Source organism: Sminthopsis crassicaudata, chromosome 5 (genome assembly GCF_048593235.1).
Source record: "Sminthopsis crassicaudata isolate SCR6 chromosome 5, ASM4859323v1, whole genome shotgun sequence".
Lineage (NCBI taxonomy): Eukaryota > Metazoa > Chordata > Mammalia > Dasyuromorphia > Dasyuridae > Sminthopsis > Sminthopsis crassicaudata.
In genome coordinates this window covers 112,881,106-113,125,505 of record NC_133621.1, presented here as the reverse complement: position 1 = coordinate 113,125,505, position 244,400 = coordinate 112,881,106, and the positions used below count along the sequence as shown (strand labels likewise).

The window sequence follows — 244,400 nt, the reverse complement described above, 5'->3', positions numbered from 1 at the left end:
AAAAGAGCCAAGCTGGAACTCTCTCTTTACAGAGGTTCCTTAAGCCTGACTGCCAAGGATCTCTGCCCACTGGAATCCTATTTCCAGTGCCCCTTTGTCTCTACCTTCACCTTTTACTAACTAGACTTTAACTTCACTTCCCCCATAATAAACCTCCTTTGTCAATCTAGATTATTGGGTCTGTAAATTCCTTTACAGGGGACTCTGCGCCGCCACTAGACCTCATTTAACTCTATCCTTGCATTGAATCCAAAGGGGTTGGAGGGGAGCTCTATTTGACTCCCTGTTCCCCAAACCTGCCGCTAAGACCTTAATTAAACCTAATTTCATTCTAAATCTCATCACATTCTCAATGAGGGGCTGGGGAAGGGAGGAGGGGAAAGAATCTAGAACTTGAAGTTTTAAAAACAAATATAAATTAAAAAATGTTTTAAATATAAACTGGGAAAAATAAAAAAATTTAAATTAAAAAAAAAGCAACACACTTAAAACTGAAAGTGGCAGGTAACTTAACCTGGTTTGCAATATGAGGGTTTTGGATCAGATGACCTCTGAATTCTTACCCAGCTTTAAAACTATGATCTTAAATTAAAGGACTTTGCCAAGGAGCTGATGAGCTATTTGTACAAAACTATTTTTATATCAGTGAAGTTCAGATAGTTTAAATGAATTTTATATTGTTCCTTTAAAAAGACTGTACTGATTTGATCTTCTTGAAATGGAAATAAAGTGTTTTCCACAGAAAGTCCTTCCCTTTGGGATTTGCTCCCCCTTCTAGCCCAAAAGTCTGAGTGAATTGACATTCAGGGCAGAATAATTAAATTTCTCTACCTTCCTAAACAACCATGGTATTTTGGCATTTTTTTTTAAATAGTCTAACTTATGCATTTAATTTAATTGTGGTATAACACTTATATTTTGGATCCATGCCCCAAAGGCCCCAGGCATTAGGTGTGCTTGTAATTAATCTCAAAAGCTGAGGTAAATTTTCATTTGCTTCAAAACCTGTACCTTTTATGTAGGGAAATTAGATGTCTACAGTATGCTTTGCCTGGAGAAACAACTTCAGGTAAAGCTAACATTCAAACCTGGGGTCCTGAACTTTTTGACTTGATGGTTGGTATCTATGGCTCTGATAAACTGGGCCAAATTCCAGTAAAGGAAACCATTTTCATAAAATTTTACAGGCTATTTCAATCGTATATAACAGTTTTCAACTGTAAAGTTCTGTTGTCTCCAGAGACTGCGGATTGCTCTCTTGACCAGATTTTCTTCTTCTTGTAGAGAGCTGCCAACTCTGACCTAGAGTAGACTCTCCTCCCTCTCCAGAGTGCGTCCTCTTTTATCCTCCCAGAGAATGGGCGTGGGATAACGCAAGGGCTTGTGGGAAGGTTACTTCTACCAATGAACTTGCTCCTCCTAAGCATGCAAGCTCCTCCCCAGAAGTTCAAAGGGGTAAAACTCCCCCCAAAGGCCAGAACTAGAGAATTGTTAAGTACCACTTAACAATTAAATTAAAGGGGTGACAATCTCTTCTTAACTGCTTTGAGCTGGCAAGGGTCATAGAGATTTTGGAGTTTCATGCCAGGAGGTCAGCCATGAGGTTTGGGGATAGCCGCAGGGCATCTAAAGGGTATTTCTCCTGGTCAGTAGTCCCAAGTCAGTTGTCCCATGTTCTCCAGGCTGAAGGGCAGTTGAGAATCCAAAGTTTGAAGCCTAGAGAAAACAGATCTCAGGGGAAGATTAAAGTGGATGTCATCCCTGGCGATATTCCAGAGAATGGGGCCTTTAGCAGGAAATGCATCAGGTCCCTTCCCAGGTCTCAGTAGGCTTCAAGTTTTTCAGCTTTGAAAGAGACCAGTCTGCTGGGTGTGTTTAGTTAGCCACTTTTTGCCTGAGGACAGAAGTGTTAAAATGCAAAGGAAGCTCCTTTCAAGTTGGGTGGAGGGAGATGGGATCCCTTTCAGTTAATCTAATCAGTGTTCAAATTATGAGGTTGAGGCATTTTTCAAACCAAGTGTGTCTCTGCATTAAGAGACAGCCTAAAGGTAGGGGAACAGGTCCCAAGCACCCCAATTCATTTTCATTCTCTATAGGCATCCCTTAAGAGAGGAAGATATGACAGAAACCTTAATTTTTGTCAGTTTCACAGGAGTTTTCATCATAGACATCTCGATGGGAAATACTCTGCTGAGTGTAGGAGCTCTAGACAGTGTCAACCAAGTCCCAGGACATTGAGCTGTCCCACCTCCATATAGAAAGGGTGGGGTGGTGGCTTACTGGAAAACAAACAAACAAACAAACAAAACCTCATGAACAGTCACTAAATGGGAAATCAGAAAGACTGAAATCCTTAGACTGATGCAGGGGCGGAGTCAGAGTACTGAGAGTGGGAACAGGGACTCTGACAGGGTGGGGTGACAGGGATAACATAATCAGGGGGATAATTAGGGAAACTGAGTTAGGACAATAAGCTAAATAAACCAGACTAAAACTAGAAAAATGCAAGGACTTGTGGCAAAGACCAGTTTCTCCCCGATAACCCCAGAATTATTAGCATCAAACAACATTCCTCATTTAGGGAGACACATAGGGAGACCCTGTTCAGGTCCTCCAAAGTTGGAGAACATCTCAGCCAGAGATGGACAGTCTGAGGTCTGTGGTCATTTGTGCATTAAACTCAGTCTCTGCTGAGTAGCAGTAATCAAGGCAGTCCTGCTGCCCTAAGAGGGGCATCCCACGTCTGTCAGGAACTCCAAAAGAGGGAAAAAGTGGGGCCTGGAGTAGCTCCACTTGTCCCCTTGTCTCTGAAATAGGAGCTGCTAGTGGGAGACAGATTTCTGAGCAAATTATGCAGTTAGACCAAGATAGGAACCCCAAACTATTAGAGTCCTGATATAAAAATGCTGAAATAATCATTAACGAACTGGGATCAGAGGAGGGGAGAAACAGATCAGGGAGACTGCCAGTCCCAGGACAGATGTCTGATCTCTGGTTGTTTCTAAAGAATAATCCCCCAAAAAGAGTCTACCAAGGCAATTCCAGCAGAATAAGGGAATTCAAAGTTAAAACATAACCCAGCAAATCATAGTCCAATAAATTTTAAGCAAAGAGTTAATAATTTCCAATTCAATCTGAACTAATGAAATAGGTGGCAGGCAGAAGTGCCTAAGAAAAATACATCTGATTCCCAATTTCCTGACAAGTCTCAATCAGTTTCCTCCCTCCCCCCCTTTTTTAAAATTAATTTTATAATTATACATTTTTGACAGTATATATGCATGAGTAATTTTTTTATAACATTATCCCTTGTATTCATTTTTTCAGATTTTCCTTTCCCTCCCTCTACTCCCTCCCCTAGATGACAAGCAATCTCATACATTTTACATGTGTTACAGTATAACCTAGATATAATATATGTGTGTAAATCCAATTTTCTTGTTACACGTTAAATATTGGATTCCGAAGGTATAAGTAACCTGGGTAGATAGACAGTAGTGCTAATATTTTACATTCAATTCCCAGTGTTCCTTCTCTGGGTATAGTTGTTTCTGTCCATCATTGATCACCTGGAAGTGAGTTGGATCTTCTTTATGTTGAAGATTTCCACTTCCATCAGAATATATCTTCATACAGTATTGTTGTTGAAGTGTATAGTGATTTCCTGGTTCTGCTCATTTCACTCAGTATCAGTTCATACAAGTCTCTCCAAATCTTTCTGAATTCATCCTGCTCGTCATTTCTTACAGAACAATAATATTCCATAGCCTTCATATACCATAATTTACCCAATCATTCTCCAATTGATGGACATCCATTCATTTTCCAGTTTCTAGCCACTACAAAAAGGGCTGCCACAAACATTCTTGCACATACAGGTCCCTTTCCCCTCTTTAGTATTTCTTTGAGATATAAGCCCAATAACAGCAATGCTGGGTCAAAGGGTATGCACATTTTGATAACTTTTTGGGCATAGTTTCAGATTGCTCTCCAGAATGGTGGGATTTGTTCACAACTCCACCAACAATGCATCAGTGTCCCAGTTTTCCCACATCCCCTCCAACATTCATCGTTATTTGTTCCTGTCATCTTAGCCAATCTGACAGGTGTGTAGTGGTATCTCAGAGTTGTCTTAATTTGCATTTCTCTGATCAGTAGTGATTTGGAACACTCTTTCATATGAGTGGATATAGTTTCAATTTCATTATCTGAGAATTATCTATTCATATCCTTTGACTATTTATCAATTGGAGAATGGTTTGATTTCTTATAAATTAGGATCAATTCTGTATATAAAATGAGACCTTTATCAGAACCTTTAACTATAAAAATATTTTCCCAATTTGTTACTTCCCTTCTAATCTTGTTTGAATTAGCATTGTTTGTACAGCAACGTTTTAGTTTGATGTAATCAAAATCTTCTATTTTGTGATCAATAATGATCTCTAGTTCTCCTCTGGTCATAAATTCCTTCCTCCTCCACAGGTCTGATAGGTAGACTATTCTCTGTTCCTCTAATCTATTTATGATCTCATTCTTTATACCTAAATCATGGACCCATTTTGATCTTATCTTGGTATATGGTGTTAAGTGTGGGTCCATATCTAATTTCTGCCATACTAATTTCCAGTTTTCCCAACAGTTTTTTTCAAATAATGAGCTTTTGTCTCTAATGTTGGTATCTTTGGGTTTATCAAACACTAGATTGCTATAGTTGTACCCTATTTTGTCCTTTGTACCTAATCTGTTCCACTGATCGACTATTTCGTAGCCAATACCAAATGGTTTTGGTGACTGCTGCTATATAATATAGCTTTAGATCAGGTACACTTAGACCACCTTCCTCTGAGTTTTTTTTCATTAGTTCCCTTGCAATTCTCAACCTTTTATTCTTCCATATGAATTTTGTTGTTATTTTTTCTAGGTCATTAAAATAGTTTCTTGGCGAGTCTGATTGGTATAGCACTAAATAAATAGATTAGTTTGGGGAGTATTGTCATCTTTATTATATTCGCTCGGCCTATCCAAGAGCACTGAATGTCTTTCCAATTATTTGAATCTGACTTTATTTTTGTGGAAAGTGTTTTGTAGTTTTGCTCATATAATTCCTGACTGTTCTTTGGTAGATGGATTCCCAAATACTTTATACTCTCGACATTTGTTTGGAATGGAATTTCTCTTTGTATCTCTTGCTGTTGCATTTTGTTGGTGATGTATAAAAATGCTGAGGATTTATGTGGATTTATTTTGTATCCTGCCACTTTGCTGAAATTTTTATTAGAATCTCTGGAGTTTTCTAAGTATACCATCATATCATTTGCAAAGAGTGACAGTTTGATTTCCTCATTACCTACGGAAATTTTCTCAGAATGGAAATCTGTACTATCTGTACAATCAGGAAGCCAAGCTTTGGAGGGCAGCCCCAGGTTCCGATTCTTTGCCGTGGATAACAAGGACTAATGCTGAGCCTGGGAAAGGGGACTCCAGAAGTGTGCGTCTCAGACCGGAGTCCTGAGGGCTCTCAGAAGAACTTGCAGGCTTGAACCCATCTCCTGGTCAGGGGGCAAAGTTTGATTGTAACTGGAGGGCCATCTCAAAGCGGCTGGATTGTAAGGGAGAGAGAGCAGCTGATGAGCTCACGGGTCAGTGAGGAACTGAGAAGGGGCTCAGCGGAACCAAGGAGGAGTGGTCTTCTTCACCAAGCCTTGGGAGTTTGATCTGGGAGTTTCCTGAGGCCGGAAGCTATCCGACTAAGGAGCCGTCAGACACTGATTGTGAGGGATTCCTGAGGCAGATTCCTTTTTTTTTCTTTTTCTGAGGTTGCGGTTAAGTGACTTGCCCAGGGTCACACATCTAGGAAGTGTTAAGTGTCTGAGATCACATTTGAACTCAGTTCCTCCAGACTTCAGGGCTGGTGCTATATCCACTGCGCCACCTAGCTGCCCCCTGAGGCAGATTTCAAAGCTAGCAGATTCAAGACAACTGATTTCATTGTTAGAACAAAAGCCCCCTAAATCAGGGCACCACAAAATCACATTACATCACTATTATGATTTTAATCAGATTGGGACAATTCATATCGACACTATTTAGTTTAATGACTCGTATTGAATTGTAGACGGCCGCTGGTGGTGTTTCCCATTGAACTAAGGGCACTCATCTATTTTGACTACCAAAAGGCGCTATTTCTTGTAATCTCAGCCATACAGTTCCAATTTTCTAAACGCCAGTCTTCTGGTGTTGCTTTTTGGATCCCTATCAGGAAACGCCCCCACCGCTATCGGCAGGTCAAGAAAGATAGGGATTAACGTGAGAGACAGAGGTTTCCATTGCAGCTTCTGATCTGGACTGTACAGAGCGCTGGCCTGGAAGCCTGCCTCAGTTTCCTCATCTGTAAAATGTGTTGGAGTAGGAATGGCGAACCCCTCCAGTGTCTGTGCCAAGAAAACCCCAAATGGGGTCACAGAGAGGGGCCCAGCTGAAAGAACGAGTGAACAACTGCAGGCCGGGGCTGCTGCGCTTGCCCCCTAACTCGCCCAGCCTCCCGGTTTTGGATCGATTTCTCAGAAGCTGCCGATCACATTAGCAGGTTCGATGAGCTTATGATGTGATTACTCTTGCCTTTTCCTTTCCCTGTCTCCCTCCCACTTTTTTTTTCTTGTCATAGCTATGGTTACCACGTCTCCCCTTTCCGCCTGCTAAGAAGGCGGCCTTTTATTGGTTGCTTTCACCGGAATGATCGGCTATTGGCCGTCGGTGAGATTCGTTGGTCCCCATCCTTTCCCTTTCCCTTTCCGTTTTTTCCCAGTCCCCGGAGAAAGAGCCCAGGAAGGTTTACTCCTCACCGGCTCTGCCGGCTGGGGAGCGGCCGGGACGGAGCTGCGCCGTTCGCGGGAGGAAACAACGAGTCATGTCGGCGGCCCAAGGTTGGGACGGAAACCGCCGACGAGGAGGGGGCACCGCGGGGGCTGGAGGCGGCGGCGGCGGCGGCGGTGGCGGCGGGGGTGGGGGCCGTGGAGCGGGGCTGCTCAACCGCTTCGTGAAGCTTTGCGGGCCGCTGCATCTGCCAGGTGAGTGTCGGACCGGCCTCCGGGAGCGCCGGAGAGCCCCCCGCCCCGTCCCCGAGCTGGGAGCGCTCTGTCCGGGGCGGGCGTTTTGTTGCGTAGCGGAGGCCGCGGCTTTCTCAGGAAGTGTGACTTTTGTTTCCTTTTTGCTTGTCAAGCCAGTCCCTTCCCTGCTGGTGGGCTCGGAAGAGCTCTGGGAGATCTCACCTGGAGGCGGGGATTTGCTCTGAGTTAGGAGTTAGGAGGGCACTGAGTTAGGGACGGGAAGAGCGTGACAAAACATGGTTCTTCCAGGGGGCACTAGGTGACGTGTTTTAAGGCGGAAGCTAGGAGGCACGGAACGGACTCAGAAGTTGGGGGCGAGCTTCGTTACGGGGAGGCCTGAAAACAGGCCGCCTACGGCAACTGGCGTTTCAGCGCGACCAAGGACAAGTCGCACCTCTGAAAAGGGTCAAAGGGTCAGTGATGCTGGTTTGGAGGAGGGGAATGGAGCTTTCCTTTGGATTTTTACATAGAAAAGACACATTTAGACAGAAGCAGCCTGAGTGTAACCCTGCCCCCACCCTCCTAAAAACAAATCTTGGTTCCTTGTATGTTGTCCTTTTGATTTTTAGGCAGAATTAAGTCAGGTGCTTTTTGTGGAGAAATCCTAAGGCGATGATTTCGTGGAATTTCTATGTCAATAGACATGTGAGATAGGAAAAACGGTCAGATTTTTAAAGATACTTGTATGTATGTGGTGGCACAATAAGTTAGCCTTTTCCAGGATAACTTCATGCAGTGCAGTAATCACCAGCAAAATAGTGGTTCTAGGTGAGCTAAGGCAAAAATAGATAGGAATAAAGTCTAAAGATGTTTTTTTAAAAATTAACTGGACAACTTTTCAATGACGAAGTTATACGGGATAATTATTTCCAGAGGGATGTATCTATGGTTTGGGGTTGGGATAGAATTATACTGCTTTCCTATATGTTCAACCCTAGCCTTTCTCCTGAATTCATGTATTTCTAGAATATTACATGGCATTTTAATCTAACATTTGCGACCTATTTTTGCCTGAGAAATTTTTCTCTACCCTGTATCTAATCTGAGCCAAGGTGTCATTCATACATACATGTGAAGTGCATAGTGTTCAGAAAGCTGCAGTGATGCAGGTGGGCAGAATGTTTACTACCCTTGATTGTGCATTTTTGTGTTGAAATACATTTTATTATTGCCTACTTTTTATTGACCCTACGGTACCTCATATAGAGTTCTCACGGTTTAAGGAGCTTTGACCTTTTGACACCAAAATGGATTTCCAGAACTGTTATTGTTGTCTTTTCTTCCTCTCTAACATATCTTTTCTGTCATTCTAGTTCACCTTGCAGTAATGCTTGATTTCTCACTTTTCCTTACCTTGAATATCTAATCAGTTTACATATTTTCATATTTTTACTTTGTTACTTCATCTCCTTTAGTCACAAAGTCACCACTGTAGTTCATGCCTTCCTACCAGGACTCTTTTCAGCAGCTTCTCTACCTCAGATCTCTCCATATTTCAGTCCATCCTCAATACACCAAAGTGATTTTTCCCTAAAACTAAAGTCTGACTGTGTCATTCCCCTTCTTAGGACCATGTTTACCAGTAAGGTCATATATAAGTTGCTCTGGTTAGTAAGCCTCAGCCTACGTTGCCAACCTTAGGTGTTAACTCCCTTCTTGTGCTCTTCAGTCTAGCCAGTTGTGCTTTTCTTTCTATTGTCAGATAATTCCAACGCTGGTCCCTCAAAGGTTCCAGTAGGTAAGGCTTGCAGGATGTAAAGCACCTTTGGCATCACTTTTAATCTTCCCCAAAGATGAATATAGGTAGGGGCAGGAGAAAATTTGAAATCGATTAAGATTTTCAAGTGTCTTTTGCTTTTCTGCAGTCTTTTCAGTTTCACTAAGCTCTTCCCCCCCCCCCCCCCCCTCTGTACTTTGGGTCTTTAATACCTATCCATTCAAAGAATAGGATCTGATTTTCATACTTGGAACAAATTAAGGTGACGGGTAGGTGGATCAGTGGATGAAACACTGGGCCAGAGTTAGGAAGAATTGAATTAAAATTCAGCTTCAGGTGACATAAGGAAACAGACTCAGAAATATTAAGCATTGAGGCATGTGGGTAGAATGCTGGGCCTTCAATCAGAAAGATCTGATTTGTAATCCAGCATCATGCGTATTAGCTGTGTGACCCTGGGCAAGCCACTTAACCTGTATTTACCTCATCTGTAAAGTGGGGGTAATAATGACAAATGAGATATTTGAAAAGTGCTTAGGACAGTGTCTGTTACATAGTAGGTATTATATAAATGTGAGCTATATAAAACACTAACACATATTTGTATATATACATATGTACATATATATAACAATACATATGTGAGGTGTTACTGTTCACTTAGGTAATTGGATTTTAAGTCTTAGTCTCTCATGGTACAAAAGGGAAGGTTTTTTTTGGTGGGGAATTGGGGAATGGGGGGTTTGAAAGGTAGTGTTGTTCAGAGATTGAGGATTTGATTTCTTTAGAAAAATTAACTTTTTAAAAAATTAACAAGCATTTATTATTTTCCCTTCCCCTTTTTCCTTTCCAAAAAAGAAAAAGAAAGAAAAACCTTGATCATGTAAGCTTAATCGAAACAAATTATATTGGCCACATCCAAAAATGTTTCTCATTTTGCATATTTGAGATGGATAGCATTCTTTTTTTTTTTTTTTTTAATAGTTTTTATTTACCAGATATATGCATGGGTAATTTTTTTTCCCCTGAGGCTGGGGTTAAGTGACTTGCCCAGAGTCACACAGCTAGGAAGTGTCTGAGACAGATTTGAACTCTGGTCTTCCTGAATTCAAGGCTGGTGCTCTATCCCCTGCCCCACCTAGCTGTCCCTGCATGGGTAATTTTATAGCATTGACAATTGCCAAACCTTTTGTTCTAATATTTCCCTCCTTCCCCTTCCCCCCCCCCCCCCCAGATGGCAGGTTGACCAATCCATGTTAAATATGTTATAAATATGAATATAAATATAATATATGGCTACATGACCAAACAGTTGTTTTGCTAAAACTTACAAAAAGAATCGGAGTTTGAAATAGTGTACAATTAGCCTGTGAAGGAAGATAGCATTCTTTAACATCAGTTATTTAGAATTGTGATTCTGTGTATTGATAAAAGTTCCTACATCTTTTCAGAACTGTTTTCAACATTGATACTATAAATTGTTTTTCTGATTTTGCTTGCTTCTTTCCATTCAAATGAGTTTCCTCAGGTATCTCTGAAACCATCTCTTTTGTAGTTTCTCTATATATTGTTCCATTACATTTATATGACTATTCATGCAGCTATTCCCCATTCTATAGTGTACTTCCTTAGTTTCCAGCTCTTTGTCACTATAAAAAGAGCTGTTGTATAGGGCTTTCTATTTGAAAGACTTCTTTCTCTTTGATATACTTGGGGTATATAGGCATAATAGTGATATCCTTAGGTCAAAGGGATTTGGGGGCAGGGTTGGGAGCTCAAGGATCTAGGTCATTGGTAAATAAGATTTATGACATTTTGCTGTGGAATTGGCATTGATTTTATATAGTAAAGATAATTAGGAGTCTTGCTACCTGGGCTACACAATTCAGTAAATTTTGGCATATAATTTCAAATTACTTTCCATAATGACAGATCAATTAACAGCTCCATTAGCAGTGCATCAGTATATATGCCTTTTTTTTTTTTTTCCTTCTCAGCCACCACTTTGACTTTTGTCATATTCTTTTTTTGTCACTTTTGTCTGAACAATGTGAAATAGAACCTTAGATTGCTTAGAGAAATTTGCATTTCTCAAATTATTAATGATTTGGAACATTTTTTTTATTTAGAATTTTTTTTCACAGTATATATGCATGAGTAATTTTTTTTAAATAATATTATCTCTTGTATTCATTTTTCCAAATTATCCCCCCCTCCCTCCATTCCCTCCCCCGATGACAGGCAATCCCATACATTTTACATGTTACAATAAAACCTAGATACAATATATGTGTGTAAATACCATTTTCTTGTTGCACATTAAGTATTAGATTCCGAAGGTATAAGTAACCTGGATAGATAGACAGTGCTAACAATTTACATTCACCTCCCAGTGTTCCTTCTCTGGGTGTAGTTGTTTCTGTCCATCATTGATCAACTGGAAGTGAGTTGGATCTTCTTTATGTTGAAGATATCCACTTCCATCAGAATATATCTTCATACAGCATTGAAGTGTACAGCGATCTTCTGGTTCTATTCATTTCACTCAGCATCAGTTCATGTAAGTCTCTCCAAGCCTCTCTGTATTCCTCCTGCTGGTCATTTCTTATAGAGCAATAATATTCCATAGCCTTCATATACCATAATTTACCCAACCGTTCTCCAATTGATGGACATCCATTCATTTTCCAGTTTCTAGCCACTACAAAAAGGGCTGCCACAAACATTCTTGCACATACAGATCCCTTTCCCCTCTCTAGTATTTCTTTGGGATATAAGCCCAATAGTAGCAATGCTGGATCAAAGGGTATGCACAGTTTGATAACTTTTTGGGCATAGTGATTTGGAACATTTTTTATATGGTTATAGATACTTTGCATTTTTTCCCCTTGATATCCCAGTTGATATCCTTGAACCATTTATCAGTTGGGGCCTTTTAAGTTGACTCCTATTCTCATAAATTTAATCAGTTTCTTATATAGCCAGAAAATGAGATCCTTAGAGAAATTTGCTGCAAAGATCTACCCCCCCCCCCAATAGCCCCTTGATTTATGTATTTGTGATTTATTTGTGCAAAAAAATTTTAATCTTATAAAATAAAAATTATCTATTTTGTCTTCTATAATTCCCTCTATCCCTTCTTTGGTCCTAAGCTTTTCCCCTAATCATATATTTGAAAGAAAATTTCTTCCTTGTTTCTTTACTATTTTACGATGTGACCTTCTGTAACTAAGCCATGTATCCATTTGAAGCTAACCTTAGCATATAATATGAGGTATTGGTTTAAATTTAATTTCTAACCTAACTTCTCTTTTTCCAGCAGTTTTCATCAGTGAGACCTTACTCCAGTAGTTGGAGTCTTTCTGTTCGATTATTTATTAGGTTCATTTGCTTCTTTGCTAATTGCTCTGTTGTTTTTTTTTAACAGTACCAAATTGTTTTGAGAATTATTTCCTTGTAGAAAGTATGTTTTTGAATCTGATACTGCTAAATTATCTCCTACTTTTTCCATTATTTCCCTTGAGATTCCTGATATTCCTTCAGATTAATTTAAAATTTCTTTTTTCTTTTTCTATAAACTAATCCTTTGTTAGTTTGGCATGTCACTGAATAGTTATTCTAGAAATATGGAACATTTCTTGAATTTGTCAGTTTTGCACATGAGTCATGCTAATCTTTTCTATTGTTCCAGTTTTAATGTATGTGCTGTCAAATTGAGTGTAACCTAGTGTTTGCTTTTTCACAAAAAATAAATTAAGACTGGCCCTTGAAGTTAAATCTGCTCTTAGTAAATTTTTTTTAAGACTGTCTAGGAATAAGATCTTTGACTTAGTCCCTCTGCCCTGTTACCCTGTTCCTCTTCCTCAAGATTCCAAAAGACAGAATCTAGAAGTTATTTTCACGCATGTGTCCTTTTTTCTCAGGATGTCATATCATGGTCTGAAATTTCTGCCTTAAGCCCTTTGGCACCCAGGACACAGAGCCAGGAGTTGTGGTGATAATATAATTTAAGATTCAGGGACCTTTATATGAAGATAAATAGTAGAGAACTAGAATAGTGGAACTCAGGGAATTGACATTACTTTGTTATACAGTATGAGATGTTGGCTTTTACCCACTTTATTATGCTGCTTTCTGGTTTTCCCAGCAATTTTTATCAGTAGTAAGTTCTTGTCTCAAAATCTTGGATTTTTAGGTTTATCAAATATGAGAATACTCTGGTTATTTACACTAATAGTCTCTAGGTTTTTATGTACATTCTAGATTAAATTTTGTGATTATCACAGAAGTATACAATTAAGTTTTATTTCTCTTGTGAATAAGGACACTTGGATATTAGATGTAGTCAGACTGTCAGTCAGGCAACTCTAGACTTAGGAAGCAATTAAGGGTTGGGAAGCAACAGACTATATTAAAGGGATGTTAAAAAAAAATTCCTGGCATGACTTTTACAGTCATGTACCTTCTTTCCTAATTTTAAATTCTGTAATCCAATCCCATTTTTAGATCTTTAATGTCAGGAACCATATGTCTATTTGTTGCATAAGCTCACCTATATTCTTGTAAAGAACCAAATCATCATCAGTGTAAAATTTTTTTTTTAATTTTATAATTATAAATTTTTTGACAGTATATATGCATGAATAATTTTTTAAAAAATAACATTATCCCTTGTAATCATTTTTCCAAATTATCCCCTCTCTCCCTTTACTCCCTCCCCAAGATGACAGGCAATCCCATACATTTTACACGTCTTACAGTATAACCTAGATACAATATATGTGTGTAAATCCAATTTTCTTGAGTGTAACAAGTTTTACAAAAGTCATTGTGGGCAACATATATTACTTATCTTCTTAAGGTAAGATAAATTTTAAGGATTTTTGGCCACTGAGTAAGGAAGTGGAAGGTAAAAGTAGAACACAGTAAGTACAGCTCACATTCTTAGTTAAGCCTTTCACAGTTCCTTCCAGAAATGTGTTCATCAGGAATTAATGTGCATTTTTTTTTTTTTTTTTTGTCCTGGAGATGAAGATAGTTTTTGCTGTGGAGTGGCCCATCCTCTACTTGGCACAGGGGAGGCACAGGCTCCCTTTTTCTTTGCTTCTAACCCCAGAGGAGCATGAACTCAGGATGGAAGATACTGGCTTTCAGATGCTGCTTGGTGTTTAACAATAATTTGGTCAAAACAAACAAACAAGCAAACAAAAAACCCAATCCTTGAGTAATTTTCTTTGTGACTGCTTTAGAATCTATTTTAGCAGTAGAGTAAAATTGACTTCATTCTAAAAACATAGAAGAAAACCATTACAGGAACATTCATATTATAGCACTTATTCATTTGAATAAAATCAACTTGTATAATAACATAAAAACTTAGATATGTGTCTTTCTTTTTCCTAATAGCATTTATTTAATGCTTTAAATTTTGCAAAGCACTTTACACAAACTGTTTTACTTCATCCTTATAAGAACCCTATTCTGGACTGGGTTTGACTCAGTTCAGTCCCTTAGTAGGTTAGGTTCAATATTTGGAATAAAATAAGATATTTGTAGATCATTTAATAGTAAACAAGAGATTCATTTAGTTCAGACAGCTGATATCACTTCCTTATCCTTTATCATCAGAAGAACATTAAGAAGGAGGGGGGCTGGGATAGGCCTTAAGCTAAATCATCTTGCAATGTCCTCAGTGCTTTTTCTTTATAGGACCTACTAGAGCTTGCATTTTGATGCCTATGTTACATTGGAGTGTTGCTGTAGAAAGTGATGATAGTTCCCTCCTGTGTTCAGTAGGCTTGTGAGTGCTGGTCTCAGGTTGTTCTCTCCAGGGCTTCAGGACACAAAATCACCTGAAAAGCAACAAAGTTGGAGACTCCTTTAGATCAGGACATGGACTCTGTTTCCCATGTGCACACATGCTATTTGTACCGAGTTTGGGGGAATACTCCTGGGCTCCTCTTCCAGGCCCATCAAAGAAGTACAAGAATTATACTTTATACTTCAGGAGTGAGGTAGAAACTTCAAACAAACCAATGCATCACTCCTGCTTAGCTGTAGCTAATTAAGTGAAGTTTAATAGGCACATCTTCCATCTCCCTCTCTGCTCCTGAAGATGATTTAGCATTTTTTTTTATTTTTTATTTATTTATTTTTTTTGTGGGGGAGGTAAGTAAGGCTTAAATGAGGGTGACACAGCTAATGTGTGTCTGATGCTCAATTTGAACTCAGGTTCTCTCCAATCTAGGGTTGATGCTCTATGGACTGCTGCCTTTGAAGTCCTTTCCCCACAGTCTTATACTGGAGAATCACAACAAAATCTCTGACAAAATTATATAGTTATTGGTTTCTTGAGTTTCAAATCAAAAAACAAATGAACAAAGCTCAAATGACTAATTTGGCACAATTGTTAAGATAATCCTAAAATTCCATAGACTGGCCTTTGATTTGTATTCCCTAACTGGTAGCCATATGCACATAGCCTCAGTGGTTGGCTATATTCATATATAGGACTGAGGACTGCTTCAGCTGCATTGTCTGGGAGGTAACTTTTAAAATTGCGTAATAAATGGAAATACAAAGGTATCTACTTCTAGCCCAGAAAAGGCTGAGCACCTAGTATTTCTGAATTTGTCCTTTTTTGATTAGTGAAACAGTTGTTTCTGCATATCAAAAAAATCAGTTTCTTGAGGCTACTTTGAAGCTAAAACAAGTTATGAAGACATCTATCTAGTGGAATTTGGAGAAGACTTATGTTACCAGGTGAAGTTTCAACAATGTATGACCTAAAATAATAGTTTATATCACTTATCCTGAAGGTGCGTATCTTCATTACATAGTCCCATTATTCTTCTCTTGCTGAATGGCCACAGGTTAACTCTAATGTCCTAGGAGTAAGGAGTGCCCCACAGTAAGGAACCACTAAAGGTATCACTAAAAACATGAAGACAAATCCAGGCTTATCTTTCTCTGCCCTTCCCTGCCCTGTCCATTCTCTATTTCATTGAACTCATTTTCCAATCTTGTAAAGTTGTGTCAATTGTTTTGAGTTGGGCCTGACTCAAATCAGGTCCCTGGCATTATAGGTTTAAAAATTTAAAAACTTGAAGGTCAATGGACAGGTAACCAAAGAATATTTACTCAGCCATAGCAGTAGAAGGATTTCAACAAAAATAGCTGTTGAGGACACCTCAGATTGATTCAGCCTAGTAAAGCTTCCTTATATACATTACTCATCTTGTTCTATGAAGCTGCTTTGTATTTAGTCTGAGCCTTTCCTGAGGAAGATCTCAATAATTTTTAAGGAAACATCAGCTTAGACTACATAAAAAGAGGGGTTTAGCTATTGTTTCTATTCAAACCTATGAAGTATATGCTACAATTATCATTTCGCATTCAGTTATACATTTCTCAGATGAAGAAATGAAAATTATAGCTACTGTGTCAGTATTTGAATTTAGGTCTTCCTGATTCCTAAGTCCAACAATCTATCTGCTGTGCCCTTAGCATCTGTCTTTTTTTTTTTTTTTGAATTTCACCTCTTCCTTCCTTCCTTCCTTCCTTCCTTCCTTCCTTCCTTCCTTCCTTCCTTCCTTCCTTCCTTCCTTCCTTCCTTCCTTCCTTCCTTCCTTCCTTCCTTCCTTCCTTCCTTCCTTCCTTCCTTCTTTCCTTCCTTCCTTCCTTCCTTCCTTCCTTCCTTCCTTCCTTCCTTCCTTCCTTCCTTCCTTCCTTCCTTCCTTCCTTCCTTCCTTCCTTCCTTCCTTCCTTCCTTCCTTCCTTCCTTCCTTCCTTCCTTCCTTCCTTCCTTCCTTCCTTCCTTCCTTCCTTCCTTCCTTCCTTCCTTCCTTCCTTCCTTCCTTCCTTCCTTCCTTCCTTCCTTCCTTCCTTCCTTCCTTCCTTCCTTCCTTCCTTCCTTCCTTCCTTCCTTCCTTTCTTTCTTTCTTTCTTTCTTTCTTTCTTTCTTTCTTTCTTTATTACAGCTTTTTATTTACAAGATATATGCATGGGTAATTTTTCAGTATTGACAATTGCAAAACCTTTTGTTCCAACTTTTCCCCTCCTTCTCCCCACCCCTTTTCCCAGATGACAGGTATAAGTTAAATACAATATATGTATACGTGTCCATACAGTTATTTTGCTGTACAAAAAGAATTGGACTTTGAAATGGTATACATTTAGCCTGTGAAGGAAATCAGAAATGCAGGTGGACAAAAATAGCGGGTTTGGGAATTCTACGTACTTTTTCTGGGTGTAGCTGGTTCAATTCATTAGTGCTCCATTAGAATTGATTTGGTTCCCTTAGTAAACATCCACTAATCAAGAGGAAATTAGAACAATAGTTAGGAGCTACTTTGCTCAACTTTATGCCAATAAATTCGATAACTTAAATGAAATGGAAGAATACCTTCAAAAATATAGCTTGCCCAGATTAACAGAGGAAGAAGTAAGTAGTCTAAATAGTCCCATCTCAGAAAAAGAAATAGAACAAGCTATTAACCAACTCCCTAAGAAAAAATCCCCAGGACCAGATGGATTTACATGTGAATTCTACCAAACATTTAAAGAACAACTAACTCCAATGCTATATAAACTATTTGAAAAAGTAGGGATTGAAGGAGTCCTACCAAATTCCTTTTATGACACAGACATGGTACTGATACCTAAACCAGGTAGGTCGAAAACTGAGAAAGAAAACTATAGACCAATTTCCTTAATGAATATTGATGCTAAAATCTTAAATAAGATATTAGCAAAAAGACTTCAGAAAATCATCCCCAGGATAATACACTATGACCAAGTGGGATTTATACCAGGAATGCAGGGCTGATTTAATATTAGGAAAACTCTTAGTATAATTGACCATATTAATAATCAAATTAATAAAAACAATATGATCATCTCAATAGATGCAGAAAAAGCATTTGATAAAATCCAACATCCATTCCTACTAAAAACTCTTGAAAATATAGGAATAAATGGACTATTCCTTAAAATAATAACGAGCATATATTTAAAACCTTCAGTAAACATCATATGTAATGGTGATAAACTAGAACCTTTACCTGTAAGATTAGGAGTGAAACAAGGTTGCCCACTATCACCATTACTATTCAATATAGTACTAGAAACGCTAGCCTCGGCAATAAGAGTTGAGAAAGAGATTCAAGGAATTAGAGTAGGAAATGAGGAAATCAAATTATCACTCTTTGTAGATGATATGATGGTATACTTAGAGAACCCCAAAGACTCTGCTAAAAAGCTATTAGAAATAATTCAGAACTTTAGCAAAATTGCAGGATAGCAAAATAAATCCACATAAATCCTTAGCATTTTTATTACATTACCAACATAATTCCAACAGCAAGAGATACAAAGGGAAATTCCATTCAAAATAACAGTCTGATAGTATAAAATATTTGGGGAATATATCTACCAAGGGAAAGTCAGGAATTATATGAGCAAAATTACTAAACATTTGCCACAAAAATAAAGTCAGATTTAAATAATTGGAAAGACATTCAATGCTCTTAGATAGGCCGAGCGAATATAATTAAGATGACAATACTCCCTAAACTAATCTATTTATTTAGTGCTATATCAGACTCCCAAGAAACTTTTAATGACCTAGAAAAAATAACAACAGAATTCATATGGAACAACAAAAGGTCGAGAATTTCAAGAGAAGTAATGAAAAAAAAAATTAAATGAAGGTGGTCTAGCTGTACCTGATCTAGAACTGTATTATAAAGCAACAGTCACCAAAACCATTTGGTATTCGCTAAGAAATAGACTAGTTGATCAGTGGCATAGGTTAAGTTCACAGGACAAGATAGTGAGTAAAAATAGCAATCTAGTGTTTGACAAACCCAAAGATCCCAAATTTTGGGATAAGAATTCATTATTTGACAAAAACTGCTGGGAAAACTGGAAATTAGTATGGCAGAAACTAGGCATGGTCCCACATTTAACACCACACATACTAAGATAAGATCAAAATGGGTTCAAGATTTAGGCATAAATAAATTGGAGGAACATGGGATGGTTTATCTCTCGGACTTGTGGAGGAGGAAGGAGTTTGTGTCCAAGGGAGAATTAGAGACCATTATTGATCACAAAATAGAAAATTTTGATTACACCAAATTTAAAAGTTTCTGCACAAACAAAACTAATGCAAACAAGATTAGAAGGGAAGTAACAAATTGGGAAAACATTTTTACAGTTAAAGGTTCTGATAAAGGCCTCATCTCCAAAATATACAGAGAATTGACTTTAATTTATAAAAAATCAAGCCGTTCTCCAATTGATAAATGGTCAAAGGATATGAACAGACAATTTTCAGATGACAAAATTAAAACTATTTCCACTCATATGAAAGAGTGTTCCAAATGACTGTTGATCAGAGAAATGCAAATTAAGACAACTCTGAGATATCATTACACACCTCTCAGATTGGCTAAGATGACAGGAACAAATAACGATGAATGTTGGAGGGGATGTGGGAAAACTGGGACACTGATGCATTGTTGGTGGAGTTGTGAAAGAATCCAACCATTCTGGAGAGCAATCTGGAATTATGCCCAAAAAGTTATCAAAATGTGCATACCCTTTGACCCAGCAGTGCTACTACTGGGCTTATATTCCAAGGAAATACTAAAGAAGTGAAAGGGACCTGTATGTGCCAAAATGTTTGTGGCAGCCCTTTTCATAGTGGCTAGAAACTGGAAGATGAATGGATGCCCATCAATTGGAGAATGGTTGGGTAAATTATGGTATATGAAGGTTATGGAATATTATTGTTCTGTAAGAAATGACCAACAGGAGGAATACAGAGAGGCTTGGAGAGACTTATATCAACTGATGCTGAGTGAAACGAGCAGAACTAGGGGATCATTATACACTTCAACAATGATACTGTACGAGGATGTATTCTGATGGAAGTGGATATCTTCAACATAGAGAAGAGCTAATCCAATTTCAATTGATCAATGATGGACAGAATCCGCTACATCCAGAAAAGGAACACTGGGAAATGAGTGTAAACTGTGAGTATTGTTTTGTTTTGTTTTGTTTTGTTTTGTTTCTCTTCCCAGATTATTTTTACCTTGTGAATACAATCCTTCCTTTGCAATAACAACAACAACAAAATTCAGTTCTGCACATATATATTGTACCTAGGATATACTATAAGATATTTAATATGTATGGAAATGCCTGCCATTTAGGGGAGGAGATGGAGGGAAGGAGGGGAAAACCTCGGAACAGAAGGGAGTACAAGAGATAATGTTGTAAAAAAATAAATTTACCTATGCATATGTACTGTCAAAGAAAATGTTATAATTATAAAAATTAATAAAAACCAAAATTAAAAAAAAAAAGAATTGATTTGGTTCATCTCGTTGTTGAAGAGGGCCACGTCCATCAGAATAGATCATCATATAGTATTGTTGTTGAAATACATAATGATCTCCTGGTCCTGCTCATTTCCCTCAGCACTTAGCATCTATCTTGTGCCTGCTAGATGAGGCAGGTACAGTATTGTTGGCTTTTTAAAAGAAAAATATAAGCCAAGAATTTTCTACTATATCATCTGTACCCTCATTTTGCCAGTGTGTATTTTAGCAGAGATTTGGAGCAATATAAGGGTCACTTGAAAACAAAACAAAGCTTGTAGAAAGTCATTTTTGTGTTTGAATAGTGAAAAAAGCTAAAGATCCCTGTATAGGGAGTTAGCTTCAGTCTAGACCTTTTTTCTAAATTGTTTGGCTATTTTTAGGATTCTCCCTCTACTCCTCCCCAAAACCTGGGAAAGAAAGAAAAATCCTAAGAAGCATGCATAGTTAACCAAAACAAATTCCCATTTTGTCAGTATCTCAAAATTTCATTCTGCACCCTGAGTTCATCACTTCTCTTTTAGTAGATGAGTTTATCCCTAGTTTTTTGAAATTCCAGTTACTGGGAATGCTAAGACTGGTGAATTGCTTGACTTTGCTGTAGAGCTGAGGGTGAGAACCAAAACTATGAGTGGGCAAATTAAGTCTAGAATCAGTATGTTGATCCTCTGTGAACAGTTGGTCTATAGGTTATCTGAGAAACGGAAACTGGAGTATGTCAGTGTTTTCATGGTAATCAGCAGTGAAGTGGGACCCCCTTTTGTCCTGGGAAGTGTGCCATTTATTCTGCATCTTCTCCAAGATGAATTATTTCCATCTTTTGTCAACTTTGCAAGTTCCTTTTTTTCTTTTTCTTTCTTTCTTTCTTTCTTTTTTTTTTTTTTTTTTGAGAACTGTTTATATCCTTTGTTGTTTAGCCATTGAGGAAGTATTCCTTTGACTTGTAGCATTTCAAGAATTCAGTTTAATGGGTAACATTAAACTTTAAACAGGGTAACAACAGAGGGAGTGGGTGGTTGTGATGAGATCTAGATTTAGGGAAGTCTCCTCTCCATTCCTGGTCAGGGAACCAAATGAGATTAGGGTTTCTGGTGGTCAGAGAGTTTCCTGTGGTCAGGCAGGTTCGGGGTTCAGGAAACCAAATGAAAATGTTTGGCCTAAACCCTTTGGGATTCAGAATGCCCATGGTTAGGGAGTTTTGGGAACCCCCTTCTGGTGGGGTTCCTTCATAAAGGAATTTACAAGCCTGAAAAGCTAGACTGATAAAATATTATAGGCATTGGAAAGTCGGCCTTTGCTATGCATGAATAGAAAGGCTGAATTCCTTAGTGGAGGACTCCTGGCAGAGAAGTAAAGATTCTAGTAGAGAAATCCCGACAGATATAAAGTTTTGTTTAGGGAAATAGGTGAGGATAAACAGAGTAATGATAGAAGAGAATATCATCCCAGCGGGCAGAGTTTTATTTTAAAAATGTGGAATAGTTTGGGAATAGTCTTTCATATTGTTGTAAACAGATGGCAATGTTTTTGAAAATGATTCATATCCTTTCACTGCTTATCCATTTGGAGATGGTTCTTAATGATATATTTTATGAATTTGCTATGTAGCTCTTACCAGAAATATTTGATACAAAGATTTTTTCCACTTATCAATTTTCTTACATTATTTTTGCAAATATAATAGAAATTGTCTGTTTTATCTTCTGTGTTCTTCTCTACCCCTTATTTGATCAAGAATTCTTCTATTAGCACTAGTTATTAAAGGTGTAAGATCTCACCTTTAATAATTTTAATGATGTAATCACACCTTATATTTTGAATGCATAGCCATCTTTAGCTTATTGTGGTACATGACATAAAAGATTAGTTTGAATAGAATTCCCATGAAGTTGCTTTCTAGTTTCCCAGTAGTCAAATAGGGAATTCTTCCTCAAATAGTTTATTTATTGATTATTGGACTTGCTTATTGAGTTTGCTCCATTCGTTTGTTTTTAGACCATCATCAAATAGATTAGTACTCTTTTATAATGTAGTGTGAGGTCTAGAAACACTATTTGTTTTTCATTACTTCTAGTTTCATTCTTTCCCTTGAGATTCTATGCTGCTAATTCCTTCAAATGAATTTTGTTGCTATTTTGTCTGGCTCTCAAGTTTGATTGGTTTGATTTTCTGGAAGGAGAGTCTGCTTTTCTCTCAGTTCAGTTATATTCATCTTGGGTGAGATTTGTTTTCCTTTGGACCCATAGAATCTGCTGAAAGGATAGGATATTAGATCACAAGTGTGTGTCCCTGCTCTTTCCTTTTCCATCCCCCATTTTTCCCACTCCTTTCTACTCAATTAAATTTGCCTAAGTGCCAGACTTGCTAGTTCTATGTAGTTTTTAATGGAAGCAAGACCCAGGTACTTACAAAATGGTACATACAGTCAGAGAACATATGGCACAGCAACATATTGCTAGTTGTAATTTATATCATCTTTTAAATATTTTGATTGTAGAGCTATGTTCATTGGAACCTTTTCCTTCCAGAGTATCTTTACTTTGGATAAGTAAATGGCTTAATTCATTAATCACAAGTTGAATGAGCTAATTGAACATGGCTAGCGGGCTTTAAGAGAGTAACTTCCTACAGAATAATACCTAAATCCCAACAATATTTCCATTGAAGTTGTTGGGGGAAAAAAAGTATACTTCTTAATTGAATCTGTAGATAAAACTAGTAGACTAATGGAACATCAATTTTTAAACAAGCCATTCTATGAATACATTAACAAACATTTAAGGAACAATTCATAGCCAGATGCAGAGATTCTAAATATCCTTAGCAATATTTTCAGAAGAGAGTTTTCTGAGGAATATTTTCTAGAAACTATATAAAATAAGTACTACTGTTTTTTTATAGGGAGAAAGCCCTGTCATTTAAAATCCTTATGATTTTAAAGGCTATTGTGAAGTAAATTTTTCACCACAAAAAATAATAAAAATAATATGATAATATATGATAAATATAATAAAATAATATAAAAATTTAAAATAAGATAATAAAGTAATAAAAACTAAATAAAACATCTGTAATATAACATATTATTATAATATAATAAAAACAAAAAATAATATACAATTAAAAATATACTAGATATTTGTCCTAGAACCCTCAAAGATTTTGGATGTGAAATTTATCAGAGATATTTAATGCAGATTTCTTCTCAGATGCTCACTGCATTGATTTTAGGGGCCAAAATTCATAATTTTTTCATAGGTAAGCATGTCAATTTTGCTTTTTGTTGTCTTTAATTCCTGTTGTTATTTCCCCCCCACATTTTTAATTATGAAAAGCATCTTTTACTTTTCTAATTTGGTTATGGAGTGGTTTCTTTTTTCTTTAATAAAAGCTTTTTATTTTTCCAAATACATGTAAAGTTAGCTTGTGTTCCGAATTTTTCTCTCTTCCTCTCCCTCCTTCTCATGGACAGCAAGCAATGCAAAATAGGATAAACATGTGCAATTCTTCTAAATATATTTCCACATTTGTCATGCTGCACAAGAAAAATCAAAAGGGGAAAGAAAAAACATGAGAAAAAAAAACACACCAAAAAAACCAAACTCCCCCCCCCCCGCAAAAAAAAAAAAAAAAGAAAATACTATACTTTGATCCTCATTGAATCTTCATAGTTCTCTCTCTCTGGATGCAAATGGCTTTTTCCATCACAAGTCTATTGAAATTGCCTTGAATCACCCCATCATTGAAAAGAGCCACTTTGTATAATCTTGTTGCTGTGTACAATGCTCTCCTGATTCTGCTCATTTCACTTAGCATCAGTTCATGTAAGTTTCTCTAAGCCTCTCTGTATTTATCCTGTTGGTCATTTCTTTTTTTTTTTTTCTTCTTCTTTTTTTTTTTTTTTTCTTCCTGAGGCTGGGGTTAAGTGACTTGCCCAGAGTCACACAGCTAGGAAGTGTTAAGTATCTGAGACCAGATTTGAACTCGGGTCCTCCTGAATTCAAGGCTGGTGCTCTATCCACTGCGCCACCTAGCTGCCCCCCAGCTGGTCATTTCTTATAGAACAATAATATTCCATAACATTTATATATTATTCTTCCACTGATGGGCATTCATTCAGTTTCCAGTTTCTTGCCACTATAAAAAGGGCTGCCACAAACATTTTTGCACATGTGGGTCCCTTTCCCTCCTTCATCTTCTCTTTGGGATTTAAGCCCAGTGTTTCTATTACATGAAAGGGTATGCTGAGTTATGGGACCCTGCTAAGAGGGAATACCGAGGCCACCTTGACCTTTGATGCATAATAAATTTTCTGCCAGGTTGCCCTTGTTGAGCAAGGAGCATTGATTTGTGATTGTGGGAACAAGCGGAAGCCGATGATTACGGCCAGTGGTTACATAAACAGGGATGCCTTGACAGGGCCTCTCTCCTGTGAGAGAGCTGCTGAATTGCTGGATTGGCTGTCCTTCCATTGACAGATACCATGCATATGCAAACTTCACAGGCTGCTTCTCTGATGATTGGGACTGTTCACTGGCTGATCACATTTGCAAAAATGTATATCAGCAAGGCTGTATGGCATAATAAACTGGAGCTCTTTTCACACCCTATGAGTCTCCTGCCTCATTCATCTTACCTCTGAGATCAAAGGGCTCATATGCCATAAGCTCTTAAAAGATGACTACAACAACTATCTCCCTGGGGAACAGGGATGAGAACCTGGAGGGGTGCCAGAGTGATCACTGCATGGTCAAACACTGCTACATGGTCAAGACAACCTCCAAGAGGACTCCAGAGGGAGACCCTGCTGAGTTACACTGTTGCTGGATCAGGCATAGGACAGCTGAGACAGTTAAGTAACCTAATAGGGCAGAAAGTAGGCACTCTACTACTTTCAGTCAGGGAAGCATATGTCAGGAACATATACAAATGTATGAATATATACAAATGTATAGAAGAGCAAAAGTACACAGTTCAGGTAGGAGACATTTGTAAATTCCTAGACATTGCTTACAAAGTTTCTCCATGGTTACCTGAGGAGGGCTGTTATAATTGTAAGAGATAGATTGCTTTCAGTGAACAGCTCACCTCTTATGATATCAGCAGTGGCCGGGAGAAATACAAAAAAGTCATTTTATTATATATAATCTCATTAAACAAAGTCTGATCAGAACCAGTAAAGGAGGCCAGGAAATTTATAGTTGGAGCACAGACAGGCACTTCTCTTAGCAGTAGATGTCCCTCTCCTGAGCCTGAGCAGGATGACTTTGAATGGCCTTCCCCTTCCTCCTCCACCTTCAGGCTCCGCCTTTTCCAGACCTACAGCCTTTCAAAGGTTCTCCTAATGTAAGAAATGAAATAAAAACTGAGGAAAAGCAGAATCAGAAATATAAAACAAAGACTGCAGCGACACTTAGCAGACAAAAAGCAAAAGGTAATCAGTTATAGTCTTTATCTTTACTTAAAAAAGTTTTGCAGCTAGCTAGAGATCAAGGAAAAGACATGGATGGATGGGAAGAATTATATCCTGTTATAGAAGAGGCTGACTTTTTAAATTCAGGGCAGAGAAGACATAAATCATTTTCCTTTAAAGTTCTAATCCAGCTTAAGGACTCAGTTCATATGGTACAACTTGAAATAATGGCATGGGAAATTTTGTCTCCCAATGATTGGAAAGCACTCTCAATGGCAGTGTTGACTCCAGGACAGGCAGTGTTCTGGATGACAGAATTTTTAGAACAGACTCGGTTAACTGCCACTCAGGTTGCTCCAGGAGCAAACATGAAGTTATATTTTGAGCAACTTAGTGGCACTGGGGCTCATGCAGAAACTGGAGATCAAATTCATTTTACTGAAGAGACATCTCCAAATATCTGAATATGTTAAAACACCATGGAGGTAGGATTCCTTTAGAAAGGGTGAAAAGGAAAGTTTACACAAATAAGACAAAAAGCTGGGGAGCCCTTCACTGATTTTATTGCTTGATTATAGGGTGCTATAGCTAAGATCATGGGAAATGTAGGAGATGTAGATAGGATATTATAGGCTTTGTTATATGAAAATTGTAATGCAAATTGTCACAGAGCAATGATTATTATCACCTACCCCTTCATGCTGTTTGTGAAGTGTCCATTCAACTGTATCAAAGAGGAAAACAATTAAATTCTTGTTATAAATCCTCCACTATCCTGGTATTCATTAGCTATCCCAGGCATACAAATATATGAGGAAGTGCCTGTGTCTGTAACTATGATTAACACTGACAATATCAAAACATATCTTAACAAGAGACAATGTATAGCTTAAGGAATAGTCATTCCATCTGCACTTACCATTAAAATAGAAGATGATAATTGTGAATTAGCTCCACAGATGGATCCAAATTCAGAGGCTTTTATACAAACATATTTTACAAAGGCTACCATATTCACTCAGCCGATATTAAACCCTTACTTTGAATAACCAACAGTTTAAAGGATTAAACGATAGAGTGACAGGAGTAGGAGGCAATAAGGAAGCTTTGATGTCTGCTGAACCGATAAATTGGCAAAAGGATGGAAAGACAGGAACCATTTTCCCCTTAATAATAGGTGGCTTACATATTAACTTATGGGGTAGGAATATATTACATCAATTAGGGATGAAAATCACCACAGAATTTTAGGAGGCATCATTGCTTCTGTGGCATCCACCACTCTAAAAATGACTACTGACATACCTGTATGGGTGGAGCAATGGATCCTACTCAAAGAGAAAATAGCTGTTCTATATCAATAAGTACAAGAACTATTAGAATTAGGACATATGGAGGAAACAAATATGGAACTCCCCTGTATTTGTTACAAAGCAAAAATCTGATAAATGGATAATGTTAACAGATTTGAAACAAGTAAACTCAGTTTTGAAAGATATGGGTTCTTTACAAGTAGGTTTGCCATCCTCAAATATGGTCCTCAGGGAATGGCCCTTATGGATAATAGATGTTAAGGATTGCTTTTACTTTTTTATCCCTCTTCACCCTGAGGACAGGAATAAATTTGCTTTCTCAGAACTAACATATAATTTTCAAGGACCTGTAAGCATATTGTAGGAGATGCCAATGGCATGTTGATAAAGCTGTTAGCACGATAAGGAAACATTACTCTAATGCAGTCATCTTCCATTACGTGGATGATATTTTGGCTGGTCATTCACAGCCTGAGGATTTGGAGATGTTACAAATTAAAGAAAGATAATTGAAGTACTTAAGTTTGATAATATCATCAGAAAAAAATCAAAGACACCTCCCTTTTAGTTATTTGGGTTTCACTGTTCAGCCTGACGGTGTATATTAAAAACCACTTGAATTTCAGACTGATCAGGTACATATGTTAAATCAGATTCAAAAATTGACTGGGGACATTCAGTGGCTTAGGCACTGAGCTTGTACACCCAACACTAATGTTTCCTTTGTATAAAATGCTAGAGGGTGGTTTTTGGTTAGATTCTAGCAGGACATACACTCCTGAAGCCCTTGACAGCAAAGCAGAAAATACAAATGACAACAAAATCAAGCCCTCAGAGAGTACTTCCACAAAAAAGGGTAGGTACATGGCTCTGTTATTTTAGCTCCTGTACAACCCATAGGAGTTATACACCAAAACAATGACATTTATGAATGGTTATATATTTCAAAAGACAAAAAAATACTAGAACCATACTTAGACATGACAGCTGAAAAGGCAAGGAAAACATTGCTCAGAATAATCCAATTAACAGCAGAAATAGGAATGACATGGATTAACATAGACACGGATAGGTTAGATTGCTTAATAGCTACTCAGGAAACCTGGGCCATTTTGTTAGGGTTAGGAGAAGTAACAGCAGAAAAAATTCTGACCCAATTGCCATTCTATGAATAATGGCAATGGATATTTCCCATAAAAACAAAAGTACATCCTCTTAAAGGCTGTGTTCACTGATGCCACCAAGCAAAATAAAACAGCCATATATTCCCCACAATTGGGCATCTTTAATTTACCATACCTTACACCTCTACACAGCAAAATGAGTTGTATACCATTATACAAGTATAATATACATTATGCACACACACACACACACACACACACACGTATACAAAATAGACAAACTCATAATTTCAGAGAGCCACTATGCAGTTGGGATGATCCAGAGACAGCATATATAAAGGCTCAAACCAGATGTACCTTCTCATTGTTTCAGGAAGTACAAGAGTTGATTTTAATGAAAGTCTACCCTTTTTTTATATAATCCACATATGCTTTCATACGGATGGGCTGGGACCTATATTTGAAGGGAACAAAATAGTGGATGGTCTGCTTATACAATGTATTCTTCTCTGCCCTCTAGAACAAGCAATAAAAGTTCATGAACATTTGCTTCTCTCTGCCAGATCTGATTTATCGTATGGGGTGTCCATACAATACAAAGAAGCAGCAAGAATAGTAAAAGAATGTGTAGCTTGTGTACCACATTCTCAAAGATATGTAAGCCTGGGGACTAACCCCAGAGGTGACAGGCCAAATGATATATGGCAAATGGATTTTAAACATATGGGAAAAACATTTATGTTACAGTTGACACTTATTCAGGCTTTGGGGAAGCTGTTTTACATGTAATAAATCACTTATTTCACTGTTTTGCCTCTATGGATATCTCACACACTATTAAGATTGATAATGGACCCTCATATACCTCAGAAATATTATAGGAATTATTCATACATCTTATTTTTGGGATTCCTTACAACCCCACAGGATAGGTCATTGTAAAAAGGACTAATCAGACCCTTAAGAGATTCATCAAAAAACATAGAGGGAGATGGAGGTAGGGTCACTCAGCAAGATATAGATAAAGTAGTGTATACAATAAATTACTTAAAATTTGATTCAAATGAAGTCTAGCTATGAAATACTCTGGTGAACATAGAGAATTACTCAAAGATAATATCCCATCTTCTTTAAGAAAGCCCCCCCTAAGAACAAGACCATGATAATGAAAAAGGGTACTGAAGGATGGGAGGGACCCTCTAGGGTTCTAATGTGGGGGCCAGAATATGCTTGTATCTCCACAGGACAAAACCTTCAGCAGTGGATTCCCACTAGACATCTCAGAGTTGTCCATAGAACTGAAGAGGAAAAGAAGGAAGAAAAAGCAACTGTCCGATAAGAGGAGAAGACATGCCCCTAAGACCACTAGACAGATGTTTTCTGTATATATGGGTTTGTGTTACACACAATCAGGACTGGCAATAAAGGCCAAAAAATGCGCTGGACTCATGATGGCCTAGGATTGTCTCATGAGGGTAGGGTATCATGTGACACATGCTGGGCCTACAGGGGATGCCCTGCCATAGCGACACCCTCATTCACGTGGGAGGGTGGCAGCAGTGTGTATCTCTACATAAAGGATCATCAGGGTGGCCCCTTACAAGCCTTCATGGGACACATTCTGGTCATTCAAGAATTGGGCTGGCAGTTTGGCACATGAAAAACATCTTGGGCCCTGGTTTTTGGAAAAATAGCACGCAAATTGGATACCAGTTTTATACTAAAGCCTGTCCTGGAGGGAAAATATGCATTCATGTGGGGAGACTGTAACTGTTACCAGAGAAACCTAGATTTTTACAATGTTATTTATTGGAATTGTATACTGAAATTGAAAATCAGACTGTATTTGTGATCATTAGAGCTTATGTTTTAATGCTTTCTTTCAAAAGTGAGAAACAGACCTTAATCATTAGAAAAAAGAGAAGTATCATTGGAAATAGGAGCAGAAGTAGAGTTATTGAAATTCCAGGATCAATTACAATGTGAATCCAGATTAAACTGCTGAAATCTGATAATACCTCTTTCATGGTGGTTAAAATTAGAATCATGGATTGCCTTGTGTGATGTTATGTTGTCCTGTAATATTAGGATGCTGTTATAGATCTTTCTCCACCATCCTTTCAGAAGATGCAGTTCAAGAAAGGACTTTTTATTTAAAAGATAAAAAGGGGGAATTGCTGAGTTATGGGACCCTGCCTAGAGGGAGTACTGAGCCCACTTTGACCTTTGATGCACAATAAGTTTTCTGCCATGTTGCAGAAATGCCCTTGTTGAGCAAGGAACATTGATTTGTCATCGTGGGAAAGGGTGTGAGCCTGAGCCAGGGATGCCTAGACAGAGCCCTCTCGCCTGTGAATGAGCTGCTGAATTGCTGAATTGGCTCTCCTCCCATTGGCAGATACCATGTGTACGCAAATCCCATGGGCTGCTTCTCTGAATGGTGATCGGGGATTGTCTGCTGTCCATGCGCTGATCACACTTGCAAAAATGTGTATCAACAAGGTTGAGCAGCATGATAAACTGGAGTTCTTTTCCACCCTATGTATCCCCTGCCTCATTCATTTTGCCTCTGAGATCAAAGGGCTCATATGCCATAAGCTCTTAAAAGATGGCCACAACAGATAATCCTTTAGACATAGTTCCAAATTGCTCTCTAGAATGGTTGGATCAGTTCACAATTCCACCAACAATGTTTTGATGTCCCAGTTTTCCCCCATTCCTTCCAACAATTGTCATTATCTTTTCCTGTCATCTTAGCCAATCTAAGAGGGGTGTAGTGGTACCTCAGAGATGTATTAATTTATATTTTTCTAATAGTTACTTAGAGCATTTTTCCACATGACTTGAAATGGCTTGAATTTCTTCATGTGAACATTATCTGTTCATATTCTTTGACCATTTATCATTTGGGGAATGGCTTGTATTCTTACAAATTTGAGTCATTTCTCTGTGTTTTAGAAATAAGACCTTTATTAGAAACACTGGATGTAAACAAATTCTTTTCAGCTTTCTGCTTCTCTTCCAATCTTGACTGCATTGATTTTGTTAGTACAAAGTGGGGAGATTTTTTCATAGTCAAATCATTTATCTCTTTGTAACAAAGTGTAAGATGCTATTTTTCATCAGATTGCTTTTTAGTTTCCTCAGCAATTCTTATTGAATTAGTGCCTTTCCTTAATATAGTTTGTATTCTTAAACATTATATTGCTTTGTGCATTTGTTTGTAATTCTTGCTTTATGTAGTTTATTATACTGTTGTACTTTTAAAGTTTATATCCATTTTTATATCTTTTTTATATGACTTTATCTGATCTCATTAAGGTATATTCCTAGTAGTGGAATCTCAGTATTAAAGGGTATGGAAATTTTTGTTTTCCACAATGATTACACTGACAGTTGTACTTCACCAACAATGCACTATTGTGCCTATCTTCCTTCAGTCCCTCCAACATTGACCATTCCTATGTTTTTATCATTTTTGTCAATTTCCTGAGTATGAAGTGAAACCTCAGGTTTATTTGATTTGCATTCTTCTTTGAAACTGTTTCTTTATATCCATTGACGATCTACCTATTGGAGGAATCTCTTTTGGTTTAGCATCTTTTAGTTATCTATATCTTGGATACCAAAACTCATCTGAGAAATTTGATGCATTTTTTTTTCATATTTGATAACTTCCCTTCTTTTTTCTTAAATATATTAATTTTGTTTATATGGAAGTTTTTCAATTTCATATTATCAGTATTTTCTATTTTATCTTTGAAATTAACTCTTTCCTTTGTTTGGTCAAGAATACATTTCCTATCTATAGCTGTGAAAAGTAAATGATCTGTTGCTTTTCTGTTTTGGTGATTTTTTAAAAAAATATCATTGTTAATCTTAAATACCAAACATCAAAGCATCTAAATTAGTAAAGGAAAAATCAACTGAATTGCAAATCATAGTAACATAAAATATGGAATCACATAAAAATGGAAACATAGGAGAATTAATACCATTTGTTTAAAGAAATAAGAAAGCGCGCTCTCTCTCTCCCTCCCTCCCTCCCCTCTCTCTCTTTCTATATGTATACGTATATGTAGTCTTGCTGCTAAAATCAAAGAAGGATAAAGCAAAGAAAAATTATGGAACTATATCTGACTATTCCTTTACAAATTTTAAATGTGATCTTATCGAACAGATTAAGAAGTCATTCATTTTGACAATTGGATTTATGATGGATTCAGATGATTTAGTATTAGAAAAAAGGCAACATAATCACATTGAAAACAAAAAAATTCCAAGCCATATGATTGTTTTAATAGATAAATAGAAAAATCTTTCACAAAGTTCAGTTCTCATTTATGCTAATTGAAAAAACAATAACAAGAAAACTTTCTTGTAGTATAGGCACAGAAAATTTTTTAAATTACCAAAAAAATCCTAAAAAACATTTTATACAATAGGGATATAATGAAGGATTAAACCAGGGATCTCCATTCTTCCCACTGTTATTTGATAATAGTTCCAGAATGCTAGCAATAACAGTGACATAAAAGAAACTAAAAATATAAAGATAAGTAAAGGGGAAATTATCTTTGTGTGCTGATGACATGATGGTTTGCTTGGAAAATTCAGGGGGTCAATGAAAATGCTATTTGAGACAATAGCTTCAGCATAGTTGAAAGTTATAAAATGAATCCTCCAAATTTGTAGCATTATTGTATAATATCATATTGCAAGTGTTAATAATAGAAAGGGAAATTATATTCAAAACTACAAATTACACAAAATATTTGGGAATCACTCTTATTAAGGCATACACAATATTTGTGTATTCAGTTACAAAGAGCTCCTTAAACTATACTGTGCCAATATAAAATGAGAGTAGTAATAAAAGTTAATTTATGATTTTAATGTTTTAATAATTAGACTATTAATGGGATAATTTATTGATCTTAATGTGAAATTTGAGTTAAAAATGCTCTAAATTATTGAGGGAAATATGACATTGGTAGGAAGAAAATGACAAAGGTAGGAATGAAGAGAACAAAAATATGTACTATAAAGCAGCAATCATCAGAATAATTTGATATTTGTTAAACAGTAGAGAAGTGGATTAATGAAACAGAACAGACAAGAATCAGAAACAGTAGAATTTAGTAATCATGTATTTGATAAACCTCAAAACATAAATGAAAGAATGTAATAAATTCTTGATTAATTTTTAAAATATGCCTTTGTTTAAAAAAAAAAAAACTCCCCTAAATGGAGTTTTTTTTTTTTTTTTTTTTTTTTGTTTTTGTTTTTAATCTTTTGCGTAGGGGGCAGCTAGGTGGCGCAGTGGATAGAGGAGCATCAGCCCTGAATTCAGGAGGACCTGAGTTCAAATGTGGTCTCAGGCACTTAACACTTCCTAGCTGTGTGACCCTGGGCAAGTCACTTAACCCCAGCCTCAGGGGGGGAAAAATCTTCTGCGGATCTTTATGTAAAACTGAGGTTTCTGTTATATAATGTTTTGTAATACAACCATATAGGTTATAAAATTCTCTAATGAAGTTTTTGGGTATATCTGTGCTTAAGCCAACAACATCATGGGTAAATTTCTGAATGTAGTTTGATCAGTCTGAAAAAGAGAGCTAGTGTATGTTAAATTGAGAAGTGTTTAGAATTTTAAAAAATCTGTGGGCATAGCCTTAAACTTTAAGAAGACAAAAGTTGATCCATATTAAGGAAGTTTTAGGTATTGTGGTGCTGTTAATGTTTTTTAAAAAAGCATGGTTGTAATACTAATTTTTTAAAAGAGTGATATATTTACTTTTTCAGTTATGAAAATATAAAGGTGTTTAATGAATGATTTGACCCATATCTTAAAATATGGACTATGCAAATTAGGTTCTTTTAAAAAAAATTGTGCTCTATCGCTTATAGATATAACCCATTTAAGTAACAAAGAATAAAACATAGTAAAGAGTAGGTGTCTAAATGACTTTTTCTTCTAAAAGTCTAAATGACACTTTTTTCTTCCATCTTTTTTTTTTTTTTTTTTTTTAAAGCAGGATTTTATTTCCAGTATTTTTTTTTTGAACTTTGTTTATGTGCTATTTAGGTTAAGCCATAAGTACTTGGTAAATTTTGCCACAAGATGGCAACCTGTCATTCTCAAGCATGCAGAAGTTGTTCAAATAAATAAGACTGGACAAAATAAAAATGGTAGTCTCTAGTTCATGACTGGGTAATTGTTGAAAACATTAATTTCTGATTAAAGGTTAGTTTCTTTTCATTTGTGCAGTGTTAGTTTTTTATTATGTCCTTCAGCATTAAAGTATTTTTGTTTTTCTGTCTTTTTTGTTTTTATAACTATAATAACTGTATTACTTTATTATTTGTTGTATGTGTGACTCATTGCTGATAATTGTGGTAACAGGTAAGAAGAAAATACGATGGGACGCTGTTAGGAGATGCTTCATTCAGTCCTGTCCCATCCTAAGGATCCCTAAAAGGTTTTTGAGAGGTGGGTGATAATTAGCAAGAGATCTATACTTCATGTGGGTTCAAGGGAATTTTTTTTGAATTTTATAAATCCAGATTGCTGCTTCTTGCTGGTATATTAAGAACCAATATAGGTGTGTGGGTGGGAAAATCATAGAATAGACTTTTTATTTCAGTTTGTGAAAGAGGATTTCATATTTTCTCATTTCCAGTACAATCTTGTACAATGAGTCCCTGGTTCTGTTCATTTCACTTAGCATCAGCATATGTAAGTCTCTCCAGGCCTCTTTGAAATTATCCTGCTGATCATTTCTTATAAAACAATAAAATTCCATAATTAAAACATATTTGGGTAGAGGTGAATAGAATGATTTAATGTTTTAGAGGGTAAGAGAAGTTTATGGTCATATAGTACCTTCTTTACTTTTTTGAGCTAATCAAAAATGCTTTTGAAAGAAGTAATTATGGTTACAGGAAAACAGATGAGAAAGGTTTTTTTGTATACTGTTTATTTTTTTTTTTCCTCCTTCCTTCCTTCTCAGAAGAGGAACAAATAAATGTCAATGGGATATGTAACTCTCACTAGTGTGCTGGGTTTGTTTTTCTTTTTTCCCCATTGAATCAGAAATCTCAGAAAAGTTGAAAATTTTCTCCCTGTACCCAAAAAAGATTTTTTGAAATTGATTGTTGTTCCTAATTGTAATAATAATAAGTGCACTTTACATTTTTTCACTCACAGTCAGGAGGTTGGCCCTATTTTTTAAAAAAGTTTTTTATTTTCAAAGCATATGCATGGATAATTCTTCAACACTGATCCTTGCAAAACCTTATTCCAAATTTTTCCCTCCTTTCCCCCTCTCCCTCCCTCCCTCCCTCCCTCACTCTACTTAGATGGCAAGTAGTTCAATATATGTTAAACATGTTAAAATATACGTTAAATCCAATGTATGTAAACATATTTATACAGTTATCACACTGCACAAGAAAAATCAGACCAAAAAAGGAAAAAATGAGAAAAAAACAATGTAAGAGAACAATGACAACAAAAATAATGAGAATGCTATATTGTGATCCACATTAAGTTCCCACAGTCCTCTTTCTGGGTGCAGATGGCTCTCTTCACAAGATCATTGGAACTGGTTTGATTCATCTCATTGTTGGAAAGAGTCAAGTCCATCAGAATTGATCATCGTATAATCTTGTTCAGTGTATAATGATCTTTTGGTTCTGCTCATTTCACTTAAGTCTCTCCAGGCCTCTTTGAAATCATCCTGCTGATCATTTCTTATAAAACAATACAATTCCAATACATTCACATACCATAACTTCTTCAGCCATTCTCCAGTTGATGGGCATCCACTCAATTTCCAGTTTCTTGGTTGGCCCTATTTTTATAAATGAGAAAAATGAGGCAGATAGAGATTTGAGTGATTTGCCAGATTTAAATTTAGGTCCAATGCTCTCTGTTCACTATGCCTCTTAGCATCTCTGTTTTGATATGTAAGTAATTGCTATTATTATTATTTTTTTTTAGTTTGGTAATTGTACTATAAATACATAAAAAGTGTAGCTCATGAAAACAACTATCACTTATATTTTAAAAATAGCTTTAAATCATATAGCTAACCCAAAATAGTTGATATGGAGTTTTTGTAATTTTGGCTTTTAAACATCACAGAACTCCCTCTGACCCTTAAACAAAGTCTCTTTATTCCTTTATGCAGAGCTCTTACTATATTAGTTATTATGTTGCTCAATTTCCAATATTTTTAAAACTTAAAAGTATAAGAAATTGAGTAATATATTGAATGGTAGAACACTGAATGTTGAATCAGAAGACCTGGATTTGAATTCCAGTTCTGCTAATGATGGGAAGACTGGTCAGAGCATGTCATCTCTTTAGTCTTCTGTTTCCTCTTCCATAAATGGTGAAGTTGGACTGGGTGATCCATGTACTAAGTCTTTTTGAATCAGTAGAATCTAGGATTGTATGTGTTCTAGAGGCAAGCATACTTGTCATAGTACTTGATGACCTGATAGTGAGTGAGGAGAGCATAAACATTAACAAACAAACTCAAGAGCTTAAAAAGACAATGATAGCTCCAAATATTTCAGTAGTCATTAAGGAAAGTATCAGACTCTTCTGAAACAATCTGAAGATAATCTCAAATAATTGTGAATTTCAAACAGTACTATCTAGTAAATCAAACAGCAAATGACTCAGTATGGTGGGTATAAAGAAGCTACAGCATTTTCCATCAGTTATTTGTATGCAGAAAGTAGTATAAAAGATGTCCTCTTCGATGTACATAAGCTGAAAGTAGACTAGGAAAAAAGTGCTCTTCTGTGCAAATAACTCCAGCATGAAATAAGACTTTTATTATTCAATCCTGTGGACTTCAAGTAACCTCTATAGAAAAACTATTTCTTTGCCTGACCTTCCTATAAGAGAATGATGTTAGTTTTTTTTTTTTTTTAATTTAAAAATTTTTTAAGTGGTAGCTTTTGATTTTCAAAATACATACAGAGATAGTTTTCAGCTTATTCACCCTTGCAAAACCCTGTGTTTCAAGTTTTTCTCCCTCCCTTCTTCCTACTCCTCTCTCCTGGACAGCAAACAATCCAATATATGAAAAAAATTAAGCAAATAACAAAAAGTGAAAATACTATGTTATGATTCATACTCAATCCCCACAGTTCTCTCTGGGTGCAGATAACTCTCTTCATCACAAGACCTTTGCAACTGGCCTGAATCACCTCATTGTTGAAAAGAGCTATGTCCATTAGAATTGATTATCACATAATGTTTATTGCTGTGTACAATGATTTCCTAGTTCTGCTCATTTCACTTGGCATCAGTATATAACTCTCTCCAGGCCTCTCTGGAATCATCCTGTTGGTTGTTTCTTATAAAAAAAATAGTATTCCATAACATTCACATACCTCATTCAGTCATTCTCTAACTGATGAGTATCCTCTCAGTTTTCAGTTTTTTGCCATTACAAAAAGGGCTGCTGTGATTATTTTTGCACATGTGGGTCTCTTTCCCTCCTTTAAGCTCTCTTTAGGATATAAATGCAATAGAGACACTGCTGAATCAAAGGGTATGGACAGTTTGATAGCCCTTTGTTCAAAATTCCAAATTGCTCTCCAGAATGGTTAGATCAGTTTGCAAGTCCACCAACAATGTATTAATTAGTGTTCCATGTTATACTATCTACTTAAAGACTTCCAGGAGATGGAATGTCATGTGTTTTATGAAAGCAGGTCAGTTTGTCTCCAGGCAAATTGGGTTAGGGAGTAGTGTATAGTCAGCTTGGAAAGACAGTGGAGCCAGAATGTGAAGAACATTAAAAAAAGAAAATTTTCTTCCACTTAAACTAAAGGTAGCATACACTTGCTTGCTGGATTTTTTTTTTTTTTTTTTTTAGTAAGAGAATGACATGATTGTATTTGTGTTTTAGGAAAATCAGTTTGCCACCTATGTAAAGGATGAATTGGAGAGGAGAGAAACTTTGCTGAGTGATCAGTGAATTAAGGAAAAAGCCTTTATTAAGAGGTTGTAAAGTAGGCCAGATGAGAGATGATGAGGATTTGGATTAGGGTGATTTTGGTGTGAGAAGAGAGGATGGATGTAAAAGACATTTATAAGTGGGACAGACAAGACTGATTGTATTTTGGGAAGTGAGAAATTAAAGATAATTCCTAGGAAACCAGCACAGTTGTATAGAGTCTTCTTCCCTTTATACTTTTGCTCTTTTGTTCCACTTCTTCAGACATCCCTTTTCCTCATCACCTGTGATGTTCTGTTTCTGTAAATTGTAATTGTTCTCTGAGAGCAGGATTTCTTGAGAAGCTTCTGGTGGCAGCCTTCCTTTCAGTTCAGTTCAATAATCCCAAAATGCAGCCAGGAGTCCAGATCCTTTATTGTGTCCTTCAAACTCTTGAATCTTTTCCTGGGGTCCAGCTAGCTTTAATAGAGGCCTAGCTCTCTCCTTGGTTCCCCGATGAGCCCTTGTCCGAATGCCTTTGAATCCAAAATTTAGTCCTTCAGCCTCCAGCCTCTCATCCTCCCCAATGTCTTCAGCCAGCACAAAGGTAGACATGGGAATGGATCTGCCTCTGCCTCTGCCTCTGAGAGTGGGATTGTGGGTTACATTGGGCTTATGGAAACTCCCAGAAGTCAATCCTAGTTGTGAATCTCCCAAAGTCCTCTTTGGCCCTGAATCTCCCGAAATCCTCTCCTCCAAAGTCCCCTGAAGTTCTCCCAGGAAGTTCTCTCCTTGACTGAATGAATCCTGGCTTTTTATATCCTTGCAGAGAATGGGCTTGTGGGAGTTCCTTAAAAGTTGCTCTCTTAAAGGTGTGAATCTCATGGAATTCTAGTAAATAACATTCCTGAACTAGAGAACTGTTAAGTACCATGCTAAATTACATAATTATATCCATTCCAGTGACTTAGCACCTTGTAAGAATCCTAACAATCACCCTTACATGCTTCTAATCCCCTTTTCATGCAATTGTGCTTTCTACATTTGCTACATATTAATGTAATTTAGCATCATATAGGCTCTACTAAAAGGTAGACAACTTATTAATTCATTATTGACTCTTACCATGTTTCTCTCAGCAACTATCCCAAACTTCTTTCCTCCTTACACTCCCAACAGTAACACCAAAATCTCTGTCTCAGCAGGTAGACTGTGCTGTCTACTAGAGAATATCTATTCATTGTGAGTGCCTTCATGTTCTGTGTACACCTCAAAATCTTTCTATAACTTCACTTGTTCCGTCTTCCTTTGTTCTGGTCAGTGAGGGTAGAGGGTGCCCCTTTTTCTTTCAAAGCTAATGGCTTCTTTTTGTACCCTTGATCATATTCACTCTCCTTTAGGAGCTTGTCTTATGTTTCTTTCTTCTTTTAAAAACTAATTTTAATTGATAGCTTTTGTTTTCTTATTACTGAAATTGCTTCCATTATTTAAGAGCCATCCCATATAACAAAAAAACTATTTTTTGAAGAAAGAAAAATGAAAGAGAAAAAACCCTAGAAAAACCTTGATTGATAAATTGAAAAAAAATCTGAAAATATATGTGATATTTTCCACTTGTGGCCTTCCCACCTCTGTAAAGTTGTATCTTCTTTGGAACTTGCTATATAGTTTTGTAACATGATCTCACTCTTCCATCAGTTCACTTAAATAATTTCTTAAATCTATGCTTTTCTACTCATGTACCACAATTTGTATAGCCATTTCTCAGGCAATGGAAACTACTTGGTTTGTGTCTACTTTCTTGAAAAAGAAATACTATTGTAAATATTTTGGTGTATTTGTCTTTATCCTTTTCATTCTTTTTCTGTTGGCTTGTCACCCTCATTATTTTGTTTTATTTTGCTGAGGCAATTAGGGTTAAGTGACTTAAGTTAGGCTAAGAAGTATCTGAGACTACATTTGAACTCAGGTCCTCCAGACTTCAGGGCTGGTACTCTATCTACTGCACCATCTAGCTGCCCCTGGTCTCCCTCATTCTTAAAAAAACTTTCCTTTGATCCTGCCAATTCTGAAAGCTATTCCATTGTATTTCCCCCCCCCCCCCACTTTCTTTTTTTCCAGCCCATTTTGGCATAGGAAGTCAAGAGATTTTTGAAACTAGGGACAGAATCTAGCCAAATGGGTGCCACAAAGTTTTCTAGTGTTGGGACTGAACAAGCTGTTTCCTTTATCTGTGCTCTGCGACAAAGGAGAGATCCCAAGGACCTGATCTTGGGCACAGAATGGCAATAGGTGCTAGCGAGAAGCTCTGGGCTCCCTGCCTACTGCTGAGTCACACCTAGTGACTTGAGGAGGGGACTTTACATCTCTTCAGGGCAAGGATTAATTGCAAGCACTCCTCTACTAGTGAGTGAGGAGCAAATAGAGCAGCAGGTAATAGCTATTTGGCTCTGACTGAGGGTAGATCTCTCTCCTAGCCCAATCTGAATCTTGCAGCAGAATAACCAAGGCAGGGAGCCTGCAGTTCTTTCATTCTGAACCTTCATAGCTTTCCAGATAGATAATGGTGGCATAGCGTAGCAACAATGTCCTGAAGTTTAACCAGGATCAAACCTACTACTGTGTTGCTTAGACTGAACTAGTCAGGAACTTGCAGAGCTCAGATCAGGAAGGTAGCTCTCAGACTTCACCTTAGATCAGAATTCTGTGAGTGTACTGAAAGCTTATTCCTGAAATCCTGGAAGAACTGTCTTGGGAAAGTATTAGGGATCCAAGAAAATACAAAATATGTCCATGCATGACTGAACCTCACTCCAGATATGGGGAAATCCTGGTCTTAAACACAAAGTCCTAATTTGGGAAATGAGGCAGAACAACAAGGGGGGAAAAAAACCTACCAAAAAGAGCTGTTAATGTAATAAAGACACTAGATACAAATGCAGAAGAGAATAACTCCAAAATACTGACAAAGTCTCAAAAACACCACATGAGCACAAATTCAATGAGAATTTCTGGAAGAGTTGAAGAAAGAATAAGATAAAAAATGATGTTATAAGTGAAATGAGAGAGTTAGAAGAAACAATTGGGAAATAAATATGCTGTAAAACATAAAAACATTTAGAAATCATTGACTACTTGAAAGAGGTGACTAAAAAGGACAGCCCCAGACATCATACATTTTTAAAAAATTTAATATTTTATTTCCCCCCAATTACATGTAGAAACAATTGTAACATTCTTTTTTCAAATTTTGATTCCAAATTCTCTTCTTCCCTTCCCCAAGTGGCAAGGCAAACAATTTGACATGCATGTGTAGTCATGCAAAGCAATTTCCATGTAAGTCATGCTGTGAAAGAAAACACAAACCTTAGAAAATTAAAGAAAAAGGTATCTTTGATCTGCATTCAGGTTTCACCAGTTATTTCTCTGTAAATGAATAGCACCCTTTAAATCCTCTTTAGAAGTTAGACATCAAATTTCTTTTTTTAATAGCTTTTTATTTTTCAAAATACATGCAAAGATAGTTTTCAGTATTCATCCTAGCAAAACCTTGTCCTCCTGATTTTCCTTTCTCCTTCTCCACTTCCCCCCTCCCCTAGAGAGCAACTAATCTAATATAGGTTAGGCATAGACATCATATTTCAAGAAATCTTAAAAGAAACTTGTTCAGATATTTTAGAAACAAAGGGAAGAGTAAAAATAGAATCTATTGCCCAGGTGTTAGAAGAAACCTTGAAATTTAAAAGTCCCAAGAACTATATATGACCCCCATCAGGTCAAAGGAAAAATACTACAACCAGATAGCGTTCAAGTACTGAAGAGTCACAGTTAAGATTATAGCACATTTCTTCTGCCTAAATTTTTTTTATTGTGTCATACCAATCAAACTAGCAAAAGTTATTTTATAGAGAAAAAATAATAGCATAATTCATTTGAAAAACATAAATAAGATCAAGCATATTAGGGGAATTAATGGAAAAAAGTGAAGCAAGATCGCCTAGCCATATCAGTTATCAAACTATATTATAAAGTGATAAATTATCAAATTCTGGTATTGGCTAAGAATTAGAGTGGTGGATCAATGAAATAGATTAAGTACAGTAGACAGTGGTAAATGGTCATAATAATCTGTTGTTTGATAAACCTCCAGCTTGTGGAACAAACTTCTTGGAAGACTCTGGCTGAAACTAGGTATAGATAAGTACCTTACATTATATACCAAGGTATTGTCAAAATGAATACATGATTTAGACATAAAAGGATGATACCATAAGCAAATCAAGGGGAACATGGAAAATTTTACCTGTCAGATCTATGAATAAGGGAAAAATGTATGATGAAATAAGAGAAAGAACATCTTAGGATGTAAAATTGGTCATCTTGATTACATTAAATTAAAAAGTTTTTGCACAAACAAAACCATTGTTGCCAAGATCAGAAGGAAAGCAAGAAACTGGGGAAATTTTTTTTTTTTTTAACAAGCTTGTATGGTAAAGACCTTATTTCTGAAATATATAGAGAATTAAGTCAAATTTATAAGAATACAATTGATAAAGGATATGACCAGATGGTTTTCGGATTTAAAAAAATCAAACTATAGTCATATAAAAATCACTTAATTAGAATAATAACTAAAACAATTGAGATACCATTTCAAACCTATCAGATTGATATGTCAGAAAAGGAAAATGATAAATGTTGAAGAGGACATGAGAAAATTGGGATACTGATCACAAATGGTAGAATTGTGAATTCCCACCATTCTGGAGAACATTTTGGAACTATGCCCAAAGGACAATCAAACTGTACATATACAGCAATACCAATACTAGTCTTTATCATAAGGAGATTTTTTAAAAAGGAAAATATTTATAGCATTTCTTTTTGTGATGGCAAAGAATTGGAATTCCTATCAACTGGAATACAGCTAAACAATATGGAAATGTTTTTCATGATTTTACATATGTAACTTGTGTCAAATTGCTAATCATCCCTTAGAGAGGGAGAATGTGATGGAGATAATTTGGAATGTTAAAAATTGCTTTTATATGTAATAAGGAAAAAATAAGTTAGCTTTTTTTTTTTTTTTTTTAAGATCATAGTAGGTTTCCATAAAGGAGAAAAAGAAAAAGGCATACAACCAGTAACAAACTTACCCAGCAAAGTGAAACTTTAATGAAATAGAAAATTTTCGTATATTCCTGATAAAAAAGACCAGAGTATGCAGAAACGTTGAAGTACAAACATAGAAGTTAAGAGTATCATAAAGATAAATATAAGTGAGCACTTAGAAGAGACTAGACAAGGGTAAAATTTTTATGTTCTTATATGAGAGAGCTCTATCATTAACTGTTGTCATGGGAAAGGAGTCTTTTAAGACAGATGGCTTAGAAATGCTTTGTTTTATGTTTAGATTATTTTAAAAAGGGAAAAGGAGAGGAAAAGGAATACACTAAGAAGAAGGGGGGTGAAGGAAGGGGAAGGAAATTTAATTTTACATAATTTAGGTGAGCAAATAGAGGATTATACAAATGAGCAAAGGGATGGAGGAAAAGGATAATATTTGAATCTTCCTTTAATTTGAACGGATTACAGGAAGAATATTCACATGCAGAGTTATATGTAAAAATATATTCAGCAGAGAAAAAGGGAAAGGGGAGAAAGAAAAGGGAGAAATAAGAGAGAAGGTTGGTAGATTAAGGAAGGAATTGTTTGTACTTAGTTTTTGAAAAGGATCAGTTACATCGTAGGATGATGTCTTGACTTGAGCATGGATTGGATTTTAGCAAGATGGAGTTATGCAAATTGTTAGCTTCATTCTCATTCAGAGTCCTTGAAGTCCAATGGCAAAACAGAAGTCTGGACAATTGGTGATGGCCTAGGGTGCAGCTGACTGAGCTCTGTGCTCCATTGTTTGTTTCAGCCACCTTTATGGTCTTGGAACAAATTGTTCTCATCTCTACATTCTGCTGAGGAAAGTCTTTGTGTGCTAGCTCACTAGTGGCTTTGGTCCATTAGCTAAAGCCCCTCTGCCAAGAGAGGCTTATCCAGGGTATGACCACTGTGTGTGCTGTGGTTTCTTGGAGCCACAGATGAGAGTAATCCTAAGTAAGATAAATTCTAGGGAAAGTTGAACATGAAGTAGGGTTTAAAAGCAAAAAAAAAAAAAAAAAAAAAAAAAAAAAAAAAAAGAGCCTGTGATTGGGCAAAAGAAATGAAGTGGGATAGGGGAATTAGAAGATTGCATGAAACCTAGAACCTTGGTGCTTATAGCATGCTTCTCTCCTTCCGTCCTGTTCTTTATAAAAAGAGGCAAGATTTGTCAGCTGATTGTCTAAGGTGTAAAATAATAAGACTTTAAGCATGATCCAATAAGAGCCTGAGAAACTGGAAAAATTTCTCTCTTAGAGAGAAGTTTGAAAGAATGGGGGTGGTAGGGAGAATAATAAATTTATTTTTACTCATTTGATGTTAAGATATATGTCTTTGAATAATCCAATTTGAAATGTATGAGCAGGCAATTAAATGCAATAAAATGACTGAAATGCTGGGGAGAAACTGGTAATAAAATCTTGCATAGAATCTGGCATTTAACAAAGTAGAACCAAACACATTGACAAGTGAAAAAGAATGTGTTTACTTTTTTTCCTTTACAAATCTATTAGATTTTTAATAGTATTTTAGTTTTCTATATTTTTTTTTGGTGAAACTTTGTGTTCTCAATTTTTCTGACTTTCATCTTCCCCCTCCCCAAGACATCAAACAATTTGATGTAGGTTAAAGATGTGCGATCCTTTCAAACATGTTTCCACATTTGTATGTCCAAGAAAAATCAGACCAAATAGGAAAAAAAAAGACCATAAGAAAAGAACATGCTTTAATAACATTTAGTTTCTGTAGTTCTTTCTCTGGATGTGATTGGTATTTTCACATCCTAAGTCTGTGAGAATTGCCTTGAATCACCCCATAGTTGAAAAGAGACAAGTCCATAACAGTTGATCATGATGTAATCTTGTTGTGTATAATATTCTCCTGTTTCTGCTCATTTCACTCAGCATTAGTTCATGCAAGTCTTTCCAGGCTTTTCTCTTTTTTTCAGCCTGTTGATTGTTTTTTATACAAGAATAATATTCCATAGCATAAGATATCATAGATTATTCAGCCATTCCCCAACTGATGGGCAGCCACTCAATTTTCAGTTCCTTGCCACTATAAAAAGGGATGCTATGAATATTTTTGCACATCTGAGTCCTTTTCCCTTTTTTATTATCTCTTTGGGATATAGACCAGTAGAGACACTGCTGGATCAAAGGGTATACACAAAGTTTGATAGCCCTTTGGGCATAGTTCCAAATTGCTCTCCAGAATGATTGGATTATTTCACAACTCCACCATAGTGTCCCAGTTTTCCACATCCCTTCCAATATTTATCATTATCTTTTCCTGTCATCTTAGCCCATTTGAGAGGTATCTTAGAGTTGATTTAATTTTCATTTCTCTAATGTTATTTATAGAATTTTTTTCATATGACTAGAAATGATTTTAATTTCTTCATCTGAAAATTGTTCATATCCAGTGAAAAAAAATTTAAAAAGTAATTATAGAGGAGCAGCTAGGTGGTGCAGTGGTTAGAGCACCAGCCCTGAAGTTCAAATAGGACTTCAGACACTTAATACTAGCTGTGTGACCCTGGGCAAGTTACTTAACGCCAATTGCCTCAGCAGAAGAAGAAGAAGAAGAGGAAGAAGAGGAAGAAGAGGAAGAAGAGGAAGAAGAGGAAGAAGAGGAAGAAGAGGAAGAAGAAGAAGAAGAAGAAGAAGAAGAAGAAGAAGAAGAAGAAGAAGAAGAAGAAGAAGAAGAAGAAGAAGAAGAAGAAGAAGAAGAAGAAGAAGAAGAAATACTTAGTAAAACCATAACTCAGAGAGTTCTCATTGTATTAACAGGTTTATTTTGATTGGAGAGGTGTGATTTTTCACCTTGAATCTTCAGGCTCTATCTTTAGGTCCTTAGATCACATATTAAAACAAAGGCCAACCCCTCTACAATATGGCTTTGTTCCTATCTTTTCCTTATTTTCCATCTCCCCTTTTCTCTCTCCCCCTACTCACCATTTTCAGCTTCAAAGTGAACCAATCTGCTGGTTCCTAATATACTGCCTTGAAAAGTGTCCAGGTACCCTTCATCCTTAAAAAAAATCTTCACTAGTCTCTATTTCCCTCTTATAGGTCTTCTCAGTCAGAATCCTAGGAAAAGCCACTTATCCCTGTTTATCCCCTTTTTCTTCTCTAACCCTTCATAACTAAGTTTCTAGCCATATCACTTGACTAAGAGTAATTACTCTTACTATAGTTAGGAGATTGCCAAACAAGATGTTCCTTTGTTCAGCCCTCATCTTTCTTGACGTGCTGCATTTGACACTGTTGACCAGCTTTCCTGAATAAATTTTCCTTATATCCATTTCATGCCTCTTGTGGGTGTTCCTCATAGTTTTCCATACTTTTTTCCTTGGGGATTTCATCATCTGTCAATGACTCCCACATAATTTTTAAAAAATCACTTACTAAATTAGCCTTACTGTGTGCCAGGCACTGTGCATATACATATAAACACATAAGATATGCCCTCAAGGAGTTTGCATTCTAATGTGGAGAATCTACCTAGCCCATTTCTCTTCTGAGGCTCAATCCCACAAGACCAGTAGCCTATTAAATATTTCAAGTTAGATTTCCCAAAGATATCTCAAACTTAACATGTCTTATTTTTTCCCACAATCTATTCTTCCTCCAAACTTAATTATTTCTATTGAAGATTCTTCCATTCTTTCAGTCTCTCAGGTTCATGACAGATTTGACCACATGACTGCTGGCTAACTCCAGTGTCATTCTGTTGTCTCTAAGATAAAATACACATTTCTCCATTTAGCTTTTAGAGTCTGGTCCCAGACTATCTTTTCAGCCTTGTGCTTTATGATCCATCTATCTCCATCATCTATTCAAATTGTATCTGTATCATAATGTCATAAGTTACTATGTTGTCTGGTTCTCCATGTATTGGCCTGGCCATCTCATGCCTGGAGTTTTCTCCTAAACTCAGTTCTTCTTTGAATGTCTCTTTTAAGATTAGCACAGATACTACCTTCTGCATGAAATCCTTCATTAGCCCTTATTCTTCTAATTCATTCCTTCTCAACCTCACTGTACTAATTATGCATCTATTTTTATCTTTATCACAGTTAGGATGTACATACTTACATATATACTTGTTATCTTCCCCTTTAGAATATAATCTTCTTGTAAGGAGGGATTGCTTCATTGATGGTTCTTGGACCAGTCCATAATATAATGCCTAGAGCATAGTAGTAGTCATTCAGTAAGTACTTGTGAATGCTTGGCTTTGACCCTTGTGATCTTTGTGCTTGATTTCTGTTTATTTTGGAATGTTCACAGATGTTCCTTTATTCTTTTTTTAAAAAAATACTTCTATTTAACCATCCTAAAGCAAATTGTTTTCCCTTTCAGTCTGCCTTTAAAAAAATTATCCCTTATTAATTAATTACATTTTAATTTATAGCCTGAGAATTTAATTTCTTTTTTTGTTTTTATACATTCTTTATAATTTAGCATGTGATCCAATTTTTATTGATATGTTTATTTTTACATCACCTACATTTGCCAATTCTCCTACTCTTTCCCTAGTGGCAATGTTTTATCTACATTTGAATAAAAAGTAAATTCTCTCTGGACAGCTTCACATCTAGTATGTGGAGTCCATACTACCTGGAAGGCTGAGGCTGACAGAGTTCTTGACCTCTTGGGTATTCTGAGCTAAATCAGGTATCCATGACAAGTAATGTTTTTCTCAGCTATTCTTTGTTACTTTTTCCTTTAATAATGTAGTTGCCAAGCTGTTGGTTTTATAACAATATTTAAAATCTATATAATAAATTTTTTTGGTGAGGTAGTTGGGATTAAATGATTTGCCCTGGGTCACATAGCTACAGATATTAAATGTCTGAGATTGGATTTGAACTCCTCCTGATTCCAGGGCCAGTGCTCCATCCACTATGCCATCTAGCTGCCCCAGTATCTAATATAGCTGTCAGTGATTCCTTTATTCTTACGTAGTTCTCATGCTTTTTAACATGATTTCATTGCATCCTGAAAATTGGCAAAAAAAACAAAAATCGGAAACAGATGGTGTTGAAGGGCTTATAGAAGGATAAATGAACCAATATATTACCAGTGGAGCTGTGAAGTGATACCACTATTTTGGAAAGCAGTTTGAAATCAGTTAAAGTGACTAAAATGTCCTTACCCTTTGACTCCATTACTGGACATATACTCAGAGGAAATAGAGAAAAAGATAAGTCTCTATATACTCCAAAACATATTCATAGCAAATTCTTTTGTGTTAGCTAACAATTGAAAACAAATGATTATACTAATTATAATGATTATAAGAAATGATGTGTATGATGAATACAAGAAAGCATGGGAAAATCCATATCAACTGATGCAAAGTAAAATATGCAATCAAGAAAATGACATATATGACTACTATAACAATGTAGTAGAAAGGATGACAACTCCCCTAAATAAAAACAAAATGTAACAAAATTATAAGGATCAAATAGGACTTGCAATGATGTGTTTTGAGAATATATCCCCCAACTCACCCCTTTGTGAAGTTTTTTTTTTTTTTGTTTTTTTTTTAATTTTTGGATTTTTGGACTTTTTTGAAATATGGATCAGCTGTGCTGACTTTTCTTCCCCTCTCCAAACATACTGTTTGTCAATGGGAAGACTCTTGGGAAGGGGAGGTAGAGCAGTGGGACACATTGTATACTATGGTAATGTCAGAAATAAAAAATATCAATAAAAACTTTTAAAACAAAAACACGATTCAGTTCCTGATTTTTTGAAGAGGGGCCAGTGTAGACTTTGGACTAATTATCTTTAATCCTTTTAAACTTGCAGTTGACTTTTATCAGTATATTTCTTGTGGGCAATGTGTTATCTTGTATTTATTCTAAAATATCCATTTTTAAAAAATTTCACTGTTATGACTTTTGTTTTTATATGTCTTTCCTGAACCAGTTAGACCATTGAAATAATATTAAGCATACCTAACTAAACAATAGAATTGACTATCTGATAACATAGGCAATATTCAATATTTTTCTCTGCTGAGAGAGAGATATTTCATCATTTGTCTTTGTGGGCCAAGATTGGGTTTGTGGGCCAAGATTGGGTTATTACAGTTAATCAGACTGGATACTTTTCAGTGTTTTTATTACTTTTTCATAGTGTATATTCTCTGAGTACTGCTTACTCTTTTAATTTATACAGGTTTTGCAGTGCATCTATGGTTTCATTATTTTTGTCATTTGTTTGAGCAGTAATATTCCATTGCATCAATATAGCATAATTTGTTCAGCTGTACCCCAGTCAGTGAGCACCCATTTTGTTTCTACTTGCTGCCACAAAAAGTGTTGCTATGAATATTTTGGTATACAAGAGGCCTTTCTGTCTTTGACCTCCTTGGGCAGTATCATGCAGTTGTTACAATTTCTAGATAAAACAGTCTTTCTTAAGTTTTGCATTATGGAAATAGCCATTCTTAAAACTGAAACTCAATTCTTTTATAAAATGATTTCTGAGCCATTATTTATTTGGTGAATGTAAGAACTGATATCTGCCACAATTTTGAAATGGGTAGCTGAATGATAATTTTTTCAGTTTTACTAAAATAAGAAAAATAAACGATTTTTGTATAATGAAAAAATAAATGATTTTTGTATAATGAAAGCATAAATGATATCCTCTTGAGTGTGTCTAGCATATGCCCTGTTTATATGTATATGTTTTATACATTTGTAGTTATGTGTATATGCTTCATTAATATAATTGTATTTTTTCTAAAGAAAATTTATCTTGTGACCTTTCAGTATGATTATTAGATTTACCCCTCAATAGGTTCCAAATTGTGAACTGATCAGAAATAGGGCTTTTATATTTTTATTTTCCCAATTACATGTAAAACTTTTTACATTTGTTTTTAAATTTTTGAGTTTGAGTCTCTCTTCCCCCCCCCCACCTCCACATTGAGAAGTCCCATTACCATAAAACTCCTGCTGTAAAAGAAAACATAATCTCTCCCTTTCCCCCCAAAAAAGCCCCCAAGAGAAAAAGAAAGTTAAAAAAAATGTGCTTCAGTTTGTATTCAGAACACAAATCAGTTTGAGTATGGATAGCATTTTTGAAGAGTCCTTCAGAATAATCTTGGATCATTGTATTGCTGAGAATGGCAAAGTCATTCACAGTGGTTTATCCTACAACTTTGCTATTACCATGTATACAATACATTTCACTTTGCTTGAGGTCATGGAGAACTTATCAGATTTTTGTGATAGCATCTTGCTCATGATTTTTTGTTGAATAATAATATTCCTTTATAATCCCATAACATAATTTATTTAACCATTCCCCAATTGATGGGAATGGCTCTTTTATTATTATTATTTTAAAATAAATTTGACTTTGTTCTCTATACATTTGAGAAATGAGGTCTTCAGAGAAACTTGCTTCAAAATTGTTTTCATATTTACTATTGCTATTGCTCACAAAACAGTTCACAAAAATAGTTTTTTGAGAGATTTCATACATCCAAGGTTTTTGGGTTTTTGACCAAATATTTGTGTCTTGTTAAGTTGTGAGAGTTATGTGTATGTGATAGAAATGCTGAATTCATAAATCCAAATATTTATAGAAAATGTTTTGTATGAACTTCCTAGCAAGTAGGAGGTTTGTCCATATTAAAAATCCTGGTTCTTTTTTAAAGTTAAAATGAGATAGATGACTTAACATCTTTAGGGAATTAATTTTATATTGGTGGGCTAGCAGATTGCCATGTCTTCTATTTTCCTAGGTCACAGAGCTCCACCGGCACGGAGTGGACATCGATGTGTGGCAGATAATACCAATCTGTATGTATTTGGAGGTTATAACCCGGATTATGATGAGTCAGGCGGGCCAGAGAATGAAGATTATCCTCTCTTCAGGGAGCTTTGGAGGTACCACTTTGCTACAGGACTATGGCATCAAATGAGCACAGAAGGTTACATGCCCAGAGAGCTGGCATCTATGTCACGTGAGTTTAAGAGTTCAGTGGTAGTTTTCCATTCCTGAATTTGATTTAAGTAGAATTATCTGAGAGAACAGACTTATTATATCAGATAGTCCATGTATTAATGAATTTATTTAGATTACTTCATTGGTGCCAGAAACTTTTTGAATAAGAGACTTCCTCTTATTCAGTATTTACAATTAAATAAATATTTACAATATTTATTTAGGCCAACCCCTTCTCTGCAACTCATGGTCTTAGAGAGTTGCCTAAAGGACGAGGAGGTGAAAATGACTTATCCCCATCACTGTACAGTGTGTTTCAGAAATGATATTTGAGTTCATATTATCATGACTTCAAAGATCTGTGCTCAATCCACTATATAACAAACCATTTATGGCAGGGTTATAAAAAAGGAATCAATGATAACTTAAACTTAGTGCTTCATAGTTACAAAAATAAAGATTGTACAAGTATTATCTTCATTTTATAGAAGAGAAGATAGGTTTATAGCTAAGGTATTAGTTGGCAGAGTCAGATCTTGAAACTGGATTTTCTGACTTTAAAACCTGGTTCTTTCTATTTTATAAGCCTGTATCCTAAATGGCCAATTAATAAGTTGAACATTGAAAAACATTTGTTGTTTATCCAGTAAAATAAAAGTATAGGTGGGATATTGAATCATGAGGGAGAAAATAAACTGAAGGAGGAATGATTAGTGAAAGTAATTATTATTTTGGCACATTTAGTGACCCCAACCACCATTTTCCCACAGAGAAGGAGGAAGAAATAGTCACAACTTAAAATGCAAAATATTATGAGAAGCTAGAAAAACAGTCAAATCTTTTCTCCTGTAAAGTTCTCCTGTAAAGTTTTATTGTGTTTTTGCCCAGAGGTAGGTAAAGATTCCATTTCTGCCTTGGAAGCTATTTACATTTTCTTTAATTACAATCATATACTGGGTTTGTCTCATGTTTACTTTAGCTTTCATGTTATATCAACTCAATTAAGGAATTAGAGCAGATCTTTGTTCCAGGTAGTTACTGATTTGAACTACTTTGTAATATTTTTAAACCAGAGACTTTTCTTTTAATCTTTTAAGTAATATTCTGTGTGTATGTACATATAGTACACATAGTATATGAATAGAATTTTGTTTTTGTCCCTTTCTAGTTGTGTTGCATGGAAATAACTTGTTGGTGTTTGGAGGTACTGGCATTCCCTTTGGTGAGAGCAATGGCAACGATGTCCATGTCTGTAATGTGAAATACAAACGGTGGGCCTTGCTCAGTTGTAGAGGGAAGAAACCCAATCGGATTTATGGACAGGTACTAATATATGTCTATTAATTTGCTTACATTTTGGTGGCTGTAAGTATAGTATCAGAACAAATGCTCTATTACTAAAATTAAGTTAATAGACGATTAATGGAAAATTAATTCAGAATGTTGTATTTTATTACTTTGTTTCAGATAAAAATAACTTAAAACCTAGCCACATTTTTCTCTATTTTTGTTCCTTCCTTCTTTCCTTTTCTTCTTCCTTCTTTCCTTTCTTTATTCACTTTTCTTTAGTTCCTAATCATAGCCTAGTTCTGTGTAAGAAATGTTTAAAATTATTTGAAACTTTTGGTGGGCTTTAGCCCTCTACTGTCCTGGAAAAAGTGAAATTTAAAAAATTTTATTTTTAATTTATGAAATAAAACATTTTCATGAATTAAAAAAAGCTGAAACTGCAGATCCAAAAAAACCCAGCTATTCCTTTTAATATATATATATAATATATAATAAAGTTATATAAATTTTTAAATTTCTTTTTTTTTCCTTTCTCTCCATACCCTCAGAAGGCTACCATTAGACATAAATATGTGTGTATGTATGTGTGTGTATTTATACGTATATATAATGTAAAATCATTCTCTTTCAGTTCTTTCTCTGGATGCAGATAGCATCTTCATAGGTCCTTTGTAGTTCATTTAAGTATAATAGTCAAAATACTTATTTGTTCAAAATTGTTCTCATAACAATATATATATATAAAACAACATTATAATTAGATACTCATTTGAAAAGATGGTTTTTCTGAAGTACCCCCAGTGGGCACTAAACTGCCAAGGAAAAAAATTCTTTCAGAGCTTAATATAGGGATGCTTTGACTTTGAAGATCAGTGGTTATATACTCTTTTAAAATTGATAGATTCAAGTTTCAGCTCTTCAAACCCTTTAGGTGTCCTCATTCAGTGATAGATGCCAGTCTAGCTCACAGCCACACTTAAAAAGTTGCTTGACAATCATAAACTTGAAATAATCTATCTGTGACAGTAGATTTGAGAAGAGGCCTCTACATTATTGAATAACATAGGGCATTCTTTGAATAGTTACTATCTGGTAGCAGAAACTATTTTAAAGATCCCACTGGAAACATGGGAAGAAGTTAAGTGGCTGCCAAAGATTCTTGCTCATTTCTTATTTTCATAACTTCTTTATCTTTATGTAGTTTTTTTTAACTGTTTAGAGAAAGAATATTATTTAGTACAGATATGTTTCTAATATTAGACTTTTGTGGCTTCCCTTGATCTGTTTTCTCTATATGGATCCTGTTTTTAGATTGGAAAGTTTTATTCTCTAGGAATAATAGGTTTTAACCTTCATAGTCTTTAAGCTGCTAAGGATTTATATATCTAGGAGAAGAATCACTTAAAGACTGGTCTCAGGACATAGCTCTTAACCTAGTCCTGTTTAGTAACCTCCTAGGCTATGGTTCCTTTAAAATCCCAGCTAGTGGATCTAGTAGCTGTTTCAAAAGGAAATAGCATTGTACTCCTCCTTGTTGGGAAATAATTGGCGTTGACCATTAGTCCTGCTCTGTTGACCCCACAGGTTTTTTAACTTCAGCTTGTGCTCTGACCCAGCCCTGGCTCTTCCTGATTCTGGCTTGGCGCCATGATTTGGCCTCGGACTGGACATTGGTGAGCATTGCTCGCTAACCTGCCCTGCCTCTCCCTTACCTACTCTACTTCTTGGAGCTTTCTTAGTGTCTTCCTTGGTAATTTACTCAACTTTCCTTCTGGTGGTGGGCTGGGTCACATAATTACTTATCATTCCCTATACTTCCCATTGATGGTGAAATCATTGATTATAGAACTACCTCATCTGTAAGTTAGCTTTGAAAATGCTGTTTATAGTTTCTTAGAGCCAACATCTTAATTCAGCCCAGCCAGTTATCACTGCATAACCTTCCTCTGTCATTGAGAGGGGGAACAACCCCACAGGGGTGTCGATTTAGCAGAAGGTAGAGGAAATTGCAGTTCCTTTGGTGTGGATTCTTTACAGAAGCCCTATCCATTGCCAACTCTAACCTCTGCCTTGAATGCCCCCTTAACCTACCAGAGAAATCCAAGGCAATAATTGAACTTCTGAATAGGGTTTGTTCTTTGAAAAAAAAAATTTTTAAGGAACAAAAATCTGTCATTCTTTCTTTCCCTTTACTGGAGGGGGAAAAACAATTCATAAAACGCCTGTAACAAATTTTGCATAATCAGATTCCCACGTTGGTTTTAACTGATTAGGATTCTTGTCCAGCTCTCATTCTCACTAATATTCTGGGCCTTTTGATTTTTCTTCAGACTGTTTTAAAAATTACCTTATTAAGAGAGTGGCTTCAAACTTGTAGGATAAAAAAACCCAGCTCTTTATATGAAAAGTTTGTGCTGAAACATGTGAGCTTTTAGGAGTTCCCACAGGAGAGGAGCTTATGACTCCATATTGGAATATGTTGACTCATGCTATTTTCTTTCTCAGGATCTGGAATAGAATCAAGCTGATTTGGCTTCCATAGATCTGAGTGATCCTGTGAAGGATAAACTGGTCAGGGTTTGACACTGCCTGTATTAATAATAAACCAGTGATACCAGATCAAGGTTCAATGAATTCTAGGATGGGGACTAGCCACTGGGTTATCCTCCCCTTAACACAATTCAGTCTCAGTTGTATCATGGCTTGACCATGAGCCAATACAACTTCATCACCCCCATCAAAATGAGTGATGTCCCATCTGTGTCGATACTTGGCCTCTATTGTAGATGTACAACTGGCTTAGAATGGGGAAATGGATTGGCTTTCTGGCCGTTATTTCCCTAGTCCTTTAGGATCAATAAACCCATTGCCAACATTTCCATATACAAATTGAGCTCCCTTTGCCTGACTGATACATTAGCTATCCCCATATTGTTTTGAATTGGTGGGATTTAGGAAACTTAATCAAAATAGTCTTGAATAATTGAGAAAAGATCTTGTCTTCCCCTTGGAATTATGTCATTGATGGTTAACTACTAAGTTATGGGCACTAACACAGTGTTAGAAACACGTTTAGAAACAGCAGTTTCTGATGCTTCTGGTTCCAGTCACAAGCCATTTAAATTTGTGGTGAAAAAAATTTATAATTGGAAGAAAGCTTGGAGGCCACATTGCCCAACGTTTACCTGGATGGGTATTTTCTCTATAAGATGGCCAACAAGCAGTCATCCTGACTCTCCTTTTGAATCTCTCTAGTAATACGGGATTTTATAAGGAGGCCCTTTTCTGGTTTGGAGCAGCTCTAATTGTTAGACAGTTTTCCCTATGTTGAGTCAAAATGTACCTCTGATCTCCACTTCCTAGTGTTCTTTACTAGTGTTTGGGTCCAAACAGAACAAATCTGTTCCCTTTTGTCTTCAGATAGGTAAAGCTGTAGAGCCAGAGGACTCAGAAGTCAGTTGTTAGCTTAATCTCCCCTATTAGTTTAGAGGTAAAACTGAGGCAGCCCCATACCTTTCTCAAGGTCATGCATTGGGTCACCAGAATTATTTCACTCCTATTCTTTGTGATCCCATTTTGGGATTTTCTTCAGAGATACTGTAATAGTTTGCATTTCCTTCTCCAGCTCTTTTTATATATGAGAAAAGGAACTTGCCCTGAATCGCACAGCCAGGAAGTATTTGAGGCTGAATTTGAACTCAGGGTTTCTTGGCTCCAGGCCTAGATCTCTGTCTACTGTGCCACCTGATTGCCATCCATACTAGAGCCAGAAGTCAAATACAGGGGGTCACAGTGTCATTGCCAGTTAGAATTCTGCCTTGATGTGTCTCAAAAGAGATTGGATTTACATCCTTTTAAGGTATCTGCTGTACTTTGTAGCCTACTCATGCATGATAAGTAAACATTTTAAGTGCATGAGGTCACATGGTGCTTTTATAATATCATGAGTTGTATTTCTTCCTCCCTTCTTCGGTATTTTTTTTCAGTGTTCCTTTATAGATTGATATTCTTCACCTCATATCTGCTATTCCCTAGTTTAGGGAATCTATATGAGCTTGTTTTACTCTTCACCCCTGTACTGGGCTCGTTTTCAGTTTAAAGTTCTTTGGATGAGATTTGCAGATCTCTAGCAAATTATTTTTGACAGTTTTAGAATCCTTCTATTTCTGGCCAAGAATGAGCATAGAGTAAATATTGCATTTGGAGACAATCTTATGTACTTCAGCTTCTGGTTCCTCATTTGGAAAATAAAGTTTTACTTTCTAACTTGTAAGAGAATTTGAATGATGTTTGGTATCAGACACAGCCTTTCTGTCCTCATACTATCTTAGCCAGTGACTTCACAGATCTGCTGTGCCACATTCAGTTTCTCATCCAGTTCTTCATATTCTTTAGCAATGCTTTCTATATTCCTTTTGGCATTGTCATTTTTTTCTCTGTGGGAACTGGCTTTAGAGTTTGTCCAATTTCAAAGCTCTCTATTTTGAGTATATGGTCTAGAAAAACAGTGTAGCTTACTTTTTTTTTTTCCTGAGGCAATTATTAAGTGACTTGCCCAGAGTCACAAACTTGGAAGTGTTAAGTGTCTGAGGTCAGATTTGAACTCAGGTCCTTCTGACTTAGTTTACTGTATTTTTATAGCTTAATATGAGAGCACTTAATCCTCTATTTAGTCAGATGTTACCAGCCTTCATTCCTTGTTTTTTCTTTTCTTTGACGTGTAGTGGTTTCTCTCTCTCATAGTGGTGCCTGTAAATTCTCACCGTCATTTCTTGATCAAGGAAAAAATATTACTTTCTCAGAGAACCCATCTCTATAGTAAGAAGAACCTCCTACCTATTATTTTAACTTCTTCATCCTTCTTGTCTCCTGTCATAGACTAGGTAGTCTTGAAAAATTCTTTTCCCTCTGTTTTGCCTTTTCTGTATTTCTATTTGTTCAAAGAACATTTTTTTCTTCCCCTGATAAGGGAGAGAGAAGGCAGGCATTCCTCTTCATTTTATCTTTATAGTGCAAAGATTATCTTCATCTTATGCAGATTTATCTCACTAGGCATTGGCAAAAACAGTGTGCTTTGCAGCTTACTGACATTCTCCTTGTACTGTATACCTGCTAGAACTAGAAGCCTTAGTTCCCTGTTCTTTTGTGTTTTCATCATAGTCATTTCTGCCACAACAAAGATGCTTTTTGTTAGGTCTGTACTCTTGCCAAGGCTCCTGAGCAATACTTTGTCATTAATGGATTTTTCTTGCTTTTTTGCTTAGTTTTCTAGGTTAGTTTGACAATAAAATTTAGTCTTTCTTGTCAAAAAATAAATGCTCTTAGCAGTTTTATTTGTAAATTCAGTTTCTGGCCCCTTAACTCTTCCAATTTCTAATTACTTACCTATTTCTCTGTCACTCATTGATGAGATTTAAGATACCATCGACATCACATCACCTTGTTTCTTTGGGTTTTCATGAAAAGGCACAGTTTGAACTAATATGACTTCATTATGTGTGATACAGAAATGGTAAGGGGTCACTATTTAATGAAAAAAGTTGGAGAGATCTCTAGAAGCAAAGCAAAGTTTATTATACATTCTCTTGAGAAGGGCATCCCACCTACAAGCAGACAATGGAAGGGAAGAAGCACCTTCTGGGGCAGGGTTAACACTTTTAATCCCTAATGCAAATATCCCTCCCACCACTGACCCTTATCCTCATTGGCTGAGGATCTTACATTCTAAACTCCAGATCTGGTTTGGGGCAAGAAATTGAACTTGACCAATAAGTACATAGTTGCCCATATTTGACTGAAATAGGGAGGAAATGATGTCATGGGAGGATGGCAGGAAGGGGCCTCAAGTATGCCCTTGACTCAATGGTCAGAGTCCTTCAGGCCTACTCAAACTCTGGAGTAGATGAAGCCTTACTCGATTTTCACAACTGTCTTGAAAGATCTCACCTCATCTCATTCAATTCTATAATGGAAGTCCCCAAGAAATGATCTTTAGCCTTTTTTTTTTATTGTCAGCTAACAGTAGTAGTGATACCCAAGATCATGGCTGGCAGTCAAAAACATTTATCTTTTTGGAATACCTCTCCCACATGCTTCCCCCTCCCCACTTAGTTCATGTAAGTTTCTCCAGGCCTCTCAGAAATCATCCTACTGATCAATTCTTATAGAACAATAATATTCCATAACATTCATTATGCCACAACTTATTCAGCCATTCTCCAACAGATTGGCAACTACTCACTTTCCAGTTCCTTGCTACTAAAAAAGGGCTGCTATAAACATTTTTGTACATGTAGGTTCTTTTCTCTTTTTTATGATCTTTGGGATACAGAACCAGTAGAGACACTGCTGGATCAAAGGTTATGTACAGTTTGATAGGCTTTTGGGTGTAGTCGAATTAATTTTTTTAATTGAATAACATTTTCCTTGTTACTTTTTCCAAAATACCACACATCTCTTCCATTTTTGATAATAGAAAATCTGAGATAATGTAGGATCAAAGTCAAATAGAAATCAGGACCACTCAGGATCCCCCTGCAGAGACTTCATATTGATTTCAAAAACCAGATATTATTACCATTATATTTTTTAAATGTTTCCTAAGAATATTTTATAATCTAATTCCAGCCAGACTCTGTTATGTTTGATGCCTCTGACTTTGAGCACCAAGGATTGACTGAATTTACAAGCAAGATCCTGGTTTGCTAATTCAGTGCCTGTCACCAACCATATCTGTGGCCTGAATACTCTATATCATGTCCTTCTCAAGGAATTTTCATCACAACCAAAATGGCCAAGATCTTTCTATAGGATATCTTAATAGGTTTTCTAAGCTTAGTTATCTCAGACCAAATGTTCTAATTTGTGTCATACTTTGAGGGACTCTTTGCTTGGTACTTTCAAAGTTGAAAAAAACAAATATAAAGTAATGCTGCTGTATCACTTGCCATCAGGATTGTTAGATATTTCCCCCTCATCCCCACAGTCAGATTTTCCTGCAGTAATAGTAATTTGTCTAATTATATTATCTTTGTGATAATTCTGGATTTCCACTGGCTGCTAACTAAATAACCCTCCAACCAAATTCTGCCTAAAAGGACTAGGCAATTGTGCCTTTATATTGAGTATCACATTTAGTTATCAATTCCCTATCTTTAATCTGTGTGTTTTTGTCACTGCTAAGGAATGTTTAAGTGCAATGAGCCATCCATCTACCCTTTTATATCTGCTTTCCTTATTTAAAATGCACCTATCTTTACTCTGCTTTGTGTGACAGCCCTAATCTACACTACATTCACCAGTAGAGTTTGTCTCAAGGTAAGTCTTATGAAGTATTTTTTGGATTGTGGAGTCATATTTCCCAAAGGACAAAATGTTTCACTTTACATTCCATTGTTCTTGGCTTATTTTTAGAATATTAAAAATTTTTTTAAAAAAATATTCTAGCTAGTCTAGTGAATAGGACGTCAGAGCAACCTCCATTTAAGTAATTAACCTTAGCTATGGTCCTAATGCATCTTATTGTTTTACGTCTATACCACTATTTTGTTTTGACTTCAGTTATAATCTTTCCTTATTCTGGTTTGATCCTTAAATTTTAGTGAAAAGTTCTTATCTTCAGAGTTGTGAACATTAAAAAAATTTTTTTTATCAGTATATGTTATAATTGGTTTCCTTGGTATTCCTATGTATTTTATTTATACATTTAAAGACATTCTGAGAAGTCCATAGGCTTCACATAAAAAAAGACATATTAGGGTGTTTTTTGATTTAGTCTTAGACTAGCCATTGGTGTGCATTTGTCATTAACATACCCTGTTCTTTCTTTTACCAGACCTGTTCCTTTTAAGTTCTCCCTAGAGGTCAATTTAGTTTTTCTTCTGAATTTTATACCACTTTATACCCTTTGACTTAGGTGCATTACCTAATTATCTACCCCCATCAGTCATCACCAGATGACTGATTCTCTAGATAGTTTATTACTATAGCTTCTTAGCCAGTTTCTGTCTGTAGTACAAACACATAGTTAACTTGAGTCAGTGATACTAATAGATGAATTTTGTTCTTTTAAAAAATTTTTTAGGCAATGGCTATTATAAATGGCTTCCTCTATGTCTTTGGAGGAACAACTGGCTATGTTTACAGTACAGACCTACATCGGTTAGATCTGAATACCCGGGAATGGATACAGCTAAAACCAAACAACCTATCTTGTGATCTGCCAGAAGAGAGGTAAAGTTCTAAGATACACTTTGCATTTGCTGCTAAAACTTTTCTTGTTCCTTGTCAGGGCATGGCTTAAAGAAAACCCTTTAGCTGTATTTGGAATAGCAAATTGGTTGAGATTTCAACTTAGAAAGTAGTAGTCTTCTGATATGGGAATGATACTTTTCCCTTAATGGGAGAATCATTTCTGTTTCATCCCTCCTGAAAATTTAAAATTTTCAGTATACATGGGAATTCTTATGCTAAAAAAAACCAACAAATCTTGAAGAAAAAGTTAGTAGTAATAGTAACCAAATAAGTGGTATCCCTAATGCTCTCATTTTTTTCACTTATTCATTCTTCACATATTCACTAAACCCTTAGTTTGAGCAATACATACTGCTGAATATTAGGGGATACAAAAATTTAAATACCTATAATAGTAGTCATTACATTATTCTTTTAAGATATAAACCCTGTTTTTCCCCTCATCTTTTCTGATACAGTAATTGCTTGTTCTTAAAATTAAGCTCACATAAACTCAAATTTTTCAATTAAATAACAATTTTTTTTTTCTTTTTCCTAATTCCTCCTAAAGTGCCTTACTTAGTCAAAATGGCATAGAGGAGGAGCAAGAATCTTTTTCATTGTTATCTTATTTGACTCATAACTAGAGAATTGTTTTGTCATATAAAGAAAACAATTACAATATGATGTCCAGTTCCCTAGAAACCAACTTGATCTTATTTTTGAAATAGCTTATTAAGGTTCTTTCTCTTATGTTTCATTAGTGTCCGAAACAGGTTGTTTTTTTTTTAAATTGTCATGTTTTTTAAGATTTCTGACTTTCTAAATAATGTGACCTGAAAGATGATCTGTAACCTAAGTCAACTAGATTTCAACAAAAATACTTTTCTTCTAATTATTTTTGATATTTTCAGATATAGACATGAAATTGCACACGATGGGCAAAGGATATACATCTTGGGAGGTGGGACTTCCTGGACAGCTTATCCCTTAAATAAGGTAAAAAAAGCTTTTCAGATCAGAAGGGTTTGAAGAAGTATATTTCAGACCAAAAAATTTAGCTTTGATTACTGTGCTTTTTAGAGGGTTGGTCACTAATGTGTTAGAACATTCATTTTGTGCAGAATGCTCTTTAATAGTATTACATCAAATGGTCAGCTTCTGCTATGTTACATAGCAAGAACTGAATATGCTTTATGAAATATATTTCCTTAGAAAAGATGAAGAAAGTGACTTGAAGATTTAGTAATTGAAAGAAGCTTCCAGTAAGTTTTTAGCAGAGTTGGAGTTTGAATTAGGATTTCCATGTTCTTGCATATTTCTTAGGATCAGTGGCATAAAACCTTCTGAGTTCTCTAGAATGCAGGTTATTCTGAATGGCTATAGCTTCCACAGAAAATAATTTACATGACTCACTACTATGTATAACTGAGAATTCATTTTTCTAGAAACAATTTTGATAACAAAATTGTGATGTTTTCCAAGAGCTTAACTTCTGCCTTTGCATGCATAGAAATATGATGCAATCTGGATACCATAATACTTTATTTTTACCTTATTTATTTCCTTTATTTTGTCCCCCTTTGGTCTATATTTTAGATTGTTGTTAGGAAGTAAATGAAAATTAAACTTCTTGACTTGCACCCCAAAGGCACATGGGAAAGATGGTAAATGACAGAGTCAATTAAATGAGATAGAAACACATTTAACTCATTTGTCTTTTTGGTTCATCTTGGTCTATTTTAATAATTATTTAATATTAAATATATGACCAAAAAAAAAAAAAAAAAAGAAAATTAAACTTCTGCATTGGGGTTCATAAACTGATACCTTAGGGAATTAATATTTAAAACTACATTTCATTGATGAATGGAGATGATCAGTGTCCTGTTGCCTCATAGCTATAATACTTTTGCCATTGTTATAAGAGGGGAAAAATTAGTTTTCTAATGGAGAATTATATAGGAAGGAATTAAATTATGGTTATGGTATGGTTCGATCTTAATTTCATTGGAGAATAGAATCAGGAAAGTACAATTCAGTTAGATTATGATGTTAGGATTTAATTACTAGAGTTATGGAGTTTTTAGAGAATTAAGTCCAAATGAATTTTTGTAGAAAAATCCTTATCCTTTGTTGGGGTATTTAAAATTCTTTTTTCCTTGGTGATTTCTTAAGATTTATAGTTTAATCCTTAAGATTTAGATTTAAGATCTTAAGATTTAGAAGATTTTGCTTTCTAACCCAGAGAAAATTTCATTATTACACATCTTGCAGATGAATTATGTTTTAAACGATTCACTTTAATGACTGTCTTTGTCTTTTGTTAAGAGTGAGGATAGGTTAGAGAGATGCAAGGCCCAGAAAAGCTTTTCAGCAGAATGCAAAGGATTTATACAGACAGACATTAAAATATGACTTATTGGACATCCAAAGTCACAAGTGATTATCATTGTTTCTACTAAGGATGTCTTTATGGATGTGTATCTGTGTGTTTCCTTTTCTCAAGATCCACGCATACAATCTTGAAACGAACACATGGGAGGAAATTGCAACAAGACCCCATGAAAAAATAGGTAAATCATAAATGCTGATTCTCCATCCTTGAGTAAATTTGTTTTTTGAATGTTTTTAAGGGGGGAAAAGATTTAATTGGTTCTACTAAATTAAGGATGCTTAATATTTTAATATTTAATTTGGATTGATGTTAATAGTTATGGTCTAGAGCAAAGCTTTTTAAATTGTGAGTTGCCACCCCACATGGGGGTGTGAAACTGAATGTAGGGGTCCTAAAATTAGGAAGTTTTTATCAGTAAATGTTTGCTTTATATATCTTATTTTGTATACTTATGTACACAGGTTGCATAAAAATTTCTTGGACGAAAAGGATTGTGAATAGAAAAAGTTTTAAAAGCCCTGGTCTGAGTCAGATGGAGATTATTTCCATCATTCAGCCACTGAATAGAGAGATATGTTTTTGATAAGAATTGTTGAATTCTATAACAGAAGTGAAGGAGCAGAATTGAGAAAATTTGTATTTAAAACCTTCTGTTAGATAGAGAACCTGGGCTTAATCCCAACTTTGCTTCTCACCATCTTTGTATCTTGGGCCTTCATTTCTTCATCTTTGGGCATTGAATAATTGACCACCACATTCTGAAAACCTTACAGGTATGATTCTCTGTAGATAAAGACTTCTGAGGAAATCAGAACCTGTAGAGAACAGGAACACCTGCCCTGTGGCTTCCCTAGCTTTTTATCACATCAGAGTCATGCTGGTTATTAGGGATCTCCACTCTTGAGGTCTCTTATATTATATATAATATAAATATAATAATATATTATATTTGTGATATTTTATATATTGTTTCCTTATATAAATCTAGGATAACCGAGGCTATTCCACTTTGCCATTTTTCCTAATGTAATAAAGAAATTAATTTGTGTATCTTAATTTAATCGAGAAATTCATAATATGTTCTTTACTATATTAGCATTGTGCTTTATTTGAATAATAGAGCTCTCTTGCATGTATGTTTTTTGTCAGGTTTCCCTGCAGCCAGAAGATGTCACAGTTGTGTACAAATAAAAAATGGTAAGGATATTAAACTAAGCACTACTTCTAGCTCTGTGTTCAATGAGTGAGTGACTAATTGAAAATAGGAGAATCCAAGCAATAGTTTATAGGAGTGGAGAAATCTCTTTCTGGTACCAGATAGAACTGTTAGCTTTAAAAATGATACTTTGTCATTCAGGAAATAGAAAGTAGTATTTTTCCACGTTGTTTGTTAGTCAGCACAGCTGAAAAATATACCATCCATGGAGGAACTGTTTTTAGTATGGAAAACCCTTCATAAATTGCTTATGCTTTTTGGGTTAAGATTTGTAGAGTTCAGTCCAAAACACTGATGGTTGAATTTTTTTTTTTTTTCCCTGAGGCTGGGGTTAAGTGACTTGCCCAGGGTCACACAGCTAGGAAGTGGTAAGTGTCTGAGACTAGATTTGAACTCAGGTCCTCCTGAATTCAGGGCTGGTACTCTATCCACTGCACCACCTAGCTGCCCCTCACTGATGGTTTAAAAAGAAAAACAAAACAGGAAGATGGACAAACTTTTAACACTTTATTTCTATTCTAATTAGGACTGAAGTCAAACTGTTATGTTTAAGGTTTTTTTTTTAATTCAAACTAAAAAAGTAGATTAAAAACAATTTTAAAAATCTTTTTAAAGAGTAAGTTATTTCAATTTTTGTCATCATTATTGTTGAATTATAACTGAATGACTATTTTGACTTCACTAATGATGAACCTTTGATAGACTCTTCTTGGGATTCAGAAGATTTTTGTTCTTTATCTTATAGAAATGCTGCAAAAGTAATTAGACCTTCAGGTTCTAGCTCACATTCATGAAATTGTTGCAGAGAACTTAAAATGACTACATATCCTTGTAAATTTTTCTATTACAAATTTTTAACACCTTTTCACTTTGGCGTGTTGTTGTTCCTATTCTTGATCCTGGGAACAGGATAGTTTATTGTCTCAAAACACTTTATAATCTGAGTTAGGACATATTGATAGAGTGTCCCAGGGGACTACAAGAAAGCCAGGGACTGCTTCTTTTGGGACTTTTGGATTAAGGAGGAAGCAGTGGAAGCAGTTAAGCTTACCCTTGTGTGAATGCTTCTACTCACCTTTGGTGTAGATTGGATAATCTCTTTAATTTAGGATATTGTGGACATTTAAAAAAAATTTATTAATACCTGGTCTTCCCCATATTGCTTTCCTACCAGTCATTTCATCAGCCTTATCTCACAAAATTATGCCATGTTCAGATGGCATGAGAATAAAACCTACCATAGCAAGTCTTGTAATCTGCTATAAATATTGAGCTAGCTTGGTTCATTTAATTTGCTCTTTCTTTCCTTTGTAGATGTATTTGTTTGTGGTGGTTATAATGGAGAAGTGATTTTGGGAGATGTCTGGAAATTGAATCTGCAAACTTTCCAGTGGGTAAAGCTTCCAGCTGTTATGCCTGAGCCAGTTTATTTCCACTGTGCAGCTGTTACACCGGTAAGTTTTTATTTTATTACTTGTGTGAGATTGGATGGTAAAGTAATTTGTTTATAGATATGTGGTGAAGAAGTTCTAATATAAGCAGATTAAAATCCTTTATAAGATTGCTTTGAAGCTTGCCTCCAAGGTTCGCTAAATTCCTGAATCTAGGAGACAAACAAAACACTTAATTCCAAGATCCATCCATACAAAACTCACTCTGTCAAATCAGTGATCCACTGGTGGGTTCAAATCCTGCCTCTAATATTTGCTAGTTCTTTGACTCTGGACAAGTCATAATCTCTCTGAGCTCCAGTGTCCTTATGTGTAAAATGAGGGGATTGGACTTACGTGACTTTTAAAGTCTTGTATGATCCTCCTGAATATCAACCTTGTAAGAGATATGTCTTAAATATTCACAGTTTTATTAATGCACATCAGCCATACCTCTTTTTTTTTTTTTTTTTTTTTTTTGGATACCCTGTTGTTCATGAGATTTGATAGCCAATCTCATTTTGATTTCACCTTTTATAAAAATCTTTTCCAACAAGGGTCTTCACTAGTTAGATCTTTGGTTTGTCTTTTTTCTTCATCTAATTTGTACTTTTCTATTTGTCCTGTTTACAGGCTGGTTGCATGTACATTCATGGAGGAGTGGTGAACATCCATGAAAATAAACGGACTGGGTCATTATTTAAGATGTGGCTGGTGGTACCTAGCCTTCTGGAACTGTCATGGGAGAAACTGCTTGGGGCCTTCCCTCACTTAGTAAATCTCTCCCGGACACAACTTCTGCACCTTGGACTCACACAGGGACTCATTGAGCGGTTGAAATGAGGGTTTCTGGACTATTCATTCACCATGGAAATACTAATTTAAAAGAGACTTCTTTCTCTATTTATGGGCAGCGTAGAGTGTGCTACCAAGAGGATTGAGTACCCTGATCAAGGCCTTACTCAGAAAATACATCAGATGCCTTTCTGTAAATTTGTTTTTAAGTTTATGGAAATGTGTGAATTTCCCCTAAAGATGCTTCTCCCTCCTCTTTTTCCTTAAGTTCCCTCTTGCTGGGAAATGGTGGGGGAGAGGAGAGATGGAGTTAGATTTCAGAAAATCTCTTTAAAATATCATGAATCAAGATAAAAATATAAGCTTCTTTTTCAGGAAAATTCTGAACATATAGTCAGCTGCTATGTGTAATACAGGAGGCTAGAGCTCTCCTACTTTAAAACACCATCATCAAGTCCCAGTAGTTCAGGAAACATGGAAAGGGTGCCTGTTGAAACCTGGTTTTCCCTAATGCCTCATTTTAATATATTATTTCTAAAGAGGTATTTGATTGAGTAGATCTTCCTAACTACAGCAATTTTTTGACATGTTAGTCTATATATAGACGTCCAAATACATATTTTGACTTTGGATGGAAGGGTAACACAAATAGATTGTTCACCTGTTTACCCCTTTGGGGAATGGAAAATATTGGCTTATCTAAAAACTTGTATGTACATTGTGGATGGATATGCTCTATATTGTTCTTGAAGACCAGGGTATCAAGAACATTCCAGATAAAAGGCACTATGGGCCAGACAAAGCTAGAATGACTTAAAAACACTAGATTGTCTTCTCAGTGTTTTTTCTTCTAAATGTCTCCTCTCTCTCACCTCATGGTGAAATGTGGATCTAAGCAAACTGCTTAAAAGTTATAATGTACTACTAAGTAGATCATGAGGTTCTAGGGTCCTGTAGTTTAAAATGTATAAGGATAACCTGCAGCTGTTTCCTTTTTGGAGACTTCAGGCTTGGTCTTTGATCTGAAATGTGAGCTTTGGCTTTCTTTCATTTAAAACTTCTTCCAGGCCTCAGAATTGGTGCCATTTGCTATTAGTAATCTGCTGCTTTTTAGGCTCTGGACTACAAGCCTCTTTTTTTCTCAGGCAATAGGATTTTCCCTCTAGAAAGCCAACTGGCATTTGGTTGTTCCCTTGAATAGTTCTGCTTTTCTTTCTGTTCATACATGTGTTGTGCTCTGAGTCATATGATCCTAGTTAAGAGCTGGGAAATGCCAAAATCAGTATGTTAATCCATTCTGGGAAACCATGTCATTTAAAAACCACCATGGGGGAAGAATGCAATTGAATGTCATTTTCATTTTTATCTGGAATTTTTAGTTTTCTTTAAATTTGGGAAAATGACTTGAATTTCTAATTTGCTTCTTTGTCTAGTCTTTTAGATAATAATTGGATAGATCATAGTCAAGTGGACATATAGATACAGAGTTAATAAAGGTGCTTAAGAAACACAGGAAATGCAGACCGGGTTGTGGCACCTAGGTCTAATGTAGATTTGGGACATGTTTTCCATTTAAGTGCCTTTTTTCCCCCCCAATTCTTAAAAATAATTTTATCTTCACTTTAAAAACTGCTTGAAGGATGTATGTATTTTAAAATAGTCTCAGAGTTAAATTAAAAGCATCTAATATCTAGGAAAAAGAGTAGAGAACTTTGTGAAGTGTAGAACTGTAAACTGTTTTAACCCATCTTTCAAGCCTTTTTGTAACATCTCATTTGGCTGTTGTGAAGACTTAATTTTTTTTTTTTTTTTTTTTTTTTGTTCTGTGGTATTGGAATAATTGTTTGGGCTTTAATTTTAGAAATATTTACCTTTTAATGTAGGGTATCTAAAGGAAAGAGGCAACTATATGGTAGATCTTACCCTTTTCTATGCTTTTCTCATAATAGTTGCCTTTTATAGTTTGTTATTGTAGTTGCTTCATTTAAAAGAATTATTTCCCTGTCTTGGCTAGTCAGATAAATCCATTTTTAGTTCAGAGGAAGCAGCTCTGTGGCAACTTGCCAGCCCGAGCAGGTGGGATGAGTGAGAATGAGTGAGATGATATTTCTATTAAGGCCAAAGAATGATCCTTCAGCTTCCAACCTTTTGATTCTGTAGATGTAACCGACAACTACTCTAGAAAACTGGATAGAGAGGTCTGGTTCAGTCTTGATTTGTTCTCATTTATAAGCCTTCTGTTGGCAGACCCTTGGATAGTACCAGAAAACAGAAGAACAGCAGCACTTCCTCCATCTTTTTTGCTTCAAAATAGGCTCATTGACTGCACTGCACCAGTCTATACCTGGCTTCCTTGTAAAAAGGATCCCTTCCATCCCTTGGTCAGTTCTAATAAAAAATAGGTGGAAGAATGTGTGTAACTAGATCTCTGGAAATGCTGCCTAATTCACACAATTCTTGCTAATGATAGCCCATGCTTATATAATGCTTTAAGAGACACGAAGTGCTTTCTTCACCACAACCCTGTGAAAGTACTTGATGTATTATTGTCTCTGTTTCATAGACTAAATGGGCTGATTTGAAGTGGCTGGCTAAGTAGTCTCAAGCATGGGAGCCACAAATTAAGCACATCTTTTCTGACTGCATATCAGAAGATTTCACCATTTGTGTTTTGTTGAGCTGTTTTTCAGTTGTGTCCAACTCGTGACCCGATTTGGGGTTTTCTTGGTGAAGATACTGGAATTGTTTGCCATTTCCTTCTCCAACTCATTTCACAGATGAGGAAACCGAGGCAAGCCCGGGTTAAGTGACTTGTCCAGGGTCACACAGCTAGTAAGTGTCTGAGGCCACATTTGAACTCAGGTCTTCCTGATTCCAGGCCTGGTGCTCTTATCCACTGAGCCTATGTGTATAGTATAGTGTTTAAGTGATCTTATTGGAATTAATTTAACAGTTTGCAAAGAATTTCATTATATAATTAACCAGCAAAATCACCTTGACTCTAGTGCCTATTGCATGGAAGCATATGTCTGCTTCTTCTCTGCCTCTTTCAGATACCCTTCACAATGTCTTATTTGCCATCTACAAATTTAAGTGCAATAATAAACATACTTACATATGACATGATATAAAGATATGCACACATACATAGACATGTGTGTGTGGGTACAAATGCTTTTTAGTACTTCAAAAGATCTTAAATGTCATTGTTATTTAGTACCATCTCCTTTTGCTCCAGATTGAAAATCTCTTAGTCGACACTCTTCATGAATTGCTGAGGCCACGAAAATTCCCCCAGTGGCCACTCTTTTCTGGTGATGAGCTTCTACAAACTTAGGCAGGTTGGTCTTTGAGTGATAGGAGTCTGTGAACCACAAAAAGCCTTTTCACCCTGGTGTAGCCCTAAATTTCCATCCTCCTACACGACACTGGAGAAGGACTTGGACATGGGTTATCAAGATGTAGAATGTAAGTGTGACAAATATATGTGGCTTAAGGAAATCAGTCCATTATTTTATAATCACACATCATATACATTCACTCAGAATTTTAGCTGAACAGCTTGGGTTAGGCCAATTTTTTTGCAAAGCTGAAATTTTCAAGTCTGATCTTAGAATCTGGGTTGGGGGTTTGGCTTCAGGCCTTAATTTTTGGTGGCATATGATAGTAGGAATGTCTTGTTTGAAACACTTAATGTTGTGTTGTCTATCTGCACATCTCCTATCTTTGCCTCAACAGTGAAATATCAACCTTTATTTGTAGAATGCTTTAAAATTAAGGCACCTAACTTATTTCTCATTTAGAATCAGTCTTCTCTTCTTAGGAACAAAGAATTCACCTATTTATGCAGGAATCTGAATTTACTTTGTAGTTTATCTGTGAATAGGAAGATGACTGTTTTAATGTTAATCTGTGAATGGGAAGATGCTATTTTAATGAAGTATTTTCTAAAACCTTTAAAAATTATAAGCCTATACAAGACTGGAAATTAAATATTTAATCATTCTTCATAGGCTAAAGGGAAACCTTTTTCTTTGGGGGATCAGTTTTTCCAGTGACATAAAATTGAAAATATGTATTAATTTGCATTGATAATACAGCTAAAAAAAAGAGAGAAAAATTTTATCATTGGTTACCATATACGTGAGATGGAGTTTTCTCAATCAAAGTATCTATTTGGAATGCAAAGCTAATAGTAATGGCAGTGGGAACAGCCTGAAACACTAAATCCTTTTCTAATCAATATTTTTGCATTGTCTGAAACATATTTTCAATTTTGTCAATGGCCCTTATCCCCATTTTTTCAGGGAAAGGGCTAATAAGTGTTTAATTGTAGGGGAAGAATGAGCAGAAGTGTCTGGGTTCCATTGGATAAACAGTTAAGAATAACCAGACTGATTATAATTGGTAAGTCAGCCTCTTTTCCTTTTGACCTCATGCTGTAGCCCTTGGTTTTCTTTCAAACGATGTTATTCACCTCATTGTCTTCATTTTAGTTTTCTTCTCACTTCTGTAACTTCTGGAGTTCTTTATGATCCTTATGTTGCACAGATAGGAAGAAATTTAAAGAGTGATTTTCAGACACACACCTGCTCTATAGTAGATGTTCTTTCCTCCCCTATAACCACCAAAGAATTCCTATCACCTAAGGAAAAGGAGATTGGTATATGATACAAGGGAGAACATTATTTAACAGGTAAGGTATTTCTTTTGACTTTTTGCAAGTATTCATGTCATCACTAAAGTTGGAGTCCCCATTTACTCTTTTGAACATTTATTTGGCTGCAGCAGTTTTGGAAACAGGTAAGGGGAAATTGGTACTCATTAACTCAGTTCTTTAAACAAAATGGGTTTGTTTTACCATGTTTACAGAAGCTAAAGAAGTCTATAGCTCATAGGATCCTGAACTAGGATGCAAAAGGCCCTCTTTTCAACAGTTATGCTATTGAATTTTTTTTGCTTTAAAGGGGATGAGGGAAGGAGATAAAGGTTTGAATTCCAACTTTGTTGCTTCCTCAAATATCAGGAAGATTGTGGGCCTCTTAGCTGGACAAGTTAGAAATTGGAGTCAGTGTTGAATCATGCTTAATTCCCTCAGTAATCTGAAATTGGAATAAAACCAACTTGTTTTTTGAGATTTATAATTCCAAAAAGTACTCATGGCTCTTTTTTTAAAACATGAACTTAGACCATGTCAGGGCAGGATGTAAACCCAGAGGTTTTCATATTTCATAGCAATATCTGTCCTTATGAGAAGTCACCACTTGGGACCATTTGAAATGATTGGTATCTTGTCTAGCTGTCTCCTTAATATACAAAGGAAGACACAAAAAAGCATTTTAACTTCAAAAAATTGGGAGAGTTGGTAAATAACTGTGATATATACCAGGAGACACTAAGAAACTTTAATGCAATTCTAAAGAATGGACTTTGGGCCATACACTGTTGCCTTGCCCTGTGGCTATGTAGTACAGCCCTGTTAGATTGCTCCAGGTATCTCTTTAAAGTCTGGTGTACATGAAACAGAACAGTTTTTCCATCCTGCCTGGTTTTCTATGTGCAGTAGAGAGCATAGGAGAATTTGCCTAGTATATCCACTTTGTATTCATGTACCTTGTCAGTGTTTTGCTGTTTGTTTTCCAAAGAGATCTGCTCAATAAACCTGTTCAAAATCAGTTGCTTAATGGCCAGCCTGGTCTCCTTAGAGTAGCTATGTGAATTGTGGGTTGAAGGGCCAAATAAGGTAGTATTTCACACCTTATACACAACCCTTCCCTTCCAAAACTTGGCTAAGTTTAGAGCATTTAGAGCATTTTTGTTGGTACCAGTGATATAAAAACTAAAATGGCAGGTGTTGTTTAAAGAATATTGAACTAGAAAAATAAGGTAGACCTGGGAGAAGAGGCAGTGGTCAAGGAGAAGGGGGAACTTGGCAAAGAAGGATGGCTAAGGTTAGCTTTGAAACTAAGGACAGGCAGGTGAACACTGAGGCCTCAATTCCCTCATCTCTCAAATGGGAATTTGATAGTTTCCATGCTCATAGTAATATAACACAAAAGTATATAAAGTGCCTAGATTCAGTGCCTAGATTCTATGAGGCCTGACTCTGCCACTAGCAGTGTGGCAAAATCACACCTTATTGAGGCTCCGTTGCCTCCTCTATAGGAAGAAGTGAGTTAAATTAGATGCTAAGAATTGTCAGGGACTGATGATTCCACCTCTACATGCCTAATAGTGCAAAATGTGCTTTAGTAGATGATGGGGGTGGTCATGGGTATAGATATATTTGGAAAGCAAAAAACCAAGGATAGGGGTACACACAGCCCATGATCAGGTTACACAGCTCTGCTTTGTTCACATTTGAAGACACATCCTCCTCTACATGATCTGTACATGATCTGTTCTTATAAGCTAATATATTTGTCAAAACGCCTATCATCTGCCCAAACCATCAAAAATAGTGCTGCTTTTGGACACAGCTTTTTGATACTCTTGTCAAAGTTCTGCTTTCCATAAGCAGACTCAAATTTTAATTTTGTTTGTCCCTCTAGGAAAACATTAAATACCATCTCCAAGGACATTCAGATACCTCCTCCTTGTTTCCACTTAGGTAAAAGGAGTTTGCATTGACCCAGAAAACCAAGTGGTTTATCTTGTCTCTCTGAATAAGGAAATAATTTCCTTCTATCATTTTTCAGTGAGAAAGTGGCTTCACAACCAGTTCATATTAACAGAGCTCTTTTTTTTAAAGTAGTGTCCTCATTTGTAGGATTGATATCTAATCTTTACTGAATTAAGGATGTGTAGAAGAGAAGGGAATTCAGTATAATTGATCTCCTCCTTCCACTTTTCTATGCCTACTATTTTGACAGTTTATTCTCCTTAAAACACAGATGCAATAGTATGCAACAGTTACTCAAATAAAAGATACTGATAAAAGATACTGATTTTGTTAGGACTTGCTAGCAGCAGAGTTAACTGGTCAAAGATACCTTTTTCATCTTACATATTTTAATAGGGAAGGAGATAATACAGATTGAAACTGATACTTCTACCATGGTCTCTTTGTAGACTTATCCTTGTTATCCTTGGATGTGGCAGAAATGACCAAGGGAAAAGTGAGGTCTCATTAGCCAAGTCTCTTCTTTCCCACTTAAAAACAAAATGAAGGAGAATGAAGTTTTATAGTACAAAGTTTTAGTTCATTATAGTTCCCATAATATAAAAACAAGAGAGGAGAGGTATTAAGATTGGAGATAGATTTGGATTGACTTCTACTGGTTTCCCAGTGTAGTTCTGCATGTAACCTGGATGAGCCTTTCCACCTCAAAGGAAAGTATCCTGTCATCTCTAATGCAGCCACATGCTAAATCCAGTAGATGCATCTGTCAGCAGCCAGCAGGGGAAGGAGCAAAGAAATAGACAGCAAGAAGGAGAAAGTAGACCATTACCAGCACAGTACCTGAGGAGGGAGAGGGAAGGATACATTTGAGCTCATAGTTCAGCAACTTGAGAGCAGACTCAGAACTTTTAATAACTTTTGCTAATAGCCATTTCAGATCACTTTTTCTCTAAACTAGAGACTAGTTAAAAGCCTAGTTTTAAGTAGAACTACTTACCATATCTCTTCAATATTGCCTAATGCAAGAGCCCACCCTACCAGGTTACCTAGGATATCATACATCTTTTCTACCTGGAGTTTGAGCTAGCACCTAGAATTAAATGGGAAATTTAGAGTACTTGGAAAGAAGTTCTAATAGCCAGGCTATTTTCTTTTCCCCTTCCTCCTTTCCCTTCAAACCTACCTCGAAAATAGTCACACTTGCCATCCATGAAGATATAATTCATAAGAATGACACTGAACATGCTGGCATAGACATGGAGGTCACTGAAGAACAGCATGAATCCTGTTGGCTGAAGAGAGTAATGGGGTCATGAAATTTTGGCATGGAGGTTGGAAGGCTTTAGGACCTCAGGGAGTCCCTTTTTAAGTCATTTCAGCATTACATTGTGTCCTCATAGAACATGCTGTAATTTTGTAGGTGGGGAAATAAGCCAGCACATTGAGTTATTTGGCCTCTCCCAGTCTGAGAGGTCTTCAGTAATCCGGAGGGACACCTATGCCTTCTGATAGCCTCCTTGAGTGAACATGTATATCTGAAAAAGGCCAAGATAACTATAAAAGATAAGCAAGATTCGTATGAATGTCCATGGAAGGAAGTGTTCTGTCTCCTAGGGGAGGTCCATTGGATTCCTGAGAGCAGAAGACACCTTGAGAAAATGCTCTAGGTATCGTCTTAAATGTGAGGAAGTCATGATCCCCTGAAAATTATTTTCACTCTCACTATGACTTACATAGAAGATGGAAAACAGCACCAGGATGGGTATCTGCAGCATACAGACTTGAACTGCAATGCAGCTGCCGATCTCAATGCTACAAATAATGAAAAGGGAAGACTGATTATCAGTGGCAGAGGGATTGAGTTACCTGGAGAGTGGGTAGAGGATGAGGTGGTGAAAAAGGAAGCTGAACCCCAAATGCAAGTGCAGTCAGGCCCCACACAGCCTTAAGATTGGCCCCAGATTCTAGGCCCAGCGCCTCACCAAAGCATTCAAACTTAGATTTTCTAGCACTTCATTTACAGTATTAGACTAATCTTTTCCCAGCCCTTACTGCTACAAAGCTAACTTCTGCCTGAGGTGGAGATGGAGAACAGAGAGTACAATCTTTTATCTGCAAAATTAACAACTTGAGAGGGGCTTGCCCACTTGAAAAGAACAACTGTGGGAAACAGGATCCCATGCTTACCATGTTCTAGGGCTTACTTTTCCCTTTTCCCTGAAGACAGTATCTGCCTCCTGGGGGGATAGCTCAAACATTTCTTGAATTTCACCCAGGGTGGCAGCTATAACGCATTTCTTTCTGAAATAGTTGTGACCCCTTGGTGGTGATATCCCCAGAGTACTTGGAATCATAGTGCTAGGAAAGACTTTAGAAATGATCCATTCTAATGCTATTTTATATAAGGAAACAAACTGTTTAGACAGGTTAATTACCTTGCCCTAGGTGGCACAAGTAGGTAATGGAAGAGCAAGCATTAAAACCCAGATCCTTACTCATTAGTTCATACTTTCTACTATGACTTCCCTACTCTTTATCCAATTTATAATAAAGCTATTCTGGAGATATTTCCTACCACATTTCAGTTCCATTAACAAGGTTTTTTCCTGCTAACTTCAAGCTGAGAATTTAACTGTAGTGTTGCCAGTGTAGATCATTAGATCTCTAAGGAAGGATTAGGGAAGTATATTTTACAGGAAGCCTCCAAGAGAGTGTGGTTGGGGTGGGAAGCGGTCTGTCAACAGGAAGCTGGCACCACCTCCTGATTGTCCTATCCCTCCACCCCTATACAGATAACATCTCACCTGAGACTCAGGTGATTCTGTAAGGCAAACTGAATCCCATTGACAATCTCGGGCAATTCAGGCACCATGGCGAGCACAGTCACTCCTATAAAATACTGGGAGAACAACGAGAACATCACTTGGACCCCAACTTCTGCTAAGCCTCTATATCACTTCAAAAGGCACCAAAAAAAGAATTTTCCATCTAAGAAAACCCCTCTAAATAAGAGCCCAGCACAAGCATTGGAATTGGACCAACAAGTTGGGCTAACTTAGTCAGGGGCAGATTATTGCTGTAGTTCTCCTGGGCCAAGGCAGTGAGGCCCAGATGTTACCCATTTAGAACAGAGAAAACTGTGAGAGCCATTAAGATAGTTGAGGCAGTCCTAGGGGACAAGGTGGGAGGAGAAGGGGAAGCAGATGCCTAAGAACAGCTCTGGCTGAGCTTAGCAAGGGTGGGAATGTGATGGGAATTGTCCTCATGCAAGCCATTTTATGAGAGTGGACACTAAATAGGTGGAAGGCCCCTGAGTTGGTGAAATGAGTGGGCTGGGAGAGAGAAGGGAACCAAGGTCAGAGAGGAGCCCAAGTCAGGATTAGGAAGGGGTCTCTGCCTTAGCCCATTAGTTTTTTCTTAAGCCCTCTCCCCAACATTGGACACCTGAATGGGGCCCTGCCTCCAGTGGAGATGGTGACTACTCACCTGAGACACTGTGGAGCTCTTCAGAATGGGACTGATGTGCTCTGTGGCCAGGTCAGCACAGGCAGACATGCCGAAGGTAGACAGCAGCAGCAAGAGCAGCGCGCACCATCGTGGCCAGGCAATCACAGCACCGCAACGGGGCCTGGGCCCTGGCAGCCGGGGGGGGGGGGGGGGGGACGAAGGAGGGAAAAGTCAGAAGTGAGCCCCCGTTAAGGCTAAGTTAATGCCGCTTGGGGATGCTTTTATCCTGCCTTTGACTCTGTGTGCTGCTTCAAGATTGGGGGGGCATGGAGAACCCAACTCCTGCTTGAATAATTTGGTTCTAAGGGCCTAGGAGCCCCCTCAAGTTCTGCCCAGCCCCCATGGCTCTCCTTTCCTAACTGAGAAACTTGGTTAATTGCTGTGTAGGGAGGGGCAGGGCAGCCCAGAGGAAGGCCACTCACAGGGGCCACGGTTGCTGTGGAGAACGTAGCTAGGAGAGCGGGTCTTCAGGGTGAAGAGAAGGCCCACGAGGTAGGCAGCGGGGAGCAGAAGGCACACAGTGTACACCAAGGGCCTGCAACACAATGCCACCATGAAGGTGGATAAGGCCGTGGCCCCAGCCAGGGAGGGGACTGGTGGAGAATGTCCAGCCATGGCGTACATGGTGGGGGAGATGCAGTCATGCACTTCCTTTGCAATGAGTCACTTTTCAACTCTCAGAAGCCCTCCCTGTCCCACATGTGTGGACCACAAAGGATGAGGAGGAATGAGAGAGTCTCAGGTTAAAATGCCCTTCAGTTCCCCTCATTTCAAAAAGATCAAACTGAGGGATCAGGCCCAGAGAGGGAGAGAAGACAAATTCCATGGCAAGCTACAGAACTAGGATTCAAACCCAGTGCCTCTTCCACATACCAGGCAGCCACCTTGCACACTTAAGTTCGGGAAGGGGAAGGGAATTGCTCAAAGTAATAAGGCTAGCCCTTTCTAGGAAATCCCAAACATTTGGGAAGTGGGCAAAGTGGTCAGATCCTGGTTCTGAAGGATGCCCAGTGGTTCCCCTCAGGTCATAAGGTCCTACTCACTGGACATGATTGTAGTAGAGAGTTCCATTGTTCTCCATCTGAAAGGCATTAATTAGGTGGGCAGGGATTAGAAGCTATCCTATCACTTCCATGTTATGCCTTTTGTGCCTCCCCAGAATCCAAAACAAAAAAAAGTTCTAATTAAGTGATCATGGTATACTTGATTCTATGATTAAGGGAATAGAGGAGTTTTATATACTACTATTACTAGAAAGTCTCCTTTCTGCCAAGACTATTTGCCATGTGTGTGTGTATGTGCAAAAAAAAGGATACAGAAAGGACTTGTTAATCTAATATCTGATGAGTTTATTGACTTGTAAACCTCAGAAGAGGAGGTGGTATAATTAGGGGAGGATTCTGGGGCTAGCACACATTTAGAGTTAGGATTATATTTAGTACTTCATGAGGTTGCACTGGGCTGTCGTGGGGCAGAGCAAGGCATTCTACTTACCAAGTCAGGCTGGCAGCTGTGGCACAGATAGCTCCCCGAGGGGTCCTGGGTAATATTCTGGCACTCCCTGCAGATCAATCTTCCATAAACCTTGGAGAAAAGTGTGGGGGCAAAGACACCTGCCACAGCCAGGAAATTAGTGTCAGGTCCCATGGATACCTAGGATTCTGAGATCTCACTCATCTGGTCCTTATACTTGCTGACACTCAAGTCTTGGAGGTTCAGAACAGGTTCTCCATATATCTCCTGAGTCAAGCAAATGTGTCCCAAAGTCATGGTGGCCCTCCAGTTTGACAAACCGGCTACCTCCCAAAGGGCAAAGTGCTAAGCAAAAAGGGCTTAACACAAGACCTAGAATCTCAAGGAACGAAAACATTGTTTCTTAGGCTAAAAGTAAGGAATAAATAAAGGCAAGATGTAGGAATTGGGCTGGAGTTAAGGGAAACCTGCGATCTGAACCCATATGGATTGTCAGTTGCAGGCTTCCTTTCTGGGAAAATCTGAGCAGCCTTGGAGCTTCCTACACCAACAGGAGAGATGAGGGGGCAACAGTAGAAAGGACCTCCAAACATGCAATAAAAAGCCCCGGATTTGGGTCTCTTCTGTCCCATTTCAGCTATCGGACTCTTTAAGTGTCACCACCTTTGGACTTCACCTTCCTCATCTGTAAAAGGGGGAGTGCCTGGAGAGCTGGACAAGAGGCCTTCTTAAACTTTGCCCACTCACAAGCCTTTTTTGTCCCCAAACTGTGCATATAGATATATAAAATAGATGTACACATCAAACATTAGCTGATTGATAAGTCGTAATTTTGTGACCCTCCACATTCAGTTGTGAGATACCATATGGGGTCGTGAACTACATTTTTAAAAAGTTGGAGACTAGACTTGTGAAGTTCTTCCTAGCTCCTAGATTCTTCCCTTAGTCACCATTAAATTAGGAGAAAGTGGAATCAGAACAGGGAGAACACAGGCAGGTTTTACTTTACAAGCTCTTTGAAAAAGATTTCTTCAGCTTTGCTGTAAATGCAAATGTAAATGTATCTTCTTTTTTTTTTCAGTTATTTTTCAGTCATGTCTGACTCTGTTACCCCAATGGGGCGTTTTCTTGGCAAAGGTATTAGAGAGGGTTGGCCATTTCTCCAGTTCATTTTACAAATAAAGAAGGTAAGGCAAAAGGGGTGAAGTGACTTGCCCAGGTCACACAGCTAGGAAGTGTCTGAGGCTGGGTTTGAACTCAGGAAAGTGAATCTTCTTGACTCCAGGCCTAGTGCTCTATATCCCCTGCACATCCTAGCTGTCCCAAAGCACCCTCCACCTTGATCGAATGTTTCTTGCCCCTACTTCCAATCTGGAGTGCTGGTACATTGTTACCTGAATCAGGTAAGTGCATCCCAACACTGCCACCTTGGGCCCACCCCATACCTCTGGCTTACCTCCCACAGAGAGGAAGAGCAGGGCAGAACTGACCCCTGCTGACTGGTGGTTAAGCTTCTGTTCAGGGTGGTACATTCCCCCAATCACCATGCAGAGACCCTGGAAACAATGGGATCATCAGATCAGAGTTTAGGTTAGAAGGGGCTTGAAGGATTTTTTCATCCAACCCAGTTTTCTCACTTCAGAAGAAAGCCTAAGGCCCAAGGGCACACATAGGTCTAAGGAGCAGAAGTGGCTTTTGAACTTTGATCCACTGATTTGAAATCTTAGGCTCTTTCCCACTAGAAAAGTTTTTATTCAAATGTTTTCTCTCCCTTCTCTACCTCCTTTCCTCCTTGCTATGGACTATCTTGCTGTACAAAAGGAGAAAAGTTCCAGGGGGCCTTTCCTTCTCCCTCCTCCAACACAGTAAATTGGCAAGCACTAAGTTAAGCATCTGTTCTGTCCAAGTAGCAACCGAGGTCTAGAGTGCACTTCTTTGCCTGCTGATGGACTGGACTTCACGGTATCCTCATTGTCTAGCATGGAGCCCCACATGTAGGTGCCTATCACTTATTGGATATCTATTCTAAGATGTCAGGTATTCCTGTTTTAGCACTAAAAAGGTTAATAGCATAGGAGTATCTCCTCTAAAGCAATTACAGGTGGAAAATTCATTAATCCAATTCTGGATTATGGATGGAAATGGAGGGCTAACTCAGCTGGAATCAAGTGAAACATTTCTTACTCTGTGACAGGGACTGGACTATCCCTATCTTACAGTCTTTGGTAGGACACAGTATATTGTGATATTTTGATAAGTAAAAAGATGCTTTGAGGAGGAGAGCAAACAGCCCCACCTTGGGGCTCACACAAGTGTAATGGACAATACTACATAAAATATATTAGAGAAATAGAAAACAAAAAACTCTTGGTACTTTATCAGTCCAAGCTTCTGAATGCAAGGATTCCTATCCCCACACTTTATACACACTTAACAAAAATGTCTACTGTGGTTTAGAGAACTGATTCCATGGAAGTGAGTCTGATCTTTGGAGACAGAATGTATTAAGAAGATAGGATTACAAAAGAAAGAACTTGTCATGCTGCTGTGTTAATTTAGTCAGCTGTGTTAACAAATGCAACTTTTAGCACCTGCCATTTCACTTACCTCTTTAAAAATGTCATGCACAAAATATGAATTTCTTCAAATCAGAGAAAGCTTGACCTCTTCCGTCACTTCTGGGAACACTGCTAGTGAGATTTTTAATATGAATGGTTACCAGAAGAGGATTCCAAATTTTAGAAAAGGTCTCATGGCAACCTTCCTTTAAATCAATGAATAAAACATTGTGCAGTTTCTGGGAATATAAATAGCAAAGACATACAATATATACTCTAAATTCATCCTTTTTGTGTCCAAGATCTCCTTCCTTTGGTAGTCTGGGGATGCCTTATAGAACTCAGAACCATGCTTTTTTAAATATATAAAACAGTACATAGGATTACAAAAAGGACTAGTAAATAAAATATCAAGAAAAAGCTCACAGACCAAGTTCAGAACCCCACTGGCTCTCAAGTTTTCCATTTCTGTGGAGTTCTCTCCTGAAGCAAAAGACCCATGTAGACTATCTCTTTTCACCAGTGAATTGAACAGAAATGTCCTGGGTTACCAGGATTACTGAGACCTCCAGTCAGACCTTGGGATGGGGGGTGGGGGTGGGGTGGGAAGGTAGGCCAGATAGGGAGCCATCCACCTTAAGCTTGCAGAGGTGCAGTAAGGCAGGTGCCCTTTTAAAATACGATCTTTTCATGTTTGCACATGACAAAAAAAATAGATGGTCACAGACAGTGGGGAAACTCTGGGTGAGATATAAGACCCTTCAGCCCAGAGGTAACCTCCTGACAATGTCTGGTTCGACTCCCATCTCCCTTAAAGGCTCTCAGCCTCTCTGAAAAGTCAGAGGGGCCTGTCTGTGACAACCTTTGTGGAGACTGAGGCAGAGTGATACCAGGTGGCAAACTATATACAATAGCAAGTTGTTTATGTGGTCCCACGTGCACAGTGTTGGTTTTGTTACATTATAAAAAGGGGAAAGCCCTTGAAATAGACTATTTTTCCACCATCCTCAGGAGTCCTGTCTCATCACTTCTTCTCTAGGAAGGTATATTTTAATCACCCTGGTTTAGGGGCTCTAGAAAGTAGGACACAACAACAAGTTGTTAGTTTTAAAGACTTTGAGGAGGACCAAGGGGAGAGCAGACATGGCTGCCTGTTGCCTTTCATAGGAGAAGAGTGAAAGTGAGTTCTGTGGGGCCCTGGGGGCCAGAGGAAGAAAGAGGGAGCTTTAGAATTCAAAGCTCTGAATGTTCAGACTGGGGCGAGCAGGGGGCCTTCCTTTTCTTAGGACACCCTGTGACACTTTGCACTCTGGAGGGGCTGTTTTCTGAAGGCATGAAAAACCTGCTGGTTTTAATGAGAGGCTTCTGGGTCTAGGGAAGGAGGGCTGACTTGGGGATTAGAGGACCAGGCTCTCCATCCTGTGTGTCCTGCTTATTAACTGTGAGACCATAGATAGGCCCAAAGCCTACCTGGGCCTCGGCTCCCTCATGGGAAAAATAAAGCAGGTGGATGCTAGGTCTGCTCAGGACTTGTGCAGCTCCAGAAATAGTAGGCCATGGGCCTGTTATGGAGGTGGGATATGGAGAAGGGAGGGAGGACTGAAAAAGGAGAAGCCGCAATTAGTCTCAGATTTGGAGACCTTCCCGGGGCCATGGAAACGTTTGCCTAGCCAAATGAGAACTCCTGACCTGATCTATGCTCTTCCCAGGCTCCTTAAGCCCTCCATACCTAGTTTGAAGAGCAAGGAAACATCTTAGCTGGACTCACCGGGACAAGAAGGATGCAGCCCAGCACAGTCCCCATCAGAGCAGACTTCACCACCTCCTCATAGCATCTGTTCCCCTCCTGGGCCCCCTTCATCAGGGCAGTGATATAAAGTGTCAGTTCAATGATGGAGCCAAATGTGGCATTCACTACAGCGCCCACGGCAAAAGAGCTCTGAGCTGAAATGCTGGGAATCAAGACAAAAATGGGGCTGAAGGCTGCTGTCCCTTGTCACCTCGCCCGGGACTGCCCAGAAACTCCATAGCACAGAAACTGGGCACAGGCCACAGAGCTCAGAACGGTCAGTGCTGAGAAGATGGCTGTGCTGGAGTCACTGCAAGATACTTGGATATTTCTGGGTCACTTAATGTTCATCAAAGGATGTGTCTCCAAGTTGAGGAGGATCACAGATATGAACTAATCCTTGCCAGTGCACAAATTGCTACAATACCTCAAATAAGTCATTCAGCCTCAATTTGGGCACTGTACTAAAGTAGAATAATGGCTCACTCTGGAGTCAGAGAACCTGGATTCAGATCCCACACTACCTGCGTAATCTTGGGCAAATCACTCAACCCTCACAGGCCTCAGTTTCCTCATCTGCAAAAAGAGGGGCCTGGCCTAGACTGGCTCCAGAGCTAGGATCCTGTGACCTGCAGCCACAGAACTTGTTACTAACTGGGAAGCCGGCTCTATTTGAAACCAGTAGCTTTTGAGCTGCTCTGTCAATAACAATTGCTTACTGTTAAGGTATGCCCAGCCCTTTCCCGAGGCTCATAACAAGATAAAAAAAATCAATAAACAATTAACTTCCTCTTTAAAATGAAAGGGAAAAAAAAAACTGACTTAGCTGAGATCACATAGATACTGAGGTGGAATCCAAATCCACATCCCCTGACCCCAAGGCCACTCAGGATGCATAGAGGAAGCCAGAGCAGTTGTGGCTGTGGAGGCATTTTAGTCCTGGCTCTCCGGGACCCATTTGGAGTTTTCTTGGCAAAGATATTGTGGTTTCTTTCTCCAGCTCGTTTTACAAATGGGGAAACCGAGGCAGGCAGGGTAAAGTGGCGTGCTTTAGGTCACACAGCTAGTAGTGTCTGAGGCCAGAGTGGGTCCTGGATAAGTCTTCCTGCCTCCAGGCCTGGTGCCTGATGCCCACAACAGAGCTAGGTCCCTAGATCTCTGGGTTCTAGGCCTAGCACTTCCCACCATCCTGGCGCCTCTGGCGGTCTGGATGCAAAAAAGCAGGGAGACCCAAGCAGCTGCTGAGACCCTCACTCAGGGTCTCAGGTGAGTACCTGGCGATGGCTGTGCCTGTGAAGTAAGAGAGCAGCATGATGGACAGGAGGGAGAGGCTGAACTTGGCCAGAGAGCTTGTGTACTGGTTCTGGCTGTCCATGTAGCCCAAGATCAGGGTCATGAGTACCAGCGGCAGGAGGTCTGAGACAGCAGTTAAGGAAGAGGACTCCCTTCCCGAGTCTCTAAGCAGAACCCCCCACAGAACCAGCCGAGTTATTCACAGGGGGTCGGGGCCCTGCCTCTGGCTCCATCCATCACCAGCAGCAGTTGGCCTTCTGTCCCCACCTCCCCATACTTCACTCTTCCCCAGCGGCCACTGCCCTGCATTTCTGTAAGGGGCCCAGCGTTTGCTCTAACCTCCGACACCTGTGCTGGAGATGTGAACCCCGTCCCCCCCCATTTCAGGATTATCTTCTTTGCCAAATTCCATCAGTGCAAGCCACGCTGCTTGCTTATTTTTGCCAGAGGCCAATTGCAAAACTTATATAGCACAGGGGTTGTTCAAGGTCACAGTTAAAGTGACCTTCTCATGATATTATTCAGCGTTTTCAGAGGTAATTAGCTCCATAAAGGGAGTCAGCAACTCAAGACTAACATGATGCTTCAGAAGTACCTGGGGCAGAGATTATAAAATGTACCCATGCATTCAGGAATTTACCTTGAATGAATGGGTTACATTTCTGGCAAGAGACCTGCTCCTCCACAGGTTAGAATTTTCTCATGGGTTATCAGAATCCGATACTTGCTGGCATTCTGCCCTCGACTGTTCTTGAACTAGCCCTCCTAAAGGCTTGTCTGAACTTGGGGAAGCTTAAAGAAGGTTCTAGCACCCACTCGTGATCACCCAGCACTGATGTGCAGCTGCAACGCTTCTTGTGTTCACCGAGAGGTGTGAGGCTGCTGCATTAACGATGGATATGCTTTCAGGAAGGTGCAGCCCTGAAGCTGCCCTGTCCTCATGGCTTTGTGGGGCACAGCAGCCCTTGTTAATTCTCAAACAGGATGTGCCTTTATTGACAGCAAAACAGTAGGAAGCCTCTTTCCCGCGCCCTCCAGGCTCTCCCCTTCATCTCAGACTATTGTCCCAGACTACCCAACCCTGGGCTAACTCTCCCAGAAGCGGATTCTGTTCCTGGCAGGCCCGGGCAGGCCCAGGAGAGCTCCACTGCCAAAAGCTTGCTCCTTCCTGCTTGGGGCTGAGCCTTCGTCCTTCCTTTTCCTCGGCCCAGATTCAGTCGATCCATTCCCACTATTCCCAGCCACAGGCCTGCTATGGACGAATGGCCTTTGTGGAGGCCTTTGAGAGGGCAAAAGGATACTGAGGGCAAAGACGTGCACACCGGCCAAGGTGTACTTGTAGTAACAGGAGCTAGCTGCACGGTGGCAGCGCAGGAGTGTGGCAGCATCCCTGGGTGCCTCTGGCTAAAGCAGGGGTAGGAAGCAGGATGGCAGAAGACTTTCAGAAGGGCAAGTTTCTTCTGAAGGACTATTTACATCAAACCCATTTTTTATGACATCCCATCTCTTCTGTCCCCCCTACAGTCCTCTGGAATACAGAGAGTTGGTTATGTGGGCTCTGGTCTTGGACCCTTCCCTGGTTCATTGAACACCAGAGGACATACCTTCCCTATTCTTACCCCATGTTTCCTTTTGCACAGAGAGCCCTGGAAAGAGGGAGGGAATAGGAATGCAGAGGAAAGTCAGTATTAAAGCTGTACTTTCCTGTGGTCCAAAAAAGCAACATTAGTATTGTGAGGGTGACAGAAGTGGGCAGAAGCTGGACTTGGGTTGCCTGGAGCTTTGGGATTTGACTACCATTTTCTACTTTTTAACTGTTCTATGAAAATATTCTTTGAGATCCATTAAAATATTTGAGCTTTAAGTCCCAAAGATCTGACAGGATCTTAAACTAAGAGGAGGCTTCTGGGGGAAAGAGTTTCCAGGTATATGTCATTGTCCACTAATGAGCTGCAGGGCTCTAGCTAAATCACTTTAACCTCCCTCTCTAGGCACTGATTTCCATTCATCTGTAAAATGGGGACTGGATCTACAAAGCCCCTTCCAACTCTTACTGCCTTTATCCTAGGATCCCTACTACCAGGGCTTGGGTTGGGAAGGAGAAAGACTAATAGAAGATTAATAACAATTGAAACTCGAACTTTCCTCTTCCTTCAACAAGATGCAAGTTCAGATCCTGGCTCTATTTGATTTTAGCTCAGCGTCAGCCGAAAGTAGAAGGAAGGAAGAGGGAAGGCTAGAGACCACAAGGAAAACTCATATTGCACACTTCAGACTCTACAAACTGATTTTCTCAGTTTCCAAGGTTTCCTTAACTACTCTGTAAGGTAGATAAGGCAGATAGATACCCATTTTTACAAATCAGGAAACTGAGCCTCACAAAAACTGACCAATATCGTACAATTGGAAAATAGTAGAATAGGTGAATAGATGACTGGACTTGGATTGCTATGGATGAATGGCCTTTGTGGAGGCCTCTGAGAGGACAAAAGGATACTGAGGGCAAAGACGTGCATACCAGCCATTCCTGGATTCAAGTACTGGCTCTGCTGCTTATTGTGAGCTTGGGAGAGACACGAATTTTCTCTGGAACTTCAGTTTTCTCATCTATAAAATTTATGATTCTTAGAGAAGGAATGTGAATCAAGATTTTTCTGATTTCTAATTGATTGTCTTTCCCTCCTTCCTGTCTTACTTTAAGGACTGAATGATGTGGTCTGAGCGGATGTTCCTCATTTGCCTATACCCCAACCTGCCCATGGACACTGGTCCCAAGTCCATGAGAGCTATGAGAGGTCACTCACTCCGGCACCTCCTCCTCCATCAAAGACCCCTCACCTTTATTGTCTGCACATGCACCTGCTCTGGGTCTGCTAGGAGGATTCTGGCCACCATTCTGGCATTCATCTTTGCAATTGGAATAATGAACACTAGGAGCCAGGAAAAGCAGCAGATGAGGCTGTGGATGACGACGAGCACAGGGTAGCCCAGGAAAAGCCAGATGTAAGTGCTGACTCGGTACTAGCAAGAGAAGACCAAGGAGGAAATGACCCTTTCGTGCTATTCTGTCCCATGCCAACAACTTACACAGGGGACCCTGAAGCTCTTTGATTCTGTCCTCCCGGAGAAGGGTTTTCATGAAGGAAAAAAGAAAAGAGTCTAAGTCACTGCTTTTTGAAACAGCTTATAGTAGTTAGGTATCTTATTCTGTTAATATTTACTCTGCTTCCATTTTGTGATTGATGGAAAAAATTGGAGACAGTAAAAGAGACTAACTCAATACAAAAACACACAGCTCAAAAAATATGTTAATGTTAGTATGAAAGGCACAGGAGGAGATCTCTGATCTCTGCACCTCAAATATCAGGGATGAAAAAAGAAGGGAAGGGGGAGTGTAAGAAGAACAGGATTACCCAGTGACTATATTTTGGGTGGTTTGAGTATGCTTTCTGTGTCCTGAGTGGCCCATCAAGGTGGCTGAGAAGTGGGGTGGTCTCTGGTTCGAAGAAGTAGTCACAGTCACCAGCATCCTTGCACAGCCTAAGGGAGAAATGTTCCTGGAAGAAGGAAGTCAGGAGGAATATAAAAGCAAAAAACAGGAGGCCAAGAGCACTTCTGAGTACAGCCAAAGTACATGGAAATGATTTTTCTGATTTCTAATTGATTGTCCTTCCCTCCACAGCTCACTTACCACTGACCTTTAGAAAGAAGCAGTGTCTGTGTATGGGAGAGTATTTATATGCCTACAAGGAACAAGGCCCCATGGCCTTCGTGTGTGCAGGTGCAAACCCTCAAGACAAAATCATGGAGAAGGAATCAGAAACCCTTACATAGTCCCACTGGGGGAAGGAGGGAGGTATGTTTTGCTTACAAAGACTAATTTTCTAAACATCTTTGTCTCCTAAGGTAGGATTTTTCTCTGTCTCACTCCTTTCCCCTCTGTCCCCTCACTCTTCCCCAAACCACTCTGTTGCCTGCGTCTCCCTATGTCCACCTCCCTTCGCTTCTGTACCTTCTGGATCACTTTATCAAATGGCCAGAGCAAATATCCAGCGAGATGCCAGCATAGTTTCCCTGTAGGGGAAAGGACCCAATGAGTTCTGAAAAGGCCTTCCTTTCCAGAAGATGGACAGAGAAAGGTATTTGAACTAAGGCTGTATGGCTGCTTCTCATGGTATTGGGAAGGAGCTCTTGTTCAAGTAGGGGTATGGGTTCAGGTTCAGGTATGGGTTACATCAGATGACCTCTGAGGCTCTGTGAAATCACCCCAGAAATAGATACCATGGGAATAAGCATGGATGGTCCCCGAGAATTCTATCATGGGCCTGGGTCTCCTATAGTCAGTCTGTTGTTTCATTCTGGAAATGAAAAGTGACTCCTACGGAGGGCTTTCAAGTTTGTGAAACAGCACACAACAGTCTTGTATAGGAGGATGGGGTAGATGGTACCATCATTTCCACTTTACAGGCAAGAAAATGGAGGCTCTGAGGGAAATGATAACAAGTTAAGGGAATTTAACCCCAGGCTCCCGACCCAATCCATCCCACTCTCCATGCACTAAATTACTGCAAAGATGACCAAGTCTGAATCCAGAGGTGACCCAACCCTGTGGGAAGACCAACCATAGGAAGTGGCCAGGATGGTGAGGAACATCAGCCCAGACAGGAGGAGGTAGACCAGGGAGAGCCACCAGCCAAAGAGCAGCACGTAGAAGACATTCCCCCAGATCACCGTGGAGCCTGAGGACAAACTGCCCCATGAGTCCCCATGGCCGAGGAAGCCTCCCACCCCCTTATTTTGGTGCCCCTGGCTCCCCCCAAGGGAAGGCTTACCAGGGGGCTTGGTGATAATCTCAGAGGGGTCCGACCAGGGCCAAGCAGTCACATGACTCTTCCATTTCTTGAAACCAAACTTTCAGGCATAAAAATAGTAGGAGAGAAGGTGTACAGAGCCCCCTCCCAAACCCAGGCTCTTCCAGTTTTGCTCAATCCCTTTTTAGGAAAGGGAGGCAATAATAATATATAAAGGCGTAGAGCTAAGTCACATCGGAGCAAAACCCCACCTGGGGCTTGGGACCACTTTAACCACTTTTAACATTTTTTTTTCTTATTTATTTTAAACTATGTTATCTTTTTTTTTTTTTTTTTTTTTAAAGTGAAGAGATTAGCTTACTAAGGAATCTGCTCCTATTGATAACAAATGCAGTTTTCTGGTTTTTAAATAGTATTTTATCTTTTCCGTAAAAAAAAAAAAAAAAAAAAAAATACAAGTAAAGACAAATTTTAACATTCATTTGAAAATTTCAAGCTTTGGATTTTCACCCCTCTACCATCCCCTTCCTGAAATGGTAAGCAGTTGGATATAAAAACAATTCCCCCCTCCCAGAAGTACAATCTGGTTAAATGAACGTGGATTGAAGACCACCTGCTAGAGAAGGGGTCTCAGCAAAAAAGACAATACCAGTACCTTACGAAAGAGCACACTGATGGAGGTGGCTGCGAGGATGTTGCCTTGGTGGTGGCTGGACTTGTACAATTGGCTTGCGGACCCATAAATCACAGATCCCGTTTCCTCCCCAAGGTAACTAACTGTTCAGCCTCTTCAGTCCCAGAAAATCAATAAGCAAAGGTATACTAAGCCCCCGCTCTGCGTCAGGCGCAGGTCCTGGGAGACAAAGTACAGCATGGAGCAGCGTCTGTGCTCAAGACATGAGCATAGGGATGCAAGCAAGGCAGTGGGGAAGCCGGGGAAGACTTCACGTGGAGGAGGTGGGAGGCCCCCGAAGTTGGGTTGTGAAGGAAAAGCAGCAGTTCCAGTGGTGATGGAGGGAGTACATCCCAAACACAGGAGACAAATCAGGCAAAAGCAAGCCTGCAATCTGGCGTGGCTGGTGCCAGTGCTGAGAGGGCCAGGCCTGGAGTCGGCAAGCTGCATTCTCCCCAGTCCAAACCCAGCCTCAGACACTTACAAGCCGGATGTCCCTGGCCAAATCACTTCAACCTGTCTGCCTCACTTTCCCCATCTGTCAAATGAGCTGGAGAAGGAAATGATGAGCCGCTTTCTTTGACAAGAATACCTCACAAAAGGTACATGAAGAGTCAGCGATGACTGGAACCTCATGGAAGTTGAAGTGGTCACCAAGGGAAAGTTTAGAGTGAAGAGGGTCCAGAACAGGGCTTTGAGGTACACCTGTGGTTACAGGGCACAAGGAGGGACAGCAGCCCTGCCAAGGAGACTCTGAAAGAATGATTGGGGAGGAGAAGCCCAAAAGGAAGACATTATACCCAGGAAATCAGAAATGTCCTGAAGCCGGGCCTGTGTTGGGAAGGGGGACTGAGAAAAGATCAGTAGGAAGTCCAGAGACAGGTTTCCAAGGGCTGAGAAGAGAGAGAAGTTGAGGCCCACAGCATTGTTGTAGAGTTTGGCTGGAATAAGAGGAAAGAAATGAGGGGAACAGTGTGAGGGGAGGGGTCCTTGTATGGCTGGGGCATAAGCTTACTGGCAGTGATGAAGGGACCTGTAGGGATGACTGCCTGTAGCTGGCACTGTGCTGAGCACTTCCCAATTAGTGTTTCCTCGGCTCCTCAGGACCTTCCGGGAGGGAGGTACTGTTGTTGTCATTTTACAGATGAGGAAACTCAGGCAGACTAAGTGACTTGCCCAAGACTACACAGTCTCTGAGTCAGGACACTAGAGAGAGATTAGACACAGAAGGATAAAGGGAGGGATGGACAGACAAGGAAGATAAGTAGTGATTATTGGGGCGATCTGCTGGAGAAGATGGGACCAAGGACTGTAGGTAGGGTGTAACCTTGGGGAGAAGTGCCATCTCTTCAACAGAGATGGAGTTTTAAAAATCAAAGAATAAGGGATGGATGCTATAACGGGGGGAAAAAGCAACTCATGACAACTTATTTCCTTAGTAAGGTGTGAGATTAGATCCTTAGATAAAAGAATGGGAATTTGGGGATGAGGTGATTTGGGAAGCTAGAGGAAAGTAGACAGTATGGAAGAAAGGTAATTGGGGGAGTGGGGCTGGAGGCTAGGGAAGGGGGCAATCTTGGGTAAAAGGTGGACCCAGAACTGAATTTTGAGGGAAACTAAGGATTTTCTAAAGAAGTGAAATACATTCCCGGCATGGGGGACAGTCTGCAAATGCAGGGGCAGCAGTCGTTTCCCTACCTACTGCCCTTCAATTAGGAAGGTTATGCTGTCAGATTTCTGTCCTTTGCTGTTTCTTCCCTAGGGGAGGAAGACCCAGACTTCCTTTCTGAGCTAACTCAGCTCAGATGCAGTTTCTGCCACAGCTTGATTTGTACATTCAAAACTCATCCAAAAGAGCACACAGAGCTGCTACCGGTGCTGAAGCCCAAAGGAGGCAGGAAGAGTTTCTCCTACCGGCAACTGCAAACATTCAGAGAGCCCGTTAATGCTTATAGGCCATTTTATAGTCATCTCTTTTGAGCTACACATGAAGCTTCTAGGGGGAAAAAAATTAGAGGGGACAGGGCTATAGTTCTCGGTAAGCAGCTAAATGTCATAGGACTTAGAAAGCGGGACCTGACATCACTTAGTCCCGAGTTTAAGTCTACCCTTATACATTTACTGTGTAGTTCTGTACACGTTATGTCATTTCTCTGTGCCCCAGTTTCCTTCTCTGTAAAATGAGGTATTAAGATCTACCTACAAATATATTTAAATTGATTGTCCATGTATAACCTATATCAGATTGCTTGCTGCCTTGGGGAGAGGAGAGGGAAAGGAAGGAAGGGAAGGAGAAAAAAATTTGAGACGCAATATCTTAGAAAAATAAATGTTGATATCCTCAGAATAATACATCATGACCAAGTAGGATTTATATCAGGAATACAGAGCTGGTCCAATATTAGGAAAATTTATTAGCATAATTGACTAATAACCAAACTAACAAAAATCATATGATTAGATGCAGATATAATAGATAGATGCAGAAAAAACATTTGACAAAATCTAACAACCATTCCTATTAACACCAGAGAGTATAGGAATAAATGGAATTTTCCTTAAAATGATCAGTAGCATCTATTTAAAGCCATCAGCAAACATCAGATGTAATGGGGACAAACTAGAACCATTCCTAATAAAACCAGGGGTTCTGAAATAAACTTGCCTATTATCACCATTACTATTATTGAATGAAATTGAATTGAATTGAATATTGAAAGAAATGTTAACTTTGGCAATAAGAGAAGAACAACAGATTAAAGTAATCAAATGATCACTCTTTGCAGATGATATGATGCGTAAAGAATCCTAGAGAATCAACTAAAAAACTACTAGAAACTATTTACAACTTTAGCAAAACTGCAGGATACAAAATAAATCCACATAAATCATCATTTGAATATATTACCAACAAAGTCCAGCAGCAAGAACTACAAAGAGAAATTCCATTTGAAATAACTGTAGATAATATAAAATATTTGGGACCTGCCAAAGCAAAGTCAGAAACTATATGAACACAACTACAAAACACTTTTCACACAAATAAATCTCTTAGAAAAATATCAAGTGCTCATGGGTAGGTTAAGCTAATATAATAATAATGACAATATGACCTAAATTAATCTACTTATTCAGTGCCAGACCTATCAAACTCCTGAGAAATTACTTCACAGAGCTAGAAAAAATAATAACAAAATTCATCTGGTAGAATAAAAGGTCAAGAATTTTAAGGGAATTAAGGTAGTCAACTCGATTACCAGACCTAAAACCATATTAAAAATCAGCGGTCATCAAAACCCTTTGGTATTGGCTAAGAAAAAGAGTAGTTAATCAGTGGCATAGATTAGGTTCACAGGACAAAATAATCAATGATTATAATCTAGTGTTTGACAAAGCCAAAGACCCTAGCTTTTGGGGTAAAAATTTACAATTGGACAAAAACTGCTGAAAATTGGAAATTAGTATGGCAGAAACTAGGCATTGACCCACATCTAACACCATATACCAAGATGAGATCAAAATGGATTCATGATTTAGACATAGCGATATTATAGCAAATTAGAAGAACAAAGGATAATTAACTTCTTAATCTGTGGAATAAGAAGGAATTTGTGGACAAAGAAGAACTGGAGATCATTATTGAATGCAAAACGGATAATTTTGCTTATATTAAGTTAAGTTTTATTTGTACAAAACCAATGCAGACAAGATTAGAAGAGAAGCAATAAACTGGGAAATTTTTTTTACATTCAAAGGTTCTGATAAAGGCCTCATTTCTGAAATATATAGAGAATTGACTCAAATTTATAAGAATTCAAGCCATTTTCCAATTGATAAGTGGTCAAAGGATATGAACAGACACTTTTTAGATGAAGGAACTGAAACCATTTAAAGTCATGAAAAGGTGCTCTAAATCACTATTGATCAGAGAAATGCAATTTAATTAATTTATTTGCTGAGACAATTGGGGAATAAGTGACTTGGCCAGAATCACACAGGCAGTGAATCTGAGCTCAAATTTGAATTCAGGTCCTCCTGACTTCAGGGCTGGTATTCTATTTGTTGCGCCACCTAGCTGGCCTGGGAAATGCAAATTAAGACAAACTCTGAGGTACCAACATATACCTTTCAGATTGGCTAAAATGACAGGAAAAGATATTGATTAATGTTTGAAGGGGTGTGGGAAAACTGGGACACATGCATTGTTGGTGAAGTAATGAATTCTGTTCTAGAAAGTAATTTGGAACTATGCTCAAAAGGTTATCAAACTGTCTATACCCTTTGATCCAGTGTCTCTACTGGGCTTATATCTCAAAGAGATCTTAAAAGAGGGAAAGAGACTCACAAGTGAAAATGTTTGTGGCAGCCATTTTTATAGTGGCTAAAAATTGGAAATTGAGTGGGTGCCCACTAGTTGGAGAATGGTTGAATAAATTATGGTATATGAATGTTATGGAATATTATTGTTCTGTAAGAAATGATGAGGAGGATGATTTCAGAGAGGTCTGGAGAGACTTATATGAACTGATGCTAAGTGAAATGAGCAGAACCAGAACATTGGACATGGCAACAAGATTATACAATGATCTTCTCTGGTGAACATGGCTCTTTTCAACAATAAGATGATTCAGGCCAGTTCCAATGGTCTTGTGATGGAAGAGAACCCATCCATAGCCAGACAGAGGACTGTGGGACATAAATGTGGATCAGGACTTAGCATTTTCACCTTTTCGTTGTTGTTTGCTTGTTTTTTCCCCCTTTCTTTTTTTTTCCTTTTTGATTTCATTTTTCTTGTACAGCATGATAAATATGAAATACATATAGAAGAACTGCCCATGTTTAACATATATTGCATTACTTGCTGTCTAGAGGAGGGGGTAGGGGGAAAGGAGGAAGAAAAAACTTGTTAACAGGATTTTGCAAGGGTAAATGTTGGAAATTCTCTTTGCATGTATTTTCAAAATTAATTTTTTTAAAAACAAATATTTTAAACGATCGTTACATGTAATTGGAAAAATTAGATACTATTTAAAAAAAGGGGGGGGGGAGAGGAACTTATCTTCCAGGATTGTGAGGGTCAAATGGGAACACATTTAAAATACTCTGCAGACTTTAAAGCACTATGTAAAAGTTACTATAATTACCCTAGCCTCGGAGGTGTTTACTTACTAGATTTGACATAAGAGAATAATTTGGGGAGAAGGGAGGGATGACTTTTGCCTCCTCTCCCTTCCTCAACAAGCAAGAACTCCGAATAGACACTGCTGCTGTCTGGCAGGCAAGAATCATCTGAAATTCCACCCAGAGCTGGTGGAGAATACACACAGCCCGCGTCCAGAAGAAGGAGAGTGCTCTCTGCAGGAGGCGAGGGGGAGGAGTCTCACCCGTCCCAGGTCACCATGAGCTTCAGCTGCAGGTGAGGCGGGAGATTCTGGGCTGTGCTGCCAACCAGCAGGAGACGGGAGCCCCGCGAGCTTCCCAGTTAGAGGATGGGGAAACACCGCCGCCGGGTCCTCAGCACCAAGGGCCGGGGAGACTCACCTTGTAGTTACCGGATAACGAGTCGGCCTCTACCCCGTGCTCTGCCAGGATGCTCGTTTTGACCAGGCGGCTGACCCACGCCCGGCTCTGGTCCCACGGGTGACGGAGGCAGCCGGGTGTGGACGGCTCTGTGAAGGACAAGGGTGTGAAAGGCACCAGCCAGCTTCCGGTCCGGCCCTCCTAGCTGCTCCGCCTTCCCGGACCAGGCTCTAAGGACCGGCGTCCCAGGCGGGCATGGCGCGCGTGGGCGTCCCGAGAAGCTCTCCGGCAGGGTGCGAACCGCCGGGGTTCAAGCAGAGCGAGCGGGGACTGGGAATGGACTGCCCCTTCTCCTGCCTTGTGAGGTCATCGCGAGAATTCTTTGTGCTGCCCACTCTACTGCCGGCTCTGAAGCCCCTTACCCACTGCGCGGATACTCCGCCAAGGGGAAAGACCGTTTCATTTATGTCTTTGTATGCCCGGTGCTTAACCCCGCACCCGGGAAGTAATTAATAGCTTCCATAGAGACCACCACTGGGACCGGCTTCTTTACTACTCAGAATATGAAAAGCTTTGCAATTGCTTTTTTTTTTCTCCTCCCCATCACTAAATAAATGTTTGTTGGCCGATTTAGCTTGCCAGCCTTCTCCTTCTTTACACTACGCGGGTATTAAGCACCTACTGTGTACCAGGCACTACAGGAACAATCTGAGCACACGGAATATTATTCCTTCTATACTTCTATACTTCCATTCAGAGAATTGCACCGTGAAAGGGTCCTCAGGGGCCATCTAACCGGGGTTGCACAATGGAGAAGGCACCTGACCCGGAGTCCACAGAAATAGCTGCAGATATATGTCAGGTCTGTAACCCTGGACAAGCCACTGTTACACCCCTCCTCAAGCCCTCCCCCCCTCCCCTCTCCCCCTCCCCTGTCTCGTGAAGTGCTACTAATATAATACCTAAGAATTTTCTATAAGATATGTCCAGATAAATTCCAGTTAGGAAGGTCCATTAGGAATACTGAGATAAGACTCTGTCTCTGGTTTCCCTCCAATAAACCAAGCCGATCAGACCAAAGCTGGGATTGTAGAGCCCATTTAGTCCTTCTTTGTAAAATAAGGAAACTGAGGCCCATAGCAGAAAGTTTAGGTAAGTTGCCCAAGGCTCTCATTAAATAGCAGAATTTGAATACTGGTCCTCCCCAACTCCATATCCAGCCTCCTTCCCATTGCTGCAAGGCCAAAAATGTCAGCCCTATCAGATGAACTTATGTTCAGCTCTTGAGATTTTTTTATTCTTGTTTTCCTCTCCCACTCCGCACCCCATTTCTATTATTAAGTTATTTCACAATTGATTTGGATCTTGCCTGGTAGGAAAAAAGAATGAAGACCTGGTCAGTGTAACTGTTAATCAGCAGTCCCAATGACAAGATGGAGAAATAGACTGAAACCAGAAAGAACCATGAGGTTTGGGAATTTTTTTTAAAAAAGTAACCATCTCAAGCTAATTATAATAAATATAATTTTTTTCTTTTTCTTCATGTTCATAAAGCATACCCACAAATACATAGAGTCAGCAGAACAAACCTACCCTTTGGCCATGTTGGAATGCAATTCTGGCTACTATTGAGAGATTATCCATTAATTTTGCTTTATTAAGGAAAAACCCTAATTTTTTTTTGCAAAGGATTCCATTTTTCTTAAGTTTAATCAGGAAAAAAATTACCTTCATGCATCATTCCCTCAGAATTCTTGGTTTCATAGACAGGGAACTGGATCGGGAGTCAGGAGATGAGGAGCTCTTCTCCCAACTCTGTCACTAACTGTGGCCTTCGCAAACTATTTACCCTTTCTGGGCCTATTTCTTCACTTGTAGAATGTGAGGTTTGGACTGGGTGAGCTCTCAGGGCCTTTTCTCAAAAACATTCTATATGTTCTACAGTTCTTTCTATGAGGTCATCTTGGGGGTGGAGAGGAAGAAATCAAACATTTATTCTATGGCCATGGATCTTGAATTGGCTGCTTGTTATTATAGTGTCCAGCTAGTGGTGGTACATATGATGAACTGAATTATTGAATTAAATGGAAAATTAAGCAATTAAAATTATCTGAGTTTGTATTATTTGCCATTCCACAGATTATAAATTCCTTGAAGGCAATAACTGTGCCTTATACACCTTTGCATATTCAATCAGTTAACAAAAAAAGGGAGAGGAAGCAATTAAGTGATATTACAAACTAAGGAACAGGAAGAATCCTAGAGTTACATGGGTATCATTGTGATCACATTGCAAAATTCCATGTGATTCAGTTACAAAACATTTTCCACACAAATAAAGTTAGATCTAAATAAACAATTGGAAGAATTATTAAATGCTAATGTATAGGTTGAGCTAATATAATTAAAAATGACAATTCTACCTAAATTAATCTACTTAATCAGTACTATATATGGAAGAAAAAAAGGTCAAGAATTTCAGGGGAATTAATGAAAAAAAATGCAAATAAAAGTGGCCTAGCTGTACCAAACCTAAAACAATATTATAAAGTAGCAGTCATCAAAACCATTTGGCTAATTGCTTAGGGAACTCACTGAGAGAGAGTACAGAGGCCCCCTTGACCTTTGGTGCACAAGACGTTTTCTGCCACATTGCAGAACGCCCTTGTTGAGCTAGGAGCAATAATGTGTGACATGGGACTGGGTTCAGCCTGAGGGTCACAGTGTAATTGCTTGTGAGCAGGGATGCCTGAACTGAGCTTCTCACCTGTGAGTGGGTTGCTACATGGCTGGATTGGATCTCCTCCCATTGGCAGATGCCATGCATATGCAAAGCCCATGAGCTGCTTCTCTGAATGATGACTGAGATTGCCGACTGTTCACTGGCTGAAAACGTTTGCAAAAATGTATTATCAGCAAGGCTGTATAGCATAATAAACTGGAGCTCTTTTTATACTCTATGAGTCTCCCTTCTCATTCATCTGGCCTCTGAGATCAAAGGGCTCATATGTTTTGAGCTCTTAAGACAGCCTAGCAATTGGCACCCAAGAAGAGTGACTTGACACAAAAAGTGCTAGAGCGATCACTGCATGGTCAAGACAACCTCCAAGAGGACTCCAGAGGGAGAACCTGCTGAGGTCAGGCATAGGGCAGCTCAGACAGTTAAGTAACTTAATAGGGCAGAAAATAGGCACTCTACTACCTTCAGACAGGGAAGCATATGTCAGGAACATATACAAATGTATAAAAGAGCAGAGGTACATAGTTCAATTAGGAGACATTAGGAAATTCCTGGACAAAGTTTCTCCCTGGTTACCGGAGGGCTGTTATAATTGTGATAGATGGATTGTTTTTGGTGAATAGCTCACTGCTTATGATAAGCCATTTTACTATATATAATCTCATTAAACAAAGTCTGATCAGAACCAGAAAAGGAGGTCAGGAAATTTACAGTTGGAACACAGACAGGCCTGTCTCAGCAATAGATGTCCGTCTCCTGAGCCTGAGGACGATGATTATGAATGGCCTCTGTAGAGGGCTGAAACTCTGAAAAGGTGTATTTGAATCTGAGACCTCAGAGCACTTAAAGCTAAATACCTATTTGATGTGAGACAGTGATTCTATAAATATATATTTAGATGAGATGGTGATATGATGGCTCTCCTCACCATTGGTTCTTGCTGAATGCTTGGTGGTAAGGTGATTAATCATAGGCTAGGATTAGAGGGCTAAGGGAGAGAGTTCAGGGTCACTTGGCTGCAGGATGAGTAGGAGAGGGGCTTGAGGCTCCAGATTCCAGAGTCCAGGATGCAGCTTGCCTGCCTCCTTCACTTCTCCTCCTAAAGACCAAGGACTTTGACTGATCCTGAGGCCCTCCAGAGTTAGCCCAGACATTATAGGCCTCCCCCGCCTCCTCCACCTTAGGTCTTGTGTCTATCTGGATTTACAGCTTTGCAAAGGCTCTCCTAATGTAAAGCCTAAGAATGAAATCTGGATGACAGAACTTTTAGAACAGACCCATTTGACTGCTGCTCAGGTTGCTCCAGGGGCAAATATGAACTTATACTTTGAGCAACTTAGTGTCAGGAGTAGGAGGCAGTAAGAAGTCTTTGATGTTCGCTGAATCAGTAAATTGGCAAAAAGATGGAAAGACAGGAACCATTTTTCCTTTAATAATAGATGGTTTACATATTAACTTATGGGGTAGGGATATATTACACCAATTAGGGATGAAAATCACCACAGATTTTTAGGAGGGGTCTTTGCTGCTGTGGCTTCCACCACACCAAAAATGACTTGGACTCTAGTAAAATAGAGAATGTTAACAGATTTGAGACATGTAAACTCAGTCCTGGAAGACATGGATTCTCTATAGGTAGGCTTGCCATCCCCAAACATGATCTCCAGGGAATGGCCCTTATGGATAATAGATGTTAAGGATTGCTTTTACTCTATTCCCTTTCACCTTGAGGACAGGAATAAATTTGCTTTCTCAGTACCAACATATAATTCTCAAGAACCCATGAAGAGATTTCAGTGGAAGATATTGTCACAAGGTATGAAAAATAGCCCTACCATATTATGCCAATGGTATGTTGATAAAGCTGTTAGCAAGATAAGGAAACACTATCCTGATGCAGCCATCCTTCATTACATGGATGACATCTTAGCTGGTCATCCACAGCCTGAGGATTTGGAGGAGATGTTACAAATGACAGAAAGAGAATTAAAAGTTAGGTTTAATAATATCATCAGAAAAAAATTCAGACACTCCTTCTTTTTAATTATTTGGCTTTCACTGTTCAGCTGTAAGGTGTATATCAAAAACTACCTGAATTCCGGACTGCCAGGTACAAACATTAAATCAGGTCCAAAAATTGATTAGGGACTAACCCCAGGGGTGACAGGCCAAATGATACATGGCAAATTGATGTTAAACATGGAAAAACATGCATTCATTTTACAATTGACACTTATTCAGGTTTTGTAGCTCCTTTCAATGAGGGGAAGCTGTTTCACATGTAATAAATTACTTATTTCAATGTTTTGCTTCTATGGGCATTCCACACACCCTCAAGAATGAGTATGGACTCTCATATACCTCAGAAATATTAAAACAGTCATATTTTAGGGATTTCTTACAACCCCACAGGATAGGCCATTGTAGAAAGGACTAATCAGACCCTCAAGAGATTCATCAAAAAACAAAAAGAGGGAGATGGAGGTAGGGTCACTCAGAAAGACATAAAGCAGTATACACAATAAATTACTTAAAAAATTTGATTTAAACGATTTAAATCCAGCTATGAAATAGCTTTGGTGAACATAGACAGGGAAGAAATAAAAGATAACACCTTATTCTCTTTAAGAAGGCCTCCAGGAACAAGACCATGGTAATGAAAAAGAGTCTTGAAGGATGGGAGGGACCCTCTCGGGTTCTAATGTGGGGGCCAGGATATGTTTGTATCTCCACAGGACAAAACCTTCAGCAGTGGATTCCCACCAGACATCTCAGCGTTGTCTATAGAACTGAAGAGGAAAAGAAGGAAGAAGAAGCGACTGTCCAATAGCAGAAGACATGCCCCCAAGGAAGCTAACTAGATGTTTTCTGTTTATATGGGTCTGTGTTATGGGGTATCACGTGACACATACTGGACATGCAGGGGACGCCCTCCCACAGCGACACCCTCATCTGCATGGGAGGGTTGCAGGGGTGAGTCTACATAAAGGGTCATCAGGTTGGCCTCTCACAAGCCTCCATGGGGCACATTCTTGTCACTCTAGAATTGGGCCGGCAGTTTGGCATGTAGAAAAATATCTTGGATGTTATGGGCTACAACTCTGAACTTGAAACAAGGATGCTTACAAGGTACTAACTAACTGGAATTGATGAGACAATGGTTATCTAGTTTAGCATGGTTCAGTATGATTGATTTAATCTTACAATAAATAATGGTTTCCTAGTGATATAACAATTGGTTTATACTCAGTGTAGAGCATATAAGCTAAGAACCTTAGCCAAGCTAATGGAGATTCAGAGACAGAGAAGACAAGAGAACTGGAGGCAGAAGTTTAAGCTTTGGAAGCCAAGGAGACAAATTCATTTCACCTTCAGTCAGGCTCCTGATGGCAGGCTCTCCTCCTGCACTTCCCCCACTGAGACCAAGACCAGTGTGAAAGACTCTCCAGAAAGCTGCCCAGCCCCAGGAAGGAGATAATAAAGGATTTGAACATTAACATCTGGCTGTTCTTGTGGTGATTACTAAACTGAAACGAGGGCTGCTCCCAGAGACCCCAAGAAAACCAAAACAGAGAACATTACACTTGGGCCCTGGTTCTAGGACAAAGGGCACGAGAATTGGATACCAGTTTTATACTAAAGCCTGTCTGGGAGGGAAATACACGTTCATGTGGGGAGACTCTGTAATTGTTACCAAAGAAACATTAGATTTTTACAATGTTACATGCTGGAATTGTGCAGTCGGTGATTGTCTAGAGAATGAAATTGAGAATCAGACTGTATTTGTCACTAGAGCTCATGTATCAATGCTTTCTGTAAAAATGAGAAATTGTATCACACTAAGACTGATCATATGTTCCATACCATAACAGAAAAGAAGGAAACAGACCTCAGTCCCGCTAGAAAAGAGAGATATATTAGCCGTGTCATGTTAGGTATCGCTCTGTTGGTTTCATCAGTTTCTCTTGCGATGTCCATATCTGATGTAAAAACAGTGTCATATAATCTAGAGGAACTAGCTAGCAATGTCTCAGCAGGTTTTGCCCAACAAGCTAAGATGGATGAACAATTGTATCAGATGATAAAAGGCTTAAGGGAAGTGTTGCTGGAAATAGGAGCAGAAGTGGAGTTACTGAAACTCCAGGCTCAATTACAATGTGATTACAGATATACAAAGGTTTGTGTAACCCCTTTGCTGTGTAATCATACAGGACAAGATTATGATTGGGACAGTATCAAGCAGCATTTGAATGGCTTATTTCTCAATAACACAATTGAAGATGACATAGAAAGTTTATGTAAAGTAGCATTTGACATAGAGAAAGATTCTCATAAAGATTTGAATCCAGACAAAACTGCTGGAAAAAATCAAACACTAGTATGATAAAACCTCTTCATGGTAGTTACCATTAGAATCATGGACTGCCCTATGTGATGTTATGTTGTTATTGCTTTGTTGTTGTCCTGTAATATTAGGATGCTTTTATAGATCTTTCTCCATCATCCTTTCAGAGATTGCAGCTCAAGAAAAGACTTTTTAATCTAAAAGATAAAAAGGAGGAATTGCTAAAGCATATGACCCTGCTGAGAAGAAGTACCAGAGGGTCTTTCAACCTTTGGTGCACATTTTTTTTTTTTTTTTTTTTTTTGCCACGTTGCAGAAACACCCTTGTTAAGCAAGGAACAATGATTTGTGATCATGGGAACAACTAAGCCAGAAGGTCACAGCACAGTTGCTCATAAGCAGAGATGCCTAACAGGGCCTCTTGTCTGTGAGTGGGCTGCTGAATTGCTGGATTGGCTCTCCTCCCATTGGTAGATACCATGCATATGCAAAGCTCACGGGCTGCTTCTCTGAATGGTGATTGGGAGTTGTCTACTGTCCATGTGCTGATCACGCTTGCAAAAATGTATATCAACAAGGCTGTGCTGCATTATAAACTGGAGCTCTTTTCACACTGAGTCTCCTGCCTCATTCATCTCACCTCTGAGATCAAAGGGCTCATATGCTTTGAGCTCTCAATCAAGATGTCACAATAGCTAAGAAATAAGAGTTGTTGTTTAATGGATCATTAGGTTCACAAGACACAATAGTCAATGACTATAGCAATCTAATGTTTGATAAACCCAAGACTCCAGCTTCTGGGATAGAACTCACTATTTGACAAAAATTGTTGGGAAAAGTAAAATATAGTATGGCAAAATCTAAGCACTAACCCACACCTAATGCCCTATTATCAAGGTAAAATTGAAATGAGTTGATGATTTAGACAAAGAGTGTATTGTAAGCAAATCAAGAAAGCGAAGGATAGTTTATCTCTCAGATCTGTGGAGAAGGAAGGAATTGATGGCCAAAGAACTAGAGAATATTATGAAATTTTAATTATATTAAATTAAAAAGGTTTTGTATAAACAAAACAAATTTAGAAGGGACACAGAAAACGGGAAAAAAATTTACAACTGAAGGCTCTGATAAAGGCCTCATTTCTAAAATACATAGAGAATTGACTCAAATTTATCAGAATACAAGCCATTTCTCAAATGATAAATGGTTTGATAATATAAACAATTTTCAGATGAAGAAATTATAATCATTTCTATAGTCATGAAAAAAATTCTGTAAATCAGTATTGATTAGAGAAATACAAATTAAGACAACTGTGAGGTACCACTTTATATCATTTAGGATAGGAAAAGATGATGAATGTTGAAGGGGATGTGGGAAAACTGGGACACTAATACATTATTGGTGGAGTTGTGAATTGATTCAACCATTCTGGAGAGCAATTTGGAACTATGTGCAAAAGACTTTCAAACTGTGCATACCTTTAATTCAGCAATATTTCTGCTGGGCTTATATCCCAAAGAGGTCTTAAAAGAGGTGAAAAGGACCAATATGTACAAAAATGTTTTGTGGCAGCCCTTTTCGTAGTGGTTAAAAACTGAAAACTGAGTGGGTGTCCATCAGCTAGAGAATGGCTGAATAAGTTGTGGTATATGAACGTTATGGAATATTATTGTTCTGTAAAAAATGATCAGGAGGATGATTTCAGCGAGGCCTGGAGAAACTTAAATGAACTGATGCTGAATGAAGTTAGAAGAACCAGGAGATCATTGTACATAGCAACAAGAATATTATGTGATGATCAATTCTGATGGATGTGGCTCTTTTCAACAATGAGATGATTCAGACCAGTTCTGATGATCTTGTTATGAAGAGAGCCATCTACACCCAGAAAGAGGCCTGTGGAAACTGAGTGTGGATCACAACATAACATTTTCACTTTTTGTTGTTTGCTTGCATTTTTCTTTCTCATTTTTTCCCCTTTTGTGATCTGATTTTTCTTGTGCACCATAATTGTGGAAATATATACAGAAGAATTATACATGTTTAACAAACATTAGATTACTTGCTGTAGAGAGGGAGGAAAGGAAGGACAAAAAATTTGGAGCACAGGATTTTGCAGGGGTGAATGTTGAGAATTATCTTTGTATGTGTTTTGAAAATAAACAGCTTTAATTTAAAAAAAAGTATTTTCACCTTTTTTGTGGGTTTTTCTTCTTTCTATTTTTTTCTTTTTTGAGCAGATTTTTCTTATGCATCATAATAAATGTGAAAATTTGTTTAGAAGAACTGCATGTTTAATCTATATTGGATTACTTGCTGTCTAGGAGAGAGTATGGGGAGGAGGGAGAAAAATTTGGAACACAAGTTTTTTCAGAGTGAATGATGAAAACTATCTTTGCATGGATTTTGAAAATAAAAAAGCTATTGTTAAAATTTTTTTTTAAATTGGTGTGATTTTCCATATCACTATATCTGGAAAAAGCTGGCTGTGCCCTGCAACATAGGCAGAAAGTTAGAACCTGATTGTTTCTTCATCTTGCTCCAAAAAGTACAAGCAAAACAAAACTATCACACTTTGCAGATGATATAATAGTGTACTTAAGAGAATCAACAGAAAAACTATTTGAAATAATTAAAACTTTAGCCAAGTTGCAGGATATAAAATAAACCCACATAAATCATCAAAACTTCTATGTATTACTAACAAAAGCCGGCAGCAAGAGATAGGGAAATTCCATTTAAAATAACTGTAAACAATATAAAATACCGGGGACTCTATTTATCTTCTAAGACAAGCCCAGGAACTCTATAAACACAATTGTAAAACACTTATAAAGTGTCACACAAATAAAGTCAAATCTAAACAACTGGAAAAATATGAATTGGTCTTAGGTAGGCCAAGCCAATATAATAAAATGACAATTCTACCTAAATTAATATGCTTTTCCATATCAATCAAACTACCAAAACTATTTTATAGAGCGAGGAAAATATCAATTCATCTGGAAGAACAAAAAATCAAGAATATCAAGGGAATTAATGGGAAAAAAGTATGAAGGAAGGTGCCACAGCTAAAACTGTGTTATAAAATGGCAGTCATCAAAACCATTTGGTACTGGCTAAGAAACAGAGGGATGAATCAATGGTCCTCAAACTTGTTAAGTAGGGGGCCAGTTCACTGTCCCTCAGACTGTTGGAGGGCTGGACTATAGTAAAAACAAAACTCACACTGTCTCCACCTCCAGCCCATTTGCCATAACCTGGGGGGGGGGGGGGCCCCGCATAAACATCCTGTCCTCAGCAGGCTGCATCTGGCCCGCAGGCTGTAGTTTGAGAACCCCTGGACTAGATATTCAAAACAAAGTAGTTAAGTGATCATAGTAATCTAGTATTTGATAAACCCAAAGACCCAAGTTTTTGGGACAAGAACTCACTATTTGACAATTGCTGGGGAACCTGGAAAATAGTATGGCAGAGACTAGGTACAGACTAATATCTTACCAAGGACAAAATGTGTATATGATTTAGACATAAAGGGTGATCCCATAGACAAATGGAAGTATGGAATAGTTTATCTAGTATAACTATAGATAAGGGAAGATTTCATGACTAAAGAAGAGAGCATTATGAGATGTAAAATAATTTTGATTATATTACATTAAAACCTTTTCCACAAATAGAGCCAATGCAACCAATATTAAGAGGAAAACAGAAAGCTGGGAATTTTTTTTTACAGTATGAGATATTTACTGTGAATATCTCATAATCAAGGCCTTATTTTTCAAATATATAGAAAGAACCAAATGAAATTTTTTTTTATTTTATATATATATATATATATATATATATATATATATATATATATATATATATATATATATATATATATATATATATATATATATATATATTTTATAATATTATCCCTTGTATTCATTTTTCCAAATTACCCCCCCTTCCTCTATTCCCTCCCCCCGATGACAGGCAATACCATACATTTTACATGTGTTACAATATAGTCTAGGTACAATACATGTGTGCGAATATCATTTTCTTGTTGCACAATAAACATTAGAATCCGAAGGTACATGCAACCTGGGCAGACAGATATTAGTGCTAACAATTTTCATTCCCCTCCCAGTGTTTCTTCTCTGGGTGTAGCTACCTCTGTCCATCATTGATCAACTGGAAGTGAGTTGGATCTTCTTTATGTTGAAGATTTCCACTTCCATCAGAATACATCCTCATACAGTATTGTTGTTGAAGTGTACAGTGATCTTCTGGTTCTGCTCACCAAATGAAAATTTTAAGATAATAAGTTATTTTCCAATTGATAAGTGGTCAAAGGATATGAACAAGCAATTTTAAGAAGAAATCAAAGCTACCTATAGTCATATGAAAAAATGCTTTAAATCACTATTGATTAGAGAAATGCAAATTAACTCTTGAGGTGCTACCTCATACATATCAGATTGGCTAATTAGACAGAAAAGAAAAATGATAAATGTTGGAAGGGTGTAGAGAATTCCTAGGAAGCTAGAGACTTCAGTAACTGGGATGTTCCCTTCCTTCTAAGATTAATCAAGGCTGTACTTAAGCTTGAAATCATGAGAAAACATAAGATCCTAGGCACAATTACTGGGGTATTGTGAACTTTACACAAGATTTGAGTCTCTAGAAACTGACGATATGCATCAGAGAGTTAGATTATAGAAAACAAGAAAACAAACCAGGATTGGTTGTAATGTACTTGTTGCTTTTCTGGAGGTTTTGGAGCAGCCTTGTTTCAGTAGATTAATCACCACAAGAATAGTCAGATGTTAAAAGTCCAAATTCTTTATTGTTTCCTTCAGTCTAGTTTCCTTGCCTGAGGCCCAGCTGTAAAGGGTTAGAACTGAGCAAATGCATTTGGATAATGGAGCATGTGAGACTAATTGCCAATTGGACAGTTCCCTATTAACTTGTTTGAAGGTTGACCCTCCCCAGCTGTTCTGTGCTGACTTGATTGGTGGGACAAAGAGGGGGAAGTGACATGTGTGGGAGGAGGAGGAGGAGGAAGAGGAAATTGAGACTCATGCTCAGGCTCAGTTTCTCGTGGAGTTTGAGGGAGGAAGATGTGTGTGAGATTGCTAGACCTAATCCCCAGACCTTGACCGTGAAAGATCAAGAATAAAGATGTTTAGTGATCCCGACTCCGGCTGATTTTTGGGAAGACAGAGTTCCAACACCCAGCTAGCTTTCTTGAGAACCTTTCAGACAGGCCTTGGTCTCAGTGGGGGAAGTGCAGGAGGCCAGCCACCAGGGTGGTATGAGATGAAGTGAATGAATCTGGCTGAGTCTGAGTGCTTGTGCTTCAGCCTCCAGCCACCACAAAAGTGGCTGATGGAATGAATCTAGCTGTTATGTACTCTATTATAATTACATCATCATAGGTGTGAATCTTGTAGAACTATATTAAATACTAAATACATGTGCTGAACTAGAGAACTATCAATCACTATGCTAAACTAGATAATCATTGTCTTATCAATTCCACCGAGTTAGCACCTTGTAAGAATCCTTGTTCTAGAGTTCTAGAGTTCTGGCCCATAATGTTGGTCACAGAACAATGGCTTTCATAAATAATAACATAGGGTTTTAAGATATAAAACAGCGTGATTTCTTTTAATAAACAGCTCTGTGGAATTATCCGCAATCCCGAATCCTTATTTTCAACCACCACTAGCCCGTTTATGTTGTGTTGATCACAATAGAGGGGATGTGGGAAAATTGAGATATTGGTGGAGTCATGAACTGGTCCAACCATTCTGGAGAGCAATTTGGAACTATGGTCAAAGAGCTATTAAACCGTGCATCCCCTTTGATCCAGCAAGAGCCGTACTAGGTCTGTATCCCAAAGATTAAAGAAAAAGGGAAAAGTAACTATTTGTACAAAAATATTTAAAACAGCTCTTTTTGTGGTGGCAAAGAATTGGAAAATGAGGGGATGCCCATCTTCCTATTCATATCTAAATTTACCCAAATGTCTTATCTATACTTGAGAGATGAGGCTCAAATGCTAGCTCTTTCCCAGATCCTTCCAGCCAGATATACCTCTCCCTCTTATGAATCCTATATTTTATTTCTATTACTCTTAGGGGATGAATTAATATTTATTTAACGCCTACTAGGTGCCAAATACTGTAAGAAGAACCTACAAATATCTCATCTGATCTTGACAACAACCCTTCAAAATAGGTGCTGATTTTCCCCATTTTAGAGTTGAGGAAAATTGAAGCAAACAGATTAGGTGATTTGCCTATGGCCACATAGATAGTGTCTTGAGGTGAATTTGAACTCAAGTTCTACCGCTCTATCAGCTGCACCACCAGGCTTCTTATGGCTCTTAATAATGTACACAATGATAATTTATGAGTATACACAGACCCTATTAAGATTATAATCTCTTTGAAGCAACATACTGTGTATCCTGACCATTGCTTTGTATATGGTATGTTAAATAAAGATTAATAAAATTAAGTTTATATTTGTGAGAATGATGAGTTAGGGATGCAGCCAATGACCATAGGAGAGAACAAAGCCACATACTATAAAAGTATATAAGTTCCAGTGCAACGGTCATTAATTTGAGGGCTTTACCACACATTACTGAGTTTTAGAGCATATGAAATTTTGATACAGATGTTCCTTCTGGAGTATGAAAGCCACACTAGTTATTAAATTCCTATCTCACTCTGTTGAGTTTGCCTTAATTCTTACATTATTTTCAAATCATGAATTACAAAGATCATTTGAAGAAGCATTTCATGCTGCTTGCCCCAGTTACTAAAATTTTGTTGTTGTTGTTAGCTGGTTTTTGAACTCAGAACTCCAAGCCCAGTGATCTTGCACCATATCATACTTCCCCTTGACAGATAAATAACCAGATTTTATTTTTTTTAAGTGTTGTAAGGTATAGAAACTTTTGTTTATTCCAGTGACTTGAGGTTTTCCCAGAGCCAACATTTCAGACCAAAATAGCAGCTCTCCAAACCAAATCCACAGAAATACTTAGGCTAGCCACATGCTGCTGTGGTGCTCATAACCCGAAACAGCCGGGGATGGGTGAGAGAACAGAAGGGGGCCCAAAGTGGAGGAAAAGTAATTTAGTTTTGTTATTTCCTTAGGAGAAAGGCAAACTCAACTCATCATTGGTATCAACATACTCAGTGATAAATATCAATTTAAATGTGACAGGGTAAATAGAAAGCTCCACTAGAGCCAGGAAAATCTGGGCTCATATCCCACTTTGGATGCTTGTAAAGCACTTAAGTGCTCTGAGCCAGTTTTTTGTAAAGATGGGGATAATACCTGTAACGTCAGTTACAACATAGGGTTGTTGTGAGGTTCAGGTGAAAGAATAAATGTAAAATGCTTTGCAAACTATAAAGCATAATGTTTGTTGTCTCTATTCAATGGTATCCCACTTTTCTCATTTGGGGTTTTCTTGGCATATATACTTGGGTGATTTACCATTTCCTTCTCCAGCTCATATTATGGCTGAGGAAACGGAGGCTGAGTTAAGTGACTCGGCCAGGGTCACACAGCTAGGAAGTGTCTGAAGCCAGCTTTAAACATGCCCTAAAACATTATGTACAGGTCAGTTACTATAAGATGACCATTACCTTAAGTTCTGGCCAATCTGGACAGCAAGCTAGAACACAGAGCTCTCACCTTGCTGACTAGCTGGGCACCGGTCTGTGCCCACCAGATTTAGCCGGGAACTCCCCTAAGAATCACTCTAGGGGAAGGCAAAAAGCTGGGCTCACCATATGCAGCGAGCAGTCTGGGTTCTTCAGGCTCCAAAAATCACCGCCAGGAAGGCAGAAATGGGGCCGAGCAGTGGAGTGCAGGGCAGTGGCAGTTGCTTAGACGCTCCTTGGCTTGTGCCTACCTGGTGACCCCAGGACGTCCCAGGAGCGGCTGTCCCTCAGGACTCAGTTCCGCAGTCAGCGGAAGCAGCAGAGGAAGACAGGGAGGGAATGTTGTCCCAAGCAGGCTGAGGAACTTCAGAGAGTTCTGCCGCCGTGTCTGCGCTGTCTTGGGCCGGCTGCAGGGGTGCGTGCCTCTGGAGCTGAGGAAGCAGCCCAGCTACGGCCTTCAAGGGATCTTCCTTCCTATGAGGATGTCCCAGCCGGGTGGCCTGGCCGGCCAGTGGCGCACAAGGTTCAGGAACTCGCACATAGGTAGATACTAGCAGCCCAATCTGATTCTGATGCCAGGTTTTCCACTCACTCTGCGTGTGACCAGGCTCAGTGTCCTTATCTGTAAAACGATTGGTTTAGATTGCTAAGGCTCCTTCCAGCTATAAAGTTCTGTGGTTTCTGGGACTTGTGGACTAATTAATCTCAGCATGCAGCACCTGGTGAGTAATAGTAACGTTCTTAATCCCACAATTTATTCATTTTTGGAAGTCTGGCATTTAGTTTACAAATTAATACCATATATAATACAACATGCTTAGGTACTGTCTGTCCACTTATTTAGAGCATGGACTTTTGTCACAGGAATCTAACGGAAGGTCAAGAGATAAGGATCTAAGAACAGGAAATATGGTTAAAAAAACTTCTGGCCGCTAGATGGCTCAGTGGACAACAGCTGTGAAGGCAGAGGACCTGCATTCAAATTTGACAGACACAACACTTACTAGTTGTGCCACTTAATCTCAATTGCCTCAGCAAACAATCAGAAACTTACTAGTCTTTGTATTTGGGCTCCTGGTAGTAGTCACTTAATATTCAATTTTTTCAATCAACCAATAAAGATTACCTTTATCATGTACAAAAGCATTGAATTATGAGTTACATAAAATAATTGATTCTTTCCTTAAAGGAACTTGGGGAAATGACATAATCTACATACCAAAATAGAAAGTACTGTAGAAGGAAGATTATTTTCAACTGGATTTGAAATAGATCTTAAGGACTAGATAAAGTAAGAAAAGGCATGTGAAGGCGGAAGGTCTTACAGAGATTAGGGCATAGGCCAGAAAACAAAATTTAGGTCATTTTGGCTGAATGTAACACGTTAGGATATGAAGAAATTATAATTAGAATAGGTTGAGGTCTTTTTAAAGGCAGAATAAATGGATAAATAAAGGTGTAAAGGTCTAAAACTCTGAGCAGATGCACTTTTAACCTAGATAACCTAGCACTTAAGGCTAATTACCAATTGGACAATAATCTATTAATGTGTTTGAAGGATGACCCTACTCAAATCTGGGCTGGCTAGATCTGTGGGTGTGGACAGAGAAAGGAGGAGAGATCAAAGGGTGGAGTAGGACAGGCAGGATCATTCTTTGGCGGTGGAGACAGAAAAAGGTATAGAGATTCCTATATCTAAAATCCCCTGACAGGGACCCCAAAAGACCAAGAATAAACTCCTGATTCTAAGATATCCAGGGTCACAACACAAAGGGTTTCCTTTTTATCTTGGTATGGAGTTAAAAAAAAAAAAAAAGCTTTCCCATTCAATTCACTTTTAAGGCAAAAGAACAGTTTGGTAATGGAAAAACCCAGTACTAATTTGAGACTCGCCAGGGAATTTCAGTGGCTCTACATTTTTGAGATATGGACAAGTGATGAAAGCCAGTGGCATATTGAATGGAAGTAGGGATGCTGGGAAAGAAATAATCTAGGCTTTTGCAGGTGATATAGTAGTTATGATAAAGTCATGAATGAGGTTTCTACCATTGGAGTTAAATGTCAGCCAAGCAACACAGAATTTACAGTCAAATGAAATTAAAATTTTCAATTCCAGGATATAGCTGTCATAGAAAAACATTTGATTTATGTAATATTGAGTTGGGGCGAGGGGGAAAAGAGTAACAAAATGAACATAATTTTTAAATAGAAAAATAGACCGATTGATTCCATAACCAAAATTCAAGTGATACATCTAAGATACTATTTTTAATTTTTAGAATTTTAAATTAAAAAATAACATACAAATGTTAACACATCAAATACACTTAAATTTTTTTTTTTTTTTTAGAAATTGAAAGATGACATACTACAAATGTAATCCAAATTCTTTTACTTAAAACAAAGCACTCAAGCCACCATTACTACACTGAAATTCCTAAGTTCAATTGTTTCCCAGTGTTCTTAGTGGCAGTAGTAATACTAAAAAGTTAACAGATTTCTCAGTTATTTAGGTAGTGCACAAAACTGGTTAACCTTAGAATGGAATTGAAATAAAAACATATGTTTACGTCAAAGTCAAATTATGGTTCAAGAATACACAAAATTATAGTCTTCATACTCATAGAAAACATATTTTTTTTGTTTTCTAAGTATGCCATCTAGCCAGTTCTTTACATGCTAATATGTCAATATAAATAAAATCCATCATGGGTCTAATTTTTTGAAAATCTTGGGTAGAAAACAAAGGAAAGGAAATGCCTGATTACTGATATTATGGTTTTACAAATCTTAAAATAAATCATATTCATTTTCCCACTATTTTACAATATTTTCAATCACCACTCACTGAATTCTGAAAATGTTAATATATTTATAACAACTTCAGTTCACATTTTCTTCCAAGATATGACAGCTAATGTACTTAAGCTAAAGCAAATACATTACATTAATCTTATTGATGCTGAGTCAAAGTGGATTAATAATTTTTGGGGGGGACATTAAAGGCTATTATAGAGAGGAAATAAATATAGTGGAAGGAAGACTGGACTTGTAGTTATGGGGCAAATCTAGGCTGTCCCTTGTAAGCACTGTGACTATGAACATGTTCTCTACCCTTTCTACCTTTTCTATAAAATTGGGGTAACACAATTGCATTAATATACTTCTCACAGGGTTGCTGTAAGAAAAGTGCTTTGTAAACTTTAGAGCACTACATAAAAGTGAAAATACACCTTAAAAATCTCATTAGCTTTTTAAGCTGCCATAATTACCAATAATTCATATCAAGCTTAATCTAGCCCATCATTTTACCAAATGAAATTAAGATTGTACTACCCATGAATTAGCTTGCCTATCAGCTCTATCTTATAAACACATCTCTATATGTCTTTAATGAATTCACTGATAAAAACAGAGTCCTGTAGTATGTTGCTAGAACAATTGATAATTTGATGATTGTTTGCATATGGTTTTAACCAGCTATGAATCTATCTAACTAGACTGATATCCATATTTTTCCATCTTATCTAAAAAGCGAAATGCCTTACATTTCAGAAATCCAGATACAGTTGCAACATTACCCAGATGTAGTAATATTGTCAAAACAAGGATATGAAACTAGTTTGGTATGACATTTAAAAATAAATCTGTTAGCTCCCAGCAATTGTTTCTTTTCTAATGTCATTTACCACATTCATATCCAATTATCTACAATCTACTCCTTTCCCCCCTTCTTTGAAAGAAGAAAACACACACATATACAAAATCTACTTCCTTTTGGCATTCAACCTTTTCCTGGAGTTTTAAATGGGCAGGGCTGACTTTTAATCTTAAAAAACAGAAATGTTCAAATAATACTGTGATGGTATATCTGCGTTATTAAAACCAATGTTATTAAAAAATTTTTAAAAAAAACCTCATGTATCCTTAATATCCCTGAGAAGCTTAACCAAAGAGCTGAAAGACAGATTCTTTGGAGCTACTATAAAAAAAAAAAACAACTTTTTTTTTTTAAAACAGCATTGTTATCTCTGATAAATAAATTTTAATCAAAAGTTAAGCTTTTATATTTTGGGTGATTGATAAGACAGGAAATTTGGTGACAAATTATCAAGTTCATAATTCACTGTCTTTTAAAATACTAACCTATGCCAAAATACTCAAGAGATTGAAAATGCATTGTGAAACTACCTTAGGTATGAAGTTTTGCAATCCTATGGACTGGTTTCATTGCTGAGACTCTCTACAAAACTCTAGTTTATTAAAAGGGTAACATATTTTTTTCAAAGGAACTTCAGAGGGCAATATTTATGGCAGACAGTTACAAAAACCTGAAATATATGCGAACCAAAAGTCAATGATTTTTTTTGTTACAGAAGATATCAAAATTAAAAACAGCAGCTTCTCACTACCCCAACTTTCATTTTGTCCAGAGTGTTATATATTCTGTTCCAGAATGCAGAAATAGGAGTCTTAGAATCTTCTTCAAAAAGGTTGACATTTTTATTTGATCCAGTCAAAAGAGCTCAAAAATCAAGAGCTTAAATGAGATATTCTCACAAACCCACAAAATATTCACTCCTGAAAGGCGAAGTTTAACCCTCCTGTAAAGAAAAAAAAGAGTTTCAATGGATTTTGGTCCAGGATATATTTGTCTCTTTTTACAACCATAACAACTTTGATAAGAAGTACTAATTGAAACGGGAGTTATTATTATAAAGATGAACAATGCTATATTGTTCTGCTTTGTATTTAGAAATATAGTAATCTGATGGGTATAATAAAGTGGAACTTGGATTATTTTAATTTGCATTTCTCTATTAATGATTTGGAACATTTTTTCAAGTGATTTTTGACAGCACAGATTTCTTTCTTTGAAAACTGCTTCTTATCTTTTGACCTTTTATTAGTGGGGAAAGACACTTATTCTTATAAATTTGAATGAGTGGGACAGCTAGATGGCTAAATGGATAAAGTACTGGCCCTGAAATCAGGAAGACCTGAGTTCAAATCCAGCCTCAGCTAATTAATACTTCCGAGCTGTGTAACTTTGGGCAAGTCACTTAACCCCAATTGCTCGGCAAAAACAACAAAAACCAAAATGTGAATGAGTTCCCTAAATAACTTAGAAATAAGACCTATCAGAGAAACTTGCTGAAAAACACATTCCCCATTTACTTGTGAGGGTGACCAGGGAAATTCATCTCTCATCATTTCCTACCTGCAGACTTCAGGATTTCACTATCTCCAGAAATCCATCTTTCTGCAAAATGCAGTCCACTAGGAAACTTATACCTTCTCTGATCACTCTCCCCCCTTGACTGCAGAACTTCATTTTCCCACTTCACTCCTCACCAGCACCATTGAACCCCCACCTACACCTTACAAAGCAGTTTTGTTGATATAGTATTGTTTGAGATCTGGTACTTTCCCACTCCCCTTGTCCCTCCCCCCCATTAATTACCAGTCAAAATAAAGAAGATCAAAAGAAGTGACTGAGTGAACTATTTCCCAAAAATCCACAAAATATTCACTCCTGAGAGGCCAAGATTAACCCTCCTGTAAAGAAAAAAAGAATTTAAATGGATCCAGATATTTAACTTTATAACCATAAACAATAATTTGGATAATCAGAAGTACAATAGAAAAAAAATTTGTTTCTCTTTGCTTATGCTTATTCTCTTGATTTTTCTTTTTCATTCTTATTGCTATAACTAGCATTCCTAGTACTGTATTGAATAGTAATGGTGACAATAGCCTTATTTTTTACTTCCAATGAATTTCCATTGTAATACTAGTTCTTAGTTTTAAATAGCTATTAACTTATATTAAGTTTCATTTATTCCTTTGCTTTGTAGCTTAAAAAAGCCCCAAAAGGAATTATTGCATTTTGTTGCAAGCTTTTTCTCTATCCATTGAAATAATTATGGCTTTTGTTGGTATTGTTATTAACATGGTTAATTAATTTTTATAATTTTCTTCACATTCAACCAGCCTTGAATCCCCAATATAAATCTTTTCTGGTTATAATGTATAATCTTTGTGATGTGTTGCTAAGTCTCTTTGCTTACATTTTATTTATATTCATGAGAGATATTAAGTTCATAGTTTTCCTCCTTTATTTTTACTCTCCCTGGTTTAGGTATTAAGACTATATTTGGTCTTTGTATATGTGTGAAATTTTTAATTAAAATATTTTCTCCATGGGGGGAAAAAATTAGAAATCTATTCTCCCTGACTGTGGCACCTCAATATATATATATATATATATATATATATATATATATATATATATATATATATATATATATATATATATATATATATATATGTATACACACACACACACACACACACTAAAGAATTCTTTATATCTGTGTGCTTGCAACATTTTTTACCCTCTAACCAAGCTGCTCTAAATTTTGGCTATGATACACTTGGGAGTTTTCATTCTGGGTTTCCTCTAAGAGATGATCAATGGATTTTATTTCAACTTTGCTCAGTTCTGAGAGAAACGGGAAATTTTCTTTTATGATTTTATGGAATGTGATGGTTAGGCTTTTCTTTTTGTCAGAGCTTTCTGGTAGTCCAATGATTCTTAAATTATGTCTCCTTATTCTTTTAGTTGTTTTTTAAATTCTGAAGCAATTCTTTCTTGGGACATGTTTGCATCTCTTGCTCCAAACTAGTCTTCCATAGGTCTTTTTTTTTCCCTCTAGTGCTCTCATTTGGTTTTTAAAATCACTTTTAGAAATAAAAACAACAACAACAAAAAAAATTCTTGCTCTATTGTCTTCCAAAAATTCTAGTTGAACTTGTGTCCAAGTTGTGTTTTCCTTTGAGATCTTTCTTATAGATTGTCTTTTTAGTTGTTTCAGTCACCATAATAGCTCTTTATGGTGTGTGTGTATATATATATATTTATTTATTTTTGGGGGGGAAGAGGGTTGTTCATTCCTCCTACTTTCTGTTTTTTGATTTTATGTTAGGGTCAGATTCTATGCATGGCCTGCATACTTCAGCATGAAATTTTTGTCTTCTTGACTCCTCCTCCTAATTTCTTGAAGTATCAAGTGCCATATTATTTCAAGGATTTCATGGACACCTTAAGGGATTGAGGTTTCAATGCTCCTAATAGGTGTAATCCAGGACAAAGTCTTTGCCTGATCTACAAATTACTAATCTGGGTCTGGATCCTACTATTTTGTCTTAGTTGGAAGTATCAATAGGTTGGTGCAGGAATGAGATGCTCTCAGGCACTGGAAAGTTCTGCGGGTTCTGAATGACCTAAACAGAGACTCCCCTCTCCCCTTGGGTTATTTTGCTATAGGCTTTACAACCAGGTTGAAAGTTAGAACTGAGACCCTGCTCATTTCCTGAAGTCTGAATCATACAACTTCTGAAATTGTTAACAGCTTTCCGCCTATGACTGTTGCTTATCCTGGACTGTCACCCCTTAGTTCAGCCCGCTCTTCAGTCAGACCTGAATATGTGATTCAGAACTGTTCAGTAAGCAACAGAGATACCATCTGGCACCCGTTGCTTCACCTTGCACAAGGCGAGGGTCCTGTTAAGATTCTTGCAAAAAAAACAAAACAACAACAAAAACAAAAAACTTAATAAATAAATAAATAAAACTTAAAATATATATATATATATATATATATATTTTTTTTTTTTTCATGTAACACGACCCTGGCTAAATTTCATTCCCACAGACCTCTCTATTGCTAACCTGAGCTGAAAAAAATGACTTGCTGTGGGGTTTTCTTTCCCCTTAAACTTCTCTATTTGACATGTTTTCTAGATTTTTATGGAAGGGTTGTATTGGAAGAGTTGGACTACATTTCTTTATGCTATTCTGCCATTTAATAATCAACAATGCATAGCACTGCCTCAAATTTGTTGGACTTGGGCTATATTACACATGAAATAATGATGATAATAAAGAATAATATATTTCAACTACCTAAGTTTCATTTCAATAAAGATTCTAACAACAATTTAATAAAATTGGCACTAACACCCACTGACTGGAAGTAGGGCTTTGAGTGAATAATGATTAAATTATATACAATTACAGAAGCTCAACAGGAAAAATAAGATATAAGAAACCACTTAAAAAGAAGTGTTTGTGCTTGAAATAGCACTTTATACCTACCCAAGCATTCCTGACTCTTTGGTCTTTATAATATATAAGAACATCAATAACGTATGGAACATGTTATTCCTATCCTGAATTTAGGAAAAAAAAAAAAATTAAGAAAATAATTATGAAAACTCAACTTCGTAGGTAAGTATAGCAATATTTCAATACTTTAGTTCCCAATAATTAAAAATTTTAAAATTCAGATACAGAATAAGATTTATTCCCTCATAACCTATAGGAAAACAGTCTGCTGCTAAGTAAATGGTTACATAGAGGTGGGAAAAGAAGAAACTAGCCTATATAAAAAAAAAAAAACAAAAAAACACCCAACAATTTTCCCCACTGTCTAAAGATTTTAACATTCAAAAGATGCAATAACTACAAATATTTGTTATCTACTAATTGGCAACATTTTGTCAGCCTTTTAAGTTACCACATATGTGTTTTACTGGAATTTGGTAGAGATCATAAATTAGGAATATAGTTATATATAAAAGTCTTAGTAAACATGATACTGGAAAAAAAAATTGTCATTAGTTATAAATATACATGAATTTTTGGCGCTAATTTGTAGTAATGCATCTTTCTGTAAGTAAAACATTTCTTAGTTTCATAAACTTGAATGAATATTTTTTCAAAGTCAAAGTAGTGCATCATAAAGAAAATGCATGTATGATAAATACAAAAAACAAAAATACCTTTGGAAGACTGTAGACATGACGCTGGTAAATTAGCTCATAATGGGGAGGATTAATGTTGCTCTGGTAGATGCAAAAAACATTTTCATTTGTAATGTCTGCAAAATATCAATTTGAAAAAAGAAAATTAAGAACAGAGATATTCCACCTAAAAATCCATATATCTCCTTTCAAAAAAAAAAAACTCTACCTGGTTTGTTTGGTGTCTGAACAAAGTGCTGAGAAGTAAATGTTTTTCCATCAGGATACTTAGGATGTGGAGGTAGTCTGGAGTCAAGGTAAGTGCAAAATACATGCATAATGATCTGTAAATAAAAGTAATTAGTACAGAAAATGGCAGTCAATAATAATAGATTCATCATTAATTCGGAGAATGATTACAATGGAAAGAGACTTGGGACAAATTTTCTTTTAGAACTTAAATCTTCCAAAAAAGGCATGATAATGCTATTATGAATGATTAATATTTGATCTATGCAATTAATGATAATAAACTAATATTTTTGATAATTGGTTAGAACTCAGCCAACCTCACATAGCTAGAAAGAATCAAAATTAAGTACACATACATGTAATTTCTAGCTGTTGCTTTAATATAAACATTTTAAATTCTTATTATGAGATAAAACAATCTCTGAACATAGAAACATCTAATCAAAATTACTTAAAACCCAATCATATTGACTCACCGCAGAATCAGTGGGCAGGTCTGTATCCCATTTTCGTGCTTTGAAGTCCCCGCCTCTATTCCATCGGAATGAGCTCATACAACCACCTTGAGAGAGTTCTATGATTGGATAGAGTTGATATAAGATGATTGAGACTTTATCTCTCCAGAAAAGTTTTCTTTAAAAACAAAACAAAAAACTAAGCTCCAAAAAGATTCTTCAAAGTTATTTAAAACAATGAAAACCATTTTGCAAAAACAATTTTTAAAAATACTACTGATTTTCTTTCACAACTTTACCACATAGGGAAGAAGAAGGCAATTCTTTATGTCTCAGTATCAGAGAAGCTAATGATTTTCATGGTAGCTTACTTTTTATTAAATCATACCTCTCTGCTATTAAGGAGGCAGGGCAAAAAAGATCCAAGAAAGAAATACAGTAACATTAAAAATGACTAAGTTATTCTAAGAAATACAAATCAGTTAGGAGAAATAGCATTGAGTATGTTCTCTTCTTCTGGTGAAAGACATCAAGGAGTGAGTCCATCTTTAGTATTCCGGAGAAATGATGTCTAATATTCCAAATCCCTACATCTGTATATAGAAAACTTATTTTTCTATACTGGTGACTAAAAAGCTTTCAAACACAGAGACACAATAAAAAGTAGCAGAATGTAAGGCAGATGAAAGTAGCCGGAGGTTTCAGTCCTGCTTCTGAATCTCTCACCTGGTGGTAATGCTATGGAGCAGATGCTGATCTCTTTGATAAGAGTCTTTTCACTTGAAGTTTAATGTATAATGTATGTACACACACACACACACACACACACACACACACACACACACACACACACACACACTCTCTCTTTCCCTTCCTCTCTCCCTCCCTCTCCCTCTCTTCAAGAGAGGTAACAGGATAAGAGCGAAGAGCAGTCCTCTCTGACACATATAAGGTGTGACCATATTCTCATTGCTTCTGTGTCCCAGTCTAGAAGGTGTTAAGTAACAGACAAGTTGTCAATATTCACTATCACTAGAGGTTTCACATTTATGTGAACCAGAGGCTGGGGATGAACAAACACGGATACATGTATGTCTTTAACACAAGCCATGACTTTATTGGATCCCCCCCCCCCCCTTATTTTTCATGGCTCCTTTAAGGTAATAAAATAGCTAATTTTCAAAGTTGTTTTTTTTTTTTTTTTTTAAACCTTCAAAATAATACCTCACCTTTGATCCTTTCAAATAAGTATTCCTGGTTTGGTGTAAGGTCTAGATATTGCACTATAGTATTCAAGGTTGGAATAAGAGGGGCTTTGACCAGGGCAGCTTGTTTCAAGCTAGTAATACTGGCTTCTGAAAAAAATGAAGAGGCAGGGGAGAAAGGAAATTCTATTATAACAAAAATCACATACCACAGATCATTATGATGCAAATCTATTGAACATCTTTAAAGAAGTATCTTCAAATGTTATTTTATTTTTAAATTACTACAGAATGAGATTATGGTTTCTCTTGGCAGCAAGGATAAGTGACTGTCTACTGACATTACATCAGAAGAAATGTTGACAAAACTCTTTCATTTATAGATTATCACCTAAAGACAGAAACTATAAGCAACTAGCCAGAGATATCTTATGCAGTTATGTACCAGAAAAATCTGTATCACAAGCACAGTTTTAAATATAAATATATGACATATTTTTATTGTTAACCCCTTAGTGGATAATACTTGAAAACTTGTACTAAAAACTGTCTGTTGTATTAATAAATGATTATTTTGTAAATAAAAAAAAATTTAATCAAGAAAGGGTACCATACTAAGCCATTAAAATATTAAAAGACAAAAAAGGCAAACAGATTTGAAAAACCACATTGTAGGGTCAAGAAATGACTCTTGGAAATACATTATATATTTTGGCAGTCATAGTTCTGTTTATAGTCCATAGAGAACAAAATGGCTAAGGAATACCCTGATTATAAGAAAAGAGGTACTATATAACACAATCTAAAAATTTCTAAGAGCAATTATTCAGAGATCTGATTCAAACTAAAATTCTTTGTTCTTTGTAGATCTACAATTTCATTGAGTAGGTACTCCCTCTCTAATGAAGACTGCAATCCATTTCTAACTTAGTAGCTGTCATTAAGAACTGCTTTAACAAAAAACTGATCATCCTGTGGCCAACATGGCAACGAACCTCTGAATTTAGACTAGATCACAGACGATAGAATCTATTATCAGGTGCTATCTAGAAGCCGTTCAATTTTGGTTCTTGACTAAGTTTCCATTCTGTTGGCATAGCCTTGGGGAACCAAAGATTGGTTAGCTCCATGCCAAGAAGGAATGAAGCTGGACTTCAGTTTTATTGTCTTTTGCCAGCATACATAATAAAAAGAGGACATAGCCACCTGAAGTACCGTAATCACTTTTCTTTTTGTTTTTTTAGTAGATAAGAATCTAAATATAGCTGATTTAAAAATTACCAAGGTAATACATTCATTATACTATTGGGTTAATGAAAAGTGGCATATTTTAGCACAATTTTAACAGTGAATCAGTCCCACTGAAATTTGGAGCTCTAAAAGACTCAGTTTTATGGTGGAAAATGCCATGAAAGAAGAATCAACATATAGTCTGCCTAAGAATTTATTATTATAATAATAGCAAAAGGATAATTTAAAAAATAGTTTAAAAATTCCCCGAGGATTTCAATGTTTTAATTAGCTTAATTGCTTTCCTCAATTAACAACATTTGGGCATTAATGTCATCCTTTCCACCCCCCCAACCTCCAATGTCAGTGCAGAGGAGTCAAATGAAATCCGCTAAATAGCCTACTCTCAATATAGAATTTTCTTCTAATAAGTGCTCAAGAAAACAGAAATATTCCTATATACTTTGATCATACCTCCTATCTGTAGCTCTGGGCAGCCCATTCTTCTCATTTGTGTACTGACAGAATCAATTTCCTGAACAAGTGGCACTAATATTGTCTCGTTGACCCACTATTAGAAGAAATTAAAGTAACATGATAAAAAACTAAACTACAGTTAACTACAGTACACCATTTGTGTGTGTATATTGTAGGTAACAGATTTATTGCCCTGAGAAGGCAATTGTCAAATGAATACAACAATAAATTTCAACTCACTATAAGTTTTTGTGACATAATACCCAAGGAAAGAATAAATTCTATATTATTTCTGTTCACCAAGATCCCAATTATAGATCCCATTCTCAGAGCTCTCCATTTTCATTTTTAATTTGATGAACCCAGCTTAGAGAGTACTCCTTTGTCAAGCCTTTCTTGATACCCTTTATTATTAGTGCTCACTCCTTTCCAATATTTCATATAATATTTGTATATGTGTTATATCGGTCCAGTAAAATATTTGGATTTTTTTCAGGTAGAATGCATTTTTCCCTTTCTTTCCTCAATACCTAGCAGAGTGCCTTGATACAAAGGCATTTAATGAGTGTTTATTATTTTGTGCATTCAAACTACAATTTAAAAAAAAAAAATTGAGTTTCAAATTCTCTCCTTCCTTAATCCATTGAAGGCAAGTGATATATCGATTACACATGTGAAGTTACACAAAACATTTTCATATTAGCTATACTGAAAAAAAAAACAACAAAAAAAGCAAAGAGTAACTGTACTTCACATTCAAGAGATTATTAGTTCTCTTTTTTGGAGGTGGGTATCATTTTTCATGATGAAACTTCTGAAAGTGTCTTGGATCACTGCTTTGATCAGAATTGCTACATGTTTCACAGCTGATCACTATTTACCATATTGTTACTGCTATATGTAATAGTCTCCTGGTCCTGCTCATTTTACTTTGCATTGGTTCATATAAGTCATCCCAGATTTTCCTAAAAGCATCCTGCTTTAAATAGTATCGCATCACAATCATATACCACAACTTATTCAGCCATTTCTCAATTGTTGGGTATTTCCTCAATTTCAAATTCTTTGCCACCATGAAATTAGATCTAGTAATGTTGTTACTGGGTCAAAGGGTATGCCTGGTTTTATAGTTCTCTAGGGACAATTCCAAATTGTTCTCCAAAATGATTAGACCAGTTCACAACTCCACCAACAGTACATCAGTGTTCCTATTTTCTCACATACCCATTAACATTTGTCATTTTCCCTTTCTGTCATATTATACAATCTCATAGGTGTGATATGGTAACTGAAAATTAGTCCACCCACAAATATTTCATTTCAGTCATGTCTGACTCTTTTTGATTCTATTTGGGGTTTTCTTGACAAAGACACTGAAGTAGTTTTGCCATTTCTTTTTCTAATCCATTTTACAGATGAAGAACTGAGGACAACAAGTTTAAGTGATTTGCCCAGATCAAGGTTACACTGCTAATAAATGTCTGAAGTCACATTTGAACTCAAGAAGTAGAGTCTTTCTGACTTCAGGTCTGGTGCTCTATCTACCCTACCACTTAACTACCTTTATCTACAATAGTGACATATTAACCACACTTTGCATTAGAATAATGACAGAACTTACATTTCTAAACTTGGCAGTCCACGAATCCATATGATCAAGAAGTTGTCGATTCATAGTCACTCTTGCCCACACCTACTCAAAAACAGTAGTATGTGCTTTGAAAAGGACAATCAATGTAGAAAGGGTTTACCAGAGACCATAGTAATTCTCATTTCTACAACTTTAAAAGTATCTAATCAATTCTGAGAAAATGTACATACCAGTTTAGCTAGTATATACAAAGATAATCACTTAAATTGTGGTTCTGATTTTTCATTTGTAAGTACTTATGAGTTGCTATTCATCTCTAATTTTTTAAATGATCAAGCTACAAGTACAGAAAGACATATATAAAAGAAACAAAGTAACAAAAAACTATACAACTAGGTAAATGAACAGATACTAGTGTATGCCAAATATAAGGTACCAAACATGATGGCTGAAAACACCTTTGATAAGATAGTAGTTTCTGCTATCTGACAAACGTAACAAAAAGTACAACCTCATTCAGTATAAGACAAAGAATACTAGTCCATTATCTCCAGCGACTGCTTTTTTGCCTTTCTTTGTATCTCTAAAGCTTGAAATTATATCTGGAATATAGTAGGCACTAAATAAATGTTAGTTGGTGAATAGTAGTAGATTTTTAATTTTTTACCAAGTATGCCAGACAGTTAGTTATTCCTGTTACAGTATACTTATAACTGATTTTTAAGTAGAGCTCTCAAGTATACAAAGCATTTTACTCATTTGGGCCTCACAAAATAATATCTATCCAATCAGGTAGATATTATAGGTATTATCATTTCTATTTTAGAGATGAGAAAGTTGAGGCATATAGTGATTAAATAATTTGCTCTTGGTCATACAACTAGATTTCAGGAGAGGGAAAGTGAACCCAGGCTTTTCCAACTCAAATTCTAGCACTCTACCCATATTTCCTTAAGTTAAAAGTTGACATTAAGATATTTTTAAAAGAATAAACAAGAACCTCTTAGGATCTGCAAATCACAAAGCCATTTTTTCATTTACCTCTTCTGCAGCCTGTTTAGAACCAAGGTCAGTTTCATCCTTGTTAGCACTTGGGGCCTGAGACCTGCAAGCCAGCTGGTATTGAAATTTCTTTAGCGTCTGTGCGTAATCACCCATGGAACGACTATAGTTCCAGAAAGTAGGACTGCTAGAAGGTGAGGTAGAATCTGTACTCCCTATAATCATTAATTTAGTAAGCATCAGTTTGTTATAATTATTGTCACAACAGGTCAAAAGATGAGTGTCCACTATGTAACAGATTATGATAGGCCCTATCCTCACTGAGTCTGTAACATTTCTCTCCCCAAGTAAAAAGCAACTGCTGAGACTAGAGATTATACACTTACTACCATATTTCTTCTTTTGTTCCTGTTTACTTCATGACATAATTTTTGTGTGTTTTGTCTTCCTCTAGAAAATTGTAAAAGAGCTGGGGCTCTGTATCATTTTTACCACTGTATCCTCAGCACAGAGCTCTATGCATAATGAACTGAACTGGGGGCTATATGTCAATAAAAACATAAAATTTAGGAGTTCAAAGAGTCCCTGGAAAAATCTAGTACAACTTTAATTTATGTAGATGAGGAAACAGAGACCCAGAATGATTGGATGATTTGCCCAAAGTTCCACAGCTAGTTAACAGCAAATGGGGCTAGAAACTCTTACTGCTTACTCTCTCAGTTTTCCACTGTCTCCCCAATGCCTCCCAGAGAAAATGGCATATTCTTTTGATCACCCTGTATATTGAAAAAACAAATACCACAATCCAATTTTATTATGACTGAATGAAATCATTTTCTTTTACCCAGCTGGACCCTATGTTGCTTCTCTTCTTCCCCTCGAAGAAAATTGTCCAGAGTTCTGAGATCTGTCATGTAATCTTCTTTACCAGTTGGAGAGTTATAGACAGTTGGTGAGGCACGGAACCGAGATCTCAGGCCACAGCTCTCTGCTGGACCGATGGTGGTAGGGTATGGAGAAGAACTGGGGGAAGGGCTATAACCAGACACCTATTTGGAATAAGAGATTTACTTTAAAAGCTAAAACTAAGATAGGAAGACTTTTTTTCACCTCTTATTCTAATTTAAAATGAAGTCTCTTTCATTTGGTTTTATATTATAAACTCCTATTTCTCTAGTGCTTAAAGTTTTGTAAAGTATATTCCTAACAATGAGGTGAGGTGGTTCAAGACAGAAAGAATAAAAAGACACAGAGGTCACTAAATAAACCTAAAGAAGATTACTGCTATAAGTTATAGCAAGTTACTATTCCTTTCATGAAAAATAAAAATCCAAGTAGAATTTACCAGTATTCAAATTGGAGATGCTAAGCAATATAATATAAAGGCGACATCAAAATAAGTTAACAAGGACCTGTACCAAATATACCATGTGCACAAGACCCACTCTACCCAAGTTTTCTAAGTGTTACCTTAAAAAACTTCCATTTTCACAAAATTTTCTTAGTTGTTCCCAGAATCAGATTTAACAATTTTACTATAGACATTTGTTTAAAAAGTTAATCAAATGTAAAATATATTTAAAAAACGAGAAAGTTTTATTTCTAGGTACTGCTACTCTAATAATGAGCAACACAGAATGCAACAATAAAATGATTATTCTTTTGGCTAAGTTCCCTGACAATGCTCTCCAATAATATGCTTTAAGCAACCAAATATCTTGTAATTTCCATATCTCTTTTTTCTAGTCCTATCAGACCAAAATGATATGACTAGGAGAAATATTATGAATACCTAAATAACCTTCATTATTCTGTGATTTGGAGAATGGCCATCAAGCTGGGTTGAAGAGTCCTAACTTTTGTTTTTATCTGGAAAAATGCCTAGATAAAACAAGAGGCCATGAAAGACAAGACACTTAGAATTATGGGAGGATACCCAGAAGCTTTGCAGGAGGAAGTAGGAATAGGATAAAGTATAAATAAAAAAGGAGCTAAAGACATTGGCATTAAAGAGATAATTTTGCATTTGTTTTAAATATGACTCTCTGGCAAAATACCAGCCTGAAGAACACTGTGCATTCAATACTGGAGATAATGCTAAAATGTTTCTCCTTTAGTAAACAAAAGAAAAGGCTTACCTTATTATAACTACTGCTAGGCGAGTAGGTCACTCCAGGGCTGTAAGAACCACTGCCGCCTGATGACAGACCTTGAAGCTGAGGGCTATATCCTGTCATAGTAAACTTGGGACTTGTACTGGGAGAGCGAGATGGGCTATAACTCAGCACACTTTGACCCTGTATTGGAGGAGAGGGTGTGGAAGGAGGGATATTGTTTGCCACTAGTTCTCGTGGAGGAGTGGTTTGCACAACTGCAACAAAAAGAAAATGCAAAAAATAGAAGTTAGCAGCCTTTGGTATTAAATATGCTAATTACCCATTTCTGGGGAGTCAAAGTCAGAAAAGGCACTGTTATTTTAAAAAAGAACAAAAACTACATTATACCCGGACCTTAATTTAGGAGCTTAAGAATTATGGTATCTTAAAATTTTAATAAGTCAATGCTATAATAGTAAAAACGTCTGAAACATAGAACCTAAAAAAGTGTCAACAAAATGTTCAAGAGAAAGAAAAACAGTTTTTAGGAGATAAAGTTTAAATGATTGGGGTTGTTTTGTCTGGTGAAAAAACAATAAAACAGCTTACATTTCTATAAGCACTCTTATTGTTAATTGTAGAACAGGAAACAGGACAGCAGAAAATCATGAGCAGTTCTATTTAACCAAACAGTAAAACATTCACAAACAAATTTACAAAATGCTAGATTACTCCCAAAACATTTACAGTGAAAGGACAACAAATATGTAGAAAATAGAACATGTTTGTCTGCATCACCCATCACCAAGGAACCACATGGGGCTATCAGTGCCTGATGTGCTAAAAGGAAGTAGAAATGGTACTTGAGAAAATGAAGTCAGGAATAGATGGATCACACCAAGTAAATACAGAAGAAATACACGCTGTAGACAATACAGATTTCAAAATATTAAGAGCTCATATTGAGGGATATCTCAAATGGGAGAATATAAGCAATTAGGAGAAAATATCAAAAACAGCATCATTAGTTAAACGTGACCGAAAAATCAACATATTCAGCTCTTATGTAATCTCTCTCCTGAGCTCTATTTCCTTATCTATTTATTAACCTTTCCTTCAACTGCATGTCTATAGACACCTTAAACTTAGTATGTTCAAAATATAATTGAATTCCTTTCCAAATATATAAATTAGGAAAGACAATAATCTGTCTTCTACATTTAGATTTAGATAAGGTGTAAGACAGGGATCCTGAAGATTAGATAGTTTGGATAATTCATCAATACCAAGATTTTTGAAAAGGAACTTCTAAAATAAGAGATATCTGTTGCTTATTTTATCAAGAAATACAAATCACTTACCAGCTGTTTTCAAACCTAAAAGTGTTTGCTGTCCAGGACTGATGACAAGACTTGTAGGTGCTACAGTATATTTGAAATACCTCCAGAAATCAAATAAGGCATTCAGGCTGAAGAGAGATGCAAGTGCAAGTTCTGGAATGAAACACAAGGTAATTAAAACACAAAACAAGCACTCTACAACCATCCCTACCAATGTTAATAAGGAATAAAACAGCTCACTTGTACATTCCATTATTGCTCCCAGCCTAATTTTCTACTAAATAATGTACACAATAGTATAGCATATATTATTCATTATACAGAAAGATTAAAATGAATTTGCATCATTTGAACATCCCATTAAAAAAACAAATTTCAAAAAAAGTCAAATATGAATTGCATTTTTACTTAATTTTTATGCAATAGTAAACAAAAGTTACATCACAATACAGGAAAAGCTTACCAATATACCAGAGGGGCCAATATGTAATATTGTAGTAAGAACTTAGTAATTTCCCAGTCCTGAAAAAATAAAAAAATTATTTTAAAATATCTTCTAAAGTCTAGAAAATATTTTCACACAGTTAAAAATTTTTGTTCTAATGCTAGTTAATGGACTTACATTTCTGTATATATCATTCCGGCCATAGAAACATTTAAGAGTCCCCAAGCTAAAACCACTTTCCTAGCTTCGGTCTCTTTTCTCATCTTGATGGTTCTATCAATGAGGGAAGCAGAGGGACTCTGTTCTCTATGCATCTATTTGGAGACAAAATTAAGGGAACACCATTATTAAAACATTTTTTAGAGAGTTGTTGTTTTGGATTCAGAGCCAGATGGGTAGCTAGACTCAAAGAGAAGTTGTTAATGGTTCAATGTCAACATAGCAGGAAGTCTCCTGTAAGTACCCCCAGATCTGTGTTCATCCTGTGCTTTTTATTTTTTTAAAAATTAATAAAGGACAGAGGCATAGCTACTCATCAAATATGCAGATCACAAAAAACTAAAAGGGACAGTTTAAACATTGGATGACAGTCAGGATTCAAAAAAATTTCTACTGGGCTAAATCTAAGATGATAGATTTTTAATAGGGATAAATATAAAAAAAGTCTTACACTTGGGTATAAAAAAGGCAAATTCCTAAGATAAAGAAGGAATGGTTAAGACAGCAGTTGTTCTGAAAAAGGTCAGAGGGTTACTGAAAGCTCATCAGAAGTGAAGTAAAACAGTCAAGAAACAGAATATATCTTGTTCTGAAGGAAGCATAGGAATGTAATAAATATACTCTCCCCATGTCAGCCGTTAACCTCAGTACTCTATTCAATTCTGTGCACCAGGATTTAAAAAGACTATTGCTAAACTGAACACTATCCAGAGGAGGTCCAAGATCAGGATGGTGAAGGGCCTTGAGTCTACATCAAAATAGGATTGATTGAAGAAACTGGTTATGTTTAGCTTAGAGAAATGAAGACTTGGATATAAAACAGCTGTTTTTAAGTATCTGAAGGGCTTTCATATGGAAGAGGAATTAAAATCTGTTTAGCTCCAAAGAGAAGAATCAGGAGCAATTATGGAAGCTGAAAAGAGACAAATTTAGGCTTGATGCAGGAAACACTTTTCAATTAAAGCTATCCAAAAGTGAAATGGACTACTCTGAAAAGTAGTAGGTTCCCCCTTCCTTCAGTTCTTTGAGCAGAGAGATTGAATGATTACTTGTATAGTTTGTACAGCAGGAGAGTCCTTTCATGTAAGGGTTGGACTAGATTAGAGCTAAGGTCTTCTCCATTTCCAAAATTCTGCCAACAATGGCTAATAGGATAAATTTTAACCAAGTAAAGAATATAAAAGAGGAAAGAACAAAAGATAAAAATATCCAAGTAAGATACAGAGGAAATGAATACATAAAAAGTTACACAGATCAGTCAAAGGATAAGGACAAATGGCTCTCAAAAGAAACACAAACTATTAATGACAATATAAAAAACTGTCCCACATAACTAGTTATAAGAAAAATTTAAATGAATGTGACACTTTGGGACTTCACCTCATATCCTTTGTGAGAAAATTGGCAAAGATCACACAATATAGAAAAAATCTGCATGCTTTTTAACTCAGAGATTTCACTCCAGAGATGGTCCTCTAGGAGTTAAAAGCTTTTTTTTTTTTTTTTTTTTAAATCTCAGATTTACAGAAATATCCAAAACAGCATTTGTTTTGGTAGTAAACATCTGCAAAGTGATGCCCTGCAGATTGGGGAACAGCTGAACAAAGGGAAGTATATGACTGTGATGGAATATAATTCCATCATTATTAACAATGAAAACAAACAACTTAAACATGAGAAGACTAATACACCCTCCTCATATCCTCCTACATTTCCTTTGAGAATCAATTCAAATACTACCCTCCTCTATGAAGTCCATCTTATTTGCCAGATGCTGCTATACAAACCCTCCTCCTATTTTGATGTCCCCCTTCAGATATACTAGATTCAACACTAATCTCTCTCCTAACAACACTGCAACCCTAGTCACCATTCGAAGCACGGTTGCATTTTTTGTCATACTCTCTATCTCCATTCATTAGTTATGGTGGGAGAGTTAGAATGCGTTTTATCAGTTACTTACAGCTTCTTCCTACCGCCACAACTAAAGGATATCTCCTCCTCTGAAATTCATGCCCTATAAATTTCCAGATACTTGAGGGGGGAGGATCATTACTGACATCCCCCCCAAATTAATCCACATCTTTCTTAGTGAGTTCAGTGTATGGCTCAAAGTCTTTCAACCCTAACTCTTGTGTTCCTGTTAGCCAACTTCAATATACATATCAACAGTTCTTGAATGTGAAAAACTTGAAAGTTAGGATATTTAATTTCTATCATCAAGTATTTACTCAATGTTTAAAATGTGCCAGGCATTGTACTAGTGTGAATACAAATACAAAGTGTGAAAAACACCCTACTTGCAATGAGCTTATGTTATAAAATCAATAAATAAACAAGTTAAGTACAAAGTAGTTTTGGAGGATGACTACTAACAGGGGCTCAGGAAAGATTTCATGCAGAAGTTTCTTGAGATGCATCTTAGAGAAGAATTTTACGAAGTAGAGGTAAATGTAGAATGAATCCCAGACAAAAGGAACAGCCAGGGCAGTCATAGAAACAGCAGATAGCATTGTCATGAGAAAGGAACTCAGAGTCTGGCTGAATCAGAGTAGAGGAGGAACGTAATGTTCAAAGGAGCTAGATAGGGTGTTTAGGGCCAGATTTTGCTAGGATTTAAAAACTAAAAAATGTTCCTATTTTACTCTGTAAGCTATAGGAAGCTATTGGAGTTGGTTGATTAGCACATGGTCAGATTTCTGCTTAAGGAAAATTAGTTTGGTAGTAGTTTAGAGAATGGACTTGAAAGGTTTGAAACATGAGTCAAGGAGAGCCATTAAAAGGCTATTGCAATAATAAAGGTATGAATTGATATGAGCTCAAACTAAGGTAGTAACTGGGTGAATTGAGAAAAAGTAGATGGAAGAATCACTGAGAAGGTAGGAATGTTAAAATTGGCAAGAGACTGGGTATATGGGAAGAGGGAGAGAGTGAAGAGCTCAGGATAATATGAGATTATAAAAGACGCTGGAAAGATAGTGGTGCTTTTAACAGAACTGTGGGGAAGTTTGGAAGAAAAGAGTTTATGGGGAAAGATATTAAGTTCAATCTTAGATATGCTGAGTTTAAGAAGTTTAAGGACATCCAATCTGAAATGTCTGATAATTGGTAACCTGACAAGAGAATAGAGCTGGATATATCATTCTGGGGGCCATCTGCATAGAGATGATAGTTAAAGCTATGGGAAATATTTTGTATACTTCACATGTATAAGGGTATCATATTGACTGCCTTCTCAATTGGGAGAGAGAAAATTTGAAACTAAAAATATTTTAGTTTAGTTTAGAAAATGTGAAACTAAAAAATTCCAAAAGAGGAATTCTAAAGAATATTTTTGAGCAACAATTTTTTTATTTATGAGTCTTTGACATTTATATTTATGTTTATATTTGTTTATTTAAATTTAAATATTTATACAAAATTTATTTTTATAAAAGATTTTGATTTCCATTTTTTCTCCCTACCTCCCCCCTCCTCCTCAAGATGGCACTCAATCTGATATAGGTTATACATATACAATCATATTAAATATATTTCCATTATTAGTCATGACAATAACATATTGTTAGAATTAGTTGTATAGTTTCTCAATCTGTCTTCCTTAAATCATGTGGCTATTTAAAAAATCAAAAATCCCGCAAAAGCTGATGAATATCAAAAAATGTCCAGGACAGATCTTTAGTTAAGGAGGCATGTGAGGATGAAAAGCCAATAAAAGACATTGATAAGGAATAAACCAGGAGAAAACAGCATCATGAAGATTCAAGAGGAAAGCATATCCAGGAGGGTGGTTTAATAGTGTCAAATGCAGCTTTTAAGTTGAGAAGATTGAGAACTGAGAGATTATCAGAAGAGATCATTGGTAATTGGAGTTAGGGTTATTAAATGCACAAAGAGTTGGAAAAGTAGGTGGAGACCTGGTTACATAGGCTTTAAAGCTAAACAGTTCATTTTTTATTCCAGCAGCAATAGGAAGCCAATGGAGTTGTAGTCACATGATCAGATCTATACTGTTCTATCTCCATGTTCATGAACTCTGAAATTCTTTTAATTGATCATTACCTTCTAGCATTTCATCTTTCCCTATGCCGGAGTCCTAACCCTGTGAATCAATCTCAACATAACTTCCATTCTCTTTCCTTCTCAGTTCTTTTCCAAATCATCATTCCCATCACTATCTACACTAGCCTCTCTTCCCTATCTTGACTGTTCAAAAAAATCCAATTCTACATGAACTTTTATTCTCAATCATCTGCCCATCCTTTCTTCCTATTCACATGGTGCTGGAAAAAAATATTAATTACTAACTGGATCTATTACAAATTTATGTTATAATGTAAATAACACATATATGCATGTATAATAATACAATCTCAAATGGGGGCCATATACATCCCTAGTAAATTTGCTATTCCACTCATCACAGCAACTATTCCAAATAGTTTAATCCCCTTTCAAGCCTTTGATTGCATCTTTTCCCTTAGTCCTTTCAGCTAAGGATCTTATTTCAAGAGAAAGTTGTCAACCATTCATTGACAACTCCCTCTTTCTCCCTTCCCTCAGTTTTAGTTTTAAGGGGTGGTCCTTTGTTTTTTGCCCAGACAAAAACTGCTCTAAAAGTACCTAATTTCATTTCCTCCTATCTTTTCAAGCAAACTGCTCATATCACCAGCACTTTCAGTCTCTCCCAATCTTATCTTTTTGTCTCCTTTCCTGTAATCTATGTTTTCTCCACTGTTAAAAACCTCTAATTTTATCCTATCATTACTACTAGCAGCCCTTTCATTTATTAAGTTCTTGGAGAAAGTAATGAGTATTTCTTCTACTCTTACTCTCTCCTAAACACTCTACAATCTGGTTTTTGATCTCATTATTTTACTGAAATTACTCTCTGAAAGTTACTAAAGCTCTCTAAATTGCTTGTTTTATTAGCCTTTTCTTATTCCTCATTCAACACTACCCAGCAGTACTAGACATTACTTATCACCTTCTTTTAGATATTTTCTCCTCTCTGAGTTTCCATAATATATTCTTCTTGATTCTCCTCCAATCTATTCTTTCTTTTAAAATCTGCTTTATGGGTTCTTAGGATGACCTCCAAAGCTCTAACTTGGATTTTTTTTTCTTCTCCATCTATATATACTTTCATATGGAAAGTCATCAGCTGCCATGGGTTAAAAATAGTCTATCTCTAGGAAGTTTATTTCCAGACCTATATATCCAATCCTAATCTTTTCCCTAAGCTCAGTTCCATATCACCAAGAGTTTTTTGGACATTAATATCAGGATGTTCCATAGGCTACCCTTAAGTTCAACATGTTCAAAAATAGAACTCATCTTTCCCCTCTCACGACTTTATTGTTATTGTTAAAGGGTACCACTATCCTCCCAGTCAGTCTGGTTCATAATCTCAATGTGTCACCTTTAAATTCTAACACTCTCCCTACATATCCATTTGTTGTCAAATTCTACCTTCACATCTCTTTAAAGACACCCCTTTTTCTCCATTCACAAGGCTACTCAATGCTTATCACTTTTGGCCTGTTGCTATAGGTTATTGGTTTTGTCCCAAATCTCTTCTTATTCTAATGCATCTTCCACTCAGCAAAGTTCTTTCCAAGAACTGTAATTCTGAATATGTCACCACTCTGCTGGCTCCCTGTTTACCACAGGATTAAATATAAAATGCTCCCTTTGGCATTTAAAGCTCTTGGCAACCAGGTCCTTTTTTAGCTTTCCAGTTTTATACTTTTACTGTCCTCTACATATACTGTGATTTAGCTACACTGCTCTACTTGCTGTTCCTATAATACGATAAATACTTTTATCTCCATTCAACACTTTTTGCACTGGCTGTTCCTTATGCCTGCAATGAGATATTCTAGCAGCTTGGCATTTCTGATTCTCTGGCTTCCTTCAAATCTCAGTTCAAATCCTGCCTTCTGCATTATGTCTCCCCTCAGTGCTAGCTGGTGCCTTTCCTTGAGATGATTTTCCTAGATTTTGTCTATAAATATCTCATTTGTACCTTGTCTTTTCCATGAAAATGTGAGTTCCTGGGTATTAGATATCTCCCTTACTCTGTAGGAAAATAGGAGGGAATGAGATATGGGAAGGGAGGGAGGATGATAAAAGAGAGGGCATATTGGGGGGAGGGAATGCTCAGTAGCAAAACATTTTTGAGGAGGAACAGGATAAAAGAGAGGATGGGGAAAAATACAATTAGTAATAATAATTGTAAAAAAAAAATTTGAGCCAGATTTCTCTGATATTATTAATATTCTCTGGGAAATGAGGAGCAGGATATTCTCAGGGGAAAATAAACAACAACCTAGAAAGTCCTCCATGAATAAAGTGAAATACACTGCTTACAAAGTAATAGCAATGTTCTGGGATACCCAGAATGTAAATGACTTTGCTATTCTCAGTAGTACAATGATCCACAACTACTTTCAAAGACTTAGGATGAAAAATCCTATCCATACCCAGAGAAGGAACTGATTGTGTCTGAATACAGATTGAAGCATTCTCTATTTCTCTAAATTTTAACTTAATTTTTCTTGAGGATTTTTATTTTCATTAGAGTAGATCTGTTTTCAAACTAGATTTTATGGAAATGTTTTGTATAACTTCATATGTGGTTTCTTAATTGTGGTTGGGGATATAAGGGAGAGAATCTAGAACTCAAAAATTTTAAAAACAAATGTTAAAATTGTTTTGAATGTAATGGGGGAAAAAAAAATCAAATAAATAACTGAGTTCTTTGTAGCAAGCCTCAGTCAGTGCCAGGCACATAAATTCAATATTCATTATCAGTTCTTTCTCTTAAAAAGAAAGTAAACTCTTTGAGGGTAAGGCCTGCTTCAATTTTTCTGTTTGCCAGGATCTAACACGAGGTCTGGAACACGGTAGCTATTAAAGCTTAATGTTTTTAACTAGTTACTTACTAGCAAGTGACAAGAAATCGCTCCTTCCACCGGATCTTCGGGAGCTCTTGTCAGTCTCAGTTCGAATGTTTTTTTTTTTTTGGGGGGGAGGGCGGAAGTGTCTCAGATTTCACTTTTTATGAAATACCCTCCGCACTCCCCCAAGCATTAACTCTTGAGCTACATTTATTAAAATGTATAGGAGGGGGGCAGCTAAATGGTGTAGCGGATAGAGAACCAGTGCTCAAGGCAGTAGGACCGGAGTTCAAATCTGGCCTCAGACATTGAACACTTCCTAGCTGTGTGACCCCGGGCAAGTCACTTAACCCCAGCCTCAGCAAAAAACAAAAGCAAAACCAAAAAAAACCGTCTAGGAGAGTTTTATGCCCCACGGAGTGGTAATAGAAAGATCCTCATAAATGTTCCTTATTGTTGTTTACTCAAAATGCGCTGTTCCTAGTAAGGGACACACTTTTTTTTTTTTTTTTGGGGGGGGGAGATGATAATAGCAGTTGACTTTTTAGGTATACAGGACTTCATTTGAGGTCTACAACGCCCCTTTTAAGTAGATACTAAAGACATTATCCTGCTTTTGTAGAGAGCTACAGATTCGGCTCAGAAGATAGACGGCACTGTGCATGAGCGTTACTTATTACTGTCAGAAGCCGGATCGGAACGGGCCCCGGTGCAAGGGGGAGGGGGGAAAGGGAACACGGTGCGACTCACTTCGGCTTAATAATACACGTGGTGACGCACTCCAGTGCCCAAGATGCTGAAGAGTCCAGGCCCGAGGAGTCGGGAGGAATCGAGGCCCAATTCGGGCCTCCGATACTTAATAGCTGTATGACCCTGGGTAAGTCCCCTAACCTCTCTGGCCTCCTAGGCCTGAGGCTGCGTCTAGCTCCGGTCCTAGGATAGTTAGGCCTTCACATAGGCGGCCTCCGCTTCCTCCCACAGCTTCCTCCTCACACCGAGACGTCCGCTCCCTGCGTCCACGCCACAAAGCAGTAGCTAACTCAAACCATCAGGAGATGACTTGGTCTCCTCGCTAAATCAGCCCGGCACCCGGGGACCGCTTCAGTCCCTCCGGAGTCCTCCCGCCCTCGCTTCAGCACAGCCCGCTCGCGGTTCCCCTCAGTCTCGCGCGCCTCGCCATCCCGCGCCCTCCCCGGGACCGCGGCTTCCCAAGCTCGGCGGGCAGCGGAACCTCCGTCCACTTCTCGAGAGGAAAAATAAACGCGAATACACACAAAAACAACGTACCGCGCTCAACTTCCCGCAGCCGCGACTCGGTACCAGTTCTCAGCGCGCCTGCGCACAGTCACGTGAGCTCGCGGAAGCCCAGCCCCGGGGCGCGGGGCCAATCAAAACGTAAAATTGGACCGCGGGAGCAAGGTGGAATAGAGCGCGGGAAGGGAGGGGGCCGGGGAGAAAGGGTCCGACGGAGATCTCTTCCTGCGAGAGAAGGGAGCGTTGCCTTGGAAATGGAAGCGCGTGCGCGCACGTGTAGCTTGTGGGGTGGCGCCTGCGCAGTAACGCCGGAAGTTATTGAAGGGGACGGGGTGGAGAAGGGAGGAAGCGGAGGAGCTCGAACGAGGCAGGGCTGGAGGCGTCCACGGCCTACTTCAAAAACCTTGAACAGACTAAAGATGATAAATAAAACGCACCGCGTTAAATTCATATAGAAGTAGCCCGCAAGCCCCGGGCTTCCTGGCCCTGCGACCATTTGCTTTTCTCAGGCCTCAGTCCTAATGACCTCTGCGGGCCCCGTGGATGCTTTCCGCACTCCGAGCAGATTGCGCTAAATCTCTTTCCCTCAAGGCTTTTTAACTAGTTGCTTAGTTTACAATAGTCCAGGTTTCATCATCTAGTGCCAAGAAATCGCCCTTTCCACTGTATAGAATCTCGAAAGCTCTTTCAACCTGTCAGTCTCAGTTCGAATGTTTTTGCTTTTTTTTTTGGGGGGGGGCGCGGAATTGTCTCAGATTTCACTTTTTATTAGCTACCTTCAGGACTCCCCCAAGCATCGGTAAATGCAGATCGGCAGCAGTTCTGCAATGTTAGCTCTTGAGGGGTTAAGTAACTTGTATGGTTACACCGCCTGGCAGGGCTTGTACTCGGGCTGTGCTTGGGAAACACCGCTTATCTCGAGATCCCGGCGAGAGGAGGACCTTTTGTCTGCGGCGCTTTGCTATAAGCGCTATTTTGAAATGTCTAACAGAAAAATTTAGTTCTTGAGGAAGAGGGATACATTGTAGCATAGATAACTGAAATCTCCTAATTATGCTGTTTCATTGCATTTTCATGTGACGAACATGCACTCTTATCACATAAACATAAGACTGATGATGAAGTTGGTCTGTTTGCCTTCTAAGAATTGGACATTGAAGGGAGAAGTGGCTCAAAACCAAATTAAAGAGAAAGGAAAACAGATAATCATTTCCCTGAATGACGGGATGGTACATAATTAGAAAAGATACCACTATCATAGTATGCTGAGAATTTTTTTTTTCTGTTTCTGTGACCAAAATTAATTCCAAATTTTGCTTTTAATAAGCCCATTTTATTTTGAAAATGATTTTTCCCATAGAACAAAACCGAGAAGAGATATCTATTACTGATAGTTTACAAACATTGTATATTTTTTAAAAATTCCAGTGCTTTATAAATAGTGACTGCTGTAATTTTGCATATTTCTTGAACTGAACTGAATTTGTTTTTGTTGAAAAAATGCAAAGGGGGGCAGCATCTGACAATATTAATTAATAGTAGAAACCAAGTTTTCTTTATCGTTCCAAATTTTAAAAAATACTCTACTAAATTTTATTCAATTCACAACTGACCATCTTATTATTTTAATTATTGGGCATTTAAAGAGAAATCAGGAAAAGTTATATTTATGTAGTCTAACTTGCATATTTTAAAGGGAAGAGAAAATTAAGGCCTCAAAGAAATCAAATTGTTTTTTAAAGAATCAAGCAATATTTTCTGGCAGGAAGTGGAGTTTGTGCAGAAATATGCCCAAAAATTGAGATGAGAAGAAATACTACCCATTACTTTTAGCTGAAGTAAGGTACTTAAAATATTCTTAAAAACTTTAAGGAATCCATTATAGTGGCTTGTTAATTCTTGTCATAGTTGCTGAAACATGTCATAATGGGTTGCCAAGGAAGTTGTTATACATCATGGATTGAAGTATTCTCCCAGTCATCTTCAATCACATAAAGCATGTTTTGATATTTTCTAAGAAAGTAGCTTCATGGGACTCCCTTATTCCCTTTTCCGGGAGATGGATCCTCCCAGCAAGCCTTTGAATTTCATTCCAAATCCGGAGTATGAATGCCGAAAGGATGACTCTTGTGGGGCAGTAGGGAACTTTCTACTTTGGTACTTTGTCATTATGCTGTTCCTGATGATCCTCTATAGGGCTTCTCTTTGGGTAGGATATTCTTCCATTCTTAATATATTTACTAAGCCATGTATTTTTGTGAAGATAGGGTTTTTTTTTTTTTTTTTTTTTTTTTTTTTTTTTGGTGTGTGTGTGTGTGTGTTTAAAACCTTTCCAACTTTCTAGTGACTGGGAGTTTCCTTTTTTGTCCTCATAATTCTGGTTGTGGGAGGTAAGATATTTGTTATTATAGAATACTTATTATCAAAATGTCATAGAAAGTTTTTTTTTTTTAAAGTAAAATAAGGGCCCAGACTAAGATGCAGAACTGCTCTTCCATCCTTTGTGAATTAAAGCAATAATAACAATGTTACTAAGTAGCATTTACATAGTTTCTACTATGGGCCAGCCATTAAGCACTTTACAAATACCATCTCATTTGTTCTTTACAACAACTCTTGAGAGTTGTTCTATTTTCCATTTTACAGTTTTGGAACTTGAGAACAGACAAAAGCTAGGTGACATGCCCAAGGTCACTTAGCTAGTAAATGTCTGAAAGAAGATTTGAAGTCTTCATGACTCCAGGCTCAGCACTCTACTGTACCACTTAGCTGGTACATAAATATATTTTCTGTCACCTAACATTACTATAGCTGGTAGTGCTTTAATAACTATTTAATAGAACTGTAGGTCCTGATTTTTAATGCAAAATAGATGCCTAACCAAACCACAATTGTATTTACTGATGCTGCATATGAAATACATGATAACTTAGTACTACTAGTAATATGAAAACCAATGTTGTTACTTTTTTATTAATTATTATTACTGTCATTGAGCATTTATCAGAATATTGAGGTTCAGCAGTCTTCTTTTCCATTTCTAAGTGCTCCATTAGAGTAAAAAAGAAAAGGGTTATTAAACACTTCGGTGTTTCATTTTCAGTAGTCAGAAATGCCCTCCCTATGGTAAATTCATATTGAATAATCTTTAAGGCAGATTCTTTGACAGCAGTCAATAAAAGGAGAATAGGAGAATATGAATAGATTTAATTATTTAAACTAAACACTGAATGTATAACTAGCTTAATAAGAAAGGTACTATTCTTGCATATTACCAACATTTTCCCCAGAATCTCAGAATTGGAAGAGATCCTAGAAGTAATAAGTAGTCTGTTTAAGAATCCTCATTATAGGATCTCCCACAAGTGATGTGATCATCCAGGTTTTCCTTAAAAACTTCCAGGGATTATTGGCCAATGCAGCCCATTTCACTTTTGTATGGCTATTAGGAAGTAGGTTTTTTTTTTTTTTTCCCTATCTACATCTTTCATCCATTGCTTTTTGTTCTTGTCCTCTGTGACCAAATAAGACAAATTTAATCCTTTTTCCAATGACCACCTTTCAAATACTTGAAGAAAGCTATTGTGTCTCTACCTCACCTTTACCCAGTCATCTTATGATCCAGGCTAAAACATCTTCAATTTTAGAGATTTAACTATATAACAGCTTGTCTGCATAATCTATATAGAATCTTGTGTTCTAGAACTAGAAAGGGGACCTCAAATTCTTTTCTTTAGGAACAATGAGAAATGCTGCTTCTTTCTAAGCCCTAATGATATTAAAAAAAAAAAAAAAAAAAGGAAAATTCCTCATTTTCATCTGATGAGTCTTAGTTATTTATAAGTAATTTGATATAAATATATTGGGAAAACTCTAGTGATTAATTAACCTTGCTACAAAATGCATTTTCTCTTGTCTACTTCTCTTCCATATATTTATCAATTTGCCATTAAAATGTAAATATTTTGTGCATTAAATATATACTTTATACATTCATATTATATGTACATACATACATATAAATGTATAATTTATACATACATATATACATAGAAGCAGCTTAGGTAGTAAAGTAGATAGAACCTTGGGCCTTAAGTTAGGAAAATCTGAGTTCAAATGTAGTCTCAGATACTTGAATATGTAACCCTAGGCAAGTTAGCCTCCTGTCTGCTTCAGTTTCTTCATCTGTAAAATGATAATAGCACCTATTTCCCAGTTGTTGTTTTTTTTTTGTGAGAATAAAATATTTGTAAGGCAATTGCAAACCTTAAAGCACTAAATAAATGTAAACTGCTATTATTATTATCAAGGCTATCTCTATTAATCTAGCCATATGGTCTTGAAGGGATCTCAGAGTCATTGATTCCAAATCCCTGGCATTTTACAGATATGGGAATCGAGGCCAAGATATGGTTGAAATGACTTGCCCAATATTCACAGCTAACACGATATATCTAGAACTAAAACCCAGAACTCTTAGCGCCTGGCCTTTCCTTATACTACCTTACCTCTCAGAGAATAAACCAACTTTGGTTCTCTCATTTTCTCTATAAAACAACTTATATCAATGTTTAATAAATGTTTATGTAGCACAGTGGATAAAATCCTTAATCTGGAGTTAGGAAGACCTCAATTCAAATCTTGCCTAGAAATTTATTAGTCATGTGACTATAGACAAGTCACTTTCTCAGCTTCCCTTTCTTCAACTGTAAAGCCAATAATAACATCTACCTCTTAGAGTTAGGAGGATAAAAAGGATTGTTTGTAAAGTGCTTTACAAACTTCAAAATGTAACATAAATGTTAATTGTTGTTAATCACAACTTCTCAGCCTCAGTTTCCTCAAATGTAAAATCAATAATAATGATAATATAGTTCCTAGGGTAGTTGTGAGAATAAAAACAGATATTTGTAAAGTGCTTAAAGTGCAACAAAAATTAAAGATTAGATTTGTTGTTTCAATAAAAATAGGTTCTGAACCTCTTATTTCCTTACTGACTTGCCCAAGATCACAAGTCCAGTATCAGAGGTAGGACTTGAACCCTTGTCTTTTTGATTGGAAATCATTCTCTATCCATTATGCTATACTGCCTCTTTCTACTTTTTTATTTAACTTTACTTTTAAAAATCTTTGTATACAATGGAGGGTTGCTCTGAAAATGATATAATTTGAATTGAGCAAATATTAAGACTCAAACCAACAGCATTAAGAAATAAAAGAAAGGGGCAGCTAGGCATGGCCTAGGAGGACCTGAGTTCAAATGTTATCTCAGATACTTGATACTTGCAAGTCATGTGATCTTGGGCAAGTCACTTAAACCCCAATTGCCTGGCAAAAACCCAACCAAATAAAAGGAATAAATTATCAAGAGAGCCTGAGACCCTATTTCCAATTTAATTTACCAGTAAATATGCCCAGGAATATGTGCCAAGTTATACCTTTCATGACAAAAAGACCATCATGATATATGGAAGAGGAAATATATATATATATATATGGAAGGGAGTGGTACAGAAAGGGGGAGAATTTAGAAGAAAAGTAGGAATGTCCTCATATGACAAGTTACACATGAAAAAGAATGACTTTAGAGCCATCATTTTTGGTAGGCAGCATAGAGGAAGCTTAGGTGATATACTGGATAGGAAGAAGAGTTCAAATCTAGCCTCAAATCATTTTTGCTACCAGAGCAGGAAATGGCAAACCACTCTAGTATCTTTGCTAAGAAAACCTCATGGAAGAGATCATAAAGAGTCTAGAACAGCAACAGAATAAACAATTCAGATATACAAATAGATGAAATTATGTGGCCTAATCATTTTTTTGGGGGGGGACATTACTTTTAAAGGTTTTTTTTTTTTTTTTTTTTTTAGAACTTTGAAGGGAATTAATGGTTTAGGGTGAAAGTCTTAATTTTATTTTAATGTCCCAAATTAGACAAGTCATTAAAAACATGTTTCCTGCAAAGGCTCAGTCCATTTAGTTCCCTTGGTTAGAAAATCACTTAGGGTACTATGCCATCAGTAAGAATTGGGTTCATGTTCTGCCATGGATCTTTGCTAGCTTTGGGCAAGTCACTTAACTTTATTGGAATATGGATCTTTGCTAGCTTTGGGCAAGTCACTTAACTTTATTGGAATTTATTTCATTTGTCAAATTAAGGGTTTGGACTAGTTGATTTATAAAGTTCTTTCTACTTCTAAACCTATGATTTTAAAATTCAACATGCTACTTATGTTGAACACAAAGTATTTTGGTCCCATGTTTTTTATTCTTCTAAGATAAGTAATTTTTTTTGTTAATGATAAAGCTAATAACTAGCATTTATAGAGAGCATTAAGATTTACAAAGTTATATATATTTTTAGTATGTATTTGCATATCTATTTTATGTCATTTATTTTGATGACTATGCCTTGAAATATTGTATCTGAAAATAATTTTCTATATTGTCCAGGGCCAATTTAAGAGACTGTACTATTTGTAATAACAACTCATATTTGCATAATGTTCCCAAAAAGTCTGTCTTTCAAACTGATGTTAATTAAGCAGGATCAGAAGCTTAATATATATTTGGCAAATTAAAATTTTAAATTATACTCACCTAATGCCCTAAGCAACAGTATTTCTTAACAAATGAATAATAATGAAGGACTTCTAATTTAGGAATCTCTGTGACTAGTCTGTATTTTTTAACATAGATGTCTGAGAAAAAAGATGCATCACTATCACCAGACATTGGGACAAGCGGTTCAGGATGTAAAGGTGAGGTACAGTATATATTTAGCATTAGCAAAAAAGATTTTGACAATGTAAATTTGTGCTGAAGGTCCAGCTTTCTTGTCCCTGTCCATACCCTTCATCTCCACTGCTAAACCAGATTGAATTTTGCAGGGAACTGGCAATATTATCTCTCATCTCCTTTACCTCTCTCTCATTCTTACTACCAAGGCTTTTGCTGTTTGTCCATATTTGCCTTACTTTAACTTCCAACTCCCTTCAACTTCATCACTCATTTTAAAATAAGAATAAAAAAGCTCTGAGAAATGGATACTTGTCACTTCTTTCGAAAAGGTTGGGATCTTTGCCTTGGACCTTAAATAAGAATCAGCATTGCCTTTCCAAAGTGGGCCTCCAAGATTTCTGTTTCTTTTTGCTCATCCAGAGTGAGATATGTCTGACTCACATAGGGTGGGGAGTGAAGTCATGGGTCTTTATTGCATTTGGCAGTGATGTATGATCTGAATACTGTTAAAAATATACTACTACTTGCTATCTTTGGGATTCATGTTACTATTGCTATAATATAAGTAGCATGTTGAATTGCATGGCACCTAATCTGTTGTTTTCTTCTGATTGTTGTTATCCAAGATGCCTACTGTAAGCGACACAGCAAAAACACCATTTGGGAATCTTTTAGAAAGATTTTTAAGAAGAAGCCAAAACATATGCAACTTTCACCTGTAACTGACTCAGAAGTGGCACTTGTTAATGCCTACCTTGAAAGAAGAAGAGCCAGACTTCACTCTCAGCTGAACCAGATGAATCAAGGCCTCCATGATAGTGATACTACTGACAGGGACAGTATGGACTCTAACTCAGGAGCCTCCTCCTGGAAGGAGAGTGAGACTGAACATCATCCAACTCCAGCCAGCCTTAGAAGAAGAAAGATAGCTCAAAGGCAGAGGAACCTTGGAAGCTACCAAATCAGGGAAAGGCCTTGCCTCCATTGCAAAGCTATGAGAACCAGTGAGTGGCTGACTCGCCACTTCCTTCATCCTCCTACAGCACCTCCTCCAGTGGATGGAGATATTCCGGAGGAGAATTCTCTAGTAGAAATTAACACAAAATTCAGTAGAATTTGAACTTTATCCAGTTCTTAATTATTGAAGACAAATGAATAAGAGATTAAAACAAGTATGAAATATCACCAGAGGGTCAGGGTAGTGAGGCTTTACAATAAAGTCTCTCTACTAATGATGAGTGTACTTGGTATGTTTTAGATAATTATTTTTAAGTAAAAAAATACTAGTAAATTTCATTTTAGCATCATGACAGTACAAAGATTTATATATACTGTATATTTACATGATGCAATGTAGTATACTCTTCTTGATTTGGAATTTTACTGATTCCAAAGTTCTGATCCAGATGCTTACTAGCAGTATTACTCTAGTCAAATAAGTCATCTTAAAATGATGGGGTTGGATTAGATGGCTTGAAATGTCCTTTCAAGGTCTAAACCTGTGATCCTGATGATTTTTACATAAATCAGCACAAATAAATATTTTTGTTCCTAAGTTTGTTTATTCCTCTAAAATAAATAAGGAAGCTCCTTTAAAATGGATAATTTATCCACCAATACAAGAAGCATTTCTTAAGTACTTTGTGTCTGCAAGACACTGATTGTACTAGGAATTGGGAAACAAAGACAAATGCAAAGTAATTTGAGGATGAGTAGAGTATTAACAACTGGTAGGATTTGGGAAATGTCCCATAGCTCAGCTAAGTCATGAAGTAAGATGAAGTTTTTGAGAGAGATGAGAAAGGAATTAATTCTGTCCATGGGGGATATTGCCTATTGAAATGCATGGAGGTAAAAAGTGAAATGTCAAGTTCTGGGAACTGTCTAATTTAGTCTAATTTAGCTAGAATATAGAGCTCATAAAGACAAGGAGTTATGTAAGATGAGGCTGGAAAGGTACTTGGAGCCAGACTAGGGAGGACCTTTAATGCTGGAATGGGAAATGTTTTTATCCTCATTTTCTTTTTCTATTTTGAGGAGAGTTCTTCATCAGACAGACTGACCTTTGGGAAGATTATTTTGACTACTAAGTGTAGGATGGATCAGGTACAGGGGGAGACAGGGAGACTATTTAAAGAAGTCTAGGAGAGAAGTGAGGAGGATCTGACTTAAGGAGCTGGCCTGTGAGTATAGAGAATGAGAATGGGTGTGAGGAATGTTAAAGGAGAATCAACAAGTCTTGATAAATGATTGAATGTGGGGTAGAAGAAGAGGAGAAAGAGAGAAGGAAGAGTGAAGGGTAACAACAATATTAACCTGGGTGGCTTAGGAGTATGGTTCCTCAATAGAAATAGAAGAAGCTTGAAATGCCAATAGAACATTAGGAAAGAGCTGTCTCATAAGGGTTGGCAACACAACTAGAATTCAAGGGTAAGATCAGGCTTGGATATTTAGTTCTGAGAGCAATCTATGTAAAGATATTAATTGAATCCATGGTTGCTATTGAGCCTACCATTGAGCTAAGTATTTTATAATATCTCGTTAAGCTTCAGAAATAACTCTGGGAGAGAGGTAAATGTTATTATGCCCATTTGAAGGAATTGAGTTGAGGAAAGTAAAGCAGACAGGGTAAGTGACTTGCCTCAACGTCACCCAGTTATTGTCTGAAGTTGGTCCGGAGTCCAAGCTGCTTAGGGTTAGACGATGGATGATGAAAGAGAGAAGGGGACTGAAAGAAAAGTGTTAAATAAGGAGAACCAGAAAAAAGTGGTGTCATGGAATCTAAAGAAAAGAAAGAATTTGAGAAGAGGGAGTGGTTCATAGTATAAACATTTAGAGAGGGCAAAAAGGATGAAACTCAGGGAAAACCACAAGATTTATCATTGAAGATTTAATTTTGGAAAGAGCAATTCCAATAAAGTGGTGAGGTCAAAAACCTTATTGTAAGGGATTGAAAAGTGAGTATTGAGAAAATGGAGATGACCACTGTAGACTAATCTTTATGGAAGCTTGGCAATAATAATATTAATAAAATTAAAGTTTGAGCAATTCGTAGAGCCAACATAAGATTGTTTAAGAATGGGAGAGACCTAAGTATGCTTGTAGATAGCAAATAAAAAGCAATATAAAAGGAGAATTTGAAATTGAATAAGACAAGATCTTGAAGCATATAAAAGAGAATAAGATCACACAAGTAGAAGGGTTTTAATGGGGGAATTTTTAGTGAATGGCATTGAATGTTTCAGTAAAGTAGGAAAGTCATCTGTTTCTAGAAGGGTAAAGATATATAAGGACTTTTAGAAGGAGGCCTCCTCACCTTGACTTTATTTGGGGGATCTAAACAAAAAATGCTTTATTAACACAAAAGACAATTTTCATCTTCAGTGAAAAATAATTCAATATACATGCCTTTAAAGAAAAATGTTTAAAGTGGAATGTAATTTTGGATTATTATCTTGTTAAAGACTCCAAGAACTTTCTTGCTGTTACAAGGCAGAATGTAACCCATATTCAGGGTGTAGTTTTTCAGAGTCACAGCTTCCATTTTCTCAACACCATTCCAGCAGACCCACTCAGTAGGGCCTCTTGTTGCCATAAAGTCACTAGGATACTTTTTTGCTAAGAAAACCATTGGGGAAGAAAAGAAGACCCAGCAATCACTATCTGCTAATTAATCAATTTTGCATGTAAATGGATATTTCTTCACTTCTTGAAGGCAATTATTTTAAGTAGAACAATATTACATTTACATTTGTAGCCTGAGTCCCTTCTGAAAACTACTCCAAGGTTCAAGGAATACTTTGGATCAATATCCACTCAAAACTACAGCTCATGAGCCCAAATCACTGTTTTTTTGTTTTTACCAGATTAATCACAGGACATATTAGTTTAAAGCAAAAGGCATTTAGTTAAATAGAATACCAGAATAAATGATAAGAATATGTTCTTCATATACATATAACTTTATTCTTCCACAAGTTATAATATATTGATCAGAGAAAGGAACCATACTTAGGGAAACACACATGCCCAAAGAAAACATTTGGGAATTTGGAGCTTGCACACACACACACACACACACACACACACACAAAACACATGTAGTTAGATAACTCATTTGGAAAGAGTGTATGTCCAGGAAAATATATATAGCCAGCTTCTATTGGAACATTTCTCTGCCACCTTTGTCTCCTATATTTTTGCTCATATTGTTGCTATTGATGCCACCTGCTGATCTGGTAATATTCTTGAGCTCTGGACTACAAATTGGTTGTTTATGTACTTTTTTTTAAAGCAAAAAAATGAATTTTTTTCCTTTTTCTTTTTTTTTTTTAATTATAGCTTTTTATTTACAAAACATGTACATGGGTAATTTTTCAACACTGACCCTTGCAAAACCTCCTGTTCTAAAATTTCCCCTTTCCCTTCTTCCCTACATGGCAGGTATTCCAATTATGTACTGTACTTTTGCAATGAATTGTGATGAATCTGAGCTGCTGCTATTAATGAATCCAGTCAAGTCTTTGACTTAGAATGAGGAAGGTTCAGTCAAAGCTGCTCAACATGTTCCATGTTCTTTTATGTGAATTAACCTGGAATATTTATTTAGTCAGATTGAAAGGAATTGCGTGGGCAAGGAGACCTTTAAGGTCTTTCTAATAGTAATTATGCCCATTTGATCATTTTTTCCCTATAATATACTTCAGCTAAAATGATCACATTCTCAGTGAAGTCCTATATGTGTCCTATATTTTATTCATTCAGTAGTCAACAGGCCTCTCTTTAAGGTATTTTTAATTAAAGGGAAGGGCCTATATTGAGAGTCCTGGTTTGAATAAGGAGCATTGGGATGGGACAAAGACACAACTGAATCTTTACCACCAGAGATATCTTTGGAATGACTCTGAATGTCTCAGATTTAGCCAGGGAGGGAGAGATACATTTAAACTTTGGATGAGATGATCTCACTCAGGATACAGCAAATGGAAGAAGAAATGTGAAGATTCAGCAAGGGCCTCCCACTGAACCCAGAACATGGGCTATTCCAAACTTTTATCACTCCTCCTAGTTGTATGGGGCCACAGCTATACATTTCTAGCTAAATATGGAAAATCCTTAAAAAAAAAAAAAAAGGAAGAGCAAAAGGAAGGAGAATATCTATTTGATTCAATTTAACAATTTATTAAGTACTTAAGAGTATCTTGGATGCTAGGACAATGAAGGCAAAAACAACAGGCCTTGTTTTCAAGGAGTTTGCCTTCTATTGAGGAGTGTAGAACCTGTATGCAAGTGAATTCAAAGCAGAAGTGGGAAAAAGAAATTAAGAGGGTCAAGGTTAAGAGGGTCAAGGAAGGCTGCATTTAGGAGATAGCATTTGAGCTCTACTTTGAAAGAAGCTTAGGATTTTATAAGACAGGTGACAAGCAAGCATATTCCAGAAATAGGGATGTTAATACAAAGGCGCAAAGGGTGAATAATATAACAGTTATGATACCTAACATCTATATAGTGCCTATTACAAGCTAGTTTCTGTGCTAAGTACTTTGCAATTATTTTATGTGTTAGGCACTATTATTAACCCCCTTTTCCAGATAAGGCAATTGAGACAAATAGATGTTAAGTGCCCAGGGTCACAAAGTTTTCTAAGGCTGGATTTGAGCTTCCTGACCCTAGTCCTGGGCCACTACCCAATGTATTACTAGCTGCACATAATAGAATCGATTTTGTACAGATCAATTGGATTGGAACAGAGAGTGAGTGAAAGCAAATAACATGAAATGACTTAGAAGGGTAGGAATCAGAAAAGTTTTAAATGGCTGGGGATTTGATGAGTTTTCCTAGAGAACCACTGAAGATTTTTAGATTAGATCTGTGTTTTAGGGATATAGGTTTGGTAGTTGTGGAGGGTGGATTGGAAAGGGAAGACACTAAGATATGCAGAGAAATTAGGAGTTTAATTTTAATAGACCAGGTGAGAGATGATGAGGTCCCAAAAAGGGAAAAAAAGAGCCTGTGTGAGTAGAGAAAAGGGAGAGTAGTGATGGGATACAAGAAGGGTTTTTTCCTAGATTACAAATCTAGCAATGGGGAACCAATGAAAATTTCTGAGTAGAGGGATGAAATGAACTGAGATTGATATTGGGAAGAGAAATCCAGCTTATGTAAATAGAATATATTGGAATAATAACAATAGCAGTAACAATAACAGCTAGCATAATATTGTACTTTGAGTATGTTGTGCTTTAAAGTTTGTACATTTCTTGGCTGAATAAGTTATGGTATATGAATGTAATGTAAGAAATGATGAGTCAACTGATTTCAGAAAAGCCTGGAGAGACTTAACATGAATTTAGTTCCAGTGAAGTGGGCAGAACCAGGAGAACATTGTATATAGTAATAGTAACATTATATGATGATTGTATCTTATATGTATCACTTGAATTTTGGTTATGCAATCGGTGTACTTCTCTATTTAAAAATTATGTTCATTTTGTTGCTCTTTCTCCCCCTCCCCCCAACTCAATATTACATAAATCAATTTTTTTCTGTGAAAGCTATATCCTGCGATTGAAAATTTTAATTTCATTTGAGTCTGTAAATTCTGTGTTGCTTGACTGATATTTAACTCCAAAGGTAGAAACCTCATTCATGACTTTATCATACTTACTACATCATCTGCAAAAGAGAGGGCTCCTCTGGAGATTCCACGCTGGAAGTTGAGAGAGGGAGAGCTCATCTAAACTCCCAAATCTTGCTGGGAGAGCAAGACCTGAAAGAGAGACTGCTCACCCCTATCCAGGGAGTAGCAGCCATAGGTAGAGACATATCTCCAGGCTCACCCCAATTCAGTGACCTTTCTCCTTGTGGCTACAGCCTGACCATCAGAGACTCCATTGTATTTAACAGTGGAGTGGGAGAAGGGCCTAGACTTAGCTCCTCTTAAGTTTCTCCAGTTATCTCCCTAGAACAGATCAAAGAGAGTGCTGACCGGGGTCCCCCAAGAGGAGTCCCCAAAACAGCCATGTGTCTCCTGGGTCTGGGGGGGATGGTGTTAAAGAGACACTTCCTCTCGTGTCTCCTTCCTGGGGGGCAGGGCTTTCTGGTGAGAGAAAAAGGAGTTTAGGAGTGCCTTGAGATGCAAAGGAACATCCTTTATCTCAGGAGGGGTTGGACAGAGGGAGTTTCCTTAAGTATCTCTGCTCAAAGAAGGATTTTTAAAGGCAGAGGTGTTTCTAGATTGTGGAAAGGTAAAAGCTTTTAGTTTTCCCAAATTCTTGCAGCACCTCTCTTGTGTCTAGATGTCTCTAAAGACAGAGAGTGAGACAAAAGGAGGCCTTTTGTCAATCCACACCTGGTCTGGGTGCCCACTACCTTTAGAGATAGAGTGAGACAAAAGAAGAAATTCTTTCTGGAAGAATACTGCACCAACAGCTCAAAACCCAAATTGGTTCTGAGTGTCCAGAGTTTTGGGGTTCTATTTGGTCACCAATGATGTCTAGTTTTTGGGGATCTGATCAGGGAACCAAATGATGAGGTTTAGATTTAGGGAACCAAAATGAAATTAGGGTTTCTGGTGGTCAGGGAGTTAAATGATAAGGTCTAATGGCAGGTGCAGGGGCTCTCCTGCAACCCCTTGGGATTCGGCACAAGGGTAGGGAGTTTTGGGGACTCCCTTCTGGCGGTGCAGAGATTCTCTGTAAAGGAATTTATAGACCTGAAAACCTGGATTGATAAAAGAGGTTTATTATGGGGATTGGGAAGTAAGGTTAGAAATCCTGACAGAGAGGCATAAAGTCTGGTTATGAATTAGGTGAGGATAAGGAGAGGATAACACTGGAAAAGAATATTATTCCAGGGGGCAGATCTATGGAAAATGGAGTTTTGCACTGAGAATGCAGTTCTCAGTGGACAGAAGGTCCTGGAAGCAAAGAGAGCTGCCAAGGTCCATTTGCAAAGACCTTAGTTGATGGAAGCTCATTATATTGATTGTCTTGAATGGAGTTTGGGAAACCTGAGCATGGGGGCTGAGACAACTGGAGCATATCAGAACCAGTGGGGGGTGGGCAACCCAAGCAAGTTAGAATGGGGGATGAGAAAACTGGAGCAGATCAGAACCAGTGGGTGCTGAGAGAGCCCAAGTTGGCTCAGATCCAGTGGGGGGCTGGGACAAGTCTGGATCTCCTGTTGGAATTCAAAGGGATGCTTTTGACCAGGATTTGTGAATCAAAGGCCCTGGCATCCAGGAAAGACAACTTTGTCTGGGGGGGGATATGCCTCAGCCAGGAGAGCCTGAGAATCTGAAAGGAATCACAGATCAATAGGAAATAGTTTTTTAAAGGGACCACAACAGACTTCACAAATGCAATTCTCCCTTCTTAGATTTATACCATAGCTCACTTTGTTAGTTCTTTCCTCTTCACTTATGTTTCTATTTTGTATTTAATTTTATATATATATATATATATATATATATTTTTTTTAATGGCTCTTATATTCTCTATTTGTTAACTTGGGAGGGCAAGGACTTTGTCTTGAACATAGGTGTTTTCAAATAGGTGTTTGCTGAATTGAATTAGTGAGTTAGTGAAAATAAAATTCCTACCTGCTTGGGAACCCACTCTAGATAAGATGGTGAATTAGGAATAGTATTTAATAACTATCCTCTCATCTTCCCTTCCTGTGCCTTTTCCCTTATTTTCAGACATTCCCTCCCTTCTTCCAGGAAACAGTATTCCTCACAATTCTGTTTTTTACTATGCTTATCTCTTGAGATAGGGACAAATACCATAGTGGATAGAGCACTAGGCTTAGAATCAGATCCCCAAAAACTAGACATCATTGGTGACCAAATAGAACCCCAAAACTCTGGACACTCAGAACCAATTTGGGTTTTGAGCTGTTGGTGCAGTATTCTTCCAGAAAGAATTTCTTCTTTTGTCTCACTCTATCTCTTAAGGTAGTGGGCACCCAGACCAGGTGTGGATTGACAAAAGGCCTCCTTTTGTCTCACTCTCTGTCTTTAGAGACATCTAGACACAAGAGAGGTGCTGCAAGAATTTGGGAAAACTAAAAGCTTTTACCTTTCCACAATCTAGAAACACCTCTGCCTTTAAAAATCCTTCTTTGAGCAGAGATACTTAAGGAAACTCCCTCTGTCCAACCCCTCCTGAGATAAAGGATGTTCCTTTGCATCTCAAGGCACTCCTAAACTCCTTTTTCTCTCACCAGAAAGCCCTGCCCCCCAGGAAGGAGACACGAGAGGAAGTGTCTCTTTAACACCATCCCCCCCAGACCCAGGAGACACATGGCTGTTTTGGGGACTCCTCTTGGGGGACCCCGGTCAGCACTCTCTTTGATCTGTTCTAGGGAGATAACTGGAGAAACTTAAGAGGAGCTAAGTCTAGGCCCTTCTCCCACTCCACTGTTAAATACAATGGAGTCTCTGATGGTCAGGCTGTAGCCACAAGGAGAAAGGTCACTGAATTGGGGTGAGCCTGGAGATATGTCTCTACCTATGGCTGCTACTCCCTGGATAGGGGTGAGCAGTCTCTCTTTCAGGTCTTGCTCTCCCAGCAAGATTTGGGAGTTTAGATGAGCTCTCCCTCTCTCAACTTCCAGCGTGGAATCTCCAGAGGAGCCCTCTCTTTTGCAGATGATGTAGTAAGTATGATAAAGTCATGAATGAGGTTTCTACCTTTGGAGTTAAATATCAGTCAAGCAACACAGAATTTACAGACTCAAATGAAATTAAAATTTTCAATCGCAGGATATAGCTTTCACAGAAAAAAATTGATCTGATTTTTACCATACCCTTTGGGTTTATTGAAATTCCTTTCCTGTGAACTTGCGCCTTAGACAGCTGACCCTCACCCATTCCTGCCTCACCTCTTCTTCAGTACCCTTAGCCCTCATCAAAATGAAGACTTACTGAGTGCTTTGAAGAATAAACACTAGAAAAATTTTGTAAATTCCCCTTACTACCTCCAGCCTTAATAATAATCACTGATGTGAATAAGAGCACCCTAACCACTGAATATTAAGATTTTTGGTGTCCTCATCGGGGGTAGGATAGAAATGGTCTGAAACATTTCTCTCAGGAGAGAGGTGAGGGATGTGCAAGACATGGTCAGATGCAATTTGATTTCGGCTGGGTTTGCTGAATTAGTTTTTTGTTTTTCCTACAAGAGAGGATTCGATACAGTGTTCAATTTGGAAATGATTTAATTTTTTTTTCTAAAAAGTCATCAATAAAATATTAAAAATACAAATAATTTTTTTTTTCAAAAGAAGGTCTGATGGTGGAGCACAGGGATTGGAGACAGAAAATCCTGAATTGAAATCTGACCTCAGCCGTTTACAAGTTGTATGACCCTGGGCAAGTTACTTTAAAAAAAAGAAAAAAAAAAAATCATGATTTGCCTCAGTTTCCCCATCTGTAAAATGGGGATAATCATAGTACCTACCTCTCATGCTTGTTGTGAGAATCATAAGGAAAACATAAATCATAATCAGTTTTCTATTGGATAGGAACAGGTGAAAGTGTTGGCAGGCCTTCAACAACAGCCCTGCCTAAAAAACTGAAGTACTCATTTTAAATCCTAATTATTGTAAAATGTCTCTTCCCCACAGATTGATGGGGATTTTTTTCAACTATAAAAGGAGTAAAAACTCCTGTTTCACCTTCAAATATCCATCTCAAAGGGGTAGCACTAACTTCAACTGATATTGATCCTCCCAACCCAGATATGTAGGTGTCTGCCTTAATCTTTGGCCAATGACTGGGCCAGTTGGCACCTCTAATGACTATAATCTGCATCTGTGTCTATCAGTCCTTCTAATGGTATGCCATTTATATAGATAGTGAGCATGGGTCGGTCAGCTGTCACAGAGGCTGTCCAGTATATTCCTGGATTTTGTTGCTTGGAAGCAGAATCTGGGCTACTATCACCAGATTGCCCATTAGAAGTCTGTATCAGTAAACCTGATGCTACTATCTCTCCTGGGTGATAAATCACACATTATCTACCTATTAGTGTCTGGGTATTATCTATACATTCCCCAGTTTCCCACATCAGTGTATGAATGGACACTGTTTTGTAAGTACTCTCAGGAGGTGAAATGGTCAAGCCTACTGTGTCTGGAGGCAGGGGATCCATAGGCTGGAGAGGAACAGATTTCACCTCTTCAGGGGGTATCTCAGTTGTCCCAGATGCATACAACTCTATTCTCTCCAATTGTAATTGCTTTGTCCCATCATGTTGCTTCCTGGTTGATTGATTGTGTAATCCCTTTCTCCCATCAGATGGCTTCCTGGCTCATTGGTCATGTCTCCGTACTGAACTTCTAAGCACTCTCTGAGCATAGCATGGGTATAGCTCTTCTTTTACCCAGGAAGCCAATTAACCAGAATACACATCCTCTGAAAGAGAAAACCATTGGATATCAACCAAGAACTTTTTCTCTGTTTCTCTCACTTTAGAACCAAGTGGCCCAAACAGCTGCTGAGAATGTGGCATCCCTTTATGGCACCAAGTACAAAGTGGGACCAATCTGCTCTGTCATCTGTAAGTATTTTATGGGCTTGGAGGTTTGCTGTGGTCTTAGGCTCTGAAAATAAAAGGGATTTCCCCTTCAACTCGTGAAAACCCAATGCTGCTATTTACACCTCAACCATGACAGAAGTTCCCTATGAGCTGAATGGTGGCTGGGACAAAGATATTCCCAGAAATTGGAGAGGATCTGTTCTGCAGCACACTTGTCAGAGAATCTCATAGATAGGAGGGATCAGAAAAGTCATTTAGCCCAATGGCAATAAACTCAAATAGAAATGGAGCCCTGTGGGCCCACATATTGATTTAGAAAACCACAAATTAATATTATTTATGTAGTATTGAATTTTTATTTATTTTATTAAACATGTCCCAATCCAGTTCTGGTTCTGTAGTTTTGTGGTAGTCAAGTTTGCCATCTCTAATCTAGTCCAATCTGAAGTATGAATCTTGTGTATTATATCCTTACAAATGATTATCTAGCCTCCATCAGAAGACCTTCAGTATTAGGGAACCCAGTGCCTTTCCATGTTTAGACATCAAACACTTGCCACTAGATGGAAAAAACAGTCACATTTTGGCCTGTTGCTCTGTACAGCTTTTCATTGGTACAAATGTGATTCAGCTAGCACTCTGACTCAGGCTGTGTTGTTTTATTAAATTTTTTTCTTCCTTAATAATGAGGTTGATGATTGCTAAATGTCTGGATCCTGTGTCCATGACCAAAGGTCTCCACATTAAAAGCTGACCCAGATGGCGTAATAGTTATGTTCTATGTCAGTCATTTGACTTTATTGATTGAGGAGAAAGTGGGACATAAAGGGACTTGGGAACTCCAAGGGAGAAGTCCCTTGGACTCCTAGAGGTTTCCTGTGCTCATCCAGGGATGGGGAAGGCAACAGGGACTCCCATGTTTCCTGGAGAATTTCTATGGCTCCTTCTGGTTCTGCTTTAAAACCTCCAAGGAATGTTCTCTCTTTTGCAAGCAAAATAGAAAATCAGTTATCCTACTGAGAATGCCCACAGAATGTTTCAGTAGCACAGGTCCACTGACTTTCCTTAAAAATTATTTCTTAACCCATGACCAAGTGAGTGGATTATTCTCGGGGAATATTAGAGTAGGTCCTGTTACCACATGCACTTTCTGGGAACACTCAATAAAAGGGGGAAACTGGCCCTTCTTTTCATGGTCACTAAGATTGTGTTTCTCTCCAAAATTTTTTTTAAGTGTGGGAGATATCATTCTGTTCAAAGTGAGAATGCAAGGAAGAAGGGACAGGCCATCAATCACACTGCCAACATTCTTTACCACCTTCCTATTATTCCCTGAGCAATTTTAAGGATAGAGAATAGATACAGTATTCTCTTCGGGAGTCCTAACTATTGTGATTTAGGGGCAGCAATCTCCAATTGTGGAATATTGACTAGCACATATAGCTGAGATGCAAAGCAGGGTATCATGACCAGATCTGCTGGCATTGCCAGTTGAGAAATTAGCTCTCATCATTTTTGGCTCTGTAGTCCTTCACAAATAAGTTACATTGCTTAGTCCTGCTGGGGAGATCTGGTTGGCTTCTCAAAATTTCTCCATGACAGGTTTAAAAAATGAGCAGATGATATAAATAAGGAAGCAATATTCCAGTCCCACACTAGGGACTGCTGTGAGCTCATTCAACTTAAGTATCCTCTTGATAGTTTGAATCTCAGATGTGTTCTCATTGCATTACCTAGCTAGGTAATTTTCCTGGCTTCATTTCAACTTGACTAATCACCACATTTTGCATATTTGCGTCAATGAAATCACCTACTTTGCTTCCGGTCCTATGATGCTATGATGCTCTCTTGTAGAGGGATAGAACATCTGTTCTACTCCACCCCAAAAGTGATTATATTTCTGTGGCGAGTAAAACATTCTTGGGACATGACTCTTGCAATGGACTCTCAAGGAAGAGAAAGATTTTAACACAGAAAGGGAATATATTTTAGGTATAGAAGTAACAAATAGTGAAGAATGAAGTTGAGAACAACTTATTGTTCACTTTGGCTGGAACTCTAGAATATATGAAATAGAATAAAGTGTAAGACTGGGGTGTGAGTAGTTAGGTGGCACTCTATCTAGCATCAGCTCTAGTATCAGGACAACCTGAGTTCAAATTCAGCCTCAGATACAGACTAGCTGTGTGACCTGGGGAAAACCCTTAGCGCTATTTTCCTGATTCCTCATTCCAGTATCTTTGCCAAAAACAAACAAACAAACCCAAGTGGGATCATGGCTAGTTGGGCAGGTTTGAAATGACTCAGCAAGAAGACTGGAAGAGTAGGTTGGAGGCAGACTTTGGGGGGATTAAGCTAAGAAGTTTTTCATTTTCTCCTACTGGCAGTAGGGAGCCTCAGAAAGTAATTGGTCTCATTCCCTATCCAGTGGGTACATCTCTTGTCTACAGCATCCTTGATGGGTGTTTATTCAGCTTTTGGGAGGTATATACACACTCTTGACTCTTGTCTGTATTCTAAATCTTTTCTGATAGGATCTTGATTTTTCTTTTATTTTTTGCACCCCAATTATACTATATTTTCTCTTCATATAAGCCCCATACTAGTAACAAAGAGAAACAATGAAGGAAAACTGATAAGGATAAACTAACACCAGATGCCCCTTTACATACCTGTTTATCAGAAGAGACAAGTGTGTTTCATCGCATACTTTGGGACTAGGAATGGTTGTTGAATTTGATCTGAACCCAGCTTCCTTTTAATGTTGTTGTTGTTTAGACATTCCCTAGATGTAGGCAATTGTGGTGTTAAGGGGATAGAGAGCCATCCTCAAGGGCAAGAAGAACTGGTTCTAGTCTCCCCCATCCCAACACTTACTGGCTATGTACCCTAGGTATATCACAATGTTCAGTTCTCCAGGCATCCCTTTAAAACAATAACTTATATAGGAGTGGATAGGTAGAGAGTACCATTGAAATCACAGATCCTATCCCTATGTCATTTTCCTCATCTAAAAAATTAGGGGTTAGACTGGATGACTTCTGAGGGTCCTGGATATCTTGGTTTACCTTATTGAAGCTAATTGTTTATAGTTCTCCTGGTTCTGCTTTCTTTCCTCTAAATCAGCACATGCAAATCTTCCCATCCTTTTCTGAATTCTTCATATTACTTATTTGTTACTGTGTTATCATTCACACAGTTTGCATAACCATTCCCAAATCTACTTTCTTGATGCTGCCAAAAGCCTAGCTCTTCATATTTTAGTCTAGATGGAATCTTTCTTCCTCTCTTTGGTCATTTTGTCGCAGGGATTGAAGGCTAACCAACAGCCCTGTTATTTACATCTGTGTGTAAAAAAATGGATGAGGGGGAGAGGAAGAGATCTTACTGGTCTTAATGAACACTGGTATTTAATACAACAAGGTATCAGGAGAAGGCAAGCTCATTCAGTTCTTTCATTAATCCCCAGCACCTACCTCAGTCTTTACACATTTAATTCAATTGTTTTTCAGTTGTGTCTTCCTCTCAGTGACCATCTGGGATTTTCTTGACAAAGATAGTGGAGCAATTTATCATTTCCTGTTTACACTCATTTTACAGATGAGGAAACTGAGGCACATAGGGTGAAGTGACTTGCCCAGGGTCACCCAGATAGTGAATGTCTGAAGCTGGATTTGACCTCAGGAAATGGGCCTTCGGACTTCTGGTCCGTATCCCTAGCTGCCATGCCTTACATAGGCGATGACTCATGAGTGCATGTGGTTTTGGAATAGCACGATACTTGGAGAGGGTATCCCAGAGAGCTATTTTTCTCTTTTGTCTTTCAGACCAGGCCAGTGGAGGAAGCATTGATTCATCCTGTGCCTACAACATTAAATATTCCTTTGCTTTTGAACTGAGAGACACTGGTCGCTATGGCTTCCTCCTGCCAGCCAGTCAGATTCTTCCCACTGCAGAGGAGACATGGTTGGGTCCGAAGATGATCATGGAATACGTCCGAGACCATCCCTACTAGCTCTCTGGAATTCTAAGGTGAGGAAACAAGTCCCCATTATTAAAGCCTCATTTTAAAGCCAGATTTTGGTGCCATCATTTCCTCTTCAAAGGCTAATATTTTATGTGAAGATTTACTTCCTTGTTCTGTGGTATGATATCAGAATTCATTGCGTTATTCATTCATTCAACAAGAATTTACTAAATGCTGCTCTGTCAGGCATTGGGATATAGAGATAAAAACAAACAAACAAAAATAATCCCTTCCCTTAACTTGCCTTTCTGATTGGGGGAAAAACACATATTGGCAAAGGGTGATTATTATGTGCCAGAAGCAGTGCTGAGCACTGTGTGTGCAGAAACAAACCCTTTCCTTGAGAAGTTTACACTCTAATGGGAGAAGATGTGCACATATAAATTTATGAATCACATATGTAAGTTAAAATTAAAATAAACACAAGGTAGCTTTGGGAAAGGGCTTCCTAGTAGCTGGGGGAATCAGAAAAGGGTGCATGTAGAAAGAAAGTCATGTTTGAGTTTCATTTTGCAGGAAACCAGGGATTCCAAGAGGAGGGAAGAAGTATAAAGTGGGAAATGAAGTCAAGGCATGAGAGACTGTCAGGAAAAGGGTTTTGTATGTCAGGAAACTGAGAGCAGGCTAGTACAATGCTCTGAAGGGAGTAATGCATAAGAAGATTAGTAAGGGGAGAAGTTATAATAAATATTGGGGGTATTATTCAAGGCAGTTTATTTTAATTTTTTTTCAACTAACCAAAATCTACCTTTTCTCCATCTTCCTTCCTCACACTCCCCTTGAAAAAGAAAAAAAAAAGTCCTTGTAACAGATAGTTTAGTTTGCTAGTTAAACAAAATAAATTCCCTCACATACTATCTATCTACCTACCTCTATTTATCTATCTATCTATCCGTCTTATACACATACACATGTATCCCATATCTCTATATACAGAATATATATACTCTGAATATGTATATACACATATTCACACACAAACCCATCAACAATCAGTTGGGATACTGATAACATATTTCATCATGAATCTGCTGAGGTCACGATTAATCATCATGACGGCCAGAAGGAGAGTTGAGAAGAGATTTAAATGACAAACTAAAGGATTTATATTTGGTCCTAGGGGTAATAAGGAGCCACTGGAGATTCTTGAATAGGTAGACAGAGAAGTAGTCAGACTTACACTTCAATAAAAATAACAAAAGGAAATATAAAATATAACTAAAAGTACATATAAAATAGGTATAAAGCAGATAAAAATAATGAGATATATCAAGTCATGAAAATGCAACATAGTCTGAAATGAATTCATAGACTCAAACCCTATTTAAAATGTCTTCAAGTCAAGGGACAGAGCTTTAATACTTTCAAAGGGAAAGGGGGGACCTTTTATAAGAAAGTATTCAAAGCAAGGTATGCTAACTATGCTAGTTGCTTGCCTCAAAAAGTCAGCTAGCTAGTGATTAAGAAATATTTATACAAAATAACCTCATTTGACCTCCTGTGTTCAAGATATATATATATACATATATATATATAAGATAAGCCTGTTGGTGCAAGAAATTCCATAAAGGGACAAGATGATCCAGTCAAAATTCTAGGGACTTATCTAGATACCTAGAATTATGATCTTTTTTTGGGGGGGGCTATTCATTCCATCAACAAGTAATTTTTCAAAGAAGGTCAGTGTTTAGAAGAGATCTGACTTTTTTTGATTCCTCAACCTGTCAGTAGTTTTTTTTTTTTTGCCATCAAATTCCCTAAAATTATTTTTTACTTATTTAGAATTTTTTAACATATAATTATATCAGTACACATTGTTTTTTCCCATCTCCTACTGAATTGTAGACTCATAATCAAAATCTCTTTTTTTGTTTCTGTTAAAGTAATAAGAATAATAATTTGCCCTCCAATATTTGCCTTTCCAAACTGCTAAAGAGAGCACCTTAGATAGGATAGGGACAGGCCAGGATAAAAGAAAAAGAAAAAAAAAAAAAAGGCCAGGAAAAAAAGAGAAATTACTAGAAATTGAACAAAAGTATCATGTTTGTGGTCTAGAAGTTGCATGCCTGGGGGTGATTAGAATTTTAACTCAACAAAAAGCAATCTCTCTCAATCCCCTGAAAGGATTGGATTGAGATAGGGAAATAATTTCTCCCATTCAAAAGGTCTTTTTATTTCATTTATATTCTTGATATAGATCTATGGGAAGAGACCCCAATGACTCCTGGATGTGAGGGGCCCCAGGAAAAATGGATTAGAGATAGGGTGGCTCACTTCTGAAATGTACAATTCTAGATTGTATCTTAAAATAAAAATATTAGGTGATATCTTAGAGCAGAGGCTTAATGGGAGGGCAGGAAATATGCAGTGATTGAGAAATGTTATGTTCCTTGGTGTAGAGAACTCCCAGGAAGCTAGAAACTTTGGTAATGGATTGCTCCCTTCCTGCTAAGATTAACCAGGGGCACATTTTAAGCTTGAAATCATGAGAAAACATAAGATCTTGGTGCAATTACTGGGGCATTGTGAACTTTACGTGAGATTAAATCTCTAGAAACTGACAATGCTTCAGAGAGTTAGATCATAGAAAACAAATCAGGGTTGGTCTCAGAACAAAGCCGTTCATAATAACACGGGGTTTTAAGATATATAAGCATTCTCTTAATAAACGGCTCTGTTCAATTATCAGCAACTCTGCCTCCTTATTTCCAACTGCCACAAGCCCGTTTGTGGGTCACAACACCTTAGTACTGTGCTAAAAGTTTTACATATCTCCTTGGATTTTTACAATAACACTCATTATCTATGTGACCTACCAACTCATTTAATGCTTTTGACCTCAATTTCCTCATCTGTAAAATGAGCTCAAGGAAGAAATGGGAAACCCTCTGTCAAGAAAATCCCAAGTGGAGTCATGGAGATTTGGACAATTAAAAAAAGACAATAAGAAGAGTAACAATCAATATATATATTGAAGTAGAGAAGGAAATCACAACCACTCCAGTGTCCCTGCCAAGAAAAGCCCTAATGGGATCATGAAGTTGTTCATGACTGAAATAATTGAATAATGACATCTTCCTTTTAGGAGTGTTGTGAGGATAGAGTAAGATATTTGTAAAGCTCCTTGCCAACTTTAATGTGCCATATAAAGGCTAGCTATCGGTGCTGTTATTAGTAGGATTCTTAGTCTTGTCCTGATCACTCTAAACTCAGGGAAAGAAAGTCCCTCAGGGAACTAAGCACCCCATCTACATGCCCAGGGTTCCTTAGGTCAACCTTGCTGAGCCTGAGGATCAGACTCACCTTGATTTGTCAATCAAGTACCTTGTCCTTTATCATCCCAAAGGAATGGAAGGCACACAGATACAGATAGGAGCAGGACCAGTCTGTTATTGTAAGGGCTGCACAGGGGTGGAAATTGCATTTGCATTGTCGGGAGCCTGAGTCTACCTCTGACTCCTTATAAATACAGACTGACTCAGGCACTTCATAACCCATCTTCCTGGACATGAGGTGGATACTGCTCTTCGGGGCCCTTATTGGGTCTATCTATGGCAAGAAAACTTTTATTAGGTAAGTTCCCTTTTTGGTCTATTAATTTTTTTTTTTTTGATTATAGTTGAAATATGGGAATCCAAGTTAAATCTCTTAGGATTTGTGTGTGTGTGTTTGTGTATGCTTTGCATTGTCTCTTTTCTTTTTTGTCTGTTTCTGTCTGTAATTCTATTTTATAAATTTCAAGCACTTTCTACTTACTGTACAAATTCATTATTTTATCAATTAATTACATTAAGTAATAAGTGTAATATATTATGTCTTTTTATCAATAGTTGATCTCTTTGTGCCATGTAGATAACTCTGTATTCTTGAAGGCTGCATAGAAGTTGAGATCTCATGGATGCTAAGAGATTTTGAACTTGTATATATAGATAGTAGACTGTGTAGCTATTATTCAAAGACCAGTATAGTTGAGGTTTGAAAGGCTCATTAAGAGAGGATGGGAGCAGGTAGATAGTGTAATAGATAGAGCACCAGCCCTGAAGTCAGGAGGATTTGAATTCAAATGTGGTTCCTAGTTGTGTGACCCTGGAGAAGTCACTTAACCGCAATTGTCTCAGGGAAAAAAATGAGAGAGAGAGAGAGAGAGAGAGAGAGAGAGAGAGAGAGAGAGAGAGAGAGAGAGAGAGGAGAGGGGAGAGAGAGAATGAGAGAGAGAATGAGAGAGAGAAGAGAGAGAGAGAGAGAGAGAGAGAAGTGAGATGAGAGAGATGAGAGAGGGAGAGAGGAGAGAGGAGAGAGAGAGAGAGAGAGAGAGAGAGAGAGAGAGAGAGAGAGAGAGAGAGAGAGAGAGAGAGAGAATGAGAGAGAGAATGAGAGAGAGAGAGAGAGAGAGAGAATGAGAGAGAGAATGAGAGAGAGAGAGAGGAGAGAGAGAGAGAGAGAGAGAGAGAGAGAGAGAGAGAGAGAGAGAGAGAGAATGAGAGAGAGAGAGAGAGAGAGAGAGAGAGAGAATGAGAGAGAGAGAGAGAGAGAGAGAGAGAGAGAGAGAGAGAGAGAGAGAGAGAGAGAGAGAGAGAGAGAGAATGAGAGAGAGAGAGAGGATCTGCTACCAGGTTGTGGAACTTTTTTGCCACAATTTATAAAACCATCTCCAAAGCCATGTGAGGCATTACATATAGAGTGTCCTAAAGGCTAGTTCTGTTTAATCCTTAACTTTGGGGATATTTTCTTTAATAATAATTTAAATTGTGCTTTAAAATTCACAAAGCCCTTCATGTTACTTATTTCATTTAGAACTGCTAAGTAAGCACTACAGCCGTAATTGGTCCCATTTTGTTTTCAGTCATACATCTCGTCAGTGACAAAAATGGGATTTATACTCTGTTAGGATTACTAAATGAGAACTCAGGTTGTCTGGACAGTGACAAGGTGAGAATTCAGGTTTTCTGGACAATTACAAGGTGAGAACTCAGGTTGACTTGATAGAGGGGGCAAGCTCATTGGCTGGGGTGGTTCTTCCCAGAAGCCCTTGCATTATCCCACGCCCATTCTCTGGGAGGATAAAAGACACAATATTGGGCCTGGAGAGCAGATCGGCCTGGAGAAGGATAAGAGCTGGAGGAGATTCAGAGCCAGGATTCAAGAAGAAAGACTCTGCATTGCATCAGGCTTGACGGGGCTCTCTGCAGGAAGGGAAGTCACTTCTAAGGACAAGAATTAACAGCAACTGCCTGGAGACAACGGTTCACTACAGGAAGAAGAATCTGTCTGAAAGATTTGAGTAGACACAGCAGATCTCTTCCCAGAGAGCGATCCGGCAGATTCTGGAGATGACAGCTTGCTACAATTGGCGCCCAACGTGGAGCAAGGACTTTTGCTTATCCTGACAAGAGGAGCTAGACCAGACCTTCGCAATACTCAGATCTTATTACAAATCCAGTACTCATGGCTGATACATAATAAGCATTTAACAACTACTTTTAGCTTAATAGATATTGCTCTGCCACATGGACTTTCTATATACACATATATATCTTTATATACGTTTGTGTACTTAATACCCTCTCCAAATTCAAGGACATGAACTTAGGAGGTATGAGATGGAGAAAGTACTTCAGATCCTTGAATGATCCCTGTGTCTAAGGTGTAAATGTGTGATTTTCTTCCAGAGAAGCTGTCATGGGGGTGGGGGCAGGAGAGCTTCAGGCCTGTTTATTGCAGGTGAGATTCAGATACCTATTGTGACATTAATTTCTGTTCATCTCTTGCTAAATGGCTCCTTAGGATTGGGGTACAATCAATGGCTGTGGACAAATTTTTCTCTCAGTCATTTAATTGGGCAAGCTATGGCACAATGGATAGAGCATTGGACTTGGAATCAGGAAGATCCACCTTCATAAGTTCAAACCCACCCTCAGCTGTGCAACACTGGGCAAATCATTTAATTCAAACTGGCCTCAGTTTCCTCATCTGTAAAATGAGAAGGAAATGGCCAATTTTACCAAGAAGAGTTGGATATGACTCAAAATGCAATAGTGCTTTTTCTAGTTGTTTAATAAGATACCAGATAAGGAACTCAATCCAGCCACTGGTGCAAAAATTCTGCTCCATCACGATGACTGAGGACCCTTCACTTTATTGTGCATAATGGCACAGTTGCTATTAGTAAAGGGCCAAATAAGCCTGGGTTTTTTTTCCCCCTGAGGCTGGGGTTAAGTGACTTGCCCAGGGTCACACAGCTAGGAAGTATTAAGTGTCTGAGACCAGATTTGAACTCGGGTCCTCCTGAATTCAGGGCTGGTGCTCTATCCACTGAGCCACCTAGCTGTCCCCTTAAACCTGGATTTTTGTTATCACTGTGAATTTGTAAGAGAGGCAGTGTGGGATGTCATGGGACTCTTTCTACTGAATAAGGACTTCTGGGTCCAAGTCCCATCATTGACACAGGCTGGCTACGGGACTCTGGACAAATTAGTCTTAACCTCTTCTTATACAGTGTGATTCTTCAACACCCTATTTGGAGTTTTCTCAACAGAGATGCTGAAATGGTTTGCCATTTCCTTCTCCAGTTCATCAAAGATGAGCAAACTGAGGCCAACAGGCCCAAGGGCCATAGCTAGGAACTGTTTGAAGTAAGATTTGAACTCAGGTCTTCTCAACTCTGGGCCTGGTAACTTCTAGTTCCCAGAAAACTTCTCCGACTGTGAGTTAGTGAGCAGTTGCTGATCTCTTGGTAGAGGGAGCTTCCTTGCTGAAAGTCCCCTATAGCAATGAAATCAGAGATATGGTTTCTTTCTTTTTTTTTTTTTTTCTTCTTTTATATAAGATCAAGTGACTAGCCCAAGGTCCCATAATTAGTAAGTATATGAGGCCAGATTTGAACTCAAATCCCCAGGGCCAGTGCTCTCTATTCACTGTGACACCATGGGTGTGCTTTGAAAAAAAGAAAGATTGAAAAATGAAACTACAGAGGCAGAAAAAAGAAAATCCAAACCCCTTCAGCTAGAGAGTGGTTTCCAGAGTTTAACACAACACCTAGCACACAGTAGGTACTTAATATTTATTAACTGATTGAAATACTGATGAACTGTCCTGAAATACTATTTTTTGTTTTTACATTTTACTATTTAATTTAAGTAAAATAAATTTAAAAATATTTACACAATTTCTCCCTTAAAGGCCATTTTTCTTTTTCTTTCCTTTTAAATTTAAAAAAAATTATTTTATTTTATTTTTAAAATTATTATAACTTTTTATTTACAAGATATATGCATGGGTAATTTTTCAGCATTGACAATTGCCAAGCTTTTTGTTCTAATTTTTCCCCTCCTTCCTCCCACTCCCCTCCCCCAGATGGCAGCTTGACCAATACATGTCACATATGTTAAAGTATAAATTAAATACAATATATATATATATATATACATGTCCAAACAGTTATTTTGCTGTACAAAAAGGATCAGACTTTGAAATAGAGTGTACAATTAGCCTGTGAAGGAAATCAGAAATGCAGGTGGACAAAAATAGGAGTATCGGGAATTCTATGTAGTGGTTCATAGTCATCTCCCAGAGTTCTTTCACTGGGTGTAGCTGGTTCAGTTCATTACTGCTCTATTGGAACTGATTTAGTTCATCTCATTGTTGGAGAGGGCCACGTCCATCAGAATTGATCATCATAAAGTATTGTTGCTGAAGTATATAATAATCTCCTGGTCCTGCTCATTTCACTCAGCATCTGAAATATTATTTTTACAAAAGCTACTGTGATTTGGCTATGAACTTAAAACAGGAAGAGCTAAATTTGGAGTCAGAGGACCTGGGTGAAAATCCTAATCCTAATTCTTCTCACTTGTCTGGCTTTAGACAAGTGACTTGACCTCTGGCTCTGTTTCTTCTTCTGTGAAATGATGAGCTTGAACTTGATGATCTTTGAACTCTTCCCAAATGCAAATCTACATTCCTATGATCTTGTGAAAATCACTGAACTAAGTCCCTTAGCTCCTCTGGCCTGTGTCTGTTTTTAGTCACTGTGGTGCAGGCCCTTAGCGGTGCCAGGGTGCCAAGGAGGATATGGTGAAGAATTTATTTTTCACATAAACTGATGAAATTATTTTAACTCCATCTCTCCTTCACTAATCATTTGGCTAAATGTGAGACTGTGGTTCAGGGAATCTATTAAATCTAGGCATTTACAGCTTGTCAGGGACCATTGTGGGCCTTTGGTCCCAGTGCTTAGCACAGTGCCTGGCACATAGGAGGCACTCAATAAGTGTTTGTTAATTGACTGATTAATTTGAGGCCTAGTTCAACCTCATTTTATGATTAAGGAAACAGAGGTTCAGAGAGTGAGGTCGTTTGTTCACAGGGAGTAAAATGGCAGTGGGTATTGGAAGCCAGATCCTCTTGGCTTTTAGCATAATCAGTCCATCTCTGCCACCAGAAAAATAAAGTGAGAGTCTCACCAGTAATGTGATTGCCACATACAAGAGCAGCCTACCTGCACTGCTGCTGTGATTTCTGTTATCTTACAGTTGTTCCTTTTTGCTTGTGCAGATGTATGTGTAAATACTAGCATCAGGCCATATTTTTGTCAGAAAGGAACTAACTTTTTAGCCTCTTTTTTATGGATGAGGAAACGGAACTCCAGAGATTAAGGCACAGGTCTCACAGTGAGTGAATGGTAGAACTAGGACTGTATAATCCAAGTCTTCTGATCCCCAGAACCCAGTGCTCTTTGTCCTACCTCATCCTGGGACTCAAGACCTCCATGTCTGGCTCCAACCTCTCTCTCCAGCTGTATTTCATGGGATACCCCACTTCCTGCTCTCTGTGTTTCAGCCAAACTAAACTAGTTGTTTTCTGTATTCATCCTGTTATCTCTTGGCTTGATATTTTTTGCACATGTCCAGAGGACCCTCTTCTCTGTCTACTGACATCTTTCCCCACTTGCAGGTAAAAACAAGTGTTTATCTACTATGTACCAGGTGCTCTACAAAGTGTTTTCTAAATATCTCTTTTGATATTCACAAATAGGGTATTACTGGGAGATGGGTGCTATTGTTAGTCCTATTTTATATACATTTACAGTATTATTTCTCAGTTGAGGAAATGGGAGGTTGTTTCAGTCAAAGTGAGACATGTGAAAGACCCTTAGCTTAAAAGGATCAAAGTCTCCCACTCATCCAGGCCCATCTCCAGTCATGTGATCCATTTCTTGCTGCTGGATCCAGGTGGTTCTGTGTAGTGTTCTTGGTTGGGTTTTCTTAAAGTCTTTGGGGCAGCCTTCTTTTCAGCAGAGTAATCACCGCAAGTGCAGCCAGGTGTTAAAAGTCCAAGTCCTTTATTGTCTCTTTCAAAGTCTTGTCTCCTTTCCTGGGGTCTGCTTAGCTTTCTTAAAGGTCTTCAGGAGTCTTGGTTTCAGTGGAGAAGCTAAGGAGAACAGGCCAGCCACCACAGAGTGTGAGATGGGATGAATGAATCTGAGTCCAAGGGCTTGTGCTTCAGCCTCCAGGCCACTTGTCTTCCCTAGTTCTGAATCCGAGCTCTCTCAGTCCCCCAGGAGAGCCACCAGGAGCCTGACTGAAGATGGAAATGAATCTCTCTCCTTAACTCCGAGAGCTTCTAGCTTATATGCTCTACACTGAGTATAAACCAATCATTATATCATTAGGAAGCCATTATTTGTTGTAAGATTAAATCAGTCATACCAAATTTAGAGAACTATTAAGTATCATGCTAAACTAGATAACCATTGTCTCATCAATTCCACTTAGTCAGTACCTTGTAAGCATCCTTGTTTCAAGTTCAGAGTTCTGGCCCGTAACAGTTCTGGAAGAGAAAATGAGGCACCTGACCTTGCTCAGGCTTCCCTTGCTCAAATACATTTTCATGTCATGGTGACCTCTCTGATGTTCTGTTCAAGAAGGAAGGACAAACAACAGCATCAGTGGAGGATGTTGAGGAAAGGTTAAAATGCATTGCCCAGGGACACACAGTTAGTAAATGTTTGATGCTGGATTTATAGAGCCAACTTTCAAAGAACAAACAGCAACAACAAAATAATGCTTTGTGTTAAGTCATCATGCTAAATGCTTTATAGTTATTATCTCATTGGATCTTCGAAACAACCCAGGGAAGAGGTAGGTAATATTATCCCTGGATTTTTTTTTTTCTTTTTTGTTTTTTAAAAAATTTTATTGTTTTATTTTTTTCTGGTTATGCATGTATATTCATTTTTAAAAACACATTTCCTTATGAATCATGTTGGGAAAAAAAAATCAGAATGAAAGGGAAAAACACAAGAGAGGAAAAAAAAAACAAGAAAAAGGAAAAAAAAAAGTGAACCTAGCATGTATTAATTTACAATCAGTTTCCATAATTCTCTCTCTGGATGCAGGTAGTGCTTTGCTTCTAAAGTTTATTTTAATGAATGGCATTGAATGTTTCAGTAAAGTAGGAAAGTCATCTGCTTATAGAAGGGGTAGGGAGACATAAGGACTTTTAGAAGAAAGGAGGCCTTCTCACCTTGACATTTATTTGGGAGATCTGAGCAAAAAAATGCTTTACTAATACAAAAGACAATTTTCATCTTCCATGAAAAATAATTTAATATACATGCTTTAAAGAAAAATGTAATCATTTCAAAGTGGAATATTATTTTGGATTATTATCTTGTTAAAGATCCAGGGTCTTTGTTGCTGTTACAAGGGAGAATGTAACCCCATACTCAGGGTGTAGTTCTTCAGAGTCACAGCTTCTATTTTCTCAATACCATTCCAGCAGACCTCTCAGTAGGGCCTCTTGTTGCCATAAAGTCACTAGGATACTTTTTTTGCTAAGGAAACCATTAGGGGAAGAAAAGGAGACCAGCAATCACTATCTGCTAATTAATTAACCAATTAATTAATCAATTTTGCATATAAATGGATATTTATTCACTTCTTGAAGGCAATTATTTTAAGTAGAACAATATTACATTTACATTTGTAGCCTGAGTCCCTTCTGAAAACTACTCCAAGGTTCAAGGAATACTTTGGATCAATATCCACTCAAAACTACAGCTAATGAGCCCAAATCACTGCCTTTTTGTTGTTGTTGTTGTTGTTTGTTTTTACCAGATTAATCACAGGACACATTAGTTTAAAGCAAAAGGCATTTAATTAAATATGATACCAGAATAAATTACAAGGATGTGTTCTCCATATACGTATAATTTTATTCTTCCACAAGTTATAATATATTGATTGGAGAGAGGAACCACACATAGGGAAACACACATGCCCAAAGAAAACATTTGGGAATTTGGAACTTGCACACACACACACACACACACACACACACACACACACACACACACACACACACAGGGAACACATGTAGTTACATAATTCACTGGAGACAGTGTATGTCCAGGAAAAATATATAGCCAGATCCTATTGGAACATCTCTCTGCCACTTCTGCCTCCTGTATATTTGCTCATATTGCTGCTATTGATGCCACCTGCTGGTCTAGTAATGTTCTTGAGCTTTGGACTATAAATTGGTTGTTGTTTGTGTACTTATCTTTTTTTTTTTTTTAAAGCAAAAAATGAATTCATTTTTTTTTCTTTTTAAAAAAAATTATAGCTTTTTATTTACAAAACATGTACATGGGTAATTTTTCAACATTGACCCTTGCAAAACCTGCTATTTCATAATTTCCCCTCCTTCCCCCCACCCCCTCCCCAGATGGCAGGTATTCCAATTATATACTTATCTTTTGCAATGAATTGTGATGAATCTGAGCTGCTGCTATTGATGAATCCAGTCAACCCTTTGACTTAGAATGAGGAAGGTTCAGTCAAAGCTGCTCAACATGTTCCATGTTCTTTATGTGAATCAACCTGGAATATTTATTTAGTCAGACTGAAAGGAATTGCGTGGGCAAGGAGACCTTTAAGGTCTTTCTAATAGTAATTATGCCCATTTGATCATTTTTTCCCTATAATATACTTCAGCTAAAATGATCACATTCTCAGTGAAGTCTTATATGTGTCCTACATTTTATTCATTCAGTAGTCAACAGGCCTCTCTTTGAGGTATTTTTAATTAAAGCCTAAATTGAGAGTCCTGGTTTGAATAAGGAGCATTGGGATGGGACAAAGACACAACTGAATCTTTACCACCAGAGATATCTTTGGAATGACTCTGAATGTCTCAGATTTAGCCAGTGAGGGAGAGATACATTTAAACTTTGGATGAGATGATCTCACTCAGGATACAGCAAATGGAAGAAGAAATGTGAAGATTCAGCAAGGGCCTCCCACTGAACCCAGAACATGGGCTATTCCAAACTTTTATCACTCCTCCTAGTTGTATGGGGCCACAGCTATACATTTCTAGCTAAATATGGAGAATTCTTTAAAAAAAAAAAAAAAGGAAGAGCAAAAGGAAGGAGAATATCTATTTGATTCAATTTAACAATTTATTAAGTACTTAAGAGTATCTTGGATGTCTAGGACAATGAAGGCAAAAACAACAGGCCTTGTTTTCAAGGAGTTTGCCTTCTATTGAGGAGTGTAGAACCTGTAGGCAAGTGAATTCAAAGCAGAAGTGGGAAAAAGAAATAATAAAAGGGTCAGGAAAGGCTTGCATTTAGGAGATAGCATTTGAGCTCTACTTTGAAGGAACGCTTAGCATTTTATAAAACAGGTGACAAGCAAGCATATTCCAGAAATAGGGATGTTTATACAAAGGCACAAAGAGTGAATAATAATAGCTATGATATCTATATCTATATATCTATATCTATCTATCTATCTATCTATCTATCTATCTATCTATCTATCTATCTATCTATCTATTTATCTATCTATCTATAGTACCTTATCATAAGCTAGTTTCTGTGCTAAGTACTTTGCAATTATCTCATTTTATATGTTAAGCACTATTATCAACTCTCTTTTCCAGATAAGGCAGATGTGGCAAAAAGATGTTAAGTGACTGCCCAGGGTCACAAAGTTTTCTAAGGCCTAACCCCAGTCCTGGGGCACTATCCAATGTATTACCTAGCTTCTTATAATAGAATCTGTTTTGTACAGATCAATTGGATTGGAACAGAGAGTAAGTAAAAGCAAATAACATGAAATGACTTAGAAGGGTAGGAATCAGATTGTGAAAAGTTTTAAATGGCTGGGAATTTGATAAGTTATCCTAGAGAACCACTGAAGATTTTTGAGAGGAGACAATTAGATCTGTGTTTTAGGGATATAGGTTTGGCAGTTGTGGAGGGTGGATTGGAAAGGGAAGACACTAAGTCATGCAGAGAAATTAGGAGTTTAATTTTAATAGACCAGGTGAGAGATGATGAGGTCCCAAAAAGGGGAAAAAAGAGCCTGTGTGAGTAGAGAAAAGGGAGAGTAGTGATGGGATACAAGAAGGGTTTTTTCCTAGATTACAAATCTAGCAATGAGGAACCAATGAAAATTTCTGAGTAGAGGGATGAAATGAACTGAGATTGATATTGGGAAAAGAAATCCAGCTTATGTAAATAGAATATATTGGAATAATAACAATAGCAGTAACAATGACAGCATAATATTGTACTTTGAGTATGTTGTGCTTTAAAGTTTGTACATTTCTTGGCTGAATAAGTTATGGTATATGAATGTAATGCAAGAAATGATGAGTCAACTGATTTCAGAAAAGCCTGGAGAGACTTAAAATGAATTTGGTTCTGAGTGAAGTGAGCAGAATGAGGAGAACATTGTATATAGTAATAGTATCATTATATGATGATTGACTATGATGACTTAGTTCTTCTCTGCAATGTGGTGATCCAAGACAATTTTAATAGTCCTGGGATAGAAGTGCTATCTTCATCCAAGGAGAGAACTTTGGTTACTGAATGTGGATTGAAGTGTATTCTGCTTTTTTTCTTTTTGTTTGTTTGCTTTTTCTCCTTTTGATTTGATTTTTCTTGCACAACATGACAAATGAAAAAATGTTTAAAAAAGATTGTATATGAATAACATATCAGATTACTTGCTATCTTGGGGAGGGGAGAAATAAGGGAAAGAGAAAAAATTTGAAACAGAAAAACTTACAAAGATGAATGTTTAAAATTATCTTTACATGTTATTGAAAAAATAAAATACTATCTATTGAGGGAAAAAGTTTGCACATTTCTTTACATCTAATATCCCAATTTATTGGGCAAAAGCCTCTAGGTAAGAAGATAGTTTAGAGATCTACTTCAATAGTTGAGAGAAAGAAGAATGAGAGCCTGAACTAGAGTAGCAGCAATGGTGATGGAACAATGGGAGAGATATTGCTGAGGCAAAAGTTAAAATCCTTGGTAACTGGTTGTGGAAGAGGGAAAGAGGAAGGAGCCAAAGATAACTGAACATGGACAAATGGGAGACTAATAAAATTGGTAACAGAAATAAAGAAGCTGGAGGAGGAATAGATTTGGAAGAAAACAGCACGAGTCAGTTTTAGACATAGACTTTAGAACAGAAAAGGACCTTCGTGATTATCTAATCCAATTCATTTGAAAGATGAGAAAACTGAGGTATAAAAAGGGGAAAATGACTTGTCTGGAATCACGTAGTAAGCAACAGCCAGAATGTTGAACTTCAGTTGTCAGTAAGATATTCAAGGAGAGAGGTTCCCTTTGCAATTGGAAATGCAGATCTGGAGCCCAAGGAGACTTTCCCCTACATACAAATCTTCATCCTGTTTAATACTATGTTCATCCAGCAGGTTGTAAATAAAATTTGGTGATTGGACAGTGAAGGCCAATATTCTTGATTTCTAACTATTGCTCATTTACTCACATTAACTGCCCCCCAAAAGATGAGATATAATTAGTTAAATAAGCAAGTTTTTCTTTTAAATAGCATTTTTTCTTATTACATTTAAAGATAATTTTTAATGTTCATTTTAAAAATAAATTTAGACTTCAAATTTGTCTTATTCACTCTCTCGTCTTCCTGTTCTCTAAGACAATAAGCAATTTGAGGTAGATTATATATGTAAACAAGCAATTTGTTAAATACAAACCATTAAATCATTCTTTCTTCATCAAGTAAGCACTTGTGAAATTTAGGAGAAAAATCATCATGTCTGCAGATAAAGATTTAGCTATATATAGAGAGGTGAATACTTTCCTTGTTATCACTTGTTAGAAAGGCAGTATTGGGTAGGGAGAAGAGAGCTGGTCTATAAACCCAGATGATCTGCCCTCATCAGAGAAGGTGCTCTGTTCTAGGAGCAAAGCAGTCTGATCAGCCACAGTGGGACATGCTAATTCTACTCTGACACAGTGATGTCATTTTGCACCTCTTCGAGTACAAAGGACAGCAACAGACCAGCCCACTTATCACCAATCTGGCAAATTATTTCATGCAGTACTCTAGGCTACTTTTTAAAAAATTAATTTTATAATTATAACTTTTTTTTTTTGCAGTACATATGCATGGGTAATTTTTTTACAACATTATCCCTTGCACTCACTTCTATTCTGACTTTTTCCTTCCCTCCCTCCACCCTCTCCCCTAGATGGCAGGCAGCCCCATACACTTTAAATATGTTATAGTATATTCTAGGCTACTTTATTAAGACCATAAATTGCAGAAAAGGTCCATACAGAGTTGGTACAGAGAGTTTCCCTACCTAAGAATTCCCTGTACTAAGGATGTCCAATCCCAATCCTATTATAAGTTTCACATTTAAAGGCATATTTATTTACATGGGAGATTTGTATGAGGGACAATGTTGCCCAGTGAATATTGTCAGCCTCCAACTTAGGAAGACTTGAGTTCAGGTCTCATCCCTGATATATATTTCCTAAAGCACCTAAGCAATTTACCTTTTTAATGCTCAAGTATCCTTAGATATTAAGTTAGAGAAAGTGCTGACCTCCATGGTGGAGGGACTTGCCTCACTGAGAATTCTCAATGCCAATGAAATCACAGATCCAGGTTTTCTCCCATTTTTGTGTAAATAAAATATTATAAAACATGATTTTCCCAACAACTAAGAATATTCTTTCATTATTTAATGAAAAGCAAACTCTAGTATTCTAGGAATTTTGCATTGACGGCCAAGTAGGATTGCTTTGGGGTTTTTTGGGGGAATATTATTCTAGAGCAAAAGTGTTAGACATAAAGTCCACTGGTTGCATTTGAACCACAACACTCCACAGTGTATCCTCAACCAGATTACAGTATAACTGGAAAATATTTAATACAAATATTACAAATACAAATACAACAAAACATAAGATAATGTGAAAAAGTGGTTTTCTAAGTTCATATGTGATGGCAGGGATCCTCTTGTATTGTTTAGTGACCCCCTGCTGCTATTTGAGTTTTATACTCCTGCTTTAGAGGTTTCCACTGATGTTAACAAGCCTGCTGTTGAGAGACTTTGGTTGAGAAAAGCAAAACAAATGGAAAACCTCATTGTGGAACCTCATCAAATATGAACTAAGTAACTTCCAATCTATGTTACTTTGAGTATGTTAATAAATGCTTCTGGAACTCACTTTCCTCATCAGCAAGATGATTCTATGGCCCTCCTAGGAGCAGTGTATTTAAAAAAAATTAAGAAATAAGCTGATATTGCAGATTATGTCCTCATATAGCTATTGATCTTCCTGATATGGGCCTGGAAAGAACTTTAGTTTTTAGGATTATAAATTTGTTCCTATCATTAGGCGAAACCTAGGTGTCATATTTATATATCAGCCATAAATAGTTTTTATGATTTTGATATACTCTGGCAATTATATTTTCTTTCCCAAAGAGATTTTGAAAACATCTAATCTGTTCAAAATGTAATAACTGTTCTTTATCTTATCATTTGAATGGAAAAATATATTGATTGAAACAGGTGTGTCTGACTATCCCCTTGAGAGTTTTTGAAACTGGTGGGAATTTTGCCATGTGGGAATTCACTTATGTCCTGAAAAGATCAAAGTTCTAGCCACAGTCCCTATAAATAAGATCAGGTAGTGAATGTTGTCTATTAGACCTGGGGGAAATCTTTGACCATGAGGTCTATTCTGCTTTTTGGCTTTCTAGTTGGGTACATATCCTGCTGGGAAACATTTGTTGGGTAAGTTCTGTTTTCATTTGTTTTTAAAGTTTTTATTCCCTGAGATTCACAGGGGCTCAGCCTGCCTTTTTGTAGTATGGCATCTCTTTAGGAGCTATATTATGAGTGAGAGAGATCATGGCTTAATGGGCAGATTTGGCATTGATGCTTCGAGTACCTTAACCCTACTTCTATCTCTGACAATGCTGACTGTATATAGGACCCTGGGCAAGTCACATAACTGCTTAGTATTCCAGGCAACTCCCTGAGACTTCAAATTACTGAGATGGACAGTAGTTGAGGGAATTCCTTCATTCCCTCACCTTAGAGTTCCCTCTGCCAATGTAATCACAAATCCTGCCCCCTCTCTATTTTCAGAAAGATTAAGTGGTATCTAAAACTCCCAAATATATCTTTTTCTCAAATTAAAAGTGGGGTGGTCCAAGCATTGGAGTAACAAGTGAGGTGATAGAAAAAAAGGGAAAAGTAGAAAAGAATTAAGAAAAATTAAATATACAAAATAATGAAGCTTCTCCTTTCAATCTCCTTTGTCTCCCATGTCCTGCACAACTTTTCCTAATGGATCACAATCTGAATCATAGAATTAGGGACTATCTCAGAATCTGAATCATAGAATTAGGGACTATCTCGATAGATCCACCTTGATTAGAGCAAGAATCCATTCTATAATGTTCATACAGCCTTTGCCAGAAGAATCCAAGTGACAGAGATTGAACTCCTTCACAAGATAGCCCTTCTGCTTCTGGGTCACCCTAAGTCTTATTCTGTCACTTTTCTACTCCTAAATGCCAGGCTTAATGATGTCATCAGCTTTCTGGGCTACATCTTATATTGGTGACACCGACTGAGCTTATAGTCCACTGAAAACCTCAGATCCTTTTCAGAAAAACTGCTTTTTAACCACGTTCTCTCACCTTGTACTTAGAAATTTTTTTTTAAATAAGATGATTTCTCATCATACCTTACATATCCTGTGCCAGTGTATTTAGAATGTCCCCTCTCGAATCCCTATTAAATACCTATCTTCTAAAGCCTAAATCCTCTTCTATGATGCTTACCTAACCAGTTATTTATCCTAGTTCCTTCATTTACAGAAATTTGATCCTCAGGAAGGGGAAATGGCTTTTTCTAACCTGCCAAACAAATAAATAACAGGGCTAAGTCTTCTGATTTTAACTTTTCTGATTCCAAATGCAGTTCTCCCTTCTTAGATTTCTACCATAGCTCACTTTGTTTCTTTCCTCTTCACTTATGTTTCTATTTTGTATGTGTTAATTATATTGTTTTTTGTGGCCCTTATATTCTCTATTAGTTTGTTAACTTGGGAGGGCAAGGACTTTGTCCTGAACATAGTTGTTTCCAAATAGGTGTTAGCTGAATTAAATTAGTGAATTAGTGAAAATAAAGTTCTTTCCTGCTTGGGAACCCACTCTAAATAAAATGGTGAATTAGGAAGAGTATTTAATGACTATCCCCTCATCTTCCCTTCCTGTGCTTTTTCCCTTATTTTCAGACCTTCCCTCCCTTCTTCCAGGAAACAGTGTTCCTCACAATTCTGGTTTTTTTTTTTTTTTTTTTTTTTTTACTATGCTTATCTCTTGAGATAGAGACAAATAGGTACCACAGTGGATAGAGCACTAGGTTTAGAGTCAGGAATACTCTTCCTGAATTCAAGCCTGGCCTCTGACATTTATTAGTTGTGTGACTGGGCAAGTCACTTACTTTTATTTTTATCTCAGTTTCCTCAGCTGTAAAATGATCTGGAGAAGTAAATGGCAAATCCCTCTAGTATCTCTGCCAAGAAAACCCCAAATGGAGTCACAAAGAGTGGCTCATGACTGAAAAATGACTGAAGAACATACTGAATGCTTTGAAGAATAAACACCTGACTTCCCCTTACAATCCCCAGCTTCAGTAATAATAATCACATGATGTGAATAACAGCACCCTAACCCACTGTATATTAAGATTTTTGGTGTCCTGGTCAGGGAAAGGATAGAAAAGTTCTGAAACACTTCTCTCAGGAGAGAGGTAAGGGATCACCTGTGTAGAATGTGATAGACATGGTCAGATGCAATTTTATTTTGACTGGATTTGCTGAATTAATTCTTTTTTTCCTACAAGAGAGGATTCAATGCAGCATTTAATTGGGAAATGATTTAATGTTTTTTTTTCTTTCTAAAAAGTCATTAAATATTAAAAATACAAATATATATATATATATTAAAAAAGAAGGCCTGAGAGTTACTATGCTCCTTTGAGGATACACTCAACACATGAAAAAGCTTAACATTTGTAAAGTTCGATACAAGACAGCAGAGAATTGTAAAGAGATATGGCACTAAAGTTGGGGAAGATGGCACAGACATGGGCTAGGTAGAATGAATAATGCAGGACGTTTGGCTGATGAATTAATTTGATTAACACATAAGGCTAATGACATCAGGTCCTGGATTCGATCCTCAGCTGGTTGGGATGGATTAGTTTTATCTATTTCACAGGCTTGAGGTTTTATCGATAACCCCAAGGTGCTAGGTAGCAGCCAGATGGTACAGTGTATGGAGCACAGCAATTGGAGACAGAAAATCCTAAATTCAAATCCGATCTCAGCCATTTACTAATTGTGTAACCCTGAGTAAGTTACTAAAAAAAAAAAAAAAAAAAATCATGATTTGCCTCAGTTTCCCCATCTATAAAATGGGGACAATCATAGTACCTACCTCTCAGGGTTGTTGTGAGAATCAAAAGAGGTAAATAATTACAAAGTGTTTAGCATAGTGCCTGACATATAGTAAGTCATATATAAATATTGTCACGACCATTATTAGCTTGGTCTCAAGAGGGATCAGGTAAAGAAGTAGAAAGATTTCAATGTAATTCCATGCTTCGTTATCAAAGCTGAAGGGCTTCTGTTCATATCCTGACTCCATTACTAAGCTACCTATGTGACTATGGGCATCACTATTCCACCTTTCTGAACTGTTTCCTCATCTCCTCTTGGGAGGAGACACATTTTAAAAAAGATATTCTAGTCCGTCAACATTCTAAGTAGGAAAGTGAATGCAGGTAGGCTGGTATTGAGAACAGACAAGCTCTTATTCTAATATTCGTTGCTGGTCCTAACAAAATCAATGATAATTAATTATTAATAGGTGAACATTTATCTAGTTCTTTTAAATTTATGAAGGACTCTCTTTAGGACAACTAGGAGATAATATGTATTTTTATTATTATAATAAGATAATTAGCCTTGAGAGAGAAAAAAATGAGTTATCCACAAGGTATATAGTTAAGAGGTATGAACTACTCTGAACTAAAGGGAAGAATTCAATGTTCTTTTATTTTTTTCTAAATCAAGCATCTACGAGAATGTAGGCTTCCCATTCTTTGATCAAGTAGCTTGATTCTATTTCATGGGGTACCCTGCCTGAAGATAGTAACAGCTTTACGAAGGCAATACAGGTGACATTATCCAATCCCCCTTCCCAAAGGGCCTCAGGCCAAATATTTTGTGGCCATGACCACTGCTGCCCTTGATATTCATTTTACCTGGTTATACTTGACTCCTTCATCCTCAAAAAAACCCTCACTTAGTCAGTTTGTCTCCCTAGTGGGTTATGATTGATAATAACAATAGCTAACATACTTATAATTATTATCTCATTTCACCCTTACAACAAATCTGGGAGATGGGTGTTATAACCATTTTACAGATGAGGACACTGAGGTAAACAGTAGATAAATGACTTGCCAAGGGTCACAGAGGTAGTAAGGACTAAGGCTGGATTTGAATCCAAGTCTTCCTGACTCCAGCCCAGAACCTCTCTGCCCCATAGATGCCTCCACTTCATTATCTCTTATTACTTTTTTCTTAACTCTTTGGTAAGATTGTTCCAGTCTAATCATTCAAATGAGACCCCTCTCTGCAACGTTATCAATGATCTTTAAACTGCCAAATCTAAAGGCTTTTAAAAAAAATTATAGCTTTTTATTTATAAGATATATGCACGGGTTAATTTTTCAGCATTGACAATTGCTTCCAACTTTTTTGTTCCAACTTTTCCCCTCCTTCCCCCCACCCCCCTCCCCCAGATGGCAGGTTGACCAATACATGTTACATATGTTAAAGTTTAAATTAAATACAATATATGTATACATGTCCAAACAGTTATTTTGCTGTGTAAAAAGAATCGGACTTTGAAATAGTATATAATTAGCCTGTGAAGGAAATAAAAAATGCAGGCGGACAAAAATAGGGGTATTGGGAATTCTATATAGTGGTTCCTAGTCATCTCCCAGAGTTCTTTCACTGGGCTGTAACTGATTTCTCTTTTTCTCTTAATCTTCTTGATTAATGTTCATTCACCTTTTAACACTGTCAGTCATCCTTTTCTTGGTATTTTCTTTTCTCTGGGCTTTTACAATAATACTGTCTCCTGATTTTCCTCCTATCTGTCTGACCACTTCTTTATTTCTCTTACTTCTTATAACTGTGGCTGGTTCAATTAATGACTAAATATTTATGTAACCTTGGCTTAAGCAAATAGGTCACTATGTTAGATATCAGGAATACAAATACAAAGCCATATCTGCATTCAAGAAAGTAGTATTTTACTAGGAGAAACAACATAATAGAGTCAAGAAATTAGGAAATATGTGCAGATTAGACTCAAATTAATATTGAGAAACTCAGGTGAGAATGGACTTTATCCTTCAAATGCTCCACTCTCCCAAGATTAGTTTGCCAGCTTTCTGGCCACATGGGTTGAATAGCTTAGAGACTGTCCTGGGTTTTTCTACATAAGACATAGAAGATATATATCAATCACTTGCTGTTTAAGTGGCTGTTCAATTGATGGAAATTTTCTAACCTTTTTTCCTACCCATTCTTTGGGGATGGGGAAGAGGGAAAGCTTTACTGATTGTCAGGTATAATTGTATTGTTGAGAATCAGTGTACCTAGCCGATAAATTGACTCTAATTTTGGACATTTTTTGATCTTTAGATTTTTATCTCATAATTGTTGAGTCAGATTTCATATATAATCAATCCTCAACTTTCACAGGGATAGCATTCCTCAAAAATGAGCAAAAGTAAAAAATGCAAATGTTGATATATTAAATCTATGGGAAATGGAAGTTAGGTTCCTAGGACCACCAAAAACTAATCTTTCACTAGGCAGTTCTGAAAGTACAATTTTCTGCAAACAATTCTTTATAATAAAACATTGATTCTGAAAACATACATTTTTTTCCTAACAGAGTAACCATGAAATAACCTATAAAATGTCGTTCACAAAAATAAAATTGGAAACATGCAAACTTTTTTTTGTTGCTAGTAATGCCTTAGAATTTGGTGATCTTTTGTGCTTTTTTTGTTGTCGTTCTACAATTTCAGTCTGATTCTTTCTGATCCCATGGGGTTTTCTTGGCAAAGATACTAGACTGGATTGCTATTTCCTTCTCCTTCTCTCTCTCTTTGTGCTAACATCTCAATATAAACAAAAGCCCCACATTGATTTTGGGCAATATGCATTTTTCATAAAACATGAAATCTACAGTACCATAAACACTGTACAGCAAATGAAATTCTTAAAAACCAAACTTTTTTTAAACCTGAATTTTACCTTCCATTGTGTCAGATGGAAGTGATGGTATGGGGGGGTATTGTACTGTATATCTAATCATTGATTCATTAACACCAATCTTGAAGTGACAGTATCTGCAGACTTTCCTGTATGAAGTTTATTTAACACCTTTATTTTTTCACTAATCTGTATCACTGACTTTGTAACTTGGGCTTAGCACTATGTTTGAAGCACAACTGCAACAGAAAGCTTGAGTTTTAAAGGGAAACAATGAAAATATGTACTGGGGAGATCCTTACCGCAGTGAGATGAACAAGACTTGATATGCTACTAGCTTCTCCAAAACCTGCCCACACTCTTGTTTTTTTCTTTTTTGTACATGGCAACAAAAGTGTATGGTTGCTCACATGAAAGTGAAAATGACTAATACTACTAGTAGTCTTTTTAAAAAGTCTTTTATTTTTCCAAATATATGCAATAGTTTTCAACATTCACCTTTTCAAAACCTTGTGCTCCAACTTTTTTTCTCTCCCTTCCTTCCCCTCCCTAAGACAGCAAGCAATTTGATATAGGTTAAACATGTGCAATTCTTCTAAACATATTTCTATATTCATCATGATGGGCAAGAAAAATCAGATCAAAAGGGAAAAACAAAAAAAAAAAAGAAAAAAACATATCTTGTAATCTTGAAAAGTAAATACACAAATATGGAAGATTAACTGCAGCTATGATTTTTCTCACTCCTCTAATAAAAACAAAACCAATATAACATATTTGTAAATCTCATAGCTAAAGCAACCCAATAGAGAAATAGAGCCAATTCATTCCATAGATTTTCTAGCACATTGTTTCTTACTTGATGATTGTCAATTAAATTATTGATCGGAAGTTTTAAATTCATCCTACTGAGGAATGACTAGAGAAAGCTACCACAAGGAGCAATATGTGTCTAAAGCCTTCTTTGGGGTTCTATCTTCTTCAGACACCAGGTTTTCGAGATCACACCAAGGAATGAAGAAGAAGTTACAAAGCTGAGGCAACTGGAAAGAGAATCTCACCTTCAGGTATCCTTTCTGGTTGGATCCATGTTTATCAAAGTAGATTTTATGTAGCGTTAAAAAAAGGTGATTGGGATTCCCTTTCTGGAAATATATCTGGTCAAATATAATAGAGCATTAACAAAGGATCTTAGAGGATATCAGATAAAGAAACTGAGTCCCAAGGAAATCAAATGGCTTCCTCAAGATAACACAGCTTGTGGGTAGTCAGGTTTGAACCCAGGGCCTCTTATGACAGATCTAACATCCACCTCCATTCCACCACACTAATTCCCATTAAGTGCTTCAGAATTTGGACTCCAGTTGAAAGTAAATGAGACCGTGATTCAAGAATCTTAGGTCCTATTCTTAGCACTTCCTCTAATGAACTCCTGTAAAATAGAGATGCAAGGAAGCATGGGAGTAGTGACTAGAGAATTACATCTTAGAAGACCTGGGTTCCTGCCTCTGACATAGACTGACTGTGTTCCAGGTGATTTTCTAGGGCTATAAATTAGAACTATGTAGTTATATATATATAACTATAAAGTGGAACACATGTCAGTTTACATTGGTAGAGGGAGCTTCACAGATCCAGTCTGAAAAAATAGAGTTAATGATACCTGGCCTGCCTATGTCAAATAGTTATGGTGGGACTAACAGTAGAAGACAGATATGATAATATTTTGTAAAGCTAAAAGCTCTGAAAATTGACTAGGCATTATTTACAAATTATTAATATGTTTGCATTCTAATAGATGAACTTTATTATAACATACAACCACAAGTTTTGAATCATTTTTTTTTGGACATGATGTCCAATCATTATTAAAAATCATAGACTTTCTAATATTATATTAAGAACATAGAGTTTTTAATAATGGGCCAAAGTTGACAATTTCAATATTCAACCTGCCTGTTATTATATTATAACTTTACCAAAGGGATTATCAAAATGAGGTGAAATGAAAATAGGCCCATTGCACTGAATGATCATCCCAGCTTGGTTTTGTTCTTTCTTTTTACAGCTTGATTTCTGGAAGTCCCTCACCATTCCAGGGAAGAATGTACATGTTCGAATTCCCTTTTCCAGTCTACAAGCAGTCAAAATTTTCTTGGAGAGCCATAAAATTCCTTATTCCATCATGATTGAAGATGTGCAAGTGAGTACTCCAAAGATCTTTCCTCTTTCAAGCCTGATTAAAATGAACCAATCATAAAGTCATTCTCATATTTCTCTTTTATCCTTTGTACCTCCCACTTGGTTCTGAAATCAATTGACTGACCCCTTTTCAATAGGCAGAGTCATCCCATGGGATGTGGGAACCTCCTTTCTGTTATGAGTGAAATCTGAAAATAATGAAGGAGATAAGAAAAAAGCTTTCTGGCTGTACATAGAACTGAGGAGCTATAACCCTAGGTCTATTTATATAAAGGCCTCAGTTTTTTTCAGCACTACCTGCTTTCCCCTTGCTCTAAAGTGAATCAATTTTGATTTATGAAGGTGGACACAAAAATCACCTTCCAACAGAGACACAGTTCTTTGTCATGATGCAAGCTAACCACTCAATTGGTCATGGATGCTTCTTACATAAAATAATTTTGCTAGACTAAGGTCTCCTTTCCATTGACTAACTCTTGTGTTTTCTGACCAAGAAAACTGCTGTTAAAATATGACCTGTAGTTTGATATTGATCATCCTTTGAGGATAATGTATAGCACTACAGCTGGTATGTTCAATAAGAGGAAAAATAGGTTCTGAATTGTTATTTACTTTAGGATTTCTGTCCATTTTCTTCAGCCCTCACTTTTTTCATTCTTGCTCATAAGACAAGGATTGCCACAAATAAAATATAATGGAAATGATTTATCCTAGACTCTGCTGGACAAAGAGAAGGAAGAGATCCTTTTTCATCAAACAAGAAAAACAGACTACAGCTTCAATTTTGGAAACTACCATAACTTGGAAGAGGTGATTTTTTCAGACTGTTTAATTTAAGAAATGGATAATCTTCCTTGTTTTAGAATTCAGCTTTCTAAGGAACTAGCCCCTGTCCTCAACTTTTGCCCTAAAACTCTAGTCTCTATCAAAGGTTCTTTACCTGGGATGTATGAACTTGTTTTTCTTTTTTGAAGTATTTAAAATAATATTATTTAAAGTATTTAAATAATAATTACCTTCCTTTGTAATCTTATATGTTTAATTTTATTTATTTAAAAACATCATTCTGAGGAGTCTATGGGCTTGACTAGGCTGTCAAACAGGTTCAAGATACAAAAAAAGTTAAGGACACTTGCAAGCATATAGATAATTTGCTTACATCAGGTTTGAAAGTATGAATCCTCAAATTAGGGAAATGCTAAGAATCAGGCCGCTAACCTGGAGGGGGGGAATCCTACTGCTATCATTTCTCTGACTTTACCTGATGACTGTCTCTGGTATTCTCAACAGGTATATGGAAGTTCTGTCTGAGAATAAGGATGGGAGAGAGGGAAAGTAATACATGGAGATAGGAAGCAAGAATTTGTCACCAAGAAAATGTAATTTATTTCCATTTGACGATCATTTAGTATTTACCATGAGAAAAGATACATGGAAGGAAACATGGACAAAGATACAAAGACAAAACAAAAAAAATTCCTGTCTTCAGGAAGCTAAAATTCTACTATATATTGCTTATATCTTATATAAATATTTTAACCTAAAATTGTGCTTAATTTCTTGTGTTTAAGGAGCTAGGAAGCCTTTTTAGAAAGTTTTCCAGCTGGAACAGTTAACATAGAAATATGTTACATAGTGGATAGAGCACTAGCCCTGAAGTCAGGAAGACCTAAGTTCAAATCTGACCTCAGATACTTAAAAGTTCCAAGTGTGACCTTGGGCAAGTCACTTAACCCCAATTGCCTCAAAAAAAAAAAAAAAAAAAAGATAGAAAGATGTCCTTCTCATGGGGATAAGAAAATACAATTTTCCTTCTGCTGCAAAATGCTTCTTTTTTCTCAACTAGGATTTGAACCATGGGTTGTATGGCTTATGATTAACTATCGCAAATTAAAATATTAACATATACAAACTGCTTTTGGTATTAATGCACTGATGGAATGGGACAGGGAAAGAGAAAATAGTCCTAAGTTGAAATGGTAGTTGATTTAACAAATATTTCTTTATCTGTACCTAAAAATTTCAGATTTTTCAACAAATGGACCACCTTGTTGAACAGTACCCAAATCTAGTGAGCAAACTGCAAATAGGACATTCTTTTGAAAACCGGCCCATGAATGTGCTTAAGGTAAGTTGAATCTAAATAGTTTTAATATTTGCAGTGAAACCCACTCATTCCTCTCCAAACAGCAGCTATGTAATATATATTATATTTAAGTGCATTTTAAAGAGTTGCAGACAAAGTTTTTGGGTGTTTTTTTTTTTTTTTTTTTTTTTACATATGAGACATGGGAAGGAAGATCACTGCTGACATGGAATTAGTTTAGAGTAGAGTGATCATGGAAGGATTTATATAGCTAGTAGTTTAAATGGGCCTTTAAAAATTGAGGGGGAATTCAACAGATGAAAAGGGAAAGAAACAATATTCCTAAAATAGAGAATAGCATCATACAGACACAGAGAAGGAATTTTACTCAGTTGTTTTTCAGCAGTTTCTGACTCTTTGTGACCCCATTTGGCTTTTCTTGGCAGAGATACTAGAATGGTTTGCCATTTCCTTCTCTAGTTTATTTTATAGATGAGAAAATTGAGGCAGAGTTAAGTGACTTGCTCAGGGTCACACAGCTAGAAAGTGTCTGAGACTAGATTTGAACTCATCTTTTGATGCATCTTCCTGACTCCAGATAGCTTAATGTAGTGTAAATGAGGTTAAGGATTCCTAGGTACAATACAAGACATGGGAAGAAAGCTCCTGAGACAGAACACAACACAAGATAGAAGTCAGTCAAAAAAAGTAAAAAAAGCCAGGTTTATTGAGGGAAAATGTGAATGGCTGCCAAGGAAGTTGGGAAGAAGGATGGTCCTTTGAGGATGCCAAATCAAAGGGGATAGCCCAGATAATAAAAGCTGGTGGATTTGAACTGGGTTGAGTAAGACCAGACATTGGGAAAGGGGAAGAAAATCTACCTGGTATCTAGGTCAAAGTCATGCTGGGAAGAATATTTGAGAAATTGGTGGCTCACAGATACTCAGACTCCCAGAGAAGAAGGTGACTCAGGGGATCTGAGCTTACTAGGGCATCTTTGTTTAGTGGGGTAGGAATCTATCTCCCACTATCTCCTACACTAGAGGTCTATCCAGGGGAGCAGAGAGCAGTGTGGTTTTGTTGTTCCCTCAAAGAAGATGCTATAAATTCTATAGCTTTTTAAATGCTATAAATTTTCTTTTTACTCTATTCTGATTTCCTAAAAACCAGGACTAAGTTGTCAGATGATGGTGTAAATGCTACATTTTTAGCTAACAGAAGAGGGAATAGAATTGCCTAAAATTGGTCAAGAGCTGTCAGAAATATTAATGTTCAAGTTAAATTTTTATCCTGTGTTTTTTTTAAACAAATAAACAGGGGGAAAAGACAATGAATGGGAAGGGGGTCATGGGAGAGGAGGAAGGAATAAGAAAAGAATGAGTGGAGATAGGGAAGGCCTCACACTTCATATTTTGTTTTATAGTTTAGCACCGGAGGAAAAAAGCCTGCCATCTGGTTAGATGCTGGGATCCATGCCCGAGAATGGGTTACCCAAGCTACAGCATTGTGGACAGCTAATAAGGTAATTTTCACCTAAAATTTATGGATTTTTTTTCTAGGTTCACATCTGACTCCTCCACATATGTAGTACAAGTAGTCATATTGGTTTAAATATAGAGAGACAGATCATACTTTTTTATGATAAAAGCTTTTTATTTTTCAAAATATATTTAAAGATAGTTTTCAAAATTTACCCTTTCAAAACCTTGTGTTTTAAATTTTTCTCCCTTTACCCCTACTTCCTCCATTTCCTAGGCAGCTATATAATCCAAATCCAGTATATATTAGAAATGTGCAATTCTTCCAAACATATTTTCATATTTATCATGCTGCACAATAAAAATCAGATCAATAGGGAGAAAAATGAGAAAAAGACAAACAAGAAAGCAAACAACAACAGAAAAGTGAAAATACTTTGTTGTGATCCACATTCAGTCTCCATTGCACTCTCTCTGGATGCAAATGGCTCTCTTCATCAACAAACTATTGGAATTGCCCTGGATCACTTCATTGTTAAACAGAACCAAGTCCATCTCAGTTAGATCATTCATTTAAAAAAATAATTCAGATCTGGCATACCTGTAATCCATCCAATAGTCTCTTCTTTGCTTTTGTTTCTATGTCAGGTTAGAATTGTATTTGCACTAGAAAACCATGTGCATATCTGGTTACTTTGCCTTAAAAAACATAGGGCTGGAGAAGGACAATTAATGTATTACCATGAGATGTGGAACTGACCTTAGCAATCATGTAGTCCACTCCTCTCATTTTAAAGATGGTAAAACTGTGAGTGAAGTGACTTTCTCAACATTGGTTGTTGTTATTGTTCAGTCATTTCACTTGGGTCTGAGTCTCTGTGACCCTACATGAGGTTTTCTTGGCAAAGATACTGGAGAGTGGTTTTCCATTTGTAAAAATCATTAGGGGTAAGAATGGCTGCACTGACTCTTGGAATACTAGCATGAATACTGAAACTGAAGCTTTAACAAGTTAGTTTTCAGATAAAATAAAATTTTGGCATCATAAAATGTAAACCCACTTTTATGGTATGCTCCAGATGACAGGAGGATGACAAATTGTCACACTCCATGGTGTTGTGGACTCAATACTCATACTAGCTGGGCAGCCAAAGGAACTGGCCCAAGAATGAGGAAGACTTGATTTGGCCCTTACCCATTATTGTTTCTACTGTGATCCTAGGCAAGTCACTGAGGTTCTCAGGCTTTCAGGCAATTCTCTAAGCTACAGAACAGTCTAAGCTACATTAGTTAGAGGGAATTTCCTTCCTGGAAGTTCTATATAAACCAATGAAATTACGGGTTGGAACAACAAAAAGACAGCTTTGTCTGCCTTCAGGACTTCCCTGAAGGAAACTACTTCACAGAACCTCCCACACCACAAGTTATCACTGGCCAAAACAGTACTGACTTGGATTTGACCTAATACAGTATTTCTTAAGTAATTCTGAGATGACATACCACACTGAAGATGTTAAAAAGAAATCCTTCTCCATTAGCTCTGTGTTCATAAGTGAGATCACATGTATAGATCCTGGGAGCTGGCTTCTCCTTTCTCCCAGGCCTTCCATTCCAGCACAATTAAATGTAGTTACCCTTTGGAGTGGTACAAAACAGCTATTTAACAATTCAAAATGGCTAATGACTACAAGTGAAGAGGCTTTTTGTTCAATATATCTACAACTGCAATATAATGTCATGTAAATAAGCAAATGTAATCTCTTAACTGGAATCTGTCCCAGACAACAGGCTCTGTATGTAAGGAACATGTGGTTTTAAGACAGAGGCTAGACGACTACTAATCAGGAATATTGTTCAGATATCAGACTGGATCTGAGGTCCCTTTCAACTCTAAAGCCTGTGATTCTATATGTATAGTTCAATTGATGTGAATGTGAAGTCTTGTAAAAAAGCTATCCTGGGTAGGAGTTGATTGTACCCTAAAGCAAAAAAAAGAATTCTCAGATTCTTTTGGTCCTTGGGGCCATCAGAATGGGGAGCCAATGATCCTACTTACTTTATATTGTGGAAAATTTCACCAGAATTAATAAAGCTTGTGCTGTCACATTGGAGGAAGTTGAGGGTCTATTTGGCCCCAGAAGACAAAACTAGGATAAATGAATGGAACTTTATGAGAGGATGGAGAAAGATTCAGGTTCAATTAAGAAACTTCCTACCAATTTTTTTTGACTTTTTTTAAGTGTATTTTTAAAGCCTCTTTTCCCATCTCCTCTTATCCCCTAAAGAAAGAAAAGAAAAAGAAAATTTGTAACATACATAGTCAAGCAAAACAAGTTGGCCATATCTGGAAAATGCATATCCCAATCTGAATCTTGAATGTGTTATCTCTTGGTCAAAAGGTAGATAGAATGTTTCATCATGGGATCTCTGGAATCATGATTGATCAGATTTTCATTTGACAGAATTTTTCATTGACAGAATTTCCTTTTGAAGCTGGTCTTGGAATTGTATGCTTTATTGGCTAGTGAGTTTCTAGTCACTGGAGTTCTTTAAGTAGAGGTTGGATGATCAATTCTTTTTCTGTATGTAGAGAGTATTTTCTATCCAAAGCCTGCTGGGATTGTCTTGGATCACTGAGAAGAGCAAGTCTTTCATAGTTGATCATCACACAATCTTGCTGTTATTGTATATGATGTATTCCTGATTCTGCTTGCTTCACTGAGTGTCAGTATATGTAAATCTTTCCAGGTCTTTCTAAAATTAGCTTGTTCATCATTTTTTATATCAGTTACCTTCATATTCCTTAACTTTCCTTTATCTTCATATACCACAATTTATTCAGCCATTCCCCAATTGATGGGCAACTGCTCAATTTCCAATTCTTTGCTCCCACAAAAAGGGCTGCTATAAACATTTTTGCACATGTAGGTCCTTTCCCCTTTTTCATGATAGATTTGGGATACAAACCCAATAGTGGCCCTGTGGGTCAGAGTATGCACAGATTTTTTTGTTTTGTTTTGTTTATTTTAATTCATTTATTTAATATTTTCCCCCCAGTTTCGTTAAATTTTTTTTTTAATTTCATTTTAAGATTTTTGAGTTCTAGGTTCTCTTTCTTGTCCCGACCCACAATTAAGAAACCACATGTGGAGTTAGGCAAAATATTTCCATGAAAGTTAAGTTGTGAAAAAAAAAAAACATAAATCTCCCACCCTAATGAAAATAAAAACCCTCAAGAAGAAAGAAAGAGAGAGAGAGAGAGAGAGAGAGAGAGAGAGAGAGAGAGAGAGAGAGAGAGAGAGAGGGAGAGGGAGAGAGAGAGCAATAAAGAATGCTTTGATTTATATTCAGACTTGATCAATTCCTTCTCTGGATTTGGATAGGATTTTTCATCATAACTCCATAACTGAGGGTAGGTTTGTATGATTGTACTACTGAGAATAAGAAAGTCATTTACAGCTGGTCAACAGAGATCTATTTTTAAATTAAATTGTAACAGATATATTATAACAGATATTAATTTTTTTAAATTAAATTGTAAATATGTAAATAATTCAAGGCAAAAACAAAATATACATATATGTAATTTTATGACAAACATTTTTGGTTGTAAATAAATAGTATTTTACTAAGTATAAAGATAGTTTTTAACATTGATTTTTAAAATAAGATTTTGAGTTCCAAATTTTTCTCTTTCTTTCTTCTCCTTCCACAAGATGGCACAATTATACATGCTATAGGTTATACAGTGCACTTATATTAAACATTTATAATAAACATTCTATATAAGATCAGACAACAGAATATTTAGACAACCTTCAATCACAACAAGGGCTCACATTTTGAGAATCACCATAGCTTTCTCCATTATTTACCTTAATCCATATGCAAAGAACCATTTTTTTTTTTCCTGAGGAAATTGGGGTTAAGTGACTTGCCCAGGGTTACACAGCTTTGAGACCAGATTTATACTCAGATCCTCCTGACTTCAGGGCGGTGCTCTAGCCATAGCACCAGATACCCGATGTCTCAGATTTTGAAAATATAACAACAACATTATATCTCTGGATTCCTGGAAAAGTTATCTGACATCACATTGTCTCCATTTAGATCGCTTCTGATTATGAAAAGGACCCATCAATCAAAAGCCTTTTGGATGCAATGGATATCTTCCTTTTGCCTGTTACAAACCCAGACGGATATGTCTTCTCTTGGACCAAAGTAAGCAACTCCTCTTTGATTATTCAGTGATTATTAGAGAATGTAGAAAAATACTTGTGGTTAAAAACAAAACAAAACAAAACAAAAAACAAAAGGGAATAAGTTGATCTTTCTGTCTTGGGTTTTCCCTAAATTTACTGAGATTAACCCCAGAGAGGGGCCTATGATCTCATCTTTTCAGTTTGAAATGACTTTAGGAGTAGTCTCAGTCACACAGGGCTCTTGGGCTGCTCTCCAGAAGGTGGTTTTCGTGTGGGCAGCTGAGTGAATTTTTAATCATCTAACTCAGTAATAGGAATGAGGACAAAGTAAAGAAGTATGTTCCCTGACAAATGAATTATGCCTGAATTCAGACAGGTGATATAATAAGGTACTAAGATCAGGAAAGGAGTTGGGCCAGTCATGTAGCAAGAATGACAAACAACAGGCCAATGAGTGTTGTGCTGTCTGTGACCAGCACAACACAAAAGGGTTAATGGCAATTGAAAATAAGGGTTGCTGATAATTCAACAGAGCCATTTATTACCAGAAATCATGTTGCTTATATATCTTAAAACCTTGTTTTTGTGAAAGGCATTGTTTTGTGACCAACCCTATATTGTTTTCTGTGATCTAACTCTCTGAAGCATGTTGTCAGTTTCTGGAGACTTAATCTTATGTAAAGTTCACAGTGCCCCAGAAATTGCGCCAGAACCTTATGTTTTCTCATGATTTCAAGCTTAAATGCAGCCTTGGTTAATCTTAGGAGGAGGGAATAAATCTCTAGCTTCCTGGGAGTTCTTGACAAATGAATCAGCTGATATATTAGAACACCTGGGAGAAGAAGAGGAGGAGAGGGGATTTACACTGGAGGGAGGGGGAATTCAGATCAGAGAAGTCATGGCTCTAAAGTGTGCAAGACATGATCCCTTTTTTTTTCCTTCTGAAGCAATTGGGGTTAAGTGACTTGTCCATAGTCATACAGCTAAGTGACTGAGGTAGGATTTGAACTCAGGTCCTCCTGACTCTACCCACTGTGCCATCCAGCTGCCTCTGTTACCATCCTTTCGAAGGCTATTACCACTGCCATCTGAAAGTTGCTCCAAAAACCACCCCTCACTGTGGCAGGATAGAGTCACTCTCAGTCCCCAAAGGGCAGGAAGCCTGGAGGTCTCAGGAAAGATGGAGCAGCTGGAGCTGAGGTGCCGGTTCTTAGAGCAGCAGCCGCACCCCTAGTCACACCCGTAGATCTAGGGGGGAAGGAAGTTTCCTGTGGCTGAAGTATGAGGCGGAGGGCCATAGCCGTGCTTTTTTTTGTCCCAAATCACGGGGTCACCGGGATACAGAACGACCCCCGAGGGTCCCAGTCCCCATCCTGCTCAGCAGTTTATCCGTCTGGCTGAATCCCAAGGGGCACCAGCCAAGCCTGGGCTTTGGATGCCTGCCTCCCAGTGCCACATTGATCACCACATGGGCGCAACTGAGTGACTGAAGGGAAGACGGGGCGCAGAAGTGCTAACCCTGCAGCTTCGGGGCCTGGCTCTTCCATCCAAGAGGGTGGGAGGGAGCGCTGAGACCTCCTGGCCGCCCTGTCCATGGGAGTACAGTGGTCAGGACCCTCAGTCACTAACTAAGGGGAGCCACCTGCGGCCCCGGCTAGACTTGGAGCCCTTCGGGCCGGTTCATTTGGAGTCTGTCAGGAAGAGATGACTTCAGGAGTCATAAATAATTAAAAAATGAATACATAAGTACATGAAAAAGTAATAATGATTAGTGTCATGTTGACCCGGCCCTGGAGGTCAGTGGGTGGGCAGCAGTGCTTCTGGGGCGATCAGATCAGCAGCATCCAAACCTAGCTGGGGAGATGAGAGGGCAGAGCCCCGGGAGTCCCCGGGAATCCCCCTAAGGGCTTAAATGATCTCTGAGGGACCAGGAAGGAGCTGGGGGGGGGCTGTAGGTTGTTTAAAGAGATGTGGGGTTTTTTACCTGTTGTCTTGGCTGGGCAACAGAAAAGAGAAAGATTAGATGACTGGCATAAGTCTTTCTGCATCAGACACCTGTTTCTCCATGGCCACAGGTACTCACTTCAGGACTCTCCCTGGTCCACAGGTAGAGAGAAACTAAGGAAGTTCAGGGAAGCTTCTTCTGCTTGTACATTTCTTGTGTTTTTCTCTAATGCTGTTTGGGTTTCTTAGAATCGAATGTGGAGGAAGACACGGTCTAAGGTTTCTGGAAGCATCTGTGTTGGTGTTGATCCAAACCGGAACTGGGATGCAGGCTTTGGAGGTGGGAAACTCAATCTCAGAGTACAAGTTTTGTTTTTTTTCTTCTCCCTCTTTTCTTTATAACAATCTATCTGGAAAAAAAAAATAACCCAAACCAACAAAAAAATTCAAAAAGTCCTGAGAAAGCTTCCTACTTAGGTGCCATGAACTATTTTTGTGGGGCTAAGAATGAGACACAGTAGTATGACTCATGGGCAAGCTTGGATTTGGAGAAAGAGACCCTGAATATGAATCCAGTCTCTATCACTTAGTATTTGTGGGAATTTGGGAGGGTCCCTTGTCCATTCTGGGTCTCAATTTTCTCTTGGGTAAAACAAGTGCCATTGGATTATATGGTCTCTATAGTACCCTTAGTCCCAAGTTGTATAGTCCCATGAAGCTCTCTTCAGCTCCCAAGAGCTTCTTTCTTCTGGAATTATTGACGTTGGCTCATAGACTGAGTCCTGGAGGAGCCACTGGAACAGAAAGAGTATGATACATGCAAAAGTCATGACCTTGCATAGATGTCTTTCTTTTTCCTGAATGTTATAAAGCTTTTACAATTTTGACATAATTTTATTTGCAAACTGGCACTTGAAGTTAAATTAAATTCTCTTTCCAAATCCTGTTCACCCTATGTTCATGGCTTTCTAAAGTTCAATGATAGGTATGATAAGACCAAAAAAGGGCAAATGCATAAGACAAATGCATAGACTTATGAATTTTAGAGCTGGAGGGACTTTGAAGTCTAACTCAACCTTCTCATTTCACGGATCCCTTATCATGTCAAGACAAATGTCAGATACAAATACTGAACAATGTCACATTCTGCAAAATATTGCACAACCTAACAAGATTAAAATAATAAAAAAAGGAGCAGAGGTTGTGTTTGTTTCTCTGTACCCTTTGACTATCCTGAAGGTGATGAGAGAAGAGAATCACTTCTTTCCCCTAATATCCTTCAGAATTCTAGGTCCCACCAGGGTAATAATCAGTAAGTCTTCCTTGTAGGCTTGAATTACAGAGCTTCCAGGATTTAGGCCCTCCAGAATGTTATGGTTGGCCATATGACTTTAAAGATGACTTTGTGATCTTCATGATTTTCCTATGACTTTGTGGGCAAAAATCCTTATTAATGCCCACTGCAAGAGTTTGATCTAATTCAGTAGTTTTCTCTGTTGCACTATGAATAGGAGTGTTATTTTGTTATTTAATAGCTTTCCACTTGTATTCGGTCTTCCAGACCCCATTTGGACTTGTCTAGGCAAAAATACTAGAGTGATTGCCATTTCTCTCTCTGAGGCAAATGAATCAGGTAACTTGCCCAAAGTTCCACAGCTAGTAGGTGTCTGAGTCCTGGATTTTGAATCTTCTTGATTCCATGGCCTGTTACTATGTCACTTTGGTGTCTAATCTTACATGTAATAATTGCTTAATGAATACTTGTTGGATTGAATTGACAAGGTATCTGGGGAGGGCAACAAAGACAGACGTTCTGTCCACCGTGCCACTTAGCTGCCTCACAAAGGCTGTCCAGTCCTATTTCCTCATACTTTCCTCTAGATGCTTTCTGAGCCTTGTCCTCTTAGAACTGATTATTCCGTCCTCTGAGATAGACTTTAATGACTCCATTATCTCTTTGGAATTGAGTTTTTCTTTGAGTATCTTTTAATCATCCACAGGACCTGGAGCCAGTGACAATCGCTGCTCTGACTCATACCATGGACCTAGTGCCAACTCAGAAGTTGAAGTGAAATCCATTGTGGACTTCATTAAGAGCCATGGAAATATCAAAGCCTTCATCACCCTCCACAGCTACTCCCAGCTGCTCATGTTCCCCTATGGGTATAAATGCAGCAAGACGAAAGATTTTAATGAACTGGTGAGTCATTTGCTCTCCCAGAATTGTTAATATTTTCTTGGTTGTTTTGCTTCTATTATTTGCATTTCAAATTTGAGATAAGATGACAACACCCACTTTTCCAACCTGAAGGTACAAGTTGGCAAGGCCCATTCTGTTTCTTTTCTTCTTTCACACATCAAGTGTGCTTAGAAATGTAACCTCAACTTAAGGTCAATGAAAGATGCTTTTAAAATGAAAAACAAAGCTTTCTTAAAAGTAAAAAGAAAATAATGTAAATATATATTACTTTTGGGACTGTTCAGTAGTACAGTGACTGGGCTGGAGGCAGAAAAATTTGTCTTTTTGAATTCAAATCTGGCCTCAAGACTTTTTGGTTAAGTGACTTGCCCAGGGTCACACAGCTAGGCCAAATCTGAGGCCAGGTTTGAACTCAGGTCCGTGCACTATCCACTGCACCAACTAGCTACACCAAGGCCTCAACGCTCTTAATAGCTTTGTCACCTTGGAAAGTCACTGAACTCTGTTTGCCTCAGTTTCCCCATATGAAAGTTAAGCTGGAGATGGAAAAGGTAAACAACTCTAGTATCTTTGCTAAGAAAACTCCAAATGGGGTCAGGAAGAGTTGGTCGTGAGGGAAGCAATTTAAACAAAGATTTTAATTTTCATACTATTTGTCAAATATTCTTTACAAAATAATTCTTTTAAGGACATGATACAGAATAGGGCACACCAATTATTTTAACTAATTTAACTGTCAGAATTTAACTTTAACTGCCAGAAGGGTCATTGTCAGCAGCTTTGGAGTACAAAAGAAATAGATAATCCTTTATGTGACCTTTAGTTGATCCTCTGTGTTGGGATCTAGCCAATAAGGTAGTCCTGAGAGTTTGTAGTGCTCCTCATTGGTCAGATTTAGGGGAGGGGGAAAGCAGGTTGAGTAAAATCTCAATTCAAATTTGAGACTGAGTCTTAGCTCTGCTACTTACTGGTTGTATGATTTTGGCTTTGTGACTCATTTTCCTTGTCTGAAAAATGAGACCAATAATGTCTCTACTACTTCTTTTATAAGGTCATTGTTACAACCAAGTAAGATAATATATAAAGACATTTGGAAAGTGTGCTATTAAATATAAACTTTAATTACAATTATAACTAAACATTTAAAATCTTTAGTTAAATTAGAATTTTTTGCCATCAACAATTTCTAGGTAAAGGCTGATCCATAAGTACTTGAGCCAAAATAAAGCTTTATTTTTAAGATGAAGAACACACACAGGAACTGCCAGAGTTTGTTTTGGGGTCTCATTCAATTTAATCTCTTATACTTTCTTCATGTATCCCTCTGTACAATGGGAACTGGTAAAAATTAATCCCCAGACATCAAAGAAAGAATCAATTATATTCACTATATTAGGCTTGTTCACTCAGTCATATCTTGAATCTGTAACCTTATTTGGGTTTTTTTTTTTTTGGCAGAGATACTAAAATACTTGGCCATTGTCTTATTGAGCTCATTTCACAGATGAGGAAACTAAGGCAAATAGGGTTAAGTGACTTGCCCAGATATGAATTCTGGAAGATGAGTCTTCCTGACCCAAAGCCTGGTACTCTATACAATATGGCACCACCTAGCTGCTCCTAAGCTTAATTAGGAACTAAGGATTCAAAGATGGAAGTGGGAGAAAAGGTACAGTCCTGCTCTTCTGGAATTTATAATCTAATAATGAGAGCACTTATAAAAATGAATATGATACCAGGGATTTAGAGCACAGGAAAAGATCCAGCAGATAAATTTAATAGCATTTTAAGAAAGATTTTCAACAGCAAGAGTTAAAACCAAAATAGCTCTTCTTTTACCCAGGAAGCCAATTAACCAGAATACACATCCTCTGAAAGAGAAAACCATTGGATATCAACCAAGAACTTTTTCTCTGTTTCTCTCACTTTAGAACCAAGTGGCCCAAACAGCTGCTGAGAATGTGGCATCCCTTTATGGCACCAAGTACAAAGTGGGACCAATCTGCTCTGTCATCTGTAAGTATTTTATGGGCTTGGAGGTTTGCTGTGGTCTTAGGCTCTGAAAATAAAAGGGATTTCCCCTTCAACTCGTGAAAACCCAATGCTGCTATTTACACCTCAACCATGACAGAAGTTCCCTATGAGCTGAATGGTGGCTGGGACAAAGATATTCCCAGAAATTGGAGAGGATCTGTTCTGCAGCACACTTGTCAGAGAATCTCATAGATAGGAGGGATCAGAAAAGTCATTTAGCCCAATGGCGACAAACTCAAATAGAAATGGAGCCCTGTGGGCCCACATATTGATTTAGAAAACCACAAATTAATATTATTTATGTAGTATTGAATTTTTATTTATTTTGTTAAACATGTCCCAATCCAGTTCTGGTTCTGTAGTTTTGTGGTAGTCAAGTTTGCCATCTCTAATCTAGTCCAATCTGAAGTATGAATCTTGTGTATTATATCCTTACAAATGATTATCTAGCCTCCATCAGAAGACCTTCAGTATTAGGGAACCCAGTGCCTTTCCATGTTTAGACATCAAACACTTACTTGCCACTAGATGGAAAAAACAATCACATTTTGGCCTGTTGCTCTGTACAGCTTTTCATTGGTACAAATGTGATTCAGCTAGCACTCTGACTCAGGCTGTGTTGTTTTATTAAATTTTTTCTTCCTTGATAATGAGGGATGATTGGTTCCTTGATGATTGCTAAATGAGGGATCCTGTGTCCATGACCAAAGGTCTCCACATTAAAAGCTGACCCAGATGGCTTAATAGTTATGTTCTATGTCAGTCATTTGACTTTATTGATTGAGGAGAAAGTGGGAGATAAAGGAACTTGGGAACTTTGAGAAGTCCCTTGGACTCCTAGAGGTCTCCTGTGCTCATCCAGGGATGGGGAAGGCAACAGGGACTCCCATGTTTCCTGGAGAATTTCTATGGCTCCTTCTGGTTCTGCTTTAAAACCTCCAAGAATTTTGCAAGCAAAATAGAAAATCAATTATCCTATTGGGAATGCTCACAGTTTCAGTACCACAGGTCCAATGACTTTCCTTAAAAATTATTTCTTAGCCCTTGACCAAGTGAGTGGATTATTCTAGGGGAATATCAGAGTTGGTCCTGTTACCACATGCACTTTCTGGGAACACTCAATAAAAGGGGGAAATTGGTCCTTTTTCTCACAGTTACTAAGATTGTGTTTCTGTTCAAAAATTTTTTTAAACATAGGAGATATCCAAGGAAGAAGGGATGGGCCATCAATCACACTGCCAGCTTCCTTTACCACCTTCCTATTCCCTGAGCAATTTTAAGGATAGAGAACAGACACAGTATTCTCTTCGGGAGTCCTAACTATTGTGATTGAGGGGCAGCAATCTCCAATTGTGGAATATAGGACTTGACTAGCACATAAGTAGCTGAGATGCAAAGCAGGGCAACATGACCAGATCTGAAGCATTGCCAGTTGAGAAATTAGCTCTCATCATTTTTGGCTCTGTAGTCCTTTACAAATAAGTAACATTGCTTGGGTATAGTGCTGCTGGGGAGAATCTGATTGGCTTCTCAAACTTTCTCCATGACAGGTTTAAAAAATGACCAGATGGTATTAATTAGGAAGCAATATTCCAGTCCCACACTAGGGACTGCTGTGACCTCATTCAACTTAAGTATCCTCTTGATAGTTTGAATCTCAGATGTGTTCTCATTGCATTACCTAGCTAGAGTTGATCCCATTTTCCTGGTTTCATTTCAACTTGACTAATCACCACATTTTGCATATTTGTGTCAATGAAATCACCTATTTTGCTTCTGATCCTATGATGCTATGGTGCTCTCTTGTAGAGGGATAGAACATCTGTTCTACTCCACCCCAAAAGTGATTATATTTCTATGATGAGTAAAACATTCCTGGGTGCTGTGTTCCCAACTGGCAAAGGCACCAGGAATTCAACTAATAGGTGCTTTATCAATGAACAATTTCTTGGTTTTTTTCAGAGAACCATTATGTTACAATTAAAAGGGACCTTAAAAATAATTCGAATCAACAAACATTTATCATTTCCTATTTCCAAACCATTGTGTTAGGGACTAGAGATCTAAAGATGAAGGTGAGAGTGAGAGGTGAGGGGAAGGACTTAGTTGCTAACAGAGAGCACTTAAAATCTAATAATGATGGTGTTCATACAAACAAGTATGGTACCAGGTAAAATGCACTAAAGACACGAGACAAAGTTTTGGAATAAAGTTAAAAATGATTGTATTTAACTGGAGAAATCAAGGAAATGTTTATGAGGTACATGACTCTTGAGATGGACTCTGAAGGAAGAAATGAATTTTAACACAGGAAGGGAATATATTTCAGGTATAGAGGTAATAAATAGTGAAGAATAAAGTTGAGAACAACTGACTGTTCACTTTGACTGGAACTCTAGAGTATATGAAATAGAGTAAAGTGTAAGACTGGGGTGGGAGTAGTTAGGTAGCACTCTATCTAGCACCAACTCTGGTATCAGGAGCACCCAAATTCAAATCCAGCCTCAGATACAGACTAGCTGTGTGACCTGGGGAAAACCCTTAGCGCTATTTTCCTCAGCTTCCTCATTCCAGTATCTTTGCCAAAAATAAACAAATCCAAGTGGGGTCATGGAGAGTTAGGTATGTTTGAAATGACTCAGCAAGAAGACTGGAAGAGTAGGTTGGAGGCAGACTTTAGGGGGATTAAGCTAAGAAGTTTTTCATTTTCTCCTACTGGCAGTAGGGAGCCTCAGAAAGTAATTGGTCTCACTCTCTATCCAGTGGGTGAATCTCTTGTCTATGGCATCCTTGATGGGTGTTTATTCAGCTTTTGTGAGCCACATATACACACTCTTGACCCTTGTTGTATTTTAAATCTTTCCTGATAGGATCTTGATTTTTCTTTCTTGAAGTTTTATCAGTGTTTTCTTTTTTTGCACCCCAGTTATACTATATTTTCTCTTCTTTATAAGCCCCATACTAGTAACAAAGAGAAACAATGAAGGAAAATTGATAAGGATAAACTGTAATACCAGATGCCGCTTTATATACCTAGAGCCTCCCACCTGTCTATCAGAAGAGACAAGTATGATTCATCATGTACTTTGGGACCATGAATGGTTGTTGAATTTGATTTGAACCCAGCTTCCTTTTAATGTTGTTGTTGTTTAGACAATCCCTAGGTGTAGGCAACTGTGGTGTCAAGGGGATAGAGAGCCATCCTCAAGGGCAACAAGAACTGGTTCAAGTCTCCCCCATCCCAACACTTACTGGCTATGTACCCTAGGTATATCACAATGTTCAGTTCTCTAGGCATCCCTTTAAAACAATAACTTATATAGGAGTGGATAGGTAGAGGGAAATATCTATACCTCTGAAATCACAGATCCTATCCCTATGTCAGTTTCCTCATCTAAAAAATTAGGGGTTGGATTGGATGACTTCTGAGGGGCCTGGATATCTTGGTTTACCTTATTGAAGCTAATTGTTTATAGTTCTCCTGGTTCTGCTTTCTTTCTTCTGCATCAGCACATGTAAATCTTCTCATGCTTTTCTGAATTCTTCATATTACTTATTTGTTACTGTGTAATCATTCACACATCTCAGTTTGTATAACCATTCCCAAACCTACTTTCTTGATGCTGCCAAAAGCCTAGCTCTTCATATTTTAGTCTAGATGGAATCTTTCTTCCTCTCTTTGGTCTTATCGAGTGTATATGATTAGTAGTAAGATCACTGGCTAAATAATAGTATGGATAGTTCAATTACTTTCTAGGATAATTCCAAATTTTTTTTTAGACTGATTGTACCTATATATGGCTCTACCAAATCTAAATCCCCAACATTGACCATTTTTATCTTTTATCATTATTGCTTATTTGATGGATGTGAGGTGGTACCTTCTGCTCATGTTTTTTTAGAATTCAGGGCCTTGGGGGAAATGATTATAAAATAAAGTCCTGGAACAAGGTCCCAGAAATTCCAAAGATGAGTAATTTTAATGAATAGATTTAAAAAATCAGTATTTGTTGAATGCTTATTATTCACCCAGGATCACACTATATGCTATGGATAGTCAAGACCCAATACAACAAATTAATCATCTCTTTGCAATGAATTTACAAAACTAAGCAGTAGTCTTGCCCCTTTCCAACACACCTCATCAGTCTTGGAAGTACTGGAGGGCTATTGCTTAACCTCGCTACCTATCTGGTTTTGGAACATTTTCCAGCACTGAGCCAGCTGTCTTTTACCTGTCTCCTTCAAGGATGCGCCCTTATTTCTTTATTGCTTATTAATCTCAGTTTGAACACTGTAGGTATCCTTCCCATATTAAATCTATTTTACTCCTATGTCCTAGAGAGAATAACCCCTTTGCCACATTATACAGTAGATTGTTGAAGGAAGGGATTATGTTATATTTAATTTTTTCCTGTAAGTGCTCATAATAATTGACTTACACATGTTTGTGGAATGAATGAACACATATAATTGTAAACTAAAATTGTTTATATAGGTGATACATACTTGTTATTTATATTTACATATAAAGTACTTGCTTATTGTGTCCAGTTTCCCCCTCTCCATAGCAAGTTTTTTGAAACTGAATTAGAAATCAGATGTTCTCTTTCTTTTGTAATTTCTAGCATCTGCAAAAAAATCTTGCTCAGTGTCAGAGAAGTATAAAAGTTAGTAAACAGTGCTGTTCAAGGTTATGAGAAAAGCCAGGTGAGAATAATCAGAGACTCCTGAGAATAGAACAGAGAGGCTGCACATGACAAGAAAACACTCGATTGGTATGGGGCCCTTCTTACTTTTAATAGCTCTTTTCCATGTCATTGTGTAGCAGTGACTGAAGACTAACCAACATCCCTGTTGGTTTATACCTGTGTGTAAAAAAATGGATGAGGGGGAGAGGAAGAGATCTGAATTGGTCTTAATGAACACTAGTATTTAATACAACAAGGTGTCAGGAGAAGGCAAGCTCATTCAGTTCCTTCTTTAATCCCCAGCACCTACCTCAGTCTTTACACATTTAATTCAATTGTTTTTCAGTTGTGTCTTCCTCTCAGTGACCATCTGGGATTTTCTTGACAAAGATAGTGGAGCAATTTATCATTTCCTTTTTACACTCATTTTACAGATGAGGAAACTGAGGCACATAGGGTGAAGTGACTTGCCCAGGGTCACCCAGATAGTGAATGTCTGTGGCTGGATTTGACCTCAGGAAGATGAGCCTTCAGACCTCTAGTCTGTATTCCTAGCTGCTTTCATAGGCCGGACACCTCATGAGTGCTTGTAGTTGTTTTGGAACAGTAAGATATTTGGAGAGGGTATGACATAGCTATTTTTCTCTTTTGTCTTTCAGACCAGGCCAGTGGAGGAAGCATTGACTGGGCCTATGACTATGGCATCAAATATTCCTTTGCTTTTGAACTGAGAGACACAGGTCGCCATGGCTTCCTCTTGCCAGCCAGTCAGATTCTTCCCACTGCAGAGGAGACGTGGTTGGGTCTGAAGACGATCATGGAATACGTCCGAGACCATCCCTACTAGCTCTCTGGAACTCTAAGATGAGGAAACAAGTCCCCATGATTAAAGTCTCATTTTAAAGTGTCAGATTTTGGTACCATCATTTCCTCTTCAAAGCCTAATATTTTATGTGAAGATTTACCTCCTTGTTCTGTGGTATGATATCAGAATTCATTTTGTTATTCATTCATTCAACAAGAATTTATTAAATGCTGTTCTGTGTCAGGCATTGAGGATATAGAGACAAAAACAAACAAACAAAAACAGTCCCTTCCCTTAACTTGCCAAAAGGAAAAACACATATTGGCAAAGGATGATTATTATGTGCCAGAAGCAGTGCTGAGCACTGTGTGTGCAGAAACAAACCCCTTCCTCGAGAAGTTTACACTCTAATGGGAGAAGATGTGCACATATAAATTTATGAATCACATATGTAAGTTAAATGTAAAATAAACACAAGGTAGCTTTGGGAAAGGGCTTCCTAGTAGCTGGGGGTATCAGAAAAGGGTGCATATAGAAAGAAAGTTGTGTTTGAGTTTCATTTTGCAGGAAACCAGGGATTCCAAGAGGAGGGAAGAAGTATAAAGTGGGAAATGAAGTCAAGGCATGAGAGACTGTCAGGAAAAGGGTTTTGTATGTCAGGAAAAGGAGAGAGTATAGTACAGTGCTTTGAAGGGAGTAATGTATAAGAAGATTAGAAAGGGGAGAAGTCATAAAAATATCGGGGGGGTGTTTATTTTAATTTTTTTCAATTAACCAAAATCTATTTTCTCTCCCTCTTCCTTCCTCTGTGATGCTGGAGAAACCGAGGCAAGATAGAGATGAGAGAGTTTTTAATATTTTATGTGGATTTCTGAGAGGGAGAGATTTTCTGGGACAAAAGGATCCATTTTGGTCCCAGGATTGATGTCTCAAACCATTCAGCAGCAGCTTCAGCAGCAGCCTTAGTATCAGCAAGGAATGTGAGTTTCCAATGAAATATATGTTTCCATAGATCAGGGAGAAAGGGATGGAGTATGGATACTGGTAAAGGGCAGGAATTTCCAAGGACAGACCATCAATTCGGTTCTGACAGGGTGGGGGGTGAGGACCTTAAGTTCCTGATAACTTAGGAGTACTTAGGAGCCGGGAAATCTGAACTCCTCCTTATCTGGAGATAATACATTTACAATTTATAACCTTAGATTAGCTAGCCCTAAGTTATATCAGTCCCAATGGTCAAGGATGGGGGGGGGGGCTGCAACCAGGGGGATTGAAGCATAACAATTAGGGAAACTGAGGCAGGACAATAAATGGGAACTGTGGCACAACATTCCACACACTCTCTCTTCTGAATATTCAAATCATTGAATTACCTTTCTCTAGGTACCTGGAAGGTCTTAGCACCATAATTTTGACCAACCCTGTGTAAAGCAAATAAACCAAAATAAAACTAGAAAAATGCAAGGAATTATGGCAAGGACAAGTCTCTCCCTGATAATCCCAGAGTACAAAGGCTCCCTGTTGCAAACATGTCAGGTCCTCTGCAGTTCTGGAATACCGTCATAGCCAGGGAATCCAGTGTGAGGTGGACAGTTCAGTCTGTGTTAGATCTGTGGTCATTTGTGCCTTTAACTCAGCCTCTCTTTATAGAGGGAGTAGCAGGGATCAAGACAGTTGTGCTGCCCATCCTAGAAGGGGCACCCTACGGCTGTCACAGACTTCAAAGGCGAAGGGTGAGGCCTGGAGTAGCTCCACCTGTCCCCACTCAGACGAACAGGCAGGCATTGCTACTAGGATACAGAAAGGATCCGGATTTCTGAGCAGAGTTATCAGAGTATGCACAATTAGACTATCAAGGCAGTCAAACCCCGAACTTTTAGAGGCCTGATAACAAACTGCAATGTCCTTTGAGAATGCTGAGATACTAATTAAGGATCTGGGGTTATAGGACCAGAGACTGCCAAATCCCAAGGTGCCTGATTTCTGGTTATTCCTAAAAAATAATCACAAAAACTGAGTCTTCCAGGGCAATTCCAACAGAATAAGGGGTTTCAAAGTTAAAGCATAACCAGCAATCACAGTCCAGTTAGGGTTTAAAATAATTGACCAAGCAGAAGTAAAACAAAAAAGGACTTCTAGAAGGGCTTCAATGACAAGAAACACAATGGCAGGGGTTGGGCAGAAGTGCCTGAGGCAAAGTTAACAGAAAACTAGGGGTTCCTATTCTTTCAGTACTTTTGAAAAATCCACCAGTTTACCTAATTTCCTATCTCTTCTTCCCCCTTTTTTTCACTGAAAGGAATCATCCAAAGCAAAGTAAATAGTCAAATAACCATCCCACATATAAATCCCGAAAATGAATTAAAGTTCCTATACATATCAGACTAGTACAATCCTAAAGATCCCTCAAAAATTACATGTTCTGAAGGAAACATCCTTAACAGCAATAGTAACCCAATCTTAACACTTTCCATCCCAAATCTTAATCACAGAGTAATTCAGTTAGAATTTTAACAATAATTCATCAACCTCTCCCATTTCCCTCATCAAAATCCATCAGGGGCAGGGGGAGAAGTCTCTTATTCAAATCTGTTTCCTGCTGAGAATAGTAAAGGAAGGGCTGACTCTCAAGCCCAGGCAGGGGGATGGCTGTGATGTAGTGTGCTGATAAGGATCCAAGCCTCCAGTAGGTTGATTCAGATCACAGAAGCAGGTCAATATAGCTGTAATTTGACCAAAATCTAGATAAAAAAACAAATCTACAAAATGAACAGACTGCTACAAAATGTGCAGGGGCCAGTATACATTGGCCAGCAGCTACTATGTGAGAAGAAATAAGTTTGCCTCACAGGATAAGCAAACGGCTCTAGTCCCAATAAATAAAACATCAGTTAGGTCTCATAGACAACTTTTTATTTAGAAGCTTTAAAAAACCTGAATATCTGCAGACACAAATATCCAGTTACAGATAGATGACCAAGTATTTAGGATACAATGATTACTTATCATCAGACTGGAAACAGTATTGTTCTGATCAATCACAGAAGGAAAAAATGCAGGGACATGAGTATAACATAATATAAGCAGTCAAAACTGATCCTTCAGCACATACAGGATGAAATAGCCTTAACTCAGTTTTATTCCAGGTAATTGCCCCCAAAACGTTAAAAAGATGGAGCTTTAAAACTCCCAAATAATATTAGCTACAAGCCCAAGAACTCCAATAACTAATCCCATTAATCAAAGCTTCAGATGAATCCCAAACAGGTATTTACCATGATCTTATATTGAAAAGAGTAAGAAATTTATCCCAGTAAGTTCACACAATTATCTTACATATCCAAGTAGATGTTTTATACGTTGAACATTATACAAACCATTTTGCTTTTTAATATCCAATAGATAGAAAAATCCCAAGTTGCATATTGTTCATACTAGAAACATTTTCAAAAGGACAAAAGAAAAGCTATTATTTTTAGAGGCCCTTTCAAAAATGGGAATGACCTCAGGATGGCTCAATCAATGAAAACTTATAGAGAATATCCTAATTCCACATAAAATAATCTGAAGGGTTCTTAAAATATTACTTAACTTTTTACAAATAACCATATCAAATTATAGCACATTTCTGACTATATTCCTTAAACAAGGAAACTATTAGTCACCTAAAAAATAAAAATAAAAATATTCAGTCAATTAAATTACTACAGTAAAAGTAGGCTATCTCTTTAAATAATTTGCTTTCTGCAGCAAAGACAAGCAGCTGCAACTTGAAGTGCACTTAGTGGGAGGAAGGGGAATTAGATTATAATTTTGACAAGGCTCTTTCCATGACCTCCTTTACCCCATTCCACGTGGCATTTCTCCCTAATTCCCCCAAGCTTCATGATCCAACTCTTCTCTTTCTTTCTGTTAAATGCTAATTTTCCCTTCTAAATACAGTCTCTCTCCACTTTTCTTACTAATCCTATCTCTTCCCTTCTCTCTCTTACTTCTTGAAATCATTCAAATCTTCAATTGCTCAATCTGTCTTAAATTACCTTCATTCTCCTTTCCTTTCCCTTCAAAACTTTTAAGATTCAAAATTCAGTGAATAATTAAATAACTCTATAAAACCCACACATGTCCAGCAGAGCTGGCAAAATTTAAAGCATAACTTATAATGTTTACAAATTACCCAATATGTTTCTAAAAGTAACATATTTTATGTAATTAGAGGCACGACCTCTTTCAGGCAAGTCTCCTGCCTAAGGTTTTTTTGTTTTTTGTCTCTCTTATCTTGTCCCCTGAAGAGCTTGAATTTTATGGCTCTTTCCCTCCTCTTTCTAACTAGCAGGTTGCTTTTTCTGCCAGAGTTTTAAAACCAGCCAAGCTTTTCTCTTCCTTTTAGTTACAAATTAGTGTAACAGGTTAAGAAATCACAAACAATTGTTTTATGCTAAACACACTCTTAACCATTGTTCTTAAAACTTTAACAGGGCTTTTTAGTAACAAAACAAGCAGACAATTCACACAGAACACTAATCACACAAACATAGACTGCACAATTAAAGCATTTAACAAGACACTGAACACAACCAGATAGTGCCAGAAGACACTCAAAACCTCAGAGTTATGCCATGGGCGTACAGAACCAGATGCTGCCCGAGTGCCCAGCCAGATTAGCTGTCTGAATAATATTCAGCCCAGATTTGTGTCTGAGGAGACACCCAGGTAGCACCGCACCACGCCCAGTGGGCATTGTGCTCAGAAATTAATACCCATCAGCGTCCTATTTTTCTGAGAGTCCAAAAGCACTCACAGACCGACAGAACAAGCAAACCAGCAGATTGTGTTCTAAGGCACCCAGACCTACTCTCCTGTGGCCGAAATGGAGGCATCCACTGCAAGCTTTGCTGTGGCTGAAAAGTGCTCCCTTCCCAGAGACTCTGGAGCAAACCAAAGGGCTAAAGAACCCAGATTTCAGCCACCCCAAGGCCCAAGGCGGAGTCCTGAGGGTCTCAAATCTCTAATCCTGCTCTCATATCTCGCTGGGGCCTCCAAATGTAATGCTGGAGAAACTGAGGCAAGATAGTGATTAGAGAGTTTTTAATATTTTATTTGGATTTCTGAGAGGGAGAGATTTTCTGGAACAAAAGGATCCATTTTGGTCCAAGAGCTGAGAATGAGAGAGAGAGAGAGAGAGAGAGAGAGAGAGAGAAAGAGAGAGAGAGAGAGAGGGCCAAGATGGCGGCGTGGAGGCAGACAGCTGCTTGAGCTCCTCGTTTTCTCTCAGAACTTACTTCATGACAAGCCTCAGACTTAATGCTTGACCCAGAAAGAAATCCACAAATTATCACCAAGAGAAGACATCCTTGAAAGTCGCCAGAAAAGGTCTGTGTTTGTTCGGGGGAGGGTCAATCAGACTGGGCGCAGACTGAGGGCAGACAGCCAGAGCAAGACAGGCAGCTCACACAGCTCAGACCTGAGGGGGAGGGGTGTGATCTCTGCCGTTTCTGTGAAAGGGCTTTTGCCCCAGTGTGGATGCTCCGTCTTGGCAGCAAGCCGGGAGCAGCAGAGAAGGTGTAGACACCAGAGGTGAAGAATAAAACCCCAGAAAGCCAGCGTCTCTCAGAGCCCGGCCACCCCCAACCCCCACCTGGACTGACTCGGTGCGTTCTCAGAGCCTCAGAGCACAGACTCAGTACAGTCATTGCTGTTCTGTTAGTGGCTCTCTGCTGCCCTGCCCCCAGTCTGTAGAGGAAGCCCATTAATAACATCCAGCCCCATCCCCCCAAAACAGACCTATTGTTTCTCTTGTCAGTTTGTTTTCTTTGATTCCTACTCTGACAAAATGAACAAAAAATTCAAAAGGGCTCTAACCATTGACAGCTTCTGTGTGGAGAGGGAGCAGACTTCAAATGCTGAGGAGACTAGGAACAGACTGTCCCCAGATGTATCCCCTGGGAGGGATATAAGCTGCTCCTCAATACAAAAGAACCTCATAGAGGAAATCAAAAAGGCTCTCACAAGAGAGCTGGAAGAGAAATGGGAAAAGGAAAGGGAAGCTTGGCAAGAGAGCCTGGAGAAGTCATCCCATGCATTCAAAGACAGAATGGATAAAGAAATCAAATCATTGAGAAACAAGATTAGTGAGCTGGAAAAGGTAAACAACTCCAAGGAAAACAGGATTAGTGAGCTGGAAAAAGAAAACAACTCCAAGGAAAACAGAATTAGTGAGCTGGAAAAGGTAAACAACTCCAAGGAAAACAGGATTAGTGAGCTGGAAAAAGTAAACAACTCCAAGGAAAACAGGATTAGTGAGCTGGAAAAGGTAAACAACTCCAAGGAAAACAGGATTAGAGAGCTGGAAAAAGAAATCAGCTCTCTAAAAAATAAAATGGATAAAATGGAAAAAAATTCCATAGAAGATAAAAACTCAATTGGACAATTACAAAGAGATATTAAAAAAGTGAGTGAAGAAAATACATCATTGAAAATTAGACTGGAACAAGTAGAAATGAATGACTCAAGGAGAAACCAAGAGGTAGTCAAGCAAAACCAGAGAAATGAAACAATTGAAAAGACTGTCAAGTACCTTACCAGAAAGACAACAGACCTGGAAAACAGATCCAGGAGAGACAATTTGAGAATAATCGGACTCCCTGAAAAATGGGAGGAAAAAAAGAGCTTGGACACCATTTTCGAGGAAATTATCAAAGAGAACTGCCCAGACATTCTGGAAACAGAGGGTAAAATAGACATTGAAAAAATTCATCGATCACCTACTGAAAGGGACCCTAAAATCAAAATGCCAAGAAATATAGTGGCCAAGTTCAAGAACCATCAGACAAAGGAAAAGATATTGGAAGCTGCTAGAAAAAAGCAATTCAGATATGGAGGATCCACAATAAGGATAACCCAGGATCTAACAGCGTCCACATTAAAAGAACTCAGGGCCTGGAACATGATATTCCGAAAGGCTAAGGAACTTGGTATGCAGCCAAGAATAACTTACCCAGCAAGAATGAGCATCATTTTCCAGGGAAGAAGATGGACATTTAACGAAATAAATGAATTCCATCTATTTTTGATGAAAAAACCAGACCTACATAAAAGGTTTGATCTTCAAATACAGAACTCAAGAGATTTCTAAAAAGGTAAAAAGAAATCTTGAGAACTATACTTCTGTCAAAAAATATGTAAAGAACATATGTACAATTTGTCTTAGAAACTAGAGGTGGAAAGGAGATTATATCATAAAAAAGTGTAAAGTGGTGGTACTACATCTCATGAAGAGGCAAAGGTAACCTATTATATCTGAGAGAAAGAAAGGAGGGAGATGAACATAGCGTGTATCAATAGACATATTCGATTCATGGTGAAACTTCTTCCACTTCATTGAAAAGTGAAAGGGAAGGAGTAAGCTAAGAGGAAGGGAATACAGTAATTTCGAGGAAAAGGGGTAAAATAAGGGGAGGATCTTTAAGGTGGGGGAGGGATCCTAAAAAGGGAGGGCTGTGAAAAGCAAGTGGTGTTCACCAGTTTAATACTGGATAGGAGGGTAAAAGGGAAGGAAAGGGGAAAAGCATAAGCAGGGGTTAATAGGATGGCAAGCAATATAGAATTAGTCCTTCTAACCATAAATGTGAGGGGCAAACTGCCTCATAAAGAGGAAGCAGTTAGCAGACTGGATTAAAAGTCAGAATCCTACTATATGTTGTTTACAGGAAACACACCTGAAACAGGGTGAGACATTCAAACTAAAAGTAAAAGGGTGGAGCAGAATCTATTATGCTTCAGGCAAAACCAAAAAAGCAGGAGTAGCCATCCTCATCTCAGATCAAGCAAAAACAAAAATTGATCTAATTAAAAGAGATAAGGAAGGGCATTATATCCTGCTAAAGGGCAGCAGCAATAGTGAAGCAGTATCAATATTAAACATGTATGCACCAAGTGGTGCAGCATCTAAATTCTTAAAAGAGAAATTAAGAGAGCTGCAAGAGGAAATAGATAGCAAAACTATAATAGCGGGAGATCTCAACCTTGCACTCTCAGAATTAGATAAATCAAACCACAAAATAAATAAGAAAGAAGTCAAAGAGGTAAATAGAATATTAGAAAAGTTTGATATGATAGATCTTTGGCGAAAGCTAAATGGAGACAGAAAGGAATATACTTTCTTCTCAGCAGTTCATGGAACCTATACAAAAATTGATCATATACTAGGGCATAAAAACCTCAAAATCAAATGCAGTAAGGCAGAAATAGTAAATGCATCTTTTTCAGACCATAATGCAATCAAAATAACATTTAATAAAAAGCCAGGGGAAAATAGACCAAAAAATAATTGGAAACTAAATAATCTTATACTAAAGAATGATTGGGTAAAACAGCAAATCATAGACATAATTAATAACTCCACCCAAGAAAATGACAATAATGAGACATCATACCAAAATGTGTGGGATACAGCCAAAGCAGTAATAAGGGGAAGTTTTATATCTCTACAGGCCTACTTGCATAAAATAGAGAAAAAGAGGGCCAACGAATTGGGCTTAAAACTGAAATTGCTAGAAAAGGAACAAATTAAAACCCCCCAGACAAACACAAAACTTGAAATTCAAAAAATAAAAGGTGAGATTAATAAAATTGAAAGTAAAAAAACTATTGAATTAATTAATAAAACTAAGAGTTGGTTTTATGAAAAAACCAACAAAATAGACAAACCCTTAGTAAACCTGATTAAAAAAAGGAAAGAGAAAAAGCAAATTGATAGTCTTGAAAATGAAAAGGGTGAACTTACCACTAATGAAGAGGAAATTAGAACAATAGTTAGGAGCTACTTTGCTCAACTTTATGCCGATAAATTCGATAACTTAAATGAAATAGAAGAATACCTTCAAAAATATAGCTTGCCCAGATTAACAGAGGAAGAAGTAAGTAGTCTAAATAGTCCCATCTCAGAAAAAGAAATAGACCAAGCTATTAACCAACTTCCTAAGAAAAAGTCCCAGGACCAGATGGATTTACAGGTGAATTCTACCAAACATTTAAAGAACAACTAACTCCAATGCTATGTAAACTATTTGAAAAAATAGGGATTGAAGGAGTCCTACCAAATTCCTTCTATGACACAGACATAGTACTGATACCTAAACCAGGTAGATCGAAAACTGAGAAAGAAAACTATAGACCAATTTCCTTAATGAATATTGATGCTAAAATCTTAAATAAGATATTAGTAAATAGACTTCAGAAAATCATCCCCAGGATAATACACTATGACCAACTGGGATTTATACCAGGAATGCAGGCCTGGTTTAATATTAGGAAAACTATTAGTATAATTGACCATATTAATAATCAAATTAATAAAAACCATATGATCATCTCAATAGATGCAGAAAAAGCATTTGATAAAATCCAACATCCGTTCCTACTAAAAACGCTTGAGAGTATAGGAATAAATGGACTATTCCTTAAAATAATAACAAGCATATATTTAAAACCTTTAGTAAACATCATATGTAATGGTGATAAACTAGAACCTTTCCCTGTAAGATCAGGAGTGAAACAAGGTTGCCCACTATCACCATTACTATTCAATATAGTACTAGAAACTCTAGCCTCGGCAATAAGAGCCGAGAAAGAGATTCAAGGAATTAGAGTAGGAAATGAAGAAATCAAATTGAGAGAGAGAGAGAGAAACAGAGAGAGAAACAGAGAGAGAGAGAGAGAGAGAGAGAGAGAGAGAGAGAGAGAGAGAGAGAGAGAGCAGAGAGAGAGAGAGAGAGAGAGAGAGAGAGAGAGAGAGAGAGAGAGGGAGAGGAGTGGCTATACCAGGTGATGAATTTTTTTTTGCCACAATATATAAAATCATCTCCAAAGACATTGGGTTATAGAGATTGAAGACATGTGAATGTGGGTAGGGTGGGGATGGTTGTAATCTATATCAGGGCTTCATTCTTCTTTGACATGAAAAACTTTAGTTTTTTCCTTTTTCTCTCATTGACTGATATGGAATGTGCAAAGTGGGGGTTACATATAGAATCTCCTTGACTTTGGAGATATTTTCTTTAATAATAATTTATATTGTGCTTTAAAATTCACAAAGCCCTTCATGTTACTTATTTCATTTAGAACTGCTAAGTAAGCACTACAGCCGTAATTGGTCCCATTTTGTTTTCAGTCATACATCTCGTCAGTGACAAAAATGGGATTTATACTCTGTTAGGATTACTAAGTGAGAACTCAGGTTGTCTGGACAGTGACAAGGTGAGAATTCAGGTTTTCTGGACAATTACAAGGTGAGAACTCAGGTTGACTTGATAGAGGGGGCAAGCTCATTGGCTGGGGTGGTTCTTCCCAGAAGCCCTTGCATTATCCCACGCCCATTCTCTGGGAGGATAAAAGACACAATATTGGGCCTGGAGAGCAGATCGGCCTGGAGAAGGATAAGAGCTGGAGGAGATTCAGAGCCAGGATTCAAGAAGAAAGACTCTGCATTGCATCAGGCTTGACGGGGCTCTCTGCAGGAAGGGAAGTCACTTCTAAGGACAAGAGTTAACAGCAACTGCCTGGAGACAACGGTTCACTACAGGAAGAAGAATCTGTCTGAAAGATTTGAGTAGACACAGCAGATCTCTTCCCAGAGAGCGATCCGGCAGCTTCTGGAGACGACAGCGTGCTACAATTGGCGCCCAACGTGGGGCAAGGACTTTTGCTTATCCTGACAAGAGGAGCTAGACCAGACCTTCGCAATACTCAGATCTTATTACAAATCCAGTACTCATGGCTGATACATAATAACCATTTAACAACTACTTTTAGCTTAATAGATATTGCTCTGCCACATGGACTTTCTATATACACATATATATCTTTATATACGTTTGTGTACTTAATACCCTCTTCCAAATTCAAGGACATGAACTTAGGAGGTATGAGATGGAGAAAGTACTTCAGATCCTTGAATGATCCCTGTGTCTAAGGTGTAAATGTGTGATTTTCTTCCAGAGAAGCTGTCATGGGGGTGGGGGCAGGAGAGCTTCAGGCCTGTTTATTGCAGGTGAGATTCAGATACCTATTGTGACATTAATTTCTGTTCATCTCCCTGTTGCTAAATGGCTCCTTGGGGTTGAGATACAGTCCATGGCTGTGGACAAATTTTTCTCTCATTTAGTCGGGCAAGCTATGGAACAATGGATAGAGCACAATGGATAGAGCATTGGACTTGGAATCAACAGAGATGCTGGAATGGTTTGCCATTTCCTTCTCCATCTCATCTTACCAGTGAGCAAACTGAGGTCAACAGGGCCCAAGGGCACACAGCCAGGGGAACTGTCTGAAGCAAGATTTGAACTCAGATCTTCTCGACTCTGGGTCTGGCAACTTCTTAGTTCCCAGAAAACTTCTCAGAGTGTGAGTTAGTGAGCAGTTGCTGATCTGTTTGTAGAGGGAGCTTCCTTGCTGAAAGTCCCTATAACAATGAAATCAGAGATATGGTTTCTTTTTTTTTTCTTCTTTTTTATCAGTTCAAGTGACTAGCCCAGGGTCCCACAATTAGTAAGTGTCTGAGGCCAGATTTGAACTCAAATCCCCAGGGCCAGTGCTCTCTATTCACTGTGACACCATGGGTGTGCTTTGAAAAAAAGAAAGATTGAAAAATGAAACTGCAGAGGCAGGAAAAAGAAAATCCAAACCCCTTCAGCTGGAGAGAGGTTTCCAGAGTTTAACACAACACCTGGCACACAGTAGGTGCTTAATAAATGCTTATTGATTGATTGAAATACTGATGAACTGGCCTGAAATACTATTTTTACAAAAGCTACTGTGATTTGGCTATGGACTTAAAATAGAAAGAGCTAAATCTGGAGTGAGAGGACCTGGGTGAAAATCCTAATCCTAATTCTTCTCACTTGTCTGGCTTTAGACAAGTGACTTGATCTCTGGATCTGTTTCTTCTTCTGTGAAATGATGAGCTTGAACTTGATGACTTTTGAACTCCTCCCAGATGCAAATCTACATTCCTTTGATCTTGTGAAAATCACTGAACTAAGTCCCTTAGCTCCTCTGGCCTGGGTCTGTTTTTAGTCACTGTGGTGCAGGCCCTTAGCGGTGCCAGGGTGCCAAGGAGGATATGGTGAAGAATTTATTTTTCACATAAACTGATGAAATTATTTTAACTCCATCTCTCCTTCACTAATCATTTGGCTAAATGTGAGACTGTGGTTCAGAGACTCTATTAAATCTAGGCATTTACAACTTGTCAGGGACCATTTGGTCCCAGTGCTTAGCACAGTGCCTGGCACATAGGAGGCACTCAATAAGTGCTTGTTAATTGACTGATTAATTTGAGGCCTAGTTCAACCTCATTTTATGATTAAGGAAACAGAGGTTCAGAGAGTGAGGTCGTTTGTTCACAGGGAGTAAAATGGCAGTGGGTATTGGAAGCCAGATCCTCTTGGCTTTTAGCATAATCAGTCCATCTCTGCCACCAGAAAAATAAAGTGAGAGTCTCACCAGTAATGTGATTGCCACATACAAGAGCAGCCTACCTGCATTGCTGCTGTGATTTCTGTTATCTTACAGATGTTCCTTTTTGCTTATGCAGATGTATGTGTAAATACTAGCATCAGGCCATATTTTTGTCAGAAAAGAACTAACTTTTTAGCCTCTTTTTTATGGATGAGGAAACGGAACTCCAGAGATTAAGGCACAGGTCTCACAGTGAGTGAATGGTAGAACTGGGACTGTATAATCCAAGTCTTCTGATCCCCAGAACCCAGTGCTCTTTCTCCTACCTCATCCTGGGACTCAAGACCTCCATGTCTGGCTCCAACCTCTCTCTCCAGCTGTATTTCATGGGATACCCCACTTCCTGCTCTCTGTGTTTCAGCCAAACTAAACTAGTTGTTTTCTGTATTCATCCTGTTATCTCTTGGCTTGATATTTTTGCACATGTCCTCCCCCCTTCTGTATCTACTGACATCTTTCCCGTCTCCCAGGTAAAAACATGTGTTTATCTGCTATGTACCAGGTACTCTGCAAAATGTTTTCTAAATATCTCATTTGATATTCACAAATACAGTATTACTGGGAGATAGGTGCTATTGTTATCCCCATTTTATATACATTTACAGTATTATTTCTCAGTTGAGGAAATGGGAGTTTTCCTCAGTCAAAGTGAGACATGTGAAAGACCCTTAGCTTAAAAGGATCAAGGTCTCCCACTCATCCAGGCCCATCTTCAGTCATCTCATCTATATCTTGCTGCTGGATCCAGAAGGTTCTGGAAGAGAAAGTGAGGCAGGTGACCTTGCACAGGCTTCCTTCGTTCAAATAAGTTTCATTTGCTTGTCATGGTGACCTCTGAGGTTTGCTTCAAGAAGGAAGGACAAACAACAGCATCAGTTGAGGATGTTGAGGAAAGGTTAAATGACTCGTCTGGGGCATATAATAATAAATAAATGTCTGATGCTGGATTCATATAGCTAACTTTCAAAGTACAAAATTTCTTTGTAATTCATTGTTCTTTGAAAGTTAGAACAAACAGCAACAACAAAAGAATGCTTTGTGTTGAGGCATCATGCTAAATGCTTTACGGTTATTATCTCATTGGATCTTTGAAACAACCCAGGGAAGAGGTAGTTGATATTATCCCTGTTTATTTATTTATTTATTTTTATAATTGTTTTATTTTTTTTCTGGTTATGCATGTACATTTATTTTTTAAAACACATTTACTTATAATCATGTTGGGAGAAAAAAAAATCAGAATGAAAGGGAAAAACCACAAGTGGAAAAAAGAACAGGAAAAAGAAAAAAAGTGAACATAGCATGTAATCATTTACAATCAGCTTCCATAATTCTCTCTCTGGATGCAGGTAGTGCTTTGTAGCCAAAGTTTATTATTTACCCCTGTGTTTTACACAAGGACATTGTAGCTATCTTGAATGGCTTATAGATGTGGTTCTTTATACAGAAGCATAAAAGGCAGAGGGCTGGGCTTTAAATCAGGACCTAACTTATCCAGGATCATATAGTGGGATTTGAATCCATGTCTCCCATCTTAAAGTTCAATAGTCTTTTCATCCCATCATCCTTCATCAGTGACCTAGGTGAAATAGAAATAATTTTAGTTTTCTGGAAGGCAACACTCACATAATGATGACGGACAAATCATGAAGCAACCTTGCATTTGTGAAAGAAGGTTAGCCATAGAGTCAGGAATATATGTTCTCAAATCCCACATCTGAAGCTAATAGTAATTTTCTGTGCCTCAGTTTCTTTTTTTTTGTAAAATAGAAGGAAGCAAGGGGAAATAAGCCATTATTAAGTATCTGCTATATGCCAGACACTTTACTAAAAGCTTTACAAATATTATTTCATTTGATGGAGATAATAATATCTTATACTTTCTTTATAGGGTTGTTATAAGTCTTAAATGAGTAATAATAAAATAAAAATAAAAATAAATAATAAAAATAAAATAAAAAATTAATAGATTAAAAAATACTAAAAAAGTAAAAACTACCCCCCCAGTGCAAATATAAATATTTTTCACTCAAATCCACTTCACTTGCCTGTCAAGACATCATCTCCTTGATGTTCTTATTGAGAAAGAAGGACAAACAACAACTTCAATTGAGGATGCTGAGGAAAGGTTAAGTGATTTGTCCAGGGGCTGGGTGTTTTGCATAGAATAATAAACATCAGCACAGTCCCTGTCCTCAAAAACCTTGCAATCTATTATCCTCATCCACATCATTTGGTGTCATTTTCTTCTTCCAAAGGGCTCCATAACAATCACGTAATCAATGTTTGTGGAATAAATTAGAAATTGTTTTATCCTCTCTACAATGCTTTATGTTTATCCTCAAACTCTTCCTCTTTGATAGAAGCTTCTCTATCTCCATGCCTTTTCAAAGAGCTGTGTCCTAAGCTTAGAACACTTTATATCCTTAGCTCCATATCTTAACTTCCTGAATTTTCTGCAAGACTCAGTTCAAATCTCACCTTACTCCTGGAAACTTCCTCTTTTGGAGCACTTTTCATCTACTCTGTATATTCCCTAGTTTCATTTATTTATTTATTTATTTATTCATTCATCCATTCATTTATTTATCTATTTATTTATTTGTTTGTTTATTTGTTTATTTATTTATATATCTATTTATTTATTCATTCATTTATTTATTTATTCATTCCTTCATTTATTTATTTGTTTGTTTGTTTGTTTGTTTATTTATTTATTTGTTTATTTATTTATTTTTGGTTTGTTTTTGTTTAATCATTTCAGTTGTGTCTAATTTTCCTTGACTCTTCTTGGGGTTTTCTTGGTAATTATCCTGGACTAGTTTGCCATTTCCTTCTCCAGTTCATTTTTCAGATGAGGAAATGGAGGTAGACTGATTTGCTCAGGGTCACACTTCTAGAAAGTATCTTAGGGTGGATTTGAACTCAGGAAGATGAACTGGGAACTCTCTCCTCTGCCATCTTATATCTATTTAGTAGCTTATATGTTATCCATTTTATTGAAATGTGACCTCCTTGAGGCAGGGATTGTGATTTTGCTTTTCTTTGTATCCTTTGTATCCTAGGCCTGTATCCTCAGGGCCTATGGTATCTGCCATAACAGGCACTTAATAAATGCTTATTGATTGACTGACTGACTGAAGGGAGAAAATCATGCAGCTATGAGACTGTCAATAATACTGGGTGTTTAGTAAAGGCTCATTGACTATCTGGCTGAGCCTAATTTATTTGAAATCTAGACTGCAGGCAATTTAACTTTGCTTTACTATGCTGGTGAAGAACACATGAATTTATGTTTATCTGTTTATTTTGTTTTTAGGCACCAGGTTTTTCAAATTAAAGTCCGGGATAGAAATCACATTGACAAATTGAAAGGGCTGAGCAACATGCAGAACTCTACGGTATCACATTTCCTTTCCTTTGGGCACCTTCTGATTCCTAGGAAGGATAATCTTTCATCAACATTCTTATTATTGTTGGTGATCCTAAATTTAGGTTCAATCACACCTGAGATAGTGATAGGGATATATGTACAACTCTTTGAGGCTGATAAAGCAGTTTGTGTAAGTTGTATCATCTCACACTGTCCTTGTGAGCAAAGTTTGGGGATCTTATTCCTGTTTGATGGATGAAGAAACAGGCTCAGAAAGACTTGGCTACGATCCTCCAGCTAAAGGTCAAGATTTGGAGATTTCTTCTTCACTCAGTGCTCTTGGAAGTGGGAGGAAGTAAGGAAAAGGTGGTGCCCTAGTGCAGAGAGCACAGGACTTAGATCAGGAAGACTCAAATTAGTTTCTTTTGCTTTTTTTCCAGCTCACTTTTTGGAATCTGCCAGCCACCCCTGGGCATCCTGTAAATGTTCCAGCCAGTCTGGAACTTGTCAAATCCTTTCTGGAGTCCCATGGCTTAGCGTACTCAGTCTCCATTAAAGACCTGCAGGTGGGAAACTTAAACCTCACTTGGAGGTTCATTGTTGCTTCTAATTTACCCATCTTCCAGAATGTGAACTTCATACAGTTTGGCCTTGATTATGGAAGAGATGGGCCTGAACTACCAAAGGCCTGGGTGCCATTATGTTATTCTTACTCAACTTAAACCACCAACCTGATCATTTGCCAGGCTACTAAAAAAAGATATCATAATATAATTATCCTGTACAATTGTTTCCCAGAAATGTGGTTAGGATGGCAGAAAAGAACTGGGAGAATAAAGATGGGGAGGTTTAGGTGGTGTAAGGGGACTGCATGATTTCTTAGATTCTAAGAATTGTGCCCCTTTTTAAAAGTGCTGGTTGGTATTTTCCTCTTAATCCCCAAGTTAGCTGAAATTTTGATTAATAGGAGCCTGTCTTCAATAAGTCCCATGGGCAATCCTTGTCATTCCGTCATTTGTGTGTTTTAGGCTGTCATTGATAAGGAAAATGAAGAAATGAAATTCAATACAAGAAAAGAACAGCATGATGGTAACTTCAACTATGGGGCTTATCACAGCTTGGACGAGGTAAATATTTTAGAACAAATTCAGATTAGTGGCTTTTTATGTTGAGTGCAACAGGCTTACTATCCTCATTCAAGAGTAAAAGAAAATTTGTTTTTTTCCCTTTCTTTCTCTTGTTTTCTTTTCCTTTTGTTCTGATTCTCCTTTCACACCATAACTTATGTGGAAATATGTTTATTATGATTGTATATGTATAATGTATTTAAGATTGCTTGCCATTTTGGAGGTGAGGGAGAAAAAAAGGAATCAAAATGTTACAAAAGTAAATATGGAATACTAATAAATAATTTTTAAAAATCTGGGCAATTAAAAAAAAGAGTAAAACAAAATGTTCTTTGTTCCTTCCATTTTTTATTTCAAAATAATTCATTATGCATTTAAAAATAAAATCAATCCAGTATAAATCTATAATATCTATGCTCCATAATTATGTTTGATATGGAATGTTTCTAGTATCTTATACTTTCTGAGTTACATATGTTCCTTGTAGCTTAATAATATATATATTCCTTAATCATATATGCTCCTAGTAGCTTGTACTTTCTGAATTAATCCACTCCCTTCTATAATTTTTTTCATTTTCATTTTGTGATCATTAGCTATATTACACTATTTTTTGCTTTTGGCTTTTTCACTTGGTATTCTTTCATTTGTCTTTTAAGGTTTCTTTATATTTTGTGCAGTTATAATTTTAGTAGTATTGTGGTATATCATTGCACTGATATACTTTGACAAGTTATTTAACATATCTGGGGCTGGATTTCTTTATCTGTAAAAAAAGTTGAACTAGATAGTCTTCAAGTTTAGTCTTTCACCAATTGTTAGACATTTAGGTTAACGCTCTTTGTAATGTTTCTTTGTATCTATCCATATATATATATATATATACACACACACACACATATATATATATATATATATATATATACATACACACACACACATAATTTTAAAAAAGCTTTTTTTTTGTTGTTATGACATCATTCTTTGGGTATATTCCAAATAATGCGATTAAGTGGAAACCTTTGTCATTTAAAGCTTTCCCCAATATACTTCCAATCTATCTTTCCATGCTGATCATATATTATTCCTTCTCATTCACTCTATTTTCCAGTTTTGTTGTTCCTCAGATATAACATTTCATGTGCCTTTGCAGTGATATTATGTTTTTGCATCTTTGAAGTGAGGAGGGCTTAATTATGAAAACAAATATGTTATATTTTCAAAACTCAGATGATAATTGGCAAGGTCCCAAGAATGGCATGCTGTGGCTGATGTACTTGGAACCAAGGAGTTAGAAAGTTTGGGGGAAAAAGTTTAGAAGGAAAAAATGTACAGGGACACAAAAACATCCATTTATAACCCAATTCCTTCACATTTCAGCTTTATCGTGAGATGGTCAACATTACTTCTGAATACCCCAATCTAGTGAGTCTGCTGAAGATGGCTAATTCTTTTGATAATCGACCATTGTATGTACTAAAGATATGTGTGATTGAGTTAAGAAAATTAGGGCATAATTACACAGGTTGGCCATATCCTTGAACTTACTTTCCTATTATTGGTACCAATCAGCAGTTTGATAAGAACAGGGAGATCTAGAAGCCTTGAGCTGGTTTTCCAGATTGGTTTATTTCCTTGCTGATTTACAGAGTTGGTTGTTCACTAAAAAAGGGGGAAAAAAGAGAAAACTGGCTGAGGCTTCTCAATAGTGAAATAGGGATGAGTGGGATTCTGGTATTTCTGGGTGCCTTTTTACTGTGTATCTCTTGAAGAGCTCATACATCTGGGCTGTGAATTCCCTGAAGACTGGGCACAGAGAACATTGAAAGTGTGAGTGATAACGTCCCTGACCAAGAAGTCACAGCACCCTGGCCATTAGAAGCTGTGGAACCCTGACAAGTATGGGTTCGTGTACATCAAGCCACAACAAACAGTTGTGTACCTACAACTCTTCCAGTGGTGGAAAGTATTGACGTGACTATTGATTCCAGAAATGTATAGTGGCCACTGAAGAAATTAATAAGCAGAATTCATGTCTTCAGGGTTTGATCTGTATGAAAGACCCAATTTATATTTCTTTTGCTTATTGTGCTACAGATTTTATAACCACATTAATTTACAAGTTTCATCGGAAAGGTTATCTATCTCAAGATAAGGGGACCCCCAACATGAACAACACCATTCACCTTCTTGCAGTGATTGAGAGAGTTCTCCTGCTTTCAGAAATCACACATTTATTTCTTTTCTCTCTCTTATTTTCATTAATGAGGTTGGGCTATAAAGAACAATATTTACCCTTTCACAGGGTTAGTATGAAGGAGGAATAAGATAATATTTCTAAAGCACTTAGCATAATGCCTTGCACAGAGTAGAACCCCACTCCTGCCTCCCCTCATTTTTTCTGCTTTGACCAATGCCATACATTTGAGAGGCAGCTGGCCAGAGTTAAAGGTGACAAACTGCAACTGTGGAATAATATGAGGATAACTAGCTAACATGAAAACTAAGTCTGAGCTTGGATTTTTTTTTAAGTTATAAACCAAATATGGCAAACCTCATCATTGGTGGAAGCCAGAATTCACCACTATTAATCAGACTTGAAAACAACTTGGGTCCTAAGCTCACTGATTAAGATGAGTGCTTAAAGCAGGGTTGCGGTCTAGGTTATAAAACCAGCTTGAGTTTGAAAGGATATAATAGTATTTTTGTCCACAGCACCAATAGCTATATGTGTGACAACCTTTGAGCACATTAGAATTAGTCAGGAAATATCTTGCATATGGTCTGTAAAAACTAGGTTACAAATATAACTAATATAAGCAATTAATTTTCTTCCCGTTTGCTTCAAAGATTGTCCATAAAATTCTGGCAGGTTGTAGGAGGCCTTTTTGCTATAGGATGATCCCCATTCACTTGGACAAATAGTGCCATTGACATAATTTGATCTGGATTATTTTAAATACATAAAAAGGAGAAAGTGAAAACACTTCCTAGCAAAGAGAAAGGGCTACAGAAGTATCACTTGCCACAGGGGATATAGTAGAAATAACACTGGACTTAGGATTTGAGAGACTTGGCGCATCCACTTGCTAATTATAGGCCCATAGGCAAGACATTCTACCTTGATTTTTTTATTTGTAAAATGAGGATTCTACACTTAGTCTATTACCTTCACTGTGTTGTTATGAGAAAGTGTTTGGTAACATTTTGTGGAGATGTGTATTTGGCTTATGATTTCATTTCCATTTCACAGTTCAGCACTGGGAAAAACAAGAGACCCGCCATTTGGCTGAATTATGGAATTCACGCCCGGGAATGGATCACCCAGGCTACAGGAATATGGACAGCCAGAAAGGTCATGTCTCCTCCTGTGTACTAGACATTTTTGTGCAGATGGGATTTTATAGGAGTGATGATTTGGTTTCTGTACCAGGGAACACATGCTGGACTGAACATGCCCCACTGACAAATTAGGAAGTTACTGGAACAAAATATGTTCTCAAATGACAAAATGCATTACTGATGGCGTACAACCTGACAGCTGACCAATGTTCATTCTGCTCTTAGGGACTCTGCTGCAACAAGATCAGCCCCAGGCAAAATTATAAAGCAGGCAAAGGTTGCCTTCAGTGGTCTCTCTTCATAGCTGTTCCCCAATTTTTGGGGGCACTCAGTGCTCTCATTGACTCTCCAGCCTCCTCAGATAGAAACCTGTTTCCAGCTAGCTGTCTCATTGGAAAATGGCAAATGAAGTGGGAGAGATTGCCAAATAACAATTTCTCATCTTATCCCTCTGAGAGCTTTTTGCATTTTTACTAAGTACAGACTGATAGTGGAATTTCAGATAATATTGAGAGATTCATATGAAGAAAATAATCTTGGATAAGTTTGCTTTCTTGGAATTGCCTCTCAATCTTATAACCTGCAGGTCAAGTAGGCCCTTCCTCTGTGTAAAATTGTAAAAAAGAAAGTTCCTTGTTCACACCACAGTAGGCTAGAAAATTTTATCTCCCACTTTTCTACAACCAAATGTCCTTCAACCAGATGTGAACTGGAAGCTGGTCATACCTATATGCATAGGAACAAATTCAGGAGATTTGTATTCTACAATTAGCACATTAGACCCAGAGTTAGGAAGACCTGAATTAAAATCCAAACCAGAAATAGCATCTACCTCCCAGGGTGGTTATGAAGACCAAATAAAGTTATTATTATAAAATGCTTAAAATCCTTAAAGTGTTATGTACTAGCCTAAGTATCATTGTAATACCTTGGTCAAATTAATTTCACCTCAGGTTCTCAATTTCCTTTTGCGCAAAAAGAGATTGAATTACGTACTTCAGAACAGAGGTTCTTAAGCTTGACTCTGTGAACTTGTTTTAAAAAATATTTTGAAAACTGTATTTCAATAGAACTGGTTTTCTTTGTAATGTTACACATTTCACTTTATGCATTTAAAAGCATTATTCAGAAAAGTAGGCCATAGGCTTGAACTACACTTTATGTCCATGAAACAAAAGGTTAAGAATCCCTGCCTTAACATTTCATGATTCTATGAAATGTCATCCAAGTGACTGATACCTTAATAATTAGATTTTGCTTGGAGCTGTCTCTCTGAAGGTAGGCATGTGGTGACAATTAATGGAGCACTGCTCAAAGTATTTGACCTTGGGGTAAAAGTTAGTACCAATAACAATACTGGGATCAGCACAGCTGATAGTGATTTTCTCTCTGCTTAGATTGCCTCTGACTTTTCTGGGAATAATCCAAACATGACTTCCATCTTGGATAAAATGGATATCTTCTTAATGCCAGTGGCTAATCCTGATAGATATATTTATTCTCCAACTAAAGTGAGTAACACCAAATGGAGTGGATTTGGGAGTCAAGAGCCTTGGTTGAACCTAGAAATGCTTGTGGGAGGCATTGTAGCACAGCAGAAGGAGCACAGGCGTTGAAGTCTTAGTAAATCAGTGAAAATTGGCCAAACTATTAGGCATTCTCTTGGGATCAGTCAGGGGACCACAGCTGGGTCCAAAAAGAGTCCGAAAGGGCCTTCAGTTTGAGGTACCACATTTCAGGAAGGGCAATGGCATGTAGAGAATCTAGAACAGAGTAACCAGAGTGGAGACTGAACACCACTCTGAATGAGGATCTTTGGAAAGGACTGAACAATTATAGATTCTTAGTCTGAGGAAGTGGGGAATAATGGCTGTTTCTAAGTATTTTGAAATGCTAGTATGTGGGAATGGAGTTAGATTTTCTCTCTGACTTTAAGACAGAGAGACAGATTTAAGCTTAATATAAAGAGAAAATTTAAGGACAGCATTCATTTGGAGCTGTCCAAAAGCAGCACTGCCAGCTTTGGGAACTATTAAGAGCCTTTCACTGCTACTTTTTGGTGAGATTGTAGGGTAGATTCCTGTTCCGGTATAGATTAGACTATTGTAGGTGGACTAGGAAGTCCATCCCTTCCGATTTTATAATTCTGGACAATTGTGATCTCTCAGGTCCTTTCTAACTCTGAGAATCTGTGGGCAATATATAGATCATGATGAGTAATACTTTGCATCTGACTGTTCTTTCTTGGGTGGGTTTTCTAGGATCACCTCTGGAGGAAGAACAGATCCTATAGTCCTGGAAATAATGTGTAGGAGTTAATCTAAATAGAAACTGGGATGTAGCCTTCTCTCATAAGACATGATCCTTAAAATATTTTGTCATATTGTATGTTTTTATATTATCTATAGTAACATTTAGCAGAGTACTGGCAAACAGTAAGTGCTTACTGTCTTGTTGCAATGTTTATTGACTTCCCAAAATATTTTTCTTACTCCCTCTCCCAAGGATCCATTCTTTCTTACTTTCTTTTTATTTTTTAAATTTTTATTATTTATTTATTTTTGCTGAGGCAATTGGAGTTAAGTGACTTCCCCAGGATCACACACCTAGAAAATCTTAAAGTGTCTGAGGCCAGATTTGAACTCAGGTTCTCCTAACTACAGGGCTGGCACTCTATCCATTATAACACCAACTGCCCCACATAGTAGGTTCTTAATTTTTTATTTTTTGTGGTAGTGGGGTTTTTATTTTTTCAATTCTTTCTTTCTTTTTTTTTATTATAGCTTTTTATATACAAAGCATATGCATGGGTAATTTTTCATCATTGACCCTTGCAAAAACCTCTGTTTCAGCTTTTCCCCTTCTTCCCTCCATCCTCTCCCCTAGATGACAAGTAGTCCCATTCATGTTAAATATGTTAAAGTATATGTTAAATACAATATATGTATATATATATATGGTTATCTTTTTGCACAAGAAAGATTGGATTTAGAAAGAAGGTAAAAAAAATGTGTGAAGAACAAAGAAAAATGTAAACAAACAATAACAGAAAGAGTAGAAATGTTATGTTGTGGTCCATACTCATTTCCCAGTGTTCCTGCTCTGGGTGTAGCTGATTCTGTCCATCATTGATTAACTGGAACTGAATTAGATCTTCTCTTTGTCGAAGATATCCACTTCCATCAGAATACATCTTCATACAGTATTGTTGTTGAAGTGTATAATGATCTCCTGGTTCTGCTCATTTCACTTAGCATCATTTCATGTAAGTCTCTCCAAACCTCTCTGTATTCATCCTGCTGATCATTTCTTACAGAGCAATAATATTCCATAACCTTCATATACCATAATTTACCCAACCATTCTCCAATTCATGGGCATCCATTAAATTTCCAATTTCTAGCCACTATGAAAAGGGCTGCCACAACATTTTTGCACATACAGATCCCTTTCCATTCTTTAATATCTCTTTGGGATATAAGCCCAGTAGTAACACTGCTGGAACAAAGGATATGCATAGTTTGATAACTTTTTGAGTTCAGTTTCAAATTCCTCTGCAGAATGGTTGGATCCGTTCACAACTCCACCAGCAATGTATCAGTGTCCTTTTCCCACATCCCCTTCAACATTCTGCATTATCTTTCCCTGTCATTCTAGTCAATCTGACAGGTGTATAGTGGTATCTCAGAGTTGTCTTAATTTGCATTTCTCTGATTAATAATGACTTGGAGCATCTTTTCATATGGCTAGAAATAGTTTCAATTTCTTTTGTCTGAGAATTGTCTGTTCATATCCTTTGACCATTTATCAATTGGAGAATGGCTTGATTTCTTATAAATTAGAATCAATTCTCTATATATTTTTGAGATGAGGCCTTTCTCAGAACCTTTAGCTGTAAAATGTTTCCCCAATTTATTGCTTCCCTTCTAATCCTGTCTGCATTAATTTTATTTATACAAAAGCTTTTTAATTTAATATAATCAAAATTTTCTATTTTGAGATCAGTAATGATCTCTAGTTCTTCTTTGGTCATAAATTCCTTCCTCCTCCACATGTCTGACAGGTAAACTATCCTATGTTCTTCTAATTTATTCATAATCTTATTCTTTATGCCTAGATCATGGACCCATTTTGATCTTATCTTGGTGTATGATGTTAAGTATAGTCAATGCCTAGTTTTTGCCATACTAATTTCCAATTTTCCCAGCAATTTTTGTGAAATAATGAATTCTTATCCCAAAAGCTGGGGTCTTTGTGTTTGTCAAACACTAGATTGCTATAGTTATTGACTATTTTTTCCTGAGAACCTAATCTATTCCACTGATCAACTAGTCTATTTCTTAGCTAATATTAAATGGTTTTGGTGACTGCTGCTTTATAATATAGTTTTAGATCAGGTACAGCTAGGCCACCTTCATTTGATTTTTTTTTTTCATTAGTTCCCTTGAAATTCTTGACCTTTTGTTCTTCCAGATGAATTTTGTTGTTATTTTTTCTAGGTCATTATAATAATTTCTTGGGAATCTAATTGGTATAGCATTAAATAAATAGATTAGTTTAGGTAGTATTGTCATCTTTATTATATTCGCTTGACCTATGTAGGATCACTTAATATTTTTCCAATTGTTTAGATCTGACTTTATTTGTGTGGAAAGTGTTTTGTAGTTTTGCTCATATAGTTCCTGACTTTCCCTTGGCAGATAGATTCCTAGATATTTTATACCATCAACAGTTACTTTAAATGGAACTTCTTTTTGTATCTCTTCCTGCTGGATGTTTTAGTGACGTATAACAATGTTGATGATTTATGTGGATTTATTTTGTATCCTGCAACTTTGCTAAAGTTGCAGATTATTTCTAATAGCTTTTTAGTAAAATCTCTGTGGTTCTTTAAGTTAGCATCATATCATCTGCAAAGAGTGATAATTTGGTTTCCTCATTACCTACTCTAATTCCTTTAATCTTTCTCAACTCTTATTGCCAAAACTAGGTTTTCTAATACAATATTGAATAGTAATGATGATAGTGGGCAACCTTTTTTCACTCCTGATTTTATTGGGAATGGTTCCAGTTTATCACCATTACATATGATGCTTAATGATGGTTTTTAAATAGATGCTCCTGACTATTTTAAGGAATAGACCATTTATTCCTATATTCTCTAGTGTTTTTAATAGGAATGTTGGATTTTATCAAATGCTTTTTCTGCATCTGTTGAGATGATCATTTTTGTTAATTTGGTTATTGATATAGTCAATTATGCTAATACTTTTCCTAATATTGAACCAGCCCTGCATTCCTGGTATAAATCCTACTTGGTCATGGTGTATTATCCTGGGGGTAATTTTCTGTAATCTTTTTGCTAATATATTATTTAAGATTTTTGCACCAATGTTCATTAGGGAGATTGGTCTATAATTTTCTTTCTCTGTTTTCATCCTACTTGGTTTAAGTATCAGTACCATGTCTGTGTCATAAAAGGAATTTGGTAGGAGTTCTTCATTCCTTATTTTTTCAAATAGTTTATGTAGTATTGGAGTTAATTGTTTTTTAAATGTTTAATAGAATTTGCATGTAAATCCATCTGGTTCCTGGGGATTTTTTTTAGGGAGTTGATTAATAGCTTGTTCTATTTCTTTTTCTAAAATGGGACTATTTAACCAACTTACTTTTTCCTCTGTTAATCTGGGCAACCTATATTTTTGAAGGTATTCATCCATTTCATTTAAGTTATCAATTTTATTGGCATAAAGTGGGGCAAAGTAACTCCTAATTATTGCTCTAATTTCTTCTTCATTAGTGGCCAGTTCTTCCTTTTCATTTTTAAGACTAACAATTTGATTTTCCTCTTTCCTTTTTCTAATCAAATTTACATAGTAGGTTCTTAATCAATGTTTCTTCTTTTCTCTTTTTTTATTTGTTGTTAGAAAGGATGGCTCTAGAAGCAGCAAGGTGGTACAGAGGATAGAGTATAGTAGGTGCTTCCTATATGCTTTTTGTCAGATTCCCTGATGACTAAACTGCTGAAGATGAACTTCTCCTACTGGGCTGTATTTGAAGCCTTCCTAGCCTGGTATGGGATGTGCTTTTGGGAATCTACATCATGATGTTTACATCATGATGGAACATCGAAATAGGAAAATTTGGGGGTGAGCCGAAAGGGCTTATGGCATTGTAGAAGGAGAATTACTACTAAAAATTTCCTTATATTTACCTGTGTATATATTATATTCCCATAGAAAAATGGAGGCCCATTGACGGCAAGAGGCCATTCCATTTTAGTTATTTTGTTCCCAGCACCTAGTACTATGCCTTGTACATCATGGGTATTTAGTAACTGTGTCTTGAATTTAATTGAATTAAATATATTTGTCTTTCCAGAACCTTGTAGTCTGTTTTCTTATTGATGTTTGTGCTTGGCTTGGTTCTTGTCACAGAAGAGGGAGTCAGTAATGATCACTGTTCTGAAGAATACCATAGGCCCAAGCCTCATTCAGAAGTAGAAGTGAAATCTGTGGCAAATTTCATCAGAAACCATGGGAATTTCAAAAGCTTCATTGATTTCCATGGCTTTAAACAGCTCTTGTTGTATCCTTATGGTTACATAAGGAGGAAGTTCCCTGACTCTGTTGAACTGGTAAGGGTCCCTTCCCCCATCTTAGACACCCAGGAAACTTAAAAACCATCAGTTACAGTTGACTTGCTAATCTTTATAGTGAAGGAAACTTTTCACAATGGGAGTTCCTGATACCAATGAAACTGCAGATTCAGCACAAAAATTAAATCAAGAGAGACAGAGGGGAAAGGAAAAGAAGGGAGGGGGGAGAAAGAGGGAATGAGAGAGAGAGAGAGAGAGAGAGAGAGAGAGAGAGAGAGAGAGAGAGAGAGAGAGAGAGAGAGACAGACGTGCTTAGTAATACTAAATTAACCAATAAACATTTATTAAGCACTCATTATATGTCAGGCACTGTGCTAAGAACTAAGGATACAAAAAGAAGCAAAAGAATCTCTACTCTAATTGAATCTAAAATCTAATGGATAATTATTCTCATTTACATCTTTTAATTTTAATTTAATTTATATGTACATTATAATATAATTTAGAAACAATTATATGACAATTTATATTTACATTATTTTATTTGTTATATTTAATTAATATTTTATTTAATTTCTGTGTACATTACAATATAAAATTATAATTTATAAACAATTTTGTAATATAATTTTTATCTACCTTACTTATTATTTGTCATATTTAATTGCATGTAATTTTAATTTATTTTACATTTAAGCATATTAGCCCTTAGGCATCCTTCTCATTCTCTGGTTCTCACTGTTCCTTCCCCTACTGCCATAGATAGGTTTCCTATGTCCTTCACAAATTGTTATTGTCCCAAACCTCTTGTAATTGAGGTTATGGTTGGTAGAAGTTCTTATCTCTACGTCTTTTTCCACATTTCTCTTGAAAGATTGAGTGTCTATTGTAAGAAACAGCAAGTCCTCTCTTGCAATGATGCTCTCTACTTTACCTACCATACCTTCTGATTCTTTTCACTAATATTAATTACTAGCAATTAATGTAGTCTCTGAATATTGGGAAATGACATAAAATATCGCAAGTAAGTTCTCACATCACAACCTTGCAATTTAGGTATTATTATATTATTTTAAAGATTTTTAAGAATAAAATTTTAAAGAAATTGAAGATTAAAGATTTTAATAATAAGATTTTAGAGATATTATTTTAAAATGAGGAAGCTGAAATGCAAAAAGTTTAAAGAGTAATAATAACAATAATGGCTTATATTTACATAACACTCACTGTGGGTCAGGCATTGTGCTGAGTGCTTTACAATTATTACCTCATCAGAGAATCACAAAAATCCTGGGAATTAGGTACTATTACTTTTACAAAAGAAGAAAGCACCAAACAGAAGTTGAGACTTTCCTCGTAGTCTCACACAAATACTGAATTTCTGAGGCAGGCAGGATTAAAATTCTGACCCCAAATCCAATGCTATTTACTGGGGATGGGGATGGGGGTGTATTCAGAATGTGACCTGAATCAGTTTAAAATGCAATTCAAAAATATTATTAAAATAATAAAAACATAAGAAAACACAGATAATGTTCATTTGAGGTTTTCTCAGGCAATATATGTAGTCTTCAGGAATCCATTCCATTTGAAATTGCCAGCCCTGTACAGGTGCACCTAGCTCACCAGCTAGGCATTAGTGAATAGAGCCAGGGCATCTGTTGCTCCAATGGGACCAGAAGCTGCAGAGAAAGAGGGAAGTAAACAAGTTTGAGCGCATGAATATGTCTATTGTTTCCAGGAGGATCATTATTTCTCACTTTGCTCTTGTTCTCTCCCTCTAGGACAAGCTTGGAAAAGATGCAGCAAAAGCCCTACACTCCTTGTTTGGCACCGAGTATTTAGTGGGACCTTTCTACAGAACTGAGTGTAAGTTCTTGCCTCATTTTTTTTTTTTTTTTTTTGTAATTTGGAAAGTTCTTTGATATATTTATAGAAATGCAGCAGACACTGGAAATTAGACATCTTCTCTTTGCCCACCAAAGTTAAGGAGGATGGCACCTTAGGCTGGCCTGATTTTTAAATTATTTATTTCGATGTTATTGATAGTAACATTATTATATTAATTATTAATGTTGTATCATTAGATTATTGTTGTTTTTATTATTATTCTCATAGTGCTTTATGCTTTACAAATTATTATCATCCAAAAGCATGCTTAGATGCATCATCCTGGAGGCTTCTCTTGTTCCTTCTTGCTCTAGAGAGGAGTGAGCAGAAGTAGATCCTGTCCCCTTGTGTCCTGCCAGGATAGAGCCAGCTTCTCTCTATCCTCATTAAGTTGGAAGCAGGCTGGTCCAGTGGAAAGAGTGCTGGAGTTTGAAGTCAGAAGCTCTGGGTTCAAGTTCTGAATGATTTCTTTTACCTTAGTGGCCATATCCAAATCCCTTCAACTCTCCAACTTACAATTATATATTGCATTGTGCTCCTGTCATCTATTGACTAATTATTCCGAATATAGAAATTTGACATGAGAAGGAAAAATGGGGATATGATTATAAGAGCATCTAAGTGGTCCTTCAGGCTTCAGCCTAAAGACACATATATGGCAGGATGATGTATCCTTAGCTCTGACAGGCTTCAGGTAAGTGTCACAGTTGACAACCAAACCTGCAGTAACAATTCCGCCTCATAGTCAGAGTTGAATTACCAGGTGGGAAACATTGCTGTTCAGAGGAACACAACATGATGGGGAAACTGAGCCAGAAGGATGCTAACATAACTTTAAGTGAAAGATGGCTTTCCCAGCTTTTGTCCAGATACAGACCTCCACTACTACAGTTCAGGATGCATCCTCTGAGTAATCTGTGGCATTTCTCTGGAATAGTGAATTACTGACTTGATGATCCATCAGACAATCATATTTTATTCAAAACTCAAAAGGATATCAGTTACAATCTCAAGAGATTTTTCCTAAATAGCAAGTTTCACTAATCACAACATATAAAAGCAATAAAAATTTATCTATATAAGAGATTTCCCTTAACATTTTTCACTTGTTTTTCTTCCCTTCTCCTGAGTTTAAAGTCCTCCTGATGCACAAATGAATCACTAGAAATCATTTCTGTAGAAGAAACTTGTAGATTCTCAGTAAACCCATTCCTTTTGGGAGGAACTATATAACACAAACAAGTTCTTTTCTCAGGTCAGATGACCTGGCTCACAAGTTGATTTCAAAAAACCTGACATGTTTACAAATTACAATAGGGACCTCAGAGAAGGGACTGAGTGTGCTTTCCTGCCTATCCAACCCAACTATTTTTACAGCTTCTGTGGACTGTGCTCTTTGAAATCTCCCCTCACTTTGTGAAGGGGGGGAAGACCTCATTGTGAACTGTTCTAAATAATAAAACCAAGCCAGATAAGGTTTTCAGCTCATCCCCTCCTTTTCAAACACAGTAATGATTAGTTTTAAATTCTAATATTATGACAATAACTCCAAATAACAATCCTACAAGTTTTATAAATGATAGCCAAATTGCCTTAATTAACTTCAAGCAAAAGTGAAATAATCAGTTACCTAAATTGCACTTACAAAATATAAAACAGTTATCAGGGCATATAAAAGAACATAACTGGTTTTAAACAAACTTTCTATCTTCTTTTAATTGTTCATTTCATACTCTTAAATATTCAGGCTACTGGATGACAAGCTAAAGAGTATTTACCTTGGGGCTACTGACTGCAGCCCAATCAATCCAACTCTGCACAGGAGCCCCGGTCAGTTGGTCTCTTTCACTTCCTCCTTCACTTCTCCCTTTGGGCTCCTTGCTCAGCAGAGAGGAGAACATCAGCCTGCTGTGGAGATTGTAGGAACAAAGTGTCCCATGGTCAGCTGCCCCCAAATAGGAAGAGTGGTCTCTCCCCATCAAGTCATGTGATCCCAGACGAGCCCCCCAAACTGTGTGGGGTAGGAGACCCCAACCCAAACCGACCACTCAGAGATCTCTCAAAGTGAAGGTGGGAAGTTTTATTAGAATCCCATGAGAAGCGGGAAGTCCTTAACTCTGGGAAGTCGAGAAGTTGGAGGCTAATTTACAGGAGTTAAATAAGAAACAGTTAAATAAGAAAGCACTACCCAATCCCTCCCCCAAATCCCCTTATGCAAAGCCTTTATTCCAGATTGGCTCTTGGGGTTACTTTTACCTTATATGGAGGGTGGGTGATAATGGGCTGACTAGAGATGAGGTAACTACATAGAAAGTTTCCTTTCTTCAAGGTCAAATGATTTCTAAGAAAGCAGAGCTGAGGCCTAAGGCTTTCCTTACTTTAGCAGACAGTTTCTCAGAAAGCACATTGCTTGCCCCAGGCAGGTGGATTGGTGGGGAGAGTAGGGAGTGGAGAGAGAGTCTGGAGGGAAAGTAAAGGTCACCAAATCTCACAGTAATCTTGCTCCTTCAATAATTTGCATTAGCCCTGGGGCATGATGGGGGTGATAAATTCTCCCCACAGCCTCACCTTGCCTTTGCAGCTTTGCCAAGTACATTCCCTAATATGATGTGAAGGAACCTGGGACTGTGAGAGTTAAAAGGAAATTTCTAATCATCACTCAGAGTTTCTGTGCATAGAGATAATCAGAGCCTGGGGGAGAGGTGCAGATGTAATGGTAGTTGTAAATGCCCTAAGGCAGGGACTGGCAAACTGTCCCAGCAGAGAAAGCAACCCCCTTACATGGTGTCTCTGTGGGCCAGCAAGTACAAGTGTTTGTGAGGCTCCCACATTAGGAATGTGAGCTGTCCCAGCTGCTTACAGTGCCCAGACCCTCGGGGTCCAACTGAGCCCATATTGTCCCACCATTCACCAGCTCTACCTTTTTAATAGAGTAACATTCAAGCGGGAAAAAATGTCTCTGTTCAGTAAGAGCAGAAGTATTGATATGAGTTGCAATTACTTTGAGCATGTATTAAGTGCCTACTGCATGAAGTTTATTATTCTGGATGCCTAGGGCTTAAAGACAAAAGAAAATGAAAAACAAAAATCCTCACTCTGGCAGAACGTGGTGGATGTTTCACAGACCCTCTGCACCCCACTTCACAGACTCCCTCCAAGCAACACTTTCTAAGATTTTCATAGTCTAGCTATTTCCCTTCCCTTAATTATTGCTGTCCAGCCATTGCAGTCACATCTGATTCTTCTTTGGGAGGGGGGTTACCTGGCAGAGATGCTAGAATGGTTTCCCATTTTCCTCCTCTGGCTCATTTTACAAATGAGGGAACTGAAGCAGAAGATTAAGTGACTCCCCCAGGGTCACACAGCCAAGAAGTGTCTGAATCCCAGAAGTCTGTTTCCAAGCCCAGTGCTCTGCTCACTGTGCCACCTGTTTCCCACGAAAACCCCAATTGGGGCCTTGGAGAATCAGGCACAACAAATAGGAAGCTACCTGGAGCAGGAGCAGGCATGGTCAGCCTTGGGAAAATCATGTTGATACCTGCATGAAGGCCAGGCCTAGTAAAGGGCTGCCTGCCTGAGTCTGAGGAGACCCTCTGGTGCAGATGTAAAGTCGGGAGACCAACAGGGCTCACCTGCCCCCTTTGAGCATGGGTTCACTATCCTGGAAGGTTCCGCTGGGCCTGGGTACGTTACCTCAGTTGGCCAAGGAACCCCAAGATGCCTTCCCTGTCTGCACTGCCCTCTGCCCTCCCAGGCCATGGGGAAGACAAATGCTGTCCCTGAACCATTAATTGGTCAGCCAGTTGTGCCAGCTGGCAGTCACAATGCCAATACATGATGCCAGTCATCCCCATTCATCCCCAAAGAAAAGTACAAGTCTTCTATCCCTGGTGAATCCTTCACTTTCTGCCCTATTGAATGAAACATTTTTGTGGAGATGGACTTCACACAACATGCTCGTGTCTTTGCAGATATACCGACCAAACAGAAAGTATAACTTCCTAGTACTTGTGGCGTATTTTTTGTTCTTTTCAAGTCAAGAAAACTAGGATTGAATTTTGTTTTTTCTCCAACTGACTGTGGTATCTTGGATAACTGCTCTGTGCCTCAGTTTTCCCCTCTGTTAAAAAAGTAAATAGTCACAGAGTTAGTGTTGTGTTGAGGAGGAGGCTGCTTGTGACATTGTGGAGCTGGGTGAATTGCTTCATCTCTCAGTCACCCAGGCAACTCTGAGGTTACAAATTGCAGGATAGTTACAGACCTGGAAATTTTCCCTCTGGCAGGAAAATGAAACACAGATACAGGTTGGGAAAATATAATAATTTAAAAACAGTTACTGGTCAATCTTTTTCATGGGTAGTTTTATATTATACAAGGTACAAATACTCTGAAAGAATTTAACTCCACAAATGTGAGGTGTTTACTATCACCAGCAATAATTACCTGGCCTCATGATACTAGTTTTCAAGGATTATCCATTTCTTCCTTGAGTCTGACACAAAGTAGGTAAGAATTGAAGGGAAATTCTTTCCCTTGAGGCAATTGGGGTTAAGTGACTTGCCCAGGGTCACATAGCTAGGATGTTAAGTATTTGATGCCAGATTTGAACTCAGGTCTTCTTGACTATCTACTGAGCCACCCAGCTGCCCCTCAAGTGAACCTTTAATCATGACCCAAAACAAAGTGCAGAGACTCAAGGTACATCCTAAATCATGATCTCAATAGAGAAGCAAGGGGAGTCTCAATCATGAATATTTATTGAGTAAAGTCCATGGATGATTTTTATACATCATAAACCAAGCAAGGTGACAGCTCAGCATCTGTGGCAGAAGGGGCAGAGGGACAGAAGGGGGTGAGAAGCCTGTGCTGGGGAGAAATGTAAGGAGGCTGGCCAGGATCTTGTGAATCCTGGAATTTGGTTAGGCCTTGGCCATAGGACATGGCTTCGAAAGTGGAGAGCAAGGAAGAGAGAGTGAAAGAAACAGAGAAAAACAGAAATAGAGAAAAATAGAGCAAAGGAAGAAGACAAAAAAGGATGAAGAAAGATGCAAGGAGGGAAAAAGAAAGGAGAAGAGAAAGGAAAGGAGGAGAAAAGGAGAGATAAAAGAAAAGGGGAGAGAAAGGAAAGGAGGGAGAGAAAAAGTGAGGAAAGGAGAAAAAAGAAAGGAAGGAGGAGAGAGGAGAGGAAAAAGAGAGAGCGAAAGGAGAGGAAGAGGAACAAAGGGGGAGGAGAAAAAGCAAGAAAGAGGGAGAATTTAGGAGCAGGGAACACAGAACAGTATGCTCAGATAGAAGGAAAGATGAAAGAGGGTGGCTGCTCAGAGATGGCCAAATGACTGAGAGCAGAATCAAAACACAGTGAAGGCAAGGATGCTGTGAGGATACGATGAGGCAAAGTAGAAGGATGAAGTAATCAGAAATAATTCAGATATCTAGAAGCTGTATTCTCTATTTCTGTATCAGGGGAGAGAAATTCCATACAGGAAATCACCCCCCTGAGCAAAACAACAAACCCCAGGGGCAACTTTAGAAAACGGGCCATAAAGAGTTAGAGGCTGAAAACATAAAAAGGCTCCAAAACAAGACTGAATATAAAATATCCGTGTCAGGTGTTCATTTGGGAGGGAGCCATGTGAAGCATTCACCCTAAAGTACTGGGATAACCAGGGGTCATGTCACAATATGGAACATAATAATATCATGCCTTGATGCCATCATCTGATAGATCTCATGGCTGAATGGGTGACAAACAACGAGACCAGGAGCACAAGCAGCAGTTTCCTCAGAGTGTCCTTCTGTCCTTCAGCATCAGAAGTGGTGCTCAAGTGGAGGTGGTCCTTAACGTGCTCCATGATCACTTCTAGGGCCAGCCAGGTCTCCTGGGCAGTGGGAGGATCTGCTCAGCTGGCAGAAGGAAGCCATGTTTGTCTCACAGCTCAAAAGTGAATGCGTATTTAATTCCTTTTTTATAAGCCCAGTCCATGCTGCTGCCAGTGACAGGGTCTGTAATTTTTTAAAAAAGGAAATCATTGATAGGTACAGGTCTCATTCAAGATCAAAATGCACAGAGGGTCAAAAACCCTCCCTGTCTGCTGCCTGCGTTTACTAGAGACCTTACACTGTGTTTGAAAATCATCATGACTGTACTGAAAACAGTCTGTCTCCTATTGCAGTGTTGAAGAGAAAAATAACCAGCTCTGTGACCCTGTGACCAGATCACTTTACTTTTACTTTTCTTACAGTTTGGGGAGGAGCACTGAGGGCCTGTGTTTTGGAAGTCATTACCACCATTCCCGGTGTTTTCCACATTCTCTTCCTTAATGCAGAATCTCTTCCCGGGGTCCACAGAACCAAGATCTCCCCAAGAGACGGGACTGGAGACCACCATGGGGAGGCTGCCAGAGTCACCGGCCACAGCGGGAGCAGAAAAGAGATCTTCAGCGCCGCTGAGCCGAGGACCCACAGCGGGGAAAGCTGGCGCTCCGGTACCAGCAGTTAACCAAAGGTCACTCTCAGAGGCACTTCTCAGAAGCCCGCTCCCATCCCCGGAGCTTCCCAGAACGACAGATTAACGGAGGCGGCCAGGAGGACTGGGGACATCAGGAGTCCTCCCGGGTGGCTCTACTCCCTGCCTGTCCCAGCGCCCTAGGTCCCCAGGAAACTACAGTTTAAAAAACAACAACAACAACAAAAAAAAAACAACTAAACCCTGAACTGCAAAGGACACAGGTGGTCCCTCGTCCCTCCTCCCTCTCCCCTCCTCCTGAAAGAGTGATGTTCAGCCTCAGGGGTTTGGGAATAAGGAAGCCCTGAGCTCCTATTTCTGGCTTAGTCACTAGCTGGGTGAAGTGAAGTCAAAGACAGACACACACGTGCACATATAGAGAAAGAGAAGGATCCACATAGGAGTAGCGATATAAAAATAATATATTGGAACTATATATGAGTGACATTCCAGAATAATAGAGATGTGTATTGCAATGATACCTGTTAGAATAATAGTGATGCATATTGGAATAATACCTAGAGAATAATAGATACCTATGTTTATTAGAAAAATACCTGTTAGAAAAATAGATAGGTTAGATGTATATTGGAATAATGTATAATGTATATTTCTCAGGACAGTCCAAATTACATTTTCTTGGGTATTTTCTCTGGCTCAAATACGGATATCCCCAAAACACTCCAGACCGGTGGCCATTACCTAAACATTTCTTGGGCTCCTTAGTTGTATGTCTAAATATTTCATTGCACCCAAGACAGTTCCAAAGGAGTTGTGGGGGGTTTAGAAAACCGTTACCCAAAACGACTACTCACTCAAAGCAGAAAGCAGAAAGGTTGTTTATTAAGCCTCTGGAGGATGAGCCGTCCCATCACAAGATAAGCAAAATAGAAAGCTCCTGGTAGGAGGTCTAGAGAAGTAGTAAAGATAGAAAGCTTTTATACAAGAGAGTATTGAGAAGCAGAGGGGGGGGGACCTCTAAGTGGTTGTTGCTATCTGGAGAGATTAGAAAGTTTCTGTTAATCCAAAATCACCTGATTTGTAGGAAACAGAAAACCAGGCCTTTAGGCTTCTGATAATCAAGCAGATGGTGGTCAAGCTCATAGACTAAATATTGATAAATGTCAAATACTGATAAATGTCATCAGCTCAGGTTAAGTAAATATGTTTATAGCTAGCCAAGGCTCACATAAATATGAGCCTGCACATATTATACAGGTCATAGGGGAAACACAGAAATAATGAAAATAAAATACAGAAAAAGAATTCATACATTCCTGTAAGTTCTTCACCTTATCTTTCTATTCCACACATTCCCCTCTTCTAATATGTAAATGATTTTTATCATATTTCTATGAAGAACTTACAAACTGTTCAAAATCAGTTAACTTATCTATACATTGTTTATCAAGTTCACCATCAAGATCATCCCTCTCTAATACATTCCAGCCTTTCCTCTGAAGAATCATAATTTTAATAGCATCTTCTGTATGCAATACTTTTGATAGGAACCATTGAACTATTCTGGTTACTAACGTAATTAGGGTAGACATAGTGGCAACAGGATAATACCAAGGATTGCAATAAGTCCATAACATAATAGTTGCTTCCACCAACTGTCTTGGAAACATTTATCATAGAACAGATTGGCATTTGGCAGATATAAAAATGCAAAGATAAATAAAGATGACAATTTAGGGAAACTGAGGCACAACCTTATGCATTCTCCTGAATATTTGAATTATTGAATTACCTTCCCCTAGATACCTGGGACCATAATTTTGACCAACCCAATGTGAAGCAAATAAATCAAAATAAAACTAGAAAATGCAAGGACTTATGGCAAGAGCAACTCTCTCCCTGACAATCCCAGAGTTATCAGCGGTACAAAGGCCCTCATCTCAGCCAGAGAATCCAGTTTGAGATGGACAGTTCACTGTTTTAGGTGATCTGCAGTCATTTGTGCACATAACTCAGCCTCTGCTTATAAAGGGAGTAGCAGTGCTCAAGACAGTCATGATGCCCATGCTAGGAGGGGCACCTCAAGTCTATCAGGGACTCCAAAGGAGGGAAAGATTGGGGCCTGGAGTAGCTCCACCTGTCCTCACTCAGAAGAACAGGAGCTGCTACTAGGATCCAGATTTTTGAGAAGAATATGCACAGTTAGACCATGAAGGCAGGCAAACCCCGAACTTTAGAGGCCTGTTCTCAAAACTGCAATGTCCTTTGAGAATACTGAAATACCAATTAAAAAACTGGGGTTACAGGGCTGGAGAGTGCCAGTCCCATGACAGGTGTCTATATCTTGGAGATTTCCTAAAAACAGGCAATCAGAGTCTGCCAGAGCAATTCCAACAGAATAAGGGATTTAAAAGTTAAAGCATCAAGTAACCATCTCACATATAAAGTTCTTATACATCCATAACAGCAATTTAACAATTTCCAACCCAAGTCTTAAACACACAGTAATAGTTAAAATGTTAACAATAATTTACTAACCACTTTCCCACTCCCCCATATCAGTCCAAATTACATCAGGAGCAGGGGCAATGGTCTCAATCTAAACTGCTTCAGTCTGAGAATGGGCGGAGGCCCTCAATCCATGCAGGGGGTGGGTGTGATGTGCTGATAGCTATCAAAGCTTCAGATGGGCCAATCCAGGTCCCAGAAGAAATTCAATTATCTGTAATTTGACCAAAATCTATAACAACAAAATCTAACAAAGGTTAGAACAGCCTGCTGCCAAATGTGAAGAGCCAGTAGCTTCCTATGTGAAGAGATGAGTTTGCTTAATGGGGCAGGCTAATGGCTATCAGCTATCGTCTCAAATAAATAGCAGTTAGGTCTCACTGTGCTAATTGAACTCTTATTAGTTGGAAACCTTTTGAAAAACACTTAAATATCATAAAAACCATATCCAGTAACAGATAGATGATCAGACTAAATCTTATTTGCCCAAGTATTTAGGATATAATGATTACATATAATCAGGTTGGATTCAGCAAGGTATGACATAATTGAATTGCATTAACAATTCTTATTGACTATTGTTCTGAACATAGAAACCAGTCATAGGAGAAAAATGCAGACATGACTACAACATAATATAAGCAGTCCAGGAGAAAATAGACTTAACTCAGTTTTATTCCAGTTAATTGTCTTACTAACTGTCAGAGGGTGGAACTTCAAAACTCCCAAATAGTATTAACTACAAGCCCAAGAAATTTTATCTCCAATAACAAACATTAACCAAAATTTCAGATAAATCCCAAACAGTTATTTACTATGATCTTATATTGATTACAATAAGAAATTTATCCCAGAATGTTCACACAATTCTTACATACTCAAGTAGGTGTTTCATAAGTTGAATATTATACCAATCATTTTGCTTTTAAAATACCCAAAACACAGAAAACTCCCAAACTACATATTGTCCATAACAAAAATATTTTCAAAAGGATGAAGGCAAAAACTATTCTTGGAGTTCCTTTAAATAATTTGCATTATTCACATAAAAGAATCTGAAAAGTTCTTTAAAACATCAATTAAACTTTTTGAAATAACCCTTTCAAATTATAGATCACATTTATAATCATATTCCTTAAACAAGGAAACCATTATGTATCTAAAGAAACAAATACTCAATAAATTAACATCTTGTAAGAGCAACCTGTCTCTTTAAAAGATTAGATTGCTTTCTTCAGCAAAAGGAACTAAGCAGCTGCAGCACCTTTCTACTGCTGCCCTTCCCTTCACCTGACTTCCAAAGAAGCAGCCTTAAAGAATGAAGGGGAAGTCAGCTAAATCTTTACCCTTAAAGGAAGAAAAAATTCTTTTCCTATGCAGTAATCCTTCTCAGGATTTAAATCAGTTTATTTACTTTCTCCCAATATCAAATTTCTCCCCAAGTCTATAAGGCTTCCCCACCCTCTGTTCAACTTCCTCTTTCCCTCTTGTTATATATTTTTCCTTCTGTTTCTCTTACCAACATTATCTCCAAAGAAACACATCCCATCTCTGTCTCTCTGTGACTACCCTTCCCAACCAGATCCTTCTTTCTTTTTTTCCACTAATTCCTTCTTGAAATCATTCAAGCTTTTAATGTGCTCCTACTAATCAATCCTTCTTAAATCTCCTTCATTCTCCATTTATTCCTTCAAAACTTTTAAGCTTTTCACAGCACAATGAATAGCTAAATAACTCCATAAAACCCATATATATGTTCAACAGAGCTGACAGAATTTTTTTTTTTTTACAAGTTACCCAATACTTCTAGAAAGTAACATACCATTGAAGATACAAACACAACTTCCCCTAAAGTAAGCTACTGGCATTTTGTTTAATAAACTATATTTTAATTTGAAATCCAACCAAATAATAATAAAAAAGTTTTTCTCTTCAGTTGTAAAGGCCTCAATATTCAAATAATTCTTAAGATTTCATATTCAGAATAAATCTAGCATGTGCAAGGCAACAGTAAAATTATTTTCCCAATTTTAAAATTATAATACCTCTTTAAAATATAGTGAGTTCCCAAAATTCTTAATCAGACAGACAATTACTAATTCTCCCAACCAACTTTACTCCTCATAAACTTTGTTCTCTAATTCCATGAAAGCAAACTTGCTAATGATGATTTTTCTTTCTTCTCCTGGGACAATTTTTTAAAAGAAGCATGCCTAGTTTTTCCACAGGTCAGAGGGCCCCCATGTTTAGCTATTTACCCTTCTTACTCTATTTTTATTTCACTCTTTCCCCTATCCTTGTAAAGTCTGAATTAGCATTTTGATTCTTTGACTCTCTCTCTTTTCTCTTTCCCAATCTCTCCTCACATATACCTTCATTGCTTCTTTCAGTAATATTGCCTCATATTTCAAAATTCTGGAGTCAACCACCTCCTGGCTTTCTGATTCAGAATTAGTCGGACCTGATGTGGAACACTTACTATTAGACTACCACCAAATGTTAGTTTCTGGCTTTCTTCCACTAGGAGTGCTGTGATTGCAACTGCCTGAATGCAAGTGAGCCATCCTTTTGCCACTGGGTCTAAGATTTTTGACAGAAAGGCCACTGGATATCGTTGCCCTCCCCTGACTTGTGCCATTTGGAGATGTCATTTGTTTAATTTATTAGATGTGTTAAGTTTTCAATTTCAACACACATACCAATTTAAAATTATTTTTAAATTAACTTAGCACTTTAGTTTGTGAAATTTCCTAAAATCTACCTAAATATTCCATTCAATTTCTTTTCTTTAGTAAGTCAGGAGAGTTAAGTGCCAATTTTTGTTTTTACCTTGAGATTCTTCCTGCATGATTTCACAAACTCAAGTTCTGATAACAAAGTTATGGACTCCTTGCTTACAGGAGTTTTTAAAGTGATAGCACACTGCTCTTCCATTTTCTAAAAATTTTCCAAACTTTCAAATCCCTTTCAATCTATGTTTTTCTCATTCCTACATGCTTGAAATTTCTCATTTCACTATATTAGATATATTCCCCCCTTCTCTCCCTCTTTCCCACAAAGCTGCTTCAGTCAGTCAGAGGCAGAGGGAGAGAAAAAGATTTTCTTTTCTTCCACTATTCTAATCTTGAG

General features: G+C 37.6%; 6 protein-coding genes, 1 long non-coding RNA gene and 1 pseudogene across 16 annotated transcripts; 5 read left to right on the top strand and 3 right to left on the bottom strand.

The window, feature by feature from the left end:
- Nucleotides 1–6,781: 6,781 nt before the first annotated feature.
- On the top strand, nt 6,782–72,194 carry KLHDC10 (kelch domain containing 10). 3 transcript variants are annotated; one of them, XM_074267939.1, is made up of 10 exons: nt 6,782–7,070; nt 34,473–34,559; nt 50,956–51,177; nt 52,327–52,481; nt 60,532–60,680; nt 61,595–61,679; nt 63,190–63,256; nt 64,228–64,275; nt 65,609–65,748; nt 66,358–72,194. In XM_074267939.1, exons 1-10 carry the CDS (start codon nt 6,911–6,913, stop codon nt 66,565–66,567), a joined length of 1,323 nt encoding a protein of 440 aa, XP_074124040.1. In that variant the 5' UTR covers nt 6,782–6,910; the 3' UTR covers nt 66,568–72,194. The 3 variants fall into 3 exon arrangements, with proteins under 3 accessions (XP_074124040.1, XP_074124041.1, XP_074124042.1); XM_074267940.1 differs by lacking the exon at nt 34,473–34,559 and having other exon boundaries at nt 6,784–7,070; XM_074267941.1 differs by lacking the exon at nt 34,473–34,559 and having other exon boundaries at nt 6,787–6,926.
- Nucleotides 12,447–12,547, bottom strand: LOC141545245 (U6 spliceosomal RNA; annotated as a pseudogene).
- A 1,318-nt stretch (nt 72,195–73,512) lies between the features above and the next one.
- LOC141543085 (uncharacterized) lies at nt 73,513–96,646 on the bottom strand. Of its 3 annotated transcripts, XM_074267938.1 has the most exons (19): nt 96,494–96,646; nt 94,787–94,914; nt 88,594–88,672; nt 88,384–88,500; nt 87,774–87,835; nt 87,175–87,318; nt 86,600–86,782; nt 85,063–85,165; nt 83,743–83,884; nt 82,448–82,631; nt 79,578–79,677; nt 78,143–78,261; nt 77,692–77,729; nt 77,071–77,183; nt 76,628–76,776; nt 75,946–76,040; nt 74,875–74,953; nt 74,325–74,433; nt 73,513–73,981 (listed from the first exon to the last, which is right to left on the bottom strand). In XM_074267938.1, exons 1-19 carry the CDS (start codon nt 96,504–96,506, stop codon nt 73,908–73,910), a joined length of 2,031 nt encoding a protein of 676 aa, XP_074124039.1. In that variant the 5' UTR covers nt 96,507–96,646; the 3' UTR covers nt 73,513–73,907. The 3 variants fall into 3 exon arrangements, with proteins under 3 accessions (XP_074124039.1, XP_074124037.1, XP_074124038.1); XM_074267936.1 differs by having other exon boundaries at nt 88,384–88,672; nt 96,494–96,635; XM_074267937.1 differs by having other exon boundaries at nt 73,513–73,671; nt 88,384–88,672; nt 96,494–96,635.
- LOC141543087 (uncharacterized) lies at nt 86,625–95,398 on the top strand. The gene is made up of 2 exons (XR_012482325.1): nt 86,625–86,764; nt 87,444–95,398. It is a non-coding gene; the product is annotated as an uncharacterized LOC141543087 (long non-coding RNA).
- A 15,140-nt stretch (nt 96,647–111,786) lies between the features above and the next one.
- TMEM209 (transmembrane protein 209) lies at nt 111,787–137,021 on the bottom strand. 2 transcript variants are annotated; one of them, XM_074267929.1, is made up of 16 exons: nt 136,845–137,021; nt 128,614–128,750; nt 128,455–128,513; nt 128,013–128,144; nt 126,694–126,926; nt 125,400–125,604; nt 124,595–124,770; nt 123,584–123,655; nt 121,960–122,056; nt 120,280–120,405; nt 119,072–119,169; nt 118,573–118,687; nt 118,383–118,480; nt 117,697–117,770; nt 115,000–115,094; nt 111,787–114,139 (listed from the first exon to the last, which is right to left on the bottom strand). In XM_074267929.1, the coding sequence occupies exons 2-15, from the start codon at nt 128,748–128,750 to the stop codon at nt 115,040–115,042; spliced, it is 1,677 nt and encodes a 558-aa protein (XP_074124030.1). In that variant the 5' UTR covers nt 136,845–137,021; the 3' UTR covers nt 111,787–114,139; nt 115,000–115,039. The 2 variants fall into 2 exon arrangements, with proteins under 2 accessions (XP_074124030.1, XP_074124031.1); XM_074267930.1 differs by lacking the exon at nt 136,845–137,021 and adding an exon at nt 136,308–136,424.
- A 1,751-nt stretch (nt 137,022–138,772) lies between these two features.
- Nucleotides 138,773–144,787, top strand: SSMEM1 (serine rich single-pass membrane protein 1). Its single transcript, XM_074267931.1, has 3 exons — nt 138,773–139,020; nt 143,509–143,572; nt 144,179–144,787. The coding sequence occupies exons 1-3, from the start codon at nt 138,841–138,843 to the stop codon at nt 144,670–144,672; spliced, it is 738 nt and encodes a 245-aa protein (XP_074124032.1). The 5' UTR covers nt 138,773–138,840; the 3' UTR covers nt 144,673–144,787.
- A 17,016-nt stretch (nt 144,788–161,803) lies between these two features.
- Nucleotides 161,804–203,551, top strand: LOC141543078 (carboxypeptidase A2-like). Of its 2 annotated transcripts, none has more exons than XM_074267922.1 (11): nt 161,804–162,695; nt 182,792–182,873; nt 183,875–184,009; nt 184,723–184,818; nt 186,035–186,136; nt 187,518–187,616; nt 191,683–191,793; nt 193,968–194,058; nt 195,719–195,918; nt 197,850–197,934; nt 203,303–203,551. In XM_074267922.1, exons 1-11 carry the CDS (start codon nt 162,631–162,633, stop codon nt 203,488–203,490), a joined length of 1,254 nt encoding a protein of 417 aa, XP_074124023.1. In that variant the 5' UTR covers nt 161,804–162,630; the 3' UTR covers nt 203,491–203,551. The 2 variants fall into 2 exon arrangements, with proteins under 2 accessions (XP_074124023.1, XP_074124024.1); XM_074267923.1 differs by lacking the exon at nt 161,804–162,695 and adding an exon at nt 176,137–176,222.
- A 134-nt stretch (nt 203,552–203,685) lies between these two features.
- On the top strand, nt 203,686–240,068 carry LOC141543080 (carboxypeptidase A4-like). Of its 4 annotated transcripts, none has more exons than XM_074267924.1 (9): nt 203,686–204,428; nt 219,287–219,368; nt 219,781–219,906; nt 220,369–220,467; nt 221,848–221,892; nt 223,721–223,822; nt 225,207–225,320; nt 232,192–232,276; nt 238,540–240,068. In XM_074267924.1, coding segments are annotated over exons 1-9 (912 nt in total). In that variant the 5' UTR covers nt 203,686–204,426; the 3' UTR covers nt 238,797–240,068. The 4 variants fall into 4 exon arrangements, with proteins under 4 accessions (XP_074124025.1, XP_074124028.1, XP_074124026.1 ...); XM_074267927.1 differs by having other exon boundaries at nt 238,646–238,724; XM_074267926.1 differs by lacking the exon at nt 203,686–204,428 and adding an exon at nt 210,414–210,587.
- The last annotated feature ends 4,332 nt before the right edge of the window (nt 240,069–244,400 follow it).

Coding starts and splice junctions, on each gene's coding strand:
- KLHDC10 (XM_074267939.1), top strand. CDS start 6,911: ATGTCGGCGGCCCAAGGTTGGGACGGAAACCGCCGACGAGGAGGGGGC. Junction 34,560..50,955: donor CCCTAAAAGGTTTTTGAGAG/GTGGGTGATAAT, acceptor CTATTTTCCTAG/GTCACAGAGCTCCACCGGCA. Junction 63,257..64,227: donor AAGACCCCATGAAAAAATAG/GTAAATCATAAA, acceptor GTTTTTTGTCAG/GTTTCCCTGCAGCCAGAAGA.
- LOC141543085 (XM_074267936.1), bottom strand. Junction 78,262..79,577: donor GCTCTTCCTCTCTGTGGGAG/GTAAGCCAGAGG, acceptor TGGCTGTGGCAG/GTGTCTTTGCCCCCACACTT. Junction 74,954..75,945: donor CAGAATCACCTGAGTCTCAG/GTGAGATGTTAT, acceptor CATTATTTGTAG/CATTGAGATCGGCAGCTGCA.
- TMEM209 (XM_074267929.1), bottom strand. CDS start 128,750: ATGCATAGAGAACAGAGTCCCTCTGCTTCCCTCATTGATAGAACCATC. Junction 119,170..120,279: donor CTTATTTGAAAGGATCAAAG/GTGAGGTATTAT, acceptor ATCCAATCATAG/AACTCTCTCAAGGTGGTTGT. Junction 115,095..117,696: donor AAAGAGTCAGGAATGCTTGG/GTAGGTATAAAG, acceptor TTTTCTTTACAG/GAGGGTTAATCTTGGCCTCT.
- SSMEM1 (XM_074267931.1), top strand. CDS start 138,841: ATGGGACTCCCTTATTCCCTTTTCCGGGAGATGGATCCTCCCAGCAAG. Junction 139,021..143,508: donor TCTATAGGGCTTCTCTTTGG/GTAGGATATTCT, acceptor TTTTTAACATAG/ATGTCTGAGAAAAAAGATGC. Junction 143,573..144,178: donor AAGCGGTTCAGGATGTAAAG/GTGAGGTACAGT, acceptor TTGTTATCCAAG/ATGCCTACTGTAAGCGACAC.
- LOC141543078 (XM_074267922.1), top strand. CDS start 162,631: ATGAGGTGGATACTGCTCTTCGGGGCCCTTATTGGGTCTATCTATGGC. Junction 191,794..193,967: donor ATGTCTTCTCTTGGACCAAA/GTAAGCAACTCC, acceptor TGGGTTTCTTAG/AATCGAATGTGGAGGAAGAC. Junction 195,919..197,849: donor CGAAAGATTTTAATGAACTG/GTGAGTCATTTG, acceptor CTCTCACTTTAG/AACCAAGTGGCCCAAACAGC.
- LOC141543080 (XM_074267924.1), top strand. Junction 225,321..232,191: donor ATATTTATTCTCCAACTAAA/GTGAGTAACACC, acceptor CTCTCCCTCTAG/GACAAGCTTGGAAAAGATGC. Junction 232,277..238,539: donor ACCTTTCTACAGAACTGAGT/GTAAGTTCTTGC, acceptor CTTTTCTTACAG/TTTGGGGAGGAGCACTGAGG.